This window comes from Lacerta agilis, chromosome 9, assembly GCF_009819535.1.
Source record: "Lacerta agilis isolate rLacAgi1 chromosome 9, rLacAgi1.pri, whole genome shotgun sequence".
Taxonomy (NCBI): Eukaryota; Metazoa; Chordata; class Lepidosauria; order Squamata; family Lacertidae; genus Lacerta; species Lacerta agilis.
Window position 1 is genome coordinate 52,026,689 of NC_046320.1, and position 260,607 is coordinate 52,287,295.

The 260,607-nt window shown below is 41.9% G+C and overlaps 3 protein-coding genes across 8 annotated transcripts; 2 read left to right on the top strand and 1 right to left on the bottom strand.

The window, feature by feature from the left end:
- The first annotated feature begins 91,695 nt into the window (after positions 1-91,695).
- GIMD1 (GIMAP family P-loop NTPase domain containing 1) lies at positions 91,696-100,409 on the top strand. 2 transcript variants are annotated; one of them, XM_033161230.1, is made up of 3 exons: positions 91,696-91,780; positions 96,803-97,217; positions 100,112-100,409. In XM_033161230.1, exons 2-3 carry the CDS (start codon positions 96,825-96,827, stop codon positions 100,379-100,381), a joined length of 663 nt encoding a protein of 220 aa, XP_033017121.1. In that variant the 5' UTR covers positions 91,696-91,780; positions 96,803-96,824; the 3' UTR covers positions 100,382-100,409. The 2 variants fall into 2 exon arrangements, with proteins under 2 accessions (XP_033017121.1, XP_033017120.1); XM_033161229.1 differs by lacking the exon at positions 91,696-91,780 and adding an exon at positions 95,635-95,768.
- A 2,556-nt stretch (positions 100,410-102,965) lies between these two features.
- AIMP1 (aminoacyl tRNA synthetase complex interacting multifunctional protein 1) lies at positions 102,966-142,053 on the bottom strand. Of its 4 annotated transcripts, XM_033160320.1 has the most exons (8): positions 141,970-142,053; positions 139,693-139,791; positions 124,986-125,119; positions 121,645-121,758; positions 119,755-119,919; positions 117,965-118,173; positions 114,500-114,668; positions 102,966-103,152 (listed from the first exon to the last, which is right to left on the bottom strand). In XM_033160320.1, coding segments are annotated over exons 2-8 (960 nt in total). In that variant the 5' UTR covers positions 139,695-139,791; positions 141,970-142,053; the 3' UTR covers positions 102,966-102,985. The 4 variants fall into 4 exon arrangements, with proteins under 4 accessions (XP_033016211.1, XP_033016212.1, XP_033016208.1 ...); XM_033160321.1 differs by lacking the exon at positions 139,693-139,791; XM_033160317.1 differs by lacking the exons at positions 139,693-139,791; positions 141,970-142,053 and adding an exon at positions 127,593-127,657.
- Positions 142,054-142,137: 84 nt separating this feature from the next.
- On the top strand, positions 142,138-226,799 carry TBCK (TBC1 domain containing kinase). 2 transcript variants are annotated; one of them, XM_033160322.1, is made up of 26 exons: positions 142,138-142,188; positions 146,769-147,005; positions 152,815-152,887; positions 167,622-167,736; positions 170,432-170,505; positions 171,308-171,449; positions 172,784-172,844; positions 174,026-174,087; positions 175,125-175,186; positions 177,317-177,465; positions 179,692-179,830; positions 181,288-181,387; positions 183,827-183,876; positions 184,597-184,726; positions 185,004-185,102; positions 185,950-186,012; positions 186,614-186,740; positions 187,378-187,428; positions 188,764-188,847; positions 193,519-193,604; positions 197,141-197,177; positions 200,564-200,725; positions 204,551-204,726; positions 209,574-209,749; positions 214,477-214,636; positions 226,183-226,799. In XM_033160322.1, exons 2-26 carry the CDS (start codon positions 146,813-146,815, stop codon positions 226,291-226,293), a joined length of 2,682 nt encoding a protein of 893 aa, XP_033016213.1. In that variant the 5' UTR covers positions 142,138-142,188; positions 146,769-146,812; the 3' UTR covers positions 226,294-226,799. The 2 variants fall into 2 exon arrangements, with proteins under 2 accessions (XP_033016213.1, XP_033016214.1); XM_033160323.1 differs by lacking the exon at positions 142,138-142,188 and adding an exon at positions 144,330-144,429.
- Positions 226,800-260,607: the final 33,808 nt, after the last annotated feature.

The following is a 260,607-nucleotide window of genomic DNA, read 5'->3' on the forward strand; positions in this document are numbered from 1 at the left end:
GCATTTGCAGAATAGTGCCCATGGCTAGTTTCCTTCTACTCATCATTCTTTGGATCCAACCCTTCGAATTTTCCCACACAGATTTATGCTTATCTGCTGAAATAGAGAGTAGTGTTGCATAGATGAGAAAACTATGAACCGTGGAAATAAGCATTGGTTTGTTTCCACAGTGAGGTTAGAAATTATCTCATGCCCTCCAAAAGGAAAAGTATAAGACTTAAAATCTAATGAAGCATTAAGGGGGGGGACACATATTTCTTTAATTCATGTAATATTGTTAGCCAAAACTGATTGTAGATTTCAGAATTTGGAGAGTAATGCTACATGGTTAATATTACAAGAGAACCTCTCATATGTCCACGTAATTTTAATTCCACCTTTTAAAAGTACCATAGTGTCAGTCCCACTGCAGGGCTTTTAAAAAACATTATGTATCTTAGAGCCTTCCTTTCACGTATTAAAAGCCAGGACCTGGAATGCATCCAAGTTAGATCAAAGCTATGAAATATTCCCAATAGATGGGGTACCAGGAAATATTCTAAACATACCATAGTGTGTTCTGAAACAACACAGGTATTCTGGCATGGAGATCTGACACCCAACACTAATTATGACTACTAATTCGTAGATTATTTTTTTTAATGCACGGCCAGATTTCTGTAGATAAGCTGAGTATAAACTTCTGTTTGGGGGATCCTGCAAAGTAGATTTTGGGGTGCATAGAGGGAGGGGGGAGAAGTCCAGCTACATCAGAGGAACCGTGCTGGAACAGCACTGAACACAGCCCATAGTTGAGTTGGAAAATAGGGTAGCTAGTTGAAGAGAAGAGAAGTTATGGAGGCAGAGACATGGAAGAGTTGAGGAGTTGAAGAGCTGCAAAAGCAAGAAAGAACTGAAATCTTTTAAGAGAGTTGGAACACTGTAAACTGTTAGCGAGCAAAGATGATCCAAGGAAGGAGCCGAGAGAAGGCCAGAAAGGGACCCAGAAGATGAGCTGACAGATGCAAATTGATAAGTTCAGGCTAAGTTAGGGGAAATCGTAGGGTAGGTACTATATATCTGGATGCATTTAGCTCTGTACATTTTTTTTTTATTTGCCCATGTGGGTAGCTGCTCAAGCAGTGAAATTAGGGTTTATTCCTAAAAATATTTTCTCACAAACTATTTGATTTCTTGCCTTACTAAAACCTTATGTAAAAACATACTTGGTTTGGAGGTGGGGGAGAGAAATTGTTGGAAGTCTTGTTATTCACATACATTGTAACGACTGGTTCGGGTAGTTAAAGTCCAAAAGGGGTTAGTAGAGGTAGCCAAAGAAACTTACCATTTATTTCCCTTCAATAAGCACTAGTGATGAAGCTTTGGTAATATTCTGCTTTACTCAATCAATTGGTTAGTTAAAAGGAAGCTGATAACCCTTATTTTGGCTTTAATACCATAAATCGCTCAGAGTAAGTGCTTTGCATGTGACCATAAGCATCGAAATGCATTAAATGGTGAAGAATATTAGCCCCTTCATTCCCAAGAGACAACTCCTCCCCTGTAAACAATGGATTCCTGCCTTCATAAAGTTAAAGTGCTGAAAGCAGATAATGATGCAGTCTTGATAGCTGGCCAATAACTATGAAATGAAGTTATATTTATCTTAACTGTGCATTTCTCAACAATACTTTTTGAAAAGTTGTTTTCAATGCATGGAATATGTTCCACTAGATCAGGACACTATGATTTTTTGTGATTTTGGATATATTAGTTTAAGTTTAAATTCAATCCACAGACAATTCAATAGATTCATCTGCCCACCCACTCTCAGAGGTATAACCTTTACATTTCTGAGCACAATTCAAAGTGTTGGTGCTGACCTTTAAAGCCCTAAATGGCCTCGGTCCAGTATACCTGAAGGAGCGTCTCCACCCCCATTGTTCTGCCTGGACACTGAGGTCCAGCACCGAGGGCCTTCTGGTGGTTCCCTCGCTGCGAGAAGCCAAGTTACAGGGAACCAGGCAGAGGGCCTTCTCAGTAGTGGCACCCGCCCTGTGGAACGCCCTCCTACCAGATGTCAAAGAGAACAACAACTATCAGACTTTTAGAAGACATCTGAAGACAGCCCTGTTTAGGGAAGCTTTTAATGTTTGATGGACTATTGCATTTTAATATTTTGTTGGAAGCTGCCCAGAGTGGCTGGGGAAACCCAGCTAGATGGATGGGGTATAAATAATAAATTATTATTATTATTATTATTATTATTATTATTATTATTATTATTATTATTAGGTTGAGGATGTAATCTGATTAATGGTAACTCTGAAGATGAGTGCCTTCTTCTTAAAAAAATAAAAAGCAGAATAGGGACTTGAGCGGGACTGTGGATTTACCAAAAAAAATAAGAAAATGAGAATTGGTCCTGGTAAGTAAAGACAATTGGAAGGTATCTCCCACCCTATCTCAAGAAAACACAATATGGAGAAGCACTGCCTGAATCTATCTCAAAAGAAAATGATATTGTACAGCTGGAAAAGGTTGACTGGTGTGAGATTCACACAGCTGATATGGCATTTGCTGCCACAAGATGAAGTCATGGTCACCAACTTGATTAGCTTTCAAAGGGGATCAGTTAAATTCATGGAAGATAAGTTTATCAAGGGGCAACAGGTTTAGTGAGCAGGGAGAGCCAGTGATAGGGAGCAGTTCAGACTCTGAGGCTGAAGCAGAGGAGGGGGGGGTCAGGTCAAGAGGCTGCTGAAGAATCCTGAAAGTCTCCCTCTCCTGCTGCTCCCCCTGGTCTCCAAGAACGTGCAGGATAATGACAAGAGCAGAACAGAGACCAGAGGTGTGCAGACGTAGTTTGAGACTGCTTGGGAAACATCCAGGAGCCTTAGAAAGGATGGAAGGCAGGGACCTTTAGTCCTGGCAACAGCTCTATAGGGTCAAGACCGACTGGGAAGTGTTGCTGATTTGTATGCCATTTCCTCGAATAAAGAGTTAACTTCACTGACAACTGGCAGTGCCTCTTCGTGCCAACCTGCACCTGACAGGTACTACCCCTTCCCTAACACCCTATACATCCAGATAGCTGCATAGTGCCTCCAATATCATAGGAGGCATGTCTCAAAACACCAGTTTCCAGGGAACAACAGTGAAAGAGAGCTAGTACACTCATGTCCTGCCAGTGGGATTCCCATGGGCACCTTGATTGGACACTGTGGGGATATGTTTGTGGTCCAATGCAACAGGATTCTCTTCTTTCATCCCAAATGATCTTTTCTGAACTGTAGCTATGCTTGGAACTAGGAAATGGATGGTAATGGATTATTCATTTGAGTAGAAATTTTGTCCACTTAAACCACAGCAGAAGCTTGTCTTCTCTGCATATTTTGCCTTCATACATTATTACAGTAAGCTGAGTAAAATAATGGAACAAAACAGAATGGCATTCCCAGCTGGCCAGAACAACAGAAAAGAGAAACTGGATAATGTCTGTGAAAATTACTGTGGTGAAATTAGATGTGTACGTTAATAGAATATTTTAGGAGAAATAAAGAACTCTGACTATTAACTAGCCAATCACCCACCAGCATCCCATGCAAAATATATATTATATGTAGCATGCCAAAAAGGGGGGCTTTCTAGAACAATTTTGTGACAACACATAAGTTTATTTGGGCAATGTAGAGATCTCTCAGGGGGCTACATGGATCCTGCAAAGTTTGAGGTGGGGGGGGGGGTTGCTCAAGGGTAATGAAAGGGAAAAAAACAAACCCAAGAAAATTGTTCCTGACATATATAGCACACTAAATAATAAAGGCCTTAAAATTTTATGACACTCCCAGGATAAAGGGAAGTCTGTTTTGATAGCAGATTTAATTCTCTGCAGTTATAAAACACCAAGATTTACACAAAATTAGGGAGTGTAGTGAACCGGTGATGTACGCCAGAAATGTCACATCCTAGCGCACCATTAATTAATATATTACGGAACTGTCCCGAGACTCAAGTATTGTGGGCAGAGAAGTATTAATGGTAATAAAAGATCTCCTCAGATGGGATACCTCTGCGACTTCAGAAATTATGCATTCTAAGCTTCAGAATGAGACTACCACATGCAAACAATAAAAATGAAAAATAAGATGTCACTTTGAATTTGCCTGGCTAGGCAAGTGCGTGCGTTGCTGATATTGGGGTGGTAGGGTTGGTGGGGGAGGCGTATTTCCTATTACACTTGTTGCAGAAGGATCAGGGAAGTGACAGAAAGAGGCTTGAGAAAATATACTGTTCTTGGACTCTGCTACGAGGTTGTAAAGTTGTTTCGGATATGAAATCAAAGATGGCATTTGCCTCGGGCTTTCATGGGTCAGACAGCCTGTTCCTGACAAACTTTTCTTAAAGTTCAGGAAGTCTTCTCTTGGTCAGCCTGCCTCTGACAGAAAAGTAGTAACTTTCCAGATTTGAACTGTTCTGGCATTTGCATCAGGGCGATCTGCATGCCTCTCTACAGCGGGAGCAAATGAGAAGCATCTGCTAGTGCCGCTTAGTCAAAAAAAAACAAAAAACCGCTTTACTGAATGTGTCAAACAACAGCAGCATAAGACCTTGAGGAAATCGCCTTATCGAAAAAGAAATGTGTCCATAATGCTAAGGGAAAGAGAAGGCCTCTTTGCAGGTGAAACATCAAGCAAAGACAGCACCACTAACTTTCATTAAATGTATACTAAAGCAATAAGCCTCCATGTGAATTTTCGTTCCCTTTGCAATGCGAGGTGGGATTCAGGTGCAAACAATGTGGAAAAATATAGTGCAGAGTTCAGTAGACAGCTCCATAAAGTTGGCCAGCTCTGAAGGAGAGGAAAGATGGAGAGAAACACCCAATGACAGCAGCAAACTGACCTTTCGCTGCCCTTCTTTGTCCAAAGAGCAAGCATCTGCAGCACTCAGAGATTTGTACAGCTCAGAAGGAGCATGTAAACATTTTCCTGGAGCACACCTAAAATATCCGTTGCCTTTTCTTGCACCACTTGAGCCCTTTAAGCTGTTCAACTTTTCACCTGTGCACCTGTTAACACATTTTAAGGAAGTGCTAATGTTACCCAGAATGTATCAAACTAGCAAATACATCACCTAAGTGCATCCTGGCAAGAATAAATTAAGTGAGTTAAGAACAAAATGAGCTGTTGCAGTTCAAGATACTGGAAACTAACCAAATAATTAATAGTTCACTGAAAGATTATCCTCATCTGATATTTCTACACTTGTGAGGAATCCATCCCAGCTGCAAGCGGATGCAGGCATCACACCTGTCAATCCACAATGCTGGCTAACTTTAAACATACAGGCGCCATGTGCTTGTTTTCCGACATCTTCAGAACAAGTGGACAATGTTTCAGAAGCAATAGGGTACTTGTTCCCATTTATTTAAGCTGATTACTTGAATGGTAAAAGCCTAAAAACAACGTTCTCACTGATTTCATAAGTTATAAACACTTATGACCTCATTTTCTTTCCCAAGCAAAACATGGTTTTACTGAATCTGTTGGTAGCAATAAACTGATCACACAATGGTGTTCACAGAGACAACATAAATAATCACAAATAACTGACATTTCAGCGAACCCCTGCCCCCCAATTTCAAAATCTAAACGTTGGATGAGGAATTTTGAATTCAAATTTACAATTTGAATGTGAAATGTGTACCTGAAAAATATGAGTTGTTTCAGTTACGGTTGAAGAATTAAAATGTTTGAAATGCCTAGAATTGACATCTCTTGTGGCAAATTTCAAATATGTGTGTTTCAAATATGAAAGTTCATAGGTTGTCAAATACAATTTACAGTGGTACTTCGCTAGACGAATGCCTCGCTAGACTAAAAACTCGCTAGACGAAAGGCATTCGCTAACGAAAGGGTGACTCGCAAGACGAATTTCCCTATGGGCGCAACTCGCAAGATGAAAATTTCAATGCATTCCTATGGGAATTAAATTCCCATGCATTCCTATGCATTCCTATGGTCGTGCTTCGCAAGACGAATTTTTCGCAATACGAAACGACTCGCAGAACGAATTAATTTCGTCTTGCGAGGCACCACTGTACTACTGTATGCTGTTTGCCTGATCATCATCAACATCATTATTTTATTTGTATGTCACCTTTCCATAGTTAAAACAATGCTCAAGGCGGCTTACAACATGACAAGATTTACATAATTACCAACATAACAAAAGACATAAGCAATAAATAAAACACATCAAAAAGTACACAACCAAATCATAAAATCATAAAACTAAAACATAAAACATAAAATCTAAAACTAAGAATACAGCATTAATATCAATCACAATTTAAAATGTCAGATAAAAAAAGCAATTTAAAAAACAAAAACAGAGCCCTCTCTGCCCAGCAGCAGCAGTCCTTTATGGAGCCTGTCAGGCCCCACCCCAAGCCAGGTGGAGAGAAGCAGGGCAGGTCCCTTCAGGCTCCCAGCAGGTCAGTCCTGATAATGTCTGCTAAAAATTGCTTTCACAGCATGCAGATTTTGCTGAATACCACAGCAGAGATGGGAACCTATGACCCTCTAGATCAGGCTTCCTCAACCTCGGCTCTCCAGATGTTTTGAGACTACAATTCCAACTATCCCTGACCACTGGTCCTGCTAGCTAGGGATCATGGGAGTTGTAGGCCAAAAACATCTGAAGGGCCAAGTTTGAGGAAGCCTGCTCTAGATATTGCTTGCCCTCTACCCCTGACCATTGGCCATGCTGGATGGGACTGATGGAGCCCAACAACTTCTGCAAGCTCTGGTACATTGAACGGCCAAGGCCAGCAGCAGGTCCAACAGTTTCTGCATGTCATGTAGAGGGAAGTGACGGACAGATGGGGTTCATCAACCTGGGAAGGTAGCCCATCTAGGAAAAGGAAAACACTGATCCTAAACTTCTACTGCTTTGTGGGATATCTTCAAGAGAAGAAAAAGGAGTAAATCCTATACAAATCTGGAGTGGAATCCCTAAGATTATTGGATGGTGCCTTACGGCAATTCCTGCAGCCAAGCTGGCGTCAGTCATATTGCTTTTCTTTTCTTTGGACCACATCAGTGAGGCCGAGAGGAGGGTCTTGTCGTCTGGGCAGCCCAGGAGCTCCATACACACCGGCCAGGCTTGTACCCCAGGGAGGTCACTTCGGTGATGCTAATGCAGTGCTTTGACTTCTTCCCAAGAGGTGCACTCCATTGTCTCTCAGGACAGATGGATACCAATAAATTCAACTAAGTTTTACTCAGCGCAGACCCTTTGAAATGAATGGACCTAAATTGATCATGTCCATTAATTTCAATGTGTCTACCGATATTGGATACAACCCCTAGTATGTAGGATTAAAGAGTTCTTAAATATAATTTTCCTCAAATAACGTGTGCTGTATTGGGGGTAGAAGCGTAGAAAATCCTTAATGTCAGGAGAGATATTTAGGCATTCATGGACCCACAATCCTGGTAGAAGGATCTTTGGTTTGCTATTGTTGGGTGTCATCCTTCGCATGATATAGCCCACATTTTATGGTGCACAAATGCTATGAGTGCTTCATATAATACAAATTGGAATTCTGAAAGTGTTTTTCTTATTATAGAAATCACATGCATCAGAAGCATTCCTGAAACCATTTTGTCCAGAGTAGACCTCTGAAGCTGGTGTGCTTACTCCAGAGTCAATGTTTTCAGACTTCTTGTATGAAATAATTTCATATATTGGAATTTCATTACATAATTACCAGCTTCTCGTGTCCAGTCCCCGGCCTAGTTCAGCTGGAGTTCCTGAATTAGAATTAATCTCATTCATCCTGATTTAAAACTGCGGACATCATCTAATGGACACACAGAGCACATACACTTTACATGGGGAACTCCTCTCTTTGAAGGACTGCCTGGTCCAAGTCCAGCTTAGACAATCAATCAATAACAATTTATTCGACCGTCAGTCAGAACACAATCATCCATACAAATTTTAAAACCTGAGACAACTCAGAGGGGTTTACACTAAAACATACAGTAAAAGTAAATTATACATAAAAACCCATATCGATACCATCGATTTTGACCTTACGCTGTTTAAGGGCCAAAAAAAGAAATTTGGCCACCTCAAAAGTTGTGGTGCCAGTAAAATTATTCAGCAAAAATGAAACCTGACATTCTCCATCTACCAGGCTAAGGTGGCCTAAGAGTGGAGCTATCAGTTTCTGTCTAAGGGCAATATAAAATGGGCAGGTCAGGAGAATGTGTTCGGTTGATTAGACAAAGAAACTGTAAGAAGGAAGAGGAGGGGCCTTGAAGTTACTCATCAACTGTCATTACCTCAACAACAGACTGAGCAGACACACTGGTCACCTGAAAACAGTATTCCTTACTATGATGGGATGCAGAGGCGACTAGTTGCCCCCGAGTTTGAGGGGGCCCGGCGTGCGTTGTGTGTGTGTGTGTGATGTCAGATTATTATTATTATTATTATTATTATTATTATTATTATTATTATCATCTTGTAGACAGTGATTCATGTTAAAACACGGTGCCATTTGTCACATTAATGTTCAAGAATGATTTATCAGAATTGGCTTCGTTGTATTTTGGTACGCAGCAACAAATGCCGAAGCTATCACACTCTTCTGCCCCCAAACCCAGTGATCTAAACCAACATATCCCAACTCTTTCAGCAATGGGTCCTTGGCGTATTGAGAACAACTAGAGGAAGGAAATCCTATAGACTAATATTTCAGCTAATGCCTTCTTCGTGAGGCATTCCGCCAAAATGTTAATCTGAAGCATTTCCTTCCTGCCGTTTTATTCAGACTTACCCTTGAGTGTTTGCAGTGATGGATATAGCTTTTAATGGACTCACTCTGACTATGGACAGTCTCAAAGGTAGGCAACGAAAAATCACAATGCGATCAGCCTGTACCTGGAACATCTGTACCACGAATGCTCATAGATTTTCATCATTGATCTCAGCCAACTGCTTATATTCAAGACCCAAATCCACAAAGCAGTCACCCACCAATAAATCCTTCTTTTCCATTATTTTAAAAGACTTTAGCAGCAGCTGGGATGACAGAATTTCCACTCATTGGGGATTCTTATAGAGATTGCACAATATTTTACCAGATTCAGGACATCTTTCATCGTTTTCGGGTGTTTATTTTGTGAATTGCACCAGCAAGTGTGTTTTAACTTCATTTACACTCATGAGATACTATAAAGGTTCTTTATTTTTTCAATTCTTTTCTATTTCAATTCTTTCTAAAGCATTTCCTGTTTACCAGTAACTTCAATTAGCATTGCCATACAGAGTATGATACTGGAACCATATTAGATTTACTCCACTGGGATCTTTCAACTAGGGATGTATGGATCGGTCTATTTCACATATGCCCACTGACAAATTAAGACCACTTTATCCATCATCATCATCACCACCATCAACCTCATCCTGTTTCAGATTAATCTGAGATTAAAAAAAAAATTATTGAAATGTATTTATTTTATCACATATTGCATAGCTGAACAAGTATTTCATCTTAATATACATGTATTTTATTTTAATATACACATTTCTAATCACATTTGATCCTAAAAATACGTATTAACACATTTTAGGTCATTTTTTGAACTGAAAACTATACCACAAAATTCAGAGTAGCACAAATATGTATAATTATATTCTGATCCCATGATTTCTGTGGGAGTCCTCCAACTGCACAGCAACAGAAGTGAGAATGAAACCATTATAATTTCTCTCAAAGCTCATGTTTCTTTAAGGAACCGTTCTTATTTGCAATGGTGGAAGCTTATTTTATTTATTTCATAAAATGTATACACCACTTGGATGTATAAGGGGGGGGGCTCTCAAAGCGGTTTACAAAAAGATAAAACCAAAAAGGAGACAAGATTTTGTTGTTGTTCAGTCGTTCAGTCGTGTCCGACTCTTCGTGACCCCATGGACCAGAGCACGCCAGGCACACCTATCCTCCACTGCCTCCCGCAGTTTGGCCAAACTCATGCCAGTTGCTTCAAGAACACTGTCCAACCATCTCATCCTCTGTTGTCCCCTTCTCCTTGTGCCCTCCATCTTTCCCAACATCAGGGTCTTTTCCAGGGAGTCTTCTCTTCTCATGAGGTGGCCAAAGTACTGGAGCCTCAACTTTAGGATCTGTCCTTCCAGTGAGCACTCAGGGCTGATTTCTTTAAGGATGGATAAGTTTGATCTTTTTGCAGTCCATGGGACTCTCAAGAGTCTCCTCCAGCACCAGAATTCAAAAGCATCAATTCTTCGGTGATCAGTCTTCTTTATGGTCCAGCTCTCACTTCCATACATTACTACTGGGAAAACCATAGCTTTAACTATACAGACCTTTGTCGGCAAGGTGATGTCTCTGCTTTTTAAGATGCTGTCTAGGTTTGTCATTGCTTTCCTCCCTAGAAGCAGGCGTCTTTTAATTTTGTGAGTGCTGTCACCATCTGCAGTGATCATGGAGCCCAAGAAAGTGAAATCTCTCACTGCCTCCATTTCTTCCCCTTCTATTTGCCAGGAGGTGATGGGACCAGTGGCCATGATCTTAGTTTGTTTGATGTTGAGCTTCAGACCATATTTTGCGCTCTCCTCTTTCACCCTCATTAAAAGGTTCTTTAATTCCTCCTCACTTTCTGCCATCAAGGTTGTGTCATCAGCATATCTGAGGTTGTTGATATTTCTTCCGGCAATCTTAATTCCGGCTTGGGATCCATAGAGAAATTTACAACAGTACAAAACATACAACTTCCCTTGACTGTTTAAGCATCAGGTTGTCTTGTCTAAACAAGAATGTTTTTCTCAGGAGCAAAAAAAAAAAAAAAAGTACAGTGAAGACACCTGCAAGTATCTCAATAGGCAGAGAGTTTCCAAGTGCAGGTGTGATTAAGTTCTTACAAATGTGGAACAAGGCCAATTCTGCTGATCTAAAACTAATAGCTGAGCATGGCACTATGAGCAAAGTTGAGGAGGGGGGAAAGGACTGCTAACTGTTCAGAATTACGTAAGAAGAGCTTGTTGGATCAGGGCCATAACCCACGCAGTCCAGCATTCTGGTCTCACAGTGGCCAAAATGACTACGTAAAGTCCCTAAGGAACAGCACTCTCCCCACCTGTGGATTCCAGCAACTGGGGTAAATTCTTCTGTTTTCAAGATATGATAACTAATCCCTGAATTTCCTGATTTTTTAAAAAATTGCATCTGCATCCCAGATTACCAAAATAACAACAACAACAACCTAACTCTATTGCTTTAGAAGAGTATTTGAGGATTATATAACCATCCCTGTTCATTCGGAGAATGAAACGTACTTAGGAGATGGTCCAAATTCATTCAAGATATTAGATTCTCCCACAGGCTTGGTGGCCTTTGAATAAACTCCAGGCTGACACAACATATGGGGTGAAGAACAGATCCCTTGCTATTCCAGGGCCAAAACAAAAAAACAAAAACTGGGAGGGATGCCTCATTTTGTAAGGTGTGGGTCTGTCCTCCTGCTCTGTGTAAAAGGAAAATTGTGTCACCCAGAAAGACAGCTCACTACTGCAGAGAGCTCCAAAGGAACTTTCCCTCATTGCATGTATCAACAACAAATAACAAATGCATGGAAATGAAAAATGTGTGAGCCAACTCCAGTTATTACTCTATGCAGAATGTCATTCCCTCCCCCTCTATATTTGGAGTCTCTCACATGCCTCTGAAGTCATTGTTGTCACCAGATGTGTGGTTTTCTTCCTCCTTCAGAGATGACTTCATGATCAAACTGGGACTTTATTGCATTTTTGATCCTCCTAAAATCCATGGCCGTGCAAATTAATGTTTTGGGTGCTGGAGATAGTGTGCTTCAGAATGCCAGTTGCATGAAAGTGCAGGGACATAGAGAATGCTCTTCTGGGCTTGTGGACATCTCCTAGGCATCTGGCTGGCCACTGTGAGAACAGAATACTGGGCTAGGAGGGCTAGCAAACAGTATAACTGCAACCATGTTTCTCCCCCCCCCCCCAGCCATGGGAGGTATCGACTCCTAAAACACAAACCGATGCTAGGAAGTCATACTGAATTATATATTGTTGTTATGTTTTTAAAAACAAAACAAAAATCCACCCAAACAATGTTAATCTTGATAAAATGAAATAAAAAGGTTGAGTCCACTCTGGAGGAGCACTTCTGCCTGAACATTTCATTCACTTATGTGAAAAGCAGGGGAAAGACATCACTGTTTTTAGATCCAGCACTGGAGTCAATGTGGGCAAAACAGAACTTCAGATTTAACAAAAGACTTGAACCCAAATAACAAATAACATTGGAATGGCACAGAGTGGACATGAGGCAGTTCAGAAGGCTTCCAAACTTAGGGTTAGCATACCTCAAGTAAAAATCTGGACATTTTGCTGATTTCCCCAAATTCCCCTCCCCACGTTAATTCAGTCATTGGAAAATCTGGACATATGGCAACCCTATCAAACTATACTGAAGCTTTGGTTAGTGAAGATATGCAAATGTCAATTTATTCAGGTGCCTTGTTTCTACTCACCATAATTAAGATTAACAGCAGTTAAGGGTTCAGATGACACACCAAACTTCAGTTAATCTAAATCAGAATGGAAAGCTTTCAATCCCTTTTTCACAGCTGTGCCAGCCCGGGACTCATTGTGACTTATTCTTCTTGCACTAAACCATGGTTTAGCATTCTGTCTGGATGCAGCAAAAGTTTCCCTGCATGCAAATAGCACCTTATTCATTCCGGTGAAGTCAAATCTATGCAAGCATTCCTTTGAATATCCAGATGGGCAAGATATCTGAATAATTTAGCTGTGAACGAAAGCTCTGGAATGTGGATCAGGGATGGGGATCAGGTGTAGATTTTCAGTTGCAATCAGGATGAGGAGTGAGTTAGAAGAACAAATAACTTTTTGCATATGGATGGGAATTGGAGCTGCGATCTTCTCCCCCTTTCTCTCCACACATTGCACCTCTTGACGGAAAAGAAACTAACACAAACAGAAAGCCTCTTGACTCCAAGGTATAAATGAAGAGCATCAGGCCAGGATCCAAACAGCCCCATAGCCACGCACAAATGCTTCCACATGTGTACGAAAGCTTCCCTGGAGGCTGTTGTCCAACCGCAGCTCTTTGCACCATGTTGGACGCTGTTCTTGAAAATCCCTTGTGTTTCAAGACAAGCTTTTCAGGTTTGGGAGCATTGTGGTCAGGGGGCCTGAGCATCCCTATTGCATATATGGGACTCCCCACACAGTCCTTTGAATCCAGGCCCACAACTATTTTCACCATCTGGCCAGGACTTCAAGAACATTTGCTCCACTCCACTGAAGTTGATGGCAAAACTCCTGCCAACTTTAATGGAAGTAACACCAAGCCTGAAATTTAAGTTTCAAGGAATGCTGAACTGTGAAACAATCTACTTTGTTTTTCTTTTACCCTTACAAAACAATTTGATTCCTCATAAATCATCCATATGCATGTCACTTTCCAGCAGAAAGGGTATTCAAACAGCAGAAATGTTTATAGATAGAGGCAAAGGCAAACAAATGTTATTAATTTCATCTAACTCTAGAGAAATTAATTTTAACACTTGCCAGAAGGTGGTTTGCTATGCAGTAGGATATCGCCCAAACATGTTTCCTTGCTCCTCTTCTCCAAAAGGACTTCCAAAGGCAATGGCACCATGTGAAAAACAACAACGGAAACTCTCCGTCAAAATTTATTAGAGGCATTGCTAACTGTGCAACCCACAAAATAAACCAAAGCCTGGGACACATGCTAAAAAGGAGGCCCATGGATATATTTGTATGGGGTTGGGGAGTATTCTGGGCAAAGGGAACCTTGTAAAAAGATTAATAAACATGGGCAATCATTACCTAAGTGATACAATTTGCAGTTCTCACAAAGCCAAGCTGCACAGTGGTAACACAGAACAGTAACTTAAGGAACACTCACATTTAAGTAATTTATTGAACCTTGGCTCTCTTCTCAGGAGCTTTATTTTTCCATCAATGGCTACTACTGATGATGGCTGTATTTGTATCACAATGCCTCTGCAGTGTATAAAGGGGCATCAAAGAATTGCAATGGGAAAGGAAATTGGTGCCGAAATTGCCAATGTTCATTTATTCATCCCATGTCCGGAACGACAATAACTGAGTGGCTATAATCAGCATTCAATGTTGTTGTTGCTTGCAGTCCACAAACAATATGCAATTGATTTGCATGGTTTCCCCTATTTGCATTGTGTTTCCTTTGCAATGAAATGCAAATGGGGTGTACAACATAATTTATGTACCGTAATTTCAATACAGCAGACAGTGAGACAAATAATATGGTTTTTGACAGAAGGCAAACTTCAGAGGAACAGAAACAGTGCTGCATGTGAAGAATACAGGTGTAAATGGGAAATGATGGCTTTTTGCATCCCTATCTCTATGCCACTAAACACACATTTTATTTTGTTTTTGGCTGGAGAATGGAATCACAAAAATCAGAGAAGTACCTGTGTTGAAGTATAGCTGCCTTTCGGCTTGCATATTGTTTCAAGAAGCATGAATGAAAATGCAAACAAAACTTCAATTCTCCCCCCAAACCTGCTGATGGGATTGGGCTTCCAGGCTAGAGCTACCAAGTGGATTTGAACCTGGCAACCCTCAAGTGCCTATGGAAGATAGGTTAGTGACCAAATCCCCTTGGCTAAGTGTGTTCCCTCCCATTAAGATGACAAAGAAATATTCCAGACAACATCGAGAGTACTGGGACGAAGCCTGTGGCTTTTCGAAAAGAGCTTCCTCAGATCTCTGAAATCCCATTGCATTTGTCTCCATCTCTGTTACATTTGCTGCTTTTCAAATCGCCTGAGTTATGTTCATAAAGGCCAAGATAAATACAGCATCATGATACAGCAGGCAACCGCTGCCCCTCCAAGCAGCATTTATCAACTATCTCTCATTGTTTGCTGACAGATGGATTTGTGTGCGGAATCGTAGCTGAATCAATGAAAAGCAAGTCCAATTGAATCCATTTGCGCACATGAAGCCTATTCCCACTTGATACCATCAAAAGCCGTTCTTGGTGGCTAGTGATGCTGCAGCTGTGCAGAGAGGGCTGCTTTTTTGGACAGGTGTATCATATAACCACATTTCTTGGCATGGCTTGAATATTGAACACTTGGAGGAAACCAGTCTTGCCTGGATTTGACACTTCCTGTGTAATAGCTTCCAAACAATACATCTATATGTATAACTCCCTTTGCATCACTATTGATGTCTGAAGAAAGCTGATAGATGCTTCAGTATGTTAGACTTTATCCAGATGGGTACTTTGGGGAGGGAGCATCACAATTGAATTTTCAGAGAAAGATCATTCAGGGTGAGCTCCACCACTCTCAGAATCAACAGACAATACGATGCAAGTCAAATTGGAATTCTTTGCAAACCCGGGACCCATGTAGTTATCTACTGTGCTCTTGCATCTCCTTTTCTTTCTCTCCTTTTGCTGCTATATCTAGCAAAAAGTTAAAAGAAAACGGCATGTCTCTGTCCCAAGCAGCTTACAATCAATGCAAGGGTGCTTCTTTTTTGGGGGGGGGGATTTTGAGAGGTGTTAAAACAACTTAATAAGCATAGGCAAATCTTTGAATGGGGTCTGGCTCAGGCACTTTATCTGCAGAAGTGCTGTGGAATGTGACAATGACATCTTTAGGTTCACCATTCTGGCTCCCACAGAGCCAGCTATGCTAACAGATCCCCACGGGTCAATTTTATATTTTCTCTCTATATAATAAAAATGCAAGAATGTCATCAGACAGCCCCCATTGGAGTATTTGTAGTGCCACATCAAATGTGGAGGGGAGGGGAGCAAATGTGAAGACATGCTGCCCAACAGCAGTAGCCATGGCATAGGAGCAAGATGGGAAAAGCACTAAGAGGCGAAAGCACTGGTTTAAAACAATGGTGGAAATTTGAGTAAATCAGGGATAAAGGGAACTGAGAGGGAGATTGTGGTTTTAACAAATGGCAGAGCTTTGAGTAAAATACTATGGAATATTTGAGGGCTCAACATCCATTATTGCTCTCACATGAGGCAGCTGAGCAGTGGAAGAGGGGGACGTTTGAGTATAGTGAGAAGGGAGGAACACTGAAAGGAAAATGAGTGACTGTTTTAAACAACGGCAGAAGTTTGAGTAGGTTGAGTGGAGGTGAAGGATCACTGAGAGGAAAACTGTGGTTTTAAACAACAGCAGAGGTAAAGGGTTTTCCCCATGAGGTTTCCCCAATATGCTTTCATTAGGATGATGGCAAAACTAAGAGTCTGTTTTGCAACAACATGGTAACACGGCTTTCTGGGAGTGGGGTGCAAATCTAGATTCACTACAATTCCACATCAAGGTGCTAAGCACTTTCATCTCCTGTAAACCTCAGTGAGAACCCAAACACTCAGCACCTCACTGGCAAAGCTCAACACCTTGCAGGATTGGGTTCTTTCGGCACTGTAATTAACTCTATCACTTCAGTTAACATTTGATCTCAGGCAGCACATTTTGCATGGGTTGCGCTACAGACTGTTAGGCCACGTCTTCACTCTCTGATGTCTGCTTCAAGGAGCCCTCGTGTGCAATGCAAAACAAGGCAGCAAAACCCCAGCCATTTGAGAGAATTATATCTGATGGCATTTACGGAAATTGCAAGCCATAAATCAGCTAATTCAGCAAATGGCTTTTTTTTTAAAAAAAGAAGAAGAAGGGGAGGAGAGAAAGAAAAGAAGAAAAGAAAAGAGAATTGTTTTTAGCAACATGTCTGTAATCCAGTCCAGAAACAGAAGGGGTGGGGGTGGACATTCAGACCCCAGTGATCCAGGTTCTTTTTCTTCCCAAGCTTTATGATTTATAGCCCTGAATTTAAAGAATGCGAATTAAGACACGTGTTTGGTGACTGAAATGTGTACTCCACAGCGCTCTCTCTCTCTCTCTCTCTCTCTCTCTCTCTCTCTCTCTGTGTGTGTGTGTGTGTGTAGGTGTAGGAGTATTGCAGAGTATAACACAGATGTTAAGAACTACAGCAGGAAATGTTGCCTTAGGCCCGCAACATTTGTCATTGTGAACTCCAGTTCCCCAATCCTTCCCGATTGTTTTCCAGCAACATACTTAGCATGTGACCTTTATGTGGCTGCACAGTTTCTCCCAACTGTTTTCATAGCTCATAAAGCGTTTAGGAAGTGTTTATAAAAATTGCTCGAGGAACCTGTGCCACAGAGATCTTGAGCCGGGGTCTCCATGGCCCAACTTCGATTTAGTTCACAGAGAAGGGATAATTTTTGTGTGTGCGCGCATATTGTAAATGCCCTAGTAACATCTGTACACGAAGCCTCCCGGGAAAACACCGAGACACAGTCAGGTTTAATGTGTGTTATTTGGCCAAGTTTCTCGCACATGTGATGCTTGACTTACTTCCCCCATGAAATAACACATGCGAGTGCTTTCCTTCCCTTCTTTATTGATGGTCACTTTCAGTTATCTGACTGCGGTGGGAAGAGATATTATGTCATAAACACCGCAGCAACATCTGCAAAGAATCCTCGTGGAATGCAGCATATTAGCTGTCAAACCTAAAGCTGACACTCGGATCAAAAGTCCACAATGTATGGCACTTGACCCATCATCTTGTGAGTATTCGCACAGCTTTTCAAATGCGCTGTTGCAATCGGCTGCAGCCAGAGATAAGTCACAACCAAAATCTCAGGGTACTGCTCCTTATGAGAATGCTCTGAAAGAGGCACAGGGAAGCACAGGCATGTCAAACTAAGACATTGGGGGGGGGGGCTTGGTATCCCAAACAGATTCAGATATCACAAATGGGACATCGTCAATAAAGTTCCCCCACCCCACCCCACACCTTATCAGAGGGCCCATCTGAACTATACATTTAAAGCCATATCATACTATTTTCAACAGCCATTGCTCCCCCCAAAGACTCCTGGGAATTTGTTAAGGGTGCTGAGAGTTGTGTTTCCCCAAAAGTGTTTCCCCAAAAGTGTTTCCCCAAAAGTGCTAGAGTTCCTAGGGAGGAGAGATTGGTTGTTAAACCAATATGAGAATTGCAGCTTTGTAAGGGAGATAGTGCTTTCCTAACAACTCTCAGGAACCTTAGCATACTACAGTTCCCATGATTAATTGGGGGGGGGGAGCCATGGCTGTTGAAAGTAGTATGATACTGCCATCAGTAAATAGCACAGCTGAGGACAGATTTCCTGCATGAAGGATAAATCCTGATTAAATTCAGGGGACGGGGATACATGCTAGCATTTTGATGTCAATAGCATGGTTGCTGCAAAAAGCTTGCAGGCAGGCGGAGCACCAAATCCCCATTTGGAAGCACCTTTATTGAAAAGACCACAGCTAGCCAAAGTAATTAATGAAGCTATATGTCTTGCTAATGCAGATGTTGCTCGCTTCCCCCAGGAAATTGAATTTTTGTGAATTTCACATTTCCCCTCATTACCTCAGCCTACAGAAGAGGGGAATGTTAATTTCTATTTTTCCAATTTGTGTTCTGTTAAGTATCCTTTGCCAAGGGCAAGTATTCCAAAGCAGCACACAGAGAGAAGGGTGTGGCATTTTAAACTGAATGCTGCAATTGCAGAATACAACAGGTGACTGCAGAACCCTTTGCTTCGGAAAAGCAAGTCTTCTATAGGAGTCACATGCACTGGTTATAAAATTGTTGAGCATTCTAGGCTATCTAGTCCAATTTGCCACTTAGTGCAGGAAATGTGGTGCTACAGAATCTGGCTCTCTGGTCTCTGCAGCCAGAAATGAAGAACCCACCACTCTCTTAATCCTTAGCCCTTCTGGTATTTGGAAGCAGTCATCTCCAGTAGACAAAGGTTTGGGGTGGTATTCTCTCAAAAAGGAAATATGACATTGGTTTGAATCTAAAATGGGTCCTATTGGACAGTATGCTTCTAAGAGCACAAAGTCTTTTAATTGGGCAGTACAACTTCCTCAACCTCTCCTCTCCCTCTATGGCCCCTAAGTTCTGGGAGAGAAGAAGAAGAAGAAGAAGAAGAAGAAGAAGAAGAAGAAGAAGAAGAAGAAGAAGGAGAAGAAGAAGGAGACAGAAGCAGCAAGAAATTGTTGTTGTTGCTGTTGTTAAACTGACCATTGTCTACAATGGCTCCCTTGGGCTTCAGGCAGTGTTCTCTCCCAGCCCTACCTGAAGACACCGAAGGGTGAACCTGGGACCTTCTGCATGCAAGGCCCTTCCCATAGTGCTATGCAAAGTTCTTTATGCATTGTGCTGGAAATTGGTGGGAAAATATGAATATACTGCAATGGATAAACTGACTAATTATGTGTGGGTAAAGGAAGGGTGACAGAGAACAAATGTCTTTGAGGCAAAGTGGATGCTCTTTATTGAGTTCTGGAATAACAAAGACATGGTATAATAGATGAACGTAATGTTTTCAAGATGTTTTAATGTGTCAGATTTGAGATGTACATGCTTTTTAATTTAAAAAATGAACGTTGGCTTGCTTCTTCAGCCGTTGGAACCAACCTAGCATCACTTACAGCCGCTTCTCATGAGTTAGTTGGGTTTTGTTTTTGTTTTTTACTCAGGTATTCATAGGCGTATACAGTGTTGATTAGACAGAGTGCATCCATGAGCACTTCTAGACTGCCAGTCTTTTGCAGGAGGAATTCAAGCATGCAGGGAGATTTCAGTTTGCGCAATTAAAATGGATTAAAGCGCTCTCTCAGCCTAGTGGAACAAATCCTCCTTTTAAAAAAGAAACTGACCTTTTGCATTGAAAAGCGTGGAATAAATGAATGTTTAACACAAAGATGCGTAATCACCCATCAAGAAAATTAGGGTGAATGCTCATTGCTTTATTACCTCCCTGCAAACAAATCAAGCTGAATGCTCAATAAATGGGTCATCTGGAAGAGTCCCATGTCTTTCAAACAAGAATTTGGTTTAGTAAATATGAACAATGTAGAAGTTGACATTCCTGGTAAAAAATGATCTATGGTGATTGCAAGTGTTCATTTATAACTGCCTTTGAATCATAGTGAGTAGAGGGGGTTGGGGGGTTAATCCAAGACCTGCCCGTCCATACAAAGCTATCAATTAATTATGGCCAAGAAAGTATTTTTGAAGATGAAATTGGATGAGGCTGAAAAGAGATGTACCTATTGGGTTGATGTAGCCATTTTTATAGCAATCATGAGTATCTACCTAGAAGTGAATTATAGGTTTCCTATACTTTTGTTATACCACTATTTTTTAGGAGAAATCCTGCCAGCATCTTGCTCCTCTTGTGAGCCATACAGCTGGCCAGTGTTAGAGGGAGAAATAATGCTGGACTAAGCTAAGCGGGTAGTGCTGTGGTCTAAACCACTGAGCCTAGGGCTTGCCGATCAGAAGGTTGGCAGTTCGAATCCCCGCAACAGGGTGAGTTTCCGTTGCTCGGTCCCAGCTCCTGCCAACCTAGCTGTTCGAAATCATGTCAAAGTGCAAGTAGATAAATAGGTACTGCTCCAGCAGGAAGGTAAACAGCGTTTCCGTGCACTGCTCTGGTTTCGCCAGAAGTGACTTAGTCATGCTGGCCACATGACCCAGAAAAACTGTTTGTGGACAAATGTTGGCTCCCTCAGCCAGTAAAGCGAGATGAGCGCCGCAACCCCAGAGTTGTTCGCAACTGGACTTAACTGTCAGGGTTCCTTTACCTTTTTAAGCTAAGCTCTTTTTTTTAAAAAAAAAAAAACCTAACATGTTCATTCTTTTGAGCAGTTGACTTGAGATGAAAACAAAGCATGGTTTAGGAAGGAGGCAGGGAACCTCAGGCCCAACTTCAGCCCTCCACTCCAATCTATTTGGCCCTTGGTACTGTCTCCAGGCTATGCCCTCTCCCAGTGGCCACTCTCTCCTTGAGTGCTTTTGCCTGGCTGGAATGTGCCCTTGAACTATGAAAATAGGTGGTATTCAATTTTAGAGGATATTCACTGAAATTAATTAACACGACAAGTTAGGTCTGTTGGGAGGGATTCAACTAATGAGCCCCACTGGGGAAACCTATGCAAGGAGGTAATGTGGACATCAAGATGAAGAAGGTTCCCCAGCCCTTGCTTTAGAGGTAATGTGAATAAGCCCTCATTTCAGAACTGGCCTTACCATGAGGCAGAGTGAGGCAGGTGCCTCAGGCAGCAAATATTGAAGGGAATGCTGTGTGTGAAAGCCCTCAGGATGCAGTGGAAGATGAAGATTCAATGGTCTGCTGAGCTTTCATACTGGGAATGGAACTGGGAGGAGGCAACTTTTCTGCTTCAGGCAACAAAATGTCTTCAGCCTGCCCTGCATCAGTTAGAATGGATCATAGCTCAGTGACTGACATGTTTTGCCTGCATCCTTTCAATCCTTCACATTTCCTATTAGGACTCCGAAAAGCTCCTGAAATCGTGGGATGCCACTGCCAGTTAGTGTAGATAATGCACCACTGGTGTAGATGGACCAATGGTATACTTGGTATAATTCAACTTCCTGTGTTCCTGTGACAATGCTCTGCTAGTGAATTACAGTATGACATGTAGTGAATTATAATATGATTGTGCTGAACTAGCGGAAGTATATTTTGGCATTTAGTTGGGCATTTTCTTAGTCAGTAAATGTCCATCAAACTTTTCAACTGTAAATCTCAGAGGTAACTAAAGAGAACTTTGTATTTAGATTCAGGTCCTTGTAGAAAAATAGACAAAGCTTGATTAGTAAAAAAAAATTACTAGGTCTTCAGTCTAATCAAGAAGCAAACAGACAGGAAGAAAGACATAACTAAATAATAAAATCAAACTTGATTTTTTTTCTTAGCTAGCCTAGTACAAACCTTAATTCTGATGACAGCAGTACAGTTACGGTATCCTGGTTGCCTTTGATGTAAAAGAGAGATTGCTCTAGGGCCTTCTGGATTTTAAGAACATAAGGAGAGCCCTAATGAGAGCCCTAATGATTCAAACTAAAGACCCTTCTAGTCCAGCATTCAGTTCTTACAGTGACCAACAAGATGCCTAAAAGAAGCCTTACAGGTTGGAACTGAGCACAACTGCACTTTCCGTTGTGTGACCTCATAGAATTAGAGGTAGAAAAACTTCTCTTTGTGTCCACTTCCTCCACAACATGTTATGTGGCAACCTTAGGAATACAGGAAGCTGCTTTATTCCAAGTCAGACCATTGGTCCGTGTGGCTCACGTTTGTCCAGGATTTCAAACAAGGTACCTTCTCAGGTGTACTTGGAGATGCTGGGTGTTGAAACTTGGAACTTCTGCATGCTAAATAGATGCTTTGCCACTGAGTTGAGTCATGGACCTTTGCAATCGTTCCTCATGGCGTTCCTCTGATCACCTAGTTACCTTTTTCAGTTACCTAATTCTGATTGGATGTAGCAGCTATCTGAGCATAGCACAATGGAGAGATTACTTGCTCCAGTTTTTCAGCTCTTATGAGTCCCAATAAGTGTGTGTGTGTGTGTGTGTGTGTGTAATTGTCACACTATTTCTACAACTGGATTGTATTGGGCTATCCAAGAGCAAAACAAACATTGAACACAGAACTCTCATATGTATGCTATTAATATACAAAAATATCAAACACAAATTCTGATTAAACCAATTAAGCGGAGCTGTGCAAAACTTGCAAATTCTTACAGGCCCGGAAATGTTCGTGGTGGCCCTGGTGATGTAGCTGTGGCTGCCTTCCTGCTTTTTATTTTTTTATCTATTTTTTTTTCTTCCTCTGGTGCCTTCAGGCTTCTTAAACATTGTGAACTTTTGCAAAACATCAGCTTGCTATCAAAACCATCCCTCCTCCATTCTCCCTTGGTCCAGTCTCTGACAGATAGCCTTTTCTTTTCATTCACAGTGTCTCTCTGTTTCTCTGTCCTCACTGGCTGTGTTTGGAAAGTTCAAAACCATTTTCGTAACGTTCGCTCATGACAATGAATGCAAACCGTATGTTTTGGCGAAGGCCTCTGAAGGGATGCACATCTTAAACAATGACAACAAAACCAACCAATGTTCAGATCCAACACATTTCTCTAGCTAATGGTTTGCTAAATGCAGCACTGTGTGTGACATTATTACTTTAAAGGAAAGTTGTGTGTTCGGACATAACCCTTTGTCATTCTTTAAAAAATAATAATAATAAAATACTGTATGTTGTGTGGGTAGTAAGAGTTATGGTCCAAGCAATGAAACACAAGCCTGCTCATTTGTTCTTAACATAACCCTGACCTGGGAAGATGACCATCTCTGGGGTAAGAGATGATTTAATTTTCATGCACCTAAGAGGTCTGTTTTCCTTTGGCATCAAGACAGCAGATTAAGTGTCAAATTCTGCAAAATTGGGTATTTGAGTTTGGGGGTGTAAAAGTCTCCCTAATGGGACCAAAGGTAGACCACTGAGATTAATTTGCGTCAAGCCCACAGATGGGCCTAAAACCACCAATTGAAAATAAAAAAATGTATATTCTTCGCTGCAAAATGTTTTCCCGTTTTCAGCTTTTATTCTGGCTTTAAAGTATTTTCTGCTCACTACAGCTTATGTAGCCAGTACTTCATAAGAGGGAAAGGCACATTTCAGACATTTGGAGTTTCTCCTTTACAGTCTTTGGACAAAAGGAAATGGTTAAACTCATTCATCTGGAACATTGAAATTTTATAACTGGAGTGAGTTATGAGATGCCCATCTCTTAGCACTTCTGGGCGGGGGGAAGAGAGAGAAGTAATAAATGAGTTACTTGCTCTCTCTCCACCACAATGTCCCTTTAGCCTCAGTGTACTTTCAAAGCTAGGAGAGATGATCAGTTGTCTAATTTTTCTTTTCCCAGGCCACACTGATTCTATAGGTGTGATGCAAGGAATGGGATGTGTTAGCCCATTTTGCAGTCATTTAATTCACGGGTTGTTGCTGTTATGTTTCTAAACTGCCCTTCATTCAAATATAACCATGTGAAACATGAAACCAACAATAAAACATTTTTAAAAATTATTAAAGCAGTTGTGAGGAACCTTCAACATTATTTGATGTCATCTATCAATCTTTGATGTCATCGGATGTCAAGGAAATGAACAACTATCTGACTTTTAGAAGACATCTGAAGGCAGCCCTGTTTAGGGAAGTTTTTAATGTTTGATATTTTGTTGTGTTTTTAATAATCTGTTGGGAGCCACCCAGAGTGGCTGGAGAAACCCTGCCAGGTGGGCGGGATATAAATAATAAATTATTATTATTATTATTATTATTATTATTATTATTATTATTATTATTATTATTATTATCTGTCAACCTAGTCACTAACTATGGCTTTCCTATGATTAGATTTATTTTTTTGCAGATTTAATGTGAATGTTATGTATCTTAAGTACATTTTGCAGAATTTACATCTAATTCCCCAAGATGAAGGGGAAACAAAATGTGAAATAGATAAATGTATGTAAAATGCATAAAATAAAATAAAAAATAGCAAAGAACTGGAAATTGGAAGAGCTACCTACTATTGAACAATGGCAGATGAAGATGTTGGAGTATATGGAGCCTGCAGAAATGACCGGGAGAATCCGTAACCAGAGAGATGATGCGGTGGAGAAAGAATGGGGAAAATTTAAATTGTATTTTTAAAAGTATTGTAACATTTAAAATTAAATTCTTATTTGAAGAATAAGAAGAAGAAGGATAGGCTGCCAAATGCACAATTAGAAGTAAATAATGAGAATTTTAGGAGATTATAGATTATAGAAATAGATTTAGAAATTGTTTTAGATATAAATAGTTTTAGATTTGAATTGTTTTAATTTTAAGATTGAATAGTATTCATAAAATATGTGATAAATTTAAATTTGGAAGTTACGTGAAATATTCTTATGGGACGGAAATAAGGGGAAACTGGAGGAAGTCCGTCAAAGATGATAAGAAAGTGGATATTTTCAGTAGATTAATTTTTTGTTATTTTTGATTGTTGTGTTATTTTGTTCTATGTGTTTTTTGTGTGTGTGTGTAGTTTGTATTTGTTGTCGTATTTGGAAAATTCAATAAATATTATTTGAAAAAAAAGTAAAATGCATAAAATAGTTGAAAATTGGCCACACCCTCTTTTGCTTTCTGCCTCTAGCTGTGCTCCTCATTTGAAAGCAGACCTGAGAAGTTCAGACAGGTTTGAATCCGGTCCTCAGACTGAAAGCACCATCCATGCCATAAAACATTATAAAATTAGATTCATATTAATTTCAATAAAGTACCGGTAATCAGCTGTGACCAATCTCAAAAACATAAAAACAGATACACCCTGATGTCCCAACTTCCTCTAAAGGCTTGAATGAATAAACGTGACTTTAAAAGATGCCACAGTACTGAGGTTTTCAATTGTATATTCAAAGGGAGGGAGTTCTATAATTGGGGTGCCACCATAGGGAAGGCCATGTCTCATGTCATCATCAACTAAGCAGTGTCCATTGGCAGCATCACTAGGAGAACCTCAGCAAATGATCTCAGATACATATGGAACAAGGTACTCTTACGGGTATCTGACTTCTAAGCTTTTCAGGGCATTGCAGATTGAATTGGCTCAGGAAGTTTATAGATTGATTAATTCCCAAAGGCCAGATGTTAATTAAAGCCCTTTTAATGATGCTGAAAAGTGTCATTAGATGCAAAAAATGCCAAGTGAAGTGCGAGACCTCAGGGAAGGTATCGTAGCCCAACATCTGAACAAGAAGCATGTAACACCTAAGGGTACTCGAAAATATAAACTAGAATAATAAGGTATTTCATTCCCAACTTTTTAAAAAAAGTTTTTTTCCAGCACAGGCTCAAATATATCACATAATTAAATTCTCTTGTTCTTTTTATTTTGTTTTTAATTAGAATAGGAAGAAACAAAATTTGCTTGTCCTGTTGCTGTCAGAGAACTGTCAACCACCCAGGCAACCAGGTTCAAAGGAAGATATTGCTGCATTTATTGTTGTGTTCATCTCAAAGCCGGTATGATAGGAAGAATTGTCTGTGCCTTCAAGCCAAGATCCTTTCTGCTCATCTAGCCTTCTGCCTAGCCTATTGATAATCATGGCTTACTGAAACTGCACGTTGGTTCATATGGCAGGCAGTTCCATACCTTCTGCACACAAACACCCCGAACTTGGAAAATAAGTCTTAAAAGGACCCCATAAATAGTAAGACACACCCATTGACTCACACACTTTTCTCTCTAGCACCACCTGTCACTGGGATACAGCTCCTGTAAGGTTATGCACAACAGAATGAGGACTTGAGGGTGGGAATGGTTCTGCAGAATGCAGAGGGTCTGTCTCAGAGGGGAGGGGTATGTGCACTGAGCCAAGGCTCAAATGGAAAATCATTCACACTGCTGGAATTAGTCATTCTTTCTGGTTTCTGGCAGCATATTGGAGTGTTCAGTTGCTCATTAAGCTGCAGTATTGAGCCAACGTTCCACAGTCAAGGATTTGGTTGTAGGCACCCATCTTTACTAGACAGGCCTGATTATTCTGGGGTAAACTCCAAGTACCAGAGATGATAATTGCATGGATGTCTTATCCAACCCGTCTCTTGGCTTTTCTCAGATCCTTCTTATAATAATGTAGAAGTGGCCACTCCATTATGAAACCGCTTCTGTTATGGGCACATGGCCAGCTCTTCTGTCATGCCAGTTCCTAGAACCGCTTCCTAGGTCCGATTTCTGTTTTGTGTTTTTGTGTTTTTATTTAATACTATTGGAGCCTGCAGAGTGTCTGCGGAATTATCTGGGGACTAATATATTGCCTTTTGAAATAGAATCGGGCCCAGTCACATGCCAATCTGATCTTGGAGGTGTTTCAGGACAAGACATGTGAATATATTTCCTTGGTCAATTATGAGAGCTAAAAATCCTGTAAAACCTTCTTGGCTGAGGGCCTTTCCAGGCACACTGTTTATAGCACATAACTGATGTTTGTTCTGATGCTTTGGGGGGGGGGAGAAATTGTAGTGGACTGTCCATAGCACTCAGTTGCATGTCACTGCCTTTTTGTGCTTTCCTTTGGAGGGTGGGTGAGCTTTTTCCAATTCACGCCAAAGATAGGATGTGGTTAGACTAAAAAAAGTTCTGTAGATAGCCACACCCCTTCCATTCCCTTGTTCCTCCAATCAAATGTTGGTGTTATGAACATTTTTTTATTTACTTGCAAATGTATAATCCACACTTTTGGTACACACACACACATATAAACAAGGCAGAAAACAACATGAGTATGTGCTCAAGGTAGCCATTTCACATAGGTATGTGTGTGTTGGTATTTAATACTAGGTATTCTGTCATCATGCGAAAGGCTGGACTGGATGAATCCCCAACCGGAATTAAGATTGCCGGAAAAAATGTCAACAACCTCAGATATGCTGATGATACTACCTTGATGGCAGAAAGTGAGGAAGAATTAAAGAACCTTTTAATGAGGGTGAAAGAAGAAAGCGCAAAATATGGTCTGAAGCTCAACATCAAAAAAACTAAGATCATGGCCACTGGTCCCATCACCTCCTGGCAAATAGAAGGGGAAGAAATGGAGGCAGTGAGAGATTTCACTTTCTTGGGTTCCATGATCACTGCAGATGGTGACAGCAGTCACGAAATTAGAAGACGCCTGCTTCTTGGGAGAAAAGCAATGACAAACCTAGACAGCATCTTAAAAAGCAAAGACATCACCTTGCCGACAAAGGTCCGTATAGTTAAAGCTATGGTTTTCCCAGCAGTAATGTACAGAAGTGAGAGCTGGACCATAAAGAAGGCTGATCACCGTAGAATTGATGCTTTTGAATTATGGTGCTGGAGGAGACTCTTGAGAGTCCCATGGACTGCAAGAAGATCAAACCTATCCATTCTCAAAGAAATCAGCCCTGAGTACTCACTAGAAGGACAGATCCTGAAGTTGAGGCTCCAGTACTTTGGCCACCTCATGAGAAGAGAAGAATCCCTAGAAAAGACCCTGATGTTGGGAAAGATGGAGGGCACAAGGAGAAGGGGACGACAGAGGATGAGATGGTTGGACAGTGTTCTCGAAGCTACTAACATGAGTTTGGCCAAACTGCGAGAGGCAGTGAAGGATAGGCGTGCCTGGCGTGCTCTGGTCCATGGGGTCACGAAGAGTCGGACACGACTGAACGACTGAACAACAACATTCTGTCTGTGAGGGAGGTTAGTTGGTTGGAGTCTCTTGAGTTCACTGTTACACAGGGATGGGAAGAGATTCAATTCAGTTCACATTTAAAGCTCAATTTATCAAATTTGCTTTCTGAAACAATATGAGAACTGAAGCACCGACATCCTTTGAAAATCGCACTTCTCCAAATTTTGCAATGCAATTCTCCAAGAAAACAAAATTTACAAAAATGCATACACTAGGTAGAGGTGTACTTAAAAATGAATGTTTTAGTGTAAATAACATACTAAATGCATTATATTAGGAGGAAATGCTTGCAGTTGTGAAAACTACATATAGAAATGTGTTCATGTGGCTTGATGAGTGCAATATTCCATATGGAAGCATGCAGAAAAAAACTAAAGAAATAGCAGTTATAACACTACAAGTCCTATGTCTGAAAGGGGCATATAATATTGCTGGGGCCCCAGTGCAGATGTGGCTGAGCTGCTGTGACTCCTCTTGACTCAGCTAAGTGAAGTCATAACGTGTAATCACCAATCTAATCTAGTCAAGAAACCTTGTCATCTTCAGCTACTTCACAGCTACTCACCATCTCTAATCATTTAGAGACTGAAGAACAGTGGCCAAATTGTAAAATGAAATGAGAGCCCTCAAAATGATTCAAGTTTGAATGACTGAGAATCCTGAAAATTAACCAGAAGGAATAAGGAATATTTCCTTTGATAGCTGGAAATAATAATAATAAAAACTCTGCATGTAGACGTGGGGCTCCCTCGCTTGAGGAAGAGTGCACTGCATTTCTTCAGGATGTAACTTAATCCCATCCTCAGAGCTGGTCATCACAACTGCTTCCAAATCAGTTAAGGATTGCATCTCCACTAGCTGCTGATAACCTTTCGGTAGTCTAGTTGGATCTTTTGCTCATGGAAGAAGAACACTGTGCGGAGCTCAGAGCGCCCAGGGGAGGGGAAGAAGCTGCACAGATTGATTACAGGGCAAAGGTGTAATGACATCACCATGAAAACTCATTTCACTTCTCTCTGTGTGTTCAATTAATAATGTCGGCTTCAGCCAGCAAACCACCTGACCATCCTTTCCTACCAAGACATTTGCCAGAAGGAGAGTGATGCATATGAAGACTCCAGGCTTAAAGGTCAGCCACAGGGCAGAGCGCTGGAAATGTATTACAAGCAAACACAGAAAGCCTGTTCTAGTTCCTTGTTCTCCATTAAGAAGCTGGGGAGCCAAACATTTTCTGTGTTTCGTAGCCAAGGACGTGCTAGCAAGCAAAGGGGAGAGCTTTTATGAACATGACAGTAAGAGCGCAGTAGCCTCATGCTGAGGGGAGCCATATCAAAAAGGGAGCAGGGCGAGCTCTTAATGCTTTTCTTCTGTCTGTTTCCTATCCTATGAAATAACCTTAAGTAGTCCAGCCCTTATTATTATTACATTAAAGCATATTCTCTGGCCTCTGGGGTGCAGGGGAAGGGTAGTCATTTGGATTTTAATAGGGCTTCTGTCCAAAGTTAGTCCAATGCAGAGTAGACCCATTAAAATGGACCTAATATTTATGGCTATTAATTTCAACGGGTCTGTTCAACCCTAGATGTCTTTTCAACACTATGAGTTTTCAAGTAATCGCCACCCAGCCCCAGCAATAACCTGCGTACGTGTAATGGATATTTTATTTTTATGTGTGGTGTTGGTTTTAATCTCCTGGGGCTAAGAATCCCACCAACTTTGCCTTTCCACTTCCTTTTAACTGATTCATCTTTGAGAATTTGGTCCTTCTTAAAAGAATGTTTTTTGTTGTGTTTTTTAAATGGCAAATAATTCTGATAGTTTTTGCCAAAGACATTCTATTTATTTTCTTTAAAAAATCCAAAATTGCTTTTCATCCAAATGGATAGAATGGCATTCAGCAACAAATAACAACAATATCAACAACATATGATAGATGTAAAACAGAATCCATCATAAAAACATAAAAACAAGAGACAACAGCTTCAAAGCCCAAAAAGCAGACTAAATACAAATGTAAGATCTTTAAAATCCCCAGGCAAGCAAGAAAGTCTTAACCCAGTGTTATGTAATGTTGAGACCAGTTTTAGAATGCCATTTTCACTCAGCCTTACCTTAAACTAACATTCTAATTATTATTATTATTATTATTATTATTATTATTATTATTATTATTATTACACAGATCAATGGAGCGTCAAGCCTAATGAGCATAGGAACTCTTTCCTTGTAGGTCTTGCTTCTATGGATCAGTTGCTGAGACTGAACATCCCCACCTCCACACAGCTGCCTAAGTCCCCTCCTCTCCAGGGTTTTCTCCCCAAGAAATTGGAGACTGTGCCTATGTGTCTGCATTTGCTCCTCCCACTTCATGCCTCATCTGGTTCTGGTAGACAAGCAGGGAGTGGAGCTTGTCACAGCAAGGAATGGGAAACACATCACCGGACTCTTCTCATCTTTGACTCTTGACCTCCTTCCACCTCTGCTTTTCCTCCTGCCTCTGATTCTGAACTTCTCTCTGCTGCAAACTCTCCCAGCTCACAAAGCCCTGTTACCTCTTCATCTCCCGATACCTCCTCTTTCCAGTCTTCTCCCTCTTCTCCCTGTGAACACTCATCATTGTCCCACAGAGCCAGTGTTGTGTACAGTGGTACCTCGGGTTACATATGCTTCAGGTTACATACGCTTCAGGTTACATACTCCGCAAACCCAGAAATAACGTTTCCGGTTAAGAAATTTGCTTCAGGATAACAACAGAAATCGTGCTCTGACGGCACAGCAGCAGCGGGAGGTCCCATTAGCTAAAGTGGTGCTTCAGGTTAAGAACAGTTTCAGGTTAAGAACGGACCTCCAGAACGAATTAAGTACGTAACCAGAGGTACCATTGTAGTGGCTAAGAGCGGTAGACTCGCAATCTGGTGAACCAGGTTTGCGTCCCCGCTCCTCCACATGCAGCTGCTGGGTGACCTTGGGCTAGTCACACTTCTTTGAAGTCTCTCAGCCCCACTCACCTCACAGAGTGTTTGTTGTGGGGGAGGAAGGGAAAGGAGATTGCTAGCCACTTTGAGACTCCTTCAGGTAGTGATAAAGTGGGATATCAAATGCAAAGGCTTCTTCTTCTTCTTCTTCACTGCCACTCCCACTCCGCTTTGAGCCTTCTTCCTTGGTGGTTCCCCAGCTGGTTCCTCCCACCATTCCTCTGTGCCCAACAAGTCCATGTCAGCTGTGCCCCCCAGATATTTTTTGGACTCTTAACTCCCAACAGTCCCTGCCTGGCTGGCCAATAGCCAGGAACAATGGGAGCTGTGTTCCAACAACATCTGGAGGTCCATGGCTTAGCCACGCCTGCTGTAGCTCTTGCTTCCAGCTATGATTGCAACCCGCCTTCTCTTTAATATGTCCTCCGTCAACTTGCTCAACATTCTGTCAGGCACTTTTGTTTTTGCACCAGCGTACAACAAGCTGTCCCTCTTTAGATGTCTTGTTTGTGTGTGATTTTCCCTCTAACACTTTTGATCGCCTGCCATTTGTTTCTGTGTACTTGTGGCAATGGGGATGCGAACTGGATGTACAAAGCTAAGACTCTGCTGCGTTTTTAAAGTGTGGAAAATGTTACATCAGAGGCAGACCTCAATCAATTGCTTAAGATTGTTTATAATTGCGCTCCTCCAATAACCAAAACCACAGCCCTAAATTCATTTCTTCCCTCCAGACATCCTTTGACTGTGCAGAAAGACTTGTAAGTTGCTCTAGGATGGCAGACCAACTTAACATGGACATGGCTAGGCCCTACACTTCCTGCCTGAGCCAATTCTTAATTGGTACTTCAGACGAAAGCTAGGCAGCTATCCAAGTGGCTTCATTCATATGTTAGTTTGGTTTCAGGGGGGGGGGATCCATGTATAGGACTGGAAATAGCTAGTTAAGCACAAGCAACCGCATTTACATCTTTGGTCAATTTTCTCTTCAGTAAGAAGAAAGCAATTGTACAACCCAGCCAGTCCAGAGAATGTCAGTGGTACAATCAAATGGCATTACTTATTTGGGTTTTTGGAGGATTATGTTTAATTGGGGTTTGAAAATCAAAGCCAACATCCTAAATTGAATTTCACTATGCCTGTCAGTCCCTTTGGTGGTGGAGGGGGTGGAAAGACCTATTTCACTTTTAGTTTTCACACTGCCTAGCAAGACCTTACTGCAGAAGTGGAGGCTGTATCTGTCAGCAAGCTCCACTGCGCGGACCACTTTGACAGGTGGGTGGAGCCACCCACCTGTCAATCACCTGGTGTCAGGTGATACCAGGTGACTCAACTTTGAACCCGTAACTTGCAGAGGAAGAATCCTGAGTGCACTCTAAGTGTTCTCCAGTTCTTCTTTTCCAGCTGTGATTCAGTGTTTCTTGAATATAGCACCTTTTTCTGACCCTACAGACATCTTGCAGCAGAGGAGGCTTTAGCCTGCTGCAGCAATGGAAGAAGACACTTAGGCCTTGCTGCTGTGGCGGTGGAAGAGGAGGCCTTGCAGCAGTGGAAGTTTCAAAGTGGTGGCAGCAGCAGTGGAGGAGGAGGCAGAGAGACAGCCAGCGAATGTAAGGTGGCAGGTGGAGGGGGAGATAGTGTGGAGTGTGTATCCCAATTTTACATTCCAATATGTTGGAGGGTATGCTGATGTTGCCATGTTCCATCTTGAACTTTAATGATTTTCTTGTATTTCAAAAAGTAAAAACCAGGACGTCCCAAAAGTGATTATTGAGCTTTTTTTTTTTTTTTTTTTTTAGGAAACCGCCAAAATTATTGAGCCTTTCTTAGGAACGCAATTTTTTGACTTGCCTAAGATCCAGGAGAAAGTGCTACCTTTTGGAAATTCCCCTGAATGTCAATTCCACCTTTGAAATCCTGGTAATGTGTGGGAAAATATGGCAGCCCTACTTCTTGAGATTTAGTGGGTTAATAATTTGTTTTAGCTACCCAGAATCCAGTTTGATAAGGGGCATGGCATGTTTGGAAATCATCGCTGTGCTATGATCTGTTCTTTCAAATTCTAAAGTTGTTTTAATTTTTTAGATCTACTGGTCGTCTTTCCATACTGAAGGTAAAATTATTTCAGCTAACGTTATTCCAAGTTAGGCGGACAACTCTGTTTGGAAACGAAAACTGAACACCTTTAACCAGCAACATACGAATGGTCCAAAGCCCAGATATGGGCCTAGATATTGGTTTTCACACTGCCTTTAAGCCAAAACATATCCACTGTGCACATAAGAATCATTTCAGTAAAGTCAGTAAGGCTACTCAAATGAGGCATTGCAGCAAGTTTTGGCACCGTGTATTTGAGCACTGCAGATGTGGATACCCTATCATAGCCAAAGACAAATAATGAGTTCTGCATTACAAGCGAGAAATGACTGGAATTTATTTCTGATCATGCATTGTGACCCACATCAAATTCCCTAATGAAAAGGTTTTTATATGCTAATGTGTAATTTATAATTTCAATAACTTTTCCCCAACAATGTCGTTCTTGCCAAGTCAGCAAAAGGATATAAACAGGTACCGGTAATTGTTGAAAAATTATCCTTGTTATGAATTAATGTTTCAAAACCCTTTAATTTTATTCACAATGGGGATGGGGGTGGATTTGGTTTAGTTCACATTTAAAGGCACACATACTTAATTCACACTCCTGAAACAATATGAGAAAGCGTGTTCTCCTTCCTAGAGAGCACGTGTTGCGGTTGGGGCCTAGCAAGACACCCTGCTGGAGTTGTGGGGCGGGACTTAATTAGCTAGCCAAGGATGCTGATAGGGGCTTTTGGGGTTGTTGGGGAGAATTGTATGTTGCAAATTTTGATAGACAGTGCAGGGGTTATATATTCTGGGTGCTCGCAGCACCAGCCCCTCTTTGCTGCGTGCACCGGATCTCCCACCCGTCCCCCCCTCGTTTTGTAGGTGTGCGCTTTGACCTTGCTATGCCTGTCATGGGGTTGTCTGCTGTGTGGCAGGGGCCTGGTAGGAATTTTCCCATTTGGCTGATTGGCTGTGGCCATTGGGTTTTGCCTACTGCGTAGCAATTCGTCACAACTTGTAAGGTTGGCGGTTAGGCATTGGTTATTCAATTGGTTGGTGGAGGGGAAGTGGTTGGCCGTGCCTGCCCCTCCAATGCTGCTGCTGCGCGGGGAATTCCGTTAAAGGAATCCAGGGGCTCTCCATGCTTGTCCGTCCCTTGGTCATGGGTTAGGGCCACGCAAGAGCCCCTGGGAACACTAGGGGAGAGGGAGGGTCTTGGCCGCCCCGTCCCCAAATCCTCTCCTCAATGTGTTTTCCCCTTTGCTGTCTTCCACCAGGCGGATGGAAGTCAGCCTGTCCCCTGGATGGGACTTATAGTCAAACCAATGCCTAAGCAACCACTCACATGTTGTAATTTAATAAAAAAAGTTGTGGCCAAAATTATGCCAATAACCTTAAACAAAATTCCTGTGTGCGGTGTGAATTATTTGGGGGTGGGCTTGAGGACCTCTACACGCAACTGAAATGCAGGTATCTGAAGAAGTGTGCATGCACACGAAAGCTCATACCAAGAATAAACTTAGTTGGTCTCTAAGGAAGGAATTTTTTTATTTTTTATTTTGTTTTGAAATGCAGATGTCTTTCAAAATTTGCACGTTTCCAAATTTTGCAATGCAGTTCCCCAGCAAAGCACTGTTTAACCAAAGAGAGGGTGAGAGAGAGCACACGCATTGGGTAAAATATCCACAAAAACCTCTATTTAGGTGGAAAGAACATACAAAAATGCATTTTTGATGCAAATATCAGGGGAAGTTGCATCAAAAATGGATATAGGAGAAGAAATTTGAACTAAGATGCTGGTGGCTTTCATGAGGACATTTTTATATTTTTATTTTTTAAATATGCAAACTCATGTGGAAATGTGGAGAACCAAATTTAAGACCTGAAACATGAAAAACTGAGTGAACCCGAAATTGACAGATGCACCTGTCCCTATTATTTGGTGGCTAAGATGTTGGCACAGTGCACACCTCTTGTCCTGAATTTGTTGAAATCAGTTTCTGTGAAGGAGATGTAACTCTTCAGTTGATATTGGTGGTATCACAAGAGCTGGGTTCTAATCTAATCTGTCTTGAGCCACCTCCCTATACAGCTGGGAATCTATAGGACTCAACTGTATGCTTTGGGAGGCCAGTCTTCCACAACTGCTATATATCTAGAGCCATCCTCGAGGCCCAGTTATTTATTCTGAAATATACAGAGGGAAAACCAAAATACTGTATGATTAGGTAGGTTAGTCTAGGTGGCAGTGACTGGCCCACTGAGTCACCCAGTGAGTTTCATGGCTAAGCATGGATTATGAACCCTGGACACTCAGGTTCTAGTCCAACATACTCACCACTGGATCTAGACAATATATTGTTACAATAGTTGATGCCTGTCCCTCTCTCTGCTAAGCAACTGCAAGAGCCCTTGGGGTTCCAGACACATACACAGGGTCTGTGTTCCTTTGGAGAATAGAAGACACAGTGGAGACTGTTGTGCTTTGAGAAATATGGTTTATTCATCTATTTGCACCTCCAGTCTGCATGGAGGAAGTCCAGATCTTACAGCATGCACATTTCCAGAGGCGGCCTTCAGGCTGCCTCCCTCCAAGATGGATCTCACCTCTCCTTCCTCCCAGAAACCCCTGCTCAAAAACACACCCCATCACCTTGGCAACCCTTCAAACCCCTGTCTCTGTTCACACCTAAGGGCAGGGGGAAGTTCTCTTTGTTGCCTCAATGGGCCTTCAGTGGCCCTCTGTTGTTCGCTTAACGGCCCTAGCTTGGCCAGGCTTGTTTGCATAAGCCAACCCAGGAATTCCCTGTCTGGCACAATATAAGCCTGCCCAGCAGGAAGTTTTTTCCTAGTTCAAGAAAAAGAAGGGCACTTAGAAGCTGGAACAGAATGTCCAAGGGGGCAGTGTATAACTAATTCACTGTGCTTGGATACAACAAAGTTGTCACGTGTTTTCTAAAGGAAGTGCATTCCTTCCAGCACCCCTAAAACTTTTAAAAGCACCACATTATTACTTGTACACCTTTTCCCTATACTACGCAATTGAAATCAGGCGTTGGATATAAGAAGACCAAAATCAAAAACAGCCAGGTTATGGCTGCAAAGATGTCATAAACTAAGAGAACAATTCAACAAAGATGAACAAACTGGGCTTAAGACAACACCATGAAATTTAATTCACCAGTATCAACAAACAGGATTAACGTTTTGTTAAGTCAAATGGAAAATCTGAGTACACACATGTATAATGATGGCAACAAATTGTGCAGCAGGATCACCGAAGGGGATCAGAGAGCTTCAGCAGATGTGCATCTAAGCATGTTTACTCCCTAGCACATAGGATTGCAGCCTAAAAATGAGACGAGGCTCCACAACCTATGGCTATAAGGCTGTCGAAGCAAAAGGCAGACAGTGTTGCTGCTGAAACATAGAAATCAACCACTTCCACACACCTATTGTCAGTCTATCATTTGAAGAAAGGGTGAGTTAACATAGTGTTCTTTTCTTTTAATTGAGACGTAAATGACAAAATAAAGGGTGGTTAAGAAGGAAAGGCTCCTGGACAGACATGGAAAGTATATGAGGAAGAAAATGACAAAAGAATGAAAATAAGGATAAGCTATGGAGGAAGTGGTAACTGTAAACGTTTTTAAAAGGCTACCACAGGCCATTTTGTGTGTTCCTCCCCAAAACCACTGCAGTTATGCCTTGCACTCCAGGACGTCACAATCCTAACCAATCTGCTTAATACTGAGCTAATCAATATGGTGACCTCCAGATGTCGTAGGACTCCAAATCCCATAATCCCCTATCATTGGCCATGCTAGCTGAGGTTGATGGGAGTTGGAGTCCAATAAAATCTGGAGGGCAACCTGTTAGTGACATCTGGCTCCTGCTCTCTTCAGCCTCTTCAGCTGGAAGTGGACCAGCCAGCCCTTCAAAGACAGGAGTCCTTTGGATAGAGGACTGTCTTCTGTAAAGTAGACACCTACTACCTGCTACCCAAAATTGAGCTTCAACAATCCTGAAATATCAGGTACTCCCAGCCTGGCCCTTCAAGCTGCTGATGTGCCACAAATTACATTTTGTGGAAGAGGGCAGGCTACTGAAAGCTTTTTGTGAGCTAGTAACATTTGTGCAGGCAAACTGAGATTTAAGGCAAATCATTTTTTGTTGACCAAGGAACTAAGCAAGGGATGAAATTCTTCAAAATAACAGAGGAGGTTGTAGCTTTCTATCAAGCCAAAAGGAAAGAAAGTAATGGAAAATTGGTCAGGTATGCAATACACACACCTGCTGAGCAGCATAGTACTACTATATCAGCTTCCTGGTCCCCAACCAATTCCAGACCTGCCTGTGATCCAGGTGTTTTCCTCTCTACACATAATAACAAGGGGGGGCATGAGTTGCATGGGGAAACTGGTATGAGAGGGAAGGATTAGAACCACTTCCTCACTACACCAACCCCCCTCCAATTGTTTTTAAGAAAGAAAGAAAATATGGGCAGTTCCAATCACAGAGCTTCCACGTAACGTGTAGCTTGATGTTGACAGTAAGATGTTAAACAGATGTCCATGTCTTGAGAACACCACACAGGATCACACATAGGAACATTCAGCCCATGCCAGCAGTACTCACAGTTTGGACCCCATATTTTATTTTATTTTATTTTAGCTCAGTCTATTGTTGACTTTTATAGCCACCACTTGTACAGCCATTCACACAAACGTCTTCCACATGCATCCTGACTCCTTCTACAATGTGTGCAGCGCATCAAGTGAAGAGCCCTTTGTTTTTCCAGCAAAAAGGAGGAAGGAGAGAGGCAGCTCTAGTGAGCTGCAATTTTTAAAAAAGCAAAGGGCTTCTTCTCTCCTGTGAAGGATCAAATGTGAGCATGCCCACATGCACTTCAAACGGCTCTGTGAAAAATGTAAATTTAATGCTCACCCAGATTAAAGAGGATCAGATCAATTAAATAAGCTGGCAATGGTTCATCGTGCAGTTCCATTAGCTAGCACAAGACCCATTAAAGTCAATGGAGATTATGCCAACTGGAAGATTGTGCTGACAGGGAACGTTTATTTGCAGCCTCTAGGCTAAGGAGCTGATGTTTTGAATTTTCTGGAAACATTGAGAATGCTGATCGCAATTTGTCCATCTTCCCTCCCTCTCTCAGTGTTGCTGCAATTTTTTCCATAACACCAAACAAAGGAAGGTTTATGCACAGAGATGTGTATGCTGGGTGTTGTCATTGTGCTCTTAGTGATTGCTTTTGGGTATTTGGCTTTTGGGGGATACAAGGAGGACACTCTAGATGAGGCAAAAATGTCCCTCACCCTAATCAGATGGACAGAGGTGTCTGCCAGCATCAGAGATTTGTTGAATCAACCCACAATCAACCATCATTATTCCTTCCTGTAATTAAACTCCTCTATCATCACTAATGTCTTATATATGTGCACAATGACTCTGCCAGCATAGGCACCAATTCTAGCAGGCTGCAGGGCAGAAAAATGGAACAATAATGCAATGGAATGGGAGAAAGTTGCTTATCCCTAAGAAAACCATGGCCAGCACATTAACTAGCAAAAAGCATTTTCTGTGGAATAGCTGCATTTTAACTTGCTTTTTAAATTATTTGTCTCACATGTTTTGCAAAAATCTCCAGCATCTAAATGCTTGCAATATTGCAGCTGGCTTTCCCTTTCAGTCTGTGAGGAGCCCCAGTCAACATTTCCAAAACATAAACAACTACAACTGGGAAGCGTAATTGGATGGTAGAGAGGGGAGCAAAATGTAAGCAAATACCCCTTTAATATTTCTCGTCTCGTTTTGGCAGTTTCTTCTGAGCCACCACAATCTTGCCATATCAATCACACTCACTATGGGATTTATTCATCAATGTTTGCATCTCTATGGTGGCTCCATGGGCTCCCCTGTCTTATGCAGAAAGATGAAAGGGAGGAAATGTGCATAGCAAGGCTAAAAAATGACAAATTTTGGGGGGGGAGTATTTGAACTGTTTAAGAAACAAAGAGGAAGAAGAATAGTTTCTGGTGGTCCAAAGGATGTAATTAGAACAGATAGGGATGGAACTGAGCAAAGAATTTAGGCTGACTGCCATGAAATATATACAATCCTTTACACACACACACACACACACACACACACACACACACACACACACACACACGAATGAGATCCATATTCTCCCAATGGGAGCAATGGAAACCTCATAGTTTGAGCAAACCATTTATATAAATTTGTTCCAGTGAGTAGACATGTCAGTCTCATGGAATCACTACATCGCCTTGGACAAGTTCATATCTCTCACTTCCTATCTGTTAAAAGAACAACAGTGACCGTCATCTGGGTGGGCTGCAGAGAGGGCCAGCTCATTGTGTGATGGGGACCCCGACAGAATTCTTAAAAGGTTGCATTTATTAAAATAATCGCCACCACAAAATTCATTCCATTCATTCATTCCTTTCATTTGTATTCCACTTTCACACACACACACACAATCATGCTCAAAACGGCTTACAGAAAAAAGAGGAATGCATTTCAAACAAACAGTACAAAAACAATTGCATAATAACAAAGCAAAACTATAGCAAATATAATGACATACAAAAAAACCACATTTCAATACTATAAATATAACAAGATTGCACAAACCCCATGCAGCATCCAATAGCAAAAATAACAAAGGAGTGTCACTGTTTCACTTTAGTCCCAGAAACACCCCTCCTGAGATGTTGCTCACAGTCTCTCTCCTGCAGTAGCTCCTTATAAGGCTTCCAAAGGGTGGGGCAGTTGGAAATACCCCTCCCATGAATGATGGAGAGCAACAGTAAGCAGGAACAACAGAAAACTATTATTATTATTATTATTATTATTATTATTATTATTATTATTATTCAAAGAAGAAGAAGAAGAAGAGGAAGAAGAGTTTGGATTTGATATCCCGCTTTCCACTACCCGAAGGAGTCTCAAAGCAGCTAACATTCTCCTTTCCCTTCCTCCCCCACAACAAACACTCTGTGAGGTGAGTGGGGCTGAGAGACTTCAGAGAAGTGTGACTAGCCCAAGGTCACCCAGCAGCTGCATGTGGAGGAGTGGAGACACGAACCCGGTTCCCCAGATTACGAGTCTACCAAAGATCAACATTTATTATTTACTAATTTAAGAATTTATAATCTGCACTTTCATAAAAGTATAACAAGCCAGTATACGCATATAAGATTATAACAAGCTCTGTAAAAGCATCAGTAAAAATGTCAGTGAATGCTGCATCTTTAAAAAGGAAAAAAAAAATCATATTGCAAAGGCAGGTACAATTCTTGCTGAACTGCTACTGGTAGGGAGCTACACTGGGCATGTCCTGCCACACTAAAGGTCAACTGAACCTCAGGGGCATGGAGAACCAATAGAAGTTCCCCACCAGAGGATCTCAGTGACTGAGGCAGAGCACAAAAGATCAGATGATCCTTTACATGTGCTGAATAAAGCTGCGGCCATTCTGCACAACATAATCCCTTTTAGAGACAGAGGGATCCTTAATAGGAATGAGGTAAGAAATGAACCAATTATGGTGGGAAGCTCAAATGGGCTTGTGTCATGTCCTGTTGTAATGCAGAGGAAGAATGCGAGAGAATTTGTAAGCCTGCAGCCACTGAGATGTGACGGAGTCCAATGAGTCATTTAAACTATTGAGGTCCAACTCTTTCTTACATTTATAACAAGAATGTGAAATCAAGAATAACATGCCTGCAGATTAGCAAGACGTCAAGTATTACGTCGTTCTTAAGCAGAGAGGGAGGCTGGTGGTGGAATATCCTCCTTCTCTTCTTCAGGCACCGATACGGTCCAATTAACCCTGACTGTACTCTTCTTTGAAGAACGACCGAGCTGCAATTTGTAGACAATTTCCTGATGCTTTGAGTCAAATAAAGGAGAGGGATAGGGTTGGAAGCAGATCACATATGTTTCCATACCACCTTTTTAATCTAAAATGCTGTTTGTAGGAATTGCCAATCTCACCTCAAGAATGTTAGGTATCATCTGCGACTACACTGAACCTGGGTGAGAGAGCTGGTTTTTGGTGGCAACAAAATTAGAATTAGAATGTGCTCGCTTCAAAATTTGAATGGGCTGCTGTGTCAAAAGCAGTTGCCAAACAGAAAGGGGGGGGGACAACACTCAGCTTGAGACCCCGCTGGTGGAGTTTGTCCATAATGAATCAACTCTTTGGGGATATGATTCAAACCAATACTTATGGTGTAAATTAAATTCTGGTCTGCACTTTGACTGCCAATTGTCTTGGATCCTTAATCTTGCTGGCTGGCTGCTGTGCATGTTTCCAATCTTTCCTGTTCGTCCCAGGTGGATGGGTTCTGTGGACAATAAACAAAAAGGATCTGAACATACAGCTATGCCAGGACCTTTATTAGTAAGAGAGGCATGGGATGGCAACGATTTGAGCTAGATGTTTGGTTCTGCCTTTTATTTTATTTTGTAAAAAAAGAAAAGCCCATTGTAATAGTTGAATTTCCTTGAAGATGCATGTCAGGAAGCACATTCAGCACAATGGGAGAAAAACCAACCAAATAAGCAAAGAAATCAAAATACAAAAACAAATTGGTCAGGTAGGTAGCCCAGGGTATGTACAGGTAAGGTTTGTAGCTACTAGAAAAAAGTAGTCGGGGGGGGGGAATCTAATAAGCCCACCAAGTATTTAGCAGCATTAAAGACTGCAAAATGCAGGAAATCGTTTCCAATGGTTAGGTTTAATGCTTTGCCACTGGCAATTATGGAAGCTCAATTTACCCAGCTAAATTGACATTTTAGATTCTGCCCTTATGAACAGAATCTCAAATGCTCAGCTGAAGCATTGGCCCATGTTCTTCTCTATTGTGCTTTTTATAGGGATATAAGATCCCAATTTATGAGCTCATTACTCTCTTTAAACTTAGGGGATTCAGATAAAGTTTTACTCCAACTCTAAGATCACAGAATACGTAGCAAGTTCTTTGCCATAGCCATGAAAACTAGGACACAATTGTTAATAGCAGACAAAATTGTCCATTAATGATCTATTTTTGATCAAGGATGTTGTGTCTTTATTTTAAAAGACACAAACTGTGTGCATTTATATTGTTTTTTCTCTCTGTGTATTGTTGTCTGGATAACCCTATACAGTATCTGATGCTTATGGTCAGAATATCAAATAAACGAAACTGCACTGCTTTTGAGGCATCCTAATCTCACCCATGCAATTAAAAGCATGCTTGATGTTTTAATTTGCTGGAACCAGCCCAGGGTGGCTGCGACAACCCAGTCCGATGGGCAGCATATAGATTCTTCTTCTTCTTCTTCTTTGAATAGAATTGGGCAGAGTAGTTCCAGGATCCTCATTTTCCTTCACAAGTTGGAGGCAAACATCAGCGTAGGGAGCCTTCTCTACACATTTAGGCTCCTTGCTCAGTTTAAAACCCTGGACAATCAGGCTTCCAAATTGCACAGGGAAACTACAGGAACAGAAAACTCTCCACAACTGCAACATTTATCCCTCCAGCCTGTGGGGAAGGGCCACAGCTCAGTGGCGGAGCGTCTACTTGGCATTTAAAAGCTCCCAGGTCCAGGTCCAATCTCCAGCATCTCCAGGTAAGGGTTTCAGTCTCCAGGTAAGACTGAAATCCTGCGGAGCCTCTGCCAAACAATGCTGGCAATACTTAGCTTGATGGGCAGTGGTCCCCCCCCCCTCCAATGTAGGGCATCTTCCTATACTCCTAAGCTGGTGGTGATGGCAACAGGGGGTAATGTGTAGTAGATCAACAAATGATCAATTTCTCTCAGCGCCCATTGCTCTCAGTTTATGAACCTAGTTGCAACAACTTGACTCATCAATAAAGACATACACTTTTACAGCTTCGGTGGGCTAAATTTACATGTCAAATTAAGGAGGCCGGACTCAGAAGAGTCAGCAATCCGATTACAGCATGTGGTTCCTCTTCTTTTCCCACATGAAGTCTCCTGTTGAAAAATATGTTTGGTTTTCCCTGGTCATTTGGAGATGGAGTGGGAATACGTAGCATTGCTTGCATAGAGCAAATTGTTCTGAGAGAATCACTTGGGGAAGAGCAACAGCACCTGGTGTTCATGACTCTGCATTTCCTGCAAATCTGTAGCGTTGTTCCTGGGGCTTTTGGAGCCAATATGAAAGATGGCTTTTTTTTGTTATGGAAGTAGCCTATCTCACAGTCCATGTAACAGTTGCCATATCAAGTAACTCCTCCTGAGTAAACTTGAGTCACATTTACATTTTGTTCTCTTGAGATATGATGCATGCTTCAGTTTTACAATGATGTTTTCAGGACTGGATACTGAAGTATCATGAAATATTTTTTTGGGGGGAGGGACTGCTTTTACAGAATGTAAATAAGTTTGATGAATAAATAAAATAAAAATAAATAAACAGGAGTAGTGGAAAGTTATACACATCCTAGAAGGTTGTCCATTGCTCAGTGTGCCACTGATACTTGAACACCTGTGGTCCTCCAGGGCCTTTTTGATTTCAAATAGGCACGGTTCAAATATAACAATCTCAGGCTGATAAAATCATGGTTTTATGAGCCTGAGAATTACATGAGTCAAAGTTGTTGGACTTCTTCTTCCCTCATCTACTTGGCTTCAGTGCTTTGATCCTCACTTATCAAACCACAGTTCCCTGTGACATCTGAACTCGGTAACTGTGGTTTACTTGCGGATTATAAACCAGGATCTGACTGTGGTTTAATGGTGAGTGATCATGAGGCCTAAAAAATGGCCGGTGTTGCTTTCATTTCAAGTAGTTACTGGAGCCAGATGCCAATGCCAGTGTCATTGAGTAAATGGGACTTCCCCTTTCTCTCATATGGTGGGAAAGGAAACCTCATCTGGTGTGGTGCTGAATATTACATAGACTGTCTTATTATTGCTCTTTATCAGCCAGTTTGACAGCTTTTTCTCCCTTCAGTTGACAAGTGGGGCACAATTGCTATCATTAAATAAATAAATTTCCCATTGTCGATCCCCTGGAGCCTTCATAAGTCACCACAGCCATTTAAAGTAATACTATGAAGAGTTGTTACAAATTCATTTTCACTTATTGTCAGCTGCCCTAGAGGCCCGTTATCAGGCAGAAATACATAGTTTTAAATAAATTAAGAAGTCCCGTCCTCCAAAAGGACAATCTGTCTCCAGCTTAAGTGTTTCTGGTGAAAGTCAGTCCTGGAACGTATTAAAGTTGTCGTTTTATAGCACAAACTCTGCTTTTGTTCTTTTGCTCTGTCTTTCTTAAACAAAACCACTGCTGGCTTCCACAAACTGAAGAAATGGACAGGCGCTGGTATTAACCATATAAATTTTCTGCTAAAACTCAGCAAAAGGTCACCTGAACGAATTATTCCTCAAGCTCCCCCTCTCCCATCTTTTAGACATAAAACCATTTGTTTGCCAACACATTTCTTTTCCTCCTTGCTGTTCATTGTGTCTTGATGGGATTGCACCCAAGTGGCTCTGCTCCATAAATATGTTCAGAACAGGCATAAAAGCTCAATTGTAAAAAAAACAACCCAACAACAACAACTTTGCAAAATATTTATTTTCAAGCAACATTTTTCATCTGGTTGTTTTTGCTCTTCGTTTCCCCACCACTTGAAAAATAATGGGGAAACTTATGGAGAGAATTGAGACAAATGCCCAAAATGTGCCATGGTTAAAATTGGGGGTGACAGCAGAGACTCACAAGCACATCCTACTCTCCATGTCCCCGTATGCTTTTGCCCTTGTGTGCATCAGCTTTGACCCTCCCACCTTCTCATCTACAGGGGCCTTTTATTCACATGGAATTCTCCATGCATTAGGGGACTAATAATAATAATAATAATAATAATAATAATAATAATAATAATTTATTTATACCCCACTCATCTTTTAAGTGCCTGCTAAAAACTTTTTTATTCCACCAGGTCTATGCAGGCAATTAAGAGTCCATTTCCTACAATTGTTTATTGATGCATGCTTTTAAATTTTCAATGCTTTTCTGCTTTTAAATTGTTTTAAACTTTTTATGTTTTGTTGTATGGTTTTTATCTTTTAAATGTTGTATATACTTTGCGAGGACAGGTGGAGTCCCCCAAACCCCAGGCGACCCTCGAGCGGAATAATGACACAAGACAACATGCTATGGGATTAAAACTGGCCACAACTTTATTAAGATTCAGATGTAGGGAGACCTTGGCTCAGGCATTGGGCGTTTATCCTTCCCAGCCCCCGGCCGGGGATCTGGGAAACTTCAGGGTTGTCCAGAATATTTGGGGATTGGGCTGGCTCTGGAGAACATATGTTCAAGCAGAGAGCTCGCCCCCCGTTTGCCACCACTGGTGGGGGAGAGCAATGACAACCTCTCGGCGTATGGCCAATGCTTCCCCCCAATACTCCTTTAACGGGAACCCTGATATCGCCGCCGCTCTGGGGGCGTGGGGTCACTGCCCCAAGCCCCTCCCCCTATTTAGGAAGATGACTAAAGGATTCCACCCAAGGTCTGAAACTGCCAAAGTTGTGACGTTTTTGCTACGGGAAAGGCAAAACCTGCCAATGCAGGGAAATTCCTTTCCGGCCCTAGGTATCCAGCCCGGGGAAGGCAAAACCAGCTCCGAGCTAACAGGAGCCGCTCTGGGATCCAGGGGGCTGCACGCGACCACACAAATGTCACCCCCCATTTGATGTGTGGAGCGGTCATTGTGATTTAGCGATGTGTGTGTAAGTGTGTGTGTGTGTATACCGTACTTTTCCGTGTATAAGACTGGGGTTTGTTTGTTTTTTACTTTAAAATAAGGTTTAAAATCTGGGGGCGTCTTACACATGGATAGTGCATATGCCTATTTTTCCCTGAATTTGGGGTCCCCAAAAGTAGAGGGCGTCTTATACATGGGGGTGTCTTATACACAGAAAAAGGTGTAAGGTAGCAGACAACTGTCCCCATAATTTGGTAGACAGTCACTCACTAACCCTAACTAGATCCTCAGTTCTAGCAAATCTGGTCTAGTTAATTATGGACACTGACAGAGATGCAACAGTTTTTGTGACTCGTTGAAGATATACTGTAGTCCCAAATGTTGAAGCAAATAAAGAATTCCTCTCAAAGAGCATATGTGACATTTTTGAAGGGTACAGTCCAAGGAAATGTAAGGCCAGGGTTGTCCCAAATATTAGCGATGTGGGCTTGGATTGCAAGTTATATCTGAAGAGGACATAGCCCATAAATAAAAAGGGAAGACACTTGAGAGAACTGGGAGCTAATTTGGTGGCAGCAAACTAGATTTAGGCAACAATCCAACTAATTTTTACTCAGGAGTAAGTTCCGTTGTATTCAATGGTCCTTATTCCCATGTACATGGGTTAGAATAGCAGCATTACAGCACACGTCCACTCAGAAATAACTCTTGTTGGAGTCAACGGAGCTTCTTTTCAGGAAAGTAAGGTGAGGAGTGCAGCCCTAGCAACCCCCTCATGAACATATGAAACTGGCTTACGGTGGGTCAGACCATAGTCCATCTAATCAGATGGGCTTACTCAGACTGGCAGCGCTTTCTGTGGGCTCTTTGTCTGCATGTTGCTGGAGATTCAATATCTGCTTTGTCACTGAGCTGTAGGCCCCTCTGGAGAGCTCAGAGATAGCACAGAGATTGCTCCATAATGCGCTCAGTACTGAGTTTTGTGCTCCTGAGAGCCCTCAAGGTCCTCGCAGTGCATCAGTTGCAAGTAATTACAGAAGCTTAATTTATCCAAATTGATCATTATGGCTTATGCTTTTAATAAAACCCAAACCCTCCAGCCCTTCGTTTTTATTAACGGCAAACTCCTCTTGAAGTCACGACCACCACCACGTTCACTGCAGCTGAAGCAAGGAAATAGGCCTAAATCTTACATCTCTGAACAGAATATCAAACACCAGTGATGTTATTTGAACCTGGCAAAGTCACTTTGAATTAAAATCCTTTTTATGTTCTGATAACCATCTTACTTTCTGGAAAGATAGAGAGTACGAAAACATTAAATAATCTATTCAATCAAAAAATCACGTTTGCTCATATTTACCTTATTGGAAAATATTTTGAAGACCATATGGGAAGCAGCTGATTAATTTCATAAGTTATTATTTAATGTGGCTCACATTAAGGTCTTAAGAGTTCCCTTCTGAAAATGTGTATGCACCCTCTAAGCCTAAAATAAGGTATTTCCTGTCAATTTCACTTTAAATTAGAGACAACAGCCAATTTCCTTCCATTTGCTAGCCTGAAATATTCCTGCAATTACTACAGGCAAGCACCAGTGAACTGAAATCGTAAAATATATTCTGCATGTGAAGTGAAATGAGGCCACCCAAAGGAAAGATGAATCAATGTGTTGCTCTTGTTCAGCCAGAGATTGGGGAAACCAATTATGTCCAGGACCATACTGGCAACTTCAATTGGACAGCGACAGTATTTAAAACGAGTGTGAAATATGGGCTTGCACACACACACACACACACACACACACACACACACACAGAATAAGCACCTTCACACAGGAATATATTGTCTCCTCACTCACATGCATTTTATGCATTCTCATTGTCAAGCAGCAGGAGCAGCAGTATTTAAAAAGGGACAGCAAGAAGGAATTCATTGGTGGAGAAGATGGTTTTAGAAGGTTGGAAGGGCCAGCATAGCCGTCACTCTGTGCTCCGGCAGTTTCACTTGCTCTGACCTATGACTCCACAATACCTGCATCATATATATATGTACATCTATATTCTCAGTTGTTCCAGCTACGATTGGCTCATGACGTCTAGTGCTTCGCAGGTCAGTTTGGGCAGTCTGCACACTCTCTTTGGGTTTAACCTTTTTTTCTGAAAAACTGACACCTGGTAGTGTGATTGCACTAAGTCCACCTGAGCTTGGCCAATAAACAGCTTCTCAAAACCTTGTGCATTGCTCAGTTCCTAGACTTACTGTCCTGCACTCAGCATTTCTTAGGTTGTGTTGCACTATGATTTTATCCATTTTTTAAAAAATTTTAAAAATCATAATTGTGTTTTAATGCTGTAACCCACCCTAGAACCTTGCAGTGAAGGGTGGGTTAATAATAATAATAATAATAATAATAAAGAATCCACTACCTCAGCCAGGGTCTCCTCCTCATGGAAGCCACTCAGAGTTACTGGGGAAACCCAGTCAGATGGGTGGGGGGAAATCATCATCATCGTCATCATCATCATCAGGGAAATCACAAGTTGCCAGGATTAGCCGTTTCATGAGGCATCAAAGGCATAGCTAAGTCCTAGGTGACAGAGGTACGATGGGTGCCATCCCAGCACTAGATATACTCCCTGCTGCCTAAAGGGGAAAATTACTGTATTTTTCCGTGTATAAGACACCCCCATGTATAAGATGACCCCTATTTTTTAACCCAAAATTAAGAAATTAAGTCGTTTAGCTTTCGGGGGTGGGGGTGGAGGAGGTCACTTCCACCAATCACTCACCCGCCTGCCTGCCACTGCCGATCGCTTGCCACAGCCACTGCCGATCGCACACCTTGCCACAGCCGCCAACTGTCTGCCCACTCGCTGCCACCACCAGCCCACCCGCCCACTTGCCACAGCCGCCAATCGCCTGCCCGCCTCGCCATAGCCATTCACCGCAGCCACAGCCAATCGGCAGCAGGCCTTGCCGCAGCCACCAAACACCCACCCAGTCGCCGCTGCCAATCTGCTTGCTGCTGTCATTAATCGCACGTCCCACCTCTGCATTTACTCTCCATGTATAAGACGACACCCAATTTTTGCCTAATCTTTTTTAGCAAAAAGCATCGTCTTATACATGGAAAAATAAAGTACTTTGTAACTGTGCAGCTGGAGAAGCTAAGGAGGCGTGTCTGCAAGGGAGGTAACAGGAGGCACTTCTAAAAGTTTGTCTGAGCCTTCTCTGGGGGGCAGAGATATCCACCCTCTATCCTACTGAGACCCTCCCCAGGATCAGACATCTATTGGAGTACAGAAACCACTATCCCAACCCACTGGGATTCCTCCTGATGGTCTGCCCACTGCCTCCATGACACCTCAGTGGGACTTAAACACCCCTGATTTTCATCTTCCTTGAGTGATTGTGCCTTGAATTCTGCTAGTGCCTCATGCTTGCCTGGATGGAAGATAGAGAGGGAGGGTAGAAATGTGCCTATTGTACAAAACAAGAAGCAAAAAAAAAAACCCAAAACATTTACAGTCATTGGTTCAACCACTTTTGCTGCTGGCCTTGTCCACCACTAGCATGTGCCCACCCCCACCCCCTGGTGTACAACCCCTTTAGACCTTCAATATTCTTGTGATTTCTTCTTCATTCCCTACCAGTTCTGTGACCCTTCTGATAGTATTGCTTCTTGGACCGTTGGGGAAAGTCAAGGTCACTCCAAGGTCAGCCCTCTAGCATCAAGGAATTCCCTGCCCCAAGTGCGAGACAAAATAGATTCAGAAGAATCTGGATTTAAGCAGGTTTGTGATGACTTTTCTGAATCAAGACCCGAAGGAGGGATAAAGATCCTAAAGGACAGAACACTTAGGTGCAAAAGAAAAGCTATCTATCATATTTCAATATTTTGGCTCACCTTTATGATAAGCCTCTGGCAAAGAGCAATGATATGTCACTAAATGTGTTTCCTATTTTGCTTTAGAGCGTCAAGTATTTAGACTAATTTTTCTTGACATTTCCCTCTTCGTATCATTACCATTTTTTCATCAAAAGAGAAAAATGCAATAATATAATAGATCCCCATGAGACACATTTTTTCCACTGTGAAGAATTTATATTGAGAGCCTTGTCTAATACAAAACAGAAAAAAGAAGACAACATAATACGAATCATGTCTCTCACTTTCCCTCCCATCCAAATTTTTCTCTCCCTCTTCAAAGTGTTCTGATATCTATCCAGGCATATCATGAGATTGCAACTGTACTTGCAATTAGCTCTCATCTTGTAATGTTTTTATTTTTTTGCTTTTTATATAAACAAGGTTTGGGAAAATGATAAAGATTTTTCATCTCTAACCTCAACCCTCTAGCAAAAAAATTTTGGGGGAAGGGGGAAATATCAGTGAATACTGTATTTAATAAGTTCATTTTACCCATGAGTTTATTTTTCTATTTTTTTTAAAAGTTAAAAATGGTAATGAGTTTATTTTTCTAAACACACATCCTTAATAAACTACTTCCGGCGGCGACGCCATCGCCGGGTGGTCGAAGGCTGCTTCGGGTCCGAAGCGCCTTGTCCATCCCGGGGGTTAGGAGCCGCGCTACCGCAGCGCGCGGCTCCGGTTGGGGTGCGGGAAGAGCGTCCCGCACCCTGGGCTCCCCGGCTGCGCCCGCGGAGGCTCTGAACCCTTCCCTTGCCCCCCCTGTAAAGGGGGAGTGGGGGTGAAGGGCAAACGGAGCCGGGCTTCGGGGACATGCCCCAACCGGGATGCAAATGCGGCGACAGAGCCCGCGGTGAGCGTCCAAGTTCTACCTGTGAAGAACGGAGCTAAAAGAACCCGGTGGTCGTGAGTAAAGAATTTGATTAGAAATCGTGCTTTTGGAACGATCCGGGGGGAAGGAGAATGGCAGCCTGCCCTCCCTCCCTTCGAGCTCAAGAATCTAACCAATTTGAGTGATTGCTGCTACAGAACTGGTTACAATGTATTTAAAATTGACACAGGAGACTGGCAAACTTTTCTTTTGGGAAGTTAACTAGAGGAAAATATCTCTTTTTAAAGTTGCGGTATTTGCGCTCCAGTTCAGGAAAATGGCGATGAACAAAGAGGGGAGTAGAAATATGACACCCGCTTCCTCCTCCTCTGCCAGTATGCTGGGTTTCGTCCTTGAACTGGCACTGAACTCTGGACTAACGGACGAACAGAGACTCACTGCCTTGAAGGTGGAACTGCTTTATAGAAAAGTCAAAGTCTTGTGTGGGGGTCTGAAATGGAACCAATTGCCCACAGAGGAGGCTTACAAAACTTTTGATACTTTAGAAGAAAGCCTTGCCAAAGAGCTGAGAGGATGGATGCAAAGATGGAGTGAAATGAATGAGCTACTTCGGAGAAGAAATTCGCCTTTTGGGGGTGGCAGCCCCAAGGCGACGTTAAGATTTTGTATATCCAGTCCCCGAGGTGTGAGCTCGGGGGCCAGGGACATAGAATTAAGGTATTTACAAGAAGAAAAGGAATGTTACAAAGAACCGAAGAAGCTGAGAGATGATGAGAGGGACACCTCTGAACTCGCGGCAAGGAGAGGTTTGGACTGTGCCTGGATCTGTGGACACTTGGAGAGGGAAGAGATATGGAAGTTCAGTGCTGATGCCATCAGGAGAAGAATAATGGACAGAGGGGGTGTGGGGTGAAGCATTAAGTAAAACTGTAAGCAGCCTGATATGGTAAATTGAAATCGGAGGGTGAATACTGTCAACAACACTTTGTTATATTTTTTTATTTGAACATGAAAGGAGATATTTCAAGTTTTTACGTTACTAGCAGCAACCTTAAGGATAGAAGAGATAGATTAGATGCGAATGATTTGCGAAGATCTATGAGGTGGAGTATAAGCAAAGTGAATTTAAGTGGATTAAGTTTATGGATTTAGAAGATTAAATGGTGAGGTATTATTTTGATGATGCATTTTTAGTAAATGTTGAAGATATAATTGAATGTAATTATACAATTGAAGTTAATGTTTTTTTTTGTAGGAGAAATGGTTATAAAATAGATCAAGGATACAAACTCGAAGGTGAAAAGGCAGGGGAAGTCAAAAGTCAAGATATGGAATTAGAAAAATTTTTTTTTTCTAGAAAGATGCAATAAGAAAGCTTGACATTGTATGTATTTGTCTTATCTGTTTTGCATTGGTTTAATTGTAGGTGTGGGTGTGGGTATATGTTTGTTACAGAAAAATGCCAATAAATTCTTATAAAAAAAAAAAATCCTTAATAAACTAAGGAAAAAGAGTGTCACTTTTTTCATTGGTTGAAAGCTACAATTTGAGTGCACATCTCATTGGCTGGGATATTTTCTTTGGACAATATAATACAGCATACTCACACTGCAGAATATTAACTACATAACATTAAGAACCCCTTACTCCATCCATGGAGATGTCTCTCAGGAAGAATATCGTGGAGAAGGGGCAATTCAGTCAAAGAAGGAGTAGCTACCAATAACAACAACAAAACTCTTAGAAATAAGAACCTAGATTCAGCATAGGTTTTGCAGATGCATTGTTTTATTTTAGAGTTTCTTCCTCGCATACAGCTATATACAGACCATTGTTACTTTTTCCAGAATTCCCACTCTCCTTTCCACTTACTGCAAGTTCTGGGATGCACTAATTTGTGCTTAGCTCAGAGCATTTTGAATTTCTAACTTGGATCAAGGAATAGATCAGCTATCATGGTTGCATTTGCTTCCTTCTCCACCCCTTCCAGAAAGGACAGCCAGTTTGTTATGTACTGAGTTGAATAGGATCCAAAATGCAGCAGTCTGATTGGTCCTAGAACAATAGGATTCAGAATGCAGCAGTCTGATTGGTCCTAGAACAACAGGATTCAGAATGCAGCAGTCTGATTGGTCCGCAGGAGCCACCCAATCCAGCTCCAGGTGGAAGTGAATCCGCACTCCGATTGGCATACAGGAGTATCCCGGAATTAGCCAATCACGTGGGGCCCATTGTGTAAATAGTGTATATAAAGCAGATGTTTTGGGGGAACTGCATTCCTCATACAATGAGCTGAATAAAGAGCATGAAATCCACACTTGACTCTGAGTATATTTCACAGTTGCTCTGGGGCTGCAAAACTGAAGGGAAGCATACTCTGGTCCTATTTTCCATATGTACCCCCTGCTTCACAGGAAGGACACAATGACCAGGGGAAACTGCTCAGGACTGCAATACCTCAAGGACCGCCTCTTTCCATATGAACCTACCCAGACCCTGAGATCATCTTCTAAGGCACTTCTTTGTGTGCCTCCTCCTCCAGAGGTGTAGAAGGTGGTAACATGAGAACGGGCCTTCTCTGCAGTGGCTCCCTGTCTGTGGAATGCTCTCCCCAGGGAAGTTCTCCTGGTGCCTTCATTATACATCTTTAGATGCCAGGATAAAACATTCCTTTTAAACCAGGCCTTTGGTTGATTTGACTGACATCCTATGCCCTTTTAAAATGTGTTGGGGGGGGCTGTTATTGGGTTGTTGTTGGTTTTAATTTGATTATGTATTTTCTGGTTTTATATTCTGATTTTATTCTGTGAACCACCTTGAGACCTGCAGGTATAGGGCAGCATATATATATATATATATATATATATATATATATATATATACACACACACACACACACACACACACACACACATACACACACACACACACACACACACACACACACACACGAATGATAAATGGCCCCATCAAAGAATGGCCCTACCTTCAGGTAAAGTAAGATGATGCACCCTGAGGCAGATGTTGTGGAGCATAGAGTGGGTAGGGCAGTGTGTGCCACATGAGCTGCCCTGCACCCCCTAAGTTAGCATATTGCCCTCAAGTACAGCAGAAGCTGCTGGTCTGTCCACAGTGAACCTAAGAATATAGAATATTGCCTTATACCAAGTCAGAGCATTGCTCCACCTGGCTCAATATTGCCCACATTCACTGCTAGTGGTTCTCTGGGGTTCCAAACCTACCTGGAGGTGCCTGGGATTGAACCTGCAAAGCAAATGTTCTACCACTGGGCTATGCCTTTTGCCTTGCACACACTGGCTCCATCCATCAACAAAGTGTTGAAGTAAGATTTAAGTGCCCTGTTCCAACTGGTTTTTGTACATGGAGGGAGGGACCCATCTCGCCCTTTGCTTCAGGGAGCAAAATGTCTTGGGCTGATTCTGGTCCCATCCATCTGCTGCAGGGATCTTGCTTCTCCACCCCTAGAAAGAACATTCTGTTCCAATTGCTAGGGACTGTGGAGATGAAGGAAATCACACTCCAGCCCTATTCAACAGCCAACAGACTGAGGAGTGCCAGGTTGTGTGGGTTTGGGGTTCGGTGTGTGTGTGTGTGTGTGTGTGTGTGTGTGTCTATTTGTAAGCTGTTCTTGAGAATCACTCAACTGAAAAGGGGGACAGAAATCTTCTAAATAACAGTTGAGACTGGTCAAAAACAACAGGTTCAAAAGGCATTACTAGTGGCTATCTAGGGACCGTGTGTGGACTAAATAATGGGGACAACTTCTCCCCTTAATAGCAGCCTTTTCCCTGACTTATTCCATGTAGTTTTGTGGTTACAGTGTCAGACTAAGATCTAGGAGACCAGCTTCAATCTCCACTTAGCCGTGAAGACCACTGTCTCTCAGCCTAATCTACTACTCTGTGTTGTAGTGAGGATAACAGGGAGGGGCGAAACCATACGCATCACTTCGAGCTCCTTGGAGAAAAGGTGAGCTCTAAATGTAGTCATAGTAAATCCCTTCCCATTGGTTATATAGAAAAGAGGTGTCATTTGGAGAAACTGTTTAGGAGGAAACACAGTTGTCTTCCACCCAGAACAAGATGCTGGCCCTGGGCATCCTCAATTGCCTAAAACTACCCACTGGCCTGAGATTTAAATCAGGGATTTCCAGTGCACGTCAATAGTCCTGGAATATCTTGCAGACTAGAAAAATCTGTTCCCACATGAGCTTTCTTGGGCTTATTGAAGATCACGCTGCAATAAATTTGTCAGACTTTAAGGTGCCACAGCCTCTCTGATGTCTTAATGTCATTAAGACATTATTAAGATTATGGCAATAATCTCACAGCCTTAATGTTCTTATAGGCCTGCATTTCATCAAAATCATCAGGGCCTTCATCATGTTCAAACTGCTAACTTCATTTGGATCAAATCATTACTGAAAGAAATCTTTTTTAAAAACTCCATAATGGAATCCAGAGGTTCATGATGAAAGTTTTTGTGTGTGTGTGTTACCTTTCGGAACTGATGGGGAAATAGTTCTCCCTTGGGAGCCCCAATTGAGAGGTAATGGGGAGGACACGGGTCTTTCTGCTTCTCAAAAGCAAACAAACCAAACAAATAGCCTTATATTAATGCTCTTCCTTCTGGCTGTGGAAATGAAGCCATTTATCAGCCTGCTGAATGTGATCTGTTTCTCCTTTGTAAACCTTTCAACACAAGACACATTTGGCTGGGCTCCTCCCTGTCCCTTGGGAGAGTTGTCTGGAATATAACCACATTACCAGCAGGATTAAACCACCACTTGTAAAGAAATGGATCCATTTTCATTTGGTTCCTTAAAAACTTTAAAACAGCCTAGAGCTGTCCTCATAAAACACACACACACAAAATGGAGCATTTTTGCATGTTTCTCAGGCCCCGAGCTCAGCTTTACAAGTCCATTTGAAAAGAAAAACGACCAGTTTGGCTTTTAGAATTTCAGTGTGCTGCAGACCGGAATGTTACTACTGCTATCCTGTTGCACAAAACTACCAGTAGTAGTAGTAGTAGTAGTAGTAGTACAGTGGTACCTTGGATTAAGAACTTAATTCATTTTGGAGGTCCGTTCTTAACCTGAAACTGTTCTTAACCTGAGGTACCACTTCAGCTAATGGGGCCTCCCACTGCCACCGCGCCACCGCTGCGCGACTTCTGTTCTCATCCTGAAGCAAAGTTCTTAACCTGAGGTACTATTTCTGGGTTAGCGGAGTCTGTAACCTGAAGCGCTTGTAACCTGAAGCGTCTGTAACACGAGGTACCACCGTAGTAATTTTATTTGTCCCAGCCACTCTGGGCATTGAGTTTAAGAACTAACTTTCAAAACATGGTTAACAGTGATAGGGCTGCCATATGTTTGGAAGTGACGTCCAGGGGAAATTTTCTTATGCCGTAGAACCTTGAAAAATGTGAAGCACAGAGCCAAGATCCAGCCGTGGACAAAATGCGTCACCTAGGCTAAGTGACGCAGATGGCGGTAACATTGTTGGGCTTCAAGCACACACTAAAGACTTTGTTTCCCCATGCTTTCAAAGGCCATATTTCCTTTGATTTCACTTTTTTTCACCCTTTAATATTTCTGCATTGTTGTTACTTTACTGTTGGCTTTTCATTGTGATTTTCCTATTTTTTGTAACATTATGTGTCTAAGAAGGCCTTGTTTTCCATATAACAACAACAACAACAACAACAACAACAACAACAACAACAACAACAACCATAATTTTATTATTTGTACCCTGCCTATCTGAATGGGTTGCCCTGTTTTTATCTCATGCAGCATTGTTCCAGTGCTGCTGCAGTTGGTCTTCCACCAAAAATGAAGGTCTCACTGTGGCAAAATGACATAACTTAATTAATTTACATAATCAATCACATAAATTAAATGATCATTACATTATTCCACTCTATTCATTGCAGTGCAAAGAAAATGCAATGCAAAGGCATGGGGTAAGACATAATCAATTATGTATCTTTTGCTGACTGAATGCGTCAACAACCATGAATAGCAATCACAGTTGCTGAATTAATTTATGTTCTGGATATGGGATGAATAGGTGTGTATCAGCAATTTGCACTCCCATTTCTTTTCTTTTTTGTTAGAATTATTCCGCATCCCTACTCTTATTGATGCGTTTCCTTTGTTGTAAACCATTTGGAGGTCATTTTGACAGAGAAGGCAATAATAATAATAATAATAATAATAATAATAATAATAATAATAATAATAAATTAGACCCAGCCCATCTTACATGCATTTAGCTTGCACACTTTCATCCATACGTGGGTGAAGTCAGACTGGTTGAAATTGCACAAGTTAACTCCAAGCAAGGTGGAGAGCTTGAAAGTTCTTTTCACACTCACTCCACTTGGGATTAACCGGCATGAAAAGGGCTTTTAAGCACTCCACCTGCTTGGAGAGCAAAGCCCATTTAGCGCACCAGCTCTCGGGTGCTCTTGAGAAGAAGAGAAGAAGAAGAGTTTGGATTTGATATCCCGCTTTGTCACTACCCTAAGGAGTCTCAAAGCAGCTAACATTCTTCTTTCCCTTCCTCCCCCACAACAAACACTCTGTGAGGTGAGTGGGGCTGAGAGACTTCAGAGAAGTGTGACTAGCCCAAGGTCACCCAGCAACTGCATGTGGAGGAGCGGAGACGCGAACCCAGTTCACCAGATTACGAGACTACCACTCTTAACCACTACACCACACTGGCTCTCAAGAGAGACCTCATGGGGCCATGACAGGATTGTCAAAACCTAAACATTATCTGGTCATGTTTTAAATATTAAATGAATGCTATGAAAAGCTCTCTCTGTGTGTTGCGTGTCGAGGTCCCCAAACCACCCCTCAAATGAAACACACTTCACACAGTAATTTAAGTTTAACGTTTTTGGCATAATTTTGGCCACAACTTTATTAAAATACAAAGTATGTGAGTGGTTGCTTAGGCATTGGTTCAGACTATCTGTCCCACTGGGGACAGAACTGACATCCACCCGCCTGTGGAAGTCAGTAAAGGGAGAACACTTTGGGGAGAGAATGGGAGCCGGGGGTCTGACCCTCGCCTCTCCCCTAATGCTCCCAGGGGCTCTTGCGTGGCCCTGGCCCCTGACCGGGGGATACGGACAAAAGCATGGCGAGCCCCTGGATTCCTTTAACAGAATTCCCCGCGCAGCAGCAGCATTGGAGGGGCAGCCACGGTCAATCCTGACCCCTCCACCAACCAAATTCATAACCAATGCCTAACCGCCAACCTTACAAGTTGTGATTAATTGTTCGCAGTAGGCGAAAACCAGATGGCACCAGCCAATCAGCCAAATGGAAAAAATCCTACCAGGCCCCTGCCCCAATAGCAGACGACCCCATGACAGGCATAGCAAGGTCATACGCAGAAGCCTAATAATAGGGAGGGAGGGCAGGTGATCCGATGCACGCACCAAAGAGGAATCCCACGCTGCGTGCAAAGAAATATATAGCCTCTTGGCTGTCCATCAACAGTTGCAACATAGAAATCCCCCCAACGACACCCAGAGCCTAATCACAGCAATGGCCATCTATATGATCCCGCCCAGCAACAGAGGGGTGACATGCTGGCCCCCACCGCAACACGTGCTCTCCATGAAGGAGAACCCACTTTAACCAATAAGCCATCTCACTGATAATACTACATTGGAAAATTCCATCATTTCACATGCAGGAAAGTGCACAACGTTTTTCTGGAGATTAAATAGCCCATGCTGAATGGCCCGTTAATAGACCATTTGTTGCCTCCACAACACTGCAAAGCTAGTAAACTGAATATGGGGTAATTCAAACCATACAGAAAATGCAGGCTTGAGCATTAAAAATGTTTCATTAGGATTTATGGTCAATGCACTTGGATACCTAATCTTCAATATGATAAACAACAACCAGCTACTTTTAATTTAGATGTGTCTAGGTGCCAAGAACAATGGGGAGGTGGGAGGAGGGGACCATTTCCGAGAGGCACACAACCTCCCAGAAACAAGTAAGATGACACTGGTAATTGATCCTGAAGTTATGCGGAATTTTTTTTACAGTTTTACCATCCCATTATCCTCTGTTTGTTTATATTCCTTGCCACATTTTAACTAAAGCCTCTGCTGTGTGGGGAAGCTGCATGTTTGTTGATAGTGGCTGCATGGCGGTTACAGGGATACCAGATGTCTCTCATTTTCATGGATGCCCTTTAAGTTGTCTTTACTTTGGAATCGCACAGAGGGAGAAATGCACCTCCTCTTCCAGAACTCCTCTGTGTACATCGGGGATGGGAAAACTGAGGCCCAGGGGCCAAATGGCCCTCCATGTCTTTCTATCTGGCCCTTGGGCCTCTCCCAACCCATACCCTTCACTAGCCCTGCTTTGTACCCTCCTTGAGCTTTGTTCTGTTTTGGGTTTTGTCCTTAGAATCATACAATAACAGCATCGTACACTTGGGAGACACTCAAACATTCATCTTGTCCAACCCCCTGCAATGCCTTGCTGGAATCTGTCCTTGAACTCTGATAATGCTATTTGCTTGTCTGGCTGAAGAAGAGATCAGGGTGTGAGAGGGCACAGAAACTAGCCTACTTGTACAGAAGTAAAATTCACATTTGTTCTGCTGCCCACTTTTTCCCTCTGATCCCACCCACAAATGGCACATGGCCCTCAGAAGGCTGGCTAGCAGAGAAAGTGGCCCTCAGACTGAGAAAGGTCGCCCACCCCTGGCAGAGATGACCAGAAAGTTTTGTCCCATTCCCAGCATCCTCTATGACAGTGCAAGAGATCTTGGGGGCCACCCTCTTCAATGCCACTTGAGACCAACCCAATGCTCGGGTCAGTTCTGGGTCTCTTGGGCCACCAAAGAGGCCGTACTCTATTTCCCATCCTCCTTGCCAATTGTATTTATACAAGCAACATTATTCCTATAAACACACCGTACAGAGTTTATACAAAGTTATGTTATGTCAAAATTTGAGCCGCTGAATCGTTTTGGGAAGGTCGCTTGCAAAAAGAAAGCCATATAGGTTTGCTTAAAACCATAGTGTTAAAATAAAGTTGGCTTCCCATCCCACATTTAACCACGGCAATGAGTGGCCTGATTTTCAGGCATTTTAAGCACCCAGATACCCCTATAAAAAGGCTGGGGATCTTTTCCAAAGAACCTTTAAGCCAAAATGACTGTGGTTAAAAAGTGGAAATAATCTTCAACGTGGGATGGGGTTGGGGAATGCCTTTGTGTTCCAGGGGAAATGGGTTTCAATTTAAAAGTGTTCAGCTGACTTATACTTGGCTCATGCTTAACATCCATGGATTTTTCACCAAGACTGTGAAAGGGCAGCTAAGAATAGCTACACTAAATGTGTGTGTGATTAAATTGTCTTAATGAAAAATGATGGGGTTGGGGGGGGTGCGAGGGCAGAATGCTGGCACAATTTCTGCTTGCAGAGCTGTCGAAAATCAGAAATAATTGCCTAATCCTACGAGTGACTCTGCTGGCAAATAAAGAAAAAAGAAAGTGTGTTAGATGGGATGTAAACACTGCTAAGACACAGTCATGACCAGCACCATCATGCCGGAAGCTGGTCTACAACATTGTCCCACCAACAATTTGCTGTGGGTCAATGTTGCCATGCTAGAAAATGCTACTGGATTAGCTCTAGAGTTAAGGACATGTATGGATGGGGGGAGAAACTAATCCTAGTTGCATTTTGATGCCAGCAAACCTCACATTTCCTGAATTAATATGCAAGCTAGAATGCAACTAGCTATACTTTGGAATTCACACTTCTCCCAATTTTGTGAGGAACTTATGCAATCTAAAACTCTGCACAAAAATGGATATAGCAGGGGGAAATGCAAACAAAAATTAATACACTTGTGAAAAAGACACCTATCATTCATCATTTTATTTGTATGCTGCTTTGCCACACACACACAAAAACACATGTTCAAAGCAACTTACAACAAAGCAAACAAATGCACTTCAAAATCATTATGTATTATGTTAGAGGAAATAATTTGCCAAAATGTGCACATTAGGCAAAACCATGTACAAAATGCAGTGGCGTAAGGAGCCGCTTTGCCGCCCGGGGCAGCAAACGTGATGGCCCCCCCCCTGGGGGCAGGGCGCTGCTCCCTAGCGGACACGCCCTGATGTCACAGCGCATGCGTCGTGACGTCACAACGCGTGTGCATCCTCTTGGGTGGACTGCGCATGTGTGGACATGTGCAGTCCACCCAAGATGGCGGGCGGCGAGCGGCTGGCACCCGGCCGCTGTTGTGCCGTGCCGAGTTTTAAGGCTGCAGCGGGCGAACAGCAGCACAGACGCTGTACTGCTGTTCACCCACTGCAGCTTTAAAATTTGGTGCGGCGACGGTTGGAAGGGGTGCCGGCCGCTCACGCCCACCATCTTGGGTGGACTGCATATGCCAAGATGGCGGGCGTGAGCAGCTGGCACCCCTTCCGACCGGAGCCGCACCACGCCGAGTTTTAAGGGTGCAGCACGCGTACAACAGCACAGACACTGTGCTGCTGTTCGTGCGTTGCAGCCTTTTAAAAGTTTCCGTGCCGCCGGCACCGATCGCAGGGGCAGAGCCCGCCCCCAGAGTCTCACCCCCCCCAGGGCGGTACCGGGGCAGACCACCCCCCTGCGCCCTTGCTCCGCCCCTGCAAAATGCTTATGTTAGAAGAAACGGGTGCTAGAATTGTAGTTAGGATCACACTGCAACTTGGGTGCATTAATTTCAGTAGGCCTACTCTGCGTGTAACATAGCCTCTGGCTTGTATCAATTCATGATGTTATTCACCACTTTAATTTGTTTTTCTTATGATTAAATGGTATATACATATATATATAACTGGGGTGTGTGTGTGCGTGTGCGTGTAAAGGTGTTTACTCAGGAGTTGAATTCAGTGCATGCATTCTAACAAGTATGCAGAATATTCTATGATGAGCAAACCACACACCATGCCTCCCCCCCACCCCAATCCTTATGATCCCATATGGATTATTGTGGTAAACATGACCAGGTTACGTTACGTTACGTTACGTTACGTTACGTTACGTTACGTTACGTTACGTTATAATTCACATACTATTGGACCCAAACTGGCCATCCTGTCTTTGGCATTTCCTGATATCTGAGTGCGGCACCATTCTCTCTTAACCTATTTTTAACGCCCGGTATTTTCTTTTGTTTGGTTTCGGAGACACGATTTGTGTGGATGTTATCTCACTTATTTATTGTTCCTTTGGCAGCAGTCCTTGATCTTTTGCCTCTTCTCACTCACAAGTGCTTTCAACAATAGATACTTGGCTGGAACCACTGGATGGAAGTCTGAAGTGCTGACTTTCTGAACGTTGGAGCCCAAAGGGCGGAAATAAAGTTGTAAGCTCTGTTGAGAGGTAACAGACGATATCTTAATATTTCACTAGAGGCAGATTATAAACCATTTATGCTGCAACCGTAGAAATTGATCTATGACATCATGTCTAAGACTTCAGGTTGATCACTTTATGCTCAGCGTGTCACTCACTCTTTGAACAAAACTGATTGACAGCACCCTTGAAATCAACATACTGATGCCAATTGACACTTTATCTTTGTTAAGTACCATCTGTTCATCAAAAAGGACACTTGTGTTATTTTCACTGTAAGCTTCTGTGTCTCAGAAGAACTTTGATTTGCATGCATTTTGTATCTTTGGAATCGAAAGGACTTTCTGAATTCTTTCCCACTCATGTATGAGTAATAAAGATCCTTCAGATCAAATCCATTCCTTTTGCCGGCAGCCCAGTTTTTAACTGAAGACAGAACATGGCACCATGATTAATTAGTTAATTCTTCATCCGGCAATGAATTCTTCAGAACGTACTCGCTTTCATTAGTCATATTGGCAGCTCAACTCAGACATTCCTGGATGAAATGGATTATCTAGACTGATTTTGGTCTGGTGCACAACCCTGTTGGGGACTAAAACTACCTGGTCACCTTGGGGGAGCCAGTGTGGTGTAGTGGTTAAGAGCGGTAGGCTCATAATCTGGTGAACTGGGTTCGCATCTCTGCTCCTCCACATGCAGGTTACTGGGTGATCTTGGGCTAGTCACACTTCTCTGAAGTCTCTCAGCCCCACTCACCTCACAGAGTGTTTGTTGTGGGGGGGGGGAAGGGAAAGGAGAATGTTAGCCACTTTGAGACTCCTTCGGGTAGTGATAAAGCGGGATATCAAATCCAAATTCCTCTTCTTCTTTCACTAGGAAAGAGCCAGAGGGAGTACAACACAGCCCAAGACCTTTCAACTATTTCAGAACTATTGACCCATCCTTCTGAACCAACTGTTGTGGATAAAATGTGGATGCACCCTATTGTGGCGGTTAACATAAGAAAATCCAGATAGGTCAAGACCTATCTAGTCCAGCACTAGTCCAGCATCTAGTCCAGCACTCAGTTCTCAAACTGGTCGATCACATGCCATAGGAAGCCTGCAAGCAGGACCTAAGTGCAACAGTGTCCTGTCCATTTGAGCTTCTCAGCAACGACTATTCATACTGCACACTGACAATGGAGGTAGTTGTATTTAACTCTGAGAGATGGGTTCCAGAAGGTGGTACTGTGGATCAATTGCATACGAATAATTTTTGTTGTTGTGTTTATAGACTGCTTCACAGCATATAGCCACCCAAGTAGTGTACAAGATAAAACAGAATAAAGGTCTTAAAACAATAAAATCAATCCAGCAAACTACAAACAGTGAAACCACCCTTACAAACACCAAAAAACAACAAAGCCATTTCATCAGGTATAAAATGACTGTGTTACATCTCAGGGAAAGCCTTCTCCAACAGGTGCCTAAACATCATGACGCTAGGCACCTGTTTGATTTTGGCTGGTAACTGAGTCCAGATTGCTGGAGGCGCAACACTAAAAGCCTGGTTTCTAGCACAGGCTAAGCATGCCTCTAGGGATATGGTACTTTCAGCTTTCCCCCAACTTAGTAGCACAGATGCTGGACCTGGATATATTGGGAAAGGAAGGCTGCCTTCTGCGCTTTTTACAGGAAACTGGTGTTAAACTATAGCACCTCATCTTGGACAGAATGGCTGACTAGTTTTACCAGGATGTAAGCGCAAAGAAGGGTAGCAGCACGGGGGGGGGGGAGAGGACAGAATGCAGGCAGGGATGGATTTTTGGTGATCTTTGGTAATATGGCACCCTGGGTAAGGCCAAAATTTGGTGCCCCCAAATGATTCTTCTCAATAAAGGATCTTCTCAATTTTGCACCCCTTGGCTCAGGAACCAAGCTACACATCTCTAAATCTGGCACTGGTGCATTGTTTTGTCTCTCAGTTTTGGCTGCTAAAACTATGGTTTAGCAAGCCAGGAACTGATTGCCTGAATTGCGCCAATGTGTCCCTTTGAAGACTGAAATAATATATTTATGGATTATGCAGTGTAATTGCAACTTGCATGCAATTAACGTGAGCAATTTGAACCTTGACTGATTGAGAGCTGGCTGGTTGAAATTGCACAAATTAATTGCATGCAAGGCGGGAAGCTTAAAAGCTCTTTTGTACCAATGCTTACCTGGGAATCATGAAACCCACTGAAGACTGGGAGAATTACTTGTCAGTAAGGATGCGAAGGCACTGTTAAATGCTCTTTTTAAATGATGAATTATGACAGCTTTAACACTGCTGTTGTTTCATCTTAATAGGTGAGCGCCTCTCTTTCCTTACACGGTGCCAGTCTTTTCTCCAGCTTCCTTGATGGCTAGTATGAAGCCATCCTGCGTCAATGCCTGTCTCATGTAATCATTCTGTTTTGTTTTCCATTCCATGGGCTTATTTCAGTTAACAATCCATGCAGATCCTCCTTTGTGTTTTCATTATGCTCATCAGTATGGCATTTGATGTGAATACCCTGTCATTTGGAAGGTACAATTTGTTTCCACTCACTGGGCACACATTTATTTATTTATTTAAAGCACAGTTCAGAATATTAGCTTTGGCCTAAACAGTCTCAGAAATGTCAATGTCTCCAGTATAGAAATTGGGGAAGGGGGAGATTGCTCAGTGCTAGAGCATCTGCAGAAGGTTCCAAGTTCAATCCTGGCATCTCCAGGTAGGGCTGGGACAGACCCTTGCCTGAAATCTTGGAGAGCCTCAGTAAGTCAGTGTGGTCAATGCCGAGCTAATTGTAGAGCTGGAAGGGACCTTGGGACTCACCAAGTCCAACTCACTGCTGAGTGCAAGATTTGCAGTGCAGTGGGGGCGCTGTGGGTTAAACCAGAGCCTAGGGCTTGCTGATTAGAAGGTCAGCGGTTCGAATCCCTGTGACGGGGTGATCTCCCGTTGCTCAGTCCCAGCTCTGCCCACCTAGCAGTTCGAAAGCACATCAAAGTGCAAGAGATAAATAGGTACCGCTTCGGCGGGAAGGTAAATGGCGTTTCCGTGCACTGCTCTGGTTCACCAGAAGCAGCTTTGTCATGCTGGCCACATGACCCGGAAGCTGTACCGGCTCCCTCAGCCAGTAATGCAAGATAAGCTCCGCAACCCCAAAGTCAGAGGGATAGCTTTGTTAGTATGTTGCAGCAATCTTTTGTGACATCTTAAAAGACAGATAAATTCATTTGTACACTAGAGTTAGATACATGATGTGTTAGCACTGGACAGGAATGTAAAAAGCTGCCTTGTATCGGGTTATCTAGCCAAGTATTGTGCCCTCTGAATGGGCAGTTGTTCTCTACATCACCTTGTGCTGGATTCTTTTAACTGGTGATGCCAGGGAACGGAATCTTGGACCAAGCATAAGCTGACAGTACTTGTATCCTCCTACTGAGAAAAATGGGACCAAATAGCCCTTTACCTTTACCTATGCTCCTGCCCACCTAGCACTTTGAAAGCACGTCAAATTGCAAGTAGATAAATAGGAACCACTCCGGCGGGAAGGTAAATGGCGTTTCCATGCACTGCTCTGGTTTGCCAGAGGTAGCTTAGTCATGCTGGCCACATGGCCTGGAAGCTTGTCTACGGACAAACATCGGCCTATAGAGCGAGATGAGCACCACAACCCCAGAGTCCACCCGTGCCTGGACCTAACGGTCAGGGGCACCTTTACCTTTACCTTTATGCGATTACAACATCCATGATAGGTGGCCATCCAGCCTCTGCTTCAATATATTTATGTATAAATACATACTAACCAAGACACCCCCCCATTAGCACACATCCCTACTTGTGAAATTGGGACTGTCCTTTCCTCTACCCATACACTCCACCCACATGCCATATCTGTTCTGGTTGTTCCCTCTGACCCTCTGGAGCAAACATGGAGGGCACAGAGGGCATGGAGAGGGGAAAGAAGTCCATTGCCCAGGTGGAAGTGCTTGCCCTAATGGGAAACTATACTAGCTCCATTCACATAAGTAGTCAGGCAGCTCTATTCTCTTCAGGAAGAAAATGCCTCCTTTCTCCACTTCTTTGATGGGTTAAGCAGGTGTGGTTTACATATAGCACTTTGGTTAGACGGTTTTAAAACATCCGAGGAAATTAGTTGGCATTGTTTCCCTAATTCAGGCTCCACACAGGGTTGGGTGACCTTTGATTCTCCAGATGTTACTGAACTACAGTTCCCATGAGCCACAGCAAATGCGGGCCAATGACCCAGAGTTGATGGGAGGTGTAGTTGTGGCGCCCCCTTCCCATAAGAGGTGGGTATGGCATCTTCATTATGCAAATGCCAAAGACATACCTCTGTATCCTGGCCTTTGACACATGAGATGTATACTTCTAGGGCCCATCTTATTTATGTATGCCAGTCATTTTAAACTGGTTTGATAACTGTGTTTTTAATTGTCATAACCCACCCTGGCACCTTAGGGTGGAGGGTGGGTAAATAAGAAAAACTTGAGGGCCAAAGGTCCTTAGCCCTGCCTTAGCAGGTTTCTTAACAAGGGAAAGAAAAGAAAGAAAGAAAGAAAGAAAGAAAGAAAGAAGAAAGAAAGAAAGACAAGAAAGAAAGAAAGCATGTTTATTGTAATGGGTAATTCAGCCAATGACAGCTGCCCAGTGGAGTTTTTCCCCATTAGCATGGTAAATATTTCTGTAATCCAACTAAAGCATATAATTGGTACAGGAGTATGTTATTGCTAGAACATGGACCCCCAACTGCACAGAACTGTTTCCAGTAGCTACTTACTGCCAAGGTTATTTGTCTATCACATAAAGTAGAAAGGCTAATCACAAAAACTCTTGCAAATCAAGTTTCTTGAAACTCATTATCCAATTGCACTAACCCACTCTGCCTCAACCAATTTCCATATGTATTCAACGAGCTGTAAACTATGTTTTCTTAATCAAATTCTCGAGAATAGCTTGATTCTGTGAAATCAAACAGACAGGGGCCAGAGAGGGAGAGAGAGAGACACACAGAAAGAGAGACAGAGAGAGGCTAATACTCTCTAACCCTTGAGAAAATTGGGGACCCACTAAGTGGACCCTGGTCTTGGAGGGCACTTTAAAAGGAAGGATACTGACATTGATGAAAATTGTGCCTGCAAAACTAGTACAGTGGAACCTTGGTTCCTGAATGCCTTGGTACGCGAACATTTCGGCTCCTGAATGCCGAAAACCCAGAAGTAAGTGTTCCGGTTTTCAAACATTTTTCGGAAGCCGAATGTCCGGTGCAACTGTTGGCTATAGTTTCCGGGGGCCCTGCGCCAATTGGAAGCCATACCTTGGTTTTCGGACTTCTGGAACGGATTACGTTCGAGAACCAAAGTACCACTGTACTAGGATAGGAGCATAATTAACTTTTGTGTTTTGCATTTCTCCGAATTTTGCAGTACAGTTCACAGCTCAAAAAACATTTCTAGATGTATGAAATAAAAACATATTTCAGAATAAATATATTTAGAAATCCAAACACTGAGATAAGATACATATTAAAAGATGCATTCGCAATAAAATACATTTTTAAGAGTTTAAACACAAATTTCTGTATTTTTTAAATTAAAAAATCACAGATTAATACAGAAGCAGGATGAATGGGTTTTAAAATAACCACATGAAATTAACAGGAACCAGAATAGACAGATTCACCCATCTCTACTATTAAGGGTACTAAAATGGACAACCTGGGCAAATAAGGATATTTCTCAAGAAATATGTGATGGTAAGGAGGCAACTGCTTCTCCTCCATCAGCTTCTTAATCAACTAAATTCACTTGTAACATTTGGTTTCTCTTTCCTGTTTTGGGGGTGTGAAAACTAGATATTCCAAGGCAATTTGTTGCCTTATTCAGACAGAGATCAGAATGTAGGCATATTTGTACTTACTTTCTGGGCTCTGACACTGCTTTTTCTTTCTCCTACACCAGCTGTGTACACACCATACATTTAAAGGACATTCTCAACCCCAACCCCACCTCAAAAATAAGAATCCTGGGAGCTGTGGTTTGGTGAGGTTGCTGGGAGTTATGGTGCCTTCAGGGATAAAACTGCAGTTCCCAGGGTTCTGTGAGGAAGGAAATGAGCTTTGAATATTTGGTGGGTGTGCAGCCCTAGTCTCGCAGCCTTCCCTCCCTGTTTCCCAGAAGCTGATCAGTGTCCCTGCAGGTCTGGCAACCAGAACAAACATTTCATGTGTCTCTTGGTTGAGCCATCCCTGCTCGTCCTTTTATAGAGATGTCCAACATATCTTAAAGCAATTTGACCATATCGAGCATGGGTTTCTTTCGCCAAATTTCCATTTGTGAATTCATCCTGTTTTAATTAAACAATGCAAACAAACACAACATCACTCAGGGCTTGAAATGTGTTGTGGTACTGACATGTCTGTCTGTAAAACAGCCAAATGGATTCACTTGAAAGAAGTTATTTTTTTAAATAAGAAAATAAAAAAGCTGTTCCTAGCTGTGCCTGCACAAGTAACGAAAATGATAATCAAAGTAGCCATTGTGTATCATTATCATCCTCATGTTTAATACCCAAGAGCAGGTTGCAACAATTCAGAATTCAGAATCAGAAACAGTTAAAACAAATTACAGTCACAGGAACAGAGTGAGTGCTGAAAGCACATATCTCAAGTGCCAACGTCCGGGGTGAAGAGACGTACAGGGAATTTCACAACTTCACAACGACACTTAATTCATTGGCTCTAACCCAATCTGATTCCACCTGCATTTCTTTCTACCTGAAGGAAACTTTGAATTATGTGGTATGGAACATTTCACAGCGATAACACGGTACAGGTGCATAAATCCTAGAATCCATAGTATCACATACTACCAGTGCCAACTGAAATCTCTCTTTCTTAGGACTGAGAGCAAATATGTACCTGTATTAGATCCCAGAGAAATCCAATTTAGCGTCCTTTTCCTTTACCCTTTAATAGTCAATGTCTGGGCTTGCTCTTTCATCCAAGTTGAACACCAAAATTGCCAGCCCACTGGATCCCCAGAGCCCTTTGTCAGTCACTTCTCTTCACAGTCCTGGCCTGGTCAGCCCCCCACAGAAACACTCAGGAGTCAGGGCCTATGACAGAGCTGTCCCTCCCAATATCTGTTTTGCTGCAGAGCAGGCCCGCCTAGGTAAGCATCTAGGCGAGAGTTGGGAAGCAGGTTCTGCCCAACCACACATCCCACAATGTGGAGAATTCAACCATTACATTCAAAAAATGCTAGTTGGGGCCCCTAAGCAGAACTATCACAGTGTGGGGAACAGCAGAGCCAGAAAGCTTTTTATTCTGTAGTTGACATAAAACAATGAATTTGCCTTATTTGAATCTAAATTTGTCATCTGATCCGGCCTTCCCCATGCTTCTCTTGTGTCTGTTAATGTTTAGAACATTGTGTTGCTTTCTGCAATTGCACAATTCATTTGTTTTGTAATAAATCGTAAGGCTCCTAGAGTTAAATTGGTTATCTCCAAAGCACTCAGTCCAAACCTTATTCCCTCTGACAAATACAGAGACTACACCAAATTAATATTTATGTAAGGGGACAGATGCATAGTCTGTGCACTTCTGATTGTGAATTAATATACAGTGAGCTGAGAGCCTGGGAGGAAGATGAACTTTTGAACAAACTTATTCTGTATGGCGCCATCCCATAAGCAGCAAGGAACCAGAAAATTTCAGGCTTGTGATTTTATGATGCCTGGGTCTTTCCTAAAACCACAAAAATAGGCAACTGAGTGCAGGCTTTCATTTTTTTCATTTGAACATGTTCCTCAGGTTTTATAGGCAACTGTTCATGTCATAGGTACTTCTGTATTTGCAGCATCTCTTGAGAAAAGGATTAGAAAATCTGTTTAAAACAAACCAAAATACCTAACCATAGCCCATACCAACAGAAGGCAGAACTCATAAGCTAGTCACAGAACTGAGAGCAGAGAGGAATGTCTGACAGAGAAAAATGTGGTTTTGGCACCCATAATCATTTATTCTTATTTCAAAGAGCAATTGAAAACCTTACTCAGATGGACTCATCCACTCCACTGATCCAGGGAAGGAAATCCCTATAAATAGGGACCATTTTTGCTTCTTTTTACCCCATATCTTCGTAGGGCAGATGCTTTGAAATCAAGCAACAGAAGAGACCACAAAAGAAGCTCCTTCTGTACTGGAGCAACTGCCCAGACTGAGAGGGTCCCATCAGAGTCAACTCCTTTGTATAACCAGTGGAGATCCTATTGGCCCCCTGTGTCACATGATCACTGCAAGATGGATAACTGCAGTACCATGTTCTGGCCACCTCAGTGACTGTGGCAGCATAGCAAAGAACAGGCTGGCAATTCTCTTCTGATTTCTGCTGTTGGTTGGCGATAGCTGAGGAATAATAATAATAATAATAATAATAATATAATACCACAGTACTCTCACCCTTTAAAAAGACTGCTGCTGGAACTTCCTATCACTTGGAAAGTGAAAAAGCATGAAATGATGTTTAAATATCCACAGACACACTGGAAAACTACTTACTTTCCTGTTTTTTCTACTGGTATCTAAGCACATGGAAGAAGGATGATAAGCCAAAAAAGTATGCAGTATATAATTTGCACCCAGAAACAGTGCTACCTGATCTTTGCCTCAGTTCAGTATAGACCTGCTTAGGATAATCATTGTGAAACCATATGGGAAATGAACTGGGTGCATTATCAAAAATATTCTGGCATCCCTCTTTCAGATAAGGAGAAAAATGAAGCAGCTGCAAATCTTGGCATTGGCTACAGAATTCACATCAATATTCAACGAGACTCAAGCAGATGGAGGAAGCTATGTCAGAAATAAATTGTGTCTGAAAAATGAAAGTTTGTTTTGATTCTGGTCAAGACTGTTCAAGGGTTTGGTTGTTGGTTGATTGGCTCTGATAGCGGTTTCCCATTCTCTAGATTTTTTCTTCCCAGCTAATATTGTTGGCTTATAATTGTTATCCATCCACATTACAAAGAGAAGGACAAGCTGAATTAAAGAAGGGTTCCCCCCCCCGACATATTTCAGGAAACCATTAAGCTCCATCTTCTGCCAAACGAATAGCTCGGCATAATTATGCATTAAAGACTTATTAGCGTTGATCAGACTAATGCAAGTCGAAGTTTACCCCTAAATATATCTCTGGTGCTGAGTACAGGAACTAAATGGGAACAGTCACAACTGAAAGCAAGGCGGATGTGTTCTGCAGCCTTTGTTCTTTCTTTTCTATAGCCAGAACTATGTATGAGGTAGCTGAGCATGTCTATGAAACCTAGGGATATAAGTAGAGCCTTCCTGGATGAGGCCAAAGGCCCCATCTAATCCAGCATCCCTGCCTCATCAAATGGCCAACCAGATGTCTATGGGAAATCACCAAACAGGCCATGGGGGCTGAAGTGTAGGTGGGTTCCCACGAGGCAAGACACAGTGATAACAGCAAGAACCCTTTATTGAACTAACAGAACTGGACAACAGGGGCCAAAGCAACTGCTTATATACATTTCTGAAGGCCTGGGCCACTCCCCACTCCCAATGTGATTGGCTGCCTAAACTTCCAAGTTGCGAATCATGACTCAGAGTTTAAGAGCCAACAGCAGAGGCCAAAATCCTGAAATGTTCTGTGACTGGATATCACGTATCGAATCAGAACACAGGGGCTCAGAATCCTTAGGTCCAGACTCAAGTTCAGGCAAACATAGACCACTGAATACATAACACTGGCAATAGCAGTCTCCCTCTGCTGCTTATCAGCAGGTATAGTGCTTCTGATCCAGAATGCAGTGCTAGTCACCATGACTAATAGCCATTGGTAGTCTTATCATCCATGAATTTGTATAATCCCATTTTAACACCCACCTAAGGGAGTGGCCATCACCACCAATGATGTTAAGATGTTTAGGCAAAGCTACTAGTCATGCTGAATGAATAGTTTTCATGCTTATTTTTTTCTAATTTAAATAGCAGCTGCAGGGCGGCTGATTAAGAGTGGGACCTTCAAAGCACAATCTTCTACAGCACAGTCCTGTTAAAAAGCTAGCCCTGAAGCCATTATTTACACTGTAGTGCCCAGGAACAGTCTGCCTACCAATGGTTTCTCAGGAGGCAATAAATTTTCTTTCACCACAATCCTCTTGGTCCTAGACCCCAAATCCCAGGGCCGGCCCTACCACACAGCCAGCGAAGTGATGCATACCCTCCAGTATTCCTCAGATGAAAATAGGGACATTCTATTCTATACATCAGTATCACTGCCTGAGCATTTTCTCCTGATCATGTACAAAGTTATAGAGGAGACACACAAGACTGCAGTATTTTAAGCACAGAAAATTTGAAGTCACGTATTGCATTTAGGGACACTGCTGCCAAGGTCCCATTTCTCAATAGTCTTACCACTCACCCCCCTATTTTTGTGACTGCCCCTTGCTGGATCTTTACTTCTCTGGCGGAGCGACAACCTGATAATGGCTAAGAAATGCTTCCACTATTTGAGCTTGGGCAAGTCGTGGGGCACGTCTAAGAGCAAGGGTGTCAAGACGTGCACACAGGATAATGATAAGCACTGCGTTGTTCAAGCTAAGCAGGCTACTCTTATAAGGGCCATGGGCAAAATTGCAGCTAAAACTAAAACTGCAAGTTAGCGCAATTTTGCCCATGGTCCCTTAAGTAGCTGTGTTTGGGACTTTGGGACTCCCCCATTACAAAGTGAGAAGTTGTGGTGGCTTAAGGGTTTTCTTGAAGGTCCAGGCATTTCATGGTAATTGGAGGACTATGAGTGATGTGCTTTAGGCACCATCATGAGATAAAGGTGAAGGCAAGAGCTGGTGTTTGGATAGCACAGCAATATGCTTCGAAGTGGACAAGGTGATGAACGAACCTTAAAGAACACAGTCTTTTTCTGTCCCTTTCCCACTCTCATTTTGAAGAACAGTTTTGCTTGCACCAGCTCCACATCATGCGAACTGCAAGCTGTGTGACGAATCCCTGCACAATAATGGGCTCTGCTGTAGCCCGTCAAATTTGTCTAAACATGCAAAGCCAATATTGGCATCTCTAAGAAGCTTTGAAAACATGAGTAATTCATTTGAGAAATGACGGCAATATTTTACTGGAAAATGTTGCTGTATCAGAGTTCTTCAGTGTTATTTCTGGGAACAAGCCTACAACATGTTCCTTTGTTTATACCTTTCATTGTTGTTTGCCGTGGCTTTCTCAATTTACCACCAAGAAAATGTTGAAGCCAGAGCAATGATACGAACCAGATTATTAGATACATAGATATGCTGCTGCTGCTGTCTTTGAAATCTCTGGATGATGTCAAATTGGCTAAAACATGGTTACAAGAGAAGTTGTAGCTTCTGCAGCCTTGAGAAGTCTACTTTGACCACATTACAGATGGGAGGTATCAAAGAAGCACTGAAGCTTAAATGCTGCTGGTTTTAACTGCTGTCTGCAATTTGTTATAGTTTTTTTTTAATTGTTTTTATGTAATTTTATTATTGTGAGCTGCTCTGGGCTCCCTTTGAAGAGGAAGGGTGAGTTATAAATTTGAAATAATATTATTATTTTTAAGTAGTAGTAATAGCAGTAGTACATTTTATCCCGTGCTTCCTCCAAGCAGCCTGGAGTGCCACACATAGCTACCCGCCCCTAACTGTATTCACACAACAATCCTATAAAGTAGATTAGACAGTAGGTCCATGGTTGACCCAAGGTCACTTAATGGCTGAGTGGGAATAGGTTCAGGGTAGTGTGGCTGTAGACAAAACCATCTTTGTGTTTCTATACAAATAATTGTGTCTCTATAAAAATACCATTTCTAAATTATTTGTATAGAAACAAAAAGATGGCTTGCTAGAGCCACGCGGTCTAAGCTTGGAGCATTCCACTTGGATGTGTTACTGGTTGGTTCACATGGTGGAAAAGAAAGGTTGGAAAGCGGGCAAGCAAAGTGTTTGGTAGTGCCTTCTCCCAAGATGAGAGGGAGTGGCCTAGCTAAGCCTGGCAGGACAGCTTACTCTATGGTCTTAACCCAGGGGTCCCCAACTAAGGCCCGGGGGCTAGATGTGGCCCAATCGCCTTCTAAATCCGGCCCGCGAACAGTCCAGGAATCAGCGTGTTTTTACATGAGTAGAATGTGTCCTTTTATTTAAAATGCATCTCTGGGTTATTTGTAGGGCCTGCTGGTGTTTTTACATCAGTTAGAATGTGTGCTTTTATTTAAAATGCATCTCTGGGTTATTTGTGGGCATAGGAATTCGTTCATATTTTTTTCAAATATAGTCTGCCCCCCCCACAAGGTCTGAGGGACAGTGGACCAGCCCCCTGCTGAAAAAGTTTACTGACCCCTGTCTTAACCCCTCTGTGCATTAATTAGAGTTACATGAGACTGGATATATCTCACAGTTTGAACCTAGGTCACTATGAGCTTAGTGCAACTACTAGTCAAATCTGCTAAATTAACGCTAACATGATGTGCAGGGGCTTATCGGGACCTTAGTGGTCCTTTGTTTGGGCTGCAGTATCTTTACCACAAATTATTGAGCAATCTTCAGGGATGGGAAACTGGAGAATTACTGAAGTCTATTTGTACATTCCAATTGGCTAGCAAAGCTTGAAAGACCTTAGATCCGAGCAAATATGTTGTAGCAAAGTTTCATCAAAGTGGCAAGAAGAGCTGAGACCATCCAGTGTCCTGCTCTGATATCGCAATTCAGATTCTGTAAGGACGTCAATTAATTCCCAAGTGAGAGTTCTTATCCTGGGAAGCTAAGCCTACTGACAGCAAACAGTGGCATAGTGTGGGTTACCAGTGCCTGGGGCCACTTGGATGGGAGGGAGGGAAATGGACAGAGTACATAGGCACATTCGGCTGCCTAACGGCATCCACATCACCCAAGGGATCACAGCCACAGAGATTAACAAAGAAGAGTCATTCAATTGTCTGGAGAGGTCACTTCTGGTCACATGGAGAAGCCATTTTCAACAGAGCCCCACCAGGGAAGTGTGCAGCTGTATCAAGGCAGCACTAGGTGTTGACATTTTGTGCCCCCTGACAACTTTGCACCCAAGACAGTCATCCCTGTTCCGTCCCCGTCCCCCCATGCTGGCAGCAAATACTACTGTAACTGGCAGCAAATACTACTGTATAGGGGAACTTAATACAAATGTAAACATTTTGTAACCCCTTAACTGAAACTGATCACACCAAAATTTCTCATTTTTTTTTCAAAACTGGGAAAGAGTAAGTTACTCTATCAGTTTTTCAAAGCTGGAGGATCTCAGTGCCCTCAGAGCCCCCTGAAGTAGCCATGGCAATTTTGCTGGCAGAACAGCTTTTAGGAAGCAAAGTGAACCTTAATCTGTTGCCTAGAAATTAAGGGAAAAAACAACTCCAAGATAACACAATATTACTTAAACAATCATCTGCTGGAATTGCTTATTTATGGAATGAGAACCTGGATGGAAACACATGGAAAATACCTTTGTAATTTACACTTACCTCAAAAAAGCCTTGTTTCATCTCTAGCCTTGCCAACATACTTCTGAGCTGAGCCGTGTGTCTTAAGTCCTGTCTGTCTTTCGTTACCGCACAGGCGTGTGGCAGGCAGCAAGCCAGCTGGAGGCAGAGATTTTGACTACTAACTGTTCCCAGCTGATTCCCTGCCTCCAAAAAATTAATGTGACCCACTGGTTCAAAGACCTCACAATTCATTTCTAAAATCCATATCAGAATGCTTTAATCAAGATAGTCCCAAGCATTTCACTAAAAGACCCACCAAGAACATTTATCTGCAGTCTGGTGAAATGCTTGGGACAGCATTGGGCAGGCTAGACATATTGCGGACACTAGGGTGGCAAAATTGCTTGAGTGCTTCTCACTGAATGAAGCATATCCACCATTCTTACACATAGGAGTGTGCAAGCAGAAGTTTTTCTTGCAACAATCGGTTTATTTATTTTCCTTCTAAAGCCATTTATATGAGTTGTCATTGATTCGTTGGAACACCATTCATTGTGTCATGAATTTTTGCCTATATTCATTCTGAAACCTGTCATTCATGTCCTTGTTGATTTGTTAGATTAGAGTTCTCTTCCGTGGATTTTTGCCCACTTTCGTTTTCCCATTCTGCTTTCATTTTCATTGATTTCAGTGGACTATTTAGGTGATACTGCAGAGCTTGTAAATGCTGGTGTTTTCCATCTTACAGTTTTCAGGCATCGTACTGCCCTCTGTTAATATAATACTTTCCAAATTTTAGAAAGATAGAGACTGTGATGCCCATTTTATAGCTAATCTGTAGTGTCATGGGTTCTAGCCCCACATTGGACAAAAGATTCCTGCATTGCTGGGGGTTAGACTAGATGACACTCATGGTCCCTATGATTCTATGATTCTCTCCCCTCCCAGTTTCCCATGCTAATCTTCGCTCTCCTCTTGATAGGGGAAGGTCCTAGCAAATAACAGGTTTCATTCATTTGTTTATTTGTTGCAAGGACGGGGTGGCACTGTGGTCTAAATGACCGAGCCTCTTGGGCTTGCTGATCAGAAGGTTGGTGGTTCGAATCTGCACAATGGGGTGAGCTCCCATTGCTCTGTCCCAGCTTCTGCCAACCTAGCAGTAAGAATATAATACAATAATTTATTATTTATATCCCGCCCATCTGGCTGGGTTTCTCCAGCCACTCTGAGCGGCTCCCAACAGAATATATAAAAAGTGACAAACATCAAACATTAAAAACTTCCTTAAACAGGGCTGCCTTCAGATGTTTCCTGAAGTCAGATAGTTGTTCATTTCCTTGACATCTGATATGAGGGTGTTCCACAGGGCAGGCGCCACTACTGAGAAGGCCCTCTGCTTGGTTCCCTGTAACCTCACTTCTTGCAGTGAGGAAACTGCCAGAAGGCCCTCGGAGCTGGACCTCAGTGTCCAGGCTGAACAATGGGGGTAGAGAATGCTCCTTCAGGTTTACTGGACCAAGGCAATTTGAAAGCATGCCAGTGCAAGTAGATGAATAGGTACCACTGTGGTGGGAAGGTAACGATGTTTCCGTGCACTCTGGCTTCTGTCACGGTGTTCCATTGTGCCAGAAGTGGTTTAGTCCTGCTGGCCACATGACCCGAAAAGCTGTATGTGGACAAATACCGGCTCCTTCGGCCTGAAAGCGAGATGAGCGCCGCAACCCCATAGTGTCCTTTGACTGGACTTAAGGGTCCAGGGGTCCTTTACCTTTCACCTTACCTTATTTGTTGCATTTTTATCCCACCTTTTCCTCCAAGGAGCTCAAGGTGGTGTGCATGGCTCTTCCCTTCCTCATTTAATCCCCAACAACAATCCCGTGATCAAGATTAGGCTGAGAGGCAGTGAATTTAATGGCTGTGGTGATTCAAACCTGGTGATCCATGGTCCTAGTCTAGCACTCCTACTCCTATCCCATGCTGGTTCTCAGTTGGTGTTTGGACCACGACTTCATCCTATCTGACCATTGCAGACTTTATCTACAGCATTTTGTGTTACAAAATTAAAACCAATTAAAGAATGGTTCACAATTTCATGAATTATGTATGTTTATATGCATCCCTAGCAATATGAATTAAGTTATATGCTGTTCAGGCAACTTATTTTTTATGAGTATTATATTTACAATCTGGATAACATTTCAGTTTATTTATTTATTTTCAGATTCATAGCCCTATATCCCCTGGTTAGGGAGCTTCATTACGAATGAATGGCTTTGCATATTCTTAGTGGCTTCATAAGAAACTGATTTAGGGAGCTTCATGTTTTTACATATGAGTAAGTATATAACATTTGGGCAAAGGATTATATTAGAAAGCATGTAACATAAACAAAAAAGTCAAAGTAATAGATGCAAATATTCGGGGAAATTGTTCTTTCCCAAAAGATATTAAAAACATAACTTTTAAGCTTTAGAAAGCAAATATTATTTCCCTGGTTAAATCCAGTACTGGTAACCACTTGAATTTCAACTGCACCGAAACACATTACTATTTGATTTAATAATATAAGAAAATACTATTGGGGAAAGTATGTTACCATAAGCATAACAAAATTATACCATTGAGCAATTCACAAACAATCCATAGGCAATAATGCAATTAAAAATGCTATTCCTTTATAAAGCATTCTGAGTGGATAGATTGCTTTACGATTCTTATTCTTCCTAATAAGCTCACGCAGTAAGTCATTCTTATGCATCTTCTTGTTGACGGCAAAGTCTCTCGGAGAAAAGTTCCCATCAGTTCAGTCTGCTGGTCTACCAAAAAGGCTTCAGCCACTTACAACCAAAACTGCAAAGCATTAAAGAAATATAGCCTAAAAAGACAAAAATAGGAAAATAATACCAAATCGCAAATCATCTGGCTAGGCTATCAGCCGCTGGGATCTCTACAAATTCTTTCTTAACTTTCCAGGCTGGGATGGTGAAACTGGCCCCTCTAAACATAATAAATGCCATACAATAAGAAAGTTAAAAGCTTGGTCTACTGTTATTAGTATGATTAGTATACACATACATATGACCTAAATTGACAGCTGATGGTGCCCTGGCCCTCAAAGTTAATGTGACCCACTGGTCCAAAGAATATACCATTCAGTGTTTAAATCCATATCAAACCAGGTTGTTTCAAGTGCCAAACCCAGGGGTATTTAAGAAGGGTGCATTTGAATCTATGGCATGATGGTATTATCTGAGATGCGTCTTAAATTCCCCTGGGTTTGGCAGAGAAACTTCACTTAGCATTTGTGAAACAGACTTGCCGCCTGTTCATATTCTTGGTTCTTTGAACCTAATCCTATGACTGGGATCCAAGGACACTTTCCCATTTCTATATTGCCTTTCATCTCAGGATCACAGGGTGGTTTACAATAAAAAAACACAAAAAATATATAACATAATAACGTCACCACCATGCCACCCCAATCTCTGAGTGGTGGAAAATTCCCGGGGTTCTGACCAAGACACTATACTTCTGTTGATGCAGCCTAGAATACCATCAGATTTTTTTTCCTGCTGCATCCCACTGTTGACTTAAACTTGTGGTCTGCTAAGACCCCTACATCCTCTTCACATGTACTCCTGGCAATCCAGGTGTTCTTCATCTTATATTTGTGCTGCTGGTTATTCCTGCCGAAGTGTAGAACCTTACTTTGTCCCTGCTGAAATTCATTTTGTTAGTTTGGGCCCAGTTCTCCAATCTGTGAAGTTCATCTTGAATCGCGATTCTGCCTTCTTGACTCCTCCTTCCAGTTTGGTGTCATCTGCAAATTTGATGAGCATCTCCTCAATTCATTCATTAAAGTGGTTTATAAAGATGTTGATCATCAACGGGCCCATGGCACCCCACGTCACTTTTTTCCAGGATGATGAGGAACCATTAAGGACACTCGTTGGGTTCGGTCAGTCAACTAGCTACAAATCCACCTAACAGTTACCTTGCCCAGTCCACATTTTATTATCATCTTCCCTGCAAGAATATCATGAGAGACTTTGCCAAAAGCATTACTGAAATTGGGGTACACCAAATCCACAGCATTCCCCTGATCCACCAAGCTTGTAACTCTATTTAAAAAAAGAAAGAAATGAGATTCATCTGGCATGACTTCTTTTGTTGAGAAACCATGCTGGGTCTTAGTAATCACAGCCTCCTTTTCCAATTGCTCACATACTGACTATTTAATTTTAGCACCTTTCCTGGTATTGATGTTGAGCTGAGCAGTGGGTAGTTACACCAGTTTTCTTTTTTCCCTTTTTTGAAGACAGGGACATATCGCTATACAATCTGAGCCTACAATGGAGGGGCTTACAGCATTAACATCGCAAAAGGTCTTGATTCTTCCATAGTCACAGCCTTGGATTCAGCAGAAATCAAGCATGGCTCGGTCTCTCTGGCTTCTCCCTGCTTCTAGCACACTACTCTGGCCATTGTCCTTCTCACTACTAGCCAGGTAAGGGAGGGAGGGCCTCTGGCCTCTGGCACAAAGCCACTTCTTTGTTATACTAACAACCATGCTTAGTTTCCATTAACCCACCAAGAAGCTGACCGTGCTGCTTCAACAACTGAGTCCCCCAAACTCACAACAGAATTATTTATAAATGCTGAGCACACATATCAACAGAGTAGAATTCAAGTCACTGCCAAAGTTAGCTTCTTACAATAATTGCTCTAATATACTGAAGATATTATAACATGCTTTTCGTGATCATAATCCAGAATTCTGTAAAGGTGTTTTGGGGATTGCTAGTCTGTGGGTTCTACTCCGTCCCATTGAAATGAATAGACCTAGGTTAGGCATGTCCATTAATTTCAATGGGTCTTCTCTGAGTATGACTAATGTTGGATACAACATCTGTATACATTTTGATGAACTATAAGCCAATAATGAATCACAGACATTCTTTCATTCTAACAGCAACCTGACAAAGTTCCTGACAAATGCTCATTTTTGAGATATATTTCTATCAGGTATTCTAAATATGATCAGTACATGGTCTTTAGGTAACTTAATACCAATTATTCTCTTACTAACAACTCCCCACACCCCTTTAAACCTTTGGACAACTCCCACCATATGTGGAAAACATGGTCTACCAGGTTTCCTTGACAGAAGGAAGAAGCGTTTGCCAAAACTGTAAGAGCAAATCAAAGTCAATTAAGGATTCAAGATTTATGGGCAATGACCTCATAAGGTAAAATCATGCCTTTTGTCTATCAGTAGTAACTGCTTATTTTTGCTCAGACCATGTGTAGTAAAGGGATGCACTTCATTACAACACATCCCCCCTCCCACTTTGACAGCTTTTAACAAGGTTTCTGTTTGTCTCAGAGGACTACAGTTAGAGAAAGTACAATTATCTAGAGATTATCCAGAAAGACTTATAAAAGGCATTGGAGTTCAATACTTCAGTTCCAGTCCACCCAAAACTTTTAAGAGCATCTCAAGATGTGTGTTATAAAACTGACGTGGCCTTTATACAAAGCAGCTCAAATCCGACACTTAAAAGGGGAGGTTTTATACGGGGCCATAAAATCACACTCGAATAAAAAATTATCTGCAGATGAATCTTGAGGGCTTTAACCATGGGCTAACTTTGCTTACAGTATGTGGTACTCAGAGAAAGCATCCAGTCAGGCAAGGGTAGGTGTGTGGGTCATACAAAACAGCAATTAGATTTTGCCAACAGGAAAGCATTAAGTGCAACTGAAAATTATTGCCAGTGGTATTGCTTGCAAATCCAAACAAATGCCATTCTTCAATTTGTGCTGCATTCTGTTCCATCCTATCCGTGGTCCCTTAGGTCTTCTTCACCGCAGCACATGAGCACCTTCCAGTAGTGCCTTGAGTGATGTGACTAACATCTGTCATGTATGACTCATTCTTACTCCGGGAGAGAATTGTGCGCACAGCAGGGGGTTTGGCTTTTGTTTAGTAGGTGTGGGTTTGTTTGCTTTGGTTGGCTTTGGGTAGGAATGCGCATGCTGCTAAGAGTTCACAGGAGCCATGGGAGACCAAAGACATTTCACCTTGCACTCGGAGCAAAAGGTGATGGAGCCTATGAAGGCTCTTGGCTTTGGCATGGGAGCTGTCCTTCAATGAAATTTTGACAGAATGAAAACACAGGTGTCCTCTTTTATGGAGAGAGCAACAGGCTTCGTTTCCCTCAAAGGCCCCTGCCACAGATGATAGTTCCCCTCCCATCTGCCTGACTGGCTTCCCCATCAGATTCATCCCCAACAACCAGTTGCCATAGCAACATCCTAGCAGTCTCTGAGGAGTAGCATCAAGTTATAAGTCAACATCGCTGCCAATACTATTCGTCAGTTAAACCAGTGTTGCCAGATGTGCAACCATTCTCATTTGCCTACAGGCCTTGCCTATGAAGTACAACCCCCTTTTCACAAATATACAATGATCTGGGGTTGTTCTGGGGACCATACTAACTTGGGCAGCACTCTGGCAACTCCCAAAGTGCTCAAGAGGTTTCATGCGGGAGCAGGAGAGAGAAATTGTTTCATCCCAACCAGAGAAAACAGAAGGAGTGTTCACACATTTCATTCAAGAAATGTACCAGCTGATCTGTACAGTCATACAGTTGTTCACATGTAACGTTCAACAAGTGTACCAGGGGCAACTATGGGAGTCAACCCACTGAAATTAATAGACTTAACTTAAGCATGCTCATTAATTTCTGTGGGTCTTTACTGAGGAAAACTTCGTTGAATACCACCCTGTATTCATAAGCTTCTGTGAGTTCAGAGAATGAGGCAGGATAGGAAATTACATAAATTAATATCAGCAACTTGAAATTGCATTATTATATATAAGGCGGGAGGCCATTTCTTTTCTTCCCCTCCAATAATATGGAATTGTGGAAGAATTCTCCTTTTCAAAACTCCCCCCCCCAGAAATGTAGGCTTATTTTAACAGTCCTGCAGCTGTTCTAAAACATTAGTGTTTAGTTTCCACACAGCACTGATATTTTTCAAAGGGAACAATGTCTAACATATATACTTCAACTGTATTGGGGCTTTTCTTCTTAGACATTTCTTAAGCCATTACTACAGAACCCTGTGGATTATCACAATATTATGAATTCTAAGAACTGAGTTGACATACTAGACGATTAATAAGGAGGCGACAACATTACTTTGGTCTTCTGGTAACTGCTCACGCCCTGTGGAATTTATGAATCCGAAGATATATTTTTTCAAGCTAGCCACGGGTGTCCGCTGTTAATATTGGTCCAGCACCTTCTCCAGTTCATATCGAGTGTGACATTTTTTATATATACAAGCAAATCTCCTTTGGCCCCAAGGATATCGAATCTGAAGTTGTTCTGACAACATCCATCAACTCTGTGAGTTTTAATGGGAGCTGAGGTGTGTATGTGGGGGGGGGGGAGGTGGCCAGTAAAGAGGTGCTACGATAATAATAACCAACTTTCAAAGGCAAGAAACAGCTTGATATGTAGCCAGAGAAATGCCAGTGTTCATCATTTTTGACAAAGAGGATTTTCACTAAGAACAGCAAGTTTTGCTTTCCTTAATATCCACTGAGACTCCAAAAGAGAGGGGAGGAATACATAACACAGGGAGTATCCAGTTCTTATGCCTTAACTCAGCTTAAGCCCTTAGCTGGATTCGTGGAAAACAACCTTCCCATAACATATTTCACCAAGATTCCTAAGGTGTCTTAGTCTATCTTGTGCACCCAAATCCAAATTTTTGTTTGTTGCTTTGTTTAAAAATAGAAATAGGAAACCATACTTCTGAAGCACATCCAAGGTATATCACTTTCACCCAGAGAATTCTGGGACAACTGACATCAGTCAGGTGCATTTGCTGTATTTGTTTTGGTGCCTGCTTTTTTTTTTTAAAAGAATGTTTAAGCAAGCCTAACTAGACAGATGGGTGTTGATGTGTTTTAATCTCTTTTAAATATGTTTGAAATGTTTTAATTACTTGTTTTTAACTGTTCTTTTATTGATAGTTTTATTTGTTCTTCCAAATTGCTTAGAGGCTTTATTACAATCAAGCTGTACTGTATATAAATCTTGCTAGCTAAAGCAATTTTCTATAGCAACTAATGTCAATGTAAAATTAAAATATTAAACCAGCCCACAAACACAGCAGCACACCAAAAGTCTGGAAATTCCCGGGTGTGAGGGAAAAAGAGAATTCAGTTTTATCAATTATTTTCTCACTTAATCTGATCTATTAGAAATATAAATGAAACGTAACACAACATGTATTGAGAGTTTATGCCTCACATTTCTTACACCAGCTGTTTTTATTTCACTTTAAATCAGCAAAGCCTTTACACCAAGCCTTTGGAACTGACCATCCCGAGCAGCAATACTGTTAGCCCTGACCACATGTTTTCTATTTGGTGTTTCTGAGGTAAAATCCCCTCATGAGAGTGGGAGAAATGAAAACGTGACTTGCAGGAAATATAAAAATCTGTCTCCCCTTCACCCCAGACTTAAAAGAGGGCATGGATTCATGAGGATATAAAGCAAAAGAAGCCGATACTTTTTTATTTTATTTTTTAAAGCAAAATGTGGTAGAGTGAGTTTCTAAAAGTTTACTAAGTCACGAATGATTGGTCAATCAGTTGTGTTGAAGGCAGTGGAACCTGCATTCTCTGGAATGCCTCATAAAAACTTGCAGTCCAACTTGCATTAGAAAGGCTATTTGCCTTGATACATTTAATAAGATTTTATCATGACGGTATTCCTAGTGGTGCAGAAGCTCAGTGACAGTTACGTTTTCTTTGGGGGCCCTTCTGGCCAACGCTCCTCCTCCCTGTGGGCAAAGCTACTTAGTACTTTACTAGTCATTCCTAGTCGCATCCGCCAACATCCTTAACCCTGTGTAATAAAAGGGAACATGAAAGGAAATGTGGCTGGAGGGTAATCTTGCTGTGAGTAGGATAACTCTGTTTTGGGATGGCCCAGAAACTGTAGCTGGGGGGGGGGGGGAATACAGCAGCTTGACTGCTCACTGGGATGGACCTGTTGAGAAAATGGCACAGACTGACAGTTACCTAGCAGGCTATGTTCAAGGAGTTGGTATTACTCTACAAAGTCCTATATAGCTTGGGATGAGGATATGTAAAAGGTTGCCTCATCCTTAATAACAGTTCCTCGCCAGTCTGGAAAAAAGTGACAAGTGGGGTGCTGCAGGGTTCAGCCCTGGGCCTATGGTTGTTCAACGTCTTTATAAATGACTTGGGTGAAGGAATTGAGGGGATGCTCGTCAAATTTGCAGATGACAGCAAACTGTGAGGGGTAGCTAATGCCGCAGAAGACACTCAGAATTCAAGATGACCTTAACAGATTGAAGAACTGGGCCAAAACTAACAAAATGAATAAAATCTTTAATTAAAAAAAAAATATTTTTTAAAAAAAAAAAACAGGGACAAATGTTAGGTTCTACACTTAGGCAGGAAGCAGCAGCTGCACAAATATAAGATGGAGGACACCTGGCTTACTAGCAGTACATGTGAAAAGAATCTGGGGGGTCTTAGAAGACCACAAACTTAACACGAGTCAACGATGCAGCAGCAAAAGCATAACAAAACCACTAATTCTATTCTAGGCTGCATCAAGGGAAGTCATAGTCCTGGTCTATTCTGCCTTGGTCAGAACACACATAGAGTACAGTGTCCAGTTCTGGGTGCCACAATTTAAGAAGGATGTTGACAAGCTGGAATGCGTGCAGAAGAAGGTGAGCAAGGTGAGCAAGATGATCAAAGGTCTGGAAACCAAACCGTATGAGGAATGGTTGAAGGAGTGGGGTATGTTTAGCCTGGAAAAGAGGAGACTGAGACAAGATATAATAACCATCTTCAAATATCTCAAGGGCTGTCACATGAAAGATGGAGCAAGCTTCTTTCTGTCTGCTCTGGGAGCTAGAACCTGAACCAGTGGCTTCAAGTTACAAGAAAGGAGAATCTAACTAAACATCAGGAAGAACTTTCTGACACTATGTGCTGTTCGACAATGGAATGGACTCATCGAAGGTGGTGGACTCTCCTTCCTTGAGCAGAGTTTGGAGGGCTAACTGTCATGGATGCTTTAGCTCGGATTCCTACATTGCAGGGGGTTGGATTCCTCCCCTGACCACATTTCAGGAAAGCTTCAAGTGGGTTGTAAAACTTCAACAATCAACAGAGGTTAGGACAATAAAGTTTAGTTTCTTCATGAACCAGAGCCATTAGTGTCATGGCACCAGTAATTTGGAAAGCTTATTGAAATCAGACAGGCACATATCATTCTGATATTTTTGTCACCTGCTGAAAACTGTTTTGCTTAAAAGGGGGGGATAGTTTTGCTTCACCAAGTGTTTTTAGTTAATTAATTGGATTCAGTCCTTGTCTTTTGTTCTGTATTTTACAATTTTAGCATTTTACGATTGTTTCGTGATTTTATTGTACACCCCACTGTGTTTTTATTAGTTGGTTGTAATTATTCTTACAAATATATTAAAAATAAAAATCATCAGCTTCCCATTAGAAGGCTTCTCAACAATTCAAGCCCTAATAAAGAGTTCTTCTATTCACCCAAACTCTTCAAGTTTGTTCCTTGAAGCAGCAAACTACCATGGCACTTATGACTTGAAATATACATATTCATATAAACCAATGAAGAACGTCCCTTGAGGGCGCTAGTCCTCCCATTAGGCAGAGAGAAGAAGCAGGCAACTGATTTTCAGTGTGCTAGAAAGGCAGCACTTTTTTATTTTTACTTCCGGGGAAAGGATCTTGAAGATTTTCTGCTTCAAGTGCCAAAATAGCTGGACTGGTATTGGGTATTGTGGATTGTCTTTGACTTGGGGAGGAGGAGCAATCTGCTGTTTCTGCATTCAGCAGCAAAATACAGTGGTACCTCAGGTTAAGAACTTAATTCGTTCCGGAGGTCTGTTCTTAACCTGAAACTGTTCTTAACCTGAGGTACCACTTTAGCTAATGGGGCCTCCCGCTGCCGCTGCACCGCCTCCACACGATTTCTGTTCTCATCCTGAGGCAAAGTTCTTAACCTGAGGTACTATTTCTGGGTTATTGGAGTCTGTAACCTGAAGTGTCTTTAACCTGAGGTACCACTGTATCTTCGGCCAGTCCTGCTGAAGAAGTCCTCCATTGTGGCTCTCGGGGAGTGAAGTATTTTATTTTATTTTATTTTACTTTATTTAACAAAACATTTTCATCACAGACAGCACTTCTAGTTTGTCACTATTTTCAATTCAATCACATACCAGCAATTTCAAGTTGTTTGGGAGCTCTTCCACAACAAACATGCTTCTGTAAAAGACCCAACTTTTGCAACAGGGAAGGTGATGGAGAAATGTGGGACAATGCTTGATGCAATTTTAACCTCCACACAAACAAATCAGAAAGGCTGCTCACAAAATAGCCAATGTCACCTAGCATCCTTGCTGACGAATGCTCCCTGACGAATGCTCAATAAACAGGCCTGGAAGCCCCCACAGTATGTCACTGAGAGCGCAATCCTATTCATGTTTACTCAGAAGTAATTGAGTGGCACTTACTTCAGGTTACTTGCATTTAGAATTGCAGCCCAAGTCCCTAAGGGGGGAAAATCATCTTAGCCAGTGCTTGGAAGGTCCCTGTACTGTGTTAATGCCTACAATGATGTCTGAACTGACTCATTCCATGGCAGAAAGTGGTCCATTGACATTTGGATGTCATTGATGGAACCTGATGAAAAGCGTCCAGTGAGGAAGAACTGTTATCCTACTCATCGTCATTAAGTAAAACAAAATGAGGAAAGCTGCCATTCCAGTGAGTCCCATCTAGAAAATCACCCCAATCAGTCTGTCTCACTGTTTCGTGAGTGGTGCCAAAACTAGATTGCCGGGTGATTTTGTTTATAAAATTATATATAAAAAAATATTTACTTGGTTTGAATTCCTTATGTCTGAACCAGGTCAAAAACTTTAGCCTTTTTTAAAAATAAAAATAAAAATATTATTCATTCAGTTCTCTGTGTTTCAGTAATGGAAAGAAGCTCTTGGTTCTCTTCCAAATCCTGGAGTTGACAGATCAGTCAAAACCCATACTTTTCAAGCCATGTACCTCATAAGACTCCACAACCTTCAAAAGGCTTCATGGGAAAAGGAGGAATGCAGGACACTGTTCCACGTTCAGTGACAGAGGCAAGGAAGTCATCCTGTTTGGCTTAGCTTTGGTAGTTCAGGTAGAAGATGACAGACATGCTCATCGGATTTTTGAAAGTTGCTGTGCGTTTGGACATCGTAAAGTGCTTTTACAATGTGGTAAAACTATTTGAATGTGCCATTGCATGGTGAAAACTGCTCTGATGCTCACTGGGCTACTGGGTTTGTTTTAGAATGATGATAAATACCAGCTTCCTCTAAGAGATTTGAACAATTTATTTCCCCCATGCGGAACTGAATGGTAAAGTCATCCAGTGCTGTGTATATCATGTAACACATCAGGCCTGTCCAGGCTTCATGTTCTGATATGGTTCTGCTGAAATGCAGTAAAACAAGCATCTTGAGATTTTACTCATAACCACAAGTGTTACATGTATTTCTGATTTTTTCGATTTCGTAGCCCAAGAACGGAAGATCAACTATGGTCTGTTCTTATCTCTAGCCTCAAGCTATCCCTTGAGTTCCATGGCGGAGCAGTGATTAGACCCTGGCCGTAATATTCTGTCAACTGCACCACAATACAGTGGAATTTGCATTCAGCCAAGTGGTGCTACGATTGCACAGCCCTAGATTGCAAGCTTGCCCATAGCTACATGTCATTAAATCCAGGAATAAAACTTGTTCTGCCTTCAGGGAAACAACTATCTCAACGAATAACTTGCTGCTCAATTTATCAGCCTACCCAAACACAGAAGACCAGATTGAACATACTGGGATTTAGACATGTGTTCTCAAGGAGTTTTGAACTCCAAAACTTGCATTTGGATCACTAATCCACCCACTCCAATTTACATGCAATGTGTAGGATTTTTACATTCCCGTTATAGCAATTGCAGGCCTTCCAAACAATTGCATTGCCAAAGAAATCCACATTGGTTTGTAAAGTAATTTCCATGTTTTATTCTTTTTTAACGTTGCATTTGCAATGGCTTGGAACTGTATAATGTATAGGGAAAACATCCTCGTACTGGGGTCATTAGAAAGCTTTAAATATATTTTTAAAAACATATCTGGGTCAAAAATTATTATCTAAATCTCCAGTGAGTGTTGGAATATAGGGAAGTCAAGAATTTACAGTGGATATTAGTGTTTACTCTACATCACTGTTTATTTTGGGTGAACATCCGCAAACATATCCCATAAAACAACTCAATATGAACTCAAAAAGGTGATCCTAGAGCTTTAATGGACGCTTTGGTTAAAAAAAAATGCAATATATAGACTTTTAATACAAATAATGCTGATTCCACAGGATGTAAGCCCAGTGGCCTCATACATAAGAAAAATGGGAAACTGCCTTATATTGAGTCGGTTTACTGGTCCATCCAGTTCAGTATTTCCTATGCTGAGTGACAATGGCTCTGGAGGGCTTTTCCAGATAGGTGTCTCTCCCAGCCCTTCCAAGCAAGAGATTTTTCCAATCTGTATCTGGAAGCCAGGGAATTAAGGTGGAACATTCTACATGCAAAGCAGCTGCTCTCCCACTGAACTACAGTCCTTTCCTGCTATAATGGTCCCTCATAGCAAGAATAAAGGACGCTGCTGGTTCATCTAACTCTGGAAGGTCTTTCCCAGACCTCTGTGAAAATGCCAGCAATTGCCCTTCTGCCACAAAGCTGTGTCCCTTCCCTAATTGTCTATGGGCCCCTCCATATGTCCTTTTTATTGCATGTTCATGGTGATTTGTGTTCATAATGCTACTGGGGCATGTGATCCCGCTTTTGATGTCATTTGTGCCTGCAAAAGGTTTGGGGTGGTCACACTGCTTCTCTTCTGATCAGTGCATATCCCGTAACGTCCTGCTGAAATCCCATAACTTTTCATACCACAAATGTCCTGGCTTATTTTTGCCCTGCTTTTGTTGCACTATAGCCTCTCTAGACATCAATAATGTGGTAGCACTGGGGAAGCATCATCACAGAGCAAACTAAAGCAGAACAAAATCTACCCCATCCACTATTATTGTGTCAAGAATATACTGCGGAAGACACCCGCAATAAAATACAGCCCAGAAGAGCCCTACACAAAAACTTAACAGTGAAAGAAGGGAAGGCAGATGAGATTAGGCAGAATGGCTAGGTAGAAAGAATTCACCAAAGGGGTTCAAGTGAGATTCTTCATTGAAATCAGTGACTGCTTGTTTTGAGTCATGCCAAAGGTGCTTAAGGTCATTGCCTGGTACGGAGTTGTTGAACTTTGGGTCTCCAAATGTTGCTAGACTACAATTTACACCATCCCCAGCTGGTAATCTATCTCCTCGGAGGTGAAGGGAGTTGTAGTCCAAAAACATTTGGGGACCAAAGGTTGAAAAACTCTGGCCTAGCAAAGCCAGTTTGCTTGGTTGACAATCCACTTGCAGCCACTAAATTCCTTTGCTCAAACTGAGCAGGGAAGAAAAGAAATGGAAAAGCATAACCAGTCATTATTTTTCAGAGATCTATGGCAAAACCAGAGTGGAGGCTTCCCAGATCACACACAAGGAAGTTTAAAGACAAACTTAGCATTGAAGATAGTAAAATAAATAAACAAAATCACAAGGCATGTCAGAAAATAAGAAAATATACTGAGGACAAAGTGGCATTGTTGGCTGCTAAACTTTGCGGGCAGCAAATATCTCAAATTTTCTGGAGGGTTAACTAAAAGGGGAAAAAACAAGATCAGTTCTCATGTAGTGTTTGTACAATTGCCTTCCATATTTGTGAACCAAAATCATGACTCACCAACCATATTACAAAGAATAATGTTTACAACTTACCTCAAACATAACACATGGAAGATGCATTGACTTCAGTAGATCCTACTTGTATATAATGGCTGGGATCAAAGGTGCTAGTTTGAATGGGCTCAAAGCCTTAGCATTGACCAGAAGAATGTTTGGTTTCTCTGTCCTCCTTATATAGCAGACCACCATGCTATGCTGCAGACTTTTTTTGGAAACTCTCCTTAGTTTGAAAAGTAATTTGCCATGTAGAATGGAGAAATACTGATTGAAAAACACATGGTTGTAAGAAAGTAGTTGTGCAGTTCTTTTGGATCTAGGCCAATGTTTTTAGGGTATTAGATTTCTGCTCCCTTCCTCCTAGCAAGCTTTGAATTGCATACATTTCCTATTGTGTAGCAGAAGTGGAACTTTGATTTCAAAAGGAGTGCACAGTCTACATTCTGTTTCCATTATCGGATGCTATCAGTGTTTCCCATAATTTTATGAAACAAAGGGGTAAGCATCTGCAATTGGCCCTACATCAATTGATGTCATTTTGTTTCCCACCAGAGAGTGTGAAATGCACAAGGGCACATCTTAAATTGTTTATTGTGGCATTATCTCTGGCTATATCAAAGTGCCTGTATGCAATGAAGTTCTAAAGAGCTGGAATGCATGGGAACCAAGAATCAAAGAGAGTGAAGATATGGGCGGCAACACAGCTTATCTAGAATATATATCCCACAGTCAAAAAGGTACAGTTCTTCTTGACATATTTCTATTTCCCAGTTAAACATTAACTATAACAACCATTGTGACATAATTTCCTATATACATAGAAATGTAAGGCTGTCATCACAGTGCAGTTTGTGTGGCTGCCAATAGGGGTCTATGAAAATGCCAGCATGACAGCAGTATGGCAGGCAGGTGCATGAGTAAATGGCACAAGTGACAGGCCACCCAGGTAAATGTCTAACAGACGGAGGAGGTACTTCAGGGAGAAGTTTGGCAAGCCATTTTCTGAAGTGCCTTACTCCTCCTTTAAAACAGGTGGGGCTTGGGGAGAGCTGTGAGGGGAGGGGCAAGCTTGTGGGTAGGTGAGGGGGTAGGTAAGGTGTAAAGGGAGGGGAGTTTGGTCAGGTGTAAAGTGACAAGGGGTTGGCCAGGTGTGGGGGAAAGTGGGTTGGCAAAGGTGAGTAGGTGGGGTTGATGAGCAGAGCAAGCAGGGGTGGTAATACTGTAGATATGTAAGAAAACATTGTTGAGATGTTGACTGGGTACAATTATATTAACATAAAACAAGATTCCCAACATACCCTCCAACATTTCTTCGATGAAAATAGGGACGCCCTATTTAATAATAACAATAACTATATTTTATTACCCCACCGATCTAACTGGGTTGCCCTCTCTAGGCAGCTTCCAACATGTATAAAAACATTAAACATTTTAAAACTTCCCTATACAGGGCTACCTTCAGATATATTCTAAAGATTGTATACTTACACATCTTCTTGGCTCAGGGGTCACATGACTCCATACCTCTAACAATTCTTTGATGAAAATAGGGATATCCTAAGGAAAAGTGGGACTTTCTAGAATCCAAGGGATTTAAGGATTCATCGTGCATTGAATTAAATATCAACAGGATCCTCCTTAAACTCTTTTCAGAATGCCTAGCTTTACTTATGAGTTGCTACTACATTTGACAGTACAGGTAACTGACAACGTACATACACACATTTAACTTTTGCACATTCAGCTTTATGCACTCGGCAAATTTAAGTTGGGGGGTGGATCTGGGGAAGGGAACTTTGACAATCCCACCTGCCATTGCACTCGGTGTATTTTGACTATATTCATCCTCACTTTTGGCTTTCAGCCATCTCTTGAAGACTTTTTTTTTTTTATGCCACCAGGCCTATGCAGTTGTTTTAAGTGTTCCTGACTGGCCAGTCCTTTAAATGATCGTTTTGTACTGCTTTTAATAATGGTTTATATTGTATTGTTCACATATTGTTGGGCGCAAGTCTTATATTTTTTAATATGATGGCACACAGTGCTATATTTCTAGGGGGGGAAGGTACCGGAACTCGCCCTGAATGCCTCCCTTGTTCTCTTATAACGGAAATGGCACTCACCTGAGAGGTGCCAGAACTGAGTTCCTGTGAGTTCCAGCTGAAATAAAGCCCTGGTAGCAAAGAATATAAATACATTTATAAAGAAGCGAATGAAATGGAAGCAGTAGCGTGGAGGACAGCAATCAAGAAGATGGCTTCACTTGCTGAAGCATCAAATAAGTCCTTGGTCAAGGTTTCTCCTGACACGGCTCATTAGGGTGAACTCTGCCCCAAGTATCTACAAGCACTGCTAGTTGGGTTAAAGAGTTCCCCCAGTGTTTCACCCTCTTCCCCAAATAATCAGCTGGATGTTAAAACAAAATTCTTAATTGTCCATAACTTGCTGTGAATGGGAGAAAAGAAGTTTTCAGCTAGTTGCGTCAGTACCTGTGAAACAGGCATATGCTGCCACCTTGGGGAAGACTCCTTCCCTGAAGTTGAAGGAGCCTTGAGAGTTGTCACACAAATCAACTTCAGGTTTTGCTTGTCATATCCCCACAGGAAGAAAAGTTTCTTAAATCCTTCTACTCATGCAGTCATAAGATCTTCCAGATGTCTCCCGGCATCATGCACATTATGATGCTCATTGTGGAGAACTGCCATTGTTCTGAGTTGGAGAAGTACAGTCTAATGTGTCATTTCACCATGCCTGTTTTAACTTAATATTATCTTGCATTGCAAGCTAATAAAATGGAATGGTCCAAGGGTCTATGCCAACCTTCCCCAACCTGGTGCCCTCCAAATGTTTGGGGCTACAGCTGCCATCATCTCTGACCATTGGTCATACAGGCTGAGGATGATGTGAGCTTGTAGTCCAAAACACATGGAGTGCATCATAACAAAGGAGTCTAGCCTATGCTGTTTTCTATAAGAGAGAGAACTAAATTCAAAGATTTGTAGGATACAGTAGTTTTATCTAGTTTTCTCTCTGAACTTAGCTGCTCTTGGGGGTTTCAAACCATGTTTTCTAGAAGGCATTTGTCACACTCATGCACATGTAACAGCACACTGAACATCCCAATTTCGCAGAAATCACTCAACTAGGAAGGCAATAGAAATTCAGAGATTACTATTAACTGGTAATTATTAATACACTAGCAAATGTTCTTCACAATGACGGCTGGACTGCTCAGATGGAGGGTTTGAATACTGCAAATACCACAGCAGAGGGAACGAACACTCTTGTGGAAACCCTGAAAGTGAGACACCAAGAGATTTTTACCTTACTGCAGCACTGGTCCCAAGTACAGTACAGTGTTTTCCTTTTAATTATAGGAATTCATGGCAGCCATTCCGTCAACCCTTCAGGTGCCCTCAGGGACACAACTGGAGGTGAGCCTGTTCATTGTCTATGGTGATCCCAGCCACTGAACCAGCCCATTCCTGCATTCTCTTCCTTGGTCAAAGAAGAGCCCAAAATAAATTTAAGAAAGGAAGATGAAATATTGACAAATGACTATTGTACAGGTCATTTGTCAATATTTCATCTTCAGTGCGCTGCTCTGGTTAGCCAGAAGCAGCTTAGTCATGCTGGCCACATGACCCGGAAGTTGTCTGTTGACAAACGCTGGCTCCCTTGGCTTATAGAGCAAGATGAGCGTGCAACCCCAGAGTTGTCCGCGACTGGACCTTACAGTCAGGGGTATCTTTACCTTTTACTAATGTAAAAAGGTAAAGGTAAAGGGACCCCTGACCATTAGGTCTAGTCGTGTCCGACTCTGGGGTTGCGATGCTCATCTCGCTCTATAGGCCAAGGGAGCCGGCGTTTGTCTGCAGACAGCTTCTGGGTCATGTGGCCAGCATGACAAAGCCGCTTCTGGCGAACCAGAGCAGCGCACGGAAACGCCGTTTACCTTCCCGCCGGAGCGGTCCCTATTTATATACTTGCACTTTGACGTGCTTTTGAACAGCTAGGTGGGCAGGAGCTGGGACCGAGCAATGGGAGCTCACCCCGTCACAGGGATTCGAACCGCCGACCTTCTGATCGGCAAGCCCTAGACTCTGTGGTTTAACCCACAGCACCACCTGGGTCCCTTTTTACTAATGTACAGGTAGACAAATAACAAGTAGGTAGACAAGGGTCTACAATAAATGTTGTCGTGTGGAATACTCTCATTCAAAGTTTCAGCAGCAAATGATCCATGGCCTTTTCTAGTACACACCATTGCATTCTCCTTCCTGCTTAGTTTTCCATCCAATAGTCAATGTTCTGTGGCTATTGAGCATGCTCAGTCTCCACTGAGCTGGTTTCTTATAGTTTACCACCCTTAGGTCCCTGCTCCCTAAAAACACTTTTGTACTTCTGTAAATCTTGGAGTGTCCATCTCTGCTTCTTGTGAGTGGATGGTGCTGTTTGGGCTACATTAGGACCCACCCTTGGAAACTGAATTCACTAGAGCTTGCCACTGCGTGTTTATGATGCTTAGAAACTACTCAAGGCATAATGGCAGAAAGAAAAAGGGAGATAGCGGAAGTGTACAAGAAACAACAACCGCCTTATACAACGTAGTAGCCATTCCAAACAATGAGGCAATTGAACAAAGTATTTTTCGTGACAAACCTCTTCTTATGAGCATTTGGTGAAAGCAAACTGAAAATTGCAATCACGTTGAACAACTAGAAGGAAGTAAAGTGCCAAGGCAGATTATTGGGGCATTTCTTATCAGCTATAAATGAGGATCACTCTGTAACCGATTAACCTGAGTAAAGAGTCCGTGTCAGTCTCACTGTGGTACAATAGCAGGATCTGCTTCAAAGTACAAGCTGCCCATCAAAGACAAAGGCTCTTAAAGAGAGAAAGTGACCAGAGAAAGACCTTTAGGACACAGTACGGTAAGCAAAAACTGGAGCACTGTCTGAAGCTCAGAATGTTGTTTGATGCAGTTAGATGAAGGTAGAAATTCTTTGTGCTATATGTATATAAACAAACGCTAATATAGAAGACTCAGCAACCATGGATTGCAGCAGCAATCTCAGCTCACAGGTAGCTCATGCTATATTTTTTGTTTTAAATCCAGGGCACAGTACTTTTAGTTTGCAGACCAAATGTGGCTTCCAGGCCCTTCTACCGAATCCCCAGGAGTTTCCCTAGGTCATGTTCCTTACTGGATCTGCTACACACCCTCACTGAGTTCATTTGCCTGGCTGGAATGTGTATTTGAACCATGATAAGAACTTTTACCTGCTGGGATGGATAGATATGTGTGTATGGGAAAGGGATTCAGGAACTGCAGGCTTTTAAATAATAACAACAATAATTTTCATGTTATTAACAATCAAAATAAGCCATAGATAAAGAGCAACCCCCATGCAAAACGGTTGTTGCCTATATAAAACTACGGCTGTTTTCATTCCTAACAGAAGGAGCAGTTGCTGAAAGAGACATTTCTTCTACAGGTACTTATGAATGTAAGAAGAACCTGCTGAATCAAGACCAACATTCTTTTCTCAGAGTAGTCAAACAGATGCTTCTGAAAAAAAAACCTCAAAGCAAAATTTAGTGCAACAGCACTCTGCCCACTTGTGACTCCCAGCAACTGACGTACCTCAAACCTTCCTTTGCCTGGCCACCCAAACTGTGCCCAGCCTATACTTACAGTAGTTATTGCAGGAGAGCAATGTTACTTTGGGAAGAGCCAAGACCCAGTGGAAGAGCATTTGCCTCACATGCCCATTCAGGGATAGGAATTTGCAAGAAAGAATCCAGTACTACAGGGTTCCATCCCTGGTATCTCCAGGAAGGGCTGGAAATGTCCCCTGTCTGAAACCAGTCAGTGTGGACAGTACAAGACGTATCAATGGTCTGGCTCACTACAAGGCAGCTTCCTATTTTGCCAAGCATTATTAATTCTCTTATCTGTTTCCAGGGATTTGTAGGAGGAAAGCACAATGTCTGACGACAGCAAGATGACGCTCAACCTCCTCTTGCTTGGAAAGACACAGAGTGGCAAAAGTGCTACAGGAAACACCCTTCTAGGCAGCAGAGACTTTGCCAGTTTTCTTTCCCCATCCTCTGTGACCACATCTTGCAGTCTAGGCCGCAGCTGTCCCATTTTGGGCTTTGCGCGTCGCCAAGGCAGTGAGCTCACTGTGCAGGTCCAAGTGCTGGACACTCCTGGCTACCCTCACAGCAGCCTGAGCAGAGAGCAAGTGAAGACAGAGGTGAGAAGTGCTTTAGTTCGGCACTTTGGAGAGAAAGGCCTTCACTTGGCCTTCTTGGTCCTGAGGGCTGATGTTCCACTGTGTGAGGAGGAAGAGGACCCTACAATCCAGCTAGCCCAGGTAAACTGTGTATCAGTATGCATATCCAGTAGAAGGGCATTGTTGTTGTTCAGTCGTGTCCGACTCTTCGTGACCCCATGGACCAGAGTACGCCAGGCACGCCTATCCTTCACTGCCTCTCGCAGTTTGGCCAAACTCATGTTAGTAGCTTCAAGAACACTGTCCAACCATCTCATCCTCTGTCGTCCCCTTCTCCTTGTGCCCTCCATCTTTCCCAACATCAGGGTCTTTTCTAGGGATTTAACTGAAAGAGTAACGTCACATTTCCATGCAATTCTCTGCGTTCAGGAAACATGAGCTTCAAAGTACCTATTACCCAAATGTGCATGTTAAGATGCTGGGAAAGAACTTTAAACCAACAAGGCGGGTTGGCTTCTGCCTGGTGTGGAATGATGCTTTGCTGATTCACCAGATGACAGATGGCTCAGTGACAAGCGCCCACGTTGCATTCAGAAGGCTCCAGGTGTCTTTCCTGGCACCTTCAGTTAAAAGGAACAGGTAGAAGATACTGGGAAGACCTCTTCCCAAGAACCTAGTGAGCTGCTGCCAGTCAGAGACAACAACAACAAATTTATACCCCACCCATCTGGCTGGGTTTCCCAAGCCACTCTGGGCGGCTCCCAACAGTACAAACTGTATTCTTACAGCTTTTCATGTGTTTTGTGTTGCCTGAAAAGCCATTGATGGGACAATCCTATATTGGGACAATCATGCATTCAGGTGTGAATACATGCATTCAATCCTAAATTAGGACACAGGTCAACTCCTCACTTGGATGTTAAGGTGCGGGAAGCAAATAGGAAGCTAATTTTAGTAAGGAGGCAGAGAGCATGAATGCCTACTGTTCCTCTTCCATCGGCATAATTATGGTCCATAGCTGATGTAATATTTGGCTAATTATTCATTTTCCTAAAAGTCCAGATGCTATGATTTCATTGTTCATAAAATAAATGGGGCAAGAAAGCTGATGTCGTCCTAGGGAAATAAGTGTATCCCTAAGAACATTGTTTATACATCACAGTGAGTGTTCCTCAATAACAATATAGCTACGACCGCTCAAGTAACCACAGAATGGAGTTCCTGAGTTGTATAGCATATGGAATCCAACCACAAACTGCTCCCATTATGTCAGGATTTGATGATTAGTTAGTCCAACCCCATTGCATTGCTTGCTCTTTATTGTATTTTATGTTGTTGGTCTTTGTAACATTATTATGTTTTTATATGTGTCAGAAGCTTCCCTAATTTCATAGTAGAAGGATGGCACAGAAATTCATATACAGAATAAACCACCCCTTTCCTCAGTGCAGGACCAAGGAGGGATGCAACTACAGCAGCCCTGCCAAGATAGCCATCCAGCCTCTGCGTAAATACCTCCAGGGGCTGAAAGCCAGCATTCAGCCACCGCACAGTCAATTTAAAATTGCACCTGAAACATCAGGGCTAAAAACCATACTCCTTGGAAGCAGCTATTTAAATGCGCTGCTTGCTGTTGTTCTTCTCCCTTCCTCCTACTTCTCTAAGGGCTCTTCCAGACATCCCTTGTATTGTGCATACCTGAGGATTTGTGCTCCCAATGCCAACATTGGGACAACCCAGCTTTAATACAGTTTTCCACTTGTAAATGTTTTGGGGTGGCCACGCTGCTTCACTTCCAGACAATGCATATCCTATAAAACCCTGCAACTTCTTAAAGATCACAAATGTTCTGGGTTTTGTCCCAACATTGTTCCACTCTAGCAGTGGATCGCAATAACATGGCCGCGTTGGGGCAGCATTGCAGAACAAAGTAAAGCTGAATAAATCCACCACCGATGCACTATTATGGTGACAATGCTGCAGAATACACCCACAAGAGTTTCAAGGAACACCACAACAAGATCTTCCCCTCCTATGGCCATGGGTTGCCTAGGCAAGTCAAAGGGTGTTCAAAGAAACGGCAGGAGACTGTCTGCAGAATGAGGCAGTTGTAAAAGTTGTTCTGGATGCATTTAAATCATGTTTACTAGGCTTGCAAATCTGTTCAGAACTGGGTGTGGGGCCCCAGCAAGTCACCTACAGAAAAAGAAATTCGTGGTACCCAGCCTGTCTCCGATTCTGGGTACTACACAGGTTTATGGCATCAAGGAGTTTCATTAATTCAGGCTCTGAAAGTTTAAAAACCTTTGGGCATCACCTTCCTTTTTACGGTGACTGCTTGGTTCTCATTTGTATTATTTTCAGCCACCAACCTTGCTTTGCAACTGCTAAATAAAATGATGTGTTTTGATCCCAGAACATAACATATGGGCTATGACAAGAATCCAGGTTTAACTTTATATATCTAGCCTCACAAGCAGAACAAATTATCATCCTTTTTGCCTTTATGGGTTTGGTGAGCTCCAGGGGCTGACAATTCTAACACGGTACCTGGTCCTCGAGCTGGGATCATTCTGGCAATTGTTACTGAGTGTATATTGCAACCTCCAATTCAGCCACAAGATGGCAAATTGACTGCCACTTCTCAGCCGTTCCTGTTCGAAAAGGACAACATGGATGCCATTGAAACAAGTGATTTCCCCTAAGTCCATGCATCATATTTATTCATTTATTCCAAGGAGCTCAAGCCTACCCCTCTCAACATTTAAGCCATTCAGGCAACTGGCAACCCACTACAAATTGATCTTTTATATAGACCGAATGAATTGGAGCTAACTTCCAAAGGAACAAAATAAAAATAAAAATAAAAAATTCCTTCCAGTAGCACCTTAGAGACCAACTAAGGAAGATGGCTTATAAGGACTTCCCCACTATAGGAAAGAGAAGCCTCATTACAGAGCCAAGCCAATGCATTGCTCTTTGATGAAATATTATATGAAATAAATGTATTAAGGATCTCTCTCTCTCTCTCTTAGGAACTCTTGGGTCCTAACTGGAAAAGTTATACTGTCATCTGTCTTACTCATTCTGACCAGATTGAAAAGGCCAGATTCACTACAGAACAGTATTTGCATTCTGCCACGGACAAACTTCATAAACTCCTGCAGTCAGTGGAGCAAAAGTACATTTTTGTAGGCAATCATGAACAGCCTCTGAAACAGGAACACCTAGAAGTTTTAAGGAAAGTTATGGAGTTTCTGAAGCAAAACAGTTACCAGACCCTTGTATTTAAACAAATGATATAAACTTAAGCAGATGATTTACTTTCAGCTTGCTTTTCCTTTACACTTTGTGTCTTTTTTGTCTTTTAACTTTAAAGCTCATTGGGCATCTTGTGAACTGCCCTGAGACCTGTGGGTATAGGGCGGTATACAAATTTAATAAATAATAATAAATATTACTTTTTGTATCTTTATTTTTAGATCCTATTTTATGTGGAAATTGTTTCAGTTTGTGTGCTTTTTGATGCGTTTTATTAGGTTTGCAATTATGTAAATCTTGCCGAGCTGTAAACCACCTTGAGCATGGGTTTTAACTATGGAAAGGAAGCATACAAATAAAATGATGTTGCTGCTTGTACAACTACTCAAACTCCCCTGCTGCACATTACCTACCTGCTCCTGCTGTACCAGTCAAAACAAGCCAGAGCAGCTCTTGACATACCCGGTACTGTTTGTTTCATCCCCCCAAAACCATGAGTAATATGCCCAGAACAAACCATAGGGTGGAATTCAACACTATACCTACTCAGAGTAGACCCGCTGAAATTACTGAACATGATTAATCTGTCGCTTAATTTCAGTGAGTCTACTCTGAGTAATAGTTGAATTCCACTCATAGCTACTGCTCACAATTTGGCTCAAATCTGGATGAAATGGCATGAATAGCCAATTTGTTTGTAGTGGTGACAGGAACAGGAGAGGACCACCATGGGAACTTTTGAGCAGCATGTACCAGCACGCTGATCGATCAGATTAAATGACGGTTTTAAACTATGTTTTAATGCGATGTCTAAACAGACCAGTGTCTTGATTTACAGATTAAGGATAGTTTACAACGAAGTAGCTAGTGCATCAACTAGAGCCCTCTTTTCAACTGTGTATCAGCTTCTCCCAACTCAGTTGGCGCCGGTTCCTCCTCAAGTAAAGCCAGGGAGAAGAGGCCTGCCAGACAATCTGGTCATCGTTTGCTAACCCATCAGCATTCACATAAATTGCGTTATAAAGTAATTAGTAATGGTGCACAACCACAGTGAAATGCCACTGAATCCAAAGAAATGGTTGAACTCAGTAACACTGCTGAGAAAGAAGGCAAGATGTAGGGAAAGATAGCTATGCCTAAGCAAGCATACTGTTAAATACTTAAATCCTGTTCATCCAAAGGAACTATGGGACACTTAATCTCTCTAGATTTTGCCCAGTAACTTTAATACTAGACTACTTTAAGACTATGGGAAAAAACAGGGCTTGTTTCCACACCATATGTACAGGATCAAATCAGTCTCCTGCACTCAACCCAAGATTTTTCTTAACCTCTCATTTTCACCTCTCTCATTGGCTGAACACTTCCTATGAATGCTGTACTTCTGACTCACAAAAAGATTAACAAGGGGTAATCATTAGCTTGGTTTGCACACATTCAAGTCAGAGTTTAAAACAAACAATGGTCTGCTCCTGATTCTGCTGTGTGTCACCCAGAGTCTGGCTTCTTGTGATACGCAAACCCAAACTTGTGATGTACTGCAGGAAGGGAGCAAACCTCTGGTGCACTCTAAACCATTGTTTAGTTCAAGCTATCAGGTATATGGACTAGGCTTTAAGTTATAGGGCCTTCTCCCATCACAGACACCCCCAACCTTCTCCCAGCCTATTTGTAATTAATTTAGATTAACCAGCCCTGCTCTTTTAGTTAAACTGCAATGCAGAATCCTGTAATTTCCACATCTGTGCTCCATTCCATCTCTTGTTCATAAATGCATTTATACCATTTTTGAATAAACAGAACTGTTATCTTCAATACCCCGTTAAAGAATGCCAGATATAATTTTACAGCACAAGTCAGTTTTATTAATATTTTGTTTTAGTTTTAAACTGCTTAGTGAACCATGCCCTGGGATTGCTTGTGATGAAAGGCTAGAAATGTTTTGTTTTGTTTTTAATGCAATGTGTGACATAAAATTTCATTAAAGCATTTTTTTTATGCCCAGCTTTTAGATTTCCTGGTATCAGGTCATATCTAATTGGGTCATATCTAGTCTTCATCTTAGCCTACTTCTCAAATTCAATTTAGGCAGGAATTTGTAGGAAAAATTTGTATGCCAAATTTAGCTCAACTGGTGATTTCGGTTATTAAGTGATCAGCAAATACAGCTGTAGTTTTTCCAATATGATTTAATATAAAGTAATTATAGTATGGCACAGTCACCATCCTCAGCAAGCAAAGCCAACTTGCACATACATCCAAACACACACACCAATTTATCTACTAATTTTTGTTGTTGTTTAGTCATGTCCAACTCTTCCTCCACCAAATAATCATTACCCTAGTTCCTCTGACTTAATCTACCCCCCACTTCACAAAAATTGAACCTCCTTTTTCCCTTTTAAAAGCCATTTGCCCTGAAAGCAAGAGTTATGCTCCACCTAATGAATGCCTATATTCAGATTCCAGAAAGCAGGAAGTGATGAAAGAGAAATATGAAGTTGTTAGCCGTGGAATCTCATTATTTGGTAACAGGCGTACAAAAATGAACGAGCATAGTTTTGGGTGAGGCAATTATTTGTTTTTAATTGTGTTTGCATTGCTTTCCATTAAAAATGAACTGGAGCACTTGCAGAACCGATAAATGTTTATTTGATTCCACTGTTGGCCATGGTAGCAGCTCTGCACACCCCTTTCCCCCTCACTTCAAATGGCACTCCTTTGTATGTAGCAACACATTGGCCATCAGTATGAAGGTCAGGCTGGATCTGCTCCCATATTTTCTTCTTAGGGTTAAGTTCTCGTTCAGGGTCACCTATAAAACACAGACATGAAAGCAGGATAAATCATTTTAAAGACTGTTTCCTTTCAAAATGTACTGGAAATGTCACGAGCTGCTAGAAATCAACTTATTAAATACATTTGGGGGGAAGTTCTTTTTCTGATTCATATAAAATAGTTTACCCACCAAGTAAAGGGTTTAACTGTAACCGATCAAGCGGGCTAAAGGGAAGAATGGAATCTCTTGGCTGCCACAGTCATAAGAACCTTTATTTTAAACCGAAGGTTAAAGAAAGTGTGCCATGAAATTGCAAACTCCCCTCCCTCATTCATCTTCCCTCCCACATGTCAATTCCTTTCACCCTGCACCATGGTTAGCTATGAACCATGGTTAGCCTGCATCATTACTATTAGCCACACTCAACACTCACCATGGTTTGCTTCTAACCCGAATATGAAACCAGTTATAAAGCCATAACTTCAAATTCTGGTTAGAAGCAGACTCTGGTTATTAATAGCAATGCTTAACATTTGTTCCAATAGCTATCCACAAGTAGATTAGATATGAAGCAGCTCTTGGAGTGGAACTGGAATGCAAAGACAAACAAAACAGTTTAACTCCATTAATTATTATTATTATTTTTAATCACTCAAACATGTTCAAAACAGGGAAGCACACACAGATTACCAATTCTGTGGAAAACTAGAGCTAGGGAAAGTAAGTCTAATGCTCTTTCCCTACTACTTATTGCAACTGCTGTGAATGGTTAAGGGAGTCACAATAGTGGAATAATACAAAGCCCAGGAGTAAGATCATCAAAACTATTTAAGTGAGCTAGGTGTTCTGCTTCCCATCACAAACATGAGAGGCCATTCCGAGCAGCAGTAATGCTTTACTCCTTATTCCCCTAGTGCAAGATTCATACAGCAATTAGTGTCCACATTAATGCATTTGCTAGGTACATGTGCTTGCTGAAAGAATTCTTGGTTTCAGAAGGCTCATGGAGCTGCTGTTTTGCAAAATTGGGTACACAATATTAGGACCAACATTAAATGACACCAACCTATTCTTAAATAAAAATACAGTTGTACCTCTAGTTGCGTTCTGCTCTTGTTACAGACTTTCAGCTTACGAACGCAGCAAACCCGGAAGTGTTTACTTCCAGGTTAACCACACGCGCATGCACAAAGCGCTCGATCACACCACGCACATGCGCAGAAGAGGTGCTCTAGTTGCGGACTTTTAGGGGAGCAAACGGCACCCCAAAATGGATTAAGTCCGCAACTAGAGGTACCACTGTAATAACTAAAAACTTCAATGAAATGCGCAAGTACAATAAAGAAGGCAAACTAAAGTACATCATAGAAACTAGTTGCACGGGCAAGAAAAACAGCTAGAGAGAGAACAATTAGGGTGCACAACTTTGGGGAAGGCTCTGCCCATAGGATCTGATAGCATAAAGAGGTGACTTTTGACAACCCACTTTTTCCTGCAGACCTCAGTACCATTTCCACACAGTTCAGATGAATTTTGGGGGCCTTCCAGGACAGTGTGGAAGATTATACGCTGGGGACTGCAGGGGACGTGGGAAATCATAGAAAGTCACACCCACCCATGCCCAGACACCACTGGCATTGCTCCTCTAGATCAAAACCCTTCTGTTCATAGAAGGTGAAGCCTGGGTCTAACCCTATAGGGTTCTGAATGATGTATGCATACCAACAATGGAAAGAAAATGTGCAAAATGTATTATTTATTCCTGCTTGTAAGAACAAGCAGGTTTCAGTTCATAATTTAATGCTGATAAAACAAGCATTTAAATTGTCCAGCCAGAATGGCCTGGGATATCATATCCTCTTTTGTACAATTCCTTCTAGTAAGTATAACAAACTGTAGCAATGGTGAGCCTCAATAACAATCATTTTCATCATCAGCCTTTCTGCCAACTAGGAGCCTCATTTAACATCCTAGTATGGGCTGAATGGACTTTGTATTTTGGCCGCCCATTCCTTTTGATGAAGCCTTTCAAAACTCAAGCCCACAAGGCAGAAAGCACCCAAGACTATTTAAAAGGCAGCAAAAGCAACTTGCACAATTTACTGGTGATTTACCAGTTCTCAAATAGGAACCGGAACATTGTCCGTAGTAATAGATTTTCATCTCGTGCACTGGCACATCCTCACCACCCCTCACCACACTGGCCCCTCTGAGCAGAAAATAATAAAACGACAACAGTGTAATTCCTGCCCAAAAGATGCTTTAACCTAGTAGTCCACTTACTTTACATCCTCCCCTTCACCTGTAAATTAGAAGAGCTACAGTACTTTAGACATGTGTAAGGGCTTAGGGCAAGCCAAGGGGGATTTCTGTCTTTTCCTTCTTTGCTTCTCACAAACCTTTTAAAGCCCCCCCTCCCATTTTCAAATATGGATTTTGCCATGTGTCGTGAGAGGGCTGCTTTTATTTCATAATCTCATACTGAAGAATGACTTACAATTAAGAGGATTGGAAATGGGTTCAAACCAGAGGCAACTATCAATTTATGATATTTCTGGATGCTTGGAAATATCCAAACGCCTTATAGTTTAGTGACAGCTGTACACCTGTCAATTCTACTCCTTTGCAGCAATAAGGGGTGTGGTGGGGACAGAAACTCTCTGCTTCCATTCAAACTCTGCGTTAACTATTGAAAGGGGACAGAAAAACAACAACCACTAACTGATTTCAACCTGAGCATACTAGATGCTTACTGGTGCAACTGCCCCATAAGCCACCTTTGATTAATTTTGGCCACAAATGTATTAATAGTACATCAGGTTTATATGTCAGAGAAGGTGAGCGCAGAAATGGCCACAGCATTTCCTCATGGAGCTTGCTGGAGTTTGGTGCAACCCAATTATACTACCAGATGGCTGGGGATCAGCTTTCCACCTCAGCAACAGCCATAGAGTTAATTATGATTAACCCGCTACAACTCTGTTAAACAGATCGGCTTGTGACGAAGAGAAGCTTCAGTGCATCAGCCGTAGTCAGCGAGTAATTTATAGAGAATCAGTTCACCTTTTAGAGAAGCAATAAAGCACCCAGAACAGGGTGGCTAAAATGGGGTCTTCGAGATGCTGCTGGTTCTGACACCCGTTAGCTGCAGCTAGCATGCCCAATGGTCAGTAATTATGGGGGTTGTCAAACAACATCGGGAGGACCACAGGTTAGCCGACCCTGCCCTAGAGGATAGTTAAGATGATCTGCCCCATAGTAAACAAACAAACAAACAAATCATTGCCCACCCCCATCCCAACTTTTGGAGTAAGCTAGATACTTGGGAGGGGGGAAATTCAACGCAAAGCAAAAATTATATCATCCCAAAGGTGAAGTCAATCCTTTTAAAATGCAAACATTATAAAAAGCAAATTTAGTTTTCAAGAATAAATTAAAATCTGGCTTTTATTACACAAACACCTTCTGGATCTTATTAAAACTTGCTTTGGAATACCCAGGCAAGCTCCCCTGGGATCTGTGGTGGGCTTGTATTAGATTAGCACAGGCACCACTTTTAAACATTACCAGAGCGCTGTGTTGTGCGTTCCACAGTAAACCTCCCCTCTGCATCCCTTTCTTGCAAGAGAAACAAGCACTGTGAAGGACAGCTAAAAATAAGATGGGAGAAAAATCATGATTCCTACTCTTTGGGGAGAGCAGTTAGCTTTCTTTAAATTTGCAGAAAAGTTAACTGACAGGCATTATACTGCACTGCTGCGCTGGCTCGTCCAAGCACTGAATACATACCAGAAGTTGGAACAGAACAGGCATGGAATGCTTGAGTGAAAGGCCCAAAGGTAAGTAAAGAGATATTTTCCTCCAGTAAGTGAGGAACTCGAGACCCAGAAAAGCCTCTCTTCAGAATTGTTACAGTACACTAAGGTAAAAGGTAAAGGTAAAGGTAAAGGTAAAGGGGCCCCTGACCATTAGGTCCAGTCGTGTCCGACTCTGGGGTTGCGGCGCTCATCTCGCGTTACTGGCCAAGGGAGCAGGCATACAGCTTCTGGGTCATGTGGCCAGCATGACAAAGCTGCTTCTGGCGAACCAGAGCAGCACACGGAAACACCGTTTACCTTCTTGCCTTTTATCTACTTGCCCTTTTTTTGACGTGCTTTCGAACTGCTAGGTGGGCAGGAGCTGGGACCGAGCAACTTAGTAATGTGTACTAAGGTAGTGTACACATTAATGCTTATTCTGGGTCCAGTGGGCTCCCACTGCTAGTGTTTGGGGCAAAGTACACAATGTTCGCCACAATCCACAGGTATCCTGTAGCTTCTCGAGAAATACTCCCATTTGATGGGCTTTCCATCAAAGAAGTTTCCACCCGATTTGAAAACGGAAGCTGCAGTTAAGATGAGATGTGTACATTTCAGGCAGCCATTGTGCATGCAAATGAATCAGACAATGGGTGTAGGTTGAAGACATCCCTGACCGATCTCTGGTATGTGCAGTAATGTAAGAATGCAACTTGAAATGCAACAAAGTGGATGAGCTCACTGGGTTTCAAGCCTTAATGTGTACATGCTTCCAAGTGAAAAAGTCCAAATCAGAGATGGGGAATCTGTGGCCCCTTTTCAGATGTCGCCGGGACTCCCGACTCCCATCAGATCCAGCAAACATGGTCAATGGTCAAGGATGATGGGAGTTGCAGTCCAGCAATCTCTGTGAGGCGTGAAGGCCCTTCCCACCTGACCTAGGGGGCGAGGCCCAGACTCACCCAGCCCTACTGAAGAGGCTCCTCATGAGGCCAGAGGAACATCGCCTGGCTATTGTTTTATTGATTTAATATGCTGTAAACCGCTTTGAGGTTTTTATTAAAAATATAAAGCGGTACAGAAATGTGTGTGTGTGTGTGTAGACACATTCCCCATCCCCAGTCTAAACTGAGTATTAAATAAAGCTACAGTAAGTTTGTATTTAACTAGAATTTTAAAATTTGCTCTGCTGAGTAAACTATCCTGTTCAAGGAAGATGAGAAAGATAGTATCTTTGAATGTGCTTTTCCAGAGAGGCCCTATGTCATCAGGATTCGAAACCTGTGAAAGCAGTGATGACTCATATGAATTATTACTGCCTCCAAAAGACATCCACACACCGATTACTTGGGGCAAATGACCTTGAAGGGCAATGAGCTCCTAGGTGCCGAAATCCTAAGGGAGCAGAAAAGACTATTTATGTATGCGACCACAGCTGCATGGATGTTATTGGCCCAGAGATGGAAGGAAGATAAAGTTCCTACCAAAGAATAGCAGATGAAGTTGATGGATTATGCCGAAATGGCTAAAATAACAAGAATCAGAAATCAGGAAGACCAAAATTTTAATAAGGAATGGGGAAAATTTTATAACTTATCTTAAAAGACCATTGTAAACAGTTAAACTCGTTAGTAGGATTGGAATATCACTTGTAGTTTAAGAGTGAATTCTGGACACAATGGAGATGCTCCCAAACTAATTCCAGAAATTGCTGTGGACAGCTCCTGTCTTTGCATGAATGCAAGCAAATGACATGTGCAAGTATGTCAGGGCAAGTTTCCTCGGAGAACTTCTTCTAGGCTGCCGTGTGGCACAGCAGATCGCTACACTTTGAGTATTTCTGCTCCTCTGGTAAAAAGCAAGTGGCTGGGCCCAAATTCACTGGGAATTAACAACTGGGCTTCACAGGCCCTGGATCACGTTTAAGCTTCAGCAGCGCGAGCCACTAATGGCTAAACCAGCAGGTTGTGGTTTCAGAAGGAATTTTACAGCATGCGCTGTGTCCTTACTCAAACTTTCCAGATGTCGTGGGTTATTATGTAAATAAAAGTATGTTCCAATCGCCAGCAAGGAGCCATGGAATACACCAACGGTTAAAAAGAGAAAGCAATCCAATGTGCAGTTCAAAAATCTAAATTGCACTTCCTTGCTTTGGACATCAAAGTTGCTTTTGCATTGATGTCCCCTATCCCTCTTCAAGACAGCTAAGACCAATTGCTAGGTGGGAAAGAAGCGGGGAGAGAGAGAGAGATGGAAGCAGGCAAAGACCACATCAAGCACCTGCTCCAGCTGGGTTGGTCTTGCTTTATTTTAAGTATCTGGCTTTTAATGTATGCCTTGCATTATATTCATGATGTGAGTTGCTTTGTGGGCTTCAATCAAAAAGCACAATATAAATCTACTAAATAAATGAAGAAATAAAGTTGGGACACTCTCTTTAAGCTGGTTGGTTCAATTAAAAAAGTGAGGCAGCTCTAAGTTTTACATCATTCATCTTTTCTCCACCACCTTTGCCTTTTTTCTTTTTGCAAATTAGTCATCTTCCTATAGAGACCCTCCCTCCATTCATATATTTATTTACCCTATGCCACAGTATCAGGAGAACTAATACAAAATAAAAATGGGCTGTGGTGTCAGAATGAGACTCTTGCACTATTTGGTACAGCATATTCTCAGAGAATATACTGCCTTTATTTCGCAGCTACCAGATTTGTGAGCCAGTTCTTTCCCTTTGGTGCTTTAGGGAGCACTGTTTTATTCTGCAGCTAAGATATATAGCCTCAGAAGACCGAACTTACTTAAAATGGGTTATAAATCCTTCACTTGGAACTATTAAAACTCCTGAGTTATCTCTGGTTTCCTATCAGAAAGGAAGCAGTGTGTAAAGTTCACAAAGTCTTCTCTCACGCAACACTGGCTAGTTCCTCAGTGCAACCTTTGAATCATGTATGTAATACAGATTGGGGTGGGGAAAGATAAAACTCTTCCATAATCAATTTATAGGGGGGGGGGAGTTTACTCCAACTCTCCTTTCCTTGAGAAAGTAAGATGGGACTGCTGAATTGGGCCAATGACCCATCCAGTCCAGCATCCTGTTTCCTTGGTTGGGAAGCCCACAAAGCAGGACCTGAGCACTCTGCCCGCCTGCAATTTCCAGCAACTGGTATCCAGAGGCATATTCAATTCTTCTCTTAATGATCTGAAGCAGGGAATTTGCCTTTTTCAAAGCTACCGCACGCTGGGTCAATGTCTCCATCCAGCTGTCTACTGTGACCTCAAGGTTCCTGGGTTTGTTCACATCCCATGAGAATATATGTAAAACTAAGATGTTTTTGCCTCAACGTCCATCACTTGACACTCGCTTCACTTCACTTAATTTGCCATTTTATTGCCCATCCACTCGGTTTGGAAAGGTCCTTCTGGAGCTCTTCAGAATCTCTTCCTTTTAATGACCCTGAACAATTTAGTACAGTAAGCCTGCAACTTATGTGATCACAACCTTATACAGTGGTACCTCAGGTTAAGAACTTAATTCGTTCTGGAGGTCCGTTCTTAACCTGAAACTGTTCTTAACCTGAGGTACCACTTTAGCTAATGGCGCCTCCCACTACCACCACCGCACAATTTCTGTTCTCATCCTGAAGCAAAGTTCTTAACCTGAGGTACTATTTCTGGGTTAGTGGAGTCTGTAACCTGAAGCGTCTGTAACCTGAGGTACCACTGTATTGGTGTGTGAGGGGGGAAATAAATAAATGGAGAGTCAGGGAGACCCACCACTCTCAGCTCTCCATTTATTTATCGTTTCCCCACCCATGCTTCCAGCGAGTTTTTTCCTCGTTTACTGGGCTTTGGGAAGGCAGTGCAAGGTCTCTGACAGCAAACAGGCCCCCAGAACCAAACCCCTGCATAAGTGGGGGGCCACTGTCTCATCACTGGCTCACCCCCAGTTCTAGATCTTTTATGAACAAGCTAAAAAGCACAGGTCCCAATACCATTCCTTGTGGGGGCTCCAATTTCTATATCTCTCCGTTCGGAGAACTGTTCATTTATTCCAACTCCCTGCTTCCTGCAACTTGACCAATTCTTGATCCGAAAGAGGACCTTTCCTCTTCTTACATGACTGCAAAGTTTACACAGAGGTCTTTGATGAAGTACTTTGTCAAAAGCAGACTATAAATCAATAAGATGCAACAATAAAATCCGGTTAAAAATAAAACTACAACCCACAATAAAGCCATATCCAATTACAACTGGACCCTAAGCATCCCCAAAAGGAAACAACAACTGGAGCTTCAAATGCTTTTCTCAAAGTGTAATGGGGTTATTTTTAATAAGGACAAAAGCACATTAAAATAAAACTCACATTTAACAATGATTTATAACACTTGCAGGGGCATGTTTTTTGTTTTTTTACTTTTTGGGGGGGTGTGATGGCAATTGAACATTCCTTTGCTTTCCTAATAGAAAGTTCTAAAAGGAAATAGATGAGCAGTAAGCTTTTAACAGAATCATTTATAAGCATTTAGGCAAGTGTGGGAGAAGGAAATGTTAGGATTAATAAGACAGTCAATTCACAAGAATACATGCGATGATGCTCTTTCAGAAGTACTACTACGGTTTACGCCAGGCTTCCCCAACCTGCAGCCCCCCAGATGTTTTGGCCTACAATTCCAATGATCCCTAACTAACAGGCCCAGTGGTCAGGGATGATAGGAATTGTAGTCCAAAACATCTGGAGGGCCGAAGGTTGGGGATGCCTGGTTTATGCTATAGTTCGATATGCAGGTCAAACTAGAAAAACATTTCCACTGAAACTTTAAAAAGGCATATACTTATGGATCAGGCCCCTGTTTCGTTTAGAAATGACAGACAACTCCTCTTAATTTATCAGAACTAGCTAGAAAATAAATTGAACTATGACTGATGACACTTCTCTCCTTTAAAAAATAAACATCATATTGGAAACTTTGAAAGGACTTGTAAAAGAACAATTCCTCAATCAAATATAGTTTACATGTTTAGTAAACTCTCTCTCTCTCTCTCTCTCTCACACACACACACACAACTTGAAAGGGGGAACGCCCAAGAAACTATAATATGGTGGGTTATAATCATGTGATTTCCACACATAAATCTAATTTCATGCAAGCAAACAAAAAAACGTGTCTGTAGAATTTTAAAATTTAACCTCTGGGAATGAAAACATTTGTTTGGTTGACATTTAGGCATAATAGGCCCTAGGGAAAAGAAACATTAACTGCAGTTTTTCTTCCCCCAGACATTTTTATTTTAAAAACAGTGATGTAATTTGGTATAATCTATCACTCTTTTCAATTCTGATAGCTTTGCAATTATGGTTGTTAACTGTCCTAGAAGCCACTATAGCCCTTGCTAATAAAAAAATATTTATTGCAACCACGAACCTGCATTTTAAGCCATTTGACAACATTTAAAGGCATATGCTCTCATCAGTTCAATAAATGTCAGAGCAGAGCCACACATGGAATCTCTACATTTAGAAGCAGTGCAAATCTAATCTAATTGCCCTCTAATGTGGACAAACAGCGGACACTCAAATCCATTAAGCCAATTCTGCTGGGAGCTTTTCAGAGGCATGGGGCCGTTCACTGCAGGGATACAGAATGTTTGACAAGATGTGTTTTTGGCTCACACGGCAAAGCAATTTCGGCTTCAACTGAAAAACTGGTTTGTTATTGACTGCAGAGTCCATTGGGCAATGCCTTCTTTAATTTTATGTTCGTGGTATTAAGCCTATCATATTATATTGCCAGATCAATGGGAAATAGCCAGTTTGATTGCTCTTGGATAATATACAATCTGTGTCGTTCACTCTTTTCTCCAAATCTTGTTGACACACACACACTCTATATATTCTGGCATATTAAGACTACTTTTTAATCCAGGAAAATCTTCTCAAAGTCTGGGCTTGTCTTATACGCCAGGTGGAGAATCTGCCGTCGAGTATATCTCAAACTCTATATTTTAACTGGAAAAGTTGGGGGGGGGGTGTCGTCTTATACGCTGGAAAATACGGTATATGTTACCTTTCCTAGAAAATAAAGTAGCTTCTAGGTTAGGATTATGGCAATGCAATCTATGTGTTGCTTCTCTTAAGGTTGGGTCCAGAAGTTGCAACTGGTGCAGAACGCTGTACCAACACTGCATGACACCTATGTACTGGTCTTGCTTTTGGCATATAAACTCTAAATAACTTGGCACCAAGAACTCCTTATCATATACCCTTGCCCAGCCTCTTACATCCTCAGGAATGACACTTTTGTTAATGTTGCAAGCTCTGGAAGCTTGTCTTATGTCTACTAAGGGAAGAGCCTTTTTAGTGTGGTGGCAGCTGTCCTGCAGAATTCACTCCAAAGAGCATCAGTCAAGCACAGGATTAGCATTTAGGCATGGGCTAAAAAGTCACCGGTTACAAATCTACAACCAATGGGCCATCAACTCATGTTGTAAAGTCACTAGAAATCCAAGAAAAGTTAGCCCTGGATTGCACTAAACCATGCTCTTGCACAAGTGGAACAAATTTATGCCCCAGCAACAGCATTTCCTCTTCCTCTCCTTTTCCCTCTGCACCCCCCTCCAAAATAAAAATAAAAATCTGGTCTGTACAGTTGTGGGATTCTCCAGAGCAGACAGGGGGTTAAGTGGCACAGAAGAAAGAGAAAGTCCACTCACATCAAAGAATAATAATAATAATAAATTATCATCATCATCATCATCATCACCCTGCCCATCTGGCTGGTTTTCCCCAGCCACTCTGGGCGGCTCCCAACAGAATTATTAAAAACACGATAAAACATCAAACATTAAAACTTCACTAAACAGGACTGCCTTCAGACGTCTTCTAAAAAATATTAAGAGAGTTGGATACAACTCTCTATTCTTAACTGTGATGACCATTTTATCCGAACCAAGACCATTTTATCAGAACCATTTCATTTTCTTTCCTATGCACCACTTCTTTCCCTACAATCTCTCAGTAAAAGTGTACAACTGGTACACTCTCTACTACACCATCATTTATACCTCTTAATTGGTGCTGCTGTTTCATGCTTTTTCAATATGAAAATTTTGTACTTCATTAAAGCACCAACTTCCTGGGCAATTCTCAAGTGCTCCCCAGCCTGGCAGTGTATAGTTCCTTCTAATACAGGACAGCTTTGTCATCCCCACCCCCTTTTTTAAAAAAATAAAATTTATTTTGTGCATACCCATCCATTTGTCAGACACTGTTTGACAAGTTCTTCTACCAGCCTCTGAAAGTTGATAGTGACATACTCCTCCTCCTCTTGGCAAGTAGCAACAACCTCACACACAATTCACAAATGCATTTCAAAGTTCCTTCATGTAGGGTGTAGGTGGGTGCAGAGAAAAAGTGAAACTATTTTCAGCAAATTTTGCATGCACTGGGCTACACTCACAGGGGAGAATTACTTCATTCATTAGACTTAATAATAAAACTACTGGATAATGTCGTTTCTGTACATGCTGATATATATTTCCTCAGCAATTTCTTCCGATATCCCAATCTCCAAGATGCTTTTGCTTACCAGGAAAACCTTCAAATGTAATTCTGTCTCCAGGAACAACCCCACTAGGAGGGATTAGAATCTCCACCTTCTCTGGCGTGCTAGCACACATCAGCATGGCTTGGGACAAAACTCCTCTCATTTTCACCGGCTTCAGGTTACAGAGAAATATTGCCATCCGGTTTTGCATCTGTATATGGGACATAAGTTAAAACAAAAATGAAATTTAGCTAGGCTTTTCTGCTTTTCTTTCACAACGAGGAAGGGGAAAAAATTAATGCATGCAACTGCACACAGTAAAACACACAAAAACACCAAGTATGCAGATACAAATATGTTAGCAACAATTAACATTCTTTCAAGACTAATTCAGCAGTAAAAGCCAGGAAATAGACAATTAAGGATAACTGTCTTCTAATACAGACACACAAGAGGGTGCAATAAAGACAACATTGTGTCCCGTTGCTTGGGTATAATGGCTGAAACAATGTTTTACTGACTTTCCATTCTTTGTGGTCCTGGATTCCAACTTCTAACAGTTACTTAAGGAATTTTTGTAAAAACGTCCTTCTAAACTAATAAGAGAAAGCAAGCCTAGGTGGTTTACCATTCAGGATGTAATTAATCCAAAGACAGGAGGACATTTTTGAAGCATATTTTATCAAAACAGTTGTCCATAATGTGCACTGCAATTCATTTATTTAAAACTACAAATGCTTCCGGGGTCGTCGTCCCCCCCCCCAACCAGGGAAGGCTACAATGAATAAGCAGAACAATGAGGCCTCATTAGGGAACATTGCAATTAACAACTTGGTCAAGGAAACAGACTGTTGTTCTTTTAATAGACAGAAATAAAAAAGGTATTTGACAATAAAGTTACTGATGATATTCAAAAACCTACCAGGCATACAAACCGATGTTAGTGTTTCCACACAAATTGTAATTTAAGCAGCAGTTTTTAATTAATACATTTGCCAAGTTGAGGCGAAAGAGACTAAAAATGGTTATTAGACATTAATAAGTTTAGGTTGGAAGCCACAGCCTATTTCTAACTACCTTATGTATAAAAATATGTAACTGTTTGCCTTAAAATCTTTGGGATTTCATTGATTTCAATGAACTGTTGAATAAATTTAAGGCAGCCCCAACTGTCTGAAACTGAGGTACTAAAGGGATGTTTGGAACACCAGGAACTGTCAGAACAAAGAACAGAATTCCTTCTCCTTTCCTGAATATTACCGTATATTGGATAAATATTGCTTAAAATTCAGGATCTGGTTTATTTCAATATGTTCAGCCAGAAAGGATGTTTTCCTTACTGCAGTTCCGTATAGTGTGGGTGTCCTTCAAGCTGTCTGGATTGTGGAGATTCCACTGTATTTTATGTAAGAGGCAAAACACAATGCCCTGGATGCTTCAAAACATATTGGGACACAGATGAAGCCAACAACAAACAGTCTCTCATATTTTTATTGCAATTGCTGGCAAAATATAACTACCAAAACACATAGACACAGAGCTGATGGGGTGGAATGTCCTTTTTATAGGAAAGAGAAAAACTGAGCATTGGATCCTAATGTGTGCTCTATGCAAACACAACTATCCATGGGTCTAATTATGCTGGTCTAGGGGAATTCTGGGCCCATGTTTACTGAGCTATAACCCTTGCTCATGGCAAACCTCTTCCGAAACTTAGGTGAGTTTTTCAAACATTCCTGAACTTTGGGGGAAGGCTGAAAAGGAGGACAATGCCAAAAAAGGGCAAAGAGGAAGAATTGCACTCCTCAATCTTTAGGCATGCCTTAAGTAGCTGCACAGATCCTACCTAATGAGTCTGGAAGGTAAGACTTGAACCAATGGATTCAAGTTGCAAGAAAGGAGATTCCAATTAAACATCAGGAAGAACTTTCTGGCAGTAAGAGCTGTTCAACAGTAGAATGTGAGGTGGTGGACTCTCCTTCCTTGGAGGTTTCTAAGCAAAGGTTGGATGGCCATATGTCACCAATGCCTTATTTGGGATTCCTGCATTGCAGGGGATTGGACTAGAAGACCCTTCCAACTCTAAAAAAAATCTTTGATTCTATCATTCAAGTGATACTGTACATGGGCGCTCCTGATTTCTTCAAGGTATGTCTCTATCCTTTAAAAGGGACAAAGGACAGAACAGATGCATATGTGAAAATGGAGCATTTTCCAGCGGTAAGTTAAGAAACAAGAGAAGTTCACATCCAAAATATTTTTTGCTTCCTCCACCAGTATTAGAAGAAATAATTTCAAACTATACATTTGCTCAAAATTATCCAGAACATTAGGTGTGTTTTGCTATCGAATAGCAGAATTAGGCACTCAGCTACATTCGCAAAGATAAAGTGCTTTACAGTCGTACCTCGTGTTACGAACGCTGCGTGTTGCGTTCATCATGGGTTACGAACGCGCTGAACCCGGAACTACTGTAACGGGTTACTTCCAGGTTCGGCGGTTCGTGCATACGCATCAAATGACATCACGCGCATGCGCAGAAGCACCAAATCGCGTCGCGCACATGCACAGACGCAGCACTCGGGATGCGGACTGCTCATGATGCGAACGGGGCTCCGGAACGGATCCCACTTGTATTCAGAGGTACCACTGAATAGGCGTTATAACACTATGACCCCAGATGGCGCTGTTGAGCCCCATTTTTCGCCAGTGGTATTTCCCTGTATGAAGTTGACAATGCATTTAAGTGAACCACTTCTTTGATGTGTCTAGATCCAGCCTAGAATATTGTTTCACATTTCTTCCCTGCTAGGCGCTTCTTAAATCCCAAGAGAAGAAAACTGCATAAACTTCTGGGAAATTTGGCTATGCCTTACACATGGATGAAAGGCATTCAGAGTGCATCCTCTGCCTGACAGACAGGCTGCAACAGTTCAAGTGGCATTACTACTTGGATAAAGATGAAGAGACATTGTACCTTGGCCCACTTGCCACAGCATCCTATATAGTGCAACAAAAAACCTAAGAGCAAGTTCCACTGAAATATGCCTAGAACAGAGGTGGAGAGCCTGTGGTCATGCAGATGTTGGGTTCAAACTCCCATTAGCCACAGCAGCAATGGTCAGGAATGATGGGAACTGCAGTCTAGCAACATCTGCAGGGCCACAGCCCCCCACCCCCTTGGCCAAGAAGATGCAGACTGAGAAGTTATTACTGGCTACTCCAGGTGTGCTGCATACAGGAAGAGGACCACCAAGGTTTATTGGGTTGTTGCTGGAGTCAGATTATGATGCTGGCAGAAGCTAGATTTGTTTTGGCTCATCTCTAATTTGTTTCTTAAGTAATAAGCTCGTGAACTTGAGATATATTTCTGTATCCATCTGCTACATAATTTTAAGTGCCAAAACTAATCGTTGAATTATTATAAAAACCAATTTTAAATATTTTAAATAAACTTTATTTAGCAAAGTAGTAGTAGTAGTAGTATTAAAGGAATTCTTTATGTACCTCTTCTAAAGGAACATGTTTCACTAGACCACTGACAACAGTTCTAGGGTTTGTTTCTCCCACGTCAACTTCCTCAACGTACAGAGTATCAGCATCTGGGTGTTTCTTTGCTGCTGTGATGCAACCAATTCGAAAATCAAGTCGGGAAACATCTAAAGGCTTTGAGTCATCAGTCGCAGCTGATTGCTGCTTTTTCTCCTTCTTTTCTGCTAAAACAAAATCGGAAACCATTTAATTACACAGGCACACACATCCCCCGGAATGCAATTCAAGCAAATTTTCTTTTTCCCTGTCTAAAAAGAAATCCCATGGTACATTTTAACATTAGCTAATTTCAAAACAGAGACCCAAAATCTTACAACTGTGTGACAACAGGCTTCCTTAAACATGGATAACTAGACAGAATTATGGTACCATTTCCTTTAATGTTTTGCTTAGAAGCAAAATGCGCCTACCCAAAAATAAGGTTACAGTTTCTGCATACCTGACGGCATCCCTAGAATCACAGAAACATATTAACTTGCAAATATTGCTTTTAAAAAACAAAGATTCATAATGGACCTAACTAACTTGAGTCCATTAATTTCAATCTACTCCAAGTAGGCTAGAACCTTCACAATTGATCTGCTGAGGACTTGTTCTCAGAGTCCTTGTTCTTCAAGGACCGTGGAATGTTGAGGACAGTTAAACCACAGGTCGTTCCCTAGATTGTTAAGGGTATCAGTTGTGAAAAAGGGGAAAGAGGTGGCAGTGAAAGGAATCTTGTCTGCTTGGGCTTCTACTTAGTGAACAGTATAGGATCAAGGAAGAAGGTAGCTGGGAAAGGTATTTTTCCCCTATTCCCATTGACCAGGAACTCTTCTTGATCAACTCCACCTACATGGCAATAAATCACTTAGGTTCAGGACATCCTCCTCTCGATTCCCCCTCCCCCCACCCTCGGAATGGCTGCCAGGACCACATAACACCAGTCCTGAAAGTCCTACATTTGCACCCAGTACATTTCCAAGCACAATTCAAAGTTTTAGTACTTACCTTTAAAGCCCTAAAAGGCCTCAGCCCTGTATACCTGAAGGAGCGTCTCCATCCAAATCATTCAGCCCAGATACTGAGGTCCAGCTCTGAGGCCCTTCTGGCGGTTCCCTCCCTGCAAGAAGTGAGGTTGCAGGGAACCAGGCAGAGGGCCTTCTCGGTAGTGGCGCCCGCCCTGTGGAACACCTTCCCACCAGGTGTCAAGGAAATAAACAACTATCTGACTTTTAGAAGACATCTGAAGGCAGCCCTGTTTAGAGAGGTTTTTAATGTTTGATGTTTTATTGTGCTTTTAATTCTGTTGGGAGCCACCCAGAGGGGCTGGGGAAACCCAGCCAGTTGGGTGGGGTATAAATAATAAATTATTATTATTATTATTATTATTAACCCACCCCGGCCTATATGGCTCCTGTTCCAAGATGGCTGGAGCACTGAACAAGAAGTGGGGATACCCTACAACAGGTTTGTTTCGTGTCCCCACTTGATTCCACCAATTCTAACGATTCTCTTTTCATTTCTAAGGATACTGTATTAAACTAAATTTCTTTGGAAATTTTGGGGCACGTTTAAATGGAAATCATTAGTTACTTCCGAGCTTTTATTTCACATAAGCTACACAGACATTCACTTACCACCTTGCCTAACCTAGTCCAGTTTTTCATTTTCCTGAAAAACTTCTGCATTGATAAAATTCCTTTCTGGTGTTTATTAATGAAACTGAACTTCAAATAATTTCCAAGTAGCATATGTAAAATCACCTTTCTTTTCCGTCTTGTCCTTTTTCTTCTTTTCTTCATTTGTTCCTTTAATTTGGTCTTTAGGACCAGATGGGGCCACTGCAGCAGCGGCAGGCTGTGAGACTTCTTCTGAAAAGGATGCTGTTGCAGAAGGTGTTTCACTGGGCGGCAGAGAGACTTGTTTCACTACATTAAACACAAAGAAAGATTCAAAACATTGCCAAGATATATTTAATGCAGGAATATTATACATTTAATAAAATGTGAATTACTGCTAAAATTCAATCCATTAATCAAAAACGTGAGTTCTGTGGGTCTCAAAGGTTTTGTGAAATATTAGTAGTAATAAAATACAGGGATGAATTTCAATATTGGGATTCTGTCATCCCCAAATATCTGGGTTCACTTACACAAATTAAATTTAATCCTTCTGGCTTTTATGGGTAAGCACCATGAGAATTAATAGGCAATCATACTGTTGATAGCAGCAAGAATTAACTGTGCCAATCATGTTAATTAGAATAAATTCTGATTGAACTGAGACTTCTTCCAAGTTAGATTGTAGGCTTAGCTAAATGTGGCATTTTAGTCAGTAAATTAAAATAGATTAGAAACAATATGGATGAAATACATTGAAATATAAACATCAATAGGTTAAAGTTATTGCTTTGGATAATACAGTAGCTTCATACCAAGCTAGAGGACAGGCACACCATAAAATTAGTATAATATTACTAACATAGTACATAAAATCAGTATAATGTTACTAACATATTCTTTTGACCTGGTTTACAGTTGAGTGTTCCCCTAACACAACAAGAACTGGACAGGGCAAAAACATTTCTCTTCTCCACCCATTCCAATGAGAAAAGTTTTTTACTTGCAGAGTGCACCACACACACTCTTTAAGAGATGCCACCACCTATCCTTTGGATGATACCCTCTCATTTGGCTGCATGTATATGGCAGCCCAAAGTCCCTAGTACACAAATTTCATAGTACACTATGGCATGCATAAAATTACCCGCATATTGCGGCGTATAAGATGACTGGGCGTATAAGACGACCCCCAACTTTTCCAGTTAAAATATAGAGTTTGAGATATACTCAACCACAGATTTTCCACCCGCCGTATAAGACGACCCCTGACTTTTGAGAAGATTTTCCTGGATTAAAAAGTAGTCTTATACGCCAGAATATACTGTAAGTTTGTAAGTTACAAAGTTAGGCAATTTCTATGAACTTAAACTCAGAGGGTCATGGAAAATATTTTTGCATGCACAATTTTGAAGGAAGCAAAATGTGGATAACGGCGTCCAATATCATGCAATCGGATTTCTGTTTGTGCAACAGGAATTCCTCCTCGTCTCCTGCCCCCTGGGACAGCTTCCCCCATTCTTTAGAATTAAGAAGGGTTAATTTATAAGGGTTGTATTTATTTTACATGCACACACAAATAAAATTCCAGTTTAGCCCTTTCCCCCCTCCGCCACCAGTTTTCAACCAAAGCAGCTTAGAATTTGCATCTTTGAGAGAAGGAGCACCCAAGATTGATTCTCGATGCTCCAGTTTGTCTGCTGGCTCAACCTCGCCTCCCACAACATTCCAGATCCTAAAGACATGTAGAGTAACATTTGCTATGATGCAGTGGAACAAAATGTATAGGTGGTGTCAGACAGGTAGTGAATACTCCCCAGTCAAGTAGCTTACCACCAATATTTTTCCTCATAAATCTAAGAATTGGGGTAAATAGCCCTCTACGCCACAAAATACACTTTGTTCCTTCAGTGCCTCCCAAATATTTCTCCCCTGGGTATTAATATGGGAAATGGGTGTTCTGCAGACTGAATGCAGAAGCCGCGCTTGCCTGAAAGGACATTGCTCTCCCACCCCCAACCCCATTTCAGTCACCTCCATTCCGAATTTCAGCCTGGATCAATTCTTGTTTCAGCACATCAATTTCTTTCTTCAGTTTAGCATTTTCTACACGAAGCTTCTTCTCTTCCCTCAGGGATGCCTGCAGGACTACAGGAGACAAATCTCCATTAGGAATCACATACACAATACTGTCATGAAGGGAAAGCTTAATTTCAGAACTCTGAAATTCGGGGTTTAAGGGTTTAAAGTTGACTTAAGATCCGCTTATTCTTAAAACTTAAAAAAACCAGAAGAATCACAATTCGTGCATTAGTGCTCTTCTTTATGCTTCCCCCTCTAAATCCATTTTCTATTTTTTTTTTTTAAAAAAACAACCTAGAGCAATAATCAAATTAAGACAAAAAAAATACGGGAGTACAGAGCACATTAGGAGTTTCTTGCAGTGCTCAAATTACAGATTTATTCTGTTGTAGGGGGGAAATCGGAAACTGTCAGCTTTTTAAAAAAAACACACACAACAAGGGGGGAAAGTCGTGACAACAGAGAAAGTCTCAACATAGCAACTAAAAGGAAAGATGTTTTTTCCATTAAGGTTCTGGAAATGAGAGCAGGAGATGTGAGTTCTATCCCTTGCTTTTCCACAGAATGCCCATATATAGCTACTTAACACCTCAGTTTTCTCAGTTATTAAAGATATTTTACCATCCCACACAAATGTCAAAATGACACACTAATATCTGTTATTACTGCTGAGTCTTAGGTATTTTTTCAATTAATTCCACAGCATAGCCAGAATTGGACTTTTTAATCACATTGGGCGCCCCCCCCTCAAACTCCCCTTTTCCTTGGCACCTGCTCTGAGAAATGAGCTGTTGCTCTAAGGTTCTTGCGGGAATACAATTTGGAACTGTATTGTATGCCTATTACAATGGAATGCATAGCCAAACTGTTTATTCTTTAGTTTAAAAGTCTTCCTTATAACTACATCAGGAAAGCAGGGATGGAAGGAAGATGACAGAGCATTTATCTGTAAACTATAGTGAAATGAACTCTATAGGCACTACCTGGGGCCAATGCAGAAACTGTTGAAAAGTTTGATCTATTATATTTATAAGCAGAACATTTGCCTGATGATTCTAGGCCAATTCCTTTGGAATTTTTATTTTTTTAATGTGAGGCTTTGGTTGAGACACATTGAACAATATGCTAAAAACCCTGGACCTGGAGACAATACAATCAAAAAGGTGGCAGACGCTTATTTTTTTTGCTTTGTGCTATAGCCCACAAATGTTAACGCAGCCTTTGCCAGCTTCTAGTGCCCTCCAGATGTTTTGGACTCCAAATCCCATCAGCCCCAAGCAGCATGCAGTATGTCTTGGCCTGATGGAAGTTGAAGCCCAAAAATCTTTAGAGTGCTAGAGGTCAGTAAAGCCTGCTTTAAACCACTGGAATATATAATGGCTTTGTACACAAACACATAAGCATAACAAAAGGTAAAAATATGCTTAAAGAGATTCAACCACAGTTGAAGCTCCAGGTCGTTATATAACACAGATTGGGGCTTTGTGGTTTTTTAATCTTGACCTAGTCAAAGAACTTCATAGGTATCACAACAAACTCTTTGACAAATCAATGCTGAAAGCAAACAATTAAGAATCCATGCAGACGGAATTGTTGAAGGGTTATTAAAGCCAGAATAAACTGCACAAGGTTATTAATTAGCACTATCACAGCATGGGCTAAAAGCTTAGTTATCAATCACATGATCTACATGTATAAAGTTGTATGTTCAATCTCCAGAATCTCTCGTTAAAGGATCATGGGTTTAGAGAGGCCTTAGAGAGATTCTTCCAGTCAAGAGTAGATATAGATCAATGATCTGATTTCTATAAGGCAGTTTCATATGGTGGGCTTTTAACAATGCTAGAGAAGCAAACTGTAAATTCTTCAGAGACAGGTGGCTTACATTTACACAGCTCTCACACAATAGTTTTTCTTCAAGAGGAGGATGCCACCATTCAGTACAGCCAGCTCCAGCTATAACAGAATTCTCTCTGCACCTTGAGAAGGAGTGGACTTGGCCCTTTTCTGGTATCACACACATGAGCAAGAGTTTGCTATCTTGCTCTTTAAAGAGGGCTTAATATTTCTGCACCCTGTGTATTTTAACTCTTCTCTCCCCATGAATAGCAGTTACATTTTTATTCATCTAATACAGGGATGGGGGAACAATGACCCTCAAGATGCTGTTGGATTCCAACTCCCATCAGTGCAAGCCAACATAGTGAAGAATGAGAGGAATTATAGTTCAACAAAATCCAAAGGGACACAGATCTGATTTAATAGAACTGAACTGAGCTCTCAAGACAGTTTAAACACTAATATACAAAAATTCAAACTAGCACCACAACTCTAAAACTTTTAAATTAAAAGCTATGGGAACCAGCAGAATAAATAAAAACTACCCAAACACTTCTGGAAACAAGCAGATTTGAACCATGTGTCTTCACCATATTATTAAGTTGAGAGAACTGTGTATGAAAATATTCAATGAGTGAGTATTCTCAAGATACATACATCTTTTGGAAGGCATTAAAATATACATGCTATACTTCAAATCCATTTTGTGGTTGGGAACTACAAATGTGCACACCATCTCCTACATTTCTGCAGCACCTACTATTTAAATGAGTTCAAGATTGGGACACTATCTTATGTTTGTTTGGAAGAAACAGGAGAAGATCAATTCCAGCATGCCACAATGCACAGAACTGTAAAAATCCTTCATTTTAAGTTTTCAGGATTGCTATAACATGCTGGCATCATCTTTAAAACATTGGCATGCTTTTAGTCCTGGCACTCTACCTGGATGTACAGAAATTAATAGTTTCTAGAAATGTTTTATTACTGGTAACTGAATTTTATGCACTGTACCTTGTTAAATCACAAAGGTACTGGCCTCCAGTTTAGACTACTGAATGCGCTCTATAGAGGATGTTCTTGAAAACAGCTTGGACATTTGCAGTGGCTGACAATTATTTTCTCTATATAATTCAATGTGTTTATTATTGTCCATAAAGCCCTACATGGCCTAGCATACCTTCTTCCATATGTACCTTCCCTGAGAAGAGAAGACCTTGTGCCATCAAGTATAAAAGTTAATTCAGGGGTTGTTCATTTTACAGCCATGACAATAATTAAGGTTGGAAACTTTGCACGTTTATTGCTTGCTGCAGGGAAGGTATCACCTAAATTCTGGGGTTTACATACTGGGCTAATTTACAGAAGAAATTCTCAACTCTGCTCACGGATTTTGCATGCAAGTTTTATGACAAAGCACATTTAAATGATAAGGACAAAGACCGCCGCCTTACTGGCTTTTTCCTTTAGAAGAGCCACTTGCTGCTTAAGGTATTCGATAACTTGATCTGCTTCTGCGCCTTTCTGCTCCAGCCTGTTCAAAACTGCGTTGTTGGCTGCCATTTTCATCAAGGAACGGACTAAAAACCTAAATACAAGGAAACAGGATGATGTGAATGCTTCATTAATGCAATTATCTGCAGCTCTGTTTTGAATTGACTAAGAACCAGCCACTGCCAGCGCCGTAGAACATCTAATAATAGATCCTATTGGGTTTGCCTGTCTAACTTAAAACACTCAGATTAAAAGGAATTGTCAAGCTGATTCTGCTGTGTGACATTATTTTCCAGTATTCTGGAAGAAAAGTGATTTTGGGTCTACCATCTGTAACAAACATGTTTCTTAATTCTACTTTTTATATAATGCAAGGCTGAGTCTGCTAAAGTTAGGTCGTTTTAACAACTACTGATTTCCAAAAGAGCACTAAGGAGCAGGGCAGGGGTGGGAAACCTGTGCTCCTCCTGAGGTTGCTGGACTCCAACTCCCATCATCCCTGACCACTGGCCAGGCTGGTTGGAGCCGATGGGAGTTGCAAGTCCAACCGCATGTGGAGGCCAATGTAGGCTAACTGTCAACACTGGAAGGGCTATGGAAGAGTTAAAGGGCAACATCCAGTGATGTTCACCCATGTGTGTATGGAAATCCATTTCTGCAATAGAACTTTCTCTTTTTCCGCACTCCAGCCCTAGCTCCCCTTGGCTAAGCCCTGACACACCTCCAATATTTGCTCTGGAAGGTCCTCCAACCCCTCTGGAACATATTTGGGAGCAGGAGGTACAGGGGGAAGGAAGAAGGAAAATTCCCATTATACAAGCAGACACTTGCTCTTGCTACTTTGGGTTTCACCCAACGTAGTTATTGATATTATTTTTCTAAAAAAATTATTATACAATGATATTATACATCTTTTCAAAACAAAAGAACACATAGCTAATAATAATCTCTACTTCTGAACAAACCTAAAACAGCAAGCCTAAAACAGCAGCAACATGTATCCGTTCTAGATCTCCAGGAAGTGATATAAAGGAAGAATTTTGTATACCGGTAATCAAAACTGACTGAAACCGCCACATATAAGAGGAAAATTAACAGCGCAAGTATAAACTTCAAGGCAATAAGTTGTAGCTTATTTCTATGAGCATGAAGATCCAGAGCAAAAAGGCAAAGAAACATCTTGTGTAATCTGCACAGAAAAGCAATTCACCTCGTACATCTTGCAATTCCTGGTTTTCAAAGATTCCCCTTTCTTCCTTTTCATACCAAAAGAACCTAGCAATTAAACCTTAAGGACTGATGTTCAGAGAAAAAAGGCCTCAAGTAGGTTTTAGATTCCAGTCCCGATTCCAGGGAGATTTTTAAATTAATGCAGGATTAAATGTATGTTCTATGTTACTAGACAAACACAGCCAAATGTTGTTTTTTATTCTTCCCTCCGTTTGCTACAGCAGCACTAGAAATGAGAATGGTTGTTTTTCCCAAGTACTCTACGAAATCTAGGATGCTGTAGACAGCAGAAACTGTATGACTGCCGAAACATAGATCTACAGCGTAGCTGCCTTGTCTGAAAAAACAAATTCTAAATTATGTCCTTTGCTGTTGCCCCATTCATCAGGTCACTTCAATTGTACTTTATGTAAAAAACTAGTTTCTGACAAAAGCATTGTCTAAGAATACTATTCATTATACTTATGGGCTAACCAAGTCACTATATACAAAACATGCTACCATACAACGTAATTATTAAAGCAATAAAATATCCAGTTTTCACTGCAATACAGACTTCTCAATTTCATATAATTTGTAGAAGATAAAATTGGAGGATTATTACAAGGATTATTCTAATACATTGTAATTACAGGAATGTTATGAAAAAAAAACAGCTATAAATCAAACTTATTTCTGATGTAGATTGGAGGGGAATAACTTGCTTCAGTGACACGATTATCTGGCTATTTCCTTAATGCTGAGAGAAACACTGGGTTCTTTTTGCTAATCTGAGAACAATTCTAGCTGATAAAATAATTATGAACCAAGAGATCTCACAACAAAGAAGACATTGTGCTATTCACAAGTTGTACTTTTGGTTCTATCTAGCCTAGTATTATTCTTTAAATTCGTTTTGGAAGCATCTGCTTTCAATATACAAGTCTTAACACTTCAGACACAGCATTTAAACAAAGAAATAGAGGCTTCTTACTAGCAAACTGTGTTTTAAGGATCCAAAAATATACCCTGACAATTTAAGAAAGCATGCAAGTTACTGGTACATAAAATCAGTATTATATGAAATCCTGGGCTTTATAGACCAAAATAATGAAAACAGTAACAAAAAAGGAATCCCCCAAATGACTGCACTTAATCATGTGTCGAAGAAACAGAACAGTTGTCTGCTAGAAAACATAATCACTTTACCCAGTGTCATTTTTTACAGCCGCAGTTCACTATGCCATACACTGTCAAATCAAGTAGAAATAAAACAAATCTAGCTTCTTAAGTCCATATAACTGGAATGATTAAAAAAGAGGGGACAACCCTTTTTATTTTGCTAGTTTCTGTATTACCTGAAGATTAATATTTGGTCCAGTGCTGAAATTGAAAGCATAAACCAGATTCAAAAGCACCCAGCCACACTGTTCAGCAGCAACTGGCCCTGGTCAGCTATTTATACACACACCACTTCAGCAAGATATTAGGATGGTATTTCAGTCATATATTTGGACTAGTGCTTAAGTTTAGAAAATATTATGCACATGATATGCATGTAAAAATGTACTAGTTTGAGAAAGGCTGGAAAGACCACTTTAATTTGGCCTCAGTAATTGCTGGATTAATGAGTTTTATGGCTACACGGCACAATTTTTGAAGCTAATACCTCTGGCTTTCCCCCTTTTTCACTCTGAGAAGCTCTCTGGTCATTCAAGAGATAACAGATTTTCAATTTACTATTCAAATAATAACTTATGGGTTCAACTATAAGACAATTGCTACTTCAAAGCTGCAGTGATTGAAAAGTAACCTATTCGTGCTTTACCGATATTTCACAATTTGTTTAATTTGTGTTAAGAAACAACAGTGAGAGAGCCTAGCAGTGTAACAGTATAGATTGTCATTTTATGCCAGAGTAACACTAGTACAGAACTGTGGAATGGCACAAACGTAATTAACCATGGCTTAATGATCAAGCAGGAATGGCCCAGTTCACATGTATCACTAAGCCAAACCATTTGTAGACAAGAGACCACATAGCCACAGTTTCACATAGGGTGTCATCCATACCCAAGTTTGCAGTTTGTCCTCTCCAGACAAATCGCAAGCCGTAAACTGTGGACACTGTTTTATAGCTTGTGGTTTATCTGGAGTGCGACAACCCACAAGCTCAGGTTCACATGGCAGGTTGAGCCAAACCAAGGTTAGCTCATGGCAAGGCAACAGCAGGAGAAACAAGGGAGGAATGTAGTGGCCGTGATCTCCACTCTGGAACCAGCACACTCATGATTTCACATTGAGCCATAGTTTGGCTTAGAGCTACATGCAAGCCAGGTCACAGTGTGTGATATCCTACAGCCGATGACTTAATTATTCCAATTTCCATAAATCACAAATGCTAAAAAAGAAGGAGAGAGAATGCAAGCAAAGGTCCTTAGATTTTGTATTCCAGCCACACTGACACAAGGCAGATCAAGCATTCCCCCCCTGTTTGGATTAAGCAAGGGAAACAAATGTCAGCATTTAAACAAACATACAGAAATATAAACTTTGCTGCAAACTGTTTTGTTTTTTTAAAAAACAACAAAACAAAAACCTAGCACAGCTGTTTTGGTAGAACATGGGAACTTCAGTAGGTTAAGTTCAGCTGCGGGACTCTTGAACGAGTCAAATCACAACCCTACTCAATTCACATTGCGGAAGCTTAGTTGAGAGCTCTTTAGTAGCACTTAGCAGATTTCCCCCTTCATGGATCACTGCCTTGTCGTGGCGAAGGGGCTTGAATTACTCAGGCAAGCTATGGACAGGTCAAGATGGACAGGTCATAGCGGAGAGTTTGGACCAAACGTGATCCACCTGGAGAAGGAACTGGCAAGCCGCTCCAGTATCCCTGCCAAGAAAACTCCATGGACAAAGACAACAGGCATATAAAAGATATGACGCTGGAAGATGAGCCCCTCAGGTCGGAAGGCGTCCAACTTGCTACTGGGGAAGAGCGGAGGACAAGTACAAGTAGATCCAGAGCTGATGAAGCGGCTGGGCCAAAGCCGAAAGGACGCTCAGTTGCGGATATGCCTGGAAGCGAAAGGAAAGTCCAATGCTGTAAAGAAAAGTATTGCATAGGAACCTGGAATGTAAGAACCATGAACCTTGGTAAGCTGGATGTGGTAAAAAATGAGATGGCAAGAATAAACATTGACATCCTAGGCATCAGTGAACTAAAATGGACAGGAATGGGCGAATTCAGTTCGGATGACTATCATATCTACTACTGTGGGCAGGAATCCCGTAAAAGAAATGGAGTGGCCCTCATAGTCAACAAAAGAGTGGCGAAAGCTGTACTGGGATGCAACTTCAAAAATGATAGAATGATCTCGATACGAATCCAAGGCAGTCCTTTTAACATCACAGTAATCCAAGTTTATGCACCAACTACCAGTGCTGAAGAAACCGAAATTGATCAATTCTATGAAGACTTACAACACCTTATAGAAATGACACCAAAGAAGGATGTTCTTCTCATTATAGGGGATTGGAATGCTAAAGTAGGAAGTCAAGAGATAAAAGGAACAACTGGCAAGTTTGGCCTTGGAGATCAAAATGAAGCAGGGCAAAGGCTAATAGAGTTCTGTCAAGAGAACAAGCTGGTCATCACAAACACTCTTTTCCAACAACACAAGAGACGACTCTACACATGGACATCACCAGATGGGCAACATCGAAATCAGATTGATTATATTCTCTGCAGCCAAAGATGGAGAAGCTCTATACACTCAGCAAAAACAAGACCTGGAGCTGACTGTGGCTCAGATCATCAGCTTCTTATAGCAAAATTCCAGCTTAAACTGAAGAAAGTAGGAAAAACCACTGGGCCAGTAAGATTCAATCTAAATCAAATTCCTTATGAATACACAGTTGAAGTGAAGAACAGGTTCAAGGATTTAGATTTGGTGGATAGAGTACCTGAAGAACTGTGGATGGAGGCTCGTAACATTATACAGGAGACAGCAACGAAAACCATCCCAATGAAAAAGAAATGCATGAAAGCAAAGTGGCTGACCAATGAGGCCTTACAAATAGCGGGGGAGAGAAGACAAGCAAAATGCGAAGGAGATCGTGAAAGATACAGGAAATTGAATGCAGATTTCCAAAGAATAGCAAGGAGAGACAAGAGGGCCTTTCTAAACGAGCAATGCAAAGAAATAGAGGAAAACAACAGAATGGGAAAAACCAGAGATTTATTCAAGAAAATTGGAGATATGAAAGGAACATTTCGTACAAAGATTACCACAATTAAGGACAAAAGTGGAAAGGACCTAACAGAAGCAGAAGACATCAAGAAGAGGTGGCAAGAATACACAGAGGAATTATACCAGAAAGATATGGAGGTCTCATACACCCCAGGAAATGTGGTTGCTGACCTTGAGCCAGACATCCTGGAGAGTGAAGTCAAATGGGCCTTAGAAAGCCTTGCTAACAACAAGGCCAGTGGAAGTGATGATATTCCAGCTGAACTATTTAAAATTTTAAAAGAGGATGCTGTTAAGGTGCTACACTCAATATGCCAGCAAGTTTGGAAAACTCAGCAGTGGCCAAAGGACTGGAGAAGATCAGTCTACATCCCAATCCCAAAGAAGGGCAGTGCCAAAGAATGCTCCAACTACCGCACAATTGCACTCATTTCACACGCTAGCAAGGTTATGCTTAAAATTCTACAAGGCAGGCTTAAGCAGTATGTGGACCGAGAACTCCCAGAAGTACAAGCTGGATTTCGAAGGGGCAGAGGAACCAGAGACCAAATTGCAAACATGCGCTGGATTATGGAGAAAGCCAGAGAGTTCCAGAAAAACATCTACTTCTGCTTCATTGATTATGCAAAAGCATTTGACTGTGTCGACCACAGCAAACTATGGCAAGTTCTTAAAGAAATGGGAGTGCCGGATCACCTCATTTGCCTCCTGAGAAATCTCTATGTGGGACAAGATGCTACAGTTAGAACTGGATATGGAACAACTGATTGGTTCAAAATTGGGAAAGGAGTACGACAAGGCTGTATATTGTCTCCCTGCTTATTTAACTTATATGCAGAATACATCATGCGAAAGGCTGGACTGGATGAATCCCCAACCGGAATTAAGATTGCCGGAAAAAATATCAACAACCTCAGATATGCTGATGATACTACCTTGATGGCAGAAAGTGAGGAAGAATTGAAGAACCTTTTAATGAGGGTGAAAGAAGAGAGCGCAAAATATGGTCTGAAGCTCAACATCAAAAAAACTAAGATCATGGCCACTGGTCCCATCACCTCCTGGCAAATAGAAGGGGAAGAAATGGAGGCAGTGAGAGATTTCACTTTCTTGGGTTCCATGATCACTGCAGATGGTGACAGCAGTCACGAAATCAGAAGACGCCTGCTTCTTGGGAGAAAAGCAATGACAAACCTAGACAGCATCTTAAAAAGCAAAGACATCACCTTGCCGACAAAAGTCCGTATAGTTAAAGCTATGGTTTTCCCAGTAGTAATGTACGGAAGTGAGAGCTGGACCATAAAGAAGGCTGATCGCCGTAGAATTGATGCTTTTGAATTATGGTGCTGGAGGAGACTCTTGAGAGTCCCGTGGACTGCAAGAAGATCAAACCTATCCATTCTCAAAGAAATCAGCCCTGAGTACTCACTAGAAGGACAGATCCTGAAGTTGAGGCTCCAGTACTTTGGCCACCTCATGAGAAGAGAAGACTCCCTGGAAAAGACCCTGATGCTGGGAAAGATGGAGGGCACAAGGAGAAGGGGACGACAGAGGATGAGATGGTTGGACAGTGTTCTTGAAGCTACTAACATGAGTTTGGCCAAACTGCGAGAGGCAGTGAAGGATAGGCGTGCCTGGCGTGCTCTGGTCCATGGGGTCACGAAGAGTCGGACACGACTGAACGACTGAACAACAAAGCAGATTTCAGTTGAATCACTTCATAAACTTTTTACTGCTGCTTAAACCTACCAATTTCAGCCTACCTGCGCAACAGATTTCTTAAATAAACAAATATGTGATCTGTAAGATAGTATACTTCCACTTAAACTTTCTTATATTAAGCTGCACTTACTGAGAGTAAGCCCCACAAAACTCACAAGAAATTTACTTCTGAGTATGCATGTGCAGGACAGTGATGTTACTCAAAGAAAGCAATGCAACTAAGAGTACAAGGTTAAGCACTTCCTCAGTAGCACTATATGTAAGATAATACCGATAACAGCTGAAAATAGATTACCAGGGAATTTTTTAACAGGTTCTGTAACAACAGAGAAGTCTCCCTATGACTAGTGTATCTATTTTGAGCTGCTAGGATTTCAATCTCTGTTGTCTACTTTGGGCAGTGCAATGATATTCTACACAATTTCTACACTGAGCAGAATACAGCCATACAAGAACCCCAAGCAAAACTGCTCAACATCTACAATTCTAAAGATAGTCATTGCAGAAGCGGTATGCCAACAGCGGTACGGAGACGGATTTTACCGCTGCCAAACAGGCAATTCTATTTCTATTTCTATTTAAAACCAAAATGCCTGTTCAGCTACAGATTTTTTTTATTAAAAAAAATATCTCTGGATACACTCTTCTCTTCTGTCTGCGCTGTAGCTGTTTAGGATAGTGGCTCAGAGTCCCATATCTCTTTGTCATTTTGGCAGAACATTTTACTGTATGGTAATTGGAATAATTAGGCCATCCCAAGCACATTTTAAATATCATTCCTAATAGGAATACAAACCCATTCAGACCACAAAGTCTAAATACAGTCTATAAAGCATGTTGAGTTATGTGGGAACAATCACACTTGCTGGTCTAGCAAATCTTTCTGGCCACCTATTCAAGACTAAGCTAATGATTCCACTTCTGCTCTCTGGATACTAAAATAAGGATGCCATAACAAAGATGTGTACAATTACTTCTCTCACAGGCTACAATGGTGCATTTGCAAGCTAGCTAATCTTATCACAAACACACCCACACCATGTTATATACTGATTTGAGTTCTAAGCAGCGTCTGAAATTTGCAGGTGCATTTTGTACCTGGCTACTGGCCACCTGAAACCAAATGAAGATGCCTGGGCACCAGTATGGCGCCTGATGTCTCCACCATCTGCAGGCACACGCCTGGGGATCCTTGGATCTTGACTGTTTTCACATACTAGTAACACATTCTGTAGAATGCTATCCATTATATTTTATCTATGCAATCAGAATGAATTGCAGAAACCAAAAAGTCATACGGTTGTACCTTGGTTCTCGAACAGGATCCATTCCGGAAGTCTGTTCCGAAAACGTTCGAAAACCAAGGTGCGGCTTCCGGTTGGCTGCAGGAGCTTCCTGCACTCAATTGGAAGCTGTGGAAGCCATGTTGGACATTTGGCTTCCAAAAAAAAAGTTTGCAAACACTTTCAGGTTTGAGGTGTTTGGGAGCCAAAACATTCGAGTTACAAGGCATTCGAGAACCAAGGTACGGCTGTATTCAAAATATAACTTTCCAGACATCCGGCCCCAAAATGGCAACTAGGCATTCTGTTTTGGTGACTGTAACCCTCGTTTAAGAAGCCATTTTGTGCCTAGCTTATATAGCTCAGTTTTTAACACTGGTTCTAAGCTACCATGCACCCATGTTACTCACCCTTACAAGTTCTCTGTGGAAGCTTTCATGCTTTACAAAAATAGAAAGATAAAAGTATTATGCCTAACTGTGGAAGTAAAAAAAAATGCAACAAAAGCCTGAATATGAATTTGTACAGAAGCATTACCTTTGAAAAATGGGGAAATGAAAAAAAAATATCTTTTTAAAAATCTTATTATATTGGTTCACTGACACATAATCATATAGCTAATTCTACAGCCCTGAATGGGCAAGGGAGTTAGCTTTCTTAAAATTGAAGTCACACATGAGAACAATTTAAATTGCAAATTGGCTCTGCTTGGCAAGCAGGTCTTTTCTCCTTCCAGGTGCTGAACAAAGATGATCCCAAAGCAGTCTTGACCGAAATAAAGCCTCAACCAACACTTTTACCTCTTTCCTCATCTTCATACAACTGTTCTTAGCCTAATTTGTGTGGAATGGAATAATCACTTGAATTTAGACTCCCAAATGACAGCTGCACTGACAAGATAGAAATCACATTCCTTGATCATCTGCATATTTACTCAGAATCAAGTCTCCCTAAGTACAAAGTACGGTATCCAATGAAGTAATTTGGCTAATGCAAGGACTTCTGACTGTGCAACATAACTTCCGGTTCCACTGATTGCACCCCACTAGATCTGTTCTGGAGGTTCCTCCAATCCTGTGGAGCAAATCTGGGGAAGATGGGGGGGGGGGGGCGGACGAGGAAGTTCCGTTGCACATACAGAAATATATGTGCCAAATGGAACTACTTCATTGGATCAGTTACAGGTAGGTAGCCGTGTTGGTCTGCCGTAGTCGAAACAAAATTTATTTTACTTCATTGGACACTACCTAGTGAAACTAAGGATTCCCGACCTGCAATGGATGCCTGGGATTGCAGCCTAAACTATTTCAGCTAAAACTGCAGGCTGTTATCAGCATGGATGTAGTTTGGAGAATTAATCAGCAAATTTTCAATTGAAAAATAGGTATTTGGTATATTTAGACTGGGATATTAGGTGTTTGCTTACAGAAGGAGTTTTTAACAAGGAAGGGTTCCTCCCATGAAGGAATTCTTCCTCTGTGAACAGAAGCTTCTCCTGATCACAAATAAAAACTTAGGACCCAAGCCACTAATAATTTTTTCTCCGAACACCTTATGCCTGAATGGCTTGAACCTCCTTCTATAGCTAATGGTAATCTTCCTGCTACACAAGGGATAGTTTGAAGTCCCATATACAGTACTGTTGGATATACATGAAACGCAGTCTGGTGTTCCACCCAGAAACAGTACTTAAACAATAGACATGTTTAATAGCCTCCACATGGCTCTGGTACAGCCACAGTTTTCTGATCCATTACCTGCTTCTGGCCTTTTAAATTCCAGACCAGAGCTGCAACTAGCAAATTATCAACCACTGACCAGAGGATTGGCTGTATGCATAAGAGCCAATTTACACTCCTACTCAGCCAAAGCTTACTGGAGGGCCATGGGCGGTCACCCTCTCTCATTCCTTAGGCCAAGCCTGCTTTGAGATCATCTGCATTCAGCACCTGGAGGGAGAAGGGACCTGCTTGCCAAGCAGAGCCAATTTGCAGTTTAAATTGTTTTCATGTGACTTGAATTTTAAGAGAGCATTCTATCCAAGCAGTTGCTAAGTTCCACTTAAACATTTGCACAAATAAAATCTCAAGGAAAGCGCAGAGCATTGGAATGCTTTTGGAAAGGCAATGCTTAAAATGTGTGACTGAAAAAAGCATTATTGGATGAGGAAATCTCAGTACGGGTTCAGAACGAGACCAGTGTGGAAACAGAAGGTGAGACGGCACAACTTTCATGTTAAGGAGAAAGGGTTGGGAAGGAAGAAGGTCTATGGATAGCCATCTCCTTTCACAGAACCCAAAGTTATCTTCATTGTTGAGAAGTTATTAATAGTTATAATACCATGATGATCTGGATATGAGTTAACAAAACTGAGTCCTGGCAAGACAAAATAAATTATGATTAGCAAGCTGGAGCTGGGGAAAGTGTGCATCTTGGGTGTGCTCCAACACACGATTTTGATGCTTGACTCCTAAAGCCACATCTCTGGTTAGAAACACATTTTACCAGATTTAGATGGTCAAAGAGGCAGCTATAACCTGTGCTCTAGCCAAGTTCTTACCACTGTCATTCATCCAATGACAAGGTCTTGCTTAGATTACAAAAACATGCTCAATGTTGGGCTCTCCTTAGAAAGTTAGTAAGATTAACCTGTTTAAAATGCAGTGGCCTGCTTTTTGGAAATAGTTCCTATCCAGAGTCCATTTTAACTGCATGATAACCTATGGAATATTCTCCCTAGAGAACTTCAGAGGACTTCCTTTTGCATCCGCCATCACCAGCTTAAGATACTTCCCCCACCCAAGCATTTATGTTGGATAGATTTATGGTTGATCTGTCATTAGTCTTGTTTTAAGCAGCTGTTGTCTGATATTTTTATGGGCTTTTAAATTTTTAATGGTTTAAAAAAACTTTTTACATGTTGGTCTGAATGCCCATTTGGCCTGAAAAGTAATTAAGTAGTTGTATAAATAATAAACTTGCACCATGGGCCATATTACTATGGCACAAACCTACAATTATTCCTTTCATCTATGTTACCACCCACAATTAAATTTACATTCTCCTCCCCCAGGTTCCAAAATGCCTAGTCCCTGCACTCATTTTGAAGCACCGTTACCTGAGCTTCATACAAAAGCTTCTGCTATGGGCCAAAAAGTGCAATCCTATACATGTTTTATTGCTGGTTTGGAAAGAAGTGTTATGTTGTCATAGTGATCTGCATTTTGTTATAAATTCTTTTTTGACTATTTTATAACTGATGGACGTTCTGCTGGAAATGAGATATAAATTACACACACACACGCATGCGTATATGTATATGGGACTTACTTCCAGGTAGGTCTAGGGAACAAGCCTCACTGAAGACAGTATTTATTTCTTAGATCATAGAATTTTAGACTTGGAAGGTACCACAAGGGTCATTTAGTCCAACCCCCTTCAATGCAGAAATGTTTCACCCAATGTGGAACTCGAAGCTATGACCCTGGGATTAAGAGTCTCGTGTTCTACTGACTGAGCTCTCTCAGTAAACAAGCAGACAACCAAGCTGTGAAGCACATTAATTCTAAGTGATATATTTAATGAATTAAATATTTTGGAAGTGATATATTGGACAATAGCACAAAATGCATTTTGAAGATCCAAGTTTCATTGCATGGAGATATTTCCACTTAAACATATGCAAGTAGGGAACAAAACTCAACAGAAGTTTTCAATTGAGATCTTAATGCTTATACATTTTATCTTTTCCATGCAAGAGGCATTTTAACCGAATTATACGGAAACACCCATTGTTGATATTCATCTGATATACTTTCAAGCTAATCATTGTGTTATGTTTTAAAGACTGTAACTGTATTTTATCATTATAACTGTAACCTGTGCTATATATGCAAACACAGAGTAAATAAATTATGTGTGAAGCAGCATAGAAGCTGCCAGAGTTGAAAATAACTCCAATACTAAAAGGGAAAAAAATCTCTTAACTATCTCTTGGGAGACCACGATGAAATATGGAAACAGATGTTCAGTTTATTTAAGACATTTATATCCCACCTTTTGCATAAGCCTCAAGGCAGTTATCAAAACCACATATAAACAATAAAACACAAAAGACATAAAATAAAGCCACGGTGAGCTAGTACAAAAACTAATAAACAACAACCTATACAATTTTAAAAGGGGTGACCAGATAATATGTAAAAATAAAAGGCTTGGGATTGGAATGGACTTTGCCTGCTGCCTAAAGAACAGTAAAAAGGGGGGGAGGTACTAAGTGAACATACTTATGGAATAAATTTATCCATAGAGAAGGACACTTCTTTAAATCAGCATGCTCACTGTTCTGTATTATAGTAATAAATGCTATTAAAAATAAAGGATACCACAATAGATATTTTAATAAAAGGTCACAGCTAAATAAATGGTTGGAAATATGGTCTGTATTTCCAAGTCAACCACATTATATTTACAGAATTGTTTGGCAACACCACTCAAAGATCTAACAAAATGCCCTGGTATCTTGTAGCGTTTAACTTATTTAATTTGTATCATTTAATTTATTTAACTTACTGCCGTCATTTGCAGGTTTTTACATACTCCTCAAAGATTAAGGCACTCACTGCAGCTAAACGAGTTAGGTGGACTCAACATCAGCTACATACTGTATTTGAAAGTCAATGTCAGCTTGTCTCCTTGGAAGTGAGAAAATCTGCAACAGAGAAAGCTCCAGCTGCACACTTGTTTCAATTATTGTGCAAGACAAAAAGATCTCCATTTACATTTTAGAACTTTTAGCATTGCCTGGATGTGTATAACACTCAAAACCTAAACAGGACTGCTTCTTAAACAATAATATTTGATTCCTGGTTATTGTAACAGGAGTCCCAGAACTTTCCTCCTCACCTCTACAAATTGTATAGAAGAATCATGCCTTGAAAACCAGTTCAAATGCTTCCATTTTTAGTATGTTTGTCCTCCATGCCGGAGACATAGGTTGCAGTATTCCCAAATGTAGAAAGGCACTCACTTTTACAGTAGCTTGCCTAGTCTCAGAGAACAGTGCATTACAGAAAATTAGTCAACATATATACTGAGTGAGTCTGGCTTTTATAAAGAGAGAGGTAGTCTCAGACAACTTACAGCGAAATCCTATAACTCTATTCAGAGGTAAATCCAACTGAGTTCACTGGGATTTACTACAAGGTAGGAGAGAACAGGACTTCAGCCTAAGAAGCAAACAGAACACCCCAACAGGCACTGAGTGCTGAGTAACAATATGATTTTTTAAAATTCAGAGGTATAAGCCACAAAACATGTGGGATTTCAACAGCACCACAATGCAGGAAATAAGCAAAGTTTTAATTAGGAAAAAGTTAAGGAAAAGTGAAATGAGAGAAGGAAAAAGGGAGATTCAATGGGCAAGAAGAGAATCAAACTGAAGGAGGAGATATCAAAGAAAACAATTTCTGGTGGATTTCCTCCAGAAAGTTTACAACTTTTGATGGCTCAGAAAAAAGTCAAGAGGGCAAATTGAGTAAGAAATGCACACACACATTGAAGCTAGAGGGTTCACAAAGTGCATAGTGCAATTTGCTCCCACTATATATAATGGCGGATGCCAACTTGACCAGCTTTAAAATATCAAATTTGTGGAGGATAAGGCCATTGACAGAGAGGCCAGATGGCAAAGCTTGCCTAACCAATGACAGAAATAAGAGTCCCCACCACCCTCTGCACTGCAGCAGGTCGTTCAACCCTCATAGCAAGCAAGATTATGGAGAGCCTAGACAACTGGGCTACTCAGGGGATTCTAAGCAACTGGAAGAGTGATTTGCTAACAGTGAGCCACCTGCCATTTCAAAATGCTTTTTGCCAATGTGCACAGAGCAGAAGCGTAAAAGAATAAAGGAATGGAAGCTACTTAAGGCCTCAGGACAAGCATAGTTGAACACTTATAGGAAGAACTGTACCTGCCAGTTCTCTCATACAAACGATCCCTCAATCCTCAACTACAGAATAAAAATGTCCTCTTCTCATCCTAGTCTAAGGAACAACAGTTTAAAAAATGAAGCTCTATGGGGGCAGGACACAAGATTCAGAACCCCCCTTTTGCTCTTTAACATGGTCCACTCACTGCCAATGCCTAGTTTGCTTCCCCTTAATTCAATGTTACATAAATAGATGTTAGCACAACTCACATTTAACAAGCACAGTCAGCGCAGAGATCCACGCTGCAAAATTCAGCAGAAGACAGGACCGCAAATCTGCTTCCTCTTCCCTGCCAAATCTGTAAGCACCTGATATCAGGAGAGGCAGTATTAAGCACACAAATATCTCTGGAGAAAAGTCGTGTAAATTTAAGAAAGCACTGTGCCCTCAGGACATTGCACAAACAATATTAACCACCATTAAGTATTATACAGCTCACTTTAGGGATTAGAAATTGTCACACTGTGTTAAGCCACGATGATGATTTAAGAGGCACATAGAAGGAGGAGTTACAATATATTTCAGAAAGAGAGGGGGGAATACAATAATATTATGGAGAGTTACCAACAGAAGCACACACTGAGGAGGAATGAGGAATGACAGAGTTAGCTGAGATGAGTAACCACCAACTCACTTCTGATGAAGCAGATACACCCATAGTTTGGAGGACTAGCTGCCGGCTGATTTTGTCCTTCCCATAATTCAGAGATTTAACCTAGCCACAACCCATCCAGCATTGATAGTTTCTCTCTGCATTCATCCCCACACCCTTCACTATCATATCTCACCAAGAGCCATTCTCAGAAATTGTTCTTTACATCCTCCCGCTGCACCTTTTGGCCACTATGCTTAGAGATAATTGCTTCAGGGCAATCTAGTACAGTGTTTTTCAACCTTTTTTGGGCAAAGGCACACTTGTTTCATGAAAAAAATCACGAGGCACACCACCATTAGAAAATGTTAAAAAAATTAACTCTGTGCCTATATTGACTATATATAAAGTAATTTTTCAATTTTTCCCATGGCACACCAGGCAACATCTCGCGGCACACTAGTGTGCCGCGGAACAGTGGTTGAAAAACACTGATCTAGTAAACCTCTGATAAACCTAATAATTGGTGGAACTTAAATCTAGAATCGGCATCCATTTCCAAGGTTCAGTCTTGCGAAGATAAAGTACCTGTGAACGTGTACCAAGCACTCTTTCCTATCCTGTCAAGTAATAACCACAACCAACTTTCAGGAGCCAAGAATGAAGATGAAGTTGGCATGCAAAGGAAACAGGAGGAATGTTTTCTTAGCTCCAGCATTTCAGAAGCTAAACACAGACTGCAAACCTATTATATGTTTCCAGAGGGATAGCTTTGTTAGTATGTTGCAGCAATATTTTGTGACATCTTAAAAGACGGATAAATTCATTTGTACACTAGAGTTAGATACATGATGTGTTAGCACTTGACAGGAATGTAAAAAGCTGCCTTGTATCGGATTTATCTAGCCAAGTACTGTGCCTTCTGATGGGCAGTTGTTCTCTACATCACCTGGTGCTGGATTCTTTTAACTGGTGCTGCCAAGGACTGAATCTTGGACCAAGCATAAGCTGACAGTACTTGCATCTCCTTACTGAGAAAAATGGAACCAAATAGCCCCAAAACTCTAGATAAGACAAACTAGTTTAAAGGAACGACAGCGGCATCAGCTTTGGAACAAGCGTTTCACCCAAACAACACCAATGAGTGCCCACGCAGCCACTCAAGTTCACGACTTCCCACTCCTTACATCCTCACTGTGTCCACAGGATACTTCTCTCTGTCTTGTCCCCCCCCCCCCATTGCTACACTTCTCCCTCCCTTCACTTTTTTCTTCCAAAATGCCTTTGAGCACTCTTTTACCCGGCTCCTCCTGTGCAAGTAAGGAAAAGAAATGACAAGACAATAAGAGGATTATTACTGTCCATAGGGTCTCTTCCCCCCACCTCCATTAGTGTGGTCTCTACAAATATGCACTGTCACTATTACTTACATTTAATTTGCCACACTGCCTGCATGGGTCCCTTTACGACCACTTGCCTATACGAAATCCCGGGGGGGGGGGGTTAATCACCTACATTTTAGTCCACGAATGCTTATGCCAGAATAAAAACGCATTCGTCTTTTGAGATGGTAGGAGACCATTTCTTTCTTTTTTGGCCGTTCTTTCCAGCTGCAAGAGACCGACCCCTCTAGAGACTATTGCCATTAGGGCAGCAGTTTTCCCAATCCGCCCGCCCCCCATCAACGAAGGGCTCCCATGAAGCTTCATGCCATTTACAGGCCTTACCCTAAGAGCTCCCACCACCCCCAGGAGCCTCCCCCACCCCTCCAGCGAAAGGTAGACCACCGGGGGGACACCCCCCACCCCTTATAACCACGAAGAGATCTGAAGGGAATGAGAAAGAGAAGCGACCCCACTCGGCCGCTCCCCACTTTAACTGCCCCCAAACTTACCCGCTTAGGATTCACGGGCAGCGGAAACGTTGCGCGTTCTACGCATGCGCGAGCACGTCGCACGCCTCGCGGGAGGGGGAGAGGTCGGGGAGCAAAAAATAAAAAATAAAAAAGCGGCGTGCGCATTTACGTCAACGCATTCTCTGCCCAATCGGGCGCGGAGGGAAGCGAGGTGGGCGGAGCCGCGGGAGGAAGGAGTACCGGCGAAGGGAGAGCGAGGTTTGCGTGTGTGTGTGCGCGCGCTTGTCTTTGCGTATTACAGGTGCTGCTCATGAGGGCTAGAAACTTGACGGGCGGGGGAGGTGGGTTTAAGAGCCCGGGTAAGGCGAGTCGGGGCGGCGGGCGTTGGGTGTCATTGTAGGGCAGGCGGGCGGCGGTGGCTTGTTCCCTGTTAGGTGCTTTGCATTTCCTGTAAGGCCTGGTTCAGTGCCGGATTTAGGTTTGATGAGGCCCTAAGCTATTGACGGTAATGGGGCCCTTTATATATCCAGCTGTCCTTTGTCAACAACAAATTGTCGCTGTTATTTGTGTTGAATATATGCTGTATGGTAATTTATGGACCTAATAGGTATCTGAAGCCATTTGCACATAACAAAATATGTATTTTATCGAAGTAATTGTTGAACTGAAAAACAATTAAGAAGTATATTAATATTTTTCCTTTAATTTTTTGGGGGCCCCAAACTATATAGCTTGTTTAGGTTTTATGTAAATCCGACACTTGCCTGGTTCTAGGACCGTGTTGTTATTTCAGATATTTCAGGTATCTGAAGAAGTGTGCATGCACACGAAAGCTCATACCAAGAACAAACTCAGTTGGTCTCTAAGGTGCTACTGGAAAGAATTTCCTATTTTGTTTCGACTATGGCAGACCAACACGGCTACCCACCTGTAATTGTTATTTCAGGTATCGGAAGGTACTTTCGAAAAGGGGCTGGAGGGGGGGGGAATGCTGTCTGCTTTTAATGCTCTCCAAGAATCCTGAAAAGGTTGCTTTTCTGGTAGGTTGTGGTGTACCTTAATCCTCCTTAAGGCTCCTGCATGGCTTACTTTGAGAGGAAGTTAATATTTTGTGTTTTTTCACTTGCCCTCAGAGATAGGTAAGTTGATGTTCTCCAGATGTTGGGCTCGGTGAAAGGAGTGGGGGTGTTTACTTAAGCTATAGTCACAAAGCCCAACTCCCACTCCGTTAGTTTTCCCTAAACTTGTGCCACTGCTGCCAGCATTCAGCCTGCCACCTTATTCCCTCTGGAACCTTAACTCCCTGTTAACATTAGGTAGGTAGCAGTGTTGGACTGCCATAGTCAAAACAAAATAAAAAATAAAAAATTCCTTCCAGTAGCACCTTAGAGACCAACTAAATTTGTCTGAACAAAGACATTGGATTCTTATCTCATTATACATGACAGCCATCTCACTCCTTGCATTTTCCTGCAAGACCAATTGCAGTCATTAACAGTAGTCAACAGATTTTCCACACCTATCAGCTGTTCATCCATTCCCACCACCCTTCTGAGTAATACCCCTCCCCACTCTCTCATTATATATAAGGGTCTGATGACTTCTGTTCCAGTGTATCTGAAGAAGTGTGCATGCACACGAAAGCTCATACCAAGAACAAACTTAGTTGGTCTCTAAAGTGCTACTGGAAGGAATTTTTTTTATTTTTTATTTTGTTTTCCCTGTTAACATGGTAACCTTGGCGGTACAATTGCAGTACAAAGCCAGTCAGATGCAAATATTGTATCAGGTTGTGTTTGAGTAGACCTAAGTTGGCCATGCCCATCGACTTCAATGGATCTGCTCCGAGTTGGGCTTGAAATGACAATCACTCAATAGCAAATGTTTCACAGAATCATAGAGTTGGAAGGGACCTCGAGTGTCATCTAGTCCAATCCTCTTGCGGGTGGGTTGGAAACCCATCCCACATGTCACCCAGTGGTGTTGGGTGAAGCAAGAATCTGGTCATCTGGAGCTAGTTTCCCAATATATAAACATATTAAGATAGCAGTCCTCTGTGTTTACCTGGGAATATGTTCCACCGAACTCAGTGGGACTCATGAGTACCTTTGCATAGGATTCTACTGCTAGTTGTTGTTGTTTTTAAAGCAGAGTGTCTGTATTTGTCATTTGAAGAGTGAAAATGTAAACCACAGGGTACAGGCTGGGTCAGAAAGGTAGATATATGTATCTGGCATCTCCATGCTAGATCAGAGGTCAATGTTATTATTAATATTAATAATAACTAACTAAATAAACAAACAAAAGTTTTGTATGCTCCCCTTATGAAGATGGTAGCACCCTCTCAATGTGAAAATGCATCTTAGAGTGAGGGTTATGGCTTCACCAACCTGGTTATTCTGGACTGCAAGTCTCACTATCCCTGACCATTGGCTGTGCTCGCTGTGGCTATTGGGATTTGCATTCCAACATCATCTGGAGGACCTCAAGTTGAGGAAGGTTGGTCTACATTATGCACAGGAATTATCATTCTCTACAGCTGTAGATTGTCTTGTGTAAAAGTCTTCACACTATATATACTCTTTAAAAGCACCCCAGCCATTCCAAAATAAGATGTTTCATAAATGGCTTTTTGTTCCAATGTTTCCAATTGAAAAACTGTGGGGTGGGGGGAAAGGTCTGTGGGAAACCAAGCCCTCTCTGATCCTTCTGGGCCTTCACATCTCAATACCTTTCCCCCAGATGATTTAGAGCAGATCCTCCAGATGTCATTGGACTCTATGAGCCCTAGCCAGCTTGGTTAATGGTCATTGAAGATGTGAGTTGCAGTCCACCAAGAACTGGAGGGCCATAGGTACCCCACCCCCACTTTAGAGTTTCAGAGGCCACAGGTAGCACCTTAAATTGATCCCTGCAAAAAATTGTTTTCCTGAAGTATTAACCCTGAACTTGAATAATACTATCTATTTTGATTGCTCTGGTCAGCAGTCGGGCTGCCAAATTTGTACAGCGCTACTGCAAAATGAGGTACATGAAGTATACCCCCAAATGGCTAAGTGACTACTTTAAAAGTTCAAATTTGGTCCATAGGTTGCTAAATACACTCATTACTAGGGGATTCTGAAAATGGAACTTTTTGACTGAAATGCTTTGCTGATTTAAGTGGAATTAAGCCCTTTTGAATTCAGTGAAATATACTTACTGAATAAGTGTGCCTATGATTGCAGTGTTTGTTTCTAAGCATCAGATTCTGGAACATAAAGATGCCAACAGAACAGAGTAAGCTGGATAGCAAGTGGACCTGTGACAGATACTGTGCCTGTTTACACTCTTGAAGCATTGTAAATTGCCAGCTGCCTTTTCTGGTTTCATATTTGCTCCGGGTGGTTTTTTACACTGTCTTTAGGCAGGGGAAAGCTACCTTGAAATATCACGCTCACATGCATGGGGGCGAGGACTGATAAAGGCCAGTGTGGGCTTTGATGCAGGGGAAAGTGCATTGGGTGGGCCAGGAGGGCAGAAAAGAGCAGTCAGAATTTGGCCAACAGAAGCAGTCCTCAATCTGTGGGCCACTCTGGCAAAAGGCATGTGTTGGGGCCTCAAGCATGTTGCTCCTAATTTGGGGACTGACACTGCTCTGATGCTTGCACACTCAGCTTGAGCTATATTTTATTTCCATGGTGCACAACTGATCATGTTCCCTGTGTCATTTAGCCGGCGGTGGGTGGGAGTTCTATATAACTCAACACACAACAGCAGCTCTATATAATGCCAAAAAGTGTTTGCAGTTCAGGGCTCCTACACATGACCTGCGTATGGAGCATTCATTCTGATTTGCATGAGTGTTCATTCTGATTGGTTCATGGGGATGTTATAGGACATTAAACATCCTGATTTGTCTGCAGGTTGCTTTAAAAACTTCCCAAACTTTTCAGTGCATTTCCCCATCATATTCTTAACACAAAAAGTCAATTGATGGTTGCTATTTTTTAAAGTGGATTTGGTGGTCCAGGGCAACAAGGCGTTATAATCTGCTTTAATTGTGTGGACTTACAGTGGTACCTCTGGTTACGTACTGTACTTAATTCGTTCTGGAGGTCCGTTCTTAACCTGAAGCACCGCTTTAGCTAATGGGGCCTCCCACTGCCGCCACGCCGCTGCTGCCCGATTTCTGTTGTCATCCTGAAGCAAAGTTCTTAACCCGAGGTACTATTTCTGGGTTAGTGGAGTCTGTAACCTGAAGCATCTGTAACCAGAGGTACCACTGTACTGTATTTTTCCATCTATAAGACGCCCCCATGTATAAGACACCCCCTTTTTGCGGCAACAACCAATTGCCAGTCCACCCTCGGCACTATCCATGTATAAGACGCCCCCTAATTTTTGACATTTTAGGGAAAAAACCTAGCCTTATACATGGAAAAATACGGTAATTTCTACTATGTGCTGGACTCCCTCCTGCAAAATAGTGACTGTCTACTGCTGCTGCTCAAATATGCATGGCTGCACAGGCTTTCTAGATTGTACCCTTACTTACTGGACTTAAATAAATAGCATGATTCCTTTGCAGAGTTCAGTTCAGGGCAGGCTATAATCCTGTATAAGTATTCTGTTAACTTGCAGTTTATTGCTTTATACATTTTCAGATGCTAAAAACAGCTTTCATTACTCTGTTGTAACCAGCAGTAATATCAATGGCATCCGTTTGCTTGACTAGCCTTAGAATTAAACATGTAGGCTTTAAACTGGGTTTTTTTCCCCTATAGCCAGCCTGTTTACTGGTTTGGAGCCTTGCAGCCTGGTTTTATTGTTTGTCTCCCCCTTTTTCTTTCTTTCAGGGGAACGCTACTTACAAGGAGGGGTATCTCACGGAACTCCTAAGATGTTTCCCTTAAAGGATGCTGAGTTGGGAGCCTTTACCTTCTTTGCTTCTGCTCTTCCCAATGATGTTTGTGGAAGCAACGGCCTGCCCTTGACACCAAACTCCATAAAGATCCTGGGACGCTTTCAGATTCTTAAGACAATTACGCATCCTAGGCTCTGCCAGTATGTGGACATTTCCCGTGGAAAGCATGGTGAGTGTGCTTTCTTCCCCACCTCCCTGCCCCATAACGTTGGGGTGTGCATGTAGGAGTGTTACAGTAATTATTCTGTGCATGTGTTTCAGAGCATTAGACTTCAAAGCAGCCGTCAGCATTTTTTCCCCCCAAGAAGGCAGTTTGCTTTTCCCCAGACTGACTCTGTAGCAACATTTTTCAGGCTTGTCTCTATTGTTGCACATAACAGACACAGATGTATGCTGCTGTGCTGCAGGCCTTTGTTATCCTGTAGTTCAGATCACATTGATAATTTTTAGGTATTTCCTTTTCTTTTTCACACCCTGCTTATCTCTCTTTACTCCATCCCCCCCCTCCACCCTCTGTCCTTCGCATGCTTTTTTTTGGGGGGGGGGATCTTGAAAACTGCAGGCTTCTTTCAGTCCATTTGTTCCATAGGTTCCTGTAATTCATCAATCTGTCTTTCTTTTTATTTAATTCTTCAAATCTCTCTTTTGATGTTCAGAGTTTAAAAGAAATGTGCTCCACAGAAGGCGGCCTCGACAGTTCTCTCCCAGTCCTCACATTTTGGAACTTATCAGTGTGCCATATATCATGTTGAAGATGAAGTATGAGCTGTAATTTACTTATTCTGTTATTTCTGTTTGTATACTGCCCTTCATCCAAAGATCACAGGATGGTTTGCAACATAGAAATACAAAATAAGAACACAAAAACACATTTTAAAAATAAAAATAAACCCATAATCCCCTACCAAAAACACATTTTAAAAGGCTGTAGGATGTTAATCAGCCAAAGGCCTCGTTATAGAGAAATATGTTTGCATGATACGTTAAAATATGTAATGAAGGCACCAGGCGAGCCTCTCTGGAGAGTGCATTCCACAAACGGGGAGTAACTCAATCTCGTGTTGCCACCCTGTGGACCTCATGTGGAGGAGGCACACAGAAAAGGGCCTCAGGTGATGATCACAGGATCTGGGTCAGTTCATATGGGAAGAGGTGGTTCTTGACGTATTGTGGTCCATTTAAGACTTTCTAGGTCAAAAGTGGAGACATGGGTGGTGCTGTGGTCTAAACCACTGAACCTCTTGGGCTTGCCGATCAGAAGGTTGGCGGTTCGAATCCCTACGACGGAGTGAGCTCCCGTTGCTCGGTCCCAGCTCCTGCCAACCTAGCAGTTCAAAAGCACGCCAAAAAGTGCAAGTAGATAAATAGGTACCACTGTGGCAGGAAGGTAAATGGTTCGCCAGAAGTGGCTTAGTCATGCTGGCCACATGACCCGGAAAAAACTGTCTGCGGACAAACGCCGGCTCCCTCGGCCTGTAAAGCGAGATGAGCGTCACAACCCCAGAGTCATCTGCAACTGGACTTAACTGTCAGGGGTCCTTTTACCTTTTTAGATCAAAACTGGCACTTAGAATTGGGCCTGGAAACTTAATTGGCAGCTGGTGCAGTCAGACCAGGATTGGTGTAATATGTTCAAACCATCTTACCCAAGTGAGTGGCATGACTGCCAAATTCTGCACCGGCTAATATTTTCAAACTGTCTTCAGAGGCAACCCTACACATGTGTTGCAGTAATCTTACTTAGAGGTTACCAGAGTATAGATGACAAAAGTCAGGTTATCCTTATCCCGATAGGGGTACAGCTGAGTCCCTAGCCAAAACTGATGGAAGACACTCCACACCACCGAGGCCACCTGAGCGTCAAGCAACAGCAAAGGTTCCAGAAGCCCGACCAACCTATGTACCCACTCCTTCAGAGGGAGTGTAATGCCATCAAGAGCAGGCACCTCTTAGTGTATATCTCGTAGGCCACAGAATGTTTCAAGTCAATCATAGAATCGTAGAGTTGGAAGGGACTTTAACATGACTGAAAAAAGGAGGTTTCGGTTTGAGCTATGCCCATTTTGGCAAGCTATTTCCCTTGCAAAATGCCATCTCTCAAGTGCATCTTTTTAATCTTGCATATTCCTCCTGTGAGGAGAACTGCAATGCTATGTGTGCAGCCTGTCTCTGTATGTACACAGAGGGCTCCTTGAAAGATACATTGCCTTCCTCACAACTTGCCTGGCATGTTGCTCTGTGTGCTTCTTACAACCGGCTGTTCAGTTTTTCATTTGACTTGCATTTGTTCTATTTACATTTTTGATTTTCCCATTCTCATCCTGGATATCACATGTGACCTGTCCTTTAAAGGGCATTGTATTTTCCGAAAAATCTGACACATCACTTGGGAAAACAGGTGAACTAATATTAGTGTCCTGAATGAAGCAAAGATCACCAGTGTTGAAGCAATGATTCTTCAACATCAACTTCGTTGGACTTGTCACGTTGTGCGGATGCCTGATGATCGTCTTCCAAAGCAACTGCTCTATTCCAAACTTAAAAATGGAAAGCGTAATGCTGGTGGTTAACAAAAGAGGTTTAAAGTCTGTCTCAAGGCAAATCCAAAAAAATACAGTATAAACACCGACAACTGGGAAACACTGGCCTGCAAGCACTCCAGTTGGAGAACAGCCTTTACCAAAGGTGTCATGGACTTTGAAGACACTCAAACTCAGAACGCGAGGGAGAAACATGCTAAGTGGAAGGGACGCTTGGCAAATCCACACTGTGATCAACTCCCATCCGGGAACCAATGTCCCCACTGTGGAAGGACGTGTGGGTCCAGAATTGGCCCCCACAGTCACTTACGGACCCGTTGTTAAAACCGTGTTTATGGAAGACAGTCTTACTCGGCTACGAGTGATCAGCAAAGAATAAAAGTTAGTTCACAAGTCAGGGTTTTCCTGTCTTCTATAAACTGTTCCAAACTTATTGAATACAATCGTGCTTTCTTGGTATCTTGGCAGGGATGGAGGGTGATTGTTACACCAGGGATCAGTTTTATTACTTTCAAGTGAAGTTTCTTTCTTTTCTTTTACATGGTGAATTTTGTTTAACTGTAGCTTTTGCTGTATAGCTAAGCAGAATGTTTGGCAAAGTAGAGGAGAGGCTTCAAATTGTAAATCTTTTTTTAAAGGAGAGGTGGTTGTACGTAGAATGGCAATATTCTTGCAGCTATACAAGAATAATGTATTATGATGCAGCTCAGAGAGGAAAATCCAAAAATAGTCTTAGCTGGCGGGGCATTTTATAACAAAATTAGTGCAGCAGAATGGATGTGCCTGTCACGATCTCTTTTTATTTGTTTGAATTTCCATGGAATTCAAATTGTAATGTCATAAAATACAATACAAGAAATAAAAGAAGCACTATAAATGCATTTAAAAACCAATGTGGATATTTAATGGGATGGATATACCATCCTCAACCAAAATCCACAGACCACCCAAATGAAGCTCAGGGAGCACAGTTTAGGAAATCCTGCCTTAAAAATGCAGTTATCGGGAACAATGTTGTGAATTACCAAGATTTTGCTAGCTGCCACATCATCATGTTCAGGGTAACTCTTCCCCATGCTCATCCATGCACCTCGGTTGTGGATAATAATAAGGCAATCGATACTCCTATGTGAATGGAGTTGGTGAGGGCAGGAGAGGTTTCAGCATGAGGCACTGTTTTCCTTCAGTTGATCTCTGAATTCCTATTCCTTTTTTAATAATAATAATAATAATAATAATAATAATAATACTTAATAATTTATTATTTATACCCCGCCCATCTGGTTGGGTTTCCCCAGCCACTCTTGGTGGCTTCCAACAAAATACAGTAGTCCATCAAACATTAAAAGCTTCCATAAACAGGGCTGCTTTCAGGTGTCTTCTAAAAGTCTGGTAGTTGTTGTTCTCTTTGACATCTGGTGGAAGGGCGTTCCACAGGGCGGGTGCCACAACTGAGAAGGCCCTCTGCCTGGTTCCCTGTAACTTGGCTTCTTGCAGTGAGGGAACCACCAGAAGGCCCTTGGCGCTGGACCTCAGTGTCTGGGCTGAACAATGGGGGTGGAGATGCTCCTTCAGGTATACTGGACAGAGGCCATTTAGGGCTTTAAAGGTCAGCACCAACACTTTGAATTGTGCTTGGAAAAGTACTGGGAGCCAATGTAGGTCTTTCAGGACCAGTGTTATATGGTCTCGGCGGCTGCTCCCAGTTGCCAGTTTAGCTGCTACATTCTGGATTAGTTGTAGTTTCCGAGTTACCTTCAAAGGTAGTCCCACATAGAGCACATTGCAGTAGTCCAAGTGAGAGATAACCAGAGCATGCACCACTCTGGCGAGACAGTCCATTCCTAAATAACACAGTTTATATATTTCAGTTGTTTAAAAGAGAAATCTTACTGGGTTGGGAGAGGTGGTACTTGTGGTGGGTGAGCTGCGAAATCCAAAGCCCTACCAAGCTGGTGCCCAGTAGGGCACTAGGTGGAGTGGGCGGGGCAGGTTTTTTCTTGACCCCCTTCCATTGGCTGTCTTGAAGTATTCTTTAAATAATGTATTCCCTCTCATTTGATCCAGCCCCATCTTAAGCCTCCCCCTATCCACTCCCAACATACTAGTGAAATGCCACCCCCCCCCCATTTTGACGTCTCTACCATCAGTGCACCGATGTCAGAGGAGCAATGGCAATGGACCTTTCCAGGACTGGCACACGATTCTTCTAAGCATGGGCATTCAAAATGATGACCTCTTGGGGACCTGCAACTGAAATACTGTATTTTTCCATGTATAAGACGCCCCCTATTTTGGGGGACTCAAATTTAAGAAAATGGGGAGAGATGGCTCCATGTATAAGACAACCCACACTTTTTAGCATAATTTTTAAAGAAAAAAACCTAGTCTTATACACGGAAAAGTACGGTACTTTCTCACATTAAAAAAAAAAGTGAATTGCAAACTAAGCTTTATGTGGGGGAAATGGTGTTGTTTGTAAATGTACAAAGGGAGCGAGTGCTATGCCTTAAAATTTGCTCTCCTTCACAGTAAAGTTCCCTTTCAAAAACAATGGTCTATCTCCTCAATGTGGTAGATAAAAGAAATGGAGAAAATAACAAGGGAGTAGGTTAACACATATGTACTCTTAGCAACTGAAACAATTTGTATATTTTGCTATTATACTAGCCCTGTTCAAAAAACAATGGTACCCACTTACCTATTTTTTCTTTCTTGTCTTCCTTCACTTACACAAAAAAACTTGGTAGTTTTGAGAGTAGCTAATATAATACTAGAAGTTTCTAATACATTTCCAAATGCATTTAGAAAAAGTAGAAAATCGGAAGTACTGACCGTAAAACTGACAAAGAAACTTTCAAAAATGGCAATAGTTGCTAAAAAAAATATCTTAATTACCTTTTTCAAAAATGACCCAAGGCAACATGCAGAAATATAAAATGTATACAATATTCAGAGTTTATAACCAAAACAATAATAACAAAACCTTTACCATGCTAAAAGCACACACTCCATAAAAATTGCCAAATAAGAAACTGGTGGAATACAACCAAAAACAAAACAAAACAAAACTATTAATCAGTAAAAAACAGCCCATCACAGAAAATTTCTATTTACTCTATCCCCCCCCCACCATGATTGTTGATGTAAAATGAGGGGGGGGGGGAATGCTCCTATGTTCTCTACACTGAAATTACTCTAGACAGTTGTTGGCTGCAAATAATTGCCATCTACTTGTTAATTTGGTTATATTCTGTGTAACGTATACTCAGTATGATTTTCTATTCCCCTAAAATAAGTAGACATCCTCTTTGTATTACGAGATGCAGCATTACCATAATATGGTTTTAATTTCAGTGGGATGCAAGAGTGAAAGTGTTTTTGTGCCTGTGTGCACTGAGATACTAAATCTGTCTCTCTGTGTATATTTTTCATCAGAGAGGCTAGTGGTTGTTGCGGAACACTGTGGAAAGAGTCTGGAAGATTTGCTTCGAGACAGGAAACCAGTGAGGTATGGTATCAAGAAAAACATTGCAAGGAAACATGCAAACTGAAAGGTTTATCTACTTTAAGTTACAAAGTCCAGATGCACTTTTTCTTTTAAAACGTTAACTACCTTTGCAGGTCTAACAGTTTCAAAGCTGACATCTTCCAGTACTTTATCCTTCTGGCAGCCAGATAAACACATGCTTAGGATGAAGCATATATTTACTTCTTCACAAAAGTTTTACGATTTTACGATGAAAGTACTAGAACCTGCCAGCCATTTCTTCCAATATGCTTTGCTTGTGTTTTAAGTTATGTTTCAGATAAGGAGTTTTTGGGGTTTTTTAAAGCCAACCTGAAACTTATTGAGGAATTGTGTGTACATGACAGTCCTTGTGCATTAGTTGTGCAGGATTTTAAGCTTCTAAATGATGAATGTTAGTTTCATTTCTATATGAAAAGAAAATGAAAGTATATATCTTGATGTTTCCCTGCAGTTTCTGTATTGCTATATGATGTAAAGTGCAACATTACGTTCAGGACATTCGATATTGCTGTGTAATGTAAAATGCAGAACAGAGATTACAACATTATTTTCTTCCAGCTGACAAAGGGAGTACATTCTATCCAGGTGAGGGGATCAGGAAGCCTCAGCCCATACCTCCGCTCATCGCAGAATATAGCATAGCAACCCTGTCTGCTTCTGGCCTTAGGCTGGTAGCATAGCACAGTATCCCTGTTGATATGACACATATAGATATATGATTGTGTGGATACAGGAAGTGCCTTCTGCTTCCTGTTTGCACAGTGATCTGAAGCTGTAAATGGAGCCTACAAACTGTTTGCACATAAAGTCTGCATAGATGGAGCTGCTTTGCATAATTTGCACCCTCTTCAAGGTACAGTTTGTGCCTGTGTACATTTTTAGAATATTTAGGGAATGGGGCCAGATTTTGGCACAGGAATAGTGCTTAGTATGATTTCCTGTGAGAACACTGCATCCCTAGGATCAGGCTCTTACAGTGGTGTCTCCATTTTGATAAATATGAAAATAGGGGGGGGGGGAGAGAGAGAGAGAGAGAGAGAGAGAGAGACTTGGAGTGCACTAGCCAAAGACTATAAGAAGGAAAAACAAACAAACAAAAAACAGTTGATACATATGCAGTAAAACCATGATCAAATCTACCAAAATTTCTTATTGCAGAGAATAAAAACTAATTTTCAAATAAAGTGTGCAAATTAGATCTCAGAGTCCCCTTTGCACTCACCCCATAAATGAGACCAAACTTGTGCTGTGATTGAATTCTCCAGCCTTGGCCTTACCTTAGTGTTCCATTTCACTAGTGTTGAATTTAGATTCTTTCCTACCGATTTATTTAGCTGGATTGAAGACTTGAAGGGCAATTTAACACATTTTGAAATGGATTGGAAATAATGTATCTCAGAAATTATTTTAACACCAGGTCATTAAGTGCCAGCTCCTGCAGAATAAACGCCAATTGTTCACATGGCTATAGAGCAGAAACTGAGAGTGCTTCTCTCTGAGTCCTGCCATTTGTGCATGGCATATGGATGGAGTGAGCTGTAAATTTATCTTCATAGCATGTTGACAGATGTTGGTGTATAGAGTATACCCAATGAGAGGGCGCATGTTTATTCAGTGGAGATCAGAGATAGTATAGCAGATTACTCAACAATTAATAGCTTGCTGTGATTGAAGACTTCTAACCCCTTGTCACCAAAGATCGTAGACCCCACATTTCCTAATGGTATGTTAAAACTAGGATATTCCTTTCCATAATTTACATCCTGTGCCTTCAAAATTAATTTATGTTCTCAGGTGATTTAGAAGGGAATAAGGGACAAAAGTGGGATAGGGACACGGGTGGCGCTGTGGGTTAAACCACAGAGCCTAGAGCTTGCTGATCAGAAGGTCAGTGGTTCGAATCCCCGGGTGAGCTCCTGTTGCTCGGTCCGAGCTCCTGCCCACCTAGCAGTTCGAAAGCACGTCTAAAGTGCAAGTAGATAAATAGGTACTGCTCGGGCGGGAAGGTAAACTGCGTTTCCGTGCGCTGCTCTGGTTCGTCAGAAGTGGCTTAGTCATGCTGGCCACATGACCCGAAAGCTGTCTCGGCCAGTAACGCGAGATGAGCACCACAACCCCAGAGTCGGACACGGCTGGACCTAATGGTCAGGGGTCCCTTTACCTTTAAAGGAACAAAAGCACAATAATAAATTGAGGGGATTTTGTCAATTAAGTAGTATTTAAATCTTGCCAAATAAAATAAGAACCCAGTAAAATAACAATAAAAATCAGTATTTTAAACTTTCAAAGCATTTCACAAACTTGTTTCACTGCTTTTTTGTAATTCTAGCAACCCTGTAATATAAGTCAGTATTGTTTTCTCCTTTTTCTGGGTGAAGGGGTGTTGAAGCTGAGAGACAGTGGCAGAAGCAACATTTGAACTGGGGATTTGTAGCTTTGTCACTTACCTGGGAGTAAGCTCTGTTGAACTTCATAGAACTTGCTTCTTAGTTTCATAAATGAGGTTTTGCTTTTAGGCACTGAGTTATGTCAGCTCTTGGGGATGCTACTAAGTCCAAGAATAATGTTTTGGCCCAACCTATATCAAAATGTTGTACTGTCTGTCTAAAGTATCTCCAAAGTGAATTTAATGTTAGCAGTTCCCCTTCATATTTTTTCCTGAAGCATTATTTGAATGTCCAGTCCTTAATTCCCCCCTTGCCCAGTAAGGGAAAAGACTGAAAGCTATCTTAAGAGAATGCCCAGCCAGTGGCAATTTTTTTATGGAAGCATAATTTCTTTTTAAAAAAATTTAAAGCCCAAATCAGAAAAGAAATGTGCCTCTCTCAAGGCTTTTTTGTGTGTATTTCTCAAGCCAGCATATGCAGCAAAATTTCTCAAGCCAGCATATGCAGCAAAAAGTTCATACTATGCAAAAGAGAAGCTGTTTCACGTCAGGGATACTTTCACTGAGACCAACTGAAACATTTCCCATTGCTTTTCAGTTAATTAAAATGGACATCTTTTTGTTTCTGTCATAGGACCTTTCAATAGCCAGAAATAATTTAAGAAAGAGCAATTCCCAGTTATGCTATTCAATCCATCTCCGTCAATTAGCTTTGTGGGGAATTATTTGGGGTCCCCCCCACTTGTTTTGATTGTATTAGCTCATGATAGGAGAACAGGTTTTGTACCCAAAGTTGATATGCATGCTATTGCAATTAATTTCACAAACTGTTATGGAATGGGAGAAGCTGTCCTTATGGTTTATAGATTAATTCTTCTTGCACTTGCCAGGAAATAAGTCCTTTGCACCTGTACCACAAGCTGATGTCAAGTCAGCAGGAAATCTTCTATTAGGCTGTTGCTGAAACTGAAGATATACCATGGGTGGACGGTCCATCTTTCCATGCATATTGCAAAACAGCAGGCTGTACAGCTGTCTGATAGTTATTTGCAGTTAATCTTATGAAGTCATGCATCATTATACACATTACATATGAGGTAACGTTTGCATAGGTGTTTCTGCAGTTCTGTTTTTGCGTCCACAAGAACCGTCCTCCTTCCCCCCCTTTTCCATAAGGTGGTGATGTTCCACCAGGATACTACTTAAGAAGAGCTTATCAGAATTTCCAGCTCCAAAGTTAGATATCTGAAATAGTTACACTATATTTGGCTTCTCTTGTAACTCAGTCAGGAAGCTAAACATTCCACGGAAACATTGCAGCACACTTTTCTGTTATGATCTCTGTGTATCCCCAGATGGATACATTTTGGATAATGGAAACCTTTTGTTAAACGTAATGATCTTCAAAGCCTCTTGAGAGTATATTATTACCTCTGCCATACTTTCTCGGCAATCTTGTTGAAATAACCTGGGCAACAGTATAGGTATAGTTGTAGAAGGTGAAATGTTAGCAAAACACTCAGCCCCACGAACACTGGGAAACCACTTCTCAGTAGGTGTCAGGATCTAAAACTTTTGGTTTAGAATAAAAAACTTCAAGAATTAGACCAGGGGTAGGCAACCTAAGGCCCGGGGGCCAGGTGCGGCCCGATCCCCTTCTCAATCCGGCCCGCAGACGGTCCGGGAATCAGCGTGTTTTTACATGTGTCCTTTTATTTAAAATGCCTCTCTGGGTTATTTGTGGGGCATAGGAATTCGGTCATTCCTCCCCAAATATATATATATATATATATATAGCCCAGCCCACCACATGGTCTGAGGGATGGTGGACTGGTCCACGGCTGAAAAAGATGGCTGAACCCTTGAATTAGACCAAGGCAGTAATCCTATGCGTGCTTACAAGAGAGTAAGCCCCAGAGAGCACGGTGGGTAAGCATGGATTGCATTTAACAATAAATCATGGACAGCTTGCTTTTTCTGGCTGCAACTCAAATGAACTTATGGCGCATGTGAACTGATAGGATTCCTGATATTACTATGGCCTCTTAAATTTGTTTGTTGGAGAGGGGTTATCGGTATCTTAGTCTGCAAGTTTTTTGTTATATATTTTGTGTTCTCATTTCGTATTTTTATGTTGTGAACCTCCTTGCGATCTTTGAATGGAAGGCAGTATACAAATTTCATGAATACAATACAAGAATAAAAAATAAATGACTGCAGTTGTAATTGCATTTTGCAAAAGTTTGTGGTTTGAGAAATTTTTCCCGCCTGGATATTGACTCTAAATCTGACTCTGGAATTTAAATATTGGAACAACAACTCGATATCAATAAAACTGCAGTATACAATCTTGGAAAAGTGTGCTATGTTTGTAGCCTGCCACTAGAACTGCAATCTTGTTCATAAGAGTAATTGCCATATATGTCTGTCTGTGTATATAGCAAAAGATTATCATTTAACATTTATTTGTTCATAGTACAAGCAAATAGCCAAACTGGGTTCTTCATTCTAATTAGAATATTGGTTTCAATTGAAATTCAACAGCCTTATTAAGTTCTATCTAGTGTCATGCAACACAACCCTGTTTCTGTTTACTCAGACGTCTCACTAGGCTCCATGAGGCTTGCTTTCTAGTAAGTTTGTCAAAGATTGTAGCCTTGGTGGTTTTACAACTTTGTAAATTGCCTGCCTTTTAATTCCAGTTATTCTAGTCAGAGGTGCAGAGTCCTAAAATTTACCTTTTAAAGCTGTTCGTTGAGAAATGTTTTCTTCTGAGCACTGAAAGTAAGCACACACGCCATTCTGTTATTATTTTTTCACATTATACTTTAAAATGCCCCGCTTTTCTTTTTGAAGCCTTTTGCAATCTTACAATCACAAAAGCCAACAGATGGAGTATGTAGACATTTAGATGGCTTTTGGCACCTGCATTATGCATTTTGAATTGTTCCGAATTAGTGAGCAGAGTGGTCGTAGTATGTCTTCAATAAAATATAGTTGTCATATGTTTCAGAGGTTATGGTTTTGAAAAATTACCAGTGAACCATCAGAGAGATACAGAGGTATAATATGTTATACATAGACCCTTTGATCGGAAGCAGACTCTGTCTGCAGCTGTTTACTAGCTTGGTGGAAAACATGATCCGACTCGGATGAGTAGGTTTTATTTGCTCTTATTAAACTATTGTCTACTCTATGTATTAGATGTCTTTGTTCCATCCTCCGCTATAAATGCATTACCGTTTGTGTTGTGTTCCAAAATCAAACGGGAGGTAGGCTTTATGTGAAAAAGGTTCTCCAAAGGGTAAACATGTAGCTTATAAAAAAATAAAATAAGATGAGGAAAGGGGTAAGAGGAAGGCAAATGCTTCCCAGCAACTGAACACTCATATGATTCCAATTCAGAAGCAGCCATTGATACAGCTTCAAGGGTTGTGTGTGTGGTGCTTTCATTTGGAACACTGAAGAGGCCTTTGGCCCTCTAAATGATGTTGAGTCTTCAGGTCCGCGGTTGACCCATAACCATTGGCTACACTGACTGGTGCTGATGGGAGCTGGACTCCAGAAACATCTTGAGAGTGACAGGTTCTCCAGCTCTGTTTTAACTAATGAGATGAATATGTTTAGGTTGGATTAGGAGATTGGAGTCTGTGGAAAGTGAGCTCGTTTTGAGTAAAATCAGGTTGTGGGGGTGACACAGATGAGTAGTTATTTCTAAGATAATTCTTTTGAAAATACTGAATATGTGTCTCAGTAAAAGAAGGTTTAAGGAGGAAGGAGCATGGCTCAAAACGCTGGGTTATAATACCTTTCTGAAACACCTTTCTGGTACTAATTATTATGTTTTTATTCTTACAATATAAACATGATTTAAGTGTTGCTGCTACGGATGTAGAAAAGTGCAACCAGTCTGAGCAAATAAGCCAAAGAGCGAGAGAATATTAAAATAATGGAAAAGTATGGAAGTAGGTAATCAAGAAACTTTTTTTTAAAACAAAAAACCAAAACCAAACACAACTATTTGTCACAACCAAGTATAACAACATATATATAGTTGGGTATTTATGTTTATTTCCATTTTAATCTTTTCCCAGTAATTCATTTCCAAAATAGCATTTATTGGTGTGAACTCATGAAACAAAAGAAATCCATTAGTCATGTCTTGTTTATGCACTATCCAGTACTGCTTTTCTTAATTAGTTTGGATTTTTAGTAAATATAAAATGGGAGCTGAAGCTGGTATGCAAAGCAATTCAATCTATGATGTATCAATAAACATTATCACTTCCTCTGAGCCATCCTGGAGGTCATGTAAAATAATTTTGTTTTCCTGAACCAGGATTTTCATGCCCAAACCTGAGCCAGCTAACAAGTTTTGTGACTAGGATCTGAAACCACAGTTTTAAGCTGGTTTACAAAACATGCAGTAAGCCTCTGAATGCCAGTTACTGGGAATCAAAGGTATATAGAGAGTTGCTGTTAGGCTCATTCTTCCTGAATACTCATTTCCATCTCTCCCTACCCCCCAATAAAAAGCAGCATTCTGAGTCCCCTATCTTTTCAGTCCTCATTGATTTAGGGGATATTTTTTCGGTATTTCTGAAAATATTGGGGTTCCCGCACACCTGTTGATACTACCCTCTGTTTGTGGGCCGTTTTGCTTATACTTGTATAAGGATCCTGACTCAGAGAATGAGTTTGCTGTTGAAATATGTGATGGTGATTCTTCAGAGCCTTGGCAAACCTCTTGGAAGGCTGTTGTGCCATGAAAATGGAAGCGAGCTTGATGTTGAATGCTGAGCAGATAGGAAACAAAAGCAAGCAGATCTCGACCCCAGCTGGCCTGCTGCACACTTGGAAGCTGAAGCCACTGTGTGGAATTCAAACTACAGTTATGTATCACAAACCATGATTTCACATCGCATCTGAGACCAGCCATTATGTCCTTTACCATAAAGGACATCATTAATTTCTTCATAGTGGAGAGGAATTAGGATAATTTGCAGCATGTTCATTTGCAAACATTGATCCAAATGATTTTGCTCACATCTTCACATACACTTCTGTAGCATCCCTGATCAGCTAACTACTTTTACTTGAATACAGATGTCTTCTTTGCTTGTTTGCAAAAGCTTTTAGTCTAGGCATAGGCAAACTTGGCCCTCCACATGTTTTTGGACTACAACTCCCATCATCCCTGGCTAACAGGACCAGTGGTCAGGGATGATGGGAGTTGTAGTCCCAAAACATCTGGAGGGCCGAGTTTGCCTATGCCTGTTTTAGTCCCTAAACAGACTATCTTTCAAGTAATGCTTACTTGGTGCCTTGCACTACTTTTCCTGTGTCTTGGAAGTTTCTGAAATAAATGGCCTTGTTCAAAAGTAATACTTGCCTAGCATTTAGAGCAGGGCTAGGCAAAGTGGTACCTTCCAGATGTTGCTGAACTATAACTCTGTTGACCATGGGCCATGCTGGCTGGGATTGGTAGGAATTTGAGTCCAACAACATCTGGAAGGCACTGTATCAGTGAACCCCCACTTTAGAGTTTGGAAAATCATCTGTTCCCTCACATACACAACCCCCCTTCTAAAGTTCAGCATTCCTTGCCACTTTAAGTGAGCCCGAGAATGTTCCTAAATATGCTTTGAGAACCAGTTTAAGAGTGCCTCAGGTTGGGGTGTAAATGTTTGCACTATTGCCAATCCAAGAAAGGGCAGGGAGGAAATGGAGGTTTTCCACAACATAAAAATCAGTTTAAGAACAGCCAAAAAGATCACATTGCAAAGACCTTCCTTAATAATAATTATTCTTTTTTTTAAGTTTACAGCCAGTGAAAGGAAGAGGAGCCTGTTAGATCTCACCAGGCAGGAGAGCTCCCCATTTAGAAAGTCCTGTTCCTAGTTTCTGCCACCATATTTGATCTATAAGGCCATTTGCCCCTTGGCCACCTGTCACTCACCTGACTTAATATCAGGTGCCTTGAGTGTGTTTTGATTCCCCCCCCCCCTTTTGCAACTGTGGCTTGCATTTGCCACTGTTGTTACCACATGTCAAGCGATGCTGCTGGGGTCAGATCCATGCTTGAGCTTCCAGTTGGAGCTCTTAACTGAATCCAGTGTCTGCTGAAAGCATTTGGCGCCAGATTTACAGAGTGTCAAATGCAAGCCATGTTTGTAAAGCGACGTTTGCTGGATTTAACTTCAATTCACTGTTTTGGCAGGGTGTCAGATCCACCTGATATGATAAATAGATGCTTAGAAGGCTTACAATAAGGAATGCACCTACTTTCTTCCATGCTCACACACAGACGTGCACATAACATTCCCTTGGGCGCGAATCACTTTTCCATTTCTCCATCAGCATTTGCTTGCTTGGGAGCTGATCAGAGCAACTCTGCCGCTGAGAGCTTGATATATGTGTGTCCGTGTGCATATGTCTGGGAAAGGAACTGCAAGCTCCCCCTTTGCCATATTTCTTTTATCTCTTTTTGGTAACAGATAATGTGCTGCTTCTGTGCTTTGACCAGAACTCTTAACTTCTGATTGTGACTGTCTGATGTCTTGCAGTGCTACCCATACAGATACAACTTTGATGGTCATTCTCTGCAATTCTTTCTCTCCCCTACCTCCCAACCAATATTTCTGTGCGTTTGACAGATAGGGCCTTTGGAGTAGGGGACAACGGGAAGGGAAGGGCTGAATAACTGAATAATTGAGATACTGTGAAAGATCAGATAGGAGAAAGATGGAGGTTGGTTTTGCCAAAGGAACTGGTGCTAGGCTTTTGAACTGGGCTTTATAATAGTGAGAAAATCCATTATCTCCTCTTTGAAATTGGTTTTTGTTTTGTTTTTTCCTACTGAAGTCCTACGCTAGATGTTCCTCTTCTCCTTTTCATTTTACTATGCATATCAAATTGAATTTGGCTTGTTAAAAAGAGGGGGGGAGGACATAAAGTATTTTAATAAGTTTCTACTCAATTATTGTCATCTGTTGAAATGGTGTGTTGAAACCCAGTGCATAATCCTGGTGGCCTGCCATGTCAGCATTTTTTTATGGCTTTACATTTTATTAAATCAATATATTCCTTTTGGCCGTGCTATCAAGGAGGAGGCTGTAAGACAGATTTTGTGATTTGCACAAACTTAAGCTGGAAAACAGTACACTGTGCAATAATATTTATATTTTTAAGGAAAGAAAAATAATGATGAAATTAATTAGTAATTTCCTGTCAGGAACTCTTTAGGGGGGAATACATCGAGAGGATAATGGTAATAATATGAATGACTTGGTTTTTTAAAAGAATTGCAGCTGAAAAAGCACAAAGAAACCCAAAGACTTGCTTCCAAATATTTTAAATATCTGAAAGTGGCTCTAGAGGGCAATTTGTATTCTCCAAAGATCTTTACTCTCCTGCATGAAAAAGGTGTGGGTTTTTGGTAACAGTTCTTGATAAATATCATTGTTGGTTTTAATTGGAAGATTGTATTACTTCTGTGGTTGTTGGTTTTGTACAAAGCATGATTAGGATCCAAAGGGCTGTGAGCCAAACGTCTTCCACAATTTCATATGTGCAAGAGTTGATGCAGGAAACTTACCTTAATGTTAAGCAATGGAACGAATAATTACCATGTTCGATCATTAAGCTTGTGTATAAAAATTGGACCAAAATCTATTTGTGAACCTCAGTTTTCCTTTCATGAGCTTGTCTGTATTAATTACATTTAAATAGAAATTTTAAATTACTGTAGCTCAGAAGTAGGCCTCGGGGTCAATCCTTGACAACTCTAGTTAAGACTTATTATGAAGGTCCCCCAACTAAAACCCTGGATAGCAACTGCAAGTCATCGCCAGCAGTACCAAGCTAGATGGATCAGTGGTCTCTCTCAGTATATAAGGCAGCTTCTTCATGCGCCATTGCCACCCATCCATGGAAGCAGGGATGGGGATGTATTTTGGAGCAATGGATGCAACTGCTACCTTTGTACAGTACGCTTTCAACCACACAAAAGTTCCACTCCTTACCCACGAATCATAATAACTGTTGGTGGATTTATCATCCGTGAATTTGCTCAATCCTAATTTTATCTATCCTAGTTTTTTTAATTTTCACCCCACTTTATCCCCTGCCATCTCCATTAATTGTTTTTTAAAGGGCTATTTAGCACAAAATAACAAAGGAATATGTGGCATCTTGAAAGGCTATCAAAGGTTATGTCATAATAAAATTTGCTGTTGCAAGGCTCTTGGTTCTTTTTGCTGCAAAAGTCTCAGGTTCAATCCCTGGCATCTCTAACGAGGGCTTGGGAGAAGAAAAATAAAATAAAACCCCACAATTTTCTCAGTGTAAGCAGTAATGAGGCAGATGCACCAGTGCTCTGACTCATATAAGATCCTCATCAAATTCCTTTCACAATTTCCAAATGCTATAAAATATAAGACCATAAAAAGATTTCTTCTGGATCTGACCAAAGACCTATTCAGCCCAGCATCCTGATCTCTCAGTCGCAAGCCAGTTTCTTGTGGGAAGCCTGCAAGCAGAACCTGAGCCCAAGAGGATTCTCCCAATTTTTGACGGCCAGCAACAAATCGGAAACAGGAGAATATATACAAAAGGCATCAAATTCTATATGAATGGTCTAAAAGCTTTTTTTTTTAAAAAAAAAAAAAAACCATCAAGATGAAAATGAATGTGAAAGACCTGAAAAAACAAAAAAGGTACCGGTATTTGCCTAGCTCCGAAATTGACACCCATGTTTCAAATCTACATTGTGATGCCTTAAAATCTGGCTTTAGTGCGAGTTGTGAAAATGAATAGGTCTGGTAGTCAGTTGCGGCTGCGTGCAAATGAAGTGAGAGTCTACAGTCTGGGAGTGTTTTATTCCATAATATATATATATATATTAACCACAGTCTCCTTGATAAAGCATTCTATTTATGATGGCTAATAAAAATATTGAGGAAAACTCTGCAGTGTTTGCTTGTGGTATGTAATCGAATCAGGATGGGGTACATAACAGCTAGGCTAACCCTAAAGAATGTGCACTTAATAGAAGAACTCGTGTTTTATTATCAGTGTGTTCATCAGTGGCAGAAGCTGCTGAAGCCTTAAGGTCAGGCAGAGCGTCTCTGCTGAACTGTGCAAAGTGTTCCGTTCTGATAATTTCTGCAACCTGAAAAGCAGATTATTGTGTGCTGGATATGATAATGGTCTTCCTTACCAGACTTCCTTTCACTGGAAGAGATACAGCTTCTTTATTTTTTATGAACATCTTCTGCAGACTCAAAGATACTTGCATTATGTAGTATTCCACTCACTCCTGCAGCTGGTTATATTTTGAAAAACCTCTTTTCCCACACCAAGTAGATGGAATCCTTTGTTTAAAATGGATCTGTTTCATAACAGTGAATGAACAGACTACCATGCCACTACTAAAGGAGAGTCACACCTGAAAAACTTGGCAGAATCAAACAGAGAAAATAATGCACCTATCTTTTTAATTTGCCACCTTGTTTATCATCAAAACATTAATTCATCTATAAATAGAAATTGTTTTGAAATGAAAGCCATGGTCCAACAGGAGCCTGCATTCCGCCCCAAGGTGCTGGAGGTTGGACACATAGCTGGCCAGCTCTATATTACACAGTTTATTCCTGATTTAACAAGGTTTCACCCTTGTGAATTTCCAGCTTAAAATTCTGTTTGGATGCACTTTGGGTTTGGCCTTGGTTTAGCCATAAAGCTGGAAACAATCCGAAGAATAGATAAACACACAAGTGAGAAAGCTGTGCTTGTCTCTACAGCCATTTCCACAGCCAAACCCAACAAGTGGTTCAAGAGAAGGAGAGAAAAGTGAACGCAAAGTTCTGGCTGTGTACGCTTGTCCCTCTCGCACACACCCATTTTTTTGGAAACTGGTCAGAAAAAGTACAGTATTTGTTATTTATTTATCTAACAGAATTAGTATACTTCTTAATCATCCATTACCTCTAAACGGTCTGCACCGAACCATAAAAATACTGAACACTCAATCCCAAGGTCAGATTCTTATGAGGTAAGTGTAAGGTCCCTTTCTTGTCTCTTGGTTAGGAATGGGGCAGAAATTTGATTTAGGTCACATTTACCTAATCTGCGGGCTCTGAAATTGTATGCAAACCAAAACGGAGCAATCCCTTGAAATTCCCGCTTCTCTGAACTTTGCAATGCAGTTCTCAGCCCTCGTGATGTGTACAAAAAATGCATATGCTAGTGTAAATTGTTAATAAAGGTGCATATGTCTGTGAGAATAACATACCCCAAAAATTGCTTTGCAAAATAATGTGTGTATTAGGCAAAACTGTGTGTGTATGTATTATAACTCCACATTAAAATATTGGTGGATTTTCATCAGGACTTAAAAAAAAAACACCCACACCCAAAAACGATGTGGAAATCTGGGGAATTGAATTTAAGAATGGGGAAATGAGAAATGGAGAGATTTGTTCATCCTTCCTTGTAGCCCCTGCCACTCTTAATGGGCTTCTATTTGTGTGCACTGAGAGGAAAAATGTGGGCTAACCATTGGTATGAATTTCGAATGGTCAGAAGCATTAGGGATTCATTTAGCATTTCAGACTAAAAGCATTTTCTGAAGAGCTGAGGGTCCCTGTTAAAGATGATGAAAGCAAATTATATCCCTGCTGCTTCATTATGTAAATTTGGAGGATGGTGTTTTTTTTAAAAAAAAATCTATCTCCTGACCACCAGCTGCATCCAACATCACCAGCTTAGATTTTTCTTACGAGTTCAGTCTGTATTAGTATTGTCTTGGGGATGGAAGGAGAGGATGGTCGTTTTCTTTAGTGTGTTCATCCAGCGGGCGTAATTATGAACTCTGAGGGGGATAATTAAAAAGTCCACATTTTTTAAGTACTTGCATCCAGCAAAGCGCCCATTGATGTATATGGGGCATTTTGTTCCAGAAGTAGTATGACTCTGCAGACATTTCTGCATTCAATTAGGTTTGTTTCATGTTTTGGAGTCTTGTGCAAACAAAAACAGTTAGACACATTTTTAAAAAAGGAAACTTCAGAGTCGTCCTGTCTGCTTATGTCATCCCATATTTTCCTCACAGTAATTACTGATAGAATTCTAAACTTAAGTATTCACAGGGAGCGGAATAGTATAAAAATGATGGTTTCTATCCCTCAGTTTGCAGAGGTATTAGGATGCATTAATTTTCACCTGTCCAGTGAGGTCTTTGTTGCAAACCTAAGAGAGGTGGTCATATTGCCTTCCTCACAGCACAAGGAGATCCTCATATAATCTGTTCATTGCATGCTTTACTTTAATAGTTAATACAATGGTTACAATTTAAACTGGGGGAGTATAGAGTTGGCTCTGTATAGGGTTTAGCATTTAATCCTGAATTTCTGCTTTGGATGCTCTGACTTTTATAGTGCAAAGATAATCAGAGGAGGCCCTCTAGTGTTTCAGTAAATTACAGCTTCTCACATTCACATTTTTCTGATTCTCCACTCTGCAAATTGAACTAAAAAATCCAGTGGATTTAAGACTCCTGGGCCATATGACCCAACACCTACACTTAACTGTGTTTTGTTAAATATAACTCAGGCTGCAGTCCCATTTATACTTACTTGGGCTTAAGCTACATTGAACTTCTAAGAAGAAACATACAGTATAGGATTATACTGTGAGTGGCAGTCCAACTGATATTTTTAATTTGGGTAAGTGGGCCAGGAGAGCAAGTTAACCTAATATTTACCTACAGATAAATAAATATCAAAATATGCAAATGTTGTATGCATTTGATTTGAAAAAAACCATTTTTGTGCTCTTATTGATATGTTCTTTAAGCTGAGGATTGTATTGCAACATATGCAGAAGTGCAAGAACTGAAGAATATGTTCTGATCTGTGTATTAGTCTGGGAAGTACGAACCAGATCTGTTCACTTACAGATGCCGACCAAACGAAATCATTGTGCATCTCTAGCTCTAACTAGTTTCACTTCTGATACTGATGCCTGCAGGAAGTTTCCAGGCCTGTGAGAATCCTTCATATGGTTGGCCTCCTATGACACATCTTCTTAAAGGATATGAAACTTGTTTGAACCTATAAACAGAACCTTTCTCTTGTGAACCCAGCTGTGAACCCAGCGAACTCTCCATTAGGCTTTTATTATTCCGTCTACCTCTATCCTGTCTGCTTAATTTGGCTAGTAACCTTTGATTGTGTGGGGAGAATGATGCGTGGCTAAGATCAGCTGAAAATATTGCTTCAGGCCAAAATAACCGAAACAAGCTATTTTCTTACTATTTCACTGCAGCCCTTTTAGGATTTCATGTATCGCCTATGAAGTGCTACAGGGCTTGCAGTATATGAACAAGCATGGAATAGTCCACCGTGCACTTTCACCTCACAACATCCTCATGGATCAAGAGGTAAGGCTAGAAGATTTTGTTTTTGCTGTCAGTCCGCATCCTTTCTCAACATCAATGTAATAAAAACTTCGTTTGAAATGTTTTTGAAAGATACCTCTCTTATAAAAGCAACATTTTGCATTTAAATGCAAGGTAAATTCTTACTGTATATTCTGGCGTATAAGACTACTTTTTAATCCAGGAAAATCTTCTCAAAAGTTGGGGGTCGTCTTATACGCCGGGTGGAGAATCTGCGGTCGAGTATATCTCAAACTCTATATTTTAACTGGGAAAGTTGGGGGTCGTCTTATATGCCGGAAAATATGGTACTTTCATATTTTGCACAGTTTTGTGTATATGGCGCTCTTCCCCCACATAAATGGAAGATGCACGTCTACCTTTATCTAAAATGGAACACCTTTCCTAGACACGAATGCAGTGACCTCATTTGGATGTCATGAACCATTGTTTATTATGACGGTAACAAAACTAGGTGAAATTCAGTTTTGCTTAGCAGATCATCTAAATCCAGATTCATGGTTTTGCTCTTCCAGACAAACTCTAGCCATAAACCATCATGCAAACCTTAGTTGTTTTGCTGAAACTGTTTTATTGCTGCTAATATAATATTTTTAGATGTTTTAGCATTTTAAAGATTTGTGGTTTTATGGTTTGTAATTATGCAGTGAATGAATTTTATGTTTGTAATACTTTGTGGGTCTTCTCGAGAGATTTAATCTCTGGAAGTTGGCTTACAAATTCTGGAATAAATACACACATAAATAAATGGGAATATAATTATCCAGGCTTCCTGAAAAAATATTTTGATTTCACAAATTTGAGACTGCCTTTCACACGTATCCTAGCGTTCAACAGAAATAAATGTCTTCAGCTACACAGCTGGGAAACTTTGTTGAGAACAACAGCTCTTACGTTTTCATCTTAGAAGGTTTTTTTTAAAAAAAAAATCTTCTGCATTCGACATAAATGCTTTGTCTACAAATGTTGACAATGGGGTAGAGGGAAAGCTGAAGCAAGACTGAGCAGTGTTCTGAAATACCATACTTAGGTCCAGTTTGCACTTAACACTGAGGTACACCACACTTATTAAAAGCAAAGAAACGTGCTGGTTCCTGAACCAAAGATTGCAGCTGTAGAGCTCCTCCTATGGTTCTGCACTATCCAGAGCTAAGCCATGGTCTGTCTTAGTGCTACATCCTAACTTGATTTTGTGGTTTGCCTGTAGCTTTGGATATAATGCTTAGCCAGTGGCGGGGAACATTGGGTCCAGGAGCTGAGGTCCGCTTATCTGGACCGAGACATACCATAAGCCCAGGTTTGGATGCAACGCTAAGCATGGGTGGGGAATATTATCCCCAGGGACCAAATATGGTCCTCTAGACTTCTCTTTTTGACCTTTGGGACTCTTCATATGCTTGCTCCCACACCAGCCATGCTCTGAACCTTCCTCAAGTGGTTTTGCTTGGCAAATGTGTCCTTAAACCATGAAAATGCTTTCTACTTGCCTGCATGGAGAGAAGAGTGTGTGTGGGTGTAACCCTCCCCCAATCTTTACATGACTATACCTAGTAGCCTACTAGGTATTGTCAGAATACGCCGGGGGGTCCACGCAGCTCCCAAGATGAGACAAACGTCTCCGGGTGTCTTCCTGAAGTTGCGCAGCTCCAGGATGTCCATAATTCATCAGTCCCAGCACGTTCCAGAGACACATAGCAGATGCCTATGTGCGTACACACAGCAGAGTTTAGCAGAAACAAAGTAGAGATTCGTGTGTGCTCATTCTAAGCTTTTATTAAGCAGTATATACAGGACAAGGGGTGCGGGTGGCTAATCCCTGTTGCTCGGTCCCAGCTCCTGCCAACCTAGCAGTTCGAAAGCATGTCAGAGTGCAAGTAGATAAATAGGTACCACTCCGGCGGGAAGGTAAAAGGCATTTCCGTGCGCTGCTCTGGTTCGCCAGAAGCGGCTTTGTCATGCTGGCCACATGACCCGGAAGCTGTCAGCGGACAAACGGCGGCTCCCTCAGCCAGTAAAGCGATATGAGCGCCACAACCCCAGAGTCATCCGCGACTGGACCTAATGGTCAGGGGTCCCTTTATATACAGGACAAAGCGATCATGGCGTTCTCTCACTTCAGCTCCAAGAGAGAACAGAAAGTAAAAAGTACAAAAACACAACGGAGCGGAAGAGATAAGGCTAGTTTCCGTTCTCAGGCTTTCCAAGCCTAGAAAGTAAACACAGAGATGTGATGTAACAATCACACATCCAGCAATGGAGGAGTGAAATGCTGACAGGTATGACCTGTATTTGTTAAACCAATACAGTTTGGTGATGGTGATTGTAGCCTCCTGAACAAAGGTAAGAGTCATATGTATTGTTCACCTGGCACTGGTATGAACTGACTGCCCTCCCCTGGTTGCCCACAAGGCAATGCGGGCCTTGGGCTGAAAGAGGTTCCCTCATGCTTAGGTCAAGGTAGGGAATGAATTTACAGCTACCGGTAAGCTGTGAGATGTGGCTTAGGGATATGTGCAGATGGATTCATCGTATCTTGTAGTTTCTCACCATCAGATTTTGGCCATGGAAATTGTGAATTCAAACATGAATGGCAATGCATTTTCAAACACAAAGTTTCCTTCAGGGTAGAAACCTTCATTAGGTTGATAATGAGTACATTTCCTCCTCTTTTTAATAGGGTCATGCTAAACTGGCTAAATTCGGCCTTTACTACATGACAGCTTATGGTGCCGATGTTGATTTTCCTATAGGGTAAGTTTTACATTGTGACATTCTAGGAATCGTACATTGTGTGTGAACCTTTTTTTCTTTTTCTTTTTAGAATATCTCCTCGCACCTGACAAAGAATAATGCTTACCTCCCCTACTGCCCCCACACACACACTCCCTGCACCATCTGCTATTCCAGAAACTTTCAGTACAGAAAAGTTTAAGGTAGAGATTGGATGGGCCATCTGTCATGGATGCTTTAACTGAGATTCTGGCATTTCAGGGGGTTGGACTAGATGACCACCGGGGTCCCTTCCAACTCTGATTCTATTATTCTAAGCCTGGTTGCCAGACAGCATTCTGGTTAGAATTAGGAGAATTTCATCTTTGAAGAAAGGGAGGGCAGCGTTCTAAGGGCTCATCTAGAGCTCATGTATTTGATAAGAGACTGTACACTCAAATCACCCTCACACATTTACCCCTGATGTTTCCGGTGAAGCAGCAGGAGAGGGAGAGCAATCAGCAGTTACACTGAAGATAATTGCATTGCTGTTAAACTAGGATTTGAAAGCAGGCTATTTGTTTATTCATTCATTAAGTTTATTTACCACTTTCTCCTCAAAGAGCTTAAGGTTCTTTTCACCCCTGTCTTTTATCCTCACAACAATCCTGTGAAGTAGGTTAGGCTGGCAGCTTTTATTTCTACCATATCAAGGGTTTTTGTAAGCTATAAAAGATGGCACGCAGTTTAATGAGACAGGTGTCCATTATGAAAATTCAGTGGATTTCGCCTGCAGGCCTTTTGAAATATGCTTTTGCTTTTATTATTGTACCATTACTTGTAGGTATCCATCATACCTGGCACCGGAGGTAATTGCACAGGGAATTATCAAAAACAGTGATCATATGCAAAGTGAAAAGCATCTCCCTTCGGGCCCCAAGTCAGACGTGTGGTCCCTTGGTGTTATATTATTTGAGCTTTGTGTGGTATGTATCTGACATTATTCTATCTATATTCTATGCTCAGGTTGCTGCTGAGCAAAACATATTCCGTACATGTCTGTTTTTTGTTGAGTCGCCTTATTTTTAAGAGAAAGGTGAGGATTCAAAATATTGAAACAAATTCAAAACAGCAAGAACATTATAAACGTCATCTTACTGGAAATAAATTATTCATAGGAAAAATTGATTTCACCTTCACCTCAATAATCTTGTAAATAGAGATGTTGTACCAGGGAGGGCTAACGTGGTCCTCCAGATGCAGTTGGGCTCCAACAGCCATCAGTTTCAGCCATAATAGTCAATGGTCAGGAATGATGGGAGTTGTAGTCCAGCAGTGTCTGGTGGGGTACAGGTTCCTAACCCCGGTTAGTTTACTGAGGGGCTTAATTTATTTTAATGCTTACTTGAAAGAGGGAATGAAACAGCATGTGGCATTTTTAGGAAAATATGCATATATATATATATATATTGGGCCGTGATTTTGTAAACTTCTCTTTCAGTTTGCACCATTTGGTTCTGTCAGATGTTGAGGCTTTATAGCAAAATAATATGCTCTTGACATAGCCTTTTTGGTAAAATAAGGGTAATGTTGGATCTGTGACTTGATCTAGATTTCTCTAGGTTTAAGCAATGTCTAACAATTTAAAAGCATTGTGGCAGGCAGCTTTCATTCATCTGATAAAATTTAGGGCATAATTTGTTGCAAGGATAAGAGTCTGCATATTTTGTTGACAGTTTCCTTCACATAAAAGGAGCAATGACCTATGACCTTTGCAAAATTAACCACCTTTTTACCTTAAGGCAGTGCTTCTCATGAAGCCAGAGCTGGTTTTCTCTTTCACTACTCAAAATGCAACAACTATAGTGATTAACGTGGTCACTGAAGAACAACCATACACCACCACCAGCAAAAACCCTGTATTATAATGGTTTATATTCCATAATTTATATTATAGAATTATATCCTTGCATCATTGATTATTTTACCACATCTTTTATTTGAATAATGTAATCAAATGTTAATTGATGATCTTCAAAAGTCAGTGTAACAGTTTCTAATGGGCATGCATAGGTTACTTACCTCTGTGACCCCCCAACCCTGTTTCCTCCTTTAAAAGTCCTCTTGAATTCAGTGGTAGGTAGGTAGTAGGGCTAGGATTGCAGCCCAAGTCAGCAAACATGATTATGTAGAACAAAAACATTATCACCACATATATTTCTTTTAATGCAAACTTCAAGAGCATATAATGGCTGTGTGTTTTGTCATGAGCTTTTCATAATGACCCTCCTTTAACCACATACCTTACTGTTGCCTTTAGGGCAGAAAGCTGTTCCAGAGTTTGGATATAGCCGAAAGACTAAAACTTATACTTAATCTTGGTGAGTAATGTGAAAATAGCTGCGGGGCGCAAAGACTTCATAAAATCTCAGATGAGACCAGGGGTCATGATACTGAGTTTGGGGGTGTAAATGCATTCAGTGCATTGGAAAGTTAAATAGAGCGGCACTACCCATCGAGAAGGGGAGAGTTACTGTTGAAGAGAATTTAACGGTATAGCAAAAGTATGAGCTGCTGCTTATCATGGTGATCTTGCCTTTCTGTAATACACCAAATAAATTGCAAAAATCAAGGAAGGGATCATTGCTGCCCAAAACAGGCACAAGTCCCAACATAATGCTTGCCTCCGCAGGATAACTTTTGCAGATAAGAACCAGCCAGAGACAAAGAATAGTGCGGTCTGTACCTGTGTGACTGCAGCCAGGTTCTGTTCCTGCCTTGCTACAGGGTGCAAAGTAGCTGACAGCTTCCCTTCTAATCTTGTGCAGGGAATGCAAGGTACAGTGGACAATAGTTGCCAAGGTTGAGCAGTCCTTCACACAGTGATTGGCTTGAAACAGAATAGGGCCTGCCTGTCCGCCTTTGACCCACCTCTTTCCTGTTTCTTTGGGTTGCTCTGGCGTCTAGGCAGATGTCTGGCCATGCCAATCACCAATGCTGAACTGGTCCAGAAAATCCAGCTGTTGTCTGGAAAGCTGTAGCTGGGGCACTTCTAATGGAATAAAACTGAGTTTGCCAGTAGTGCCCTTATGTAATCTTCTCTCATATTAATCAGTGCATATTTACACCGATGACAAAACTTCGCAGTGTTGTTTGGTAGAGTAAATTTATTACAGGATTTAGGCACACGGACCCTTCTCTTACATACATGGCGAGTTATACTTTAACAAAGCTTAATAGTTAAAAACGTATGAGGAGAAAATATTGTTATTGGTTATCTGTTTTTGTGTCTACAACAGTCTGCTTTCCTGTTTCAGGAGTATATGGTTTGGTGTTAAGCCCCTAAAGCAGTGATGGGCAATCAGTGGCCCTCTAGATATTGCTGGACTGCATGTCCCATCATCCTTGACCACCGGCCATGCTGGCTAGATCTGATGGGAGTTGGAGTCCTGCAAGGGTCACATGTTCCCCACCCCTGTTCTAAGGAGGTGAAATATATTTATGGTTTATCTTTGAACAATGTTACATTGCCAACATTTGTTCCTTCTCTTCTTACTTACAGGATGTGTAGATGATATCATAACAGTCCTAGCTGAAGAACATGGTTGTCTTGACATCATTAAGGTCCGAATATATCCAGCCCTCCCTATTTGCTTGATTATAACTTAACTGTTTTTCACAGTATTGGATTTCTTCCCTTGAAATGGTTTTTTGTTTTGTTTTGTTCTAAAATTCATTTCTCTTGCTCTGGCAGTCTTTCGTGTTTTAATAATGTGTGTGAGTGTGTGTTATTGAAAGCTCATCTTACTTGATGAGCTTGTTATTTACTTGAGATTATCCAACTTCAAAATAATAATTATACAAGTTTTAAAATAAACCTGAGCACACATATGTGAACCATACACAAATCCCGCTTTTAGTGGTTTTCTTTTTTTGTTGTTGTTGAACTGGCACACAGTAGTGAAGTAATAGCAAATTAGATGATGTTAAGGGTTCAACTCCCATCATCCCCCAACATGCATGGCCAGTGTTTAGTTGGAGTTGGAGTCCAAAAACATCTGGAAGGGACCTTGTTGGCTGCCCCTGCTGCTACAAATCTACTATTTGGTCAGAGTTCAGCCAAAAAGAAAGAAAAAAAGTATAGTGGGACTACTGATTTCAAAGTGATTGCTGAGTCTAAATACTGTAGTCAGGTTGATATCTGCAAAGCTAATGTGTATTCATCATTAATGTGTGTCCGATAAATGAAAGCCCTTCTCTTTTGTCAAAATCAGTATATGATGAAAATTGGTTTGTCCACAAATTATATCCAACCCAGAAGATATAGCTTAAAACAGGAGTAGTCAACCTTTTTATACCTACTGCCCACTAACACATCTTTCCTGATGGTAAAATTTCCTTACTGCCCACCAGTGCTCGATGGAAGAAGGATTCAGCTTGTGCCGTAGAACCCCCTACCGCCCACCTAGAATCCTGAAACGCCCACTAGTGGGCAGTAGGGACCAGGTTGACAACTCCTGGCTTAAACCCTTGGTTCTTAGAATTCAAGAAAAGCATACTCTTGGTTGCTTCATTTTGAATTAAATTGCATGCCTGTTTAAATGCTGCACTGAAGGGCATACGCCTGCTTCAACAATGATATCTATACTTTTATCAACCAGGAACTTCCTGAAAATACTTTAACGCTACTGAAGAAGTGCCTTACATTCCACCCTTCTAAGCGGTGAGTGCCCTTTTAAAGTACAGTGAATAATGATGCTTAAAGTAAGGGAAATGCAACTGCCATACTGCAACCATCTGCTCCTACTTACCTAAAAATGAGAGCCATATATGCCGGTCTATTTTTACGTCTTCTTCCTAATTTTGCAGTTTGTGTCTATTAACAAAGACTCCAGTCTTGTTCATGTTTGTGTAGAGATGACAGTGCCTGGTTAATGTTGGCACAGCCACATCTATGAATCGCTTATTTCACAAATTATGCAAATCCATACTTGCCACCGAGTCATCTGAAGCCAATCATGGATTCCCAATAGCCATACCTCTGTGAAAACAGTTGTTTGCAAACTTTATGAATATACTTGTTCTTGTTTTTTCACTCACACCTTATAGATGAATTTCTAGAGATATATTGTGTGGTCTGCAGACTATCAGTGACAGCACCAGGGATCTGTTCCAGGGGTAGGGTAAGAATGCAGGGTTTAGATTCAGTCACGTTCCCTTCCCCTCTTTGCTTAAACAAATGTTCAGTGCTCTTGTCAATAATCATACCCAAGGTATGTGCCCATCAGGAATTAAAAGGCGTAGTTCCACAAGTAGTTAAAAGCAGCAGGCAGAAGCTTGTGTGTATTTGGCATAAACTTGGATGAGGAGGTAAGAAAGTTATGTAGAATTTAAAATACAATTTGCTGTAGCAACTTAAAGGTAAAGGCACCCCTGACCGTAAGGTCCAGTCGCAGACGACTCTGAGGTTGTGGCACTCATCTCACTGTATAGGCAGAGGGAGCCAGCGTTTGTCCACAGACAGCTTCCGGGTCATGTGGCCAGCATGAATAAGCCGCTTCTGGTGAACCAGAGCAGCGCACGGAAACGCCGTTTACCTTCCCGCCGGAGCGGTACCTATTTATCTACTTGCACTTTGACGTGCTTCCGAACTGCTAGGTGGGCAGGAGCTGGGACCGAGCAACGGGAGCTCACCCTGTCGCGGGGTTCGAACATCCGACCTTCCGATCGGCAAGCCCTAGGCTCAGTGGTTTAGACCACAGCACCACCCGCAACTTACAGTATGCTTAATTGTTTTTCTTCCAAGCATTTGAGACATAAGCCTAATCCACGGGCCACTTCACCTGCTATGATTAGCCCTATTTCACAGCTTATAAGAGTGATCTCCTTGCATAAGCAACGTTGTATGCTAGGAGGAAAGACATTCAGTATCTCAGGAGCGACTCCAGTAAATTGGAGGCGCTGAAACAGAAAATCATGTTCATGGAAATTGCTGTTGTGGTGCATAACTTCACCTGAGTAATTAAATGCACAAACAAGCAACTGATTATAGCTTGAGGGCTGGCTGTATTTTTTAAAAGGTAACACAGTTGCAAAACATAGTGGTTGGTAATTATTTTTATTGCCTAGCTATATATATATAAAAGAATACAGTGGAGACATTAAGCTGCTAATTGGGAGGAAAACAAAAGAAATAATGCATCCATGGATTAAGCCTCATTGAACACACTGAGGTGCCTGGACCTGCCTGCAGCTGCTGCCTGGGGACTTCAATCTGCCTGGACTTTCAGATGCTGAGAGTAGCTTAGGGACAAAGACCCTATGAAGGCAGGCAGCATTGGTAACACCTGCTGCCCCTGCTTCTGGGCCAGCTCTATAAAGCCTGTCTTGAAGGCGGGGCCACAAACCAAAGGGTTTGTCCCTTGGGGGAGCAGCACTTCGGGGGTGGAATGAGGGCATGGGCCAGCCTCTTTGTGGTAAGATCAATGTTTTGAAGGGGATGGGGATGTTTTAAATTGTTGTTTCAATTGTAAAGTGTATTTTTTATTAGTTTGTATATGTTAGCATTGTTAATGCTTTTAATTATTTGTTTTATGTATTTTGTGTATTTTTATATAATGTAATTTTATGTTGTGAACTGCCCTGAGAACCTACAGATAGAGTGGTATGCAAATTTAATAAATAATAATAATAATTAGGAAACCCAGTAGGAAAGCTGCACGAGTTCTTAAATAAAGCAAAAAATGCACATTGTACCACATCTACTTTTACATCTGGATTTTCAAGAGTGTATTTTCGAAACAGCTGATTTCCAAAAGAGATTTGATTTCCCCCTCCCTTCCTTTTTCCTTAGACTTATTCCTGACAGGTTACTGAATGACCCTGTATTGAGTGAAATCTCATCTTTATACCCAGCCTTCCACAAACCTTCCAGCCTTTTCTCACCCACTTTAAGATGTGCTAACTTAACTCTTCCTGAGGATATTAGCCAGCTGTTTAAAGGTAAAAAGGAGGTAACAGATTTAAAGTCTAGGGTTAATCATGATCTAATATGCAAATTTTCAGTTTGTAGACTGCCGACATAATGTGTATTTCTGTGTGGATATTTTTCTGGTCATTGAGGAATATTGTGAGCATGTACAGTATGTCTTTAGGCACCGTTGGTTTGGTGGCGGAATATATCTTGCAAGCTGGTAGGTGAATTTAGAGAATTGTATCAAAATTTTGGGTTTCCTTCAACCACATGCATTAGATGACCCCTACTTTAATTCTACAACAATCCTGTGAGGCAAGTCAGATCACAAAATAGCAATTTGTTCAAAGCCACCCTGTTCAAAGCTCTCTGTCCAGCAGTCTGCAATTGCAGGATTCTCTAATAAATAAATAAATGGGTTGGATCCAGATGTTACTTCTTCCAATGGGAGCATCCCTGTGAGTAGAAGGGGAGGAGGGAACAATTGCTGATTTTCCCTTTACATCCCCCAGAAGCACTTCCCACACTGTTGTGGGTTGTGGGTGGACCCCCAGGAACAATATGGGAAGGAGAGAAATCAGCCAAGGTTGTCTTCCCTGTTCCAGGGAGGGACTTTCACTGAATCAGGAGCCTCACATGGACAGGAGAAGCCTTTTAGTGTATGAAGGGAGATGACAGCCAGAAAAAGAATTTATTTGGTTCACGAGTGGCGCTGTGGGTTAAACCACAGAGCCTAGGGCTTTCCCAATCAGAAGGTCGGAGGTTCGAATCCCCGAAACGGCATGAGCTCCTGTTGCTCGGTCCCTGCTCCTGCCAACCTAGCAGTTCGAAAGCACGCCAAAGTGCAAGTAGATAAATAGGTACCGCTCTGGTGGGAAGGTAAACGGTGTTTCCGTGCGCTGCTCTGGTTCGCCAGAAGCAGCTTAGTCATGCTGGCCACATGACCTGGAAGCTGTACGCTGGCTCCCTCGGCCAATAAAGCGAGATGAGCACCGCAACCCCAGAGTTGTCTGCGACTGCACCTAATGGTCAGGGGTCCCTTTACCTTTACTATGTAGTCTTAAAGTGAAGAAGTGTGCAAAGCTATCTGGGTAGGGGTTTTTTGTTTTTGGCTTAAAACTTCTTTCCCTTTTTATTTCTGGTATTTCCAAGCTTCTTTACGCTGATCTTTTGTCCTCTCTGGTCCATGCGATCCCAAATCCTTTCACTCCCCAGACATGCCCCCCAACAGTGGAGTAATTAATTAATTAATTAATTACACTGCGCCCATCTGGCTGGGTCTCCCCAGCCACTCTGGGAGGCTTCCAACAGAATATTAAAACATGATAAAACATCAAACATTTAAAAATTCCCAAACAGGGCTACCTTCAGATGTCTTCTAAAATTCAGATTTTTTTCCCCCTTGACTTCTGGTGGGAGGGCATTCCACAGGGCAGGCACCACTACTGAGAAGTCCCTCTGCCTGGTTCCCTGTAACCTCACATCTCGCAGGGAGGGAACCTCCAGAAGGCCCTTAGAGCTGGACCTCAGTGTCTGGGCTGAATAATGGGGGTGGAGACGCTCCTTCAGGTATACTAGGCCGAGGCCGTTTAGGGCTTTAAAGGTCAGCACCAACACTTTTAATTGTGCTGGGAAACGTACCGGAGGTGAAATATGCCAGCTGTGGAGCTAGCGTGCTTATTTTCCCTCCAGCAGTGTCCCTCTGCTTTCTGCCCTGGCCTTTCAGCTTGAGCTGGATTTTGGATCTGGCAGTTCTGTTGCTCCAAATTCTCCCTCTGCTTGCCCCAATAGGATTTTTCTGCCCGGCTATCTTTTAGTCAGAGATTGTTGTTAAACTGAAACACACACAAATTTCAGAGGAACTCAGTGAACATAAAGCGTTCTGTTATTTACTGTCACTGCATCCCATTAAACCAGAGGAGAGAAGCCTCTTTTAAGTAATGAAGCATGTAATAAATGTTTCCCTGGTGTATATCATTTTTGCTATCAAATAAAGATGGAGATATTCTGTCACTGCCTGCCTGAGCGACTCCATAGTTTGTCCAGCTGCTTTTGTTTTCCCAGGGATTTTCCATCTAGCACTTCCAAAGGGAAGATCGTTTATCTCTAATAACATGGTCTGAAGAATTGCTCCTCAGACCTATTACTCTGTTTCTAGCAGCAACAACAACAGAGTTTTCAGTGCTGGGGGAAGGAGGACTGAAAAGAGTTGCTGGAAAGTTTATAATGCTGTCTTTGTTGGCTTCTGTTAATAGAGGAAAACTCTGATTACCTAGCAGAAAGGTCGATAGAAGAAGTTTATTATCTCTGGTGCTTGGCTGGAGGAGACTTGGAGAAAGAGCTTGTCAACAAGGAAATCATTCATTCGAAACCACCCATCTGCACTCTTCCCATGTAAGAAACAAACAAAACAAAACAAAACCCAGATTTTAGGAATGGAAGCATGAAGTAAAAAAAAAAAAAGTTAAACGATACAATGAAGTGAAAGTGGCTTTAAAGGGGGAAATAGAAGTCCAGAGTCTGAAAAATAGTTGCATTGTCAAGCACCATTCAATCCTTTAGAACCATGTCTTGAAAGCAGAGCACACACTTTGCCTTTCACAAAATCCCAGGTTCAATTCCTAGCATCTCCAGGTGCACAGGGCCGGATTAACCATTAAGCAAAATAAGCACGTGCTTAGGGCACCAAGGGAAGGGGGGTGGTATCATATAAATTTTCCCTTGTCAGATTTTTAACATGAACGGTCACAAATTGCTCAGCTGAGTGTTCATTCTTTCAGTTGAAGTATTTTCAAAACCCCAGCAGAAAAGCTGTGCTCTTGCAACAAGCCAGGCTGCATGCCTTATCTCTACCAAGTGTAGAAGTAGATGCGTTATGTGAGATTAGTTTTGAGGCTTTGATCAAAGGCTTTGCAATTAGAAAAGGTAGGAGAAAATTTTTCCAAATATAAATAAAATGGGAGTGTATGAAAATAAACATTAGTTTCCTACTTGCAGTAGGTGTGTTTATTTCAAAAAATAAAATTTAATCTTAGTTTATATTTTGAATTGGATATATATGGAGGCGCCATATATGTTTAAGGCCTCTAACGGTCTTAATCTGGCCCTACAGGCAAGACAAGGAAATACTTCTCTGGGAATCCCTGGAGAGCTGCCAGTCAATGTTTACAATACTTTAATATGTCTCCAAACCAGTGTTGGCTCCAGATGATATGGAACCTGAAAAAGGGATTTTTTTTGGGGGGGGGGGGAGAGAGAGAAACTGAAATGGCAATTCCTGCCTGCCATTCAATGGCTACTCTCCGAATCCTGGGATTGGTCACGTGATTTCATTGTTTTTAAAGGCTCATTTGAATGAAGGCTTGCTCATCATTGACTTGCATCCCTATTTTAGCTTGCAGAATTTGCTCTGTTCCTGTTTAAACTTCTGCTTTAAATTCCCAGCTCAGCTCAAATAAACTTCATTTAGGTGTAAGCTGTATCTGCTGCTGACCAGCTTTAGATTGGAATAGATGGGATCACTTCCCTAAATCTGAGGGCGAGCAAAATCCAATCTATATCAAATGCCAGTGGAAATAAAACAGAAGCATCCCCATTCAAAACAAGACAAGGATTGCAGTTGGGAGAAATTGCCCTTTCCCCCAAAACAGCAAGGGTTCATGTAAACTAGATGTAGTAATTTTGGGGTTTGCTTCACTATTTTATTCACCATTATTCAGCCCCTCTAGTGTCTATATAAATATATACCTTTAGATATAAAAAAGGACCTATATAAAGATGTCTTTATGAAAATCTTATCTTCTCAAATCATTTTGATCTGTGATCTGTGACTTTCCCCCCCTTCTTCCTAGTTTTCTGTTTGAGGATGGGGAGAGCTTTGGACAAGGGCGGGATAGAAGCTTCCTTTTCGACGACACAACTGTGACTCTCTCCCTCTGCCAGCTCAGAAACGTAAGAATAATAGAATCCCAGAATTGTAGAGTTGGAAGGGACCCTGGGGATCATCTAGTCCAACCCCTTGCATTACAGGAATATGCAGCTGTCCCACATGGGAACCTGCAAGCTTGGTATTATCAGCACTACGCTCTAACCAGCTGAGCTGTCCATGTGCTGAAATATTTGCAGTTTATATATTTTCCTGAGCAGGAATGTAAATGTTTGCAGGAAAAGGGGTGTCTCAAACTGAGCCAGTGGTCTTAGGTTAGTCATGTCTGTTGATTTCAGTGCATCTTCTCTGACTATGACTTAGTGGATGCTACCCAGAGCTTTCAAAATACATGAGCACACCTCATTTTTCGCCTCGCTTTTCCCCATTCGATTTTCATTATTTATTTAATTACAAGTTCATTCATTTATTTGCTTTTGTTGGAATGCAGTAACTTTGTCGTCTTGTCATAGCAGTTTAAGATAATACTGATCTCGGACTTAGAACTTTCCTTTATTTTGCTCTTATCTTTTTATAAAATGTGTTTGCCATGTTTGGGGATCAGATGGAGTATTCTTAACATTGCTGCAAAAGTTTGACATTTGCGGGGCTCCGAATCATTACTAGCCGATGGGGTATGGAGAGAATTAGGAGATTCATGAAGATATATTTTTATAAAATAAAATAAATCTGTGTGCTGTTGTTTGTTAGTTTGTTTGACAATGTTCAAAATTCATCTGCATAAACTGTGTGATAGGGTATTCCAGAGCCTGACTGGGAGGTCCATTTTGATGGTTTTTCACAATTTCATAAAAGAATTTTGCTCCCAACAGCCATTTGATATCAATCTGATGATTTTGAACTCTTGACTTTGTAGAGCTCAGCTTTGTGGTGTTCAGTTTTATTGTGAATGTCTCCTACTTCTTTGTCTTTTTATTTTTAAGTTCCCTTATGTAGTTTTTTTTAACAAACAGAGTGGGATATAAGTGTTTACATAAATCCATATGTAACTTGAACAAAAAAATTAAAAGCAGTCATTTTATGAACAACAACAAAAGGAAACATGAAAACATTCATTTAGTGTATTAACAGACATTCTGTGTTTTTCATCAACACATAAAAATCTGAACAAATAAAAGACTTTTGTCATTTCACTGAGCTTTTCCTCACATTGAAATGCCAGTAGAAATTGATATATATGCTAAATACAGAGAACTTTCTCTTTGGGGAAAATCTGGTCTGACTCTCACTAATCTCCTAGCCAAACTTTTCAGTATTAGCTGAATGATTTTCTTTAGCAATTGGAATTCTCCAAGCCCTGCTGCTGGAATAGACTGTAATCAAAAGAGGATCAGTGCTGCATGTTGTAAAGAGTTTTAAACTGCACTGCAAATCCCAAGAGAAGATTGTGCTGCAGTTTCTGACTAGGGCATGAATTGTGTAAGAACATTGTCCAAAAGGTGATATTAAACTTAATCACGCTGCACTCCAGACTAAAGTTAATTTAACACCTGATCTTTGGGGCTATAGGCAGCAGAGCCCTGACAGCTTCAAAAGACCACCATCACCTTAGTAGTCATTTTAATTTGATTTATTTTAATTCAGTGTACGTTTTTCAGGTTGCATCAGAACATTTTCTGATGCCCGAGCGAGTGATCTAATTTAGCATGTTTATTTTCCTTGTGTTTAGTAAACAAAGTTAAATATGTTGAAAGTACTAGGCTTAACCAGGCTTATATTTGCAGTTGGCATCCATCCATGCTTCCTAATGAACTTAGGAAATGGATTCTTCTTCCTGCAGAAAATGAAAGTGCTGGAAAATTTTCTGCCCTACTTCATTGCATGAGAGCACCTCTTCTCTCTCTCTCTCTCTCTCTCTCTCTCTCTCTCTCTCTCTCTCTTTGTGTGTGTGTTGTTTCCTAGTAATTGGCATTCAGAGGCATGCCAGCTGAAAGTAACTTATTCATCATGACTTGAATATAATAACTTGCAGCCTTTGGTAGGCAAATCCATAGAGGATAAGGCTAATATCCTTTTAGAGGGATTTCACAATCTCACAGTCCAGGTCCAAGCCTTAGTTGTGGTTAAGGGATAGCTAATACTATGCCTTCACTTGTTTAAATAGCTAATTTTGTTTCTTTTGACCCTTTTTTGGAGGGCTAAATGAGCAAGCGTTGTTTCTGAAGGCTCAAACAAGAAAGATAGTATTTTGAAATCATGTCCAAGATAAACACAAAGTAGATTAGGCTTCTCAGATCTGGTGCCCCCCAAATGTTTTTGAACTTTCATCCATCATCCCTGATCATGCTGGCTTGGGCTGTTGGGAGTTGTAGGTCTCAACATCTGAACAACGCCAAGTTAGGGAAGGCTGGAGTAGATAACTGACTTGACAAAATGGTCATTGTTTCCTTATATTAAATGCAGAATGCATTTGTAATATTGAGTATTTTTATGACCTTTCACAGAGGCTGAAAGATGTCAGTGGAGAGGCGTTTTATCCCTTGCTTGAAGATGAGTAAGTACATAGAATAAGCCGTTTACTTTGAGAACTTAGGCCAGGAGTGGCTAACATCTTGTGTGGAAATATGTGAGTCTGGAATGCGGCCCCCAAGGGGTTGACCAATGATGAACATGGACCTTGAATCAAAAAAAAAAAAGGGTAGCATCCATAGGGCTATGGTATTCCTGTCCACTCCACCTATTTCTCAGTGAGCTGTGTGACTGGCTGATCAGAAGGAAAATACCAGTTTACAGTAGGGGTCAGTGCTCTAAACAATTTGTTTACAGATGGATCATTGAGATTTTTGGAATGTTTCTGTTTCTTCCCACTGATCAGGATTGTGAAGCAGCAGAAGTCATTGATCCAATGATGGTTTCTGGTTCAGATTAATTGGACTGGGAAGAGAAACCCTTGCTTTCATTAGATTAGCCCCCAGATTTAAATAAAACTGCTGAGTAGACAGGTATGGTATTCAGGGCTAGTAATATATTTCTATCAGATTCTTCCCAGCACTTCATTTATTGATTATTGCAAAAAAAGTATTCTGACTTATGAATTGTAAGATTGTCTCCATTTAGAATAAGAGAGTATGAGAATTGATTTCACTTGTGTGTGTGCGATGATGATGATGATCTTAATTGCTTCAGCTTTTCCCAATTTCTTCTATAGTTAATTCAGTGTATTGGGGCAAAAAAATAAATTAAATCACAACCACATCCTCTATTATTTTTTCAGCCAATCAAATATACCCCATTCAAACAGTAATAATGAATTATCTGCTGCTGCTAATCTTCCTCTTATAATCCGAGAGCGGGATACAGAATACCAGCTAAACAGAATTGTCCTTTTTGACAGGCTGCTGAAGGTGCGTAGTACTAACAAAACTTTGTATACAATTTCCTTCATATACTGTGTTTATATCTTCATTTTGCCCTCAATGCTTCCTGCAGTGAAATATGATATATGTCTCATTCATTTCTCTTTAGACGTCAACACCAGGTGTGTTTCTTAAGAATCTGTATATGGATGTACATGTTTGTGTGTATATTATTATTATAAAATATACAGATTCAAACAGTATACAAATATAAGATGCAATTTGAAAGTATTTCCAGTCCTGTAAAATGATATGTTGTCTCCAGGCCTATCCATACAAAAAAAATCAAATTTGGAAAGAAGCCAGAGTCGACATTCCTCCACTAATGAGAGGTCTAACGTGGGCTGCCTTACTTGGAGTAGAGGTAAGAATGAAGGAGAGAGAGAGATTCGTAATTGCAAACTGCAGGGACTGCTGATAATAACTGCACAGTGACTGCAGTTTCCCTGAGAGATAGCTGAATAATGTTTTGCCCAACCTTTCCACCCCTATACACAGAGAGATACAGGAGCAGGCTTAGTTGGGGGAAAGGAAAACCATTCAGTGGGATTGTGGTGTGCGCATGCGGGCATGAACATACATGCAAGATATGGCTTGATGAGGAAATAGCCTTTCCTTACTCTTGAATCCTGTTTTGGGGGAGAGGCAGAGCATTTATTATTACAGTTTTTATACCGCATTTTCACAGAAATGTGCCCAAAGCAGCTCACAATATGGTCACATCATTTAATGCAGCACCCCCTTTCTCTCTCCAACACCACCAGTCCCAATCAAGTGTAGTCTCGCCTTTCTCGCACTCCACTTCCCAGAATTCAGTCTCTTTGTGTGTTTGGAGCAGGGTAAAGTTCTGGATCAAAAGATACTTCGCCCCAGTTCCAGGCAATATGCATGGTGGGGTGTGTTTGAAACATACCCGTATGGTGTGCTTGTCCTAGTTTTGACATCTACACAGGGTCACAAGTGTCCGAAAACAGCCTGTGGCCATCAAATTGTAGAGTTCGTTACTGTATCTTGTTCCGAGAGAAGGGTTTGGGTGATGGGCGGGGAGAAGCAGAGAATAATTTGGACCACGTGCCAAAACTCCTGTCAGAACCCTGCATGAATGAGTTTTGCTGGCATTTCTGTTAGTGCTGCCTTTGCAACATTAATTCTAGCAATGAGTTCAGTTGCGCATGTAGGTTCTTACTGCATTGATGTCTTACGGGTTTTAGGGTGACATTCAAGCAAAGTATGATGCCATTGACAAGGACACTCCAATTCCTACAGATAGACAAGTAAGATTCTTCTTTTCATGTGATCACCTGTGAAATTATGAAAATACATTCAAGTACAGCTTAATTCTTGGACCGATAATAAAATAAACTTTCTGGCGCACAAAACCCTTCACAATGCACTTCGAAAGAGTAATAGAACCATAGCATCTATCACAATCCTTCATCTGTATGGTTCTGCTGAAGAGGGAGACTCTGCATGTGCCAGTATACATTTGCCAAATAACATGTATGCGCCAGAGTGTGAGGTGGCCCCTGTTGACAAGAGTTTTGGGATGCCAGTGGGAAAAAGTTACCCTCAACAACACCAAGATACCCTATGGGTTTGTGGCATAATCAACCTCTTTGTGCTCTCTTAGGTGGCTTTTGCACAAAACGTTCCTTATTTCCCATGATTTCTTCCGTTCTACCATTCAGTGATATGCAAAGAACAGTAGTTTTGGGAGGACATATTCTCAGATTCCCCCTGGAACTAGTATGGGAGACTAAAACAGATGGAAACAGATGCCTGCTTTGAACTCTACAAACCCAGAGAGGTTTCCACTTTGGAGCTTTGTTATAGTACTTCTCTCACCCTCCTTTTCTGTGCCTGCCTATATCGTAGATTGAAGTTGACATTCCTCGCTGCCATCAGTATGATGAATTGCTGTCATCGCCAGAGGGTCACGCAAAATTTAGACGGGTACTGAAAGCATGGGTAGTTTCGCATCCCGGTCTAGTATATTGGCAAGGTTAGTTCAGCTGACTTACTATGCTGAGGAATTATTATTTCTTTAATCTTAAATTTACTTAAGCAATCAGGACCATTTTTTTAATGTTTTCTTTCTATGCTGTAGAATAACCCACAATAACATTTTATTTATTTATTTTAGCTTTAGGTATAAGAAATGCAGTAATTCAATCAGTTGGCTTTAAAAAACCAAACCTGAGTTTTGTGCATTTTTGTGGAATTATGAATTGTTGACTCTTCTGTTGTTTTCATGCTGTGCTTTAAAAGATCAATTAGATTATTTCCAGATAGTGAATAAATTGTAGCTAAACAGAGTAATGATCAGCATCTCAATTACACCCTTAAGTAATGATTTATAGAATGTAATATAACTGGAGTTTTTCTGCAGTTGGTGGACATTACAGAAGTGGGGGGGGGGGACAAGTAAAATAAATTTAACTTCAGGATCGCTTCACACATTATGCTTTCAGAGGTTTCTGCATATTTCTGCATGCGAGAAACACTTGAAACAATATACACATTCCCTATACAGAGCATATGACTATGTTGGGGTGAGTGAAGTAATACTGAAGGCTGCTTAATATATGGCAAATCACTTTAACATCATTGGTGCATTCGTTTGTTTTCCTCCCTTGTAGGTCTTGACTCCCTTTGTGCGCCGTTCTTATACTTAAATTTCAACAATGAAGGTAAGCATTTTCCGCTCTTAGTTTGTTGTTCTCTCCAGACGAGATGTCTGCTATTTTCCCTCTCTCATCTTCACTCATCTTGTAAATAATTCCTGCACGCCTTGAACTCCAGAAACTGCATAGACAGGATGTATCATATAATATAGTCACAACTGGGAGGAGGAGTTTGGATTTGATATCCCGCTTTATCACTACCCAAAGGAGTCTCAAAGCAGCTAACATTCTCCTTTCCCTTCCTCCCCCACAACAAACACTCTGTGAAGTGAGTGGGGCTGAGAGACTTCAAAGAAGCATGACTAGCCCAAGGTCACCCAGCAGCTGCATGTGGAGGAGCGGAGACATGAACCCGGTTCCTCAGATTACGAGTCTACCACTCTTAACCACTGCACCACACTGGCTCTCCCCCATACCTGGCTTCCGTGGTGCACTGGTAATGTAGGGATGTCAGCGACATGTGGACCAGCTGGATCATTGCATACTAGCATATCTTTTCCACTTGGGTTGCTGTTGCTAACACGAGAATGTCCCCATGATTTCTGATTTATGCTGTACTTCTGATGCTTTGTTCTGTCATTGTTGCTTATTCTTTTTAAGCCGCTTTGGGATTCGTTACATAGAAAGTGGTATAGAAATACATTCAATCAATCATTCACCCTCTAAAGAATGTTTGCTATGGCGGCCCGAGATCACATGTGTAACTGCATTTGAGCTTATTACTTAACCATTTGCGTGGGTGCATTATACAGAGATCATACAGCTCGGGAACGTTGCTGATTGCTTCCACCACATCCTGTGATGCAAAATTCATTACGGAACATAGTTGGGTGTTTTATGTACATGAAGAAGGCTATTGTATTAATATAGGTGCCCCTTTGTCAGGTCCCTGATACTCTTGCTGGTGCCCTGGGTTGGAAAAATGCAGGGAAAGGTTCTAGCAGAAACCGATAACCCACCTACTTCTGGCATCTCCCCTTTGCAAGCCTTCTCATTGGTTGAGGAACCCTGCTGACTGGGGTGGGTTATGGGAGTTTGGTGCAGGTAGGGAGGGGCTCTGTCCACAAGCAGAGGTCTTTCCTTTGGAAGAGAATTTTCAGGGGTTTGCTGGGGAAAGAGGAGGGTGGGAAAGTCATCTTCTGCATGCTTTACTCAAGATCCAACCCTCTATTTTTCATGGGTAGTTGTTAATTTTTGCAAATGTTTTCAATACTATAGGAGCCTTTTGCATAAGCAGTGTAACTTATGAAATAAAGTGTAGGTGTTTTGTAACAGTAATAATGTGTTGTGTATAGAACTTACATTCTTTTCCTAATTCTCTCCTCCTCTTCTTTTTTTAAGCCCTGGCCTATGCCTGTATGTCTGCCTTTATTCCAAAATACCTGTATAACTTCTTTCTGAAAGACAATTCTCATGTGATTCAAGGTAGGTTTTCTGTTAAACCTCATTGAAGATACTTGTTATAGTAGTCTTCCTTGATAGTTATTATATAGCTTTACATGTTTAGGGTAGGATTCAACTAAATTTTACTGAGAATAGACCACTGAAATTAATGGACCTAACTTAGTCATGTTCATTCATTTCAGTGGGTCCGTTCTATCTCCACACTGTACATCCTCTTCAACGCCTCACTCATTAATATGTATAAGGTGATAATTAGATGTTAGCCATACTTAAATTAGATCAGTTGATATCAAACAACAGGTAACTTAAATCCACTTATTTCAGTGGTTTTGCTCCAAGTATGACTTAGAGCAAGGCTGTCGTGATCTACTGGTCAATTGCGGGATCCTGGTCGATCGCTGGAGCCTCCCCCCCCAAAAAAAAAAGCTCAACAACTTTGGCTCCCTAAAAAGGTTGGACAGCCCTGACCTAGAGGATATATTGGGTAATATGTGACTGGTATTTGTTAGTATGATTCTTATCATCTCCATCAGATTCTGGGTGGTATTCAACCATGTTCTCTTCAGAACAGACCCACTATACGCCCAGGAACCTCACCAAAATGCTGCAGAGGGTGCACCTCCACAGGCACATACCTCCACATGTGGTGGGAGTGCCCCAAAATCCAACTATTCTGGGCAACAACCATACGAGAAATATGTAAGATAACCAAGCAAGTGCTAGAAATCACCCCAGAATTGGTCCTACTAAACATCTTCCAAGATAACAACGCCCACTTACACCACAAAGAACTAATAATCCACCTACTCTCAGCAGCCAGAAACATCATAACCAGACACTGGAGAGACCTGTCAGGAGTAAGCATGGACCAATGGTACCAAGTAGTATGGGAAACAGCCCTACTAGAAAAACTAACCAGTAAGCTGAAACAGACACGGGGACAAACAGAAGATGACTTCACCCCGGTATGGTTCCCCTTCATCACACACACAGCCCAACAAGAAAATGACAAAAATCTACCGACAGCATACAAATCAATATGGCTGGCCTGATCAAAAACACTCACCCACCCTACTCACACAGGAAACCAAAGACCACTGCAGCCAACCACTAATGAACAATCACACGCTACGCCAATCCCGAACTCTCTCACTATCAAAGGAGCACAAGCTAACAACAGAGAACCTGCACAAACGACGCTGACACCAAACCCTACATATATTAAGTAAAGTAGAAACATCCCCACCCCACCCATCTCCCCACCCCACCCACCTCTCTCCCCCCTTCCTCCCTAATGTCTCAACAAATGAAACTGATGTGTAAAAATGCCGGATGGAAAAATACGAGAGACACATTGCATATACCTTTGTAAAACAAGAAAATCCTTTAATAATAATAATAATAATAATAAAAGAACAGACCCACTAAAAGCTTATACAGTGGGGAAAGCTTTACTTCCTCTCTCATATCACTAGAGCTCAGGGATGTCCACTGAAGCTGAACGTTCAAAGACTCGGGACAGACAAAAGAACGTAATTCTTCACACAGCACATAGTTAAACTGTGGAACTCACTCCTACATGAAACGGTGATGGTCACACAACTTGGATGCCTTTAAAAGAGGATGAGATACAAGAGTTCGTGAAAATTTAGGCTTAGCAGCTTGTTAGATCGATGCAGGTTTAATTAATGCACTTTTTATTATTTCCAGTTTCATTTATAACAGTTTTAACTGCTATTGTGCATGTGGTATCTTCATCACTCTTCCTTAGGCAGAGGTTCTTTTCTAACATTGCTACCTTGTGACCCTTTTAACTGGCGATTGAACCTGACTCCTTCTACATGCAAAATATATATAGTACTCTGGTGCTGTCTTTTTCTCAAAGGTAGAGCCTTCTCCCTCCCCAGCAGCTTGTGCTTCTTTCCTGCATGTGAAATATGTTGGAGAGAATATAGAAAAGGCACATGTAGCAGATCCAAACAACTTCTTTTAAAGTTAGACGCTTATGGTGCCTTTTGAAAACTCCTGGAAAAATATATCCGTAGCTCAGTTTAGAACAAAAGAGAAATACCCTCAACGGTTCTTGGCACTTAGAAACTGTTGAAACTGTAATGCAAATAGCAGGACAAGATGAGGTATGGTCACCTACTACACAGGGTGACAAGAAAAAACCTTCAGTGCAAACACAATCTATATCTCATTTCTGGAAGGAAAATAGACCTGTGTGTGTTTAAGTATTCTACAAAGGAATAAAGTTGATGGGACTAGTATTTTTTTTTTTAACATAAGCGGAAATAATAGAAGATTTAAAAAAAAAAACCTGTTTAGTTTGGAAATAGCATGCTTTAACGTTAGATAATAGAACTGTAATTTAATTGTACGGGGTAAACAACTTAAGAACTTCCTGCTCTATACGCTTTCATAATAGCTTAGAGATGTTTAAAGGATGAAAGAAACTACTTTTATAAATGGAAAACTTTATATTTGGAGGTGTCCCTCCTCCCAGACATTTAGTCTACTCATGGTATTTGCACCACTTGAAATAAAAATGGCAGACTTTATGAGAAATCGATACAGGTTTTAGGAGGCCACGGTTGTGTTTTGTTAGAAAACCCATGAGTGGCTGTTCCTAAACCATGAGTACTCAAGGGGTGGTTTGTAAAGGCAGCAGCCCCACACAGTGGCTTTCAGGGTAAATTTGGGCTATAGATAGGTTCACAATCCAGCCAGCGTCACATGGGGATACCAATTGTATGAACCACCAGTACTTCTTGCTGCTAAACATATGTGATTACAGTACTTCAAAGAAGTGTCACTTGTTACTGCACGAAATTGTGACTGCTGCTTATATGGATCCCACATGGAAGCATGAGTTTAGAAATCAGTGCCTCCATGCGCTTTTGGTTGGAAGTCTTTGACAGCCCCTAACTCTTAAGGAGTCTGTAGTGTGGGAACTGTCAGCCTTAAGATGAGGGGTACGCATATTATCGCCACTTTCTTGTCGATGTGTGGCACACAGCCTTGGTACAGGCTTTTCAGATTTTGAAAATGCAAGACCAGTTGAAAGTTTACAGCTATAATATACCAAATTAACTGAAGGAATAATTTGTATCATCTAAGCTAGTGCTGTTTGGCTGATCCCAGCCAATAGATTTTCATGGAAAGACGTGTGCCTTCAATAGACACTTAATTAACCATGTAATCCCACAAAGCAATTATATTTTATGAGCCTTGCTGTTCAAATAAAGATGGTATTTAACAAGGTACAGCATAGCCATCTAGAACCACTGAAGGCACGAATCCCTTGTTTGAAAAGAAATGTGCTTTTAGGAAACTAATTGTAAATTTGTTTTCATCAGCACATAGCCGAGTTTATGCGATTAGTCGCTTTAAATACTTTACCTGTGGTTGGTGAATTCATTAGGAACATAAATATGTTAACACTACATTCGGAGAAAGGTATATAAATTAAGGATCGTTTCAGGGGCTTAGAGATAATGCAGTACTGAAGGATCATGTGGGTTTTCATGCCAAAATAAAAGTACTCCCCAAAGCTCTGAGGCAAAAATAGAAGTAAGAATTCATTTTATTTATATACTTTCTATACTGCTTTTCACCTGAGGATCACAGGGTGGTTACTATATAAAAACCACAAAAATACATAACTTGGTAACAAGCAAAAACAGTACTGTAACCCCCTACAATTTAAAAGGCCATGGATTATTTAATTTGCCATAAGTAGCAGGTTGCTATTGTGGTCAGGTCCTGCTTACGGACTTAACATTGGCATCTGGTGGACCACTGTGAGAACAGGATGCTGACTAGATAGACCTTTGATCTGGTCCAGTGTGGCTCCTACAACTGATGGGCTGAACATCATTTGACTGTAGCAACAAACGCAAAATCTGGTTTGTAAAAAACACTGATCTTATGAGAAGATACACTAATATTTTATTGGAAGTGCTGCATAGAAACCAGGAGGTCAAAATATCAAGCACCATAAATATGTTCAATGATCCTTTATGTATTATGATTGGTATAAAACAGATGGCCATAAACTGCTGCTCGCTACCATCACAAATACCAGCATAATCACACACCTGGCAAGTAAATTATTTTTAACAGCTGAAGTAAACTTTCTAACAGCATGTCAAAGTGTTTAATGTTGTCCTGTACTATTAAAGAGGATGTAAAATGTATGTATACGGAAATCATGTACATACAAACTGCACATATGTACAAAATCTGCTGCAATGTTTGTGCTCCCCCCTCCTTTTCCCCCTTTTTTAAGGGAGGGGAAGAAATAATGAAACATACCGGTAATATTGATGTGATTGCAGGTCACTTGTAGTAAATATTTTGAGCTTGTTTCCTTGTGTTCTCTTTGTAATACAGTGGTACCTCGGGTTAAGAACTTAATTCGTTCCGGAGGTCCGTTCTTAACCTGAAAATGTTCTGAACCTGAGGTACTTTAGCTAATGGGGCCTCACACTGCCGCACAATTTCTGTTCTCATCCTGAAGCAAAGTTCTTAACCCGAGGTACTATTTCTAGGATAGCGGAGTCTGTAACCTGAAGCGTCTGTAACCCGAGGTACCACTGTAGGGGATTCCACCAAGCAGACTTAGTTTCTGATCCCTAAGGCCTAAATTCCTAGTGAAAGGTTTTCTTTCCTTTTCTATCGCTCTTCTAGAATACCTGACAGTTTTTTCCCAGATGATTGCATTCCATGACCCCGAGCTGAGTAACCATCTCAACGAAATTGGCTTCATTCCAGATGTAAGTGGAAATGCTTCTTGTGCATTTTTAATAAATAGTAGTAGGGAAAGGAAAGTGGGGTCAGTCTCAAAGGTTTGTTTCCGCATATCGGAACCCAAAACAAATTTGATACAAGAAACCTTCAGAACCTGGTAGGAGCTGCCAGTGCAATTAGTTGGTGTTGTACCACTTAAAATGCTATCACTGTCAAATCGGTATAGTGAGGTGGAATTCAGCTAAATTTTAATCAGAGTAATTAATGGCTGTAACTTAGCCATGTGCATTGATTTAAGTGGCTCTACTCTGAGTAGTGTTGACGTCTATGTAGAAGCATTTGAACTGCAGTTATGTACAAAGTCTGCAAGCAGAATTTCCTGGAAGTTCACCTTCTCATGTACACACTCAGTCCTTGATGCAAGGAGGTTTACAGTCTGAAGAAGTTTGCAAATAAAGTGATGGGGAGAGTATATAATTACGTGGAAAACAAGCTGTCTGCAAAACTGTATTTTCCATACAAATGGGTTTGCTATCCTACAATAAGCCTAATAGGAGCTGCGCGTGTCACTTGGAAAATAAAATTGATACCGGCGACTCATCAGGATCCATCTAGGTTGAAGCATATGCACTTCAGCAGTGATCTGAACCAGATTTTCATGCTTGAGTACTAATCCTATCAAATTGAACACTGATAAATCTTCCAGGTTCCTGCTGTGCAAGAGATTATTTCTTGCCACTCTGCCATTTGTTATTATATTATAGAGCTCTTGAATAGAGTCTTGAACACTACTGAGCAGCAAGTATTGTCAGTGGTCACAATGTCTGCCTGAAGTATTATGTGGAGAAAAGTGGGCAGGATTTCTTAAAAAAAGAACACCGAACAATAACTATTGTATACATTTTATAAAATCTTACACTGTGTTATGAACATGTCCATATGTCCTGTGTAATTCTGACATGAAAACAACAATCTCTTAACCTAAAGTATCCTTACTACCAAAACATGAACTTGTATGCTTAAATTATTCAGTCACAGTTTTGGTTTGCCATTAATTATAGGTTCTGGCTGTGTCTACTTGGTAACCACTTAAGAAAGTGGCTACCAAAAGCTTTGATTTTACTCACCTGCAAGTAACTTAGCACCTAGCTAATTATAGCTGCTTAACAAAAAAAGTATTGCTGTTAAGTTTGTGTAATGATGGTACAGCTAATTGTTATTTGAGAGGACACTAGCGTCAATTTTTTATCCTTTAATCAAGCTTTTGGACCACTTTTTAAAATTAGAGATGTGCCCATAAATGCCATCAAAACACACAAATACATCAAAGAATTGAGGTTCTGCATATTACAATGGCGTCCACACCACATTTATGTTATATCGAAGCAGCAAGAGAGCAAGGTTGAGTGAAACACATGTACTGATCCGCTTCCAGGTCTGCTGCAAAGGAGTGGAATATGTAACCCACCCACGTAAAACCCAGCAGTAAGAGAAAGAGGGTGTGGTGGTTGCCGGTAATCATGCCTTCTCTCCCACCAGTAACATGGAACATGCAAAGGGGAGCAACTGATCTAGCAGTGATGAGTTACATTACATTTGACTTGGTATTGGGTAGACCTACTTACTTATATTCTAAGGTTTATACACTACTTGATTGGGGGGGAAACAAAACATCAAAGCAGTTTACAAAAAGATAAGAAAGTAAAGAAAATTTCACACCCATACCTTAAAATGCTCAAAAGTTAAAATACAAAAATAGTGTAGACCTAGAACATGATTCAAGTGTAACTGAAATGTCAGTGGTGTTTCCCCGCCAATTTTTACCCCCCCCCCTCTCTCTTTTTTTTTGCCAGGCCATGGGCCCGTGGGAAGCCTGCAAGCAGCTAGAGCTCAATTCAATTCCCTGTTCACAAATTATTTTGTGCTGGGGGTGGGGGAATCTATAAAAAATATTTGCTTCACAGGATTGTTGTGAGGGTAAAACTTTGAAAGATCTGGGAACTTACTGTATTGACTGTTAGTCATACTTTATTATTGGCAAGCTCTGTTTGACATATTTTTAAATCCATCTTAAAGATAAAACTTTGGGGGAATATTGCAGTAAGAATTTGTAGCCGTCTCTGCTGCTTGGTTATACTTGAGTGAGGTTGGTAGGGGGCACTGTGTACCAAGAACAATGCATCTCAACTAATAGAAGCTCATTGTTGCAGCTGCTCTTAAATGCAAATTTGGGAAGCAAGTATTGAATCAGATATTTTGGTGTATTTTTCTTTCTATTTTCATGTTTCTCCTTTTGTCTCCCTAAGGCACAACTAGAGACACAACTGATTATAGTGCCATTTGTGAAAGGAATGTTGATAACTTTGTTTTTCCTTTGCCTTTCCTAGAATATTATATGTGGGGAGGATATGCATTGCACCCTCAGATAGTGAAATGAAATACTAATTTACTACTTTTTCAGTGTATTGACTAGTTGTCAGTAAGGTCTGATATGTCTCTGAGACCATCCCTCTACGTCATTGTGTTAGGCCTCAGTCATGATTTCCATGATGTTTGAATTTTACAATTTCCACTAACACAATTTCAGGTAATCAGTGCAGTCTAATAGAAGCTAAATGTTTGAGAACTGGTATTTTGTCACAGCGGGTCTGCTACTAAAGAGACAAACAGCCATTAAATGAACTGTGGCTTGTATCTTCTGTATACTTGCCACCTTGACTTACTGGGCACAAAAGCTTCCTTTGTATTGCTTAGAACTGTGACCTAGGCCAGCATGAGTGTAAATAGAGCATTTTTCACACACACACGAGGCAGATAGATTTTGATAGAATCAGAAAAGGCCATCTCCTTCAGTGCCATGCAATTTCATATGGCCTTAGCCTCTCCATAAGATGCTTGCTTGTTACTTTCCCGAGAGAAATCTCAGCCTAGTACAAGCCTAAAGGGCATACACCACTCCCACCCATTTTGTAGAAAATGTAATAGGTAAACTGAGCTGCACAACAATTATATGAATCTGGAATTAATGATAACTCAGTAGAAAGCAGCAGTTATTTCCAGGGACGGTTATGTAACCCATTTTTCTTAATCATGGAAAAATGGTTTCCCTCACTTCTTTATCATACCTTCACACTTCCTCCCTTCTGTGAACAGATTATTTTATAGATCAAGACGTCTCAGCTTCAGCATAGGAGAGATGTGAGAGAGGAAGCTCCCATTTTGATTCTGAAGAGGAAATTTCATATATAGAAAAACCACGTGCAAATTTTGTAATGAGAGAAAGCAAAATGATTTTGCGCTTGTTGAAGTCCCCCTACATGAAGCATGGATTACAGTTATTATACAGAGCCATGAAATAGTGGAGTGCAGGTTCTAGGGGTTTAAATTGCAGTGTTGGTAACATGCTACTGTGATACAGATTTTAAACTGCAATCCTGACTCTAAATTGCTCACACTTGTTACAATCAGAGGCTGCAGAACACTAAGGTGATAGACAATTTACAAGGCTGTGCTTTAACCCATGTATTCTTTTCTCCCCACCCTCTTCCTGTGGTTTTTATAGCTGTATGCCATTCCTTGGTTTCTCACAATGTTTACACGTGAGTATGACCTTTTGTCATTTTTTCTATGCTAAGCATGCCCTTTTTATTGCATTATATCACGGTCATTTTTCACTTTGATCTGGGTTAAATATCTGGGGAATCTGTAAGTTTCCAGATGTTGTATTCCTGGTCTGGTCAGGAATGAAGGGAGTTGAAATCCAGCAACATCTGGAAGGGCAACGGTTCCCTATGCCTGATATAGGACCTACAGAGGATGGCTAGGATTTTATGCCAATGTTTCGGAAGATTGGGGAGTCTGTAATACACCCTTACTCTCCTAACTCCATGTGCCCCCCAAAATCTCCTTCAACCCTCTGGAGCAATTTTTTAGGGGGCTGCAGGAGAGAGGAGGGAGATGCTCTGTTTTTCAAGCAGAATGGGAGTGTTGGATGCAACCCCAAATTAGCAACATTTTATTTTCTGATTGTCCAATTATAGTATTGAATGATTATAGTTCACTCAATTCATATATGTACTGTGGCACATTTCCACTTAGAAATATTGTCCTGCTGCTTTGTTTTGTCTTTTATGACATGCTCTGGCTTTGAACAATTCTTACACATCCCCATCAGAAGGACCGTGCTCTTTCAGTGATAATTCCACATTGTCCTTCAAAACAGTGGTGCCATTTTCATTTTTAATTTGTATTCTATCTTCCTGAATTACTGCACTCAAAGTAGTTTTCAACCTATAAAAATGGCAAAATGTACAACAAAAATCGCATTGTGATCCCATAACCATCAAAATTTAAAATCAATTTACAAAATTCAAGGACCCATTTCACATGTAGACCCAGTTCCCACATAATGCTAAGCCATGGTGTGACTTAGTGTTATGTTGAAACTCCCAGGCTCCAGACAAACCATGAGCTGTAACTCAGGTTTCCACTTCATTTGCCACTTGTGGTTTAGCCAGAGTAGCATGGCAGCAGCAGGAACAGAGGAAGAGCAGAGTGGCTGCAATCTTCTCATGCATTCACTTGTTCACACTAAACCATGGTTTGGCTTAGCATTATGTGAGGAGTGGGCCATACATAGTATTACAATATGATGCTTTTTAAAAATTAGCAAATGATAATAAAATAAAATCACCCTGGTCAATTGCAACAATTATTTAAATACTTCAAGCAACCCAGAAGATATATGCAAGGCATAAAATGTATCAGTCCTACTGGTTTCTTAAAAACACAACAGGGTTATGGTTTGTTCGCACATACAGCAACACATTTTAAAAGTAGACCTCAAAGTTGTTGCAGCAGAAACCATGTCTACATTATTGTGAAATTGTGTGATACAGTAAGACATGTCCTTAATTCACAGGTGATTTTCCTACAAGCACCTACGAGTGTGTGGCATAATCCATATACTTAACAGAAGATTTATCTAAGAATTGCCTTCTAAGCATTTTTCAAAATATTCTTTTTTACTAGCATTTTATATCCATTTTTGTTGGGAGGCAACAACACAAGGCTGTGGTTTAAAAAGCTCAGTTTTGGTATTGGGTATATTTGATGAGGTTTTAAATTTGTTTTATAAATTAACTATTATCCAAGTACATAATGGCAGTCAGATAAAGTCAAAGATTAACTATGATACTGATTCAGATGAGTTAATGTGAAGGGAAATCATTCAACTGCTTCTGTCCTTTGGAAAATTATATACCTCACATACAATTATAGTATTTTACATAAAGTATGACTGATGTTTAGTAAGCATAACAGGAGGAATAGTTTGTCTAAAAATGGGTGTCTGCATTAAAATGTGTTGCTCTCCTGGGTGCAAAAACTTCAGGGTTTGTTTGTAACCCTGTCACAGAAAGCTGAAGTCAAGTTGTGGCTAAAAAGCTGCTCTAAATCAGGAAGTTCCCTGGTTCAAATGTTCTGCAATCAACTATTTTGGTGGCTTTAGTTTGTAAAAATAGATACTCCTCACTCAGAAAAAAAATGCCCTTGGCCATCTCATTACTCTATAAACAAGACCAAAATCTTCCCCAAAACATTTCCCCCCCCCAGAAATTTATCCCACCTCTCTTCAATTTTTTGGGTGCCCCCAGATGTTTTGTACTAAAACTCCCACCTGACCTAGTCAGAGATTATGGAGTTGTGGCCCAAATCATCTGGAAACAACCTGACTGGTAAACATGGATGTGTTAAATCCCTCCTTACCCCTCCTCACTTTTCACAGTTAAACACTGAGCACTGCTGGCCTATTTATTGAAATATTTTGTGCTGCCTATGAAGTTCACCTAAAAATTAGGACGTTGGAAAGTGACTATGTTGTATTAGTACCAAATCTGAATATGTCTTCCCATGGACAACCACCTGTTGTCCTTCTGCCAACTCCTTGTCAATATAGCCAACTATTTTAGCACGCTGAGCAATAGCTGTCTGTGCACATTTCTTGATTAGTTTGTACATACAATCTCTCTAGTAAACATTTATTATAACAAGATGATCGAAAATGTACTTATGGGAGAAAAGGGTCCCATTGAAACAGTTAGCTGGGAATTCAGTGTCTATGCAGATCATGCATCTCTTTCCTTCTGCTTCAGTAATAAATACAGTGTTTGAACAAGAGAGAAAAGTCATTGAAGTGTTTTTTCAGCAGAATATATAATTCTCTTAATTAGGCATTTAATAACACTGAAATGAGTTATTGATTACCTTTGGGAGTGAACTACAGATGAAGATAAATCTTTCTAAACAAGGTTGGGTATTCTTTGTTCTAAAAGTAAAGCAATAACCTTCAAGTTGTGGTAATTTATCTAGACAAATGGCTATATATCTGTGATAGAAAATCATAGGCCTCTTTCACTATCCTACTCAATTTACCAATGAATCTATTGACTTAATAACATAACACTATTTGGGTTTCTCCAAATGGCTCTTCCACCACTTGGTTGCATGCATGCTGTTAGGTCACTTGCTATTAGGGCCTTTTCCTGTGTTGAATCTTATTTGTGTACTGAGTTTGTGTCATCGGTTACATCATTGTTGTTCAACTTCAGCTCCCATCAGACCCAGCCAGCATCGCCAGTGACCAGGGGTAATAGGAATTGTAGTCCAGCAACATCTGGAAGACCACAGGTTCCCCACTTTTGTTCTGCAGCAAAACCTTGTAAAAGCCAAGGTGATGCCTTCGAGAAGCTGCCCTCCAACTCCCATGAGTCCCAGCCAGCATGGCTAATGGTCAAGGATGATGGGAGCTGTAGTCCAGCAACACCACCACATTGACTACTCCTGTCAACAGTTCCAGGTCAACACAACCTTTTCTAAACATGTGATCAACAAGCTAGTTTGGTTTGATCTGCTGATGGGCCATGCAAGGTTTCTAGTCTCTCAAGATAATTAAACATAATTTTCCTGTCTTTCCCACCCCTTGCAGATGTCTTTCCGTTGCACAAAATATTTCATCTGTGGGATACATTACTGCTTGGGAATTCTTCTTTCCCTTTCTGTATTGGAGTGGCTATTCTGCAGCAGCTGAGGGACCGGCTTCTCTCTAATGGATTCAACGAATGCATTTTGCTGTTTTCTGATTTGCCAGGTATTGCAAGTTTCTATGTTGGGTGTCTTCTGTTATGGTTCACGAAGTTTCTGTTGATAATTTGGGGTTTTGAGTGTAAGATCTTAGTAGGGAGATGGAAAATATTCATATAGATGGGTCCTTGCATTGCATTGGGCAGAGTTTGAATTAATTGCAGGACATATCTTGAGATGGAAAAAGCAAAATTGGATAGCTAAGTTGTAGGAGTGTAACAATATGAGAAAACTAAATTAACTGGGCATGCCTAAGTGTGAAACCACACACTTTTCCTAATAGATCTTCCAGTAATATGTGTTGCAGTTTCATTTGCTCTGGTGAGCAACCAGTTCCATTCTGACAGGTACAATGAGTCCCTGACTTCCTGTAGACCAGGGGTGGCCAACTCCCAAGAGACTGAGATCTACTCACAGAGTTAAAAACTGGCAGTGATCTACCCCCTTTTGGGGGGTTCAGTTTAGGAAGGAGGAAGGCCCATTGGGGGGGGGGGTTCGGGTCAAAGTTGTTGAGTTTTTTCAGGGAGGAGGTAAAATGTTGAGCTTTTTTAGGGGAGCCACAGTTGTTCAGCTTCTTTGGGGGGAGCCAATGATCTACCAGTGATCTACTGCAGATGTCCAGTGATCTACTGGTAGATCACGATCTACCTGTTGGACATGCCTGCTGTAGACCTTGAAGTTGTGGCATCATTTCTACAGTTGCATTGCGTTTCTGAAGGGCCCTAACTGCCTCACAAGCAAGTTCATGTCCCAGCTCTCCTCTTGGGCTTGGGACTACAGTATTATGTTTTCCTTTTAAATCTTAGAAACCAGTTTTGTCTTGATTTCATTTTTTCCAAAGAGTTGATTAACTGGGGTGTGTTTTCCTTTCTCCTGAGCAGAACGTTACAATCTCATTTGATGCAATCTCATTACCTTTTGATAGAATAGCAAACCACTCATAGGTTCTAATGGAACTGGAGAGCAATAGTTGCCTTAGAAAATACCTACTAGTGTGCATCACATTGAAAGCAGCTCTGGATTCCGACGCCTCCCTATCCGAGGAGGCAGGAGCTGAGCTCCTTATATGTTGTTCACATGGTAAGCAGCATGTTTGACAGCTTCTCCAGAAGCTGTCGCTGCAGACAGGGAAGTCTGGAGGAGAAGTCTCACATGCTTGACTTGCCTCTCACCATCCCTCCCAGGAAGGTGTATTCATTGCTGTTTCACTTTCAAGAAAAAGACACAAGAGCCGCTTGTTCATGAAAGGGTTTTGTTTTTTGTTTTTTTTACCCCTACGTATTCTTGAATCACCTGTGTTTGATGCCTTTGTCAAGAGAGCAAGAGGCAGATCTGTTTATAAAACAGTTCTAAAAATTCATCAAAGGTGAATAATGGTATTTGAGAACAGAAGCTATGCCTACGTGCCAATATTTAATAGCTTCCAGCCAAGTATGGGGTAGTGAAGCTGGCTTTGGTACAGATAGAAAGTGATTTGTTAGCACACACCTGCTTGCTGAAGTTGTTCTGTAATGTTGAGGCCTGCAAGATTGATGCCATTTTACCTAAAGCTCTGAATCCTTTAATTATACCCATTTTCCACTTGTATATACGTGATGCTTACAAATTCAAGCTTATCAATCCTAGTTTTTAGATCTAAGGATGAAGAAACCCCAAACAATTTCTCGTTCGCTCTTTCTTATCGGCTCCCTGGCTGTTGTATACTTGGTCATATTGTATGTAGACTAATTACCTGGCATTTAATAACTCCTACGAGTTTCTATAAGGATACATTTATCAGCATCTTCATATTTGGTTTCTCCATACATACAAAGCCTCCAGGCTTTATGAATAGATACTTGTTAACTATGTGTGTTGGTCCGTGTTTATGTGTATGTACATGCATGTGTATATAGATAGTTATTCCGTTATGCAGGATTTGGGGTGTGAAAGTTTGTTTGCTTTTAAATAAAAAAACCGGACAAGATCCATTTGTATCAGATTTTCAAAAGATGTCTGCGGCTTCATTTGCACATAATACATTTTATTCATTCATTTATTTATTTTATTTCATACAATTTGCATATACCACTTGATTGTAGGGAGGGGGAATCTACAAGGGGTTTAGAACAGAAGTGGCAAACCTCGGGGCACTGCTGTTGGCCTGCCAGGCCCAAGCCAAATTTTCTCCACCGTCTTCCTCTGCAGTGTGAGGATGGGGCACGGGGGCAAAAGATGCACGCCTATTTGGCTTACCAGTTGTACAAATGCAGCCAAAGACATATGGCTGGACCTGGCAAGAATTCAGAACTTAATCTTTTACCTAACTACTTTTTTTTAAAAAAGGAAATCGCTACGGTGCAACACAGTGCAGCATTGCAGTGCAATCGTATGCAATGTTCAACCAATAGAAAACATGGAGGATTTTCAAGTAAATAGTAACATCGGTTACTGAAAATGTTCTAGTGTCAGATGGAAAGCAATGCAGTATCTAATAGGCAGAGCCCTACCAAGCTGTAAGATGTATGTTCATAGGAAAACTATGTGAAAAGGAAAGGCTTCTGCAAGCAATGCGTGTGACCTCTTGATATCTTGCTTTCTCCTCCCAAAGTGTTGTCTGTGTGCCTGGGGCAAGTTTTGTAGGACATTAAATAAAATGCTTGGGACTCAAAAGGCCAGGCCAATGCTACTAACATGCATTCTTTCTGAGAGTGACAAGCAATTTATCTTTTCTAAATTTCCTCTTTGCATGCAGGGTCACCAAAAAGAAGCAGGTTTCTGGAATGGATTTAATGATATGCAAAAGACACGCTCTGTCACATTTATATATACTATTTGCCACACTTTTTATGAAACCTTCTCTGTGTCAGTAATCACTTGTTTAGCGCTCTCTGTTTTTCCAGTGAGCTGTCTTTGCAGACAAGCTCTCAGCTGCTTTGCTGCGAAATTCCCCCCTTGTCACCTGTGTGCCATCTTAACTTTGTGCTCTATGTGCTCTGCCGTCCCTGTGAAATATAGACTGAAAGTTTAAAATGACTGCTGGAGATTATGGCATCTTTCTGAAGGCTGTAGGGCTTTGCTACTTATCAGTTATCATATGATAACACTTTACAGAAGTGTAATATGTGATTGTGAGTTGCAGCGTGGAATATAAGCTGCTGCAGCCTTGAATGTCTCTCCAGCCAGGTGTGACAGTTTTATCAAATCAAGGGAGATTAATGACTGGCTTCATTTTAAAAAATACAGCTGCTAAATTTCCACTAAGAATTAGGCACCAAATTCTTTTCTCCAGGTCATTAAACCTACAGGAAATAAGTCTATTAACGAGGCTCATTTAATTTTGCTGAGTAGCCTTTAGATGATTTCCAGGCTAGATGTCAGTGATTTAAGAAGTAGCGGGAGTCTTAAAAGTAGTTTAGGTTTTAGGCCGCATCCGCCAGAGCAAAATGTGTGCGCTTGGCTTTTCCTCTGATCATGCCAGGAGCAAAACGAACCACAATCCCTGGCTTCCCGTTACAGTGGTGCCTCGGGTTACAAACACTTTGGGTTACAGATTCCGCTAAGCTCGGGTTAAGAACTTTACCTCAGGATGAGAACAGAAATTGTGCGGCAGTGGGAGGCCCCATTAGCTGAAGTGGTACCTCAGGTTAAGAACGGTTTCAGGTTAAGAACGGACCTCTGGAAGGAATTAAGTTTGTAACCAGAGTTACCATTGTATTTCTGAACCAGGGAATGTGGTTTGATTTGCTCCCACCAAAAAAAGGTTTGTTCTTGGCTTTCTGAATCTCTTTTGATCTCACCAAGGTTCACTATCCACCATGTCAGTCATTACACCTTGCGGTCCTCTTTTCAGAAATTGACATAGAACGTTGTGTCCGTGAATCAGTCAATCTTTTCTGCTGGACCCCTAAGAGTGCCACATACAGACAATATGCACAGCATCCCAAGCAAGCCGGAGAGGGCAACTGTTCAAGAAGTTTAATGTCTTCTTTCTCATCTGACTATCAGGATGCTCCCAGGAGTGATCTGGTGAGTTTTTACACTTTCAAATTACATTGATTTTTTTTTTGGTATATAGAACAGAATATTAAGGCTAAACATTCTCTTATTGTCTTAATTTTTAAAAAATGGTATTCACTGAGATTATTCTGCATAAACAATATATTTATTTTTAAAATAAACCTAAAAACAAACAAAGAAATCCAGTTGTTGATTTCAACATTCCTTGTTGATGTCTCTTCCTTCATTTTACAGTTAACATCTATGTATAGGTGTTTTCTCATTGTGACATTCCTTGACTAAACCACATCAGCTATTTATTGTTTGGAGTTTGAAGTGGGTATCTTCGTTCTTCAGGAACACATTAATTTAGGTTTCTAACTTCCCTGACCCCCCCAAAAAAACTTTTTGAACTTCTGAGCTGATTTGTAGTTTGATGGCCACGTGACCTTTTATTTATGTTCCAGTACCATCTTGATCCTAGAACTGCTCTGAAGAATGTGCCAATGGAAGTATTTCATCTTGTGCCAGGGCTTCTCCCTGCTCCTATAATCATACTGCTCCTGTTGTGTATGGGCTTTTATTCCTGTAACAGAGATTATTGAGGCCTAGTCACAGAGTTTTTGAGTAAGCCTTCTCTTCATGGAGGAAGAATAGCAAAAAGAATCCATTTCCCTCTCCCGTGGAATTTGTGGAATGTGCTATTTTAAAAGGCCCTACATACTGATGGCTTACTGTATCCAACGTGCTGATTGCTGATTCAACAAGCAGATAGCTTCTCTCTTAGCAATTATGAAAATGTAACCTTTGTTTTAATTTAAATTCAGGAACATTTCTTTGCTATGGAAATGCCTCTGGGGGTGGCCTGGGGAGTGGGGTGACCTCAGATAAACCTTTGGAACCAGCCTGGGAATATTTTATTTTGTTTTCTCTTTAATTTAGGAAATACATTTTTTGTCTCTTTGGATTTGGATTTAGTTTAGTTTAGTTTTGTTTTACTTTACAGAGGGAGAAATACCTAGAGCATAATTACTCAGTTATTAGTGTGGTGCTTTAGGGGCAGATGGGGCTCATCAACCTCGGAAAGTAGCCCATCTAGGAGAAGGGAAACCTCCACTGCTTTGCATGATATCGTTGGAAGAAGAAAAAGCTAAGGAGTAAACCCAACACAAATCCAGAGTGGAGTCCCCAAGACTGTTGGATGGTGCCTTCCAGCAACTCCCACAGCCCAGCTGATGCCAAACATATTGCTCTGCTTTTCTTTGGACCACATCAGCAAGGCTGTGAGGGGGGTCTTGTTGTCTGGGCAGCCAAGGACCTCCATACACATTGCCCAGGCTTACATCCTTGGAAGGTCACTTTGGTGCTGATAGTGCAGTCGTTTGACTTCACCCCTGGAGACACACTCCGTTGTCTCTCAAGACAGACAGGTGCCAACAAGTGTGGTGTTTTCAGCCCTCCTCCATTAGCTTAGTACTGAAGGAGATAGATTTTAGATCAGGCTTCTTCAACCTCAGCCCTTCAGATGTTTTGAGACTGCAGTTCCCATCATCCCTGACCACTGGTCCTGCTAGCTAGGGATCATGGGAGTTGTAGGCCAAAAACATCTGGAGGGCCGAGGTTGAGGAAGCCTGTTTTAGATAGATAAATTTAGATTATTGACAAGTCCCTGTCCTGTGCTGTCTCTCGAAAGCTTGCCTTGCTCATTTGGAGTGATGTGTGTATATGTGTGATCCTGAAACATGCAATATTCACATTTTAAAAAGCACACCATATATCTTGTGACTAGGAAAAGAAACCTGAACCATCGCATTGGCTGCGCCTTGCAACTACCGGTAATTGTTGCTTGCCCTTTCGAGGAGTTCCGAAGCATAAGAAATGCACGGAATTGACAAACAAGGCCAAGAGACATTGCCTAGGCAAGGCGTTTGTGCTTTCTGAGCCAAGTGATAGCCTTATCAGCAGAACTCCTTTGATGGTTGTCCACACTTCCCTTTGCACCCCAACACTCTCCAAACAGCTTGACACTAGATGCCTCCTTTATGAAATTGCAATTCCTTTCATGCCATGAGCAGCATTTCTTCTCTGAGGTGTGCTGATTACTTCCTAAAGTAAATTCCCAAAGACTATTATCGCAGAGCAGAGCAAATGTTGATGGTATGTTATACAAAGAAAAAATAAATACTTGGTCAGCAGTGGGACTCTCCCTTGTTTTCTTTTCCTTCGCTCTTTTTGTCTTCCTCTGTCCTAGCACATGCCGTACCTCACTTCAAGAGTGCTTGAAGTGGCTTCATTTCTTCTGAAGTGGGGAGGGGGGACTGGGGCTTCTGAGGCACCACTGCTGCTTATCAGTTTACTATTGCAAAATTTGACTATATAGAGAGGGAGGGAGAGAAAGCAGGTTTTATTGTTTTTGAGTTGTGAGGTTCTACGTTACAGGGATAACAGTACCAAAGAGAGCACTGTTCATAGTTCTACCCCCTTGTCCACATCTGTATTCTTTACTGCAGTTTTATAGCAGATGAGAGGCCGCTTCAGAAAATAGGGACAGTCATCTGGCCAGAGTTTTATGTCTCATTCATTTCAGTGGGTGGGTGGGGGGGGGGAGTTAAGCAGACACTTAACTCTCACTCATTAAAATGAATGTGATTTCAGAGCACTTAAGGCTGGCTGTATCATACCCATTGCATTTGAGTGTACACCTAAATTGCAACACATAAGTAAGGCACATGTGTGTTTTAGTGCGCAAGGGAACAGCTGCAAGGTCATGTCTGCAAGTAAGGAACCTGGAAAAATGTGTTTGTATTGTCATGTGTACACTCACAAATCAAGGAGTTGCTACTGTTGTAAGAATTTTAAGGTGTTTTATTTATATATAATAATTGTTATTAATGTACCAAAAACAAATAAGGCCACATGTCTGAAAACCAGCACAGGAAGACAGGCCTCACTCCCAACTGGCCAAGTACTTCTTTGTCTCAGGAACAAAGGGGGGGTTGCCCCTCCAGCTACTCAGCAGACCTCTGCCTGAGTGATAATCTCTGGCATCCTGATATCTGAGTGTCAGACAAAAAGGTGTGATTAACTTGGCTGGGATATAAAGAAATGTAAATATCTTTTGTTTCACTTGATGGGTTTTTTGTGGAGGGCAAGAGGCATGGGGGCAGGGTCCAAGTTGCCACCAGACCCTCCCAATTTGTGATGTAATCCTAATGTATGGAGGGGTGGTCTTGAGCTGGAGGGGGGGCAATTTCAAAAATCTATATAGGAGCTTGCACGCCTTTGTTCGTGGTCTTTGCTTGCAAACACCCTGCTGCAGCAGTAATAAAATACAGGGCAATCGCCTTGCTTTGGGAGATTCTGTATCGTCTATTTTATTCATAAGTGCTCTTGAGAGGAGGGGAGCCCTACTAAGGCTCTCCCCCGGGTTCATGGACTCCCTTCTGGGGTTGAACCTAATTTTTATAACACTACTTTGTACTAGGCTAGACTGTGTCTCCATATAGCCCAGAACTGTGTACTTGACTGCCAGCAGTTCTCTAGGACATACACGTGTGTGTGTGTGTGTGTGCGAGCACACGCAGTATATATTTGAATAGAATTTAACCACTGACATAGAGGGAAGGAGAGAGCAAATACACTTGCTTCCAAGAAGCTATGCAACAGTAATGGTGAGATGTTGCCACCATGCAGGTTGGGGGACTCAGTGTGTGACCAACCCAGTGACACTCTGGGTTGCAGCCCACAGTTTACAATACAGAACACAGATATGCTTTGTGGACTAGAATACTGTGGTGTTCAAGAGTCCTGAATTTGTTTGCTTACAGTCAGAGCCAAGGTAATACTTTTGGCAAGCTCAGCCTTAGCAGAGTTTTATTTCTTCGTAAGTATTTGAGTAATTTTAGGTATAAAAAGATGTGGCTAGTGGATGCAGACTTTTTGGCAGCAAATATAGCGCAGCATAGTGCTGTTTGTGGAGTGTTACTGTTTTATGTCATGGTTCAGTAAAGAAGCTGTATATTTTATGACGAAAATAGTATTCTTCATCTTAAAAAAAGAATGAAAATAGCCCTACAGTGAGTATTAAATTTCATGTTTAGTAGAGAAATAATCCTCTAGGGTTAGTCCATTGGGCAGATATATTAGACATAGATGGTGTCATCATTATAGAGGAAGTAAAGCTCTAAAATAGATGCTGTCTGTCTTCCCTTGTTTCCCCCTATGTTATGTTTAATTGTTGTACCCAAAGGATCCAGTATCAATCAAACTGAAGAGAGTAGCCATATATATAAGCTATAATTGTCTTGTGGTGCTGTTTGCTTTGTTCCTGTCTCCTTGGTTGCCACACGTAAGATTGCTATCTGCTGTGAAGCTTTGCAGCTGATATTTGTTTCCTACAGTAGTAGAAGAGAGGAGGATAACCTTTCTACTGAGTCAAGGAGGAAGCTGTAAATGAGGCTTTGGATGGCAGTTTCCCTGTGTGATTTGCATCAAGTTGCCATATTTCAAGTAGAAGGGATATGTGCTTTGATTACACAAAACATCTCACGCAACCATTAGCACCCATTCTGCATCGTCTAGGATCCAGTTGTTCATTGAAAACTGGTGGATGATATGTGGATGCTGCGTTGAGTAATACCTCAGAGATGCCAAAAATGCTTGTCACCGTGATGAATGGAATGTGTGTGTTGAGGGAGAGCTTGCATTATGTGTGGCCCCATGGGAGTTAGAGCATAAAATAGCTTGGAGTTTGTCAGAGAAACAATGTTTACTCTTGATGGAAATGGGAAATTGTGCACAATGCTGGATGAAGGCATTGTGTTGCTAAAGGGCATTGTTTCATCTTTATTTTCTTGTTTCTTGTCTCCATTTAAAAGTCCAGGGATTCTATCAAGTTGAATGATCTGAAATCAGAAGTATCACCGAGGATCTCGGCTGAAGATTTGATCGACTTGTGTGAGCTGACAGGACCTGGTCATTTCAAGACTCCAACAAAGAAAACAAAATCTAGCAAGCCCAAGCTGCTTATCGTTGACATCCGTAACAGCGAGGAGTATCCTTCTTAGTGGAAAAGCCATAGATTGATCCTTACTATATGCATTGCCAGTTTCAACCGAAAGCGCTACATTGCTGCAGCAGGGAGTTTTAACTGGTCTGGCGAGTTAGGGAGAAGATTTGTGGCCTGGCTTCTTTCTCCCTGACATCTAATTTTCTATGTTTACAGATTATTTTACTTGGAGCATTTGCTCACGTGAGTCCCCTGCCTGCAGTATGAAGTTGTAAAGCCTAGGTGCAGGTTGACCATCTCAATGAGGACTAGGCTGTAATATACATGATAGAGAGAAGCATAATGGACTTCAAGGAGAGCAGATCGGAATTACTTCCACATCTTATTGAGGATGTAGAAAATGCACTCAGGAGATGCACTCAGCATCTGTCAGGAGGTGTGCAGCAGCATTCTGCCCCACTGGAAGTTTCCAGGTTATATTCAAGGACAGTCCCATACAGAGAGAGTGCAGTAAACTCGAAAAATTAGAATATCGTGGAGAGGTTTATTTCTTTCAGTAATTCAACTTAAAAGGTGAAACTAATATATGAGATAGACTCATGACATGCAAAGCGAGATATGTCAAGCCTTTATTTGTTATAATTGTGATGATTATGGCATACAGCTGATGAGAACCCCAAATTAACAATTTCAACTTTGGGATTTTCATCAGCTGTACACCATAATCATCACAATTATAACAAATAAAGGCTTGACATATCTTGCTTTGCATGTTATGAGTCTATCTCATATATTAAAATCCAGTAGCTAATGAAAACAATTGCTTACATAAATGGACTTTTCCATGATATTCTAATTTTTCAAGTTTCACCTGTAGTCTGGAAATTACAGAAGATCAGCATTGCGTGGTCTGACTTATCCAGAAAAGGGGAAAGCAACCTTATTAGGTAAAGATGGGGAAATCCGCTCCTAGCAGCAACTCTGACCTGCTTCTCAAGAGCTAGTGCTGCATCAGTGAGGCCTCCATGTGTCTTACTTGATCAGAAAAAAACATTAATCACAGCCAAGCTAATCACCTCTAAACCGCAGCAGCTGTGTACAAACATCTCCAGCTTGTCTAGATTCAGTTTATTCTGGTCTCATGCACTTGAACACAGACTGAAAACTGGTTCAGGACCTGTGACAGCTCTTGAGTGCTACAAATAAATATACATGTTATCAACATATTTAAAGACACCCAACCCAGAGCTACAGATGATCACTATGAATATTAGTGCTATAAGACATTTAGATATTAGAAAGCATTGGTGATAGCACTTGAAACCTTGCAGAAGCCAGGGAACTGGCATAGCCTTCCCAGTAGTCACCTGTTGAGTCATATCAGACAGAAATAAGTTATCGTTGATTATATCCTGAAAGTTATCCTTTCAGCTCAGCTTGGTAGAGACTGTTCTACATCACAACTTTATATAAGAAAAATGGAACAGTTATAGCTTGAAAATACAGTATGTCAAAACCCAACCTTCAGTGGTCAAAGAAGCATGAAAGTATATTTATTTCTTCTGTATGTTTAATAATTTCATACACCAGTAGAAATTTCCAGTAAGGCATAGGCTTCAGTGTCAAGTGCTCTTTCTTGTTTAGTCTTTTGAGGTTTTTCTCCTGAAAGAATTTAATATTTAAGCCGAATGAATTCATAGCAAAGCCGTTCAATTTTGCCTTCCCTTTTCTGTGGCACGTTGAGGGGGAAACACCAGCAGAAATGTGAGCAGGTTTGCTAGTAATAACTATTAATTGTAATTTAATGCACCTATTCAAATCAAGGCAAGGCAAATAAACTTTTTAAAACTAGGCCCTCCAGATGGTGTGATTAAATGTTTATCAATAAAGTTGAGTTTTAGTCCAAGAAATAAACAGGAAGCAACATTTTCCAGAAGAGGCTAAACACTGCATGTTTAGATTTGTTCAGGCAGGATGAGCTACAGGTCTAGAGTGGATAACTGCATTGCATGTTTAATTACACATTACTGAAACATAAAGGGCACTCCTACTCCTTTCTGCACTTTCTGCTCCGTGGCAAACACAGTTTGTTGTGTCATCGAAATGGAGAAACTTGTTAAACCTAACTATAGATAATTGGAAACCACAGTTTGAATGGTATGAGCATAGAATACTTTCCTGATGGCCAGTCAGTCTTGCTGAGTAGTGTCCCCAGCCTGTAGCTGTGCTAGTTGTTACACCCCTCTGCATACCCATGTACAGGTGAAACTCGAAAAATTAGAACATCGTGGAAAAGTCCATTTATGTAAGCAATTGTTTTCATTAGTTACTGGAGTTTAATATATGCGATAGACTCATGACATGCAAAGTGAGATATGTCAAGCCTTTGTTTTTTATAATTGTGATGATTACGGCGTACAGCTGATGAAAACCCCAAAGTTGAAATTGTTAATTTGGGGTTCTCATCAGCTGTACGCCATAATCATCACAATTATAACAAATAAAGGCTTGACATATCTCACTTTGCATATCATGAGTCTATCTCATATATTAGTTTCAGCTTTTAAGTTGAATTACTGAAAGAAATGAACCTTTCCACAATATTCTAATTTTTCAAGTTTCACCTGTAATTCCTGCTAGCTGTTTACCGTACCCCTCCAAGCACTTCAGGAAAAGAGAAGGCAGATGGCAGCTTACTGCATTTTCCTTTACATAATTTAATGGAAAACACGCACTCTGCGGGGTCTAGCAACAGGTGTCCTATTTCTTTTAGCGGTGTTTTCCATGTAACACTGCACTTGGAAGCTAAGGAGTTACTGAAATACAATCTGGTGGCTGTTGTAAGTTGGAGAGGCTTTTCTTTTTTACAGTTTTATAAGGTGAAGCTTCCTGGTAAAAGGATAATGTTGTCTAGGCTATGCTTGGTTGTTTGTGTCTTGGGTTTTTATAAAGGTAATCTAGGTGATATTTTTATTTTAATAAAAAGGCAGCAGTTTTGTCTACAATTCATTTCATTAAGCATGTTGCAAAAACATGAGTGCTGGTCCATTCATTTCATGAAGCTGCCAGCAAAAATTTCTTTATGGTCCTTTGCATAAATTTCTAGCTTTTGTAATCATCTCAGCAATGGAGTGGTTAAGATAACCAGCTAAGATGAGAAAGAATACAGCAGACATTTTGAAGTGTGCATAGTGATATACTAATGCAACTTTAATCAAAAAAGTAACTGTATTTGACCTTCTTAAGGTTAAAGTCATTTTTCCCCTTGCCACGTCTTACAATTATCATGTCATATTGAAATAAATACGTTGACTCCATAGATTTATGAGTCTGTAAGTTTTGGAATGCAAGAAATAGTTATTCCTTCCAGTTAGAAATTAATGAACTATGCTAACTAAGTGGGATGGTTTAGTTTATTGGTGTTCTTACAAACTTCATACTTCCCGCAGTATAAATTTTACAGATGGAACTGTAAATGAATTATTTGTAATGGAATTTGTTAATCTTAAATTAATTCTAAGCCTTTCCAATGCAATTCATGCTATATCCAGGAATAAAAAGTAGCATTCTTCAGCACCCAGTACTCTTGAAGACATGACTATTTGACCACCACAAATCATACTTGAAAATGTTTTGTGTAAAATGTGTATTGAATGCATATCACTTGCATGAACTCAGAAGCTAACTTTTTTGCACTTACAATGAATGAAAAGGTACACATTAAATTTAAAAAGGTCTTAACATGGGGGTAACCAACTGGTGGCCCAGGGCCATATTCCAGCTCCTAGAGCAGGCATAGGCAAACTTGGCCCTCCAGTTGTTTTGGGACTACAATTCCCATTATCCCTGACCACTGGTCCTGTTAGCTAGGGATGATGGGAATTGTAGTCCCAAAACATCTGGAGGGCCAAGTTTGCCTATGCCTGTCTAGAGGTTTCACATCTGACTCCATCATGGTCCCAGATCCCAAGGATCTCTTTATCTTACTATGGCATTGATTGTGGGCAGTCTCATATTTTTAGCACCCAAACTTCAATGTGTGTTACCTCCCCATCAGGTAACAACTTTTGTTCTTGCAAATGCAACATATCTAGGTGTGTGTGGGCTTTGTTTCTTGTTCAGTCTCTTTCTTCCATAGAAGAGAGCTATGGCAGTGCCAGTGCTTTGCGAGTACATGGTGCTAAAGTCAATCCCTAGCATGTCCACCTAGGGCTGGGAAAGATCCCTGTCAGTCAAAAGCCCTGGAGAACTGTTGCAAATTGGTATGGACAATTCTAAGGTTGATGGACTGATGGCCTGACTCAATATAAGGCCACTTTCTATTACTTGTTTGGGGCTTTTTAAACTCTCATCCCATGTGAACAGTCAACATTTGCAGAGCGCTCTCCTTTTGCAATTGAGGCACTCATTCAGAGGTGCAGCAAAAGGCTCTTATCTGTGTGACTGTCTAGGGAGTGGTGGCCCAGGAGAGGGCATTCTCTGTGACAGACAGTTGTGGAATTCCTTCCCCAAAGAGGTGTGATGCAGTTTACGGTTGTGTGTTGAAGACACCTCTTTATCCTGGTCTTTCACACCTGAAACAAGTGTTTTCAGGACCCACCTTATTTCTGTGACTGTGATTGGTTTTTAATATAAATTTTAAATTGCTATAACCACCCCAGAGACCTTATGGTGAAGGTCAGGTACTAAATTGAATGAATGACAACGATATTCAGAGCTTGGTTTTCCTCTCTTCCTCCTTGATTTCCTTAATGGACCCACTTCTTGCATAGCTTTAATCGAGGGCATATATCTGGCAGCATCAACATCCCATTTGGATCAGCATTCACTGCTGAAGGAGACCTCATCCAGTGCCCTGCTACTTCCACTCTTCAGAGCTTTAAAGGGAGAGTTGTTGTGGTTGTAGGTCACGTGGCAAAGAATACAGCACTGGTAAGTTTTTTATGATGGCATCTATGTTATCAAGGCAGGACGCGGGTAGCACTGTGGGTAAAACCACTGAGCCTAGGGCTTGCTGATCAGAATGTTGGCGGTTCCAATCCCTACGATGGGGTGAGCTCCCGTTGCTTGGTCCCTGCTCCTGCCAACCTAGCAGTTCAAAAGCACATCAGAGTGCAAGTAGATAAATAGGTACTGCTCCAGCGGGAAGGTAAATGGCATTTCTGTGCGCTGTTCTGGTTCTCCAGAAGCAGCTTAGTCGTGCTGGCCACATGACCCGGAAGCTGTACGCCGGCTCCCTCGGCCAGTAAAGTGAGATGAGCGCCGCAACCCCAGAGTCGTCCGCGACTGACCTAATGGTCAGGGGTCCCTTTACCTTTATGTTATCAATGATGAGAAGGTTTAACAATAACAGTTAGTGAGTGGTGTGGTAGTGTGTAATTTTCTGGACAGAATTCTACAGAAGTAAAGACTCGATCTGGACATACAACTTTTTAGATTACTGGGATATTAATCTGTATCTCATGTACGAAATCAGTTCCATGATAGACATGGAAGAGTGTCGCTGAAATTTATTCACTTATGTATTTGTGTGTGGTTTAGCTATGGTTGCTTTTGTATTTCTTCTGTGGTTTTGGCTATTAAATGTTCTACTGATTTCATTGTAGCTTTTATTCATTGTATTTTTATGAGCATTGTGTTTTATGAGCTGTTGTAAACTGCCCTGAAAAATTTTAATTGGACGGTGGTATTGCAGTGTTTTGAATATGTTAATGCATAATGGATTGGCAGCAGTAACTCACAACAACGACGGGGTCTTGGGGTGGTGGTAAGGGTTTAATTTAGTTCCTGGGGTGTTTCAACACTGGTGTTACAATTCTGTCAGTTCTTACTTGATTTGTGTGTTAAGGGTAACTGCACACATTCACTTAAAATCAGAGCAAGTCTGATTTATGAATGTCTCAAAGCACTTGCTTTTTGACAGTCTTCAGATAGCTAGATTATGTCTGTGAGCAGGTTTTCCCCATCTCTTTCTTGTTTGGCACAAACTCTCTATTTGAAGGACCCTGTTTACTTGGGCAATGGAATTCACATGGTTTCCAGCATCACTAAAGTAGCTCAGAGAATGTGAGTGTGGCCTCTTCGCCTGATCAACATACAAGGAAACCAGCAAAACAACTTGCCCAAGATGAGTGAACAGAAATATCTCTGCTTTCTTTCTTTTTTTTTGGGGGGGGGGGAGAAAGTTGCAATGGCCGGTATGGTAAACAACACCTTTTGTGAAACTGACCACATTACTGAATTCATAGTGAGTTAATTGCATCGCCGGCTCCCTCAGCCAGTAACGTGAGATGAGCGCCGCAATCCCAGAGTCGGACACGACTGGACCTAATGGTCAGGGGTCCCTTTACCCTTTACCTTTAACAGCACTAATTCTGAAGAATTGTCATATTTCTATTAATACACTTCAACGTGCAAGCCGACTCTCTGTGATCTGAAATGACAGGGTTGTCCTTTTGCAGTGCAGAAGTAATCCTCTTAATGTGAAAAAGAAGCTCAAGCTTAACATTATTAATCTGTTGACAATACTAATTAGCCATTCTTGACTGTGTTACTCTGGGAACTGCATTTTCTTGGACACAACTTTGGAAGCTCAGGCCAGGAGGGGGGTGATTATGAAGCTAAATGAACTTTTTACCCTACAGTGTTTTTGTAGCTGTCTGTGGTTATGGCACATGAACTTCTGATCATCACAGCCATTTGTTTTTGACCTGAAAAGTTACCAAAATGTTACTATCTCATTTTCTGGAACAATTTTTAAATACCTCGCTCCAAATACCAAAATACTACAATTAGGGAGAGATGGGCAAAATACTGCCATTAGAGAGAGATGGGCAACCAACTCCAAACAAAAAGTCAAAGTTGGAGTCATGATTTTGCACGAGGTTTTGTTGGCATATTATAAAGCACAAGGAAACAGATACATTCTTGGCAAATGTCTCTTTCCCTTATGAAACTGACGTGTGTCCAAATGTGCATAGTGACCCTTCCATGTGGGAACTGTTCCTTTGGCTGACAGCAAAAGAAAGTATCTTGGTTCACATCACAGGTAACTGATCATTGTAGAGCATTTTTGGTACTTACTAATTACTGAATCTGTGCACCCATCTAAACACTGCACAGTAGATGCATGAAATAGTTTCCCAACAGCTTTGGGGGGGATCCCCTCCCCATGAAAGGCATCTCTGGGAGGCTGAGCCAAGAGTGGAGGAACAACAGGGACTGTTTAAGCTTTTCCCAATGGACTGTGGTTTCATGCTTTTCTCCACATCGTTTCTCATGCCTGGAACCTGAGGTAGCACAGCAGTGCAGCTGGAAAGGGTTAAGCTCCCTCCCCTTCCTGCACTCCCAACTGCATCCAGCCAAAAAACAATTATCAGGCATCATATTTTTGCATTAAATCACGCAAAGTGGGGTGAAATGAGGGAGCAACCATGAACAAACTTAATTCCACCTCCCATTACAGTTCCCTCCACAGGTTGGAGGAATAACATCTTTGATGGAGAGCCTGGTCTGCTTTTGTCGGCTGCCTAGGAAGATTTAAAACCCTGTTGCATCGTGCGGGGAGCCAACATAGGTAGAGCAGTCCCCCCGACACACACACACACACACACACACACACATGCTATACCTCAAACTCATGGAGGGCAACAGGAGACAAAGCCATCATTTGCATCCTTGCTTTCCCCCTTCATACATTGATTCAGCACAGAAGTAGGATACCTGAATAAGACTATAGCTGTGTGTCACTTTCAAACAGGCATCAGGAAAAGGTTACACATCTGCCATATGATGTCTAGTTTGGACCCAGTGGCGTTCAATTTTGCTCCCCTTTGCCCTCAAAACCGAGAATGGTGTTGAAAGATAAGTACAGTTCTGCGAGTGCTGTCGTATAGCGAAAATTTCGTCTTGTGAAGCACCAACGGGAAGAGCAGTTTGACGGGGGGGTGAATCGCGGAATTTTTTCGTCTTGCAAGGCAAGCCCATAGGAAAATTCGTCTTCCGAGACAGCCTTTCGCTAGCGAATGCCTTTCATCTAGCGAGTTTTTTGTCTAGCGAGGCATTCGTCTAGCGAGATACCACTGTACATAGAAACTTTGTTGTTTTCCAAAAAGGCTTTGAATGTTTTGCTGTTTGATTCCTTTAGCGCATTTGTTGATTCTGCTTCCTTTTTAGAAACGCTTGTAGTATTCTTGCAATTGTATCAACGGACGCTTCACCAAGTATATTGTCCCTTGTAAAGTTCAAGGTGGTGGGAAGGCGGGACAGGCTGTATAAATAAAGCAAGGATTATTTTGCAGTTTAGGTAAGAAGACCCTGTGAACTGCTTGCTTCCACCCTAGCTGACTGTGTTGATTTTATGCAAACACAACATAAATTGTTACAGCAAGTTACTAACTAAGCAGTCTTTGGTGGTGGCGAGATCTTTCCACTTTGAAAAGTTGGAAGAACTGTTTAATAAATACTTGTACATTTTTAAGTAAACAGTTTGATCTGCAGTAAGTGTGGTCAAAATTAAAGTAGTTAAGCTAGAAATGTTCTCTGTTGGCATATGCTGGCCTGTGGTAGCCTTATCTCTTATCATATTTTTCCATCTGTGCAGATGAATGGGAACTTTAAACTCCTTGTGCATTAGACTCTTATACCTGTCAGTTTATACTTGAAATTATGGAGTGGAAAGTGTACATTCCTCACCAGTTGAGCATGCAAGGAATTTTTCCTTGATCTTGAGTGAAAAGTGCATTTTTACCCTACTCTGTTCCTCACTACTTATCTCCCTCATTACCATCATATTTCAGGGTTGGTACAGCTGCAAACCACATCTAAGAAACATGTTCCAGTGTCATGGATCACCAGAGGATCTTTACTGTTTGACTTTGTTAAATAAGTAGTCATCTACAAAACTAATAGGGATCTAAGAGTGTGCACCATGGTGTGTGGGATCAATGCAGAACAGCCAGTAGCTTAATACATTTAGGTGGCCCCATGTGTATCAGATTTTCTACCCATGTATACATGGTCCCCACACTGATGATTTCTGAACAGGTTTTCTGGACCTTTCTGGTCCAAAGTGATTTTACTGGGTAATTTAGTAATTGGTGTTTAACTGCTGTTGTTTTTATCTTGTGATGTTACTACTGCTTTGTGCATTTGAGCTGTTTGAGTGTGTTGATACTGGATTGTATCCAACATTAGTCATGCTTGACAGCAGACACATGAACACGACTAAACTAGGTCCGTTCATGTGAATAGGTCTACTTAGTAAAATTTAGTTGAATGCCACCCATTGTTTTTAATTCTGCTGCTATAGTGGGCTGTGGTCAACTAATTTTTACTCAGAGTAGACCCACTGAAATCAATGGGTCCAAATCATTCATGGCCATTAATTTTTGCTGGGTCTACTCTGAGTAAATATTAGTTGACTACAGCTCTATATTTTTAGGTGTCTTGGTGGTTTTAGGGTATTATGGTGTTATATATTTTCAAATGTTTGCAGTTAGCTAATTTAATTAAACTGGCCTACATTTTATAAGTGCCTGGTAATCATGATCTCAGTGAAATACTGTGAATTCCTAAAATGGGATTGTGTGCTGATAGGGCATTGAAGGATTGCTTTACCTCATTCTGGATTTCTTGTATAAGAACATATTGGACACTAGTTACTTAAACATTATCATTGAATTAAGTCATTTAACAATATGCTCCCAAAAAACCCCAAGATCCAATGCACGATGTAGAAAAGTACCATCCTTTTTCTTCCACTGCATTTTTTAGCCAACACCCCTTCACAAAGCTTCCATTTTTCCCCCCTTGCCATACATTTGTCTGTAAGAGAAATGAAGTGCCAGGATTTGGCCTTAGTCCACTTATTGCTCAACAGTTTCCCCCTCCCTTAATGGAATCTCCATTGTATACACTTTGAGTGCATGATGTGTCTAACGTACCAACATACATGAAAGATGTTAAGTTTTACTGCTCTCAGCAGTCTGCACATAAACATAATTTGACCCTACCTTCTATTGAGGAACGTGATAGTTGACAGTAGAACTGTAAACACAAGATTCTAGCTTCTGATGCATTAGTATAACAAGAAGTCGGAGCTATACATTCTAAAGCAGATAAATGTATTCGGGAGAAAAAGTTTAAAAATGAATAGCGATCGGTTGTTAGGCTTAAAGGGGCTTTGATGGTATCCAGGCTGCCCTGGACATTCTTCCCCAAGCAATGAGAGAAGAGGTGGGAAAAGCAGTCAAGGCAGCCCCTGCCTTCCTGGCAACAACAAGTCGGCAGGACAGTTGGGGGGGGGTTTCAGCCAGCCATTATCATTAGCACAAGGACCAAGGAACTGGATGGAGACCAGGAAGGCTTGAATAGCTGCTTCATTTCCAAGGTGACGTTGCTGCACCTGACACCATTTGAGACCCTGGATGTCTCCCAGCTTGCCTCTGGAAGCTTGTTTCACTTTAAGAAACAGAGGAAAGGAGCTAAGGAGGAGACCAACCTGCTGACTCTTGCCTTTACCAGCAGCAAAATGTGGGGTGGACACTACCCATCTTTCCATATCTGAGGCCCAAGTGGGAGGTAAACTCATTGCATTGCAGGCGGTTGCACAAGATGACTCTCAGGGATCTCTTCCAACTCTACAGTTCTATGATTCTATGATTTTAACCCCTGCAGCTACATCCATGTTTGTTGCAAAAAGTTAAAGCGCTAGACAACAGGGGTGATCATCATTTAGCATCATTAGTGGGGGGGGGCATTTAGCACTAACCCCCTAGTTATACCCATAATTATAGCAGGGGTAACTGGATATTCTTGAACTCTGAACTCCCATCAGCTTTGCTGGCTGCTATTGATGGCATTTGGAGACCAACAAAATGAAGAGGGCACCACATTGGCAGTTAGTTTTCCAGAACTAAGTTCCAAGTACATTTAAGTGAAATAATTGCATGTTCTTCGGCTCCTTAGCCGGGTTGGCACTCTGTAAAACTGCCATGCACACCGATGGAACTGTATAAAAAAAATTTGCAATAACTGCCAATGCTCCTCTAGCAGTGTTTTACTTTGCAGAAAGCACAGGTGGAGAAGGTGTCATATCTTTCTAGCAACTGGCATGTAGGGCATCGCCTCTGACAAATGCAGATTTTTCTTGGTGAAAGTGAGACCAGAGTATGAAACTTGATGTGTATAACATGGCTTCAGCCATTTAATTGGTGCTGTTGGATAATAACCTAGATGGAGCCTAGACATAATCCAATACAACTGTTGAATTGGGTGGAGAGCAGGGCTGCTTTCATTGTTATTTATTGTGATTTGTCACCTTTTCACATTGCATCCATGGATATCTTTCTCTTTCTGATGAAAATGATGCATGCAAGCACATGCTGTCCTTCACCCCGTCAATAAATATCTTCCCGAATTCTATTTACAAGACCACCTAGTTCTGTGTCACATTTTACATTCTGTCCCTTTCCACTCAAGCTCTTTGCCATTTCTTTCCTCTGCAGTATTCCTCATCCTTTGGACCACCCAGCTAGCAAAAGGCACTACATTTCATCTGCATTACTCTGCTGATCTCCCTCTCTTACAGCTGATATTTCAGCAGTTGTCACAGATCCTCTCCATCCTGGTTGCTAAGGGTCTCCCAGCATGAGGGTAGTAATAGCCCTTTGTCCCGTTGGGAGGTTTAAAAGGTCATTTGTCAAAGTTTCAGTGAAATCCTTGTTTTACTACATCATGATTACTTGGGCATTACAGAAGAATAGCACAGCGCAAGATTTATCAGCTCTGAGCGAGAAGCAAATCTTCAGAACACACAGTTGCCTTTTGGATAAGCGGAAGCCAAAGGCACAGCCGTAAAATACATAACTGGAGTTCTGTTGGCTTTTCACTTGAAATTATGAATAGATCTCAAGGGTTGTAGTTCTGTATTCATGGCTCCTTCATATGCAGCTGCAACCACTTGGGAGCAGGTTTCCTTTGGTGATCAGATGCATCTTCCAGGTATGCATGGGAATACTGTAGTGTAGGGTGACCTAGGGGTCCTTCCAACTCATTGACAATGAGGTAGAAAAGACTGACTCCGTCAGCCCAGTTCTTTGTTTGTATATGGGTTAATGCATAAGGAAAAAAGCTTAATAGCAGGGTGGGGTCAAACTACATAGGAATCGCAGTGGAGACCTTCCACTGTACAGTATATTGATAAGGAAATGTGCACAATTCCCTCTTCATGGAAGGTTAATATGCACCTTCTCCATGAGGCCTGGTGAATGTGCACAATGGCTGGTTTTTCTGCTCAATAACTTACATTCCCATAAACAGATATGCCATCATTAATGGGCATTACAAGAGTTGAAGATGATAGGGTGCTGCCTCAAGGAGTTTACAGTCTAAAATTCATACAGAAAGAAAAAGGGAAGATTATGGGGGTTTTTTATTTCAGTTGCTTGGGCTTATTTGTACAGTAATTGGGCCTTCGGATATTGAAAATAGAAGATGGATGGATGAATGATTTGGCATTTCAAGGAAAATATTAGCTTTGAGACCAAATGAGAGCTGATATCCTCTAGGTCGGGGGTCAGCAACCCGCGGCTCCGGAGCCACATGCGGCTCTTTGACAGGTTTGCCGTGGCTCCGGGCAGGGCCGGTGCTTAGCGCCGAAATGTAGGCGGCGCTGCGCTGCGCTGCTGGCCCGCCTGCGCCCACCCACTTGCCGCGCTGCTGGCCCGCCTGTGCCCACCCGCCTGCACCCAACCACTTGCCTCCCACCCACTTGCCGCGCTGCTGCCCCGCCTGTGCCCACCCACCTTGCCGGCGGCTGTTTCAAAATGTAGGCGTCGCTGCGTCGCGCTGCTGGCCCGACTGCGCCCACCCACCCCGAACGCGGCGGGGGATAGGGGGAGGCAGGCAGGAAGCGACGGGGATGTTGCTGGATCGTGTCAGCACCTCCATTCGCTGAAAGAAGCTTCTTTCGGCGAACGGAGGTGCTGGGCACGATCCAGCAACATCTCCACTGCCTCCCCCCACCTCCCGCCGATCGCAGCGGGGGATGGGGGGAGGCGGGCAGGAAGCGACGGGGATGTTGCTGGATCGTGTCAGCACCTCCGTTCGCCGAAAGAAGCTTCTTTCGGCGAACGGAGGTGCTGGGCACGATCCAGCAACATCTCCACTACCTCCCCCCACCTCCCGCCGAACGCAGCGGGCAATGGGGGGAGGCGGGCGGGAAGCGGAGGGGATGTTGCTGGATTGTGCCAGGTGCTGGGTCGTGCCAGGTGCTGGGCACGATCCAGCAACATCCCCTTCGCTTCCTGCTGCCTCTCCCCATCCCCCACCGCGTTCGGTGGGAGGTGCGGGGAGGCAGCTGCGATGCCTGCTTTTGGGATCGGTGGGCGGCAGGGAGGTTGGTGGAGGATTTCCTCCACCACCCCACGCGCTGCCCTCCGATCCCAAAGGTGCGGGGTGGTGGAGAAAACAGCGGGGATGCTGCTGCTTTCTCCACCACCCCGTGCCAATGCCAAAAGCAGGCTCATCCCCGCATGCTTTAAAGGGACATGGGGAGGAGAGGAGAAATGGAGCGTTCTCCCCTCGTCCCCATGTCCCTTTAAAGCAAGCGGGGATGAGCCACTGTGAAGGGCTCCCCCTCCAGCGCACCCCTCCCTGCCTTTTAGAGGAGGAAAACCAGGAAGATGTTTTTTCCTGGTTTTTCCTCCTTTAAAAAACAGGTGCCTCTAGTGGTCCGGAGCGCCTTATGGACCATAAAATATGGTAATTTCCCTAAAATTTTGGTTTCATTCGCCTTTCTGTGCTGAAATGTCACAACCTGAACGACCATGGCTTGCCCCCCCCCCCTAGTTTTGATCCTGGGTACGCCCCTGAGTCAATGCAAAAAGGTAAGAACTTATTCTTGTTGTTTTTACTAATTATACTTTGCATTGGCTCCTATACGTTATTTATTATTATTGCATTAAGGTAAGAAACAATATATGCAGCGTTATATTTGTTTTATATGTCGCAATGGTTTTGCGGCTCTCAGTTGTTGTTTTTCCCTTTGGAAACGGGTCCAAGTGGCTCTTTTTGTCTTAAAGGTTGCAGACCCCTGCTCTAGGTGTTCTGAAAGGCATAGGAGGCAGAAAAGAATAAGGGACATAGTCAACTGTCAGATGACTGGGGGTGGGGGTGGAACTGGGAAAGGTTGCATGCAGGAGTGCATTGGGACTTAAGAGTGAAGAAATTGCACAGACGAGACTATGGAGGGCTTTTCCAGTAAGGGCAATTGGTTTGTGCAGGTTCCAAGAGTGGGCTGAATGAATACAAGACAGAGAAGAGATTTCAGAAGACATGTCATGCGATCACAGGCTACAGAAAGCTGAGAGCTGAAATGCACCAATGGAAAGTCCATAAAGTTTGCTTGTAGCCAAAGCAACACAACTCGGGTTCTTGGCAAAGGAAGCAAAGAGCTGTATTTTCTGGTCTACCCACATTGTTGCTGTGTCGTCCCCTGGGTAACAGTAAAGCCAATGTTTCGCTGGGTTTTCCCCTTCAGACCACAGACAGCGCCCTTCTGTCGATCTTGCAGCAACCTGAATGGAGACACAGACGCCAAGGTTGTTTGGCCTTGGTCTTTGCTAAAGTGGTTTGTTTAGCAGCAGCTACACTCAGTACTCTACATCTATGTGATCAGCTGTGTCTCTGTTTGCATAGGTATACAGTGTACTTTGATTGTTCACCAAACTCTGCAGCTGGTTCAAGCCCAACATGAGAAGCTGTGGCATACAAAAAGATCATCCGCAGGCAACGGGAGAGGTTTTAACACAGGGACTGGAAACCTGTGATGCTGCAGTTGCTTCTGGACAATAGCTCCCATCATTCCTGCCCATTGGCCGTTCTGGCTAGGACTCATGGAAGCTGGAGTTCAGCAGGTAGCTGGAGGGTACAGCAGGTTCACCATTTGTTTCTTAGGCCATGTCCTGAAGGCACAGGGCAGGCAGCAATGTGGAGGGTGTGTGTGAAGAGAGAAAGTGTGCTTAGACTCATAGAACTGTAGAGTTTTCAGGGACCCCAGGGGCCATCTAGTCCAACCCCCTGCAATGCAGGAATCTCTGCTAAAGCATCCATGACAGGTGGCCATCCAACCTCTACTTAAAGCAGTTTGATAATGCAGCATAAACACAAGGGTGGTTGTTGTTTTTCTTTAAACCCAATGAACCCCTCTTTTACTATTTCGCCTACTCTTTGTATAGCAATTATTCTCATTCTCATTCTCATTATTTTATCATTTATATACCCCAGTCACTCTGAGCAGCTTCCAGCAATATAAAATCACAATCAAACATCAAACACTAAAAACTTCGCTGTACAGAGTTGCCTTCTGGTGTCTTCTGAATGTCATGTAGTTGTTTCTCTGTTGTTTCTAAGTTAATCTGTTACTCCACAGTGGCTTGTAGGGTGGAAGGCAGGGAGCCCAGCAGTTGGCAGAACCAGAACTAATCAGAGGCATAGCCAACAAATTCTAGTTTTCTCCCCATCCTCCTGATTGCAACACTGAGACAAAGGAGGAAGGTGGCATTCACAACCTGGACTGGTTGTAAGAAGGCAGGTGGGGACTGACAGAAGGCAGACTGAGGTTTCTGGGACAGTGCCCCATTTGCCCTAATGGACTAGCCTCCACTGCCATCGCCTGATTTGTATTACAGTGACTTTTTGTTAGGCATCTATTGTCATTTGGGCAAGAGTCGTCTTCATTTTTGGTGCACATATCTACATATCTAGCCTGGTGTTGTCTCTTTCCCCTTGCCTCAGATTCCTATCACCTGTTATCATATCTGATTTCCTGCCTTCCTTTTCTTTTTCCCCCGGATGGACCTGTTTCACCAGTGATCTATTAAAGGTAAAGGGACCCCTGACCATTAGGTCCAGTCATGTCCGACTCTGGGGTTGCGGCGCTCATCTCGCGTTACTGGCTGAGGGAGCTGGCGTACAGCTTCCGGATCATGTGGCTAGCATGACTAAGCTGCTTCTGGCGAACCAGAGCAGTGCACGGAAACGCCGTTTACCTTCCCGCCAGAGCGGTACCTATTTATCTACTTGCACTTTGACGTGCTTTCGAACTGCTAGGTGGGCAGGAGCTGGGACCAAGCAACGGGAGCTCACCCCGTTGCGGGGATTCAAACTGCCAACCTTCTGATCAGCAAGCCCTAGGCTCTGTGGTTTAACCCACAGCGCCACCCGCGTCTATTACCCCTGGCCTTAAGAAAGTAACAACTTTTAATCTTGTATCAGCACAGTAGGGTTTGTTTGTTTTTATAGAGAACAGGCAAACCATCAAAATACCATGAGATAATTTCATAAAGCAATACTGTGGTTTGATTATTAGGGTGATGCAGCTATCCCAGCAAGCCACCTTGCTCCTGTGTGCGAATGTGTATGTACACATTTAGAAATGATAGGCATCTTCCTGACATTGGGTCTTTCTCTTTCAGTTTGCAGCTCACCTGGTGAAAATCAAATATCCAAGGGTTTGCATTTTGGATGGAGGCATCAACAAAATCAAGCCAACTGGTCTGCTGACAGTTCCTTCTCCACAAATATGAGTGAGAAGCTTGCATTTTTTATCAACAATACGAGAAGATTCTTTATGGGCATTACAGCACCTGGATTGCAATAGCGACACATATTTTTTATGGCTTTCCATTGTGATTTTGCAGGAAATACTGTAGTATTCTTTCATTTCACCTTTTTGCTGGATAAAAAAGTGGAGCTTTACAATGTACGATGTCACCCCAAGTCATCTAAGATCATCATGGCAATGAACTTCAACTGCTATTTTTAAAATCTGCACACATTCTCTCAAAGTATTCATGCAAAAATAAGTGAATTGTTTTAAAGTAAATGTTTCAGCGAGCAAACACTTTAAATTAATGGGATGCAATCAACTCATGCAGATCCGATAATGTTAGGCTTTTGCACATTTCCCTTTCAAAGAGTTCTGTTGTCTTATTTCTCTTTTCTTGTTTATTTCTAGTGCTCTTACTTTTTTAAAAGATACTGGTATCAATAAAAAAGCATGCCTCTACTCTTGGCAACATTTAAAAAACCATTTTGTTCTATCAAATACTTCATTTAAGCCATGTTTAACCTTTCTTTCTTTGAAACATTGCAAATGTCTGAATATTAACTTTGACATAAATGAACTTCTCATTGTCTTACTGTACACAGGTAGAATATCTTTACAACTTACTTCTGCGTAAGTGTAGCCTGGTGCACGAACTTCACAGATAACATCCTCGGGCTTTATATTTTAATTTGTAATGTAATTAAAATTTGCTTTTTGCAAACTAAAGCTCCAAAGAAATATCTCTACTTCAACAACTTACAGACAACGTCAAAAGGAAGACAGTTGTGTGTGGAGAGCTTAAGGTGGAGAACACCCCGGTGGTCTTCACCTTTATGTTTTTCAGTATTATAAGACATATTGCTTTCAGTGTCTGCATCGATAGACTAAAATAAAGTCTTGAGTTTGTTTTTGCCATAATCAAAGCCTAGCATAACATTTTTTTCCTTATTTTTTTTTAGAGAGGAGCCCTTGAAATGTGAAGATTAACAATAACATCTCAAGTGCACAAGAGAGGTTGCCTAATCTGGGTTTCAGACCACAATGATTTTTTTTAATGTTTCTAGGCAGAGTATTGCAGGACATCTTTACTTTCAAATGAAGACATTAGATAAAAGGCTATATATATATACTCTTTGTTGATCATAAGTGCATTGCACTCATCCAGTCCCTTCTTCCCAAGCTGGTGCAATGGAATGGGAGGCATACCTGAGGCCCAACTGATTCTCCCATTAGTTTGGGGTTGGTGGATGGCTGATGCTTCAAAGACCAAAGGTGATAGAACAATCATTGTGGGACTGGGAAGATGTGAGTGACAAGCCATTTGCTTCCCCTAAGCCGACAGAAATTCCTCCCCCGCTGAGTCCCATGGGATGCCAGTAACATTCTCCCAAGCCAAACTCAGAAAAAGCCCACCTGAAAGAACAGGCCCGGAATTCTTCTCCGGCTCAGATTAAAAGAGAAACCAGAGAAGAGTGCCCTTTTCCCCACCCTGTCACATGTCGATCTTCTGCCCTGATGGAGTAGATACGTTCCCATTTCCATAGGAGTAGGAAACCATCAGAACTCTGTGAAATCAGAAATATTATCACAGGTGATTTCATCATATCCTTCACTTTTGTAAAGCTGTGATTAGGCAGTCCCTGTACTCAGGCTTACTATCCAAAAGACACGACTTAAACAGATGAGGAGGGAAGGTGGTGAAAGCAAAGTAGGGCTTGTTTCTTATGTGCAATGAGCAGCTGGAATTGAAAGAGTTGTTTTATTTTTATCACATGTGGTGCTACCCCTCCCCATAATAGAGGATGGGGAACATATGACTTGACATCAGTACATGTGAAAAGGATCTAGGGGTCTTAGTAGACCACAGGCTTAACCATGAGACAACAGTGTGATGCTGCAGCAAAAGAAGCTAATTCTATTCTAAGCTTCATCAACAGAAGTCTAGTGTCCATATCAAGGGAAGCAGTAGTACAACTCTATCCTGCCTTGCTCCTTCATGGATCACTGCCTTGTCGTGGAGAAGGGGCTTGAACAACTCAGAGAAGCTATGAGCTATGCCGTGCAGTGCCACCCAAGATGGACAGGTCATAGTGGAGAGTTTTGACTAAATGTGATCCACCTGGAGCAGGAACCGGCAAGCCACTCCAGTATCCCTGCCAAGAAAACTCCATGGACAAACTGAAGGCAGGAGTGCCTGGCGTGCTCTGGTCCATGGGGTCACGAAGAGTCGGACACGACTAAACACCAACATCCTGCCTTGGCCAGACCACGCCTGGACTGTTGTGTCCAGTTCTGGGCACCACAATTTAAGAAGGATATTGAATAACCGGAACATGTGCAAAGGAGGGCAGTCAAGATTATCAAGGGTCTGGAAACCAAGCCTTATGAGGAACAGTTGAGGGAGTTGGATTTGTTTAGCCTGGGGAAGAGAAGACCGAGTGGTGATATAGAGCCATCTTCAAATATCTGAAGGACTGTCACTTGGAAGATGGAACAGTGGCCTATCTTGTTGGCAAGCAGCACTGGGAGCCTTCTTTGGCTGAAGAGCAAGATAAAAAAATGGTTTGAATAAACAAACAATAGCTGGCAAGGTAACCAAGGCTTTCCAGTCTGGAATTTGCATTGCAGGAGTACTTGATGTGTTGCCCTCCAAGTGTTGTGGGCTACCACTTCCATCATCCTTTGCTATTGGCCATGCTGGATGGGTCTGGTGAGAGTTGAAGTATGAAACATTCGAAGAGCACAACATTGGCTACCCCTGCTGCAGTGCATCTTCTGGCCTGGAGTCATTGCAATACACCTGCAATGCTTGTGGATATTGCCAGCATCTTTACAACTTCGTTAGTTCCTGAGTACAAGAAGTATGCAGATGAACAAGCATTTTGGAGTGGGGGGGGGAGGTGAGAGTCGTTTTTGCCTCCAGGTATTCCAAAGCGTGTTTCATCAACTGTCAAAGGACAAGTTTTTTCTACCGAATATGTATTCACCTGGCATTATCACGGTAAGCTGATTCCAGTGTGAGTCACGGCTCCACCTTTTCTCAGGCACCTCTGTAGGGAGAAATTTTATCTTGTTTCTTGGTTTAGGACATAACTCTGGCGCCACAGAGCACAAAAGTAACACAATAAATCTTTCTTCCGCAGGATAATTGTTAATATTAGCTACAATAACAAGCCTGTCAGTGTGCAAGGATTCAGGGGCACTGGGTATGGTAGACCCCAAGGAATTAGGGGAGGTTTAGCTTTCTTGCCTCCAGAGTACTAGACTTGATTTGCCTGGTTCCCACCCTTCCAAATGCCTTCAGTTAATCCTTTGGAGTCCTTAATTAGACCTCTCACTTTCTGGCACTTTTGAAACGTCTGTAGTTTCTCTCAAATCTGGCTGCTGAATGATAGTAGCGGATCTAGAATTAGGCTTAAGGATCCGTAAGGACTGTGTGATTTCAAGGTATGGCAGAATCAAGACCCTGTTTAGGGTTTACTGTAGGTTTGATTTCTCTTAAGGATTCCGTTCCCATCCTGTTGAAGTCAGTGGCAGATTTCATGTTAATTGCTATTTATGGCATTTATAGCCCACCTTTCCTCCAAGCAGCTCAAGGTGGTTCTCCTCCTCCTCAATGTTAGCCTCACAACAACCCTGTGAAGTAGGTTAGGCTGAGACACTGTGACTGGCCCAAGGTCACCTACTGGGTGACATTGGGATTTGAACTACTGCGGTCTCTTAGTTCCTAGCGCAGCACTCTAACCACGGCACCACACGGGCTATCGAAGTGCTTGTCAGTGCTTGTGGATTGCACACCCAGCCTGCAATCCAGTTACATGGAGGTATGAAAGCCAACGGTGATGGTTGCTGGCGTCCATCGTTCTGGAAAAACAATGGAGTGTTGCCTCCGAGTGCAAAGTCAAACCGCTGGGGAATCACAGCACCCACTGCGGCTACAGAGACTTGACAACTCATCACTGCCATCTCCAGCATTGTTTTTGGTGCATTAGCAACACCAAAGTGACCCCCCACCCCCAGGGTGCAGGCCTGGGCAATGTGTTGTTAGGGCGCCAACAAGTTGACGTGCTGAAGTGCAGCCGTCAGTCAGATAAGCCAAGGTCGAACAGTCCGGGTCAGAAGCCAGCTGAAGTCAGGTATCAGTATGGGATCAGGAGAAGCCGAAGTCGGAACAGTCCAAGTCAGGAACCAGTCAAGTCAGTCAGGGAAAAGCCAGGAGCCAGGAACAAGCCGAGGGTCAGGAACAAGCCAGGAGTCAGGAACAAGCCAGGAATCAGGAACAGAACGAGCAAGAGCAACCACGCACTCAGCATAGCAGTTGCAGGTGCTAGTGAAGGGAGGAGCCAGCCTTTCTTAAGTAGCTGGCCTGCAACCACGTCTCTTACGAGTTGCAGCTGCCTCTAATTGTTCCCTGCGTCTCTCAGCTCTACGCTCTACAGCTGAGAAGGGAGGAGGGGAAGGGCTGTTTCTCTCCTCACAAGGGCCTGATTCTGGCTCGACTTCCTCCTCCTCCTGTTCTGGTCTTTCCCCCTCTCCATCTGACTCTTCCTCTTCCGAGGAGTGCCGCCACCAGTCTTCTCCAGGTATGAACTCCTCCACTTCCCCAGGTTCTTCCGTGGGTGCAGCCTCACCGGGGGGGGGGGGGGCTTGCCACCACTCCTCCTCATCTGGCTCAACCCTGACATGTGTATAGAGGCCCTGGGCTGCCCAGATGACATGACCCACACCCACCCCACCCCGCCCTCGATGTGGTCCAAAGGAAAGCAGAGCAATACATTTGGCACCAGCTTGGCTGCAGGAATTTCTGGAAGGAAGCATACAAGGCACCATCCAACCATCTCAGGATATGCATTCCGGATTTGTGTAGAGTTTGTTCCTTAGCCTTTTCTTCTCCCAAATATGTCTCAAGGCAGCAGGCATGGGTTTTTCCTTGGGGTTTACTCCCAAACAAAGCCTTTCTCACAGCCGATGGTACAGTTAGATAATTCTGTTGACTTACAAAGGACCCCCCCCCCCAAATCCTTAGGTGCTAAAAGTGTATTTTATTCTATGAACTACCCCGAGACCTGCGAGTGTAGGGTATATAAAGTCAGTAAATAACTATTACTTCACTAACCTCAAAATACAGTGAACCAGCCACGTTCCGTGCAGAGGCCCTCTTGTTGTTTCTGCTGAGTGGAGCCCTGGCTGTGTTTTCCAAACTCTTGTCCTCTAATGGCACCACATGAGGGCACCTCTCCCACCGGGGCAGGACGCAAGGCAAGCTTGTTCATTTCCTCAGAGGAAAAGGAAGCCCTTTACAGCAGCATATCAGGACTTCCAGTGGCCAGGCCTGGGACTGGGGGAGTCGGAACTCGTGGACAAAGTGCTTTACCATTCATCTCATTTGATTAATTTATTTTAAGCATTTGTATTGGGATGAGCCCCTTACATTTATATTTTGTCGCCGTGCCCCCCGCGCATGCCGTATTCTCCTTGAGGCCTTTTGCTTGGCTACGCTTTGCCTTTGACAAATTCATGGCGGAGAGGGCTATCTATCGATGATAGGGTGATATGATAGCCATGTTCAAATATATAAAAAGATGTCATATAGAGAGTGAAAGGTTGTTTTCTGCTGCTCCAGAGAAGCGGACACAGCAATGGATTCAAACTACAAGAAAGAAGATTCCACCTAAACATTAGGAAGAACTTCCTGACAGTGAGAGCTGTTCGGCAGTGGAATTTGCTTCCAAGGAGTGTGGTGGAGTCTCCTTCTTTGGAGGTCTTTAAGCAGAGGCTTGACAGCCATCTGTCAGGAATGCTTTGATGGTGTTTCCTGCTTGGCAGGGGGTTGGACTGGATGGCCCTTGTGGTCTCTTCCAACTCTATGATTTTATGATTCTATGACTTCTAGCCCCAATGGCTCTGCTCTGCCTCCACAGTCAGAGGCAGCGACGCTTCTGGATATCAGTTGCTGGAAACCACAGGATGGGACAGGGCTCTTGTGTTTGAATCCTGCTTTCCCACAGGCATCTATTTGGCCACTGTGAGAACAGGATGCTGGGATTGGACTAGATGATCCGATGCCCTTTTAAAAAAAAAAGGGGGGGGCTGTTATTGGGTTGCTGTTTTTATTTTAATTATATATTTTGCGGTTTTGTGTTCTGGTTTTGTTCTTCTGAGCTGCCCTGAGACCTCTGGGTATAGGGCAGTATGTAAATTCAATAAATTCAATAAATAATGATCCTCGGGGTTCCCATTCAACTCTACAATTCTATGATTCTAGACGGGCCTTTCGCCTGATCCAGCAGGTTCATCTTATGTTCTTGAACTGGGATCAATGCTGGATTTACGTAGCTAAACAAGCTGTAGTTTAGGGCCCCACTCTCTTGGGGGGGGGCAAAAATTACAGTGGTACCTCGGGTTACAGATGCTTCAGGTTACAGACTCCACTAACCCAGAAATAGTACCTTGGGTTAAGAACTTTGCTTCAGGATGAGAACAGAAATCGCACGGCGGCAGCAATAGGCCCCATTAGCTAAAGTGGTACCTCAGGTTAAGAACAGTTTCAGGTTAAGAACGGACCTCTGGAACGAATTAAGTTCTTAACGTGAGGTACCACTGTAAAGGTTAAAAACTGGATGTACATTTCCAAAATATAAGGTAAAAAACAAATAAAATAAAACCTGCATACAGCAACAGTGTTTTGTTTTGTTTTGTTTTGTGTTGTGTAGGCTCCTGTGATGTAAGTAATGGGCCCCGCCTGCTAACCTGCTCCCTAAAATATCACTGGTTTGCTCATTTCTGTATATAGGGTGCCTACATTCTGCATGTGCAAATGGCTTTAGATACCTATTAGGTCCATAAATAACCATAGCATATATTCAACACAAAAAACAGTGGCAATTAGTTGTTGACAAAGGACAGCAGGACATATAAAGGGCCTCATTACCTTTAGTAGCTTAGGGCCTCATCAAACCTAAATCCAGCCCCGACTGGGATAACGCCTTGATTACCTAGAAGGGGGTGCAAAGATGTTATATGCCTAGAAACTCCTGAATTTTGCATGGCTGGAATGTAGCCTCATGGGGACTGACAGCTAGCTTCCCCAAAGCCCCAGAACACAACTGTCCAGAGCCTGACCTTTGGCCAAGGTCTGACAAAAACCTGGCTGACCCTCTGCCTCAACAAAATGGACTATCCAGAGAGGCTAATGACTGTCATCCTCCCTCTGGAGAACAATAATGTATTGCGAGGAAATTCCCTTTCATTTTTGTTTACACAGCAGTAATCCGATGAATTATTACAGGCTGATGTGTGTTGGCTGCTGCATTGCTAGCATATGACAAAATCATAAACCATCCCCTGGTCATACTTTCGTTCAAAGATTTTTCCAGGACATGGTGAGGCACGATTGTTAATGCGTGCCTAAAACATTTGCAAGTCCTGTCGACATGGTAGCATTCCTCTCCCACAGTGTTAGATGGTGTAGAGACGGACTGAAATGCAGTTAGTCTGGTGTATGCTTTGCACGGATCATGGAATTGAACAGTTGGAACGAGATCCCAAAGATCATCCATTCCAACCCCCTGCAATGCAAGAATCTCAACTAGATCATACATGACAGGTGGCCATCCAACCTCTGGGGGAGTCCACAATCTCCTGAGGGAGACCATTAATTGTCGAACAGCTCTTACCATCAGAAAGTTCTTCCTGGTGTACATATAGTCAGACTTCAAGCTACGTCGTCTTAGTTTACCTGAGCATAACTATGTTTTGCATGTCCTGTGCATTTAGAAATTGTGTTCTTTCAGAGAATTTTAATTGCTTTCTTTTTGTCATTTTTGGAACCAGGGACCTCAGAGTTTTTAGCTTAGAAAAGAAAAAAAAAACTTGCCTTCTTGAAAACTAAAAGAGACGGTAGAGGAACAGGGAGGTGGAACATGAAAGAAATTCTCTCACTTCCTCCCCTGTGAAGGAGTGACTGTTATAATGAATCCATGAAAGGAGTCTCCTAACAATGAGAGGGGGAGCTGAGACTGGTGAGCAAAGCCATCCTGGAATTAGTTGCTAATTACAAGTTCCTGCAGTGGCTGATTAATTGGCACTTGTGTCTTCAGCTCAGTATTTGTCTCACATAGAGACTAATGGCACATCAACACTTCAGCCCTTAAAACAAATTTAGCCATTCAAGTCCTTCTCCAAAGGAAACTATTTCTGTGTGGAGAGCTAAGGATATCATAGAACAGGGGTAGGCAACCTAAGGCCCGGTGGCCGGATGCAGCCCAATCGCCTTCTCAATCCGTCCCACGGTCAGTCCGGGAATCAGCATGTTTTTACATGAGTAGAATGTGTCCTTTTATTTAAAATGCATCTCTGGGTTATTTGTGGGGCATAGGAATTTGTTCATATTTTTTTTTCAAAATATAGTCCGGCCCACCACATGGTCTGATGGACGGTGGACCGGCCCCCTGCTGAAAAAGGTTGCTGACCCCTGTCATAGAACATTCTTAATACCCTCACTGGACGGCAGCTCCCAGAATTCTTTGGGGAAAGCCTAAGACTAACTAAGGCCAATATAAAATGGTCTATAACTGATAAAATTTTATAATGTCCCTATGCTTCCTATGGGTTTGGGTGATACAAAGCTAATTGCTAAGTCTTTAGAATCCTCACTTCCCACCAAACTTGACGATGTGAATAATTGTAGGATTCTTTAAAACTTTCTGCCCTTTCTCAAAGGAGCACAAAGATCCCATTTTATTCATACAATAGCCCAGAGAAGTAGACGTATTTTTTATTTTAAAAAATATCCCTGTATTTTAAAAACATTAAACTTTTATAGCCTTGTCCCTCCTCTCGTTCAAGGCAGATTTTGGATTTTGGAGAACCCATGTCCTTCCAGATGTTGTTTGACTACAGTTCCCATCGTCCCTGATCATTGGCCATGCTGACAGAGGCTGATGGGACTTGAAGTCTAGCAAAATCTGGAGGGCCACAGCTTCCCTAGCTGTGAGTTAATAGGTGATGACCCGCCCAATTAATTTCATGCCTCAGTGGGGACTTGAACCCTGATCTCTCCAGTCCTCATCCAGTGTTCTAGCCCCTACACTACAGTAGCTTATCTGGCCACCCAAATTGTCCAGTTATCTGAACAATATAAAAATATGTAAACTAAGAGTTTGCTGTTTTCACATGCAGCTTCTGTGATTCCCTGTGTACATTCTGAAGCGAGAGACATTGGTGAAACAGTTGCACCTGAGATCTACAAACTGCTGGCTTGCAGCACAATCCTATGTGCATTGACTCAGAAATAGGTCTCATTGGTTTACTTCGGAAGAGGCTTGTCAGGTGCCTTTGTTGCATATCTTTAGGCACCAGGCAGAAACATCCCTCTTCTCCCAGGCCTTTGGCTAAGGAAACAATCTATGGCCTTTTAAACTGTAGTGAGGTGGAGGTCATTGTTTTTGTCCATATGCATTTTTGTGTTTTTCTATTGTAAAGCATCCTGTGATCTTTGGGTGAAGGGCAGTATAGAAATATAATTAATAATAACAACGCAGGGCTTTTTTTCAGCCGGAACTTGCTGGAATGGAGTTCGACACCTCTCAGGTGGGTGACATTGCCATTATAAGAGAACAAGGGAAGCGTTTAGGTTGAGTTCCACCACCTCTTTTTCTAGAAAAATAGCACAGATAACAAGTATGCATAGGGTCACAGTTTTACATTACGTTGTTCAGGTACTCTAATGTATAAATGGAAAACAAGGAGTCGCAGCAGCCTAAAGTCTCGTTCACTTACAATGGCTTGTGAATTACTAGGAACCAGCACCATTGCTCTTTCTTAAAAATTAAGATCTGTCCGTGCAATGTGAGAATGTCTTTGGCCAGTGTTTCTCAGCGCCACACTCAAATTGCCAGTTGCCCTTTCATGTCCGGTTGATCTTAGCAGAAAGAAGCTCCATTGTGAACAGCAGGTGAACTGTAGCCTGCAACAATTATGCGAGGAGGCGATGTTGCTCTTTGTTGAAGGTGTGTCTGTTTTCAGATCAAGCCGCGGCACAAACCCCAATGGGGGAAAAGGTAAAACTCATTAGTGGTTGGCAGAAGAACAAGCGCCTTGCCAAAGCCTCCCTCGTACACTCTGCACGGCAGGACAAAACTTGAAGTTGTTTGTTGTTGCGCAGCCCGCTCGGGAGTCCCGTGTCCCTTGCCAGTCCTTCTTAGGAAATCTCGAACAATAAACAATAACCTTTTTATTCAGTTGCAATCAGTTGAAGAGCTGCTCCGAGAGATAAATCTGCTAGAACTGTCATGAACAAAGGGATGGTCATGGGGCTTGGCTCTTGCTGAACTTTACTGCTAGAAGCACACCTTGCATGTCTTGCCTCCCACCCTGCCCACAAAGGCTTGCTTTTTATCTGGTAAAGCGGCTGCAGGAGGCTTTGGGTTGAGTAGGAAAAGTCCCTTGGGGTGAGAAAAGCAGGGACTGCAGAACTCTTTCCTTCCTGGCAATTTCCCTCTTCAAAATTGGCATCACAAGCCCAGAGAGCTGTATCTTATGTCTCTCAAGGAGAAAAGCCAAGTTAGAGCAGGCAAAGGGAAGAATTATATAGGGTCCCTTTTTTTCCTACTCTTATCCTCTGCTCAGCCTGAAAGCCTGATGTACCGGATAAAAGGATAAAAGGCCCTGGCAGAGGCTGGGAGAGTGGAATCATAGGCTTAAACACTGAGATCTGTTTCTAAGAGGAGCGTAGAAGGAAAGAACCATGACTGTGCTCATTTTGTTAAGAACTTTGTTGTGCCAGTCCCAAATTGTTGTTGTTGTTGTTGTTTTATGGCAATCCAAAGCCATGTTTGCACAACCATGTTGAAATTTCAGTTAACCTCCAAAGCATTGATTATTGATTGGTTATTTAATTTCTATACCGCTTAATATATTACAAGTACCTCTAAGCAGTGTGCAGGAAGCTGAAGCAACAACAGGCAACTTAGACAAAATATTACAAAAATACAGTTACATATAAAACTGTGCCCTGTCCTGAGGAGCAGTTTCTTAGGGGCTGCACCTGAAAGAAAATTCTGGGAAATTCCATTTCATGAATGCAGATCCACTCTCTCACTATCCTGGAAGCAACCCTATTCTGTTCATGCATCTGCCACACCAACTATTTTATCAAATAACTAGATTATCTTGGTCTGGAAGAAAATAGCAATTTGTAGCCAACCTTATGTAGTTCCTTCTCTCTCCTTTTTTCCCATCTTTCAAAAAATTCCCCCCTGCACAATCTGGTGCCTAGATTGTGGCTAGTTTGAGGTTGGCGAGTTCTGAGAGAAAATGGAGATGTGTAATTATTACCTATATGCTGTCAATATACATACTCATTATATCTTGTCGTTTGTTTGCCGGAGACATAGAAGATTCATTCTTTTTTGTGGTGGTGGTGGCGATGTTTGTCAAGTGTACAGAGCACAACAATGTAGCCCTGTGTTCCTTCTTGAACACTTGCAATTATCTTTATTAAACTGAGGAGGAAGAGATATATATTTTTTAAAAAGCGGTTTTCTCTTAGTATCATTTTCCCATGAAACACCGAGGATGAAAGAACGTCAGTTCCTTGGTTACTTTTTCAAAGTTTAAGTGCTCCTGGAACTTCTTGAAAAAGTGACAACAAAAATCATCATTTCCCCACATGGTTCACCTCATGATGAGCTCAGTGTTCCTCCGCTCCCTCAGAGCACTCTAGGACAGAAGTCACCAATATGGTGCCCTTGGGCTGTTGCTGGACTTCATCTCCCATAATCCCTAATCATTGGCCATATTTTCCGGAGCTGATGGGAGCTGGAATCCACTATGTTGAAAAGCACTACGTTGGTTGCCCCTTCTGCTCCCCTATTGCCCAAATTTACTATTAGGGCGTTGGCATCAGGGAGAGCTGGTGCAGAGCAGATCAGCACAGAGGAGTCTGGTTCATGAGGAAACTAAACCACCAACCTCAGTCTGCTCTCAGCCAATCCCCACCTGCCCGTCTTCTTATTTGTACCCAGTTGGGAGATTGGAGTCTGCCTGTCATTGGCTCTGATTACACTTACGGTTGATCTCCTGGCCTACCGGTCCCAATGGAGAGCTAGGCCTATACAAATCCACCTTAGCTGGGTTTCCCCTCTCCTTTAATATCACTACTATTCGTACCCGAGTCCAGCTTATAGACAACATATCCTTATCTAGGCAGTCATTAAACAATTCTGCAACTATAAGAGCCAGTTCGTTTTTAAAGGACTGATAAAATTCTTCTCCTAGTCCAGCTGGACCTAGGGCTTTGTTTTCCTTTGCTTTTTTGTAAATATTCAATGACTATGTCTATGGATATTGGTTTACTTAAGGCCTGGTTATCTTCAAAAGAAAAGCTAGATAAATGAAGGTCACTGAAAAACTTTTAAGATAGCACCAGCTACCGCTGCTTCAGCAGCAACAGACTTCCATAGTTGCAGTTACAGGTGGGTAGCCGTGTTGGTCTGCCATAGTAAAACAAAATCGAAAATTCTTTCTAGTAGCACCTTAGAGACCAACTGAGTTTGTTCCTGGTATGAGCTTTCGTGTGCATGCACACTTCTTCAGACTTCCATAAGAACTGAATGCCTGAGGAGAGCATATGTTGCCACTAAGGAGCATGGGAAATGGAGTTCCTGGCTCCTGGCTCCATCTACTTGAGTGTTATTGGGTCGCAGGTGGGCCATATTGTGCTAAATTTGGAAAGCAGGGACTCAAAGTAAACTCATTGAAATTAATAGACACGACTAACTTGTGACAATGAATTCTAGTGAGTCTGCTCTCATTAGAACCTGATTGGATGCAACCCAGGATTTCCTGCAGTGCGGATGAATGAAGTTAGGTTATTTGCCTATATAAGCTCCTTGTGAGCCCAGATAAGTGTCTCACAGAGAAACACGCAATTGGGTGGTAATCTGAATCCAACCAGTGCAGATTGGTCCAGATCCAAGAACTGCAGATTTGCCCCTCCCATAGTTTAGTCTAAACTAGCAGGTCCTGAACGGAGATTAGAATAGGGGTAACTCTGTGGTCTAAACCACTGAGCCTAGGGCTTGCCAATCAGAAGGTCGGTAGTTCGAATCCCTGTGACGGGGTGAGTTCCCGTTGTTTGGTCCCAGCTCCTGCCCACCTAGCAGTTCGAAAGCATGTCAAAGTGCAAGTAGATAAATAGGTACTGCGGTGGGGAGGTAAACAGCGTTTCTGTGCGCTGCTATGGTTTGCCAGAAGCAGCTTAGTCATGCTGGCCATATGACCTGGAAGCTGTCTGCGGACAAACGCCGGCTCCCTCGGTCTACAGGGCGAGATGAGCACTGCACCCCCCAGAGTCGCCCATGACTGGACCTAATGGTCAGGGGTACCTTTACCTAATGCTGGGTTAAGTTAAACAGATGTAAATTCTGAAAGCTTCCTGTACTTAAAATGGCTCTGTAACTTAGTTTCTTCTTGCAGCAGAACCAGTTTTCTCCTTAACAAATAGAGCCATTTATAGCCAGGCAGGCTTAGTTCGTCTTGTTTTTTCTCAGTGAACCAGTGGTGTTAGGTGCTGGCATGACAGCAGCTGTAGTGGGCATAACTGTTTAAATACAACATATTGAAATAATGTAAAAAGGAGGTCATGATGTTTTATTCAGTTCTGTGCTTAATTCTAATTTACACTCAGTGGTCTACTTACAATAAGGTATAGAACTTGCTGTAAGTAACTAAATCTAATGTGTGCACTTCTGAACTTTTTCAAAAACCTTCATGCAGTTGTGGGCAATATCTCATGCTGGAGATCAAGAGAGAGAGAGAAGAAATTAAAACCTGTTGTCTCCTTGTTTCAAGGAACGCTGGCCAATCGTCAAGTCCTATTTGAAGACTGTGCACCAGCCAGATAATCATCTCCAGGTTTCAGCTTTTGTCCCAGGAGCTAAGAGCTTAAAATTTGAACTCATTAAGCAGATGCGATAACCGGATTCATTGTCCAAACTCTTCCCTCCGTTCTTCTGGAATAGGCAATTTGCAGCCGCAAGGTTTTTGTTTTGTTCTACGTGACAGGAGTGTAGATAGTCAGGACTTGACTGGGATGCTGCTGCTATTGACTCTGCTGTTGTTTCCTTTTGTGTCTGTGTTGTGGGCTCCTGTTTTTGAGACTGACACATTGTGAAGTTTAGGGCGGAGGGGGATGCACTGCAGACACACAATGGGGACATAATGGAGAGGGAGATTTTTTTACATTTGAGATAATGTCTTTTGGAGGGATGGTGTTTGTCATGACTGCAGAATTGTTTTAGGCTGAGTGGATAACTGAGATACACAAGGAGTTCATTTCCTTACAGTTCACATGTTTAAACTGTTTATTATTCCATTACAGTGGTACCTTGGGTTACAAACGCTTCAGGTTACAAACTCTGCTAACCCAGAAGTAGAACCTTGGGTTGAGAACTTTGCCCCAGGAGGAGAACGGAAACCACACGGTAGTGATGCGGCCATAGCAGGAGGCCCCATTAGCGAAAGCATGCCTCAGGTTAGGAACGGTTTTGGGTTAAGAACGGACCTCCAGGACAAATTAAGTTCGTAACCGGAGGTACCACTGTGCATTCGTACCTTGGTTGTCAAACGCCTTGGTACTCAGACGTTTTGGCTCCCGAACGCCACAAAGTGAGGGTCCTGGTTTGCCATCGTTTTTTGGAAGCCGAACGTCCGAAGTGGCTTCCAATTGAGTGCAAGAAGCTTTTGCAGCCAATTGGAAGCCACGCCTTGGTTTTTGAACATTTTTGGAAGTTGAACGGAGTTTCGGAACGGATTCCGTCCGAGAACCAAGGTACGACTGTACTGTGAATAATGACAAATAATATAATAATATATTATAATACTAATATAGTATAACTCTATTATAATATAAAACACTATAATGTAACTATATAATGTAACCAATACATACAGTAAATGCATAGAACCATAGAATTGTATCTAGTCTAACCCAGCTCTAATCCAATACTCTTAGCCAGCACATCATGCTGGTTCTCCTGATGATAAGATCCACACAGCTAATTTTCTCTTAGAATCAAAATAAAAGTGATGTTCAGACTGACTGCCACCCCCATCCTCTTTTACATAAGATGAGCCTTCTGGATTAGGCCAATGGCCCATCTAGTCCAGCATCCTGTTCTCATAGCAGCCAAACAGATACCTGTGGGAAATCACCAGCAACTGGTGCTCAGAAGCACCACTTGGAGCATTGCTCCTTCTCAGTTTGTTCATTAGATTATGGGTGACCAAAAGAGAAGCTTGAATAGAGATCACTTGTGCATGGACTAGCTAAGAACAATGCCTCCTTTCATTTTGCAGGAGGAAACATGGAAAGAAGAGCTCTTTTATGAATGGCCAGTCAAAATTGATAGCCAGTGGAGGAAATCTGAAAAGCTCTTTGGGTTGATGAGAATTGCCCTTGCTGGTCGGGTTTCCAAATTCTGGAGGTGATTAATTTATTTAGCTTTCGTTAGTGCTAGAAGCAGGTTTTCCACTGCAGCTCATTCCAAACTGCCTGCAGGGGAAACTCACCTCCCTTGGAGTGAATGAGAAGCCATGGAAGCAACATGTTTGCAAAGGCATACTACAAAAACAAACGTATAAATAGTTACATCTAATTAGGGTCGAGCTTCCTTTTTGTGAGGGGTTCCCCCCCCCCAGGCATGCATGTTCAGCATGCAGGACCTTCCTATCATGACTCTGCCTTCCCTTCTTCAGGACATGAGGAGTCGCACTCTGAGATCCAGTGTGGTGTAGTGGTTAAGAGTGGTAGACTCGTAATCTGGTGAACCGGGTTCGTGTCTCCGCTCCTCCACATGCAGCTGCTGGGTGACCTTGGGCTAGTCTCAGGCCCACTCACCTCACAGAGTGTTTGTTGTGGGGGAGCAAGGGAAAGGAGAATGTTAGCCGTTTTGAGACTCCTTAAAGGTAAAGGGACCCCTGACCATTAGGTCCAGTCGTGTCCAACTCTGGGGTTGCAGTGCTCATCTCGCGTTACTGGCCGAGGGAGCTGGCATACAGCTTCTGGGTCCCGTGGCCAGCATGACAAAGCTGCTTCTGGCAAACCAGAGCAGCGCACGGAAATGCTGTTTACCTTCCTGCTGGAGTGGTACCTATTTATCTACTTGCACTTTGATGTGCTTTCAAACTGCTAGGTGAGCAGGAGCTGGGACTGAGCAACGGGAGCTCACCCCATCATGGGGATTCAAACCACCGACCTTCTGATCAGCAAGCCCTAGGCTCTGTGGTTTAACCCACAGCACCACCCAAGTACCTGAGACTCCTTAGGGTAGTGATAAAGCGGGATATCAAATCCAAACTCTTCTCTTCTTCTGGGCCAGCCTATCCAATAGGTGCTCACCTATCCAATTGGAAACACTTTGGCAAAAAGATCCCATGGTGCCAGTAGCCCTCAGTCCACGGGATGCCACATTGCCCTCTTGTGACTCAGAGGAGTACAGGTGTCATGGACTGGCTGGATGCTGAGGAACGGTGGGAGGCACCAGCTGGGGAAACCCCAAGGGAAGAAGCCTCAGAGCCAGTGGATTGGTGGGGGGACAAAGATGTGCAGTCAGAGGGGCAAGAGGGAGAAAACTGGGAGGAGGTGGTGTTGGAAGCTGAAGAGGCAACAAAGCAGGAAGAGACTGGCAGAGAGCAGTTCAGAAGCAGAGGGGGACCAGGAGACAGAGATGAGGCAGGCTGCTGAAGAAGCCAGGGAGTCTCCCCCTCCTGCTGCAACCAGCCCCATGCCCTTTGGTCTCCTAAAACATGCAGAGAAATGAAGAGGGCAAAGCAATGAGTGGCAAGATGACTGAGCCTTAGGCTGCTGGGGAATGAACTGGTGGAGGTGTGCTGTATGTTTATTTTTTTATTTATGATTTTCAGTTTTATACATTTTACAGTCATTTTAACATTTCGAAACTTGACTTCCTTCCCCTCTTTCTGCAGTTCCTTAAATTAATTTTTAATATTTTCTGCATATATATAGCAGCATATATAGCGGAGTCTGTAACCTGAAGCGTCTGTAACCCGAGGTACCACTGTATAATGTTGCTTAAACTCTCATGCTGGGCAGCAAAACCACCATTTCAATTGCCAAGCACACTGACTTCCCTCCCTCTTGTTTCTCAGTCGACCTGTTTTGGTTACATTGGCATCATAACTCAGCAGCTGACTGATCTTCTTCTTGTAGGTGGCTGGTGAAGTGAGGGCACGAAAGCCTCCGAAACGTGCTGGCTTGAGCAAAAGAACAGGAGAGATGGCCTTCAGCCAGTTCCAGCTCCTACATGCTTTCACAAGCCAAGCCTCAGCCTTGCAAGACTTCTATAAAAGATGCTGAAAGACCTTTTTTGACAGCTGACTAATCTCCTTGGAGTGGAAGGCAAGTATCAAGGTGAGATAAATGCAGCCATAATACCTTGACAGAGAGAGACCAGCTACTTTACTTGTACTCTTTATTTTTAAAAAAACAAAAAACCACACACCTTAGGAATCAGGTTTTTCTTTTTTAAAGGTAACTTGGCATTCCACAAGAGTTGTAAAAGGGAGAAGAAAATACCAACCCTGCATCAAATGACTCCTGTTTGCATAGCAGCTCTTGTCAAAAAAGAAAAAGGTGGGGGGGGGAATAATTTGGTCATTTGTGCCAGGAATAACATCCAGGGAGTTCTCCATCCCCTGAGGGCAGAGAAGTTAGGTTATTGTTCAAAGGTGGATCAAGCAAAATCTGCCAGGTGTCATGCATATAAATATAATGAGCTTGCTACTTACAAGCCCTGCAAAAAGGAACACTTAATTTTCAAATACACACCCTTGGAAATAAAAACATTTAATTAATCTTTTTACGGCCTTTTGAAACAATCTTCTCTTTATCACCGCCATATATTATACCCCCCAAAAGCGTAACGAATGCAAGAGCTCTAACACTTGCCACAGACTAAGGGCGTGTCTTCACAAACTTTTGATACAAAGAGCAAAAGCTTAACGTCTTCTAAAATAACTGTCTTAGGATTTGCCGTCTGTTCTTCCAATCACACTTCTGAAGGGCAACAGGGCTCCATGCTACTAGTGATAGACACCATATTGGCTTTGAAAGAGGATTCAACAAATTCATGGAGGGTGAGGCAACCAGAGGCCACTTTTGGAGACACTGTGCACCTGTAATGCCAGTTGAGAACGTAAGTTCATTCCCATAGGGAAGAAGTAAATAACTGCACTTGGCACGGTTGCAGCATGGAAAAATTGGGCAGGTGTCTCTGGACAAACACACAAAACCCCCTGCAGTCCTCACAATGCACAAAGCTCTCCCTTTGTGTACCAGCAACCTTCTTCATAACAGACAGCATTTGTCTATCAGTAAATAATGCCCACTTGAAATGCTGTAGTTACAACAGCTCATAGATCACACCCATGTTTGTCACAACGAAGATAAAATGATCTCGCGCGTCCTTTCCCCCAGCTCTGTGGAAATTGAGGAGAAAATGAAAATAAGGCTGGGGACTAGCTCCAAGGACACACACCCTCTCGTGACTTAGCGCTTAATAATAGAACTTGGAGACAGCAGAGGCATCCACTGTCAGGTCATCCATCAGGGACCATCTCTGTCAAGTTTCTAATTGCTTCAGCATTCCAAGGATCGTTGTACAGTCCAAGTAGGAATGACGGTTGGCCTGTTCATGGTGGTGGTTCTGAATCCGTTGCCAGTGGGGCCACGTTACCAAGAGAATGATGATTAATTGGGTGTTTAGTTTGTCATGGATTACAAAGGAAGGCTTAGTTTAAATATGTAATCAAATCCAGTCCAGTCATACAGAGTGCAAATGTCTTTTATGAAACCAGTGGAGGCAAGAGAAGAAGAAGAAGAATAGTTTGGATTTGCTATCCTGCTTTATAACTACCCGAAGAAGTCTCAAGGCTAACATTCTCCTTTCCCTTCCTCCCCCACAACAAACACTCTGTGAGGTGAGTGGGGCCGAGAGACTTCAAAGAAGTGTGACTAGCCCAAGGTCACCCAGCAGCTGCATGTGGAGGAGTGGAGATGCGAACCCAGTTCACCAGATTACGAGTCTGCCGCTCTTAACCACTGGAGGGTGGAAAAGCAAATACTGAGGAGAAGTTGTGCCTGGTTGTGGTCTGGTGGCCACTGGAGTCTCCAGTGACAGCAGCATCCTCAGCAAGGCACTGAAGGAACCCCTCATATATAACACAGACTCTTGTAGTACCCTACAGATGGGTGAGATAGTTGTGGCATGAGTGTTCGTGGACGCGAACCTGGTTCACCAGATTATGAGTCTACCCCTCTTAACCACTGGGGGGTGGGAAAGCAAATACTGAGGAGAAGTTGTGCCTGGTTGTGGTCTGGTGGCCACTGGAGTCTCCAGTGACAGCAGCATCCTCAGCAAGGCACTGAAGGAACCCCTCATATATAACACAGACTCTTGTAGTACCCTACAGTTGTGGCATGAGGACTTCAGCTCAATGGAAGAAATTCTGCTCTGCATCTGGTTCAATCCCCAGCATCTCCAGGTAGGGCTGATGATATTCCCTGTCTGAAATCCGAGAGGGCCACTGCCAATTAGTAGATACAATACAGGGATGTGGGTGGCACTGTGGTCTAAACCACTGAGCCACTTGGGCTTCCCGATCAGAAGGTCAGCGGTTTGAATCTGCTCATTGGTGGGTGTCAGGTTTTCTGGGCATCATAGAGTTAATGATGCAAGAGGCGTTCTGATCCTGGGAGTTTAGCCTTGCCCACTGTGATACGGGCACTTTCCTTTGTCTAGAAGAAGGGGAGGTTTGGTTTCACTTTCCCCTTCGCCTCACTCTGTGTTCGTGTATCGTTACTGCTAGATGTGAGTTTGTTAGTTTGCTGCAAGCATGCAGCTCAAGTCTGTAGGACTTGTGTGTGTGTGCTACTAAATAAAGCCTAGTTTAGTTTAGTAGCACTGGCGTCTGTCAAGTTATTTCACGACGCCACGGAGCAGACCTCAACAAGCCATTCGTCGCTGCGATTCAACTCTGCTAAACTCTGCTGAACGGAAGAACGCTCAGGGCGCAGCAGAAGTGTGCCTGGGCGCCATTGATGTCGGGGACGATCGTAAAGGTGATTGATTGCAGTGCCGGCCAGCAGCACTACTTGGGTCAAAGTTTTATGACCCAATATCAACACTATTCAAAACAGGTTATGGCTTAATGGCTTAATTGCTTTATTGCCAAGAAGCTACGCTTTGATGGCGAGGCGTCCTGAGGAGATTGATTGCCAGGACGGGAGGTCTGCATGTCTGCGGGGCCGGCAGCCGATAGCCCAGCTGGAGGACTGTTTTGTGCCATGCTTTTGAGGCACAAAGCAGGGAAACCTCGCTGGTGAAGAGAAGCCGTTTTCCGGAGCTGGGAGCTGAGAGGCGAGTGCTGAGTTTGCAGCCACGTGAGTTACCTCAAGCCCCAGGGGGGAGATGGCGCAGTCCCATGAGAGTTTCGTGCCACCCTTTCCAAGGTTGGATGGGAGGAATTGGCAAGATTGGGCCAAGAAAATGGAGATATTTCTGATTGCTAAAGATCTTTGGACTTGTACTCAGAGCCCACCAGTTCAAGCCCCTGCTGCTGAAGCTGCTGCAGCACTTAAGAAAGACCAGAGGGCTACTGCTCACATAGTCATGGGCATAGAGGAAGAGCTGATGGTGCACATAGACGCTGCCACTAATGCCCACCAAATTTGGGAGTGTCTTAAGCGTGTGTTTCAAAGAACGTCAGCTGGTGCCAAACTTCATACAACTAGACAGCTGTTTGAGTTACGTTTGCAAGAAGGAGGCTGTGTGCGTCAACATGTGGCCAAAATGCTGGCACTCTTCAACAAGTTGAGACAGCTGAATGTTCCTTTTTCAGAGGAACAAAAGGTCTATATCCTTTTGAGCTCACTAGACCCCAGTTATGAGACTCTTTCCCTAACGCTGGAGTCCATGCCTGCAAGCCAGTTGAATCTGGACTATGTTACTGGGAGGCTGCAGGACGAACAGGACCGGAGGCAGAGAGAGAAAGGGAAAGCTGTTAAGGGGGGTTGCTTTTTGCCTAAGCCCAGGAGTGGAGAAAACGCTGAGAGCTCTGTTAAAGCTTTTGCAGCTAAGCGCTGTTATCTATGCAATTCTGATAACCATCTTCAGGCAGACTGCGATCAGGCTGACTTCAAAGATGGTTTCCATGGCAACCGGGAGATGAAAGGAAGACCACGTCGTGGGAGAAGAGGACCTTCCAGAGCAAGCAGAGGAGGGGCTGGAGCCCACTGCAAAGCAGCTGCATATGCCTTGGTCGGAAAGACAGTTGCTAACCCCAAGCTGCGTTGGCTTATAGACAGTGGTGCGGGGAGACATCTGGCGCCACCTAGCAGCCAGTTGCGGAACTGCAGGCTGATCCAAGATGCAACTGCAGTCACTCTGGCTGATTCAACCACAAGACCTGTTACCAAAACTGGTGTTATGTTCATGCCTTGTCTTAATGATGATATTGATGTGTATGTTTTAGATGGTATGAAATTTGGTTTACTTTCTGTTTCAGCTTTAGACAATGCAGGTTATCTGGTCAGTTTTGGGAACCAGGTATGCACCATCTCCAAAGATGGGAAACAATTGGTCCAGGTGAAAGGCCATGATGGGGTGTATATGCTGGAAACTGACAACAGCGCCACAGAGAGGGCGCAGGGTGCTGAAACAAGTAATGGCATCTCTGAGGAGACTCAAGCTCAGTATGCCAACTTACCCACGCATGATCAGTGTTTGCATTTATGGCATCGCAGATTCTCGCACGTGAATTGGAAATACGTGCGCAAGCAGGTAGAGTGCACTGATGGTTGTAAAATGAAGGAGTGCTCCAAGTTTCTAGACTGTAGAGCTTGTAAAAGAGCCAAAGTGCATTCTTGCAGCTACCCATCGTCTGATAGGGTGACCAAACAAGCTTTCGAGCTTGTGCATGCGGATCTCTGTGGTCCGATGGGGGTGCCAAGCATGGGTAATTCTCGTTATGTTCTTTGTCTCACTGATGATTTTAGTCGAGCAGGTTGGATTTTCACGCTCAAAGACAAGGGGCAAACAGCGAAGGAGATTATAGAATGGGTGAAAGCAGTAGAGGTGGAATTTGGAACCCGCGTGAAAGCGTTTCAGACAGACCGAGGCACAGAATTTACTGCATCTAAGCTGCAGGATTTCTTTCGTGCCAAAGGTATCAAGCATAGAAAAACTGCTCCTTATTCTCCTCAAGAGAATGGTGTTTCTGAGAGGAGGAATAGAACTATGCAGGAGGCAGTAGATGCACTCTTGTTTGATTCAGGCTTGCCAAAATGCTATTGGGCTGAAGCCTGGAGAACTGTCTGCCACACTCTTAACAGGACATACAGTTCCGTGATAGGGACCACGCCCTACTTTCTACTCTATGGAAAGAAGCCCAAGGTCCACTATTTTCGGACTTTCGGGGCAGAAGCTTGGGTTCTTGTCCCCAGACATTTGTGTAGAAAGGGCAGTCCAAGATTACAAAAGTTGATTTTCTGTGGCTACGAGACAGGTTCGAAAGCATGGAGATTTGCTTTCCCAAATGGCGATCGTTCACGAGTCATAATCAGCAGGAGCGCTGAGTTTTGTGAGCAGCAAGGCTGGAAAAGGATTCACGGAAATCCTGAGGTGCTCACAGATCCGTTCAGCGATCTTGATTATGAAGATCAGCCAGTTACACCTGCCAGTGGTGCAGAAGGTGGTCAACCTGCTGGTGTTTCGGGCCGCATTCCCGAACACGACCAGGGTGCAGTGTCAGAGGGGGCAATCCCAAAGAGACAGGTGAAGACAGAACCAAGGAGTGCACCCACATCACCAGAAGTAGCTAGGAGAGGCAAGCGAGGTAGGTCTCCAAGGTCCCCAACGGGGAGACCCAGTCCAGGGGGACATAGCAAGCGCAGTAGGTCGCTTGGTGGTTCACCAGACGCCAGGGACTCCCAGGCTGAGTCTAGCACGTCTGGATCAGGGGGCGAGTCACCGGTGGTGCCACGGCGTTCCAAGCGCACTACAAAGGGGAAACCTCCTGACAAGTTCCAAGCCACTAATGTTTGGGCCGGTTTCGCTCACTGCGAACCGGAAAGCTTCGCTGAGGTGCAGAGATTACCTCAGGCAGAATCCAGCAAGTGGCAACAAGCAATGGAGAAAGAACTTAGTGCCATGAAATCTCTTGGAGTTTTCACGCTGACCACTCTGCCAGCTGGACAGCAAGCTGTGAGCTGTCGCTGGGTCTATAGACTGAAACCTACTGCAAGTGGAGAGCCACAATATAAGGCTAGATTGGTGGCAAGAGGTTTCAGCCAGAGACCAGGAGTGCATTACTCACAAGTCTATGCACCCACGTCACGTAGTGAAACAATGAGACTGCTTCTTGCTGTAGCAGCGCAAAGAGGCGCAGAAGCTGCTCATTTTGACATTGATGTCGCCTACTTAAACGCACCGCTGCAGGAGGAAATCTATATGCTACCTCCTCCGGGTTTTGAGGGCGACAGGTCAGGTCTGGTAAATCTGCTGAGCCGAGAGGCAGCAAAGCCCAGTGTGATGAACAGCTCCAATGTTGGGTGGATGCTGATTGGGCTTGTGGCTCAGACAGAAAGTCAATTTCTGGAATAGTTGTAAAATTTGGAGGTTCGGTTATTGGCTGGAGGTCAAAAAAGCAGAGTTTAATTGCTCTATCATCCACTGAGGCAGAGTTCAGTGCTCTTTCAGAAATGTGTCGAGAGCTTGAATTCTACAGGTGCCTAGTGCAAGAAGTCTGTGAGAAGTGTTACCTACCCATCACCATATGGGAGGATAACCAGCCATGCCTAAAGCTGGCTGAATCCGGCCAATTCAACGCACGAACCAAACACCTGGATATTCGGTTCAAAAATGTGCATGAGAGCGTTAGGACAAATGTGGTCAAGCTGAGATACTGTCCTAGCGAAATGAATCTTGCCGATGGATTCACAAAGCCCTTGAGTTTCCAGAAACACGAAGGTTTCTGTGATGGGTTAAATGTTGAATGAAATGCATGTATGTCTACCCAGGATTGCGAACGAGAGGGGGTGTCAGGTTTTCTGGGCATCATAGAGTTAATGATGCAAGAGGCGTTCTGATCCTGGGAGTTTAGCCTTGCCCACTGTGATACGGGCACTTTCCTTTGTCTAGAAGAAGGGGAGGTTTGGTTTCACTTTCCCCTTCGCCTCACTCTGTGTTCGTGTATCGTTACTGCTAGATGTGAGTTTGTTAGTTTGCTGCAAGCATGCAGCTCAAGTCTGTAGGACTTGTGTGTGTGTGCTACTAAATAAAGCCTAGTTTAGTTTAGTAGCACTGGCGTCTGTCAAGTTATTTCACGACGCCACGGAGCAGACCTCAACAAGCCATTCGTCGCTGCGATTCAACTCTGCTAAACTCTGCTGAACGGAAGAACGCTCAGGGCGCAGCAGAAGTGTGCCTGGGCGCCATTGATGTCGGGGACGATCGTAAAGGTGATTGATTGCAGTGCCGGCCAGCAGCACTACTTGGGTCAAAGTTTTATGACCCAATATCAACACTATTCAAAACAGTGGGGAGCTCCCATTGTTCAGTCCCAGCTCCTGCCAACCTAGCAGTTTGAAAGCACGCCAATGCAAGTAGGTAAATAGGTAAATAGGCTGGCCACATGACCCGGAAAGCTGTCTGTTGACAAAGGGCGGCACTCAGCCTGAAAACGAGATGAGCGTTGCAACCCCATAGTTGCCTTTGACTGGGCTTAACCATCCAGGGGCCCTTTACCTTTTTTACCTTTACAATACAGAACAAGCTAGGTCAAAGGTTTGACTCGGTATAAGGCAGCATTCTGTGTTCCCATGTCCATCTGATGCCGACACAGCCACCTTTTTGGAAATTATATCCATGTGACTTTCCTAATACAGTTTATTTTTCCTGTTATAAAAACACAACACAAGGTCATTGCATGCTTGTTCACCCTCACAACTTCAGTTGGCCCAACTGCTCATGACTGAAGTCTTACCTGACTTGAGAATTAGCTCCTTCCATCAGAAAAGAAGTTGCTCTCTCTGATCTATTGCCTTTCAGCTCACGTTTAATTTCACCTATTGACTCTAATCTATGGCCAAAACAAACAAGCCCGCCGATGCTGCAGGGAAACTGGCACCTTCCAAACAACAAAAAAAGTGGTGCATAATGTTTTAATATGCAATTAATTTAACAGCTTCCCCTGAAGAAATTAGCAATCAGCGCTGGTGTTTGCAGCAGTCAAAAAAAATCTAATTATGAAGAACCCTTAGAAAGTTATATGGAGGCGGCTGGCTCATTCATTCCCTGCTTAATGGTGCCCATAACCACTAAATAGTCCAATGTGTCTGGCTTTTATGTAAATCACTGACCAATTCAATGCAGGGCTAAGAAGCTATTTTTCTGCCTTCAGCTTGGGTTACATAATATGCTGCGCAAGGCATGCTATATTTTACCTAAGGGCACTCACAAAATACAATATGGCTAATATTCCCCATGTCCTCAGTTAAAAATTAAGGGCAAATCTATTACGAATCCCATCTGCCCGAGGAAATCTCCTGCAGAGATTTGCAGTGCATTTCTTCGCTCGCACCTGCATGGCACTTGGTCCAGGGAAAGAGCAGGGTGGAAAGAGTGAAGGTTTCAGCCTCCAGTCATGCGTTAAAGGATATAGGCAAAAACACCGCATTCTTCCTTCAGCATTGGAGGCAATATGCACCTGAGTTCCAGTTGTTGGGGAACACCAGTGGGGAATGTGCTGTGGTCTTGCTTTTTGACTTCCTGCAGGCATCTGGTTGGCCATTGTGAAAACAGGATGGTGGACTAGATAGGCTACTGACCTGATTCATGCTGTCAGGTTAGTGTGGGGAAATGTTCAGTACTTGCAAAACGCTCTCTGCAAGGGCACCCCAATGCTCTTAAAACTCCCCAGTTTGCTGCACTGTAGAATTTGAAATTACGACTCAGCATTATGCCCATGGCACACCTCTCAAATAATAAACCACTTCGTTAGTGTTCATGCACACCCACACACCCTGCTTGGGTTGTTTGTGCAATTGGTATCATCCTGATTCCTGCTCCTTAAAGTAAATCAGGATGGTTAAAAGGTAAAAAAAAGTTAAAGGTAAAGGACTCCTGGACTGTTAAGTCCAGTCAAAGGCGATTATGGGGTGCAGTGCTCATCTTGCTTTTCAGGCAGAGGGAGCCGGCGTTTGTCCGCTGACAGCTTTCCAGGTCATGTGGCAGCATGACTAAACTGCTTCTGGTGCAACAGAACACCATGATGGAAGCCAGAGTGCATGGAAATGCTGTTTACCTTCCGGCCACAGCAGTACCTATTTATCTACTTGTACTGGTGTGCTTTCGAACTGCTAGGTTGGCAGGAGCTGGGACAGAGCAACAGGAGCTCACCCCATCGTGGGGATTTGAACCGCCGACCTTCTGGTCAGCAAGTTCAAGAGGCTCAGTGGTTTAGACCACAGTGCCACCCACATCCTATTGTTAACAGAGGAACACTTAAGTGATTTAAGTGGTATATAAGTTGCAATAGAGTTAAACATACATAAGCCCAGTCACATCAAGAATCTTAAACGTGCTTAACTCTGCAATAGATTGTGTCTAGTATTAAATATTGGGGAATGTGCATGTTATTTAGGTTTTTTAAAAGAGTGATCACAGCCAGTGTGTTTATGTAGCAACATGTTGATGATAGTAATACTAATGATGTTATTCTTCTTTAAAGGCCCATATTGGCGACGGCTGTTTACCAGCAGCTAATTTGAGGAATATTCATAGGTCTGTGGTACAGTAACTGCATTGCATGCAGAAGTTCTCAATTTCAATCCCGGCATCTCCAGGTAGGGTCTCCAGTCTGAAACCCTGGAGTGCTGCTGCTAGCCAGTGTAGACAATACTGAGCTAGATGGATCAATGATGCTGACTCGGGGTAAGGCAGCTTCCTAGGCTACTGATAGCTCCCAAATGAATCATGATCTACTACAATAAGTAATATGTAAATAAGTGACGACATTGTTTCACGATCATGTTATTATACGCAAATCCTTGCATTAAAATATCCAGCTGATGTGGCATACTACGCATGGTTTGGGCTCAGAAAGCCGGGAGTGCTTCCCTTTGTGGCAGAGCTGGGTGCCGCATGCCTTTGTGTACTCGATCACAGCTGATGACACAAGCCATCTGAAAAAGCAATTTGTACAGAGAGGAGCAAAGGATGACAGGTTTCACTGATTACTTGCCAAGGCCAAAGGAACAGATGGAAACACTGGCCTCAAAAGGTCTACAATCACAGGAAAAAAACAATGAAATGACTGGGTCAAAAGTGTGATTTCTTTTTTTAATTTTTTTTTTTATAAAAGATTGTACTTTTGGCACATACACTCGTCCTTTATTGTCAGGCATTGCCCTATCATTAGGCAGAGTGAGGCAGCTGCCTTAGGTGTCTGAAGCTGGGAGGCAGAGGGAAATGGCAGGCTGTTGGAGGGGGAAATGATACATACCACACAGCCGGCCCTCACCTCCGAAGACGGCCCTGCTCTCCTCTGATGTGGTACAGAATGGTGTACTACGGCCGGCATTGAAGTAATATTCAGTGGCCAACCTTACCAGTTTCTCTGAGCCAGGTGTGAGGAACTCCAGAAGTTGCTTAACTACAACCGACATCTTTCCTGACCGTTGGCCATGCTTGCTGGGGATGATGGGAGTTGCACTTCAGAAACATCCGGAGGTGCAAAGGTTCCCTATACTTGCTCTAAGTGGAATAGGAGAAAGGCCACCATATTGTCCTTTGCCTCAGGCAGCAAAATATATTGGGCCAGCTCTGTTACTCTGTTTGTCTTCAGGGTGCATATCTTACTATGTTTTCTTTTTTTCTGATAGGATTGACTTTGTTGACCTTCTTGTGGGACATCGGGCGCTGCAGCATCTAGAAATGGGGGCTCCAACTCAGTGGCAGGGAATTCTTCTCCTACCCCAATGTCAAGCTCCTTTCCACGTTCACAAGAATCAGGTTTGTTCCTTTAAAAAGCTAAACAATTTTTGCGGGTGTCAGGAATTTTACTTTTTGAAATATGGCAACCCTACAAGAATACAATGTGAATATAAATTCAGCGTGGATCAAGAGGTATGCTTAAAAATTAAAAATAAAAACGCAAAAGTATCACAGGGTAAGCATCATTGATCTCTCCGCCCACACCGCTGAAAGAAAGAGGAAATGATCTCCCATACAAAGATGTAAACCTGAAACCCAGTAAATTGTGGCACTTAGGCTGTAACAAGCCAGTGGAACAATTAAAAAGACATTGCATTTCTTCAAGGCTAGGGGGTGTAACTCTAAGAAGCGGGGGACATGATTGAATGAGCACAGGCAATTTTCACAGCAACTCGATGTTGGGTTTTTCTGCCAGAGGAATAATAAATTGGATTTAGTGGGTCACATGCAGGGTTATGGTGGAGAACCAGATGTGTGATACTTCCTCTGTCTTTTGGGAAACAAGGAACATAATAACGAAAACATTTGCTATAGTTCAGTCTGCTTCTAAATGGAAAAGCCTGTTAGGAGGTTATCTGACCAATTCTGAATGGAGATGAGCAGCCTGTTGGTGGCTGCCAAAAATTGGGCAGTACAGTATCATTCCACATTCAGGTGGTGCTGGTGACCAAGATTGGTGTTTTGTTTGTTTTCCAAAGCATTCTCAAATGATTTGCCTTCTGTGACTGAAGGGACTGAATTTTAGTTATGTATATATTGCTATAATCAGAGTTCCCATGTGTCCTCTTTTTCCAGGACACGTCCTCTTTTTCAGGGGTAAAAATTGGGACAAATTGCATTTATTTGCTTTCGGTGGCTGTCATAGCTTCCTCTCTCTTCTTTGCTCTTCAAAATATGGCAGCCCTAAAGTATTGCAGTGCTTTCTGTGTGGAGCTAGCCTTAAAAGATATATGGAAGCTTCAGCTGGTGCAGTGTGTGTGTTCCAGTGCACATATAAAACATTACCCATGTGCTTCAATGAAAGGATAATCTTCCACATATGCATCCCTTTGCTCATAGCGATTGCTGTGTTGCTGGAACTCTAGCTGGTATTCTGTAGTCTGACTAGCCTTCACTGGGTTGAGGAAATCCAAGTCAGTTGTATATCGTGTCGGCTTGCATCTTATCCAGTGTACCTTGGACACAATAAATGCTTGCATTTCCTTTCCTACTTATTCTGTCCTGATTTGTGTAGCGTACCCATCCCCTTCGAGCTTTCCACACAGATATTGGCTCCCCTAACCTAACTGTCCTCTAAATGGACACATTTATGTCAAACCGTGTCCTTAACCTGCAGCAAGCTTCTTAAATTTTATTATATATATATATATATATATATATATATATATATATATATATATATATAAAATGTACTGGTGGTGCAATATTTGTGGTGTTGCGTTTGCATGTGCTGTTCAACACATGGTGTGGCTGTGATCATGCGGAACTGGGATGTGCAAAGCAGCCCTGCATTCCAGTTATAGTTTCCCCTTTAAGGATGTGTAAGATGACAAGGATTCCTTCTCTCCAGAGCTGTTGAGTGCAGTCTGACTTAAAATGAGTCAGATGTCAGCAGTGTGATCAGCTTTGTTTCTACATTTGCTTTGTAGAATTTGTAGATGTTGTCTAGAAGATGCAGTATGCGTGGCCTTTTGGCCTCTCTGTTTAGTTTTAGTTTCTAAAGGAATTTGGCCATGGAGTTAATGATGCCATCAAAGAAAATGAAGGGGAGGGGAAGGTTGAAAATAATGTACAATGGTCGCTCAATTTCCTTGCCACTCCTGCTTGGCTCTTGTCAACGATCAGAATAAAATCATACCAAGATTAGGACTTTACAGAAATGATGCTTGTTTATTTCACCAAATGGACATAGCCTTACATGGATGACAAAACCAGATACAGTGGTACCTCTGGTTACGAACGGGATCTGTTCCGGAGCCCTGTTCGTAACCCGTGACGTCCATATCATGAAGAGCCGCGTCTGCGCATGTGCACGACGCGATTTGGCGCTTCTGCGCATGTGTGAACCACTGAACCCGGAAGTAATGCATTCCGTTACTTCCGGATCGCCGCAGTGCGTAACCCGAACATACGCATCCCACAGCATACGTAACACGAGGTATGACTGTATCGTATTGTACCCATGGTTTTTCGCATTTATTTTGCTTTTAGAAATAACAAGAATGACAAATGCATGTGAATTTACAAAGATGTCTTTATTTTGAGTCTGTTTTGGAAAATTATTCATTTCTTTAAAACCATATTAAATTATTAAGATGTCCTACAGTACATTTGATAAAATGTGTTCCACTTGAACTTTGTGCAATACAGGTTTGTTGGCACCAAAAAATATCTTTTAAAAAAAATTAAAAAAAACTGTTGTCAGTCAGAGGGAAGAAGTCACTGAATGGAGGAAAGTTATATATATATGAATGATATTGGACTTTAGGTACATTTTATCGCCAAAGTCAAGCAAGAGAGCGATGTGTGTACAGAAAGCTTGCTACATGGGCATATCAAATGCAGATGTCTTGATCCAGATCATCATTTTATTGTTTGGACACACATTGACATCTTTACTGTAATGCAATGATAATTCACCCCTTATCTGCTCTTGTGCAATACCTTCTATCCCCATATATACAGCTGGACCAAAATAATTGTGTGTAAAATACTGTGTGTATTGCTTGTCACAATAGTGAGATATGCAGTATAGATTTTTTTGTGCTTGTTTATAAGAACCGTATCTCCATAAAACGCCCTGTGGAACGTAACTAGAGCTGTTCTATATATAGCATGAAAACAGGAAGATCAGCCAAAATGAAAGAAGGGAATAGCACACACACACAAATCCAGCATTTATGTTTGTTAGATCAGACTATGCCGAATAGTTGGGGAAAGGTAAGATCAATAAAGCTGCCAGTGAAAATTACAGACAAATGTATTTTGAGATAGAAGAACTTTCGAGAAGTTAACAGAGGCCGTCTTGAGATGCTGCACTGCAGAGTGGCTGTGGTTCAGTGGTAGCCCCAATGCTCTGCATGCAGAAGAATCCAGGTTCAAACCCTGGCATCTCCAGATAGGGATGAAAAAAACATGTGCTCCAAACCCTGGAGAACCACTTGTCAGTCAGTGCAGACTACATGAACCAATGGTCTGCCTCAGTATTAGATGGCTTCCTATGTTCCACTGAAGATGTGCATGCAACTTGGCTTTAACAGTGTAAGGGGAAGTCACTCACTCATCCCGCCATGAGTACATGAGCTTTCATTACATCTGGTGCCCATGCATGTCACCACAAAAAGAGATATAAGACTTCCCCCCTGTAGTTAATGCACCAGCAACACGGCAAGCAGATGCGAGAGCAATTCATGCATCTACTTTCCCGGCTGGCAATTTGAAAAACCACCCTTATTTAAATCCTCTTAAGCTGGATAAAGTGATGCCAGTTTGTAGCCATTGGAAGCAGCAAGCCTTGTCTTTGTGAGGGACTTTTCTCTTTAGGGGAGACACTCAGCAGCTTTTGCCCATTGCAAAAAAAGCAAAGCACAATATGTTGGGTGAGGTGAGCTGTATCAAGGTTAAAATACCAAGTCCTCAGTGTTGAATATCTTGCCTACTCTGACATGCAGAAAGTCTCCTGTGTGAGCAGGCATCCCATTCACTTCAATGGATAGGGTGTCTCTGTAAGTTAAGAGTTCCTCCATTAAACTGAATTGGGATGCACTTTTTGGTGGTTGCATTGGAGCTCCAGGCCCTATAAGATATTATCATGAAAAACTGTACACACACAAACACACAAATCTAATTTGAACCAAATAAAGATGTTAAGATCATACACTTTTTTAGGATTACAAAAAAAGTTTTGTGAACACTTGCTCTCCTATCATACAACATTGATTCAGGCTTCAATACTGCCAGTACAGTATATCACTAAAATCCATGAACAATATAGAAACGTTTGGCCACAATCTAGAAAAAAAAACACTTGATAAGCTTTTGAATTTCACACTCTTTTCCTGCTCCCAGGGGGGTAAAAAAGCCTCTTGGACTGGTCCAAGACAGAGGCAAAGAACAAAATGAGGGCCGCATTCCAGATACAGAAGCTAACCATATCGGCAACTGAATTTTGCTCCAACGCTGATAGTTGGGACAGTGTCTTTCACTGCACCTGAGAGCAGTGGGCTAGTTCAGGAGTGCAGGGCAGGCCATGTACTAATCATATAATTGTAGAGTTTGAAAGAACCCCAAGGGTCTTCTTGTCCAACAGCCTGCAGTGCAGGAATCTCAGCTAAAGCATCCATGACAGACAGAAGAGAGTCCACCAGTTCCTGAGGGAGACTGTTCAACTTTCGAACAGCTTACACTGTCATAAAGATCTTCCTGATCTTTGGTTGGAATCTCTAACTTCTCTTCTAACACATCACTGCTGCTTACCACCCTGACCCCCCCCCCCAAGCATCTGCTGCCTGAGGCAACTGCTTGGCTCTATCTACTGGTTAAGCAGGCCCTCCCTGGCTCTGTCGAACCAAACATCTTTTGGAACTTGGGATAGCTTCAAAATCAGATTGCAGTGCAGTGTGAGAGGACGCTGTACAATGGGAGAAAAGTCAAAAGTCTCAGGGTGCAAGATTTCAGATTAAGGAATTCTAGATTGTGACAGGTGCAGGGGCGGAGGAAGGGGTGTGCGGGCCTCCCCAAGTGTCACCACTGAAGGGGAGGGTGACAAAATGCCGGGCAGCACTCACCACGGGGCCTGCAGCGCGCCTGAGCATGCGTCTCCTGGGAGAGACGTGGTGGTTTGGGCGCGCGCAGGCTCTGCTCTGCTCTGCTCAAACAGTCTGCCCGCTGCCTCCCTCCCAGCTGTAGGGCGGCTGAGTGGGAGGAGGCAGACAGACTCCGGAGGTCCCACAGTACACCTTGCCCCTATGGGCGGCTCGCCCCGCCCCTGGGTGCGCCACCCCAGGCGTCCGAGCAGCTTCCTCCGCCGCTGGGCAGATGGCAAGCTATGTGCCACTAAAAGGCTATACTGGAATATACTCTGTCTTTCAGCAAAAGAGACATTAAGTTAGTATCACCTTGCATGTTACTGGCTTAAATAGAAACAAAAAGCAGCTGGGTCTAATACTGGGCTAAATTCAGCAAACATTAATCATGGCCAAGTAAGTCCCATTGAAACCAGTGGAGCTTAAATAGATTGCATGAATGCACCAATAAAACAGCCACATTCCATGCCTTTCCTCTGACATGACGAATTTGCAAGATTCTGCCCATTACCCTTAATCTGCATTTTACATTTCAATATAGTTTCTCTATAATAGTACAAGATTCAAACACAGCTGTACCTTCTTTTTTAAAAAAACAAAACAAAACAAAAGGATGGCATTTGGTCTGAGGAAAGAAAACTCTGAAAATATTGGTTGTTGTTTAAACCCCATTTCACACACCAATCCAACCAGAGAAAACTGAACAGTGCGCATTTAATGATTCCAGAACTTACTTAGACAGAAACCTTACCAAGTTATGGGTGCAGGTGAGGGACAGGGGTCTTGCTCACAGCAGGAATGCTGCAACAGGTTGCCTGGTAGAACAATCAAGGTGCGTTCAAAACTTTAAAAACAGCTTGCCTGTTCAGCTGTGCAAGTAGCAGCGGTTTAAAACTCCCTTGTGCACACCTTTAAAATGGCAACTTTAACCGATAAAAAAAAATCAACTGCCTAGATAAACTTCTATATATGGCTCATTTGGTGTGTCCAAAAAGCTGCATGGTAACTCCAGGGATTAACCTTGGAGTAAATTGAAAAGATCCTGGTATCTGTGTATACTGCTAATAGCAGTATGCTTCATTCATGTCAGTGGCATCTTTCGCTGCTAGGATGGTACTCAGCTGTACCAATGACTGAGCTGCCTAAGCATTCTTTACATGCACAAATCCTTGCGTACTAAGCACATACAGGCCCTTAAGAGTAAAGACTTTAAGGGCAGGGACATCAAACTTGTTTTCTGCATCTTGCACCTGTTGGACTGTCTGCGCCCATAATCCATCTGCCCACACACCAAGACTTGGATCTGCAGCTCTTCTCCAAGTGCACCTGTGAAGTGAGTGGCAGGTAGGGAGGGAGGGAGACTTTTTGGTGGTGGTGACCTGCCTGTGGAATGGCCTCTGGGGAAAATCT

Coding starts and splice junctions, on each gene's coding strand:
- AIMP1 (XM_033160317.1), bottom strand. CDS start 127,633: ATGCTTTCAATTTCAGCACTGGACCAAATATTAATCTTCAG. Junction 121,759..124,985: donor TCTTCTAAAGGAAAAAGCCA/GTAAGGCGGCGG, acceptor TGTCTCCTGTAG/TCCTGCAGGCATCCCTGAGG. Junction 114,669..117,964: donor AACATGTTCCTTTAGAAGAG/GTACATAAAGAA, acceptor TCCCATATACAG/ATGCAAAACCGGATGGCAAT.
- GIMD1 (XM_033161230.1), top strand. CDS start 96,825: ATGTCTGACGACAGCAAGATGACGCTCAACCTCCTCTTGCTTGGAAAG. Junction 97,218..100,111: donor CTACAATCCAGCTAGCCCAG/GTAAACTGTGTA, acceptor TCTCTCTCTTAG/GAACTCTTGGGTCCTAACTG.
- TBCK (XM_033160322.1), top strand. CDS start 146,813: ATGTTTCCCTTAAAGGATGCTGAGTTGGGAGCCTTTACCTTCTTTGCT. Junction 185,103..185,949: donor CTGCCTTACTTGGAGTAGAG/GTAAGAATGAAG, acceptor TACGGGTTTTAG/GGTGACATTCAAGCAAAGTA. Junction 204,727..209,573: donor ATGCTCCCAGGAGTGATCTG/GTGAGTTTTTAC, acceptor TCCATTTAAAAG/TCCAGGGATTCTATCAAGTT.